We start from the raw sequence: 228,929 nt of genomic DNA on the forward strand, positions 1-228,929 counted from the left end.
GCTGTGCCGAGCGCTGCCCTGGGTGCAGCCGTGGCACCTCTCAGGGCCCCATCCGCCCTGTGGCTAACAGAGATGTTGGTACCTATTACCCACGCCTGCCTCCTCTGCTGAGTGTGTTCACAGTTGCTCCAGACACATTTCCAGGCTTTTCCAACTCTTGTAAAGCTAGTAACCGCCTCAGCCCTTCAGGCCTGAAATACGATTTCAGTGCCCTCAACTTTCCTCCACTCCATGTCAGTCCTTTAAAATCACACCCGCCCTCCCCTCCATTCTCAGGATTGATCCCAACTTCTTGCCAAGGCAGTCGCCCTCCGCTTGTGCTATCGATGACCTTGCCCATTTCACCTTTAGTATATAATTAACCCTAGGACTAATTTTAATGATGTGATTTATTATGTTAGTATGATTCTACTCTAATCTTCCACCGCTCCGTCCCCCTATTCCTCACCTCTCCTCCAGACTGACAAGGTCCAGCTCTAAACAAAACTTTCCTTCAACACTGCGCCCGGGCCTTCTCTTTGTCTTGTCTCTCTCAGACTAAGTTACAGTCTCCACAGCTTCAGCGACAGCACTTAGGAGCGTCTTGAAGGCTGGTCCCTTCCCTTCCACTTCCTCGTACCTACTCCCACTTCCCCACCTATCCAAGTCCGCGTGAAGATGCCACTGTTTCTTGCCAATTGGATTTCTTTTTTACGTCCTTCAGGAGACTAGTGCGTTTTCCTTACATTTCAATTCTGATGAAGTTTCTTATAATGTGTTCAATATCTGGTTTCCCCATTAGACTATAAACTTCTTGGTTGCAGGAATTATGTTGTGGGTTTTGTTTTGCAAATAAAAATCATGCAATAGGGCGGGTGTGGTGGATCACGCCTGTAATGCCAGCACTGTGGGAGGCCGAGGCAGGTGGATCACCTGAGGTCAGGAGTTCGAGACCAGCCTGGCCAACATGGTGAAACCCTGTCTCTACTAAATACACAAAAATTAGCCGGACGTGTTGGCAGGTGCCTGTAATCCCAGCTACTGGGGAGGCTGAGGCAGGAGAATAGCTTGAACCTGGGAGGTGAAGGTTGCAGTGAGCCTAGATTGCGCCATTGCACTCCAGCCTGGGCGACAGAGCAAGACTCCTTCTCAAAACAAAACACCAAAAAAGGTCATGCAACAAATGATTGTTGAAGTAATTCCTCTTTGGCTCAGCCAGCATCCACCCATAAAAAGTTTGTTCTTGAGCTGAAACTGAATTCTTGAACTCAAGGGATGCTGTTTGGCAGGAGGGTGGAGGCAGCGTAGACAGCGTTTAGGTGGTACCTTGACTTTTTGCCTTTTTCTTTTAAATTCTCTGATTTGTATGCCCGCGCCCAGTTTCCTCTATTGAATCTAAGAGTCTGTTCTAAACTGCCCTCTTTGTATTTAGGCCTTGCAGATTTGAGGAAGAACACGTGATTTTGTGTCAGACGCACCTAGGCTTAAAGCAACATTCCTGGGAGTTTCTGAGCCTACTCTGGCTCAGAAGGCTGCCAGATTCGCAAATCATAAAAAAATAAAATAAAAGCCCTATTCCTGTACTAAATGAGGCCCATTGGGCAAGTTACTTAATTCTCCGAACCACAGTGTTCTTATCTTTGTCTCCCCTGCCCATCCTTAGCTCATGTGAAAGCATTTTTATCTTGAAGGCCCTGATCCCTCACAGAGCTAATGTGAGGTTTAAATGAGCCTGGCATGCAGTAGTTGCTGAGTAAGCAATATCTCTGTTCTCCTTTTCCTAATTTTGGAGACAGACTATGAAATTTTCAAAAGAATTTTATTTTATTTTAATTAATTAATTAATTTATTTATTTAGCTGGAGTTTTGCTCTTGTCACCCAGGCTGGAGTGCAATAGCACGATCTTGGCTCACTGCAACCTCCGCTTCCCAGGTTCAAGTGATTCTCCTGCCTCAGCCTCCCAAGTAGCTGGGATTACAGGTGCCCACCACCATGCCTAGCTAATTTTCGCATTTTTAGTAGAGACGGGGTTTCACCATGTTGGCCAGGCTGGTCTCGAACTCCTGACCTCGGGTGATCCACCTTGCTCAGCCTCCCAAAGTGTTGGGATTAACAGGCATGAGCCACTGCGCCTGACCCAAAAGAACTTTAAAAATTCTGTTTTTCTATCTCATCTTTTCTTTTCCACATTGCCAAACTTTTCAGAAGAATAGTTCACTTTCCAGTGAGAGTGGAAATACAGAAAGCTGTCAAGTTAAGAATTAGAGTTTGTAAAATTTTGTTTCCTGTCCCTTTCTTGCTACTTTTCCTTTCTGGGAATGTGGATGGGACAGGGGGCCTAATCTCAGCCCATGGCTCAAGACAGGTAGTCCTTGGTGGCAGGTGGAGTTGACAGCCAATGAATTCTTCAAGTGTCCAGCCCACCCAGTTACAACTCTGCATAAAAACAAGCAGAGGTGCACAAGCTGTCTTTTCCATGTAGTCTGGTGGAGAGATGATGTGGAGCCATTTCCCACGCATCCCATCCAGGGGGTTTACAATCTAGATCCTTGTCCCTTCTTCCCCAACTTCTGCCAGTATAAAACCAGGGGCTTTCCTGTCCTTAGCTTGCAGTACCAAATGCCTTGGTGTGGTGTCAAGAACAGATAAATTTAGGAGATACTTTTAGGATTTTTGGGTCAGGCTCAGTGGTTCATTCCTGTAATCCCAGCACTTTGGGAGGCCGAGGCAGGAGGATCCCTTGAGCCCAGCAGTTTGAGACCAGTCTGGGCAACATAGCAACACCCCATCTCTACAAATAATAAGAAAATTAGCAGGACATGATGGTGTGTATGTGCTTGGGATCTCAGCTACACAAGAGGCTGAGGTGGGAGGATTGCTTAAGCCCAGGCAGTTGAGGCTGCAGTGAACCATGATAGTGCCACTGTACTCCAGCCTGGGCAACAGAATGAGACCCTGTCTTTAAAAAAAAAAAAACAGGATTCTTAGTGAGCTTTAGAAATAAAATCTGGGCTGGGCACCGTGGCTTATGCCTGTAATCCCAGCACTTTGGGAGGCTGAGGTGGAAGGATCACTTAAGGCCAGGAGTTTGAGACCGGCCTGGGCAACAAAGCGAGACACCTGTCTGGAAAATAATAAAATAATAAATAAAAGTAAATCCATTTTTTAAAGGAAATAAAATTTGACTAGGGATGCAAGGAATAACTAGGAGACAAAAGGTCCGGGTTCCAGTCCATCTTGAAGTCATCAAGGCTCCCCAGGTTTCAGTATTCTCTTTAATAAAATGGAGGGATTACTCTCTGAAGTATTTTCCAGTCCTGTGAGTCCATAACAACTTACTTTGAAAAGGGGTGTTTATGTTTGTGGGCATGTCTGAGAGAAGCTAGCTCACAGCTTAGAGCACTACCCTTGGCTACTCATAGAGGTAAGGAGTGGCCTTGATAATCCAAAACCGTAGCAAACGTCGGACATTTGTCTAAGACATTCAAAGTATTTTAGGCGGTGGGCTTACTTTTTACAACGATGCTTAGCACGCACTAGAATAACCATATTCCCTGAGCAACCTATAGGAAAGGAAGAGGTAAGTCAGCCTGGACTTTTAAATCCATAGGCTGATGAAACTGTCTTGCATTACAACAAAACCTCCAACTTCTTTCTCTTTCTCCTTTGATCTGCACTCAGCTCTGCCCTCAGTGCAGGAACCCTGCTCTGCCCTCAGGGCAGGATGTTTTGGCAATGTTGGAAGGGGCTCACTGCTTGGGGAAAGAAGCCATGTGAAAACAAAGTGCCTGCACCATTCCCATCCATCTGCAAAACCACCTTTTCTGAACTCCCATCCATCCCCCTTGACTGCTCCTCAATGCTAGCTCCTCCTCCTTCTTCAGAGCTCTTTATCCCTAGCTCTTCGGAGCCCTCTCCCAGCCTCAACCTGCCTCCAGACACACTCTTCCCTCCCCCTCCTACCTCGGAGGGAATTTACTCCCTGCAGCCCACCACCTTTGCCATCGTCCAAGTCCTCCACACACCCTTGCTGACTCTGCCCAGATCCAGGTCTATCTGGGGAAATGGAGGCAGATTCTCCCAGCACCTTGTGAATTCCAGACAGAAAAAGAGTCTTCCACTTCTCAACAAACATTCTATCCTCTGAGCCTCACCAAGTCTGCTCTGCTACCCTATGTCATCCTTGCTGCTTGAGCAACTGACTTTCGGGCCTGTGATACCTGCCTGGATCAGGTTGTCCTCCCCAGGCCTCCCTGTGTCCCTGCAAATGACCTAATCCATATCCCAAGTTTTTAAAAAAATTGTTCATTTAATTTTATTTTTTTCACGGAGTCATTCATGAGAGCAGAAATATAAAAAGCTGTCAAGTTAAGAATTAGAGTTTGTAGGGCCGGGTGCAGTGGCTCACACCTGTAATTGCAGCATTTTAGGAGGCTGAGGTGGCCGGATCATTTGAGGTCAGAAGTTTGAGACCAGCCTGGCCAACATGGTGAAACCTCATTTCTACTGAAAATACAAAAAAAAATTAGCTGGGCGTGGTGGTGCATGCCTGTAATCCCAGCTATTCAGGACGCTGACGCAGGAGAATCGCTTGAACCTGGGAGGCAGACGTTGCAGTGAGTTGAGATCATGCCACTGCACTCCAGCCTGGGTGACAAGAGCGAAACTCTGTCTTAAAAAAAAAGAAAAAAGAAGGCATTAGAGTTTGTAAAATTTTGTTTACAAACTCAAAATTCAAAGTTCAAAATTCAAAATGTAGTTTTGTTTAAAATTCAAAAAGTGTAAGTACAATTCTAAATTCAAATTGTAAAGTTTTGTTCAAAATTTAAAAAGTATAGGAGAGTACAAGGCTGGGTGTGGTGGCTCACGCCTGTGAACTCAGCACTTTTGGGAAGCCAAGGGAAGAGGATCACTTGAAACCAGCCTGGGCAACAAGGCAAAACCCAGTCTCAGCAAAAAAAAAAAAAAAAAAAAAAAATAGCTGTGGGAGGTGGTGTGGCCTGTGGTCGCAGGTATTCAAGAGGCTGAAGTGGGAGGATTGATTCAGCCCAGGGAGGAGAAGGCTGCAGTGAGCCTTGTTCGCACTGCTGCACTCCAGCTTGGGTGACGGCGCAAGACCTTGTCAAAAAAAAAAGGTGGTTTCTTTTGCTCAGGCTGGAGTACAGTGGTGCAAACAAGGCTCACTGCAGCCTCGACCTTCCTGGACTAATTTATTTATTTATTTTTTAGACAGAGTCTTGCTTTGTCGCCAGGCTGGGGTGCAGTGGCACAATCTCGGCTCAATGCAACCTCCACCTCCCGGGTTCAAGTGATTCTCCTGCCTCAGCCTCCGGAGTAGCTGGGACTACTGGCGTGCGCTACCACTTCCGGCTATTTTTTTTTTTTTTTTTTTTTTTTTTGAGATGGAGTTTTGCTCTTGTTGCCCAGGTTGGAATGCAATGGCGCAATCTCAGCTCATTGCAACCTCTGCCTCCCAGGTTCAAGCAATTCTCCTGCCTCAGCCTCCTGAGTAGCTAGGATTACAGACGTCTGCCACCACGCCCAGCTAATGTTTTGTATTTTTAGTAGAGATGGGGTTTCACCATGTTGGCCAGGCTGGTCTCGAACTCCTGACCTCATGATCCGCCCACCTCGGCCTCCCAAAGTGCTGGGATTACAGGTGTGAGCCACCGCAACCGGCCATTTTTTTTTTTTTTTTTTTTTAATTTAAAGTGGCAAGACTGGGTCTTCCCATGTTGTCCAGTCATTGATCTTGAATTCTTGGGTTCAAGTGATACTCCCGCCTTGGCCTCCCAAAGCGTTGAGACTACAGGCATGAGCCACCGTGCTCGGCCCAGATAAATCTTTTATAAAAGTTAGAGTCAGTGGATACAGCAAATTTCATTGTCTTATTTTAAGAAATTGTTGGCTGGGCGCGGTGACTCACTCCTGCAATCCCAGCATTTTGGGAGGCTGAGGTGGGTGGATCACCTGAGAGGAGTTCGAGGCCAGCCTGGGCCAATGTGGTGAAACCCAATCTCTACTAAAAACACAAAGATTAGCTGGGTGTGGTGGGGGTGCCTGTAGTCCCAGCCACTCGGGAGGCTGAGGCAGGAGAATTGCTTGAACCCGGGAGATGGAGGTTGTAATGAGCCGAGATTGCACCACTGCATTCCAGCCTGGGTGACAGCATGAGACTTCATCTCAAAAAAAAAAAAAAAAAAAAAAAAGAAATTGTCACAGCCATCCAACCTTCAGCAACCACCACCCTAATCAGTCAGCAGCTATCGATATCAAGATAAAATCCTCCACCAGCAAAAATGTTACAACTCACTAAAGACTCAGATGACTGTTAGCATTTTTTAGCAATAAAGTATTTTAAAATTAAGGTTACATACATTGTTTTTAGACGTATGCTATTGCACACTGAATAGACTACAGTACAGTGTAAACATAACTTGTGTGCACTGGGAAACCAAAAAGTTGTTGATATGACTGGCTTTATTGAGGGGATCTGGAACCAAGCCCAAAATATCTCTGAGGTATGACCGTGTATACTTCATTTGCTTATTGTAATAGTTTCAGTATCTATGCAGTTGTAGGTTTTCCCGGACAGTTTAGTTTTGTCTGTTTGACCATCACACAGATGAATCATACTGTACATGTTCTGGGGCTGGCCTTTTCACTCAACGTTTTGGTTTTGTTGACTTGTGTAGCTGTAATTCATTCATTGTCTTTTAATTGGATGCTTATACTAGAATTTGTTTGTATACCTATTTACAGTTCTTTTGGATATATACCTAGGAGTGGAACTGCTGGATTATATGGCAATTATATGTTAAATTTTTAATTTATTATTATTATTATTTTTTTTTAGACAGGGTCTCTGTTGACCAGACTGGAATGCAGTGGTGTGATCTTGGCTCACTGCAACCTCCATCTCCCAGGCTTAGCCTCCCACCTTAGCCTCCCGAGTAGCTAGGACTACAGGTATGCACCACCATGCCTGGCTAATTTTTCTATTTTTGTAGAAACAGGGTTTCACCATGTTGCTCAGGCTGGTGTGGAACTCCTGAGCTTAAGGGATCCGCCTGCCTTGGCCTCCCAAATTGTTGAGATTATAGGCATGAGCCATGGCATCTGCCCCCCACCTCTTTTTTTTTTTTTTTTGTAGAGATGAAGTCTTGCTGTGTTTCCCAGGCTGGTCTCGAACTCCTAGGCTCAAGCGATCCTCCAGCCTTAGCTTCCCAAATTCCTCTCAGCCTGGGATCACAGGTGTGAGCCACTGTGCCCACCCTATATGTTAAACCTTTTGAGGAACTGCCAAACTGTTTTCCACAGCAGCTGCTCCATTTTATGTTCCCACCAGGAGACTGTACACAAGCTTCAATTTCTCCATATCCTTGCCAACAGTTGTTATTTTCTGTTTTTTTTTTTTTTTGAGACAGTGTCTCATCTGTTGCCCCAGCTAGAGTACAGTGGCGCGATCTCGGCTCACTGCAACCTCCGCCTCCCTGCAACCTCCGCCTCCCTGCAACCTCCACCTCCCGGGTTCAAGCGGTTCTCCTGCCTCAGCCTCCTGAGTAGCTGGGACTACAGGCACGTGCCACCACGCCCGGCTAATTTTTGTATTTATAGTAGAGATGGGGTTTCACCATATTGGCCAGGCTGGTCTCGAACTCCTGACCTCGTGATCCACCCACCTCGGCCTCCCAAAGTGCTGGGATTACAGACGTGAGCCACCGCGCCTGGCTTGTTTTTTTTTTTAAATAGACATTCTAGTTGATATGAAGTTTTACTCATTATAGTTTTATTTTCATTTACTTAAGGACTAATGATGTTGATCATCTTTTCATGTCCTTGTTGGCCATTTGTGTGTCTTCTCTGGAGTAATATCTATTCAAGTCCTTTGCTCATTTTTTTTTTTTTTTGACAGGGTCTCACTCTGTTGCCCAGGCTAGAATGCACAATCATGACTCACTGCAGCCCTGACCTCCCCAGGCACAGGTGATCCTCCCACCTCAGCCTCCAGAGTAGCTAGGACTACAGGCACACGCCACCACACCCAGCTAATTTTTGTTATTTTTTGTAGAGACAGGGTTTTGCCATGTTGCTCAGGCTTAGAAGGCTTTCAAGCACAAAATGTATTACATTAGGATAATGTCTTGGAGGTAGAAATAGAACTATGAAAATAAGAATCAGAAGAAATAGAACAATGTGAAATTTCTGACTGTTAAAGAAGATAACAATCATGTACTTTAAAAATGAATCATGAGTCCAGCACAGTGGCCCACGCCTGTAATCCCAGCACTTTGGGAGGCTGAGGCGGATGAATCACTTGAGGTCAGGAGTTCAAGACCAGCCTGGCCAACATGATGAAACCCCATCTCTACTAAAAATACAAAAATTAGCCAGGCTTGGTGGCGCGTGCCTGTAATCCCAGCTACTCGGGAGGCTGAGGCAGGAGAATCTCTTGAACCCGGGAGGCAGAGGTTGCAGTGAGCCGAGATCGTGCCACTGCACTCCAGCCTGGGCGACAGAGCAAGATTCCATCTTAAAAATAAAATAAAAAATAAATAAATAAAATGAATTGGGCTGGGTGTGGTGGCTCATGCCTGTAATCCCAGAACTTTGGGAGACCAAAGTGGGTGGATCACCTGAAGTCAGGAGTTCGAGACCAGCCTGAGCAACAAGGTGAAACCCGTCTCTACTAAAAATACGAAAATTAGCCAGACATGGTGGCAGGCACCTGTAGTCCCAGCTACTCGAGAGGCGGAGGCACGAGAATCGCTTGAACCTGGGAGGCAGAGGTTGCAGTGTGCCAAGATGGCGCCACTGCACTCCAGCCTGGGAGACAGAGCGAGACTCTTGTCTCAAAAAATAAACAAATAAATACATTAAAAAAAAAAAATGAATCATGAAGGGAATTGTTAAAAAGTGAAATAACACTTTTTTAAAAAGATCCATGTTTACAACACACTGGAAATGGCATTCTTTTGCAACTAAACATTTGGGGAAAGTTTTAGATAGCAGCATAAAAACATGCAAGGGGTACATAATTTGCAAAATTCTTTTAATGTGAGCAAAAGGGTTTGAAGATTAAATGCTTCTTGAAATCAGCATGCACATGAGTCATCTGGAATTTTAATTTGGAGTCTGAGTCAGTAGGTCTGGGTGGGGCCTGAGATTCTGCGTTTCTTTCTTTTTTTTTTTTTCTCTCTTTTTTTTTTGAGACAGAGTCTCGCTCTGTTGCCCAGGCTGGAGTGCAGTGGCACACTGCAGCCTCTGCCTCCCGGGTTCAAGCAATTCTCCTGCCTCAGCCTCCCAAGTAGCTGGGACTACAGGCACACGCCACCATGCCTGGCTAATTTTTGTATATTTAGTAGAGATGGGGTTTCACCATGTTGGCCAAGCTGGTCTCGCACTCCTGACATCAGGTGATTTGCCTGCCTCAGCCTCCCAAAGTGCTGAGATTACAGGCATGAGCCACCATGCCTGGCCCTTTTTTTTTTTCAATTTGAGACCGGGTCACTACGTTGCCAAGGCTGGTCTCGAACTCCTGGGCTCAAGTGATCCGCCCACTGCGGTCTCCCAAAGTGCTGGGATTACAGGCGTGAGCCACTGTGCCTGGCCAGATTCTGCATCTCTACAAGCTCCTGCTGATGCTGATGCTGTCTGTCTGTGGACCACAGTCTGAGTAGCAAGCACCCACATATTCGTAAGAGTGGAGTTGCTGGATGTTGAGGTCTGCACCTGTTCAGCTTCCCTGCTAATGCCAAACTATTTTCTGAAGCAGTTGTACACCAGCCATGAGACTGTTGCTTCTTGGGAAAAAAGATCTAAAGGCTTCAAGTTTAATGGATATTATTCAGTGCTCATCTCACTTGAGCTTTCTGCAGTCTGTGACATACTTGACCACACTGTTTGATCCACTGCTTTTCCCTGGTTTCCATGACACCCCTGTATCCAGGCTCCCTTCCTTCTATAATTTCAGTCTGTTCTATAAACCCTCACTCCTTTCCTGTCTTGACCTTTTCCTCTGTTGATGCCTTTGGCCTTCTTGGCCTTTATCTCGTTCTCTCTGGGTGGTACCATGTACTCTTTAGAGATTGGTTACCAGGCCGGGCGCAGTGGCTCACGCCTGTAATCCCAGCACTTTGGGAGGCTGAGGCAGGTGGATCACCTGAGGTCAGGAGTTTGAGACCAGTCTGGCCAACATGGTGAAACCCTGTCTCTACTGAAAATACAAAAAATTAACCAGGCATGATGGTGTGTGCCTGTAATTCCAGCTACTTAGGAGGGTGAGGCAGGAGAATTGCTTGAACCTGGGAGGCAGAGGCTGCAGTGAGCCGAGATCGTGTCACTACACTCCAGCCTGAGCAACAGAGCGAGACTCCATCTCAAAAAAGAAAAAAAAAAAAAAGAGATTGGTTACCACACTGATGACTCTGTGATGGTTAATTTTATGTGTCAGGCCAAGCGCAGTGGCTCACGCCTGTAATCCCAGCACTTTAGAAAGGCAAGGTGGGAGGATTACTTGAGCCCAGGATTTCAAGACCACTCTGGATAAGATGGTGAAACCCTGTTTCTACAAAAAAAAAAAAAAAAAAAAAAGATGTGTCAATTTGGCAAGGCTATGGTGCCCTTGCACTATATATATATATACACATTTGTATTATTATTTATCTTAATGAGATAGACTCTCACTATGTTCTCCAGGCTGAACTTGAACTCCTAGGCTCAAGTGATCCTCCTGCCTCAGCCTCCTGGGTATCTGGGACTACAAGCATGCCACCATGCCTGACTGTAGTCTGGATACTTCGGTGAAGGCATTTTGTAGATAACACTGACATCTTGGCTGGGCACAGTGGCTCATGCCAGTAATTGCAGCACTTTGGGAGGCCAAGGTGGGCGGATCACCTGAGGTGAGGAGTTCGCGACCAGCCTGGCCAACATGGTGAACCGCTGTCTCTACTAAAAATACAAAAATTAGCCGGGTGTGGTGGCGGGCACCTGTAATCCCACCTAGTTGGGAGGCTGAGGCACAAGAATCATTTGAACCCGGAAGGCAGAGGTTACAGTGAGCTGAGACCGCGCCATTGCACTCCAGTCTGGGCAAGTCTGGGCAACAAGAGCGAAACTCCGTCTCAAAAAAATAAAACAAAATGAAGCAAAGACATTGACATCTATACTCAGTTGACGTTAAGTAAAGGAGGTTACTCTTTTTTTTTTTTTTTTGAGACGGAGTCTCATTCTGTCGCCCTGGCTGGAGTGTAGTGGCGTTAGTGGCGTGATCTCGGCTCACTGCAACCTCTGCCTCCTGGGTGTAAGCAATTTTCCCACCTCAGGCTCCTGTGTAGCTGGGACTACAGGCACCACACTCGGCTAATTTTTGTATTTTTAGTAGAGACAGGATTTCACTATGTTGGCCAGGCTGGTCTTGAACTCATGACCTTGTGATCTGCCCGCCTTGGCCTCCCGAAGTGCTGGGATTACAGGCATGAGCCACCGTGCCTGGCCCTTTTTTTTTTTTTTTTAGACGGAATCTCGCTCTGTCACCCAGGCGCGATCTCAGCTCACTGCAACCTCCGATCCGACTCCCTGATTCAAGTGATTCTCCTGCCTCAGCCTCCCGAGTAGCTGAGATTACAGGCACATGCCACCACGCCCAGTTAAGTTTTGTATTCACCGTGTTTCACTATGTTGGCCAGGATGGTCTTGATCTCATGACCTTGTGATCCGCCTGCCTCAGCCTCTCAAAGTGCTGGGATTTCAGGCATGAGCTACCACGCCCAGCCAGGAGATTACTCTTGATAATGTGGCCTAAACAGCAAAGACTTAGGTTTCCCAGAGAAGGAATTCTGCCTCAAGACTGTCACATAGAAATCCTGCCTGAGTGGCCGGGCGTGGTGGCTCACTCCTGTAATCCCAGCACTTTGGGAGGCCGAGGTGGGCGGATCACGAGGTCAGTAGTTCGAGACCAGCCTGGCCGATATGGTGAAACCCCGTCTCTACTAAAAATACAAAAATTAGCTGGGCTTAGTGGTGTATGCCTGTAGTCCCAGCTACTTGGGAGGCTGAGGCAGAAGAATCTCTTGAACCTAGGAGGCAGAGGTTGCAGTGAGCCGAGATCGTGCCACTGCACTCCAGCCTGGGCAACAGACGAGACTCTGTCTCAAAAAAAAAAAGGAAGACTATAGTTAATGAACAAGCAATTGGCCGGGCGCGGTGGCTCATGCCTGTAATCCCAGCACTATGGGAGGCTGAGACGGGCGGATCACGAGGTCAGGAGATCGAGACCATCCTGGCTAACATGGTGAAACCCCATCTCTACTAAAAATACAAAAAAATTAGCCGGGCGTGGTGGCAGGCGCCTGTAGTCCCAGCTACTCGGGAGGCTGAGGCAGGAGAATGGCGTGAACCCGGGAGGCGGAGCTTGCAGTGAGCCAAGATCACGCCACTGCACTCCAGCCTGAGCAACAGAACGAGACTCCGTCTCAAAAAAAAAAAAAAAAAAAAAAGCAATGAACAAGCAGTCATGGTGCAATGTGCTAAGACACCCAGGTGTTCTGAGAGTCAGAGGAGGGCTCAGAGGCCCCGTGGTCTATGCCTCAACATTGGTGCTGGCTTTCCCTTCCTCATTTCTTGCTTTTAGCCCCTGGTGTCTTGCCAGGACTCTAAATGTCTCTTAACTGGTCTTCTAGCCCCTACATACTGATTCCAGAATAATATTTCTGAAATGCAAATCAAATCATATCACTTCCTTATCTAAAATTCCATATAGCAAATCGCCTTATAAGCTGTAAATGCTGTTTCTTCCATAGGGCATTCTCTGCTTCCTCCCTGGTCTAGTGTCATTGTGGCCTCCCTTCCCTCCCCAGCCCTGAAAGGTCCTGAACTTGCAGTTCCTTTAATGTGCTCTGGGGTTTCATTGCTCCCCTGGATGCTTGCATCTCTTCCTTGTCTGGTAAACACTCATCTTTTAAGGCTATCTCAAGTTCCTTGATGAAACCTTTCTGAGCCTCTAGAGAGACCTAATATTCCCCTGTTTCTCTCCTTGTGAACTTTATATGGACTCCTATCTCAGCTTGTATCAGTCAGGATGGCTACATCATGCTGCAGTAACAAACAACCCTGGAATCTCAGTAGCTTAACACAACAGTTTTATTTCTCACTATTGCTCTCTGGTGGGTCAGTAGGAGTGGTGTTAGAGTCTCTGATCATCATAGTCACTCAGGCATCCAGATCAAAGGAGGCTCCATCAAAAGAGGGTGCTGGAGTGTCTTGTGTTACATTGGCAGTTAAATACTTGTGCCTGACAGTAACAACACATGTGACTTCTGCTCTTATTTCACTGGCCAAAGCAAGCCAGTTAGGCCTCTTGCAGTGGCCTAATTTCAAGAGGGCTGAGGAATTCCATTTTATCATGTGCCTGGAAGGCGGAAAACGGGAAAATTCATGGAGAGCCTCAACGGCTGGCTGCCTCAACTCGGTGTAGCGCTGACTGGCTCACATATCTCTCTCCCACTGGACAGTGGGGGAACCAAACATGTCACAGCATTCCTACCCTTTAGCAGTTTGTGCTCCAGGAATGTGGAGAGACCAGTATATGGATGGATTATAACTCTGTGTTAATGTTACAGTCTGGGTTTGCTGGCGTGGAAGGAGTTTGTGGAAGAAGGGCAGTAGTTTATAGGGAGAGGAGGATGGAAAGGGATGATCTTAATTTTGGTGACCCTGAAAGCAGAGCTTGAGACAGGACTTGGCCATAGGTAGTTAATTTAGGTGATTCCAGAAAGCAGAAGCGAGGCTATAGGGAGTGTGAGATCCTGAAGGAGGAAAGGCCAGTTCAAGAGAATGATGTTGGCCGGGTATGGTGGCTCACGCCTGTAATCCCAGCACTTTGGGAGGCTGAGGTGGGTGGATCACCTGAGGTCAGGAGTTCGAGACCAGCCTGGCCAACATGACGAAACCCTGTCTCTACTAAAAATGCAAAAATTAGCCTGGCGTGGTGGCATGTGCCTGTAATCCCAACTATCTGGGAGGCTGAGGCAGGAGAATTGCTTGAACCTGGGAGGCGGAGGTTGTAGTGAGCAGAGATTGCACCATTGCACTCCAGCCTGGGCAACAGAGCGAGACTCCGTCTCAAAAAAAAAAAAAAGTAATGTCACTGTTGTGTGCAGTGGAGTTCGATTCCCCCAGGCCCTCCTGAGGAGAGAACTGAATGTCTCCAGATGCTTTCCACCTGAAGGACAGGAGGCAGGAGCATCTGTCTACTGCTTCCCACTCTGCAATAATTGCAGGTTGACTCTGGGGCATTAGTTCTCTGCCTTTTTTTTTTTTTTTTGAGACAGAGTTTTGCTCCTTTTGCCCAGGTTGGAGTGCAGTGGCACGATCTCGGCTCACTGCAACCTCCACCTCCCAGGTTCAAGCGATTCTCGTGCCTCAGCCTCCTGAGTAGCAGGGATTACAGGTGCCCGCCACCACGCCCAGCTAATTTTTGTATTTTTAGTAGAGACGGGGTTTCACCATGTTGGCCAGGCTGGTCTCGAACTCCTGACCTCAGGTGATCCACCCACCTCGGCCTCCCAAAGTGCTAGGATTACAGGCATGAGCCACTGCACCCAGCCAAAAGAAGAATTTTAACATAATATCACCATAATGCCATGATCACATCTAAAAAAATTAACCACATTCCATGATATCTGCAATGCTGTTTACGTTCACATTTCCCTGATTGTATCAGAGATACCTTTTTTGTTTGTTAGACTCAGGTAAGCAAGGGTCACATGTTGCATTTGGTTAACATGACTCCAAAGTTGTTCAATCCATTACAATTCCTCTTCCATTTATGCATGACAATTATTTGTGGTAGAAGTCAGATCTTTTATTATTCCACATACTTTAAAAATGGAAACAGGCTGGATGCGGTGGCTCGCGCCTGTAATCCCAGCACTTTGGGAGGCCAAGGTGGGCAGATCACTTGAGATCAGGAGTTCGAGACCACCCTGGCTAACATGGTGAAACCCTGTCTCTACTAAAAATACAAAAATTAGCCGGGCATCGTGGCGGGTGCCTGTAATCCCAGCTACTCGGGAGGCTGAGGCATGAGAATCGCTTGAACCCGGGAAGCAGAGGTTGTAGTGAGCTGAGATGGTGCCACTGTACTCCAGCCTGGGTGACAGGGCGAGACCCCATCTCAAAAAAAAAAAAAAAAAAAAAAAAAATGGCTGGCTGTGGTGGCTCATGTCTGTAATCCCAGCACTTTGGGAGGCCGAGGCGGGTGGATTACCTGAGATCATGAGTTTGAGACCAGCCTGGCAAACATGGTGAAACCTCGTCTCTACTAAAAATACAAAAATTAGCTGGCGTGCTGGTGGGCACCTGTAATCCGAGCTACTTGGGAGGCTGAGACAGGAGAATCACTTGAACCCGGGAGGCAGAGGTTGCGGTGAGCCAAGATGGCACCACTGCACTCCAGCCTGGGTGACAGAGTGAGACTCTGTCTCAGAAAAAAAAAAAAAAGAAAAAAATTATGATACAGAGAACAATGAGATGTTTTATAAATGTATAGTTCAAAAGAAACATTTTATTTTGGTAAAAGCCAAGAAGTGAAAGAGTTTTGCAGCCATAAAAAAAAAAAATTAAATCATGTCCTTTGCAGCAACATGGATGGAGCTAGAGGACAAAATCCTAAATGAATTAGCATAGGAACAGAAAACAAAATGCCTAATGTTCTCACTTATAACTGGGAGCTAAATATTGAGCACATACGGACATAAATATAGGAACAATAGACACTGAAGACTACTAGAAAGGGAGAGAGGGAGGGAGTGTGGGTTAAAAAATTACCTAATTGGTTCTATGACTACCTAGGTGCAATATACCCATGTAACAAACCTGCATCTGTACCCCCTGTATCTAAAATAAAAGTTGAAATTTTAAAAAAAGAAAAAAAGGTCAGGCACAGTGGCTTATGCCTGTAATCCCAGCATTTTGGGAGGCTGAGGTAGGCGGATCACCTGAGGCCAGGAGTTGGAGACCAGCCTGGCCAACATGGTGAAACCCCGTCTCTACTAAAAATGCAAAAATTAGCCGGGCGTGATGTCAGCCGTTTGTAATCCCAGCTACTTGGGAGGCTGAGGCAGGAGAATTGCTTGAACCCGGGAGGCAGAGGTTGCAGTGAGCCGAGATTACGCCATTGCACTCCAGCCTGGGTGACACAAACAGACTCCATCTGAAAAAAAGAGGAAGAAAATGTGCTCTTATGGAAGTGAGAAATGTTCTGAAAAAAGAAAAAAAGAGAAATATTTTAAATGAAAAATTTGAGCTTTTCCGTAAAAAATTTTTTAATGAATTCCCAGCACTTTGGGAGGCCTAGGTTGGAGGATTGCTTGAGGCTAGTTCAAGACCAGCCTGGACAACATAGCAAAACCTCATCTCTAATTAAAGTAAACAATTAAAAAAAACTTAGCCTGGCATGATGGCACATGCCTGTAATCTCAGCTACTCGGGAGGCTGAGGTGGGAGGATTGTGAAAGCCCAGGAGTTTGAGGCTGCCGTGAGCTATGATCAGGTCACTGCACTCCAGCCTGGGCAACAAAGCGAGACCCCATCTCAAAAAAAAAATATTCCTGGAGGCCAGGCACAGTGGCTCACACTTGTAATCCTAACACTTTGGGAGACTGAGGCAGGAGGATCACTTGAAGCTAGGAGTTTGAGGCCAGTCTGGGCAACATACTGAGACCCTGTCTTTACAAAAATAAATAACTGAATAAATTAGCTGGGCGTGGTGATGCATGCTTGTTGTCCCAGCTTCTTGGAAGGCTGAGGTGGGAGGATCATGTGAGCTCAGGAGTTTGTGGTTACAGTGAGCTGTGATTGCACCACTAAACTCCAGCCTGGGTGACAGAGTGAGACCCTGTCTTTAACTTAAGAAAAAAAAAAAAAATCCTGGCCGGGAGCGGTGGCTCACACCTGTAATTCCAGCACTTTGGGAGGCCGAGGCGGGTGGATCACTAGGTCAAGAGTTCAAGACCAGCCTGGCCAAGTTGGTGAAACCCCATCTCTACTAAAAATACCAAAAAATTAGCTGGGCGTGGTGGCGGGCATCTGTAATCCCAGCTACTCGGGAGGCTTGAACCCGGGAGGCAGAGGTTGTAGTGGGCCGAGATTGCACTACTGCACTCCAGCGTGGGTGACAGAGCAAGACTCTGTCAAAAAAAAAAAAAAAAAAAAAAAAAAAAAATTCCTGGAAGGAATGGGTGGCGGGTGGTATATAGACATGAACCCAGACCATCTATGAACTGAAGCTAGATGATGGATACGTACATGAAAGTTCATTTTACTATTCTCTCTACTTTACAATATGTTTGAAATTTTACAAAATAAAACTTAATCTGCAGAGAGATTATATCAGCGTCTCTTGTTAATAGTCCAGTAGCGTGTTTCTTTTCTTTTCTTTTCTTTTTTTTCTTCTGGAGACGGAGTTTTGTTCTTGTTGCCCAGGTTGGAGTGCAGTGGCGCAATCTCAGCTCACTGCAACCTCTGCCTCCCAGGTTCCAGCAATTCTCCTGCCTCAGCCTCCTGAGTAGCTGGGATGACAGGTGCCTGCCAACACACCCGGCTAATTTTTGTATTTTTGGTAGAGACGGGGTTTCACCACGTTGGCCAGGCTGGTCTCAAACTCCTGACCTCAGGTGATCCACCTGCCTTGGCCTCCCAAAGTGCTGGGATTACAGGCGTGAGCCACTGGGCCTGGCCTTGAGTAGGTATCATATGTACCCAATGAAAACTACAAGCAGTAATAAAGGGGATTTGGTGAAAATTAAGTTGCCTTCTTTACCTCCCACCTCATTTTCCAGCCCCCAGTTCTCCCCAGAGGCAACTCTCCTATCCAGTTTTTTGTAAACGTTTCCAGAGAAATTATATACACACAGAGAGCATACGTGGCTACTATCCTCTTTCCCCCCTTCTTTTGCATAAATGGTGGCATCCCATACATACAGTTCTGAATGTCTATCTAGTTTAAAAGTGTATATTATATTACATATATATCTGGAGACATTCAGCTCTGTACACACAGATAAGCCTTAAGCTTGCAGAGACTGCATAGTATTCAGTTGTCCCCATACCACAATGTGCTGTGTCTGTCCCCTATTAATGGACGTGGGAGTTTCCAAACATTTCCTCTTGGTAACAGTGAATGCTAAAGCAAATATCCTGGTACCTTTTACACCTGTAGGGTAGCCGATCTTCTCCTTTTGATGGTCCTAATTCTCAAAGGTAACCTTAAGGGCAGTGTATTTTGCTGTTGATTCTGTGGATGACAGGTGACAAAACAGGGTGAGTAAGGCGACGAAATAGCTAATGAATTTGCCAAGCCAAACCTGAGGTTCCAGGCTGTCTTAAGTCAAAGCCTGAATTTCTCATACCACACTGGGGCTGGGGCCAGAGACGGGGCAGGAGGAGCTCTTCTCGGGTGTAACCTTTCATTTGTGTTGGGCAGGAAAGCAAGACATGAATGTGTGTCTTTCTACCGGGCAAGTTCCCTCTTCACCCCCTGGCAGCACTGGAGGAGTGAGGGCAGGAGGCTTCTCCCACGTGAGCCCCGGGCTATCCTTTTGGCAAGAGGGGACTGGTACCCAGAACTGGGAAGGGGATGAATATCTCCCCACTCCCCAGGATACAGGAAAACTTTAGAGAGGAATTTTCAATGAAAGGGCAGAGGAGGCTAGTGAGGCCCCCACTGCCACCAATGCTAAGCCCAGAGCTGGGGTTGGGGTGGTGAGGACAGGAGCCAGGGCAGTTCAGCCATAGGCCACCCCTCCCCCTGGCCCATCATCCTCAGCTGACCCCTGAGCACCTGAGTTGTGTTTACCACCCTCTCACCTGGGTTACCCAGGGCAGCCTCCCCGATGGGTAGCAAGAAGTGGGTGATAACATGCACCACGCCCCCCACCAGCCCAAGGACAGTGGAGACCTCAGAGGGATGAGGTAAGAGCTGCGGTGTGGGCAGATGGACACCCTGGTACACCCCAGGCCTGTGAGTCTTTAGAGGTTGAGTTTTTGTCTGAAAGAGATATGGCGCCTACAGGAGGTCAGGGACAGGCCTTCTGTTTCTTGGGAGGCCCTACCCCACCCCTTAGTTCCTCGTTCCATTCTCAGGAATTGTTTGTGCAATGGATGGACAAGGACAGGAGGTTCAGTGTCTAACCCAGTGTCTAGGCCTGCAGGGTGGCCTCCGAGGCCCAGGGCCCTGGAAGAGCCTGGGCATGGGGAGGAGCCCCATGGGGCAGGGCATAACCCTTTCTGAGGCTCTAAGGGTGATGTATGTGGAGATTCCTCAAGATCATAGTTGGGCAATCACTTCAAAGTTAATAGGCAGTGCCTGCTAGGATGGGGGATGGTGCGTGTACCGAGGAACCTAGCAGAGGCCTTTGTGTGGAAATGGGTGGGGTCTGAGCCAATGTAAATATTTTTATTAAAAAAGAAATGGATGAGAAACCAAAGCCAATTCTGTTGCTGACCTGAAAGATGCTATTTACTTGGGGTGGAAATAGGACGGGGGAGGGCGTTGGCTTTGACCTTACTTGTATAGCTCATTGCTTAAAAAAAAACTCCTGGATCTTTCCTCTGAGGAGCTTGAGACGAGTGCACAAGTAGCTAGAAGGCAGGAAATGGCGTGGACAGGTCTTGTAGAAGTCTGGAAGATGAGGGATTTGAGAAGGATGGAGAAGAAGGTGTTATGGGAGAGGGGGTGCCAAGAGGAAAGAGCCTAGGGGAGAGAGGGCTTGGAAATGCAAGGGGCTGGGGTAGACTTCAGGGATGCGCAAGGAGCTCCCAGCAGTCACTAAAGAGAAGATGTGAGGAAGAGGCACTACCACTTGGTGGCTATGAGTGTGGACCCAGGAGCCATGCTGCCTGGGTTTGAATCCCGGCTCTGCTGCTTAGTACCTGTATGAACCTGGGGCAGCTCACTTAACCTTTGTGTGCCTCAGTTCCCTCATCTGTAAAGTGGGAGTAACAACAGAACCTGTGTCATAAGCTCGTTGTGAGGATTAAGTGAGCACCTACATTTAAGACTTAAAAATAGTGTCTGGCACTATGTCCTGCTAATATGAAGTCTTCCTCCCCCAGAAGCAGACCTGGAGACAAGGGTTCCAGTGCAGACAGTGCATTCTGGAGGTGATCGCAAGAAACATGGGTAGTGCAGTGTGATAGAGAAGGAAGGCAGTTAATGAAGGGTGTGTTATCAGGCAAATTTACCGTTGTGGGTGAGTGGAGGTCAATCCCAGTCAGGAACCCTGGAGTGGTGCAGAGTTATCCCATGGTCCAGGGTGAGAAAGCCCAGTATTTATACCAATCAGTCATTGGTTGAAGGCCTTAATTCTCTGTCATTTCCAGCTTTCTGTGCACAGATGGTGCAGGACACCAAAAACAATCCTTGGGTAGAGACAGAGATGCTGCAGCTGGAAGTCAGTGGAGCACCCCAGTGATAGGGCCCAAGGGATATGGTGGGGCAAGGACAGATCAACTACAACCACCAAGAGGCTTGCAGAGCAATGTTGAATCCCCAGCTAAAGTCACACATTAAGGCTGTGAACCAGGCCAAGCCAGCCTAGTTTTCCAATTTGGGGGTTGACCTGCAGTTGCCATAGAAGGTTGAGGGGTGGCAGATCCTAGGATGACAGCGAAGTCCATGTCCAAGTGGCCAGACTGGATAAGGAGTAGACTGGCCACTAGAGTGGGGTTGGCCTGTGCTGTCTGCCACGTTTCCTCAGAAATTTTCAGCTGCAAGGTGCTGAGCTCTCCAGGGGAGAATAAGGCATCCTGAGAGGCCGTCAGAGCATCATTTCTGATTTTTAAACTCTGATTAGGGGGCCTGGCACAGTGGCTCACACCTGTAATCCCAGCACTTTGGGAGGCCGAGGCAGGCGGATCACCTGAGGTCAGGAGTTTGAGACCAGCCTGACCAGCATGGTGAAACCCCGTCTCTACTAAAAATACAAAAATTAGCTGGGCATGGTAGCATACGCCTGTAATCCCAGCTACTTGGGAGTCTGAGGCAGGAGAGTCCCTTGAACCCAGGAGGTGGAGGTTGCAGTGAGCCGAGATCATACTGCTTCACTCCAGCCTGGGCAACAAAGCAAGACTTTGTCTCAAAAACAAAAAACCAAAAAAACCAAAAGCAAAAATCCAACTCTGACTAGGGGATGAAGTACAGAATTGGGGTATTGGTTTTTTCTCTTTGGAATTGTACCCTTGGAAGCAGATATTAGAAGCCTAGAATTGATAAGAAGAAATTTGGACAAGATGGAAGAAGCTGGCAGGAGAGGCATGTCTGTTTTTTCAGATATTATTCACCTCCTTCCCTCTACCTGGAGTGAAAACACGGTTACATTTCCTGGGCTTTTGAATGGTACAAGAAATAGAGAAGCCAAGGTCGCCCTCATCTGGTGTGGTCTACTGAAAAGCTAATCGGGAGCGCCGAGGGGAATAAAGGTCTGGTGCCTTTAGCCCCACAGGTCAGGTCATGGTCCTTCCACATTCGACTGGGCCTCCTGGAGAGCTGACAGTGGACTATAACTGACTTTTTGCCAATGGAATATGAGTGGAAGAGTGGGGTGGGAGGCAGACTTGATGGAGACCCTGTTTCAACAATGCAGACAAGGACAATTTCCAAAGGCATGAACCACAGATGGAAGGAACCTGGAGGCCTGAAGGAGGCTGATGAGCAGCTCTGCCAGCCAGGGCCATACACGCCATCTCAGCCTTGTCTGCTTACCCTGAGGCTCTTATTTATTTATTTATTTATTTTGAGACGGAGTCTCGCTCTGTCTCCCAGGCTGGAGTGCAGTGGTGCGATCTCTGCTCACTGCAAACTCCGCCTCCCGGGTTCCTGCCATTCTCCTTGCTCAGCCTCCCAAGTCGCTGGGACTACAGGCGCCTGCCACTGCGCCCGCCTAATTTTTTTGTATTTTTTAGTAGAGACGGGGTTTCACCGTGTTAGCCAGGATGGTCTCGATCTCCTGACCTCGTGATCCACCCACCTCGGCCTCCCAGAGTGTTGGGATTACAGGCGTGAGCCACCGCGCCCGGCCTCTGAGGCTCTTATTTGAAAGTGCAGCAAAATTCTATCTTATTTAAGTTACTGTATTTTAGGGTCTCTTTATTACAGAAGTTTAACGTGTATCCTAATAAACACACTTCTCTGAGTGTTGCCTTTGGCTCTCACATTGATTTCTCGCTAGGTATATCAGTTAGACATGGTTTGGCTTTGTTATAACCAAGCTAGAATAACGGCGGCTTAAATGGTCTGAGCATAAGTGGTCCAGGTCAATCCTATTAGCTCTACAGGATTGGAGAGCAGGGCCTCTTTAATTTTGTTTCTTTATCATCATCCACATGTGACTTCCATTTTGTGATCTAGGTGGCTGTTCCAAAGTCCACCGTTCTGTCCACATTCCAGCTGGTGGGAAGGGACGAAGTTTTATAAATTGAGGAGTAAACACTTCTTAAGAATGTACTCCACGGGCCCAGAAAACTTGGGAGTTTTATTACTTAAGCAGGAAGAGAGAATGAATTCTGCCACTGCCACACTGTGCCAAGTTGATTTAACTCAACAAATACTGGGAGAAACTCATATGCTTTCTTTTTCTTTTTTTTTTTTTTTTTTTGAGACGGAGTCTTGCTCTGTCGCCCAGGCTGGAGTGCAGTGGCGCGATCTCGGCTCACTGCAAGCTCCGCCTCCCGGGTTCACGCCATTCTCCTGCCTCAGCCTCCTGAGTAGCTGGGACTACAGGCGCCCGCCACCACGCCTGGCTAATTTTTTGTATTTTTTGTAGAGATGGGGTTTCACCGTGTTAGCCAGGATGGTCTCGATCTCCTGACCTCGTTATCCGCCCGCCTTGGCCTCCCAAAGTTTTGGGATTACAGGCGTGAGCCACCGCGCCGGGCCAAAAGGCCCTTTCTTTTGAAGGCAGCTGTTACATATTAGTTTGATGGCTTTAAAAGGCACCCAAAGTTTAGTGATTTGAATGTTCAGTCAGGTTAGGCTTCATTATGTTCTGGTAACCAACAACCTAGAAATATTTGTTGCTGTAGGAGGGCTTACGAAATATAGCCATCAATCTCTCCTATTCTGATATGCCTGCCTCTTCACAGTGTGACTTTGCCATTCCTCCTATCAAGAGGTAAATTCTATGCCTCCAGCCTTAAATCTGGGCTGACCTTGAGATTTGCCTTGACCAATAGAATGTGGCAGAAGTGATGTTATGTGACTTTTGGGGCTAGGCCTCGAGAGACCTTGCAGCTTATGTTTTGGATTCCTCAGAAGTAGCCCTGAGACTGCCATGCTACGAGGGCTAGGGATAAAAGACCCTGGGGAGGAAGGGCCAGCTGTCCTGCTGTTCACTGAACTCAGTCCCTAGCTGACTGCCGCTGTGTGGAGGATCAGCAGAAGAACCGTCTGGCCAATATGAGAAAGAATAAATCATTTTTAAATTTCCTACATATTGGGTGGTACTTTTTTTCCTGCATTAGTAGAAATGCAATGAATTGAAATAACAAAGGTTTATTTTTTGGTCATATTACTTATCCACTGAGAGTCAGCCGAGTATTGCGCTTTTTTTTTTCTTTTTTGAGACAGAGTCTCCCTCTGTCGCCCAGGCTGAAGTGCAGTGGTGTGATCTCGGCTCACTGCAATCTCTGCCTCCCGGGTTCAAGCGATTCTCCTACCTCAACCTCCTGAGCATCTGGGATTACAGGCGTATGCCACCACACCCAGCTAATTTTTATATTTTTAGTAGAGATGGGGTTTCACCATGTTGGTCAGGCTGGTCTCCAACTCCTGAACTCAGGTGATCCCCCTGCCTCGGCCTCCCAAAGTGCTGGGATTGCAGGTGTGAGCCACTGTGCCTGGCTGGTACTGTGCTTTCGATATCACCCAGGGATCTTGGCTGGTGGAGCAGCCACCATCTCAAACGTTACCATGCAGAGGGGAAGAGCAGAGTGAAGACTACATTGAGCTTCCATCAGGAAGTGATACATATCACTTGTACTCACATCTTATTGGCTAAAACAAGTGGCTGGGGAAATTCTATCCTACCATGTGACTGAAAGAAGACAAGGCCACAGTATTTGTGAACATCCTTAAATACCCCCCACCTTTAAGATAGTTTATTTCTCTCTTGTAACAATCTAAGTGGCTGTGCAGGGCTGGTATGACATCAACACTGTGTCAGACACCCAGGCTCCTCTGTCTGTTTGCTCTGTCATCCCCAGCATGTTGCCCTCATCCTCCTGGTGGAAGACGGATCTCCACTAGGTTTATATTCCAGCCCATGAAAAGAAAAGGCACACTGCCTTTTTATTTTAGGACATAACTTGGAAATTACATACATAAATTCTACTAACATCCCATTAGCCAGAACCAAGTCACCTGGCTACCTAGCTGCAAGGGAAGCTAGGAAATATGGTCTTTAGCTGGGTGACTGTGTGTCCCCCTAACCATCTCTTACTGTGGAAGTAGGGAGAAAAGATACTTGAGGGGCAGGGGAGGCACTAGCAGCTCTGCTACAGCAGCCACTTTGGAATCCCTAACACCAGGGTGTCCTGATCTTCATGCACTCAGCGCTGTCCAAGGGGAGTCCCACTTTGTGTACTCTTTTTTTTTTTTTTTTTTTTTTGAGACAGAGTCTTGCTCTTGTCACCCAGGCTGGAGTGCAGTGGCACGATCTTGGCTCACTGCAACCTCTGCCTCCCGGGTTCAAGTGATTCCCCTGCCTCAGCCTCCCAAGTAGCTGGGATTACAGGCGCCTGCCACCACACCCAGCTAATTTTTTGTATTTTTAGTAGAGACGGGGTTTCACCATGTTGGCCAGGCTGGTCTCAAATTCCTGACCTCATGATCCACCCGCCTCAGCCTCCCAAAATGCTGGGATTACAGGCATGAGTCACCGTGCCCAGTCTTATTTATTTATTTTTTTTCTTTTTGAGATGTAGTCTTGCTCTGTTGCCCAGGCTGGAGTGCAGTGGCTCAATCTTGGCTCACTGCAACCTCCACCTTCCGGGTTCAATCAGTTCTCTAAGGACTCACTTATAAATCAGAAGGGTTTTTACGAACTTAAATGATCACTTCAGAGAGGTTTCATGTTCATTTTTTTATTGGTCTTATTTATTTTTACCCTACATTGTTCAAAAAGGTATTGAAAAGACTTCTGTGGGTCAGGGAGACTAATACACTAGCTTCAAGTTTCTTTGCTTCCTGCATTTCATACAAGTGTAGGTTATTAGTTAAAGGCACATCCCAGCCCCCACGAAAACTTTTATTCCTTTGAGTAACCAACCCCAAATGTATTTACTTTGCCAGTTGGGAATTTCATCTGCTAGACTTTCCGTAAAAATGTTGTAAACATTTTTCCCGTCTCCAAAACTAAGTGTTGATTTCGTTTTTTCCACCTAAATTATCTCTGGGGAAGGATTGTAGGGAATAAAAAAGTATTGTCAATCTTCCTATTTATCAAGAAGTTCTAAAAAAATTAGTTTCACCCCCCCCTCGGAAGTTTATGTTCAAGAAGACAGAACTGTTCTAGGCTCTCAGGAAGTAAAACCCACTTGGTACAACCCAAAAGAACACTAAAACTTTACTTAAATGAAATATTTTGCAATATCTTGGATGGTTTGTGGGTTTGTGTGCTTTAGACTATTCACACAAGAGCAAGGTGCATGTGTGCACACATGAGCACAAATATGTGTTTGCCTGCGTGTTTGTGAGCATGCGTGTATGGTGCACACGTGCACGCATGGGTGGGTGGAGCGTGGGGGCAGTACACAAAGCCTGTGGGGGAGATCTATTGACTCTATAGATATATTAGCATCAGGGAGACAGGGCAAAGGTTTCACCCTTCAGTTCAGTCCCCAATCCCTGCTTATTATTTCCCTAACAGAAGACCATCCCCCTTGCCACTCCCTGGTTTTTCTTCTCTGGCAGCAATGAAGCAGCTGCTGAGCCAGCTCTAGTTTTCGGGAAGTCAGATGACCTTTTCCCTCCCGCAGCTCTCTACCTCTCGCTGCCCCTAGGGAGGACACCATGGGCCCACTGATGGTTCTTTTTTGCCTGCTGTTCCTGTACCCAGGTAGGAGGCAGGGAAGGGGGAACGTCAGGGTCCTGTGTGTGAGGCTGGTGCTCCCAGCTTGAATTTCCATGTGTGAAACAGTCTCTTTTGCTTTCCTTTTCTCATCTGTGTCTTCCTTCTTTCTCCATTGCTGTCTCCTTGTTCCCATGGCTCCAGGTCTGGCAGACTTGGCTCCCTCCTGTCCTCAGAACGTGAATATCTCCGGTGGCACCTTCACCCTCAGCCATGGCTGGGCTCCTGGGAGCCTTCTCACCTACTCCTGCCCCCAGGGCCTGTACCCATCCCCAGCATCACGGCTGTGCAAGAGCAGCGGACAGTGGCAGACCCCAAGAGCCACCCGGTCTCTGTCTAAGGCAGTCTGCAAACGTGAGGCTCCCTGTGGGCTTTGCTCAGGGTGCTACACCAGGGGCCACCCCAGAACTTTTGTTTAGGAGTTGCTCAGGGTGGGACTTAACCTGACTAGATGGCAAAGTTGCTTTTGCAGAGGGCTTTTCAAAATATCCAGAAAATGTCAATTGCCAGTAGTAAGGAATTGGGAACAGGTTTTGATGGAGACTGTGGGGTACTAAAGCCAGGGATGACTTTTTATGTACAACTGACTGCCTAGTAGTGACCATTCAGAATAGATGCTGAATGGTCCTGGAGTCCTCTAGACATCTGAGGATCCCAAGGGGAATGTCTGGGGAGGCCACGGCCCTCAGGAGGCTGAGGGAAGTGGCTATTTATCAATCAGTTCACTTAGACTCTGTGAAATTGGCAATATTCAATCAGTTGCCAAAAACAGCAATTTCACATGTTGCAACCTAATATTTCAGTGTTTTGACAGCTAGTTGACCATTCCCACGCATTCCAGCATAAAATCACCTGCTTAATCCCCAGCCCAGGTGTTATCCATCCAGCCCTATATTCCCCACCCACTTCTTCTCTCTCCAGCTGTGCGCTGTCCAGCCCCTGTCTCCTTTGAGAATGGCATTTATACCCCACGGCTGGGGTCCTACCCCGTGGGTGGCAATGTGAGCTTCGAGTGTGAGGATGGCTTCATATTGCGGGGCTCGCCTGTGCGTCAGTGTCGCCCCAACGGCATGTGGGATGGAGAAACAGCTGTGTGTGATAATGGGGGTGAGTTCTCTGGCTGATGGGCTACACGGGGGGCTGGGGTCTCCCGGGGAACCCTGGGGCCCAATGTGCGTCCAGGAAGCCTCTGTGGGGATAGGGGTCTGTTGTTCAGTGTGCCATAATACTATTCCTGGATTTTGGTAAATTGAGGTCTACAGGTCACACATGACAAGTCTGCAAGGGCCAGGCCCCAGGCAGCTGGTGCTAAGCTTCAGATGTAGCATAAAGCCTCCACACACTCTGCCTGGCTTTTCTAAGTGCCTCAAAGCAAGACTTCATATTCAGGCCCCACAGATTGTTGTAGGGAAGATATGCTGGGAGAGAGTCAAGTACTGTGCTTTAATGCCTTGCCTTTGAAGCCAGGTTTGGGTTCCAAGCCCTGCTCTGACTTTGACAGACTTTGGGAAGGTTATTTAACCTTTCTAGGCCTCAGTTTTCCTATCTGTAAAACGAGGATAGTGAGTGCTGACCTCATGAGATTGCCATCTGGATTAAATGAGTTGACATTAGTAAGCAGATACAACAGCCCTGGAGTGCGGTGGCTCACGCCTGTAATCCCAGCACTTTGGGAGGCCAAGGGGGGAGGATCACAAGGTCAGGAGTTTGAGACCAGCCTGGCCAACACGGTGAAACCCCGTCTCTACTAGAAATACAAAAATTAGCCGGGTGCGGTGGCCCACGCCTGTAATACCAGCTATTCAGGAGGCTGAGGCAGGAGAATCATTTGAACCAGGAGGTAGAGATTGCAGTGAGCCGAGATTGCATCATTGCGCTCCAGCCTGAGTGACAGAGTAAGACTCTGTCTCAAAAAAAAACAAAAACAAAAAAAGCCAGGCTCAGTGCCTCACGCCTCTAATCCCTGCACTTTGGGAGGCCGAGGTGGATGGATCACCTGAGGTCAGGAGATTGAGACCAGCCTGGTCAACATGGTGAAACCCCATCTATACTAAAAATACAAAAATTAGCTGGGTGTGGTTAATCCCAGCTACTCAGGAGGCTGAGGCAGGAGAATCACTTGAACTTGGGAGGCAGAGGTTGCAGTGAGCCGAGATCGTGCCACTGCACTCCAGCCTGGGTGACAGAGTGAGACTCTGTCTCAAAACAAACAAACAAACAAAAAACAAACAAAAAACAGCCCCTGGAATCTGATAAATGCCATGTACACTTTTTTTTTTTTTTTTTTTGAGAAGGAGTCTAGCTCTTGTTGCCCAGGCTGGAGTGCAATGGCCCAATCTCAGCTCACCGCAACATCTGCCTTCCAGGTTCAAGTGACTCTCCTGCCTCAGCCTCCCAAGTAGCTGGGATTACAGGCATGCGCCACCACGCCTCGGTAATTTTGTATTCTTAGTAGAGACAGGGTTTCTCCATGTTGGCCAGGCTGGTCTCAAACTCCTGACCTCAGGGGATTCTGCCCACCTTGGCCTCCCAAAGTGCTGGGATTACAGGCGTGAGCCACGGCACCCGGCCTTGTTTTTGTTTCTTTAAGAGACAGGATCTCGCTGTGTTGCCAAGGCTGGCTGCAAACTCCTGAGCTCAAGTGATCTTCCTACCTCAGCCTCCTCAGTAGCTGGGAATGCAGGCATGCAACACCATGCCTGGCCATAAGCACTTTTATCATGGTTATTGCTGCCCCTGTGAATGGTGAGGGGCTCTGCTTGGCAGAAGTAGGGCTCCTAGGATTCCCTGGAGCTGCATTTGCCTGTGGGTTTGGGAGCTTCTTGGATCATGGTTCTTAGCACATCATACAGAAGACACGGAGTCCACAAGATGGCAGGACCACCTTCACCTAGTGGCCCAGACCATGGCTCCCCACTCATGCCCTTGGGTTTTGGCAAATGGCCATTTATTCAGACGTGACTCTAACTTATTTTGAAATTGAGGCATAATTTACCTATTGTAAAATGTGCAAATCTTAAGTATTCAGCTCAATGATTTGTTACAATGCATCCACTCATCTAATCACCACCCAAGACAGAATGAGGTTCCCTCTTGTCCCCTCCCACAAGGTAACTGCTCTTCTGACCTCTGTCTCCATGGACTAGGTACCTTGTGCTTACATTTCCTGTAAATGGAATCATGCAGGATGTGGTCTGTTGCTTCTGGCATCCCTTGTTCTATATTCTGCCTGTGAGATTTATCCATGCTGTTGTGTGTATCAGTACTTCGTTCTTTTTTATTGCTGTGTAGTATTCCATTATATGGATATATTACAATTTATCCATTCCCCTCCTGATGGACATTTGGATTATTTCCAGTTTGGGGCCATTAGGAGTAAAGCTCTAGGAACATTCTTGCATGTGATTTTGGTACATGTATGCACTTGCTTCTCTTGAGTAAATGATCTAAATGTGGAATTGTCACATCACAGGCTGGCATATGTTTAGTTGTAGTAGAGGCTGAGAAAGTTTCACCCACGTACATGCCAGCAAGGTAACAGAGTGCCAGTCGCTCTGCATCCTCTCCAACACTTGGAATTACCTGTTGTTTCAGTGTTAGCCATTTTGATGGATGTGTAGGGATGCCTCACTGTGGTTTATGAAATATAAATGTTCTCTGAAGGAGTGGAGGGACCATCAGCTGACTTCTTCCCTGCGTCTCTGGGGGCTCTGGGACAGACACAGGTGCATCCCTGGGTTGGAACTGGGAAGCTTCTGCTGGCAACTGAGGCCGCTGAGGAGGCAGAGCCTGATGGGAGGGGGCCACTCACCTCTGCCTTCCTTTGTTCACTCGCAGCTGGCCACTGCCCCAACCCAGGCATTTCACTGGGCGCGGTGCGGACAGGCTCCCGCTTTGGTCATGGGGACAAGGTCCGCTATCGCTGCTCCTCGAATCTTGTGCTCACGGGGTCTGAGGAGCGGGAGTGCCAGGGCAACGGGGTCTGGAGTGGAACAGAGCCCATCTGCCGCCGTGAGTAGCTGCCCTGCCCTCCCGAGATTCCCCGGCACACCCGGCCGCTGCCCCGGCTGACCTCTGTGTGGCTCTCCCCACAGAACCCTACTCTTATGACTTCCCTGAGGATGTGGCCCCTGCCCTGGGCACTTCCTTCTCCCACATGCTTGGGGCCACCAATCCCACCCAGAAGACAAAGGGTGAGTGTTTAAGGTGGGGTTTCTGGTTGAGCAGGGTGCTGGATCTGGGCCGGAGCAAGGGAGGATGCAAGCTTCCTGGGGCCAGGAGCTTTGGTGGGCTCAGCCACTGAAAGGGAGGGAGGCAGAGAAGCTGGACCTGCTTGGCAAGAGCGCAGGAAGGAGGTGGGGATCTGAATCCTCCCCTTCCACATTTCTCCAGAAAGCCTGGGCCGTAAAATCCAAATCCAGCGCTCTGGTCATCTGAACCTCTACCTGCTCCTGGACTGTTCGCAGAGTGTGTCGGAAAATGACTTTCTCATCTTCAAGGAGAGCGCCTCCCTCATGGTGGACAGGGTCAGGAATCAGGAGTCTGCCTGCAGCAGAGGCCTTCCTGTGCTCACTATCTCCCTCTGTCTCCTTCCCCTCCTCAGAGCCCCACTCACAGCCCACCTCCTCCAAGAAGTCTTCTCAGATTATACTCATGCCATGTAGGAATCATGAATTCAATTTATACAATCATAATTTTTATTCCACAAGCACTGTTGGGACACTGTGCTGGGGCTGGGGGACAGCAAAGATGGAAAGGCTGAGGTCTTACTTTCCAGGAATTCATCATCTAGAACAGTGGTCTCCACAGAAAGGTAGCGAGATAACCCATAGGAGTGAAGCAGAAAAATACTGGTGCCCCTGTGGAATAATTTAAATCAGATTAATAATTTAACATTTAATAATTTCCTTTTAAAACTTCAACATTTTGTGCAGGCTTTAAAATGTGTGTGATAGACTGGGCATGGTGGCTAGTGCCTGTAATCCCAACACTTTGGGAGGCCGAGGCAGGTGGATCACTTGAGGTCAGGAGTTTGAGACCAGCCTGACCAACATGATGAAACCCTGTCTATACTAAAAATACAAAATTAGCCACGTGTGATGGCGCATGCCTGTAACCCAGCTACTTGGGAGGCTGAGGCAGGAGAATCGCTTGGATCCGGGAGGTGGAGGTTGCAGTGATTTGAGATCATGCCATTGCACTCTAGCCTGGGCAACTAGAGCAAAACTCTGTCTCAAAAAAATAAATAAAATAAAATAAAATATGTGTGATAGAAGTTTGGAAGCCACTGGTTTAAGTTCCTCGCCAGAACTTTGTTTTGTAATTGTGCTTTTCACAATACTTCATGTAATATTATAGATGGTTTTCCCTCCCAACTTAATTTGGGACTCAAAATTAAGTAACTCATTGCACTGTGAGGCGGCAACACACACCAGTTGGAGCAGTGATTGAGAGTCATGTGACACGTTCAGATCCCACTTCCACCTCCTCCTCATGGTGTGATGGGGGAAGGGGGACGAGGCAACATGCCTTAATTTCCTTATCCATAAAATAGGGGTCATCATCCTCCCTCATAGGGTTGAGTGAAGAGAGTCTGTCAAAGAGAAAGATGTTCAACAAAGGTTTCTTCCTTAGCTGCTGCTGCTTCTTTTTTTTTTTTGAGATAGAGTCTCTCTCTGTCACCCAGGCTGGGGTGCAGTGGCGCGATCTCAGCTCACTGCAACGTTGCCTCCTGGGTTCAAGTGATTCTCCTGCCTCAGCCTCCTGAGTAGCTGGGATTACAGGTGCTTGCCACCATGCCAGGCTAATTTTTGTATTTTTAGTAGAGATGGGTTTTGCCATGTTGGTCAGGCTGGTCTCGAACTCCTGACCTCAGGTGATCCACCTGCCTAAAGTGTTGGGATTCAGGCATGAGCCACCGTGCCCAGCCCCTAGCTTCTTCCTAACAGTCATTTCCTAGTGTCTCCCCTGGTCCTTGCCTCTGTTGGTCTCACTCCAGTTTCTCTGCCTCCTCCAGGGCCCTTTGCTTGCTCTCTTACCATCTCCCCTTTGGCTTCAGGGCCCTTTACGCTGCCTCTCACTTGCCCCACACAGATCTTCAGCTTTGAAATCAATGTGAGTGTTGCCATTATCACCTTTGCCTCAGAGCCCAAAGTCCTCATGTCTGTCCTGAATGACAACTCCCGGGATATCACTGAGGTGATCAGCAGCCTGGAAAATGCCAACTATAAAGGTACGGGTGTCATCACATGATGGTGATGGGAGAGGAGAAGATGGACCCTCTCAGGGCCTGCAAACAAATTCTGGATGAGTTAGAAAAAGAGTGAGGCCTCTTGGTGGCACCTGAGTGCCATGAGTCTGGGGTAGTTTCAACGTCCAGGGTTATGGTGGGGGAGTCCAGCTGCCCCCAGCTCATAGCTCATTCTAAGGTGCTGCAGGTCCAAAGACACTGTGCAGGTCTTCAATTCCTTCCAGTTGCCAAAACCACACTGTCTGGTTTGCATGGCTGCACACTGCCATCTCCCCATGTCATTAGCCACTCATACACCATGTAAAGCTGCCTGGTTGGCACTTAGCAAATGGCTGAAGCCACTCAAGGTTTTGGAAACCTCATCTTTGAACCTTGGGACTTTAGTGTGGTCTTGGATTGGGGTTATGCAATGAACACTTCTTTTTCTTTTCTTTTTTTTTTTTTGAGACGGAGTCTCGCACTGTCACCCAGGCTTGAGTGCAGTGGCACAATCTTGGCTCACTGCAACCTCTGCCTCCAGGGTTCAGGCAATTCTCCTGCCTCAGCCTTCCGAGTAGCTGAGATTTCGGGCACCCGCCACCATGCCTGGCTAATTTTTTGTATTTTTAGTAGAGACGGGGTTTCACTATGTTGGTCAGGCTGGTCTCGTGATCCTGACTTTGTGATCTGCCCACCTCAGCCTCCCAAAGTGCTGGGATTACAGGCATGAGCCACCTTGCCCGGCCCTATGCAATGAACATGTCTAAGGTGGAAAGGCTTTTAATGTTTGAACAAGCAATAATGTCAAATCTCTGTCTGAATGGCAAATGTCTGAGTTTATCAAAACAATTGATAAATTGCATTTCCAGGCTGGGTGCAGTGGCTCATGCCTGTAATCCCAGCACTTTGGGAGGCTGAGATGGGCGGATCACTTGAGGTCAGGAAACCAGCTTGGCCAACATGGTGAAGCCCCATCTCTACAAAAAATACAAAAAATTAGCTGGGCATGGTGGCCGGCACCTGTAATCCCAGCTACTTGGGAGACTGAGGCCTGAGAATTGCTTGAACTGGGGAGGTGGAGGTTGCAGTGAGCCAAGATCACGCCACTACACTCTAGCCTGGGTGGCAGAGCGAGACTCTCTCAAAAAAGAAAAAAAAAATTGCATTTCCAATAATTGGGGGAATAGAGTGATTCCCTACCCCTAGGTGGTAGGTGGGAAGTTTCTAAGAGAGTCCTTCCTTTTGGCATATTCCAGATCATGAAAATGGAACTGGGACTAACACCTATGCGGCCCTAAACAGTGTCTATCTCATGATGAACAACCAAATGCGACTCCTTGGCATGGAAACGATGGCCTGGCAGGAAATCCGACACGCCATCATCCTTCTGACAGATGGTGGGTATCATGGTCTCTGAGTGTGTCTGGAATAGTGGAAGGGGCACCAATATGGGATCAGAAGCCCTGAATTCTGATTCTCCCTCTGCCTGCCACTTTGGGCCCCAGTTTTGTTTTTGTTTTTAGAGATGGGGCCTTGCTATGTTGCCCAGCTGATCTCAAACTCCTGGCTTCAAGCAATCCTCCTGCCTCAACCTCCCAAAGTGCTGGGATTACAGGCATGAGCCACCACACCTGGCCCAGTTTCTTATTTATAAAATAGGGCCAGGTGTGGTGGCTTACGCCTGTAATCCCAGCACTTTGGGAGGCCAAAGCGGGTGGATCACTTGAGGTCAGGAGTTTGAGATCAGACTGGCCAACATGGTGAAACCCCGTCTCTACTAAAAATACAAAACCATTAGCTGGGCGTGGTGGCAGGCGCCTGTAATCCCAGCTACTTGGGAGGCTGAGGCAGGAGAATCGCTTGAACCTGGGAGGCAAAGGTTGCAGTGAGCCAAGATCATGCCAGTGCACTCCAGCCTGGGTGACAGATCGAGACCCTACCTTGTCTCAAAATAAAATAAATAAATAAATAAATAAATAGAATTAGTGTTGATGATGATGACCGTAACCACAATGACAGCAATGATGATCATGATAGCTGTCCTCCTTTCCTTACACAATTTTTATGGAAAGCTATTTAAGTTGCCTGTGTGAAAGTGCTCTGTGTTAGCTCTTGTTACCATCTGGGAGGTAACTTGGAGATAGATGAGGAAACGTGGCTCTTGAGCAGGAATGTCGAAGGGCATGGATGCAAGGAACAGTCTGTAGTGGATCTGGCCTTGTCTTTTGCCTCTTGCTATTGTCCAAATTACACAGTTCCTCCAGGACTTAGTTTATAAAATGAGGATACCCACTGTACCTGGGGTTTCATGAGAATTAAATGAGATAAAGTATAGGAAGCACCTGGCCTGGTGCCTGGAATGTAGAAAATTTCAGTAAACGTGTATATATATATATATATATATATATATATATATTTTTTTTTTTTTTTTGAGACAGGGTCTCACTCTATTGCCCAGGCTGGACTACAGTGGTGCGATCTCGGCTCACTGCAACCTCTGCCTCCCAGGCTGAAGCAATTCTCGTGCCTCAGCCTCCAGAGTAGCTGGGACTACAGGCGTGTGTCACCATGCCTGGCTAATTTTTATTTTTATTTTTTGAGACGGAGTTTCACTCTTGTTGCCCAGGCTGGAGTGCAATGGCGCAATTTCGGCTCACTGCAACCTCCGCCTCCCAGGTTCAAGCGATTCTCCTGCCTCCTGAGTAGCTGGGATTACAGGCATGTGCCACCACACCCGGCTGATTTTGTATATTTAGTAGAGGCGTGGTTTCTCCATGTTGGTCAAGCTGGTCTCAAACTCCCAACCTCAGGTGATCCACCTGCCTTGGCCTCCCAAAGCGCTAGGATTACAGGCATGAGCCACCATGCCTGGCCACACCTGGCTAACTTTTTGTGGTTTTAGTAGAGACAGGGTTTCACCATGTTGCCCAGGCTGGTCTCGAACTCCTGAGCTCAGGCAATCCGCCTGCTTCGGTCTCCCAAAGTGCTAGGATTACAGGTGTGAGCCACCATGCCCAGCCTAAAAGTATATTTTGAAGCTCTTATAGGCAGTGTAAATGTTGAGTTCCCAGGCTAAATGCTTTCCTACTCTTCCAGGGCCTGGGGAAATCCTGATATTACCTAGAAGAATTCTTTATTCTCTTTGTTCTAGGAAAGTCCAATATGGGCGGCTCTCCCAAGACAGCTGTTGACCATATCAGAGAGATCCTGAACATCAACCAGAAGAGGAATGACTATCTGGGTGAGCCTCCGCCACTGCCACCACATTTGTTCTGCTCCTGCAGAGGTCACGAGATCTTCAGCCAGGGATCCCAGCATCTTAGCTCTTAGCATCTTAGCTATGGTCCAGAGCCACATGGTTTTATTTCCGCGTTGTTTTGTACAAAGGCAACCCATGTTGAAGAGTCTGGAGTCAAACTACTGCCCTTGGTCTCAACCTTATCTTCTTTTTTTTTTTTTTTTTTTTTAGACAGTGTCTCACTGTCACTACTCAGGGTATATTCCTGGAAAGATGTCCACCCATGCTGGCCCAGAAGCTGGTCCAGAAAGTAATAATGTCCACCCATGAAGTGCAGTGGTGCAATCATAGCTTACTGCAGCCTCAAACTCCTGGTTTCAAGTGATCCCCTCAACTCAGCTTCCCAAAGTGCTAGGATTACAGGTATGAGCCACTATGCTCAGCCCATCTTCACAAATTTTTTAAAATTAATTTTTATTTTTTTTTTGAGACAGAATCTTGCTGTGTTGCCCAGGCTGGAGTGCAGTGACTCGATCTCAACTCACTGCAACCTCCACATCCTGGCTTCAAGTGATTCTCCTGCCTCAGCCTCCAGAGTAGCTGGGATTACAGGTGTGTGCCACCATGCTCAGCTCATTGTTGCATTTTTAGTAGAGACAGAGTTTCACCATGTTGGCAGTCTGGTGTCAAACCCCTGGCCTCAAGCGATCCGCCTGCCTTGGCTTCCCAAGGTGCTGGGATTACAGATAGGTGTGAGCCACTGTGCCCTGCCAATTTTTAATTTTTTAATTATTATTTTTAATCAACAGCTTTAGACAGAGAACCTTGGTTTCATCTTCAGTGGCCTGTGGCCATGGGCAGTTTCTTCATCTGCAAAAGGGGAGTGTATTAGGACCCAGCTCACAAGCTGACAGGGGAAGATGCTCAGACAAACACTGCCTGCCCGGCACAGAAAAATGCCCAGCATATGTTAGCCATGACCACGACCGTCGTCGTTATCATCATCAGCAGCAGCATCTCATGTTTCAGGAAACTTTCCAGGAAGAAGGGACCTCGATTCTCTCTAGCGAATGTCCCTGGTGGTTTCTCTTTCAGCAGCACAGCTGGCTAACTAAGGCTTTGGCAGTTGCAGCCTCTAAAGGAACAATTCCTCAGGTTCAGACTAAACACGAATTGCACTGACCTTTGATCAGAAAGTAATTTCAGAGAGAGATGCTCAGACAGGGAGGGCAGCTGGTTTTGAGCCCCAACATTTCATCTTCCCCTTAGCTCCTCTCCTTTCCATTCACACTGCCCCCTCCGCCATCACCTGGCCCTTGGGGGTAAGCTGATTCCTCTTTAAAACTCTGGCCCAAGGAAGACAAAATTTAAAGCCCACTCCCTTCCTCCTTAGCACCACTGGGCCAAGGTCAAATGCTACAGAAACATTTTATTGAAAATAAGCAGGAAACCAAACGAAAATAGTCAAAGAAGATGCACAAGGCATGATCATTGTCTAGCTCCAACTGTAACTGTTTCTATCTGGGCCATTGCCAGATTGCCTCCTGGCTGAAGATCTCTTGGTCCACCTAAGCACCTTGCTTTTTACACACAATGAGGGGCTCTCTGAGAGCAAAAATGGGCCACAAGGGGTGCAAAGGCTGGGAGAGAAGTAGACTCTGTGGTCTGTCTGAGGGCAGTTCTGACTGGCACCACAGTCAGAGGACAGGCACGGCCTGTTGCGTGGGTCCAGGACCTCCAGTGGGAAAACGTGGCTTTAGGCCCTTCTCCCAGATGCTACCTTTTACAGAGGAAGACTAGATCTGAGGTTTTGTTTCCATGTTATGTTCTGTGTTCTTTCTATTCATTCGGTCATTTAAAAGTACTTACCAAAGTACCACAAACCTGGGTGGCTTAGAACACAGAATTTCTTACAGTTCTGGAGGTTAGAAGTCTGAAATCAAGGTGTTGGCAGGGCCGTGCTTCCTCGGAAGGCTCTTGGGAAGAATTCTTTCCTGTCTTTTCTGGCTGCTGGTGGCTCCAACCTTGGCTTGTGGCAGCATAAACCTATTCTCTGCCTCTGTCTTCAACTCGCCTTCTTTTCTGTGTGCGCCTCTGTGTCATTACATGCTGTTCTCTTATATAGATAGGAGACCCACTACCTGTGTCTTTGTGTCCAAGTTCCTTTCTTCTTTTTTTGTTCATTTGTTTGAGACAGAGTCTCGCTCTGTCAGCCAGGAGCCCAGGCTGCAGTGCAGTGGTGGGATCCTGGCTCACTGTAACCTCTGCCTCCTGGGTTCAAGGGATTCTCGTGCCTCAGTCTCCCAAGAAGCTGGGATTACAGGCATGTGCCACCATGCCTGGCTAATTTTTGTATTTTTAGTAGAGACATGGTCTCGCCATGTTGGCTAGGCTGGTCTTAAACTCCTGGCCTCAAGGTGATCTGCCTGCCTTAGCCTCAAAAAAACTGCCGGGATTACAGGCACGAGTCACCACCATGCCCAGCCAATTCACTTTTTTTTTTTTTTTTTTTTTTTTTTTTGAGATGGAGTCTTTCTCTGTTGCCCAGGCTGGAGTGCAGTGGTGCAATCTCGGCTCACTGCAACATCCGCCTCCCGGGTTCAAGCGATTCTCCTGCCTCAGCCTCTTGAGTAGCTGGGATTACAGGTGTGTGCCAGCATGTCTGGCTAATTTTTGTATTTTTAGTAGAGACAGGGTTTCACCATGTTGGTCAGGCTGGTCTTGAACTCCTGACCTCGTGATCTGCCCGCCTCAGCCTCCCAAAGTGCTGGGATTACAGGTGTGAGCCACCGTGCCCGGCTCACCTCTTCTTCTTTTTTTTTTTTGAGATGGAGTTTTGCTCTTGTTGCCCAGGCTGGAGTGCCATGGTGCGATCTTGGCTCACCACAACCACCGCCTCCTGGTGATTACAGGTGTGAGCCACCACGCCTAGCTCTGGCTTACCTCTTCTTATAAGGACCTCAGTCATTGGATTAGAGCTCACCCTAATCTAGTATGACTTAATCTTAACTTGATTACATCTGCAAAGACCCTTTTTCCAAATAAAGTCACAGATACTGGGGGTTAGGACTTGAACACATCTTTCTGGGGGACACAATTCCACCATTACAGGGAATAAACAGGATAAGAACACCATAGAACCCAGCAGGTGGTAGGTGACACAAGCTAAGGGGTGTTGCCATGTTGCCCAGGCTGGTCTCAAACTTCTGGCTTCAAGGGATCCTCCCACCTTGCCTCCCAAAGTGGGGATGAAAGTTTGTCTTGGGCATTGCAGTTTTGGACAGGAAGACCAGGGAAGGCCTCACTGAGAAGGTGACATTTGAGCCAAGACTTAAGAAGGTACGAACATGAGCCATGTGGAAGTCTGGGAAGGAGTGAACTAGGCAGAGGCACAGCAGGGGCAAAGGGCCTGAGGTGTGACCATGCCTATGGATTTGAGGAACTTCAAAGAGGCTGTGTGCTGCAGGAGAGTGAAAGGCAGGGAGTGGCAGGAAATGAAGGCAGACAGGTAGCAGTGGGGAGGACGCAGGGGTCCAGCTCATGTGGGTCTTTGTTGGACACAGTGAGTTTCAGATGACAGCCTCCTGTCTCATGGGGTAGCCCCAAAGCCACAGGAGTCTGGTGATTTCCCTCTTCCCCACCAGACATCTATGCCATCGGGGTGGGCAAGCTGGATGTGGACTGGAGAGAACTGAATGAGCTAGGGTCCAAGAAGGATGGTGAGAGGCATGCCTTCATTCTGCAGGACACAAAGGCTCTGCACCAGGTCTTTGAACATATGCTGGGTGAGTGAGCTTTGCCCTCCCTGGTGTGGGGAGGACGGTGAGGAGCCCGCCAGAGGCCCGTGTTGGGAACCTTGACACAGTGCCCCTCACTTGCCTCCTTCCCCATCTGATCCTCACACCCACAGATGTCTCCAAGCTCACAGACACCATCTGCGGGGTGGGGAACATGTCAGCAAACGCCTCTGACCAGGAGAGGACACCCTGGCATGTCACTATTAAGGTACCAGGAAGGAGGGGCAGGGCTTAGATTCCAGAGGTGAAAGCGGCCATGGGCCAGAGATACTGCAATCCCTGAAGATCACCTGTTCCCCTGCAGCCCAAGAGCCAAGAGACCTGCCGGGGGGCCCTCATCTCTGACCAATGGGTCCTGACAGCAGCTCACTGCTTCCGCGATGGCAACGACCACTCCCTGTGGAGGGTCAACGTGGGTAAGGCAGGGGATGCACCAGCCTCCTGATCCTGAAGCCACAGATCCCACCACCTCACCCAGCCTCTGGCCCCTGCAGGAGCCCTGGTCTAGCCTAATCTGGCATATTATTTCCAGGAGACCCCAAATCCCAGTGGGGCAAAGAATTCCTTATTGAGAAGGCGGTGATCTCCCCAGGGTTTGATGTCTTTGCCAAAAAGAACCAGGGAATCCTGGAGTTCTATGGTGATGACATAGCTCTGCTGAAGCTGGCCCAGAAAGTAAAGATGTCCACCCATGCCAGGTGCCTGGAGTCTGGGATGGGAGGGTGCCCTGCAGGGGAGAGTGCTCTGGAGAGCCCTGGAAGACATACTGGGGACAGGCTGGTGTGATCCTTGCTCTTCTCCCCAGGCCCATCTGCCTTCCCTGCACCATGGAGGCCAATTTGGCTCTGCGGAGACCTCAAGGCAGCACCTGTAGGGACCATGGTGAGTGCTGGGACTTATGGTGCTTGAGAGCTGGGGCCGGGGTTTGGGGGTGATAACAAGGACTAGGCTGCAGTCCCCAAGCCAGGAACCTGGATTCTGGGTAAAAGGACCAGCACCAACATCCCCTTCTCTTGACTATAGAGAATGAACTACTGAACAAACAGAGTGTTCCTGCTCATTTTGTCGCCTTGAATGGGAGCAAACTGAACATTAACCTTAAGATGGGAGTGGAGGTGAGGGTCTCAGGTTGGGGATGCTGGGATCCCCCTGTGACAGCTCCCAGAATGTCTCTCTTCCTTCTCCAGGTCTGGCTGCTTTCTCTCTCTGACGTGGGTCACCCCTCCTCCCAAGCCTCACAAACCTGCTAGGTGTCCCTGGGTCTGCTTATTCTTTTGTTGTTGTTGTTGAGATGGAGTCTTGCTCTGTCTCCCAGGCTGGAGTGCAGTGGCATGACCTCAGCTCACTGCAACTTCTGCCTCCCGGGTTCAAGCGATTCTCCTACTTCAGCCTCCTGAGTAGCTGAGATTACAGGTGCCTGCCACCACACCCAGCTAATTTTTGTATTTTTAGTAGAGACGGAATTTCACCATGTTGGCCAGGATGGTCTTGAACTTCTGACCTCAAGTGATCTGCCTGCCTCAACCTCCCAAAGTGCTGGGATTACAGGCGTGAGCCACTGCACCCACCCAGGTCTTCTTATTCCACCCCTCTCTGGTTCCACCCCTACTGCAGTGGACAAGCTGTGCCGAGGTTGTCTCCCAAGAAAAAACCATGTTCCCCAGCTTGACAGATGTCAGGGAGGTGGTGACGGACCAGTTCCTATGCAGTGGGACCCAGGAGGATGAGAGTCCCTGCAAGGGTGAGTCCCTCAACCATGCCTGGATTCGCAAGGGGAAGGCCACCTGTGTCTCTGTGGCCAGCATGCATGCCAGAACACCAGTCCACTGCCCTAGATGACACTGTCTCCTGTCACCCTTTGCTGGCAGGAGAATCTGGGGGAGCAGTTTTCCTTGAACGGAGATTCAGGTTTTTTCAGGTGAGAAGGTGGAAGCTTGCAGGACCCAGGGGTTACAGGATCTCAGCCTTGTTGGGGGGATGAGGGAGGCCTTTGAGGGATCTAGGGAGGTTGGGGCTTACAGCTGGGGCTGTGGCAGCCTCCCAGCCAGTTCTCTCCTTTTCTCCAGGTGGGTCTGGTGAGCTGGGGTCTTTACAACCCCTGCCTTGGCTCTGCTGACAAAAACTCCCGCAAAAGGGCCCCTCGTAGCAAGGTCCCGCCGCCACGAGACTTTCACATCAATCTCTTCCGCATGCAGCCCTGGCTGAGGCAGCACCTGGGGGATGTCCTGAATTTTTTACCCCTCTAGCCACGGCCACTGAGCCCTCTGCTGCCCTGCCAGAATCTGCCGCCCCTCCATCTTCTACCGCTGAATGGCCACCCTTAGACCCTGTGACCCATCCTTTCTCCTAGCTGAGTAAATCCGGGTCTCTAGGATGCCAGAGGCAGTGCACACAAGCTGGGAAATCCTCAGGGCTCCTACCAGCAGGACTGCCTCGCTGCCCCACCTCCCGCTCCTTGGCCTGTCCCCAAATTCCTCCCCTGGTTGACTTGACTCATGCTTGTTTCACTTTCACATGGAATTTCCCAGTTATGAAATTAATAAAAATCAATGGTTTCCACATCTGTCTGTGCCTCTATCTGGAGGCCAGGTAGGGCTGGCCTTGGGGGAGGGGGAGGCCAGAATGACTCCAAGAGCTACAGGAAGGCAGGTCAGAGACCCCACTGGACAAACAGTGGCTGGACTCTGCACCATAACACACAATCAACGGGGGAGTGAGCTGGATCCTTATTTCTGGTCCCTAAGTGGGTGGTCTGGGCTTGCTGGGGAGGAGCTGAGGCCGGAGAGGAGGTACTGAAGGGGAGAGTCCTGGACCTTGGGCAGCAAAGGGTGGGACTTCTGCAGTTTCTGTTTCCTTGACTGGCAGCTCAGCGGGGCCCTCCCGCTTGGATGTTCCGGGAAAGTGATGTGGGTAGGACAGGCGGGGCGAGCCGCAGGTGCCAGAACACAGATTGCATAAAAGGCTGGGGGCTGGTGGGGAGCAGGGGAAGGGAATGTGACCAGGTCTAGGTCTGGAGTTTCAGCTTGGACACTGAGCCAAGCAGACAAGCAAAGCAAGCCAGGACACGCCATCCTGCCCCAGGCCCAGCTTCTCTCCTGCCTTCCAACGCCATGGGGAGCAATCTCAGCCCCCAACTCTGCCTAATGCCCTTCATCTTGGGCCTCTTGTCTGGAGGTAAGCGAGGGTAACCTTCCCTTCCTGCTGTCTCCAGCATCCCTCCTTGGCCTTTTGGGGCCAGGCTTCATCAGCCTTTCTCTTTAGGTGTGACCACGACTCCATTGTCTTTGGCTCGGTCCCAGGGATCCTGCTCTCTGGAGGGGATAGAGATCAAAGGTGGCTCCTTCCGACTTCTCCAAGACGGCCAGGCACTGGAGTACGTGTGTCCTTCTGGCTTCTACCCGTACCCTGTGCAGACACGTACCTGCAGATCTACGGGGTCCTGGAGCACCCTGCAGACTCAAGACCAAAAGACTGTCAAGAAGGCAGAGTGCAGAGGTTTGAGGGCAATGAGTGTGGGCAGTGGCCTAAGGGAGAAACAGGGCAGGCGGCAGCAAGGTCAGGACTAGGATGAGACTAGGCAGGGTGACAAGATGGACTGACCGGGAGTAGGAGCAGTTTTAGGGTGGCAGACGGAAAGGAGGCAAGAAAAAGCGGAGTTAACCTTTACTAAGCATTTACCCTGGGCTTCCAGGCAGCCCTGGAAGTCAAGAGAACACTCAGAAATGGGGAGGGAGAAGCAGCGGAAATCCATATGGGTTGAGGGGTAGGTAAGATGCTGCTTCTGCGGGACTGGGAATGCGCTGTTTCTCAGTGACATGGTCTCCGAGACCAGGAGGGATACACCTAAGGCAGCCTTTCCCTCTTGATGACTTCTACTTGTCCCCCCTTCTCAAAGCAATCCGCTGTCCAAGACCACACGACTTCGAGAACGGGGAATACTGGCCCCGGTCTCCCTACTACAATGTGAGTGATGAGATCTCTTTCCACTGCTATGATGGTTACACTCTCCGGGGCTCTGCCAATCGCACCTGCCAAGTGAATGGCCGGTGGAGTGGGCAGACAGCGATCTGTGACAACGGAGGTGAGAAGCATCCCCTCCCCCCACATTGCTGTCTCCCTGACGGCACCCAGCCCGAGGAGTGGGCACTCGGCTCCGGACACTGTAACTCTTGCTCTCTGCCTTGCCCACGGGGCCTCAGGCTTCAGCGCTTACCTCCATGTCTCATGCCTCTGCAGCGGGGTACTGCTCCAACCCGGGCATCCCCATTGGCACAAGGAAGGTGGGCAGCCAGTACCGCCTTGAAGACAGCGTCACCTACCACTGCAGCCGGGGGCTTACCCTGCGTGGCTCCCAGCGGCGAACGTGTCAGGAAGGTGGCTCTTGGAGCGGGACGGAGCCTTCCTGCCAAGGTGACCTTTGACCTGTACCCCCAGGTCAGATCCTGGTCTTCCATCCTACTGTCTTCTCTCCCTACCTCAACCCTGCTCTTTCCTCACTTTGTTTAAACCTCCCTGTAGAACTGTCTCACTTCTGAGCCTTTTATACCCTGGAAACCCATGATCCCCCATCTCTTTGGTCACTGTATCCGACACTCCCAGACATTTGACCTCATTTCTGACTCTTCCAGACTCCTTCATGTACGACACCCCTCAAGAGGTGGCCGAAGCTTTCCTGTCTTCCCTGACAGAGACCATAGAAGGAGTCGATGCTGAGGATGGGCACAGCCCAGGTTTGAAGACAGAGAGGGGAGGCAGGGCAGGGAACTGGGGGAAAATGGAGAAGGGACAGAACTGTTAATGCTGGAGCCTGAGCCACTCTCCTGGCACCCAGGGGAACAACAGAAGCGGAAGATCGTCCTGGACCCTTCAGGCTCCATGAACATCTACCTGGTGCTAGATGGATCAGACAGCATTGGGGCCGGCAACTTCACAGGAGCCAAAAAGTGTCTAGTCAACTTAATTGAGAAGGTGGAATCCTCCTATCCCTAAACTCGGGGAAATGGAATATCGCTGATCTTCCAGGACTACCTCCCTGATCATTCCAGCCCCTCTGAACCCCAGGGCCCCAGGAAAATCTCCAGGTCCTATTCTGTCCTTCTTCCCTTTAATTGAAGCAGTTTCTTGACTGGTAATTCCTCCATGAACCTCAGCCCTTGAGCCTCTTACTAAGAGCCTCCCTGTCCCAGCAAAGTCACTGGTCTCCCAATCACAGTATTCTATTTTCAATGCCATGGTGCCTTGTTCTCCTCACCCACAGGTGGCAAGTTATGGTGTGAAGCCAAGATATGGTCTAGTGACATATGCCACATACCCCAAAATTTGGGTCAAAGTGTCTGAACCAGACAGCAGTAATGCAGACTGGGTCACGAAGCAGCTCAATGAAATCAATTATGAAGGTCAGAGGTTAGGGAACGGTGGGAGGTTCACTTTGGGGTCAGGAGGTTCAAGAGTGTTGTGTGGAGGGGGTCATGAGACTACCTTGAGGGAGACAGGGAGGACCACTTTGTAGTCAAAGGTTGAACAGCAGGGTCATTGGGCAATGGAGGTTAGTGGGAACCTGTTGGGGGCTGGAAGGGCCACTCTGTGGTCAAAGGGAAGTCCGTGCAATGATGATTAACTTAAAAAGTTGAAAGATGTGGGATTTCAGTTGCAGATTGGTCTCTGGGGTTAAAAGATGGCTTGGAAGACCAGGTGAGGTGATGGTCTCTTCCCTCTCCACAGACCACAAGTTGAAGTCAGGGACTAACACCAAGAAGGCCCTCCAGGCAGTGTACAGCATGATGAGCTGGCCAGATGACATCCCTCCTGAAGGCTGGAACCGCACCCGCCATGTCATCATCCTCATGACCGATGGTCAGAAGGGACCTCTCTCCTGTCCCAGCCTCCCCACCTTCCCAGACCAGCATGTGGCCCTTAAGTCCATTTGTAACACTATACCCATGGTTGGGGCCCTGAATGTGACTCATAGCTGGCTGTTCATCTCTCCTGTGACTCTTCATAAGGAATTCTTCCTAAAGCCCTGTGATCAACTATCTCCAACCCTTCCTCAACTTGCTCACCCTGCCACGTGTATCATTGCCTTTAGCCAATTTATCTTCCTTATCTCCTACCCTCATGGTCCTGTCTCTTCTGCAGGATTGCACAACATGGGCGGGGACCCCATTACTGTCATTGATGAGATTCGGGACTTGCTATACATTGGCAAGGATCGCAAAAACCCAAGGGAGGATTATCTGGGTGAGTAACCTGCCTAGGACTCAGCACCCCACTTCCTCAGGGCTTAGACCCTCATCCTTCCTTTTTCTCCCTCAGATGTCTATGTGTTTGGGGTCGGGCCTTTGGTGAACCAAGTGAACATCAATGCTTTGGCTTCCAAGAAAGACAATGAGCAACATGTGTTCAAAGTCAAGGATATGGAAAACCTGGAAGATGTTTTCTTCCAAATGATTGGTAGGGAGATACAACGGAATAAAGAACACAACTCTCCTCAGGTTCCCCTGAAGTAATTCATTCTTCCTCTACCCCTGAAGCTCTAGTTGCCTGGAAAGCCTCCTTCATTCCTCCTTCTCTACCTCAGTGTCACTATTCTTGTTTCCTGGCACTGTTCACTTAACCTTAGAATCACAGAGCTCTGAGCACTTCAGAGATCTTTCTATAGTCCTACATTTGACGCATGTGGAAACAGAGGCCAAAGGAGGTCAAGGGGCAGCAAGCTAGCAACAGGGTTGGGCTTGAAAACAGCCAGGCCTCTTTGACAGCTTGATCCCAAGTTCTTTCCCTTTTCACTCCACCACAGCAGTCTTCTCCTAACACGAGGAAACAAATACCCGTGGTCTTTCCCTTTCTCCTTTTGGGCCTCTGCTCCTCATAGACTCCTACCCAAAAGGCTGCTGCCATTTGGGAATGAAGTGTTCCGAGTTTTCAGCACATTCTCCTTCTCTGCCAGATGAAAGCCAGTCTCTGAGTCTCTGTGGCATGGTTTGGGAACACAGGAAGGGTACCGACTACCACAAGCAACCATGGCAGGCCAAGATCTCAGTCACTGTAAGCACAGAATCCCAGCAGTGGGGACTTGGGGGTGAAGTCAAGGTGAAATGGGAGTAGGGGCAGGGCAAAATGGCCTTAAGAGATGGTGGTTTGTAAAAGCTGAGCTTTCCCTCTCTACGGTTCTGTTCCCAGCGCCCTTCAAAGGGACACGAGAGCTGTATGGGGGCTGTGGTGTCTGAGTACTTTGTGCTGACAGCAGCACACTGTTTCACTGTGGACGACAAAGAACACTCGATCAAGGTCAGCGTGGGTAAGGATGCAACTGAAGGTCCTGGGCTGCACCTACGCTCTCCAGGCAACACCTCCCACTTTCTACAGATCCTACACTCCACCCATCCTCAATGCAGCCCCATTCCTTGCACCCCAGACCAGTCAGGGATGGGGGAAGACGTGAAGTTAGGAATGACATGGGGCCAGAGGCAGGAAGCTGCCCACAAAGAGGTGGTACCTACTCTCCTACTTCAGGAGGGAAGAAGCAGGACCTGGAGATAGAAGAAGTCCTATTTCACCCCAACTACAACATTAATGGGAAAAAAGAAGCAGGAATTCCTGAATTTTATGACTATGACGTTGCCCTGATCAAGCTCAAGAATAAGCTGAATTATCACCAGACTATCAGGTGAGAGCATCTAGATCCCTGAGGAAAGGCTGGGAAAGGCTGGAGGACTGGGGTGAGGAGCAGGCCTGGTTTGCTGTTCTCCTTGTCCTTTACAGGCCCATTTGTCTCCCCTGCACCGAGGGAACAACTCGAGCTTTGAGGCTTCCTCCAACTACCACTTGCCAGCAACAGAGTAAGACATACTTGGGGAGAGGATAAGGATGAGATCCCAAGAGACAAGTGGGGCATGAGAGGGAGGTGGACTAGGAAGAGGTGATGCCTGGCCCAGAACCTAGCTCTAGAAGGGCTTAGGGGACATCTACTGAGTGACAAAGGCAATGGGAAGATGACAGTGGTGGGAGCAGCTGAAGTGACGCAGTCTATTTGTCCAGAGGAAGAGCTGCTCCCTGCACAGGATATCAAAGCTCTGTTTGTGTCTGAGGAGGAGAAGAAGCTGACTCGGAAGGAGGTCTACATCAAGAATGGGGATAAGGTGAGAAATGGGCATCCTAAGGAGGCACTCTAGGCCCCAATCCTTCCTAAGCCACTTCTGTTCATTACCCTTCTCCATGCTTCCCACCTCCCCTACAGAAAGGCAGCTGTGAGAGAGATGCTCAATATGCCCCAGGCTATGACAAAGTCAAGGACATCTCGGAGGTGGTCACCCCTCGGTTCCTTTGTACTGGAGGAGTGAGTCCCTATGCTGACCCCAATACTTGCAGAGGTGAGAGAACGCTCTTTGGTTGTGCTGCCAAGTGCCCAAGGCCCAAGAGTCCTTTTCCCTACAGCTTCTCCTCTCCTCGCAGGTGATTCTGGCGGCCCCTTGATAGTTCACAAGAGAAGTCGTTTCATTCAAGTGAGTCCTCCCTTTCCTATCTGGGGAGATGCCAAGTGGTCAGCATGGGCCCCAAAGCAGGAAAGCTCAATGCATGTGGCTAGTAATTTGAGGTGGGCAGAGCCTGCCTCACCTTAGGACCGCATGTCTGACCTGTGTGTGTCAAGAACGAGGCTGAGCTGGGTCCCTAGTCTGATTCCTTTAGGTCAGCTAAGACACAATCAGAAACAGCCATGCTTCCAGGATTAGGAATTCTACTGAATGATCCATGGCACCCCACTGCCTCTGCAGGTTGGTGTAATCAGCTGGGGAGTAGTGGATGTCTGCAAAAACCAGAAGCGGCAAAAGCAGGTACCTGCTCACGCCCGAGACTTTCACATCAACCTCTTCCAAGTGCTGCCCTGGCTGAAGCAGAAACTCCAAGATGAGGATTTGGGTTTTCTATAAGGGGTTTCCTGCTGGACAGGGGCGTGGGATTGAATTAAAATAGCTGCGACAACACCTGTGTTCCAGATCCTTTTGGGGCAAGGGAGTGGGGAACGGGCACTGGCCATGTTGTTACACTGAGATCAAACCTGACAGCCGTTTTTAAAGGCTTAACCCCAATCCCAAGTGCTGAAAAACCAGAGGCTGAGGGAGATGTGTAAACTTCCACCTCAGTGTTTTACTGAGACCAGCATTGGGGCATATGAGGCACAAGGAATCCAGCTCTGTTCCCTAGAAGCCATCCACAAGGTTTTCCTTGTAGACGTCATCACTGTAGACAATCTGGGTCCTCTTGTCCCGGTGGCAACCCTTAGGGCTGTTCTGGACAGCTAGGGAGGGAGGAGAGGAACAGTTAAGGTCTAAAGGAGATCACAGATCAGACCCTGAGGCCGACTCCTGACCACCTCACTCCTGGCCACTGGCCCCTGGAAGCCCAGTTTCCACGCTGCCCTCTGGTGGCCAGGATGGCCTGTCTTCCTTAGCTCCTTTGTGCCAACTCATGGCCAAGGAAAGTATAAGTGGACATTCTGATGAAAGTTTTGTTCTTAGAAAAATCCCAAATGTCATTGTTGAGACATGTGAATGATATTAACCCACTACTTACAGTCAGTATGTCAGAAGCTAAAAACTAGAAAACCTCTGTAGCCCTTTTTTGACATGCTGGTCAATTCTAGTTCCTTTCTTTTGCCTGAAGGGCCACTGTTGCTCTGAGCCCTTCTTTCTGCTCACTCCTTTCCCAGGAAAATCTACTTTCAGGGAAAATGGGTTATTCACACTAAGAAATGCTACTAGCTCCACCAGAACTCATCCAGGGTGTAGCTTTGGCCCTCACCATTCTCTCTCAAGCCTCTAGCTGTTTCTTCCCCTTCCTCTTTCCTCCCTCCACCAGACATGTTACTCTCTTCACCCCATCCAGTGGTTCCATCCCCACCACGCTTGAGCTAGAGAGAATCTCTCTCACCCACTCCCCTCCTGTGATCTCTGTACCTTGACACTGCTGGCTACTCCCTCTTTCTCAAAGTGTGTGTCCTTTTGCTTCAGTGGCCCAGGCCCCTGTGGTGCTGCTCCCAGCCCTCTGACCCCTCCTCCTGTCTCCTTTGCTAACGTTAGGCTCAACGTTAGCCTAACATGTCAGGAGAGCTGGGGACATGTGGGGCGTGAGGTGAACAGTCCTGTTTCCTAACATAGTCCCAGAGTATTCCTCAAACCGAGTCCTGGGTCGTTTTTTTCCTCTGAAATCAGAGTCTCCCTGATGATCCTATTGTTTGGCAGCCACCCTGTGATGCGGATGACTTAATCTACGTTTTCCTTCCTTAACTCACACCTGAGTTCCAGATCCCTGATGTCGAATACTTACGAAACTCACTCTCCTCCATCTCAAAATGAACAAGCCCCATGAGACACTCATCTTCCTCACCAATCTCACTCCAGCTCCCACTTTCTTCCCTGTTCCAGTCACTGCTTTGGAAGCTGTTTTCAATCCTTTTCTCTCCTTTCTTTACCTCTAACTGACAGAGGATCTGAAATTTTCCTTCCCATTCCCATAGCCTCCGCACACACTCTGACCTCGATCATCTCTAGGAAACCCAAGGACGTGTGGGGGAACCAAAAGGAACGGCCTGTGGGGGAGAGGATGGGAAAGGAAGAATCCCATTCTTACCGAGGGAGCCCCAGACAGACTTGCCAGTAGCGGCATCCAGCATGGGCTGTTTTCGGGCTATGTTGACTTTGAGCTGTACAGACTCCACCTGGGTCCCGTTGAGCTGAAGCAGAAGAGGGGAGGCAGAGGATGGGGAGGAAAACATTACAGATAAACCAAAGATGTTATTTCAGGAGTTGCTATCCTAGGAGTAGACCGAATAAGGAATCTGAGAATGTAAGTTTTTCTGTGTGAATAGGGAGAGGCTTTCTTTATCAAGAGGACCCAACTTCTTCCTGGCATCTAGTATTTTGAGGAGAACACATGAGAACAGCAGAAGCGATGGAAAGAACAGATTTGGGAAGTTCCAACCTCAGCAACGGCCTGATCTGCTGACTCCATCTTTTCATAGGTGACGAAGGCACAGCTGGGATAAGAGAAAGCATGGTCAGTGGAGAGCCAAGGGGCTCTTCTGGACCCAACCAAACCCAGTGATCATAGGCGGCTGCAGGGAGGGCAGCTTCCTCCCTCAGGTCTCACACCCCAGGATTCTCCCAGGACTTCTCATCATGCCCTGTTGTCATCCTTACTTTCTGGGTGGGTCCATGGAGAGGTCAATGATGTTTCCAAAAGGAGAGAAGGCCCCACGGAGAAGGGTGGGTGTCATGTCTTCTCCGTATACATAGAGAGTATTCCCTTTCCTAGGGGCTCGCCGTTCAGGGAATGAATCCGACCCTTTGGGAGCACAAATCATAGTCACAAGACATAGCCCATGTCACATTTCACTTAGTAGGACCCACATAAACCTCAGTTAAGGTCACGTTGACCTCCAGCCAAAATCACTCACTGCGGAAAGGACCCTCTCGGTCTCGGTCTCGATCCCGCTCCCGATCCCTGTCCTGTTCCCGGTCTCGATCTCGATCCCGATCCCGATCCCTATCCCTGTCCCGCTCTCTGTCTCTGTCTCGATCCCGGTCTCGATCCCGCTCCCGATCTCGGTCTCTGTCCCGGTTCCTCTCATGGCTGCGGTCCCGGCTGCGGCTTCGGGGAGGGGAGGCTGAGGAGTGGGCACCACTGCGTTCTTCATAGCCCCAGTCAAAGCTTCGAGGGGGACCATCGCCAGCCCCTGGGCCCTCTGTCTCTTCTCCATCTGGCCCTAGTTCTCGAAGTCGATCACTAGAAGACACAAAGCTGGGGAGATGCAGACTGAAGATCAAAGGGGGGTTTTACCTTCTCCCCTCAGACCCTGTGGAGACTCATTATTCCTTCTATAGCCCAGCTCCTACAGCCCAAACCTCCCAAGGACTCAGGCAATCAACCCCACCAAGTGGGCCCAGTCTTATCTCTACTCTCTAACCTCTCATACAGAGATTTCCTCTGGGGACGTCTGGACAACTGTAAAAGAGACCAAGAACAGTTAAGATGATTCCCAATTGCTGACATGTGGTCCAAAATATATTAGTCTCTCATATTCCTCTACCCCCAACCCCTCAGGGACAGAAATTAGGAGCCTTTACCTCTTGCAGGTCATCATCAGCAGATATGCTCCTCTGGAACGGCTGGAAAGTGGGGACTGGTCCCTTCTCAGGGTCCTGGAGAGGTGAGAGACCTACCTCAGTGTGGAGCAGGAGGTTGCCCAACCATGGAACAGAGGTGTTCCTCTTCCTTCACCCTCTTCTAGGTTTCCTCTGATCTTTTCTTCCCTTTTAATTCTACGTACATTTCTTATTTGACTACGTGGTTTTACTTATTTTTTTTTTATTTTTTGAGACACGGTCTTGCTCTGTTGTCCAGGCTGGAGTGCAATAGAGCAATCGTAGCTTGCTGCAGCCTTGACCTCCCATGCTCAAGCAATCCTCCTACCTCAGCCTCCCTAGTAGCTGGGACTAGAGATGTGCTCTACCATGCTTGGCTAATTTCTGTATTTTTTTTTTTTTTTTTTTTGTAGAGATAGGGTTTCACTATGTTGCCAGGGCTGGTCTCAAACTCCTGGGCTCCTGGGCTCAAGCAATCCTCCTACCTTGGCCTCCTGAAGTGCTGAAATTACAGGAATGAGCCATTGCCGCACCTGCCATTGTGGCTTTTTTGTTTTATTTTGTTTTGTTTTTGAGACAGAATCTTGCTCTGTCACCCAGGCTGGAGTGCAGTGGTGTGATCTCCACTCACTGCTTCTGCCTCCTGGGTTCAAGTGATTCTCTGGCCTCAGCCTCCTCAGTAACTGGGACTATAAGCGTGCACCACCATACTCTGCTAATTTTTTTTTTTTTTTGAGACGGAGTCTGGCTCTGTCACCCAGGCTGGAGTGCAGTGGTGCAATCTCGGCTCACTGCAAGCTCCGCTTCCTGGGTTCACGCCATTCTCCTGCCTCAGCCTCCCAAGTAGCTGGGACTACAGGCGCCTGCCACCACGCCGAGCTAATTTTTGTATTTTTAGTAGAGATGGGGTTTCACCTTGTTAGCCAGGATGGTCTCGATCTCCTGACCTCGTGATCCGCCCACCTCGGCCTCCCAAAGTGCTGGGATTACAGGCATGAGCCACCGTGCCCGGCCTCACACTTTGCTAATTTTTGTATTTTTAGTAGAGACGGGGTTTTACCATGTTGGCCAGGTTGGTCTCAAACTCCTAATCTCAAGTGATCTGCCCACCTCAGCCTCCCAAAGTGCTGGCATTACAGGCATGAGCCACTGTGCCCAGCCAGTATTTTTTATAAGTGACTTGATATATTATGTATTCAGTTTATTTGAACCTCTCTTGAACCTGATAACATTTTCAGCCCTTTCCATCCCCTAGAGCAACATATTCCAGGAGCTCCAATCCAAGGTGGATTACAACCACAGAATGTGTAAAACGGAGAGCTCAGGAGTCGTCTAGTTTTTTCATTTTATACATGAGAGGTGAAACTCAGAATGGTACAGCAATTTGCCAGTGCTTGAGTATGCATATTTTTCCCAAGCCCATCTACATTCCAACTTGGAGGGATGCCCTTTAAACAATCCTTCTGCTTGTGCTCACCTTTAACTTCCCCTCAAGGGTTCGAGAACGCTTGAAGCCTGAGTTCTTGGTCTCAGCCTTGATGGCGCTGATGGCTCCTGACTTCACCAGCTGCTTTGCCTGCTCTGTTGCTGTGGCTGTGTCCACGACAGGCTGCTCTGATAGTGCTGGAGAGACAAGGGGAAGAGGCATTATGTTGGCCAAGCCATGACGAAGGTCAGCTCCATGCTGCCCACTTCCAGTCCATCCCCATTTCCCCTGTCACTCACAGCGTTTGACACCACCTTGGCTGGCTGTGCTGCTGCTACTTTGCTTCTTCAGAGCCAGCAATGCCTTTTTCTGGGAACAAGGGTGAGAAGAGAGAGGTCAGTGAGGGCCAGCCCCTAGCCAGTTCCTCTAAGGCCCCTGGGCACATCACTCTAGGGACCGTCTTTCTTGATGCCCTCAGAGTGGTGCACTGATGTGCTCTGCCTCTTGCCTCTGGTCCCCTAGATCGTGTATGATGCTGGAAATTCCTAATCTAACCAAACCACGGAACCCAGAGGTTTTCCAGAGTGTTACATTTTTGAAGTTGAAGACAAATAATTCAATCATGGACTAGAATCCTAGGATATAAGCTCCAAGTAAGTATAAGTTTATGTGCCTTTCCTGGAGGCTTCATCCATCTATTTCCTGCATATTGAATGAGACCCAGCCATGACTTCGTTAACAGGGATATCCAGGAGGCTAATGCATTGTTCCTACCCTCAAGAAACTTACAGTCTGAGAAATAAAATAAATTGAGTGAGTTAGCAATACAATTATAAGAGGTGCAGATTAATCATAGCTGAAAGCTAGTAAGATTTTCTGATGTTTAATGGCTATTAAACTAGGCCCTCCCCCGTATCTCTGCACGACACAGAGAGGAGAAGGGTATTTTAGAAAAAGAAAACAGGGTGGCAAAGACACAGAGACAAGAAGGCTTTGGGAATGCATGTTTTGGAAGTAGTGAGTAGTTCTACTTTACTAGACAAAGCTGCCAAACTAAGGTTTTGAGGCTTTGTTATATAGACAATGTGAAGCCATTTATGGTTTTTGAGAAACAGAGGGAGCAGAATTTTGTGTTTTCAGTGGATCATTTGAACAGGAGTGAAGAAGTCTGTTCAAAAAAAAAAGACTGAGAAATTTGTTGAGAGACCATTACAATGGCCCACATGAATGTCAATAAAGTCCTGCTCGGGGGAATGCACAGTAAAGAATGAACAGGAAAAATTACTTCAAAAGAAGAAACAAGAAGACTTGGCAAAGGTTTGACTATGCAAATAGCGGGGAAGTCAGAGATATTTTGAGTCCAAACATGTGGCAGAATTGGTGTAGTCAATCTTATTTGGAAGATCAAGAATAGAAAGATGATAGCTTCAACACTGGGTATCTGAAGTTTTTCAGTATAACACTGGATAGAACCAGAAAAAACAAACTTGGGGATCATCAGCTCTTAGGCGGTACTAAAAGACATGGGAAAGGAAGACAATCCATGGCAGATTGCATAGAAAAGACAGAAGGTCCACACCAAGGCTTGGGAAAGCCCACCTCTTGAAGCTACACTGTGAGGTGATATGTCTCTAGGTATGGGCCAGAAAAACTTCCCCATTCGCTCACACTCACCCCATATCTTCTCAGAGTGCAGAGTCTGTGAAAGGTTAGGCCATGTCCACACACAGTCCCTCACCTTTTTCTTGAGTTTGTTGAATTTCTTCTGCAGAGCCTCCTCTTCCTCGCTCAGTCCGGGAGGTATCACCAACATGGTGGCTCCTGGTTCAGGGGCAGGGCACAAGACATCGTTCTCCACTGTTACCACCCGGGGTTCACACGCCGTCCACACTGTACCCAACCCCACCGCCTTCAGGTCTGCCTACTCTTGCCTTTTGGCTTTCCCTACCCCTTGCTTAAACCAGGCTGCTGTCCAAGCTCCCGCTGGTCGGGATCATCCAGCATTCCCTCCTGTCTCCAGGGATCACAGACACCAGCACCCTGAGGTACCATGTGGTTCAGGGAGGGACAAATACCCACTCCGTCGGAAAGACGATGGCACCCGACCCCCCTACCCTCGCTAGGGTAAGGCCAACCGCGGGGTTCGAACGGCAGAGAAGGCGGTGGAGCCAGCGTAGCGCCCGCAGAGCAACGCAAAGAGGAACAACAGAGAAATGGCTATGAGAAAAAGGGCCGAAGAGTGAGGAACAGACGGCCTTACCTGAGGGGGCGGCAACCCGGGCCCCACGGTCTCCGGCCGCGCCCGCGCTGGCCGCGGATAGCGGGCTCACAACAATGACGTAACGAGGGGCGGAAAACGCGGTAACCAAGGCGGCCCCAGGCGCGCACTTCCGCCCGGCCTTCCACCGGTCCAGGTCTGCCACTCCGCAGCGATAGTTCACGCTCTCGGCGGGCCTGTGCCGGAAGTTGCCTCTACTTCCGCCCGTTCCGGGGCGGGGCTTACTTCGCAGTGACTACTTGCCGCACTTCCGGGCTGCCAGGCAGCTGCTGTGGCTCCAGGATGATGGAGACAGAGCGACTCGGTGAGGGGGAGGGGAGGGAAATGGAACGGAGTAGCCGACATGGAATGACCTTTGACCCCTGACTTTTGACCTTTCCCCGTAGTGCTACCTCCCCCAGATCCCCTGGACTTACCCCTTCGGGCCGTGGAGCTCGGATGCACGGGGCACTGGGAGCTGCTGAACTTGCCTGGAGCTCCAGAAAGTAGCGTGAGTGACTTTTGACCCTAACCTTTGACCCGCATTGAGTCCAAACCTCTTTCACCCTCCTCACGGTAGGATCTAGCTTAACCTTGTTCATCTGTGCCTGTACTTCTGTCCATCCCAGCCTGAACGAGTGCTGGACAGATTCCAGCCCAGTGTACCTGCAGTACGTGTGAGGACAGAGCAGAAAGGGCTGGGGATATTTCTGCTTTGAGAGCTGCTCTTTCAAATGTGGCATTTCTCCGTGGAGCTCCCTTCTGTATCCAAGCACCAGGGCACTTGGTGACTGAGATGATAGGCTTTGAGCCTCCAACTCTTCATCCTTAGGTCTGGGACCCCTTTTTCTAAAATCAGGGAGTCTCAAATTTCAGTGTGCTTCATGATCAGCCAGGGAGCTTTTTAAAAATGCACATTCCTAGGTCCAGCCTCCATGTTTCTGAAATCCAAAATCTGCCCCAGGTAATTCAGTAGCAGGTAGTTTTTGGCCAAGCCTGATTGTCCTAGTCTGTTTGACACATCTGCCATTTCTGATCTGAACACAAATCCCATCACCTCTTTTGTCTGCATTTTACCCTCTTTCCTTACCTAATGCCTCTCATCTTGCCCTTGTTTCAGCTTCCCCATGGCCTCCCTCCTTGTGCCCCAGATCTGCAGCAAGAAGCAGAACAGTTGTTTCTGTCATCCCCAGCCTGGCTGCCTCTGCATGGTGTGGAGCACTCAGCCCGGTGAGGAGTCTGGAGGGGCTTAGACTAGGGTGATGGGTTCCTGAAGGAAGCTGGGACAGAGGAAGAAAGAAGACCCAAAAGTTATTATTTTTCTCTCCAGAAAATGGCAGAGGAAGACGGATCCCTGGTCTCTTTTGGCTGTCCTGGGAGCCCCGGTCCCATCCGACCTACAGGCCCAAAGACACCCAACCACAGGCCAGATACTGGGTTACAAAGAGGTAGGAGGTCAGGGGTCATGAGAAACAGAGTTGGGGAGAAGGGGAGGTGGTCAGAGACAAGCTCAGCCTCATTGGGGCTCTGATCTCTTGCCTTAGGTCTTGCTGGAGAACACAAATCTCTCGGCCACAACCTCCTTGTCTCTTCGCCGGCCTCCAGGGCCAGCCTCCCAGTCCTTATGGGGAAATCCAACTCAGTATCCCTTCTGGCCAGGTGACTCTTGTGGAGATGGGATGGTAGAAGAGGGTGTCCTTAATCTCCGGGGAAGGGTTCCCCACCTATCTCGTATTACCCTCATCCCATGAATCCCTGTCTGTCCTGTCTCTTCCCAGGGGGGATGGATGAACCCACCATAACAGATCTGAACACACGGGAGGAGGCTGAGGAGGAGATAGACTTTGAGAAAGGTAAGGTGGGGCTCTGAGTCTGAGCCTTGAGGAGGAAGAGCCCGGGCTATCACTGGGCTACTGCTAGCCCTCCCATGTTTTTCAGAAAATTAGAAAAAGATATTCTGTCCATAACAACCTTTACTGTCATTTGTTGGGAAATTTCCACAAACCTTTACTGTCATCTGTTGGGAAAGTGTCATAGCAAACATCCCTATCTACAGCATCTGTCCTGTAAACGGTATCTTTTAGGTTTATATCATGTACACAATTTGTTCACCAGTGTGCAGTGACCTGATTCCATGTCCCTATCCTACAGATCTTCTTACTATTCCACCTGGTTTCAAGAAAGGCATGGACTTTGCACCAAAAGGTTAGTTTTGGTTTTTGAGTGGGGTGTAGGAGACGTCATGTCCTTCTCCTAAGGAACAGAGATAGACATGACAAGGTTGACCTTGTTGCCTTGCTCCTCAGATCGTCCAACTCCAGCTCCTGGACTGCTAAGCCTTAGCTGTCTGTTGGAGCCTCTGGATTTGGGTGGGGGTGACGAGGATGAGAATGAGGCAGTGGGACAGCCAGGAGGTCCCAGAGGGGACGCTGTTTCAGCCTCTCCCTGCAGTGCTCCCCTGGCCCGAGCAAGCAGCTTGGAGGACCTAGTGTTGAAGGTTGGTGGTTCTGCATAGTGGAGGCAAGAAAGAGCCTTGCCACCAGGATGTGGGCTGGCTAGGATGGGTCTGAGGGGAAGAAAGGGACATCTTTTGGGAGGAGTGCTAATTGAGAGCCCTCTGGTTGTATCTTTATCACCCCTATCCCTGACTCTTCTAGGAAGCGTCCACAGTTGTATCCACCCCAGAGGCCCCAGAGCCTCCATCTCAGGAGCAGTGGGCCATCCCTGTGGACGCCACCTCCCCTGTTGGTGATTTCTATCGCCTCATTCCCCAGCCAGCCTTCCAGGTACTTTGGCCCCATCTTCACACGCTCCTCTACCTCTTGCTGGGTCACACTCCCAGCCGACCCCTTGTCTCCTCTATCTGCCAGAGGTCAGATCCATCCCAGGCCAGTCTTGGTACTCAGTCCCAGCCTCGGCTGGCTCCAGCCTTCATCCCCCCACCCTGTGTGCTCCATGAGCAGGAGGCAGCAAGGCCCTGCTCCTTTCTTTAGCTCCTGTCTTTTTCTCTCTCCCATAGTGGGCATTTGAGCCAGATGTGTTTCAGAAACAGGCCATCCTGCACTTGGAGCGGCATGACTCTGTCTTTGTCGCAGCTCACACATCTGCAGGAAAAACAGTTGTGGCTGAATATGCCATTGCCCTGGCCCAGAAACACATGACACGGTATGAGTTCCTTCGCCAACCTCCCCCTTCACCAGCCAGCCCCGTTTTCTCCTGCATCCTTTGAAAATCTCATCTCTTTCCCCCACCTCTCTAGCTCATCCTTTAAGTGAGAGGTTCAGGGCTAAGACTGAGACAAGAGCTCAGAGAGAAATGAAAAGACATGGTGGGGAGAAAGTTTAGAAGAATGAACTGGGTTAGTTTAGGAAGGGGTTGGGGACAGAATTCTTCTGGGGTTATATCATGAAGGAGAATGTAAGGGCAGTTTGGGTGAAGAAGAGGAGCACCTGAGCTTCTGGGACATGCTTCCACGAGGGCTCCATGTGGGAGAGGAAGTGCGGGCCATGAGTCTGCGGAGGGACTGGCTAACTTCATGCTCTCCCCCCAGCACCATCTACACTTCGCCCATCAAGGCCCTGAGCAACCAGAAGTTCCGGGACTTCCGAAACACGTTCGGGGATGTGGGGCTGCTCACCGGGGATGTGCAGCTGCACCCGGAGGCCTCCTGCCTCATCATGACCACAGAGATCCTTCGGTGAGAGATGGACAGTCAATACAGGGGAGTTTTGGCTGGGAAGATGTGGCCGTTGTGGAGAGTGTGCTGTCTGAGGAGGGGGTGGAGACGAGCCATTGGGGAGTCAATCCTTGGCCTTTTCTCCCCAGCTCCATGCTGTACAGTGGCTCAGATGTTATTCGGGACCTGGAGTGGGTCATCTTTGATGAGGTTCACTATATCAACGATGCCGAGGTAAGGGCCATGGGCTCCCCAGAACCCGGCAGTCCTCTCCTTTGGGACCAGTTGAGCGGCTTCCTTATTCCACACACTCAGGGCACCTAACTGCTTTCTTTACCTCCATATGGAATCCGGTGCCTCTTTATGGGCAGAAGGGTGGCCCCTGCCCTCCTGTGACCTCCCTTCCCTCTCTGTACCCAGCGTGGGGTCGTGTGGGAGGAGGTGCTTATCATGCTCCCTGACCACGTTTCTATCATCCTTCTGAGTGCCACCGTCCCCAACGCCCTTGAGTTTGCTGACTGGATTGGGTGAGACGTGTGTCCTGGATTGCCTGGGTGAAGGGGGCTACGGTACTCCTTGATTCGGGTGGGGGGACTAAGTCTACCACAGCAAGGAGAGCGGTCAGGCCTTAGGGGTGACGCTGGGGAACATGTCCCACCTGGTGGCTGTGGGATCCCCTTTGGGTCCAGATTACTTTGCATGTTGAAATGGGATGAGATGTTGGGGGATAGCCTTCCATTCTGGGTCTCAGAAAAGACTGGGTAAAGTTGGAGGGGTAGGGAAGGGGGTGGGATGTGGGTTCCTTCCCACGCTCCCACCCCTGACCTGCTTCCCTCTCCTTCCTTCAGGCGACTGAAGCGTCGTCAGATCTATGTGATTAGCACTGTAACCCGCCCCGTGCCCCTGGAGCACTATCTTTTCACAGGGAACAGCTCCAAGACCCAGGGGGAGCTCTTTTTGTTGCTGGACTCCCGGGGAGCCTTCCATACAAAAGGGTAAGCCTTGAGATAAGGGAAAGAGTTAGGGCTGGGCCCCCAGCTGGACATGGTGGCTACCCCTCCCTGTGCCCCAGGTACTATGCAGCTGTGGAGGCCAAGAAGGAGAGAATGAGCAAACACGCCCAGACCTTTGGGGCCAAGCAGCCCACACATCAGGGGGGCCCTGCACAGGTGAGAACTGGGAGGGTTTTGTACCTGCCAGCACCTGTTTTTCCTCCTATCTTTTTTTTTCCCTTGTCCCCCACGGGTTTTGACTTGAGCTTTGAGCACTGCCCCAGTTAATACTAGCTCACCTCTCATTGGTTCAGGAACTCAACCTCTGCTCCTTCCCCTTCCCCTTCCTCCTCCAGGACCGCGGAGTGTACCTGTCCCTCCTGGCCTCCCTCCGCACACGTGCCCAGTTGCCCGTGGTGGTGTTCACCTTCTCCCGGGGCCGCTGTGATGAGCAGGCCTCAGGCCTCACCTCCCTGGACCTTACCACCAGTTCAGAGAAGAGCGAGATCCACCTCTTCCTGCAGCGCTGCCTTGCTCGCCTCCGTGGCTCTGACCGCCAGCTGCCCCAGGTGCGACTGTGTGTGTATGTTGTGCATGCATGCACACATTTGGCAGACTGGTGGGGATAGGGTGTTCTGAGACTCCATCCCTGACCATGGGCCTCCTCCCACCAAAGGTCCTGCACATGTCAGAGCTCCTGAATCGCGGCCTGGGTGTGCACCATAGTGGCATCCTGCCTATCCTCAAGGAGATCGTGGAGATGCTCTTCAGCCGTGGCCTGGTCAAGGTGCATGTGGTGGTGGAAAGGGACTCCTCAGGTTGCTTGTTGCCCGCTTAGGGGCTGCCCAGAGGGCAGAGGGGCAGAGGTTTAGGCAGGCCAGTGCTGTGGTTAAGAATCTGGGCTCTGGATTCAGACTACCTGGGTTTGAATCCCAGGTCCACCATGTATTCACAGTATCATCCTGGACCAATTATTTAACCTTCCTGAACTTTAGGTTTCCCATCTTAAAATGGGGATGCATAAGATATGAATATGTAGGTCTCAGAAAAGAAACCCAGGAAGCTAGCAAGCATTCGAAAAGTTATTAGTAATCAGAAAATACAAACTGAAGTACTCACAAGATACGACTTTACAGCTATTAGACTGGTAAAATTTAGGAAACTAGTTAATGCCATGTTGCCAGAGATGTAGGAGGTTGTAGGGTTCTGGGAATCCTTTACAGGATGCCTAGCCAGTTTGGAATGCACGCTGGCACTATTTAGACAAAATAACTATATTGGCCGGGCATGGTGGCTCACGCCTGTAATCCCAGCACTTTGGGAGGCTGAGGCGGGTGGATCACAAGGTCAAGAGATCGAGACCATCCTGGCCAACATGGTGAAACCCTGTCTCTACTAAAAATACAAAAATTAGCTGGGCATGGTGGCAGGTGCCTGTAGTCCCAGCTACTCGGGAGGCTGAGGCAGGAGAATTGCTTGAACCCAGGAGGCAGAGATTGCAGTGAGCCAAGATCGCGCCGCTGCACTCCAGCCTGGGCAACAGAGCGAGACTCCATCTCAAAACAAAAACAAACAAAGAAACAAACAAAAACTATATCATACTCTGAGCCTATACTTCATTCCTGGGTATATATCACAAAGAAATTCTCACCCTGGTCTGTGAGAGAACATGCACACCCTTCGTTTGTTTGTGGTGGCACAGCGTTGGTAGTACCAGGGTGCCCTTCACTGGGAGAGAGGGAAGGTTAGTGTGGGGGATGCACTCATAGAGTGTTCTGCAGCAGTTGGAAGCAGTGGGTTAGATGTGACCACAGGAACGTGGACAGATGTTGAAACACTAGGTGGAGAAAAAAAAGCAAAAAATAATCAGATATATAACCACTTTTTATATGAATTATAAACTACAAGCTCACAAAAGAAGATATGTTCTATAAGATCATATTTATATAAAAAGATATTTGTTGGATACATTGGAATGATTGCAGTCAGGGATGGGAATGGGATATGAAGGTAAAAGTTAAGAAATAGAAATAAGTAGCTACATAAGTAAAATGAGGAAAACAATAATATCTACCCTATAGATTTGCCTGGAGAGTTCAATGAGATCCCATAAGTAACAACTGGGATGGTGCCTTGTGCCTACAAAGTAAGGTGGGCTTGGCCAGGGCTGGGGGCGTGTGTATGTAGAGCCTTTGCTGATCCTTTCTGTTCTCCTCTGTCCCAGGTCTTGTTTGCCACAGAGACCTTTGCCATGGGAGTCAACATGCCTGCTCGTACAGTAGTGTTTGACTCCATGCGCAAACACGATGGCTCCACCTTCCGGGACCTGCTCCCTGGGGAGTATGTGCAGATGGCAGGCCGGGCAGGGCGGAGGGGCCTGGACCCCACAGGCACCGTTATCCTGCTCTGCAAGGGCCGAGTGCCTGAGATGGCAGACCTGCACCGCATGATGATGGTGAGCGGGCCAGCATCCTCGGCAGGGCCCCAGCTCCAGGACCTTACTGGATTCTATCTTCGATTCTCCTCTCTTCTTTTTCTTCTTCCTTTTTTTTTTTTTTTTTTTTGTTTTTTGGACACAGGGTCTTGTTCTCTTACCTAGGCTGGAGTGCAGTGGCACAATCTCGGGTCACTGCAACCTCTGCCTTCCAGGCTCAAGTGATCCTCCCACCTCAGCCTCCCAAGTAGCTGGGATTCCAGGCACATACCACACAGGCCTAGCTAATTTTTTTTTTTTTCTATTCTTTGTAGAGATGAGGTTTTGCCATGTTGCACAGGTTGGTCTTGAACTTCTGGGCTCAAGCAGTCTGCCTGCCTCAGCTTCCCAAAGTACTGGGATTATAGGTGTGGGCCACAGCGCCCAACTTCCTCTGACTTTTTTGTTTTGCCTGGGAGAAGCTGAGATAGGAGTGAGTGAATCCAAGGATGAGATTGGAGCCCATCTCTTCCAGTTTTCTCCCATGTGAATATGGAGCTAGATGGGGCCTTTGAGTCCATTTATTTCAGTTTGCTCCCTTATGTTACAGAAGAGCAAGTGGTTTGTCCAAGGCCCCATGGTTGCAGAGCTAGGACCAGATCTGACGGGAGTAGGCCCAGTCCAGAAGACTGGCTGTGGTGCAGTAGGTCCCACCCTGATCTCACTGACTTCTCTGACCTGACTCCAGGGGAAGCCATCCCAGCTGCAGTCCCAGTTCCGCCTCACGTACACTATGATCCTCAACTTGCTGCGAGTGGATGCCCTCAGGGTGGAGGACATGATGAAGAGGAGCTTCTCTGAGTTTCCCTCCCGCAAAGACAGCAAAGTAAGGAGCCTGGGGTAACCAGTGTGTGGAGCAGGAGGTTGGACAAAGACAGGCTGGGAATAGGTAGGCATCCAGAGGCCAGTGTGTTGAGGGTGGGGGATGTGACAGATTGGGCCTGGAGACTCCCCTTTCACAGCTTCCCCCTGCTCCCACCCAAGGCCCATGAACAAGCCCTGGCTGAACTGACCAAGAGGCTGGGAGCTTTGGAGGAGCCTGACATGACTGGCCAACTGGTCGACCTGCCTGAATATTACGGCTGGGGGGAGGAACTGACAGAGACCCAGCACATGATCCAGGTGAGCAAGTGTGAGTGCTGAGGAGGTGATAGGAGAAGGAAAGAGAAGGTGGTGTTACTCGAGGTGCTACTAAACTTAGTCCAAGTGTCTGTCCCTGTGATGCCTCCTCCCATCTGTCCTTTGCTCTTCAGCGACGCATCATGGAGTCTGTGAACGGGCTGAAGTCTCTCTCAGCAGGAAGGGTGGTGGTTGTGAAGAATCAGGAGCATCACAATGCACTGGGAGTGATCCTACAGGTGAGGGTGATGGGAATTTGGACTCCAGAGGGTGGGAGGGAGCAAGCCCTCTTTCCATTTTCCCCACTTGGCCAGGGCAGGTCGCGTCATCATAGGGCCCTCATTTTCCCCTCTTGCCCTCCTTTTCACCCTTTCCCTTCCCATCACCACATCATGCTCACTCCTTCCTCCCACCACCCCAAGAAGTCTGCTCTGATCGCTTGACTTGGGCACCCCTCTCTACTGGTGAGCTCTGCATGGTTGCTTCCTGATTCCTGCCCAAGGGTGGGTATCTGGTCTCTGCCTTTGATATCTAGTCATCACACCCCCGTCTCTTGGTCTCTCTGACCACCCCCAGGTCTCCTCGAACTCCACCAGCAGAGTATTCACAACCCTGGTCTTGTGTGATAAGCCCTTGTCCCAGGACCCACAGAACAGGGGGCCAGCCACTTCAGAAGTACCCTATCCAGATGACCTCATGGGATTCAAGCTGTTCCTGCCTGAAGGTGAGAGTGTGGCAGATGCCTGTTTTCTGCCAGCAGTATAAGCAGGATGCCTGGGTCCATGGCAATGTCTGCCGTGCTCTCCCCTTTTCACAGGGCCTTGTGACCACACCGTGGTCAAGCTCCAGCCAGGAGATATGGCTGCCATCACCACCAAGGTGCTCCGGGTGAATGGGGAGAAGATCTTGGAGGACTTCAGCAAGAGGCAGCAGCCAAAATTCAAGTCAGAGATGCTAGGGAGGCCCTTCTCCTCCAGAGGGGCACGTAGAGGCAGGGAGGGGCAGTGGTCTGGGAGTTTCCCCCAGCCTGAGGGAGACCATGAAGTGGTGGGGTTGTAGTGAGGGGGCTCCCCCAGCCTAAGGGAGACTGCGAAGTGGGGGTTGTAGTAAGAGGGCTCCCACAGCCTGAGGGGGGCTTCTGTGGGAGAGAAGATCTTACCCCAGATCTTAAGATCTGCTCCCTCTTCAGGAAGGATCCTCCCCTTGCAGCCGTGACCACTGCTGTCCAGGAACTGCTGCGTCTGGCTCAGGCCCACCCAGCCGGACCCCCCACCCTCGACCCTGTCAATGACCTGCAGCTCAAAGATATGTCAGTTGTAGAGGGTGGGCTCCGGGCCCGGAAGCTGGAGGAGCTGATCCAGGGGGCTCAGTGTGTACACAGCCCCCGTTTTCCTGCCCAGGTAGGACCCTGGGTGGTAACTCCCAAGCTGGGAGTAGGGGCTTTTCCTCTGTGGTCCCCTGTAGACTGACTGCCCCCATCTCAGCCCTTGTCCTCAGTGCACCCCTACTAAGGGGCAAGGAGAAGGCTGACGGGTGGCTCTCTGCAGTACCTGAAGCTGCGGGAGCGAATGCAGATACAGAAGGAGATGGAGCGGCTGCGCTTCCTACTGTCGGATCAGTCACTGCTGCTGCTTCCTGAGTACCATCAGCGAGTAGAGGTGGGTGGGGCAGTGGTTGGGGCAGGAGGGCTGGGGGACAGCAGTGTGTCCAATGCCCGCCCTTTTTCTTGCAGGTTCTCCGAACCCTGGGTTACGTGGACGAGGCGGGCACCGTGAAGCTGGCAGGGCGGGTGGCTTGTGCCATGAGCAGCCATGAGTTGCTCCTCACTGAGCTCATGTTTGACAATGCACTAAGCACCCTGCGGCCTGAGGAGATTGCTGCCTTGCTCTCTGGCCTGGTCTGCCAGAGCCCTGGGGATACTGGGGATCAGCTCCCAAACACCCTCAAGCAGGTAGGGGACACCACCCCTTTCTCCCTGCCAGGGCTGTGGCATTCCTGACCTCCACCTTCAGGTAGTCCCCCAGGGCCCTGTAAGTGCCCCAAGGATGGAAAACGGCTGCCTTCTTGATCTGGTCCTTCCCTTTCCTGGAGCAGGAAGGCAGGCCTTAACCTCTCCTTCTTTCCTGCAGGGTATAGAACGTGTCCGGGCTGTGGCCAGGCGGATTGGTGAGGTCCAGGTGGCTTGTGGCCTGAACCAGACGGTGGAGGAATTTGTGGGGGAGCTGAATTTTGGGCTGGTCGAGGTTGTGTATGAGTGGGCCCGGGGCATGGTGAGTACCTGAGGTTTGGGATTTTGCAGACGGCTGGCTGAGGAGAGCCTGCCCAGGCTGAGCACATCCAGTCCTCACCCTACTTTCCCCACAGCCCTTCTCCGAGTTGGCAGGGCTCTCAGGGACCCCTGAAGGCCTGGTGGTGCGCTGCATTCAGCGCCTGGCTGAGATGTGTCGCTCACTGCGGGGGGCAGCCCGCCTGGTAGGAGAGCCTGTGCTGGGTGCCAAGATGGAGACAGCGGCTACCTTGCTACGGCGGGACATCGTATTTGCGGCCAGCCTCTACACCCAGTGAATGCCCCATGTAAAAATGTGATGATAAAACAGCAAACCACTGTTGTGTGCTTGAGTTGTTGGGCAGGGATGACTCAGCTAAGAAGACAGCAAGAGAACCTCTTAAAAATAAGCTTTTATTATCTGCACATAGAGATATGACTGCCTCCCTCTAAAGCATTACTATTTAGGGGAGGGAGTCTTGGGGGGTGATGGGAGGTCCTGAGTCATAGCTTCCACATACCATATGGGCAGGAAGGCATAAGGTGCATCTCGGTGTACAGACACGGTGACTGGGCCACCAGGCTCCCAAGAGAAGAGGTGAACGAGCCTGGGGGGCAGATGGAGGCATCAGTTGAGGGCCGGAGGCTGAATCCTGGGATCCAGAGGGGAGGGACAGAGCTGAATGCCTCACCTGGGGTCATCCTGGACAACCGTGCTCTGGGCAAAGCTAAGGAAGGCGGCACAGAAGTTCATGCACACAGAGGGATTCCAGCCGTCACGGTCATTCTGGAGCAGGCAGAGGAGGAGGCAGAAGATGGGCAGTAGGGGTGGTGGGAGGAGAGAAGGCAGGCTGTTGCCCTGGATGCTAGACCTGTGGTCTTGGTGTTTGGGGATACAGGTAGGAGCTGCAACATCATTCCCTTACCCTGACATATTCAAACATCTTCATGGTAGGAAAGGTCTCGAGGGAAGAGACAAAACCCTCTGGGTTACGGAAGCCAGCAACAACATTCGGGACCCCTGGGAGGAATGACTGAGCCCACCATTTCAGGAGCTTGTGTCTGTCAGGAAAAGCAAGGGATCAGTGGGACCCCTCGTCCACCCTCCATTCTGCCTTCACCCTCCTCCCCAAGTCCCTTTCCCAGCCTTCAAGTCTAAGGTCTCGCCCTGCCCACCCTGATCCTGAACCTGTAGAAACTCCTCCATTGGCCAGGGCTGTGCATCTCCTTGGAGGTCTTGAGCTCCACATAGCAGGTTGGGGGCTGTGTGGATGGGGCCTGGGGGTCTGTGCAGTCTACCTCCCCTGAGAAGAGCAGAGGGTGGCTTCCCAGGCGGCTGCGTAGCACAGAGCAGAAGGCCACGTTGGTGTTAACCTCCCCAGAGGGGTCTGGGGAGCTTCCAGGTTTGTCTGCACAAGGAGAGAAGCAGCAGCAGGGGTGGGTGGCTCTCAATCTCTGGGAAGGGGAAGGGGGCTATGAAGCAGGGGCAACTCACCTGCACACATGTACTGCTCAAATTTGTATCCCATGTACATAAGCTCCCGGAGGAGCGGTGGCCGAGCAAGCCTCTGGGCCCGAGCGTTTGGCGTCTCCACTTCACTTAGGTATAGTGTTCCCTGGAACCGGGAGGCTGCCAGCTGCCAGCCCTCCTGCCGCTCATACGGTGTCGTCAGCAGTTTTGTGAGGTGCCCCCGCCACGTCACTATGGCCTCTGCCAGCCAGCCTGGACCCCTGAGAGGCAGGAGTTACAGGCTGAAGGTCTGACACAAGCATTAATGAGATGCTCCCCTCGAAGAATAGTCTTGTTTCTTCTAAGGACTGATTCTCACCCCGGCTTTGGCTCTCCTAATTTTAGAGGGTAGGTACGGGTCTCCAGATATACTGCCTGCCACACTTTGCTCACCCCTCCAACCGGCCTCGGTGTTCCAGAAGCCAGCACAGCAGGTGGTCCAGCCTTTCTTGGACCTCCTCGTCCCGGGGCTGGTATCGATCCGGGTATCCGTCTCTGAGGTCAAAGTTGGGGCCTGGACCGTTAGTGGGGGGTGGGCTATAGTAGCGCAGGGCTCGGGCATCTCCATGGTACTGGCGTTGAGCATCCAGGGAGAAGCAGCCCAGTTCCGAAGGGCGCCGGTAGAAAGGAAAGGGCCCAGAGTAGAGGGCAGGGTCTGTGGGCAGAGAAGGTGCTGGACGAGGTAGTTTGTTCCGAGGCTCAGCTACCTCTGTCTTCTCAGCTTCTCTCTTGGTCCCCCTGGGATCCATGAGGTCCTAAGACAAGCAAGGGGACAGAGTTTCCATTTTACAGAGGAGGGCTGGAGAAGGATGACTGGTTTAGGACTAAGCGAGCCACCTGATCGCCAGGCTCTGGCCTTGAAACATTCAGGCCCCTCAGACGCCACCGCGGCCAAGCTCTCGTCCTGCCTCTTTCCTTGCCCTTCACCCACCCTGCCTCCAGGTCCTCCAAATGCAGTGAGGTTAGGAAGGACGTCTGCGCTCAGATCAAGAATCCAGTTACCTCAAAGCTCCCCAACTTCCACCTCCGCAGAGCTATGATGTCATGGCAGGCACGCCAGAGGCCGATGGATGCAAAAGTGGTTTTCTGCTTTCGATGATGCAATCATTCAGCGACAGTGGCGGGCAAACCCCTCCCGGGGCGGGGGAGGTGTGAGCTTCACGAAGGAGGTTGATACCAACGTGGCCACCGGCGCCCCTCCACGCCGCCAACGAGTCCCCGGGCGTGCGTGCCCTCGGAGGGAGCCAATCCGCCGCCGGCGTGGGGCCCGGCCCGGCGGAGGTGGTGCTGGTATCTGCGTCACCACCGCCCCTCCCAGCACTGACGGGCCTGAGGGATGACAAGTTGACGCCCCTTTCGTCATCACCTGGTCTAGGAGGGACGCCCGGGGAGACAGTACGTCACTGCTCTGCGCCGGAAGACCCTATTTTCAGGTTCTCTTCCCTCCATTCCTACCCCTTCCCCGGTACCATAAAATCCTGGGATATGAGCCGGAAGAGGCATCATCTGATCCCGGAGACCCTTGGAGTTAAGAGGCGGCGGAAGCGAGGGCCTGTGGAGTCGGATTCTCTTCGGGGTGAGCCAGGTAACCATGGCAACTCCGGGGGCGGGGCTAAAGACCCCCCCCGCTGGGAGGGGCCTCGCTTCCGGTAGCCGAGAGTTTTGTTAGAACCGCGTCCCCGCCCCAGTTCCCTGTCTGTGAGCCGATTTCTCTGCCCAGGGTCGGCGCGCGCGGCTGTCTCAGAACTCATGCAGCTGTTCCCGCGAGGCCTGTTTGAGGACGCGCTGCCGCCCATCGTGCTGAGGAGCCAAGTGTACAGCCTCGTGCCTGACAGGACCGTGGCCGACCGGCAGCTGGTGAGGGGCGTCGGTGCGACCGCCGGAAGCCCCTTTCCTAACTCCTGGAATTTCCTGTCACACAGTCACTCCGCCAGCCGTTCAGCAAGCATTAGGCCTTTCAGGCGAGGGCACTGTGCCAGGCACTGGGGTGCCACAGAGACCCTGTTAAAAGGCCCGCAGGTAGTACAGGGCATTTCAAATCATGGAGGTAGAAGAACGAGGCTTTTGGGGAAACCGAGTCAGGGGGCATGGTTCGAACATACAGCACTGGGAGTGCAGTCAGACGTCAGATCATGACAGGCCTTGTACATCAGTGTTGTTTCCATCTTACACTGAGGCGATGGGCTGGTAGAGAATATCATAGAGAGAGGGAATGGTGTATTGAAGGTAGTGGATGAGACAGGGAGGTCAGCTAAGAAGATACTGCATCTGAGAAGTGGTGAAGGCCTAAATTAGGTCAGTGCAGTAGGGAGGGAGAGGAGAGTGAGGAAGAGGGAGGAGTCCAGGACAACTCAGACTTTCCAGATGACTGCGTGGCTAGTGGTATTAGGAGCACATGTAGTTGTTGGACTACAGATAATGTGTTTAATTTTGTACAAGCTGAGTTGATGGTGCAGGTGGAGCATCCAAAGACAAAGGTATTAGGCAGTTGGATATGAGAGTTGGAGAGAATTCTGGGCCAGTGATAATAGAATTACAAGTCATGGAGGTGTGAATAGCAAGTGGTTAATTCTGTGACGTGGTGAGATCCAGTAGGAAGAGCGGGTAGAGGAGTGATTTCTAACCTTTTTGTAATCTTTAGAAGGTGATAAAAGCTGTGGCTATCTCTCTCCAGAAAAATGCACGTATGCCACATATACATAGAGTGTATGTACAGTTAGGGGGGAAATATTTTACTAATCCTCCGAGGTCCGTGGTTAAGGACTCCAGGTTTAGAGTGGAAGTTAATAGGGTCAAATCCACAATGCTGGGAAACACCATCATTTAAGGCAGTGTTACTTAATATATGAGCTGAGTTATTACGCCTGTGTCAAAATTACATGGGCTGCTTGTTAAAAAAAATACAGGTTCCTGGGACTCATCCAAGGTTAATGAATTACGCTCTCTTGGGGCGGGATTTGGGACTCTACATTTTTGAACTGCCTCAAGTGCTTTTTAAGTGTGCCTTAAAATTTGAGATCCACTGACATAAAGGGAAAGCAGAAGAAGAGGAATCTGTGACAGAGGCAGAGAGGGACTTGCCTGAGTTAAGAGGAACCCAGAGGCCGGCAGGGTGGCTCACACCTGTAATCCCAGCACTTTGGGAGGCCGAGGTGGGTGGATCTCTTGAGCTCATGAGTTTGATACCAGCATGGGCAACATCTCTACAAAAAAATACAAAAATTAGCCAGGCATGGTGGTACGTGCCTATAGAGCTACTGGGGAGGCTGAGGTGGCAGGATTGCTTGAGCTGGGGAGGCGGAGGTTGCAGTGAGCTGAGATAGCACCACTGCACCCCAGGCTGGGTGATAAAGCTAGACTTTGTCTCAAAAAAAAAAAAAAAAAAAGTAACCCAGGAAGAGGCCTACTGTGAAAGTAAAGAGATTTTTGAGAAAGTGAAGTAGTTGGCAGTATTAGAACCTGTGATTCAAGACAGTGGTCTAAGAAGAGGGAAGAGGTAAAGTAAAATACAAACTGAAATCTAGGCATCTAGGCTGAGTGTGGTGGCTCATGCCTGTAATCCCACCACTTTGGGAGACTGAGGCAGGAGTATAGCTTGAAACCAAAAGTTTGAGACCAGCCTGGGCAACAAAGTGAGACCCCATCTTTACTAAATAACTGAGACCCCATCTCTACTAAATAAATAAAATAAAACACAAAAATTCTTAGCTGGGCATGGTGGCGTGCACCTATTGTTCTAGCTGTTTGGGAAGTTGAGGCAGAAGGATTGCTTGAGGCTGCAGTGAGCTATGATTGCACGACTGCACTCCAGCCTGGGTGACAGAGGGAGACCCTGTCTCTAAAAAAATGAAAACAACAACAAAACCCAGAACTGAAATCTGTCCATTGGATTTAGCAGGTAGAAGGTTAATAGTGATCTTTCAAGAAAAGAGGAAAGAAAAGGAAGGCAGTCTAGCGCTCACTTGAGGTGAGCTAGTCTCCCTGACTAGGTCTCCCATGAGGAAGCATGCCAGATGGAACCACTCCTTAAGGAGTATTTGTTGTTTTTAATGTATTGGTTTTAGCTTTTGTTTTTAAAAAACTTTAAAAGTTGTGGAATGAAAATATAAACATATATAATTTAAATGATGTTTATAAAGCAGATACCTATCCAGCCACTCCCTAGGTCAAACTATAGAATATGACCAGTATTCCACATATATCCCTCTCTGATCAAAATGTCTCTGATCAGAATGTCCCTGGGAGGTGACTGCTATGGTCATTGTTCCTTTGATTTTCCTTTTTTTTTTTTTTTTTTTTTTGAGGTGGAATGTCGCTCTGTTGCCCAGGCTGGAGTGCAGTGGTGTGATCTCAACTCACTGCAACCTCTGCTTCCTGGGTTCAAGCAGTTCTCCTGCCTCACCCTCCCGATTAGCTGGGACTACAGGCACGCACCACCATGCCCAGCTAATTTTGGTATTTTTAGTAGAGACAGGGGTTTCATCATGTTGGCCATGATGGTCTTGATCTCCTGACCTCGTGATTTGCCCCCCTCGGCCTCCCAAAGTGCTGGGATTACAGGCATGAGCCACTGCACCCGGCCTAATTTTGTATTTTTAATAGGGATGGGGTTTCACCCTGTTGGCCAGGCTGGTCTCAAACTCCTGACCTCAAATGATCCGCCTGCCTCGGCCTCCCAAAATGCTGTTGTTTTTTTTTTTTAATTGTCTTTTTGATAGTTCCACTATTACTTGTCTTTTGGGGTTTGTTTTTATTGTCTCTTTGAGTTTTGTTTCCTTATGCACCCAGTTACTTTTGAAAATGTTCGGGGCAGATTTGCCTAGATTAATAAACGCCCTCCATGTTCCAATAACTTTTTTTTTTTTTTGAGATAGTGTCTTACCCTGTCACTAAGCTGGAGTGCAGTGGCATGATCTTGGCTCACCGCAACCTCCACCTCCTGAGTTCAAGTGATTCTCCTGCCTCAGCCTCCCAAGTAGCTGGCATTACAGGCACCTGACACCACGCCCAGCTAATTTTTTTTTTTTTGAGACGGAGTCTCCCTCTGTCGCCCAGGCTGGAGTTCAGTGGCATGATCTCGGCTCACTGCAAGCTCTGCCTCCTGGGTTCACGCCATTCTCCCGTCTCAGCCTCCCGAGTAGCTGGGACTACAGGTGCCCGCCACTACGCCTAGCTAATTGTTTTTTTTTTGTATTTTTAGTAGAGACGGAGTTTCACCGTGTTAGCCAGGATGGTCTCGATCTCCAGACCTCGTGATCTGCCTGTCTCAGCCTGCCAAAGTGCTGGGATTACAGGCATAAGCCACCGCATCCAGCCTATTTTTGTATTTTTAATGGAGACTGGGTTTCATCATGTTGGCCAGGCTGGTCTTGAACTTGAACTTCTGACCTCAAGTGATCCACCCTTAGCCTCCCAAAGTGCTGGGATTACAGGCATGAGCCACCGTGCCCGGCCCCAGTTATTTTTATTTTTATTTTTTGAGTTAGAGTCTCACTCTGTCACCCAGGCTGGAGTGCAGTGGCATGATCTCGGCTCACAGCAACTTTCTGGGTTCAAGCAGTTCTCCTGCCTCAGCCTCCCGAGTAGCTGGGACAACAGGCACATGTCACCACGCCCGGCTAATTTTTGTAGTTTTAGTAGAGATGGGGTTTTACCATATTGGTCAGGCTGATATTGAACTCCTGACCTCAGGTGATCCACCCACCTCAGCCTCCCAAAGTGCTGGGATTATAGGCTTGAGCCATCTCGCCCGGCCTACTTAGATGTTATATTAGTGGTAATTCCTGTTATCTTGTGAGCTCTTTAGTGTCTAAACAATTTTTTTTAAGAGACGGGGTCTCACTGTATTGCCCAGTTGCAATCATATCTTACTGCAGCCTCAAACTCCTGGGTCAAGTGATCCTCTTGCCTCAGTCTCCCAAGTAGCTGGGACCACAGGTCTCTGCCCCCACGCCTGGCTAAGTTTTTACATTTTTTGTAGAGATGGGGGGGGGTCTCACTGTGTTGCCCAGACTGGTCTCGAACTCCTGTCCTCAATTGATCCTGCTACCTCAGCCTCCCAAAATGCTGAATTACAGGCATGAGCCACTGTACCTGGTCTTAAACAATTTTAAAATAACATTTTATCCAGCATTTTAGTTAATTTTCAACAGGTGGATTAGTTCTTGCAGTATTCTCGTAAACAGAAGTCCTGGTTTATTTTTATTTGTTTTAAACATTGAATCCTATACTCCTCCCCACCTTACCCTACCCAGAATTTAGACTGTTAATGTTTTGAAGCCACAGCCTGCATCTTAATCACTATTTTATCTTAGTGCCTGGTCTTAGAAAATTATATTGACTCTTTGATAGACCATATATAAGGCAGGTGGATGAGAATGTGGTTAGCTAGTTGGAAAAGGCTGCTTGGTTATTTACTTGATTATCTTCTCACACAGTTTTTCCTTTACTAAGAGAAAATGCCCCAATATTGGCAAACAAAATCTCCCTGCCTGAGAGTGCCCAGAGTATAGCAGAGCATCTTACCCTGATACGCCTCTTTTCACGCCCTTCTCTGTGGAGTCAGAAGGAGCTTCAAGAGCAGGGGGAGATCAGAATCGTCCAGCTGGGCTTCGACTTGGATGCCCATGGAATTATCTTCACTGAGGACTACAAGACCAGAGTATGTGACTGTGTGTGTCAGGGGTGCCGGGGGCAGGGCACAGGTTGGAGGAGACAGGGAAGTTGGGAAACAGAAATAAAAACAAAAGAAAGAATTTCCCTGCCCCCACATCCCATGGAGAGGGCACAGGGCCCTGGTAAATAGTAATATGAGGGAGAGAGACAGGAGGGAAAGCGGGAGGAGTGAGAGGGTAAAGAGGGGGGAGGGGAGGGGGAGGAGGAGGAGGGGGAGGAGGAGGAAGAGAAGGAGGGGGGGAGGAGGAGGAAGAGAAGGAGGAGGAAGAGGAGGAGGAAGAAGAAGGGTATGAGAGGTGGAAGGATCTGAGCAAGAGGTAAGACAGGAAGAGAAATGCTGTCCCGGGGGTGGAGGTTGGTGGAGAGTGAGGGTGGGGACAGACCATGTCTCTCATCTCTGCTTGTAGGTCCTCAAAGCCTGTGATGGCCGACCGTATGCTGGGGCAGTGCAGAAATTTCTAGCTTCAGTACTTCCAGCCTGTGGGGACCTTAGTTTCCAGCAGGACCAAATGACACAGACCTTTGGCTTCAGGGACTCAGAAATCACGTGAGACTTGTGGAACCAACAAAGTCAGGCATCTGGTGCTTCCCTGCCTCCCTCCAGTTCCATCCAGCCTGTCCTTCTGTGTTTTTGGTGAACCTGCCAGAAAAGCTGCCAAAAAGCTGACTCTTCTTTTTAATGAAATGACCCAAGTTTGTATTCCTCCCCACAAGAGAGGAGGCCTGTCTTACCTGGGGCCTTAGAAAGAGTCCTGGAATAGAATTCAGTTCTTGGTGGCTTATCAAAAGCACACAGGGACCTGGCAGGAACCGTAAAAGCTTGATGTTAATCATACTGGGACTAAGAGGATAGAGAATGTTAGGAGCTGGGATACCCCTAAACATTTACATTAAAACAAAAAAACCCCAAAGCTAAAAAACAACTGGGCAGGAGCTAAATAAAAATCTAATTTTGAGAGGCTGTATCTGGCTCAGGCCTCCTACTTTGTAACCCATGGAATATGTGAAAGCATTTGAAAAACTGTAGCACTGTCTCACATGGGCAGACACACTCTCAGAGAGATGTGGTGGGAGCCATGGCGCGGTCTGCCTAGGCAGTGGCAGGAGCGCAGAAGACCCTGATTCCTCTCCTTGGTCCTAAGACTGAATGTGTGTCAGGACACGTGGTCAGGGAAGAGAAGCTATTTAAATGAACCAGTAATAGTAGCAGGACAAGAAAGAGTGGAGGGAGGGCAGTCCAGGTAGGGGGCCTGGAACAAGCAACTGCACCAACAGAGGCAGTTGGTGCGAGCACAGAACCACCCCAGGTTGGGGTTTTGTTATCCAGTCTCTCTTGCGTGGTTGCCCATGTTTCTGGAGACTTGTGTAAGCATTAATGGATGAGAAGGAGAGATGGTTCTCAGAGCCCAGGCCTCATCTCTGCTGGCTTCCCACTGCCCTCAGGCATCTGGTGAACGCTGGAGTCCTCACCGTCCGAGATGCTGGGAGCTGGTGGCTAGCTGTGCCTGGAGCTGGGAGATTCATCAAATACTTTGTTAAAGGTATCCCATCTGCAGCTCAAGCCTGCAGCCCCTCACCTTTTGGTGGCTCCTCAGGCCTCTAGGCTTCATTCACCTTTCTCCTCTCCTGTGCCACTTCTCCGCTAGGGCGCCAGGCTGTCCTTGGCATGGTCCGGAAGGCAAAGTACCGGGAGCTGCTCCTATCAGAGCTCCTGGGCCGGCGGGCGCCTGTCGTGGTGCGGCTTGGCCTCACCTACCATGTGCACGACCTCATTGGGGCCCAGCTCGTGGACTGGTGAGTCTTTCCCTGGCCTCTGGCAGATGATGGAGCAATGACCCAAGGTGGGATTTCCTCCCAGCTCACGCTTAGTTTCGTAGTGAAGGCCAGTGGCTCTCATTCTTCTCGGGAACCCGGGAGCACCCCTTCCCAAGTTCTAAGTTCTCCTCAACAACTTGAGCCTAGGTGTCTGGCTCCAACCTTGTCTTTCTCCTGCACAGCATCTCTACCACTTCGGGAACCCTCCTCCGCCTGCCAGAGACATGAAGATTCTGCTCATCATTGCTCAGCTCCTCAGAGTGGGCCGGGAGGGGACTAGAAGAGCTGCATGATGGTGGCTGAGACAGGGTCACCTTGGGAAGGCTTGGGAGCCAGGATGAGTGTTGGGCTCTCGTGTGTGCAAAAGGTCAGATGTGACTGCTGCTGTTTGCCTGGTTTCTGACCCAGTGGTGGGGTTTGAGCAATGCTTCTCTGCCCTTCCATGGAAAGTGGAACCAGAAATGGTGCCAAGGCTGTGGCTGTTCCCTTTCGTGTAAAATGGTGCTGTTATTACTCTGTCTTGAAATAGGAAGGTGGGATTTCTGGGGAGGCTGGTGAAGGAGGGCAGGGTTCTTTTCCCTATGCGTCATGTTAAAATTGCCAAATAAAGTACCTCTGCCTGTGATATTTTCTGGATGTCCTTTATTTACTGTGATGTGTGTTTGGGTGCCTTGTTTAGGGGTAGAGGTGAAGTCTGAGCTTTGCCTCATTCAGAGAGGAAAGGGGTTAGGGGTTCACTCTGACGTTCAGGCCATTCTCCCTGTGGAGTGGTGAGGGTGTACCTAATCTCCTAAGCCATGGAATTTCTGTTAGGGCCAGAAAAGCAAAACCTAGTATAGTTCAATTTGTGTTGGAATGAAAGTAAGAGACAAGTGTCTTAGAAGCCTGTCATTGTTTTGTGAGGGTCTTTAAATATCCTGTAGTCGTGGGCCATGTTGGGCCCTTGTACGCCCAGGTATACATGAGCTTGTGTGCACCTATACCCTGATACAGATATACCTGGTCGGGGGAGGTGCTCAGGCACTGGAATGAGAGGGGTTAACAGGGAAGGACAGGGTTATTTCTGGGCCAAGATTCAGAGATTCCCCTGGAGACCCAGGTATCCGGGGCGCCCCCACAATGCTGGGCCTGAGGCCAGTTGCACTTCTTGGCTGTCACGTGGTTTCCCAGCTTAGCTGGGCTGGGGGAGGAGCAGGGTCCAGAGTCAACTCTGCCCCAAGCCCTAGGTTGGCCAGAAGGTAGCAGACAGACAGACGGATCTGACCCCTCTTGGATCCTCCAGTCATGAGGCTGCTCTGGGGGCTGATCTGGGCATCCAGCTTCTTCACCTTATCTCTGCAGAAGCCCAGGTCCTGGAGGCGGGATGCTGGGTGCTTGGATTGGGGCAGGGCTGGCAACAGGACCCGATTCAGGAGTGAGGGAGAGCAGGGGTGGAGGGGTCAGAGCGAAGTCTGACTGCTGATCCTGTCTGTTCTCCCCAGGTTGCTCTTGTTCTCTCCTTCTGTGGTTCATCTGGGGGTCCCCCTATCGGTGGGGGTGCAGCTCCAGGATGTGCCCCGAGGACAGGTAGTGAAAGGATCAGTGTTCCTGAGAAACCCGTCTCATAATAACGTCCCCTGCTCCCCAAAGGTGGACTTCACCCTTAGCTCGGAAAGAGACTTCGCACTCCTCAGTCTCCAGGTAACCAGACCCCATTCCCTCCTGCTGCTTGTGGGGGCTTCCCACCCTGTTCCCATCTGTCTTGTAAGTGTCTTCATCTTCCCACTGGCCTCCTCCCCTCCAGTCTTCCCACCCTGGCATTCTCCTTCCATGTTTCTCCCTTGGTCTCTGTCCTTTTTGGTCAGCTCTCTCTTGCTCCCTCTCCCTCTCCCGACAGGTGCCCTTGAAAGATGCCAAGAGCTGTGGCCTCCATCAACTCCTCAGAGGCCCTGAGGTCCAGCTGGTGGCCCAGTCGCCATGGCTAAAGGACTCTCTGTCCAGAACGACAAACATCCAGGGTGTCAACCTGCTCTTCTCCTCTCGCCGGGGGCACCTCTTTTTGCAGACGGACCAGCCCATTTACAACCCTGGCCAGCGAGGTGAGTCTCAGCTCCAGGGCCTCAACCTTTAACCCCCTCCAAGCCCTCTCAGGATGAGTTTGTTGCCCCCTAAGTGAGATAACCTGAGAGAAAGTGCCACACGGAAGGGGTGCTTAGGAAACATTTGTCCCCTGCTCCCTCTGTGGAGTTGGACCCACCCTCCCCTTGCACATGGACCCCTGCTCACCTCTCTCCTCCTCCACTCCCAGTTCGGTACCGGGTCTTTGCTCTGGATCAAAAGATGCGCCCGAGCACTGACACCATCACAGTCACGGTGGAGGTGAGTCCCCGACCTCTGGCCTTCCTGATCCTGGCCACTGACGTGACCTCCTGCCCGTGACCACTTCTCCCCTTGCAGAACTCTCACGGCCTCCGCGTGCGGAAGAAGGAGGTGTACATACCCTCGTCCATCTTCCAGGATGACTTTGTGATCCCAGACATCTCAGAGTGAGCGCTCCCAATGTGGGGGCTGCCCCCAAGCTACACCACCCCAATTCCTATTAGGCTCTCCACCTCCCACACAGAGGCACATCCTGAGATGCCCTGACCCTCAGTCTCCTGAGCCTCTGGTTAACCCCCACAGTCCTCTTCCCAGGGAAGCAGGCCGCTGGCTCTCCGTTCCGCACTGTACAGATGGGCTGAGCCCCTTCCTTGTCCATTCTCAGGCCAGGGACCTGGAAGATCTCAGCCCGATTCTCAGATGGCCTGGAATCCAACAGCAGCACCCAGTTTGAGGTGAAGAAATACGGTGAGAGCTGGAAACTGGAGGGACAGGCAGCTGCTTTCCTGAAGGAAATAAGGGTGGAAGGAGAGGTAGTGGGAGCAGCTCAAGGCAGGGAGATATGGGTGCCACAGCCCTGAGCGGAGGGGAGTCTTTGAGCTGGAGTCTGACCTGCCTATCCCTTCACCCTGGGTCAGTCCTTCCCAACTTTGAGGTGAAGATCACCCCTGGAAAGCCCTACATCCTGACGGTGCCAGGCCATCTTGATGAAATGCAGTTAGACATCCAGGCCAGGTAATCCCTCCCTCCCCACCTCTGCCCACCAGCACCGGGTCCTGCTCCCTACTCAGTATGAATGGGCTCCTGCTTCCCTGCCCTCAGGCCATTATTCCCCCAGCCCTTGGCCCACCCTCTTCTCTCTGCCACGACAGGTACATCTATGGGAAGCCAGTGCAGGGGGTGGCATATGTGCGCTTTGGGCTCCTGGATGAGGATGGTAAGAAGACTTTCTTTCGGGGGCTGGAGAGTCAGACCAAGGTAGGAAGGAGAATAGGGGCTGGGGAGGGGAAGGGGCAAGGGAGGTGAGGTGGGAGACTCAGTCTCACCCTGTGTCCTGTTTCTTTCTATGCCCCAGCTGGTGAATGGACAGAGCCACATTGTCCTCTCAAAGGCAGAGTTCCAGGACACCCTGGAGAAGCTGAATATGAGCATTACTGACCTCCAGGGGCTGCGCCTCTACGTTGCTGCAGCCATCATTGAGTCTCCAGGTGGGTGACTTTCCCTTATTGTAACCCCAGACCCTTGCCTCTGACCTCTGAGCTAACCCTCTGTCCTCTAGCACCAACACCACCCCACTTCTCCCACCTCATCTCAGACTCAAAACTAGGAAACACCCAGGAGACCTGGTCTCTCTCCAACTCTGTCTCTGTGACTCAGCCCTTTTCCCTGGCTCAGTTTATGTATTTATTTGCTCGTTCTGCTCATTCGTTCACTCCTCCAGTGGACATGTGTTGTTCAATGTCCTGTGCTGGGCCTCAGCATGCACAGACATGTTGGGGACCAGCCTCAACGCCACCCGTAAGGTTCCTGAAGTCCAGTGGGCAACACAGGAATGAGAAGAGACAGGTTAAGAGTTCAGAAAGAGTGGGGGCCAGGGGGCCAATTGCAAAATGGAGGCTGCAAAAGGCTCAGAGCTCTGGTCTCCACACTGTTTATTGAGTACAGTCACTTAGATCTAAGAAGCAGATGTTCAGGGAGAAATGGTGAAAGGGTGGCAGTGGGTCATAGGCATAATCTATAGCAATAGAGGTTTAAATGAATCTCCTTTGTGCTCAAACAGCGTGTCTTTAAATTATCGTAGAGTAGCTAGTGGAAGTGGGCTTAGCAAGGAGCCTGCATGTCTGTCTAGTGCTTCAAAGGAGGGTCTTTCTCCTTGAACGCAGTGTTTACAGATAAGAGAGGGGGTCTCACTCTGAGCATGGGAACGTGATGGCAATTAGGAGGCTTTTCTCCTCAGAGGCCTCTTGTGGCTTTCCACAACTTATTGTCTCATATTTTTATGGCCAGTTTGTACAGGCACCCCACAAGTCCTTTTCCCAACATGCCCCCCTCCCTTTTTTTTTTTTAAACCGCTATTGCTATTATGGCTTATTTGTGGTGTTTGGTCTGTTTTCAGAAGCGTCTTTTGCATCTGTAGACTAAAAGTAAACAGCATAAACAGATACACATTAAAGTAAAATTTGTAATAGTTGATCCTTTAATGGTCTTAATCCGTTTAAGAGGATTTATGTTTGAAAGTCCATCAGTGGCTCCAACGAGAATGTCAGTCTCAGGCAGGAGAGTTAAATGAGACTGAGATGCTTTAAAAACCTGTTTCTTAAAAATTTGGTTATATTTAATGTTAAATTTTTATTTTTTTCTTTTAGATGATGTCTAACTTTTTTTAAATGATGTTTAGTAGTATTATATGAATGGGGAGTTATGTAGAAATTGGAAGTATTTCAATTACATTGTACTTGTAATTGATGTTTTAAGTTTATTGTACGATCTTCCATTTAAATAACAGTCTGTCTAAGATCATTTGTTTGATTTGTCAATTGTTGGTCTATTTGGGTCTGAGAATTCCACAATTTTGAGGAATTTTTTTGTTAACTATTGACATATTTTGTAGTTTGAACAGAGGAGTGTAAAGCAATTCCAGCAGCCGCAGCAGTAGCTGTGACTGCAGTAAGGCCCATAAGACTGTTATAAGGGTAAAAATAAATCTCTTTGTTTTGGTAAACACTTTTTTAAAAAACATTTTTGTGACAATATGAATGGAAGGAGAGGCTTTCTAAGGTCTGTTGAGGGAAACTGGTATCCAAACTCCTTTTTTAGTTTTTATCAGTAACACAGATATTTTTACACTGAATGTGGAATTAATACAGGTGAAAAGGTGACAGTTTTGACAAGTAATAGTTTGAGAATTAGGTCGAATGTCAATATTTTTGACCATTAACATAAAAGGAGGGTTGACACAACTCTGAATGGGCACTGTTTGGTTGGAAGAAAACTGATACACAAATTGAAGTTTTTAACATTTTTTTTTAAGATAATATATTTTTTTCTAAACTTAAATATGAGATTGGGCCATTATTAACTTTCATAATTTGGAGTGTTTAGGGCCTATTATTGGATTAATTATTTTGGGATGTGGGCCGGCCGTCCTAAAATTGGTCCAAATTATGGGAAAATGAGCACGTTTTTCAGTGTAAGTAGTGTTATCTTTTTGATAGTGTAGTTTCTGTTTTAGTTTTGTCTTGTATTTATTATTTTGATTGGTACAATTAACTGTAAAGGTCCCCTTAGGGGACCAATTAATGACAATTTCATAGGAATTATTTTGTAGTACCATAGTGTGATCAGAGATGTAATTTTTTAAAATTAATATTTTTAAATTATTTGGCCATTGTTGAGGTTGTTGGCACCTCTTTTTTGGGGGCTTAAACCGTTTTAATTGAATTGAACTCTGTGAATGATCCGGGCTCCATCCAGAAAATAAATGATAGGATACTGGTCTTTGATTATGACCTGGAATTTTAACTAGTCAATGTTGTCAGTAGCCTTTTAGGCAACTGATAGTTGGCCTTATGTAAAAAGGGGGGAACTGATAACCTATGGACACATTTATTAACATTTTTTTTTTTTCCTTTGGGTGAGAGGGCCCATGAGTATTTGTAGGCTTAGGGATCCAAACACTATTATTAACATAAACTTCAACCGGGGATTTTAACCATGTGACAGGCCTAATTAAAGGCAGGAATGGGACACCTGCCCAATAGGTATAATTTTGGGCTGTTGTAGCCACAGGTTTGTTAGGCGAGGAGGTCACTGTTTTTATTTTGGCTTTGTATTCTAGGATTAGTAAATAACAGAAGACAAACATGAGTATAATTAGTAACTTTTTTTTTAGTAAAAGAGTGACCTGTAGTGTTACTTGGCATCTTAGTTTACTATATGTTATTAATGAGGAACCCCACTGGGGGTATGCTAATTTATTTTAGCTAAGCAGTTATGTTATTAGAAGCTGAGAAGGGGGTGTTTGTTAAAGTAATAGGGCAGAAGAAAGGCGGATTTAAGGTATGAGCTTAATACAGTGTAGCAGGTATAGGTAGTAGGCAAAGTGAGAGAATTAAAAATGAATAAATTATTTGGCTTAGACTTTTGTTTTTTTAGTATAATGTCTGGGGCCTGTGTTGTTTGTGGAAGTTGCATTGTTGAGGCTGTAGTTCCCGTAGGGTCTTTTTTAGGCTGGTTGAAATTTTTTTTTATTTTTTAATTTTTTATCCTTTGATGAGGACGTAGTCTTTAGGCTGGTACTGGAAATTTTAGGAGTGGAGTCTGTGTTAAGAGACTTTTTACAATTTTTAAAGAGCAGGTTAGTGTTTTAAGAAAAACTTGTGTTTTATTTTAATGTTTAGTTTATAGAAAAACTGGATGATATCTTTTTAACTTTAGTAAATACGTTTACATACGGAATTTTTTACAATTATCATTTTAAAACTTTAGACCTTTAAGTCAAAAATTATACAACCTTCTTTGTATAAAATTTTTTATAACATTTTTTATGACTTTTACAGACAATTTTTAACATGTCTTAACTTTTTCTGTTTTATAATTTTTTTTACTAAAGGTACATTTTTATAACTTTTTAAATTTTTTTACTTTTTTTTGTATTTTTTTGATTTTTGTCTTAGTCTTTTTTTTACTTTTATTTTTTTAAATGTGTAATAATTAGATGAGTGTTGGTAACAATGGATATATATACATATTTTAGTTTTTAAAATTTAGGGATGTGTTTAACATCTGTTTGCCACAACTGATTAGGCTCCAATTCTTTAGGGTTAACACCTGTTGAAGGAGGGGATGTGCCTGTGAGCTGGTAATCTGGGCATTGTGGGATAATTTGTTTAGCCAGCCTCTGTGTAAGTTGAAATTATTTCAACTTACACAATTGGAATAACTTTGTAAGTTGAAATTATTTCAACTTACACAATTGGAGAAACTTAGATAAGTTTCTCCAATTTTGGTGGAATAATCGATGTGATTGGGTGGCTTGGTCAAGCAGTGATGTCATAACCTGAAGGTCTGCTTGATTATTGCCATAAGCCAATGGGCCAGGCAGAGAGCTGGGGGTTCGAATGTGTGTAATAAAAGTAGGATGTGTACCTTGGTCTAGTAATTGTTGAAGTTGAAGAAAAAGACCACACAGAGTGGGCTGTAATAGTTTTTAAATAAATACACAGAATAACCTTAGCTCTCTGAATGTTAGTAAATTCAGATCAAGTGATTGGATTATGTGGTCTCCACCAGACTGTTGCTTTTTCATGTTTACCAGACCCACCAGTAAAAACAGCTATGGCCCCTTCCAAAGGGGCATCATGAGTAATTTTTGGAAGAACCTATGTAGTTAATTTTAAGAACTGAAAAGTTTTTAGGATAATGATTATTAATACATCCAACAAATTTTGTTAAATTAATTTGTCATGTAACTGAGTTAATAAATGCCTGTTTAACCTGATTTTTATTGATTGGAACTATAATTTTTATTGAGCTCAGTGCCACAAAGTTTAATAATTCGTATATGAGCCTGTCCAATTAGAATTGCCATCTGATTTAAGTATACTGTAAGTGCTTTTATGGTATTATGTGGCAAAAAGGACCATTTAACTAAATCATCGTTTTGAACAATAACCCCCATTATTGTGTGGTTAGTGTGAAGTAGGGAACACAATGAATTATACAGGCAAGTCTGAGTCAATCCTACTGACCTGGGCTTGCTGAATTTTGTTTTCAATTACTCATAACTCTTTCATGGCCTTGGGTGTTAGTTCTCTGTTACTGTGTAAGTTGGTATTTCCCCTCAATATTGAGAAGAGATTAGACATAGCATAAGTAGGAATTGCTAAAGTGGGCCAAATCCAATTAATATCTTCTAACAATTTTTGAAAATTATTTAAGGTTTTGAAAGAATCTCTTCTAATTTGAACCTTTTGAGGCTTAATGGCTCTGTCCTGTACTTGTATTTTCAAATACTGAAAAGGAGTGGTTGTTTGAATTTTGTCAGGTGCCGTAAGTAATTCAGCATTTGTAATTGTCTTTTGCAAAGATTAATGACATTGAATAAGTTGGTCTCTATGTTTTGCTGCACAAATCTGGAAATTGATCTCTAACAGGCTGGATAGTTCTGCCTACAAAAGTTTGACAAACTGTGGGACTGTTTAACATACCCTGGGGCAAAACTTTCCAATGATATTTGGCTGCAGGTTTTTTGTTATTAGCGGCAGGAATGGTAAAGGCAAATTTTTTGAAATCTGCCTCTGCTAAAGGAATTGTAAAAAAGCAGTCTTTCAAATCTATAATAACAAGCGGTCACTCTTTAGGGAGCACAGTGGGGGATGGGAGCCCAGGTTGTGAGGTTCTCATCGGTTGAATTACAGCGTTGACGCCATCTACCGGACTTTTTCTTAATTACAAATACTGGGGAATTCCAAGGAGAGAAAGTGGGTGAAATACATCCTTTTTTTAGTAGTTTATTTTATAAAGCACCCCCAACTTTTCCTTAGGGAGCAGCCACTGTTCGACCCAGATGGGGTGCCGGGTCATCCATTTTAAGGGAAATTGCTCCTTCACTGGGTGAACCTGAATTGCCCCATCTCCATAATGAACTGTGGGTCAGGCAATAACGGGCACAGTGAGCCGAGTCTCGGTGAGCCGAGTCTCGGGCTCCTTCCCCCTGCACTCACTCGGCTGAGGAGGAGGTGGCCATTCTGGACATTCCTCTAGAGGAACCGTGGGCTGAACAATTTTTTGAGTAGGTTTAGGGAGACTGGGGAGATTGGCATAAATCACCTTCAGACTCTCCTTTTTGTTAGTACTTGGTAGAGGTGGTTCAGAGTTCTGATTATCAAACTCCTCTCTCTCCTCCTCTGACTCAGCCTCATTATCTATCTGAAAAGGCTCCAGTGCTGCACGCACCAATGACCAAAGTGACCAAACAAGCAAAGGAATTTCCTTTCCTTCTCTATATGCTCTTTTAAGGTCCTTTCCAACTCCTTCTTAATGTTTTAATTTCAAAGTTTCCTGTTTTGGGAACCAAGGGCAAAATTGTTCCATAGCATGAAACAAATCCATAAGACTTTCCGTATCAACTTTTACCCCACCATGCTTGAAGAGCTGCCGTAGGAAGCTCAAATATGTGGTGTACTTACTTTCAGTTTTTCCCATTGTGTCCCTAGCTTTCTCTGGGTGCCCCACTTACCTGTAGAGGTTAAAACTTTTATGTCCTTGGGAGTCCATTGTTCGTTGGTCCTCTGTTTCACACGCTTGAGCGTTTCCTCACCGGATTCTTTTGGGCCCCATGTTGGGCGCCAGAATGTTGGAGACCAGCCTCAACACCACCCGTAGGGTACCTGAACTCTGGTGGCGACAAAGGAATGAGAAGAGACAGGTTGAGAGTTCATAAAGAGTGGAGGCCAGGGGGCCAATTGCAAAATGGAGGCTGCAAAAGGCTCAGAGCTCTGGTCTCCACACTATTTATTGAGTACCATAACTTAGATCTAAGAAGCAGATGTTCAGGGCAAAACAGTGAAAGGGTAGCAGTGCGTCACAGGCATAATCTATAGCAGAAGCGCTTTAAATGAATCTCCTTTGTGCTCAAACAGCATATCTTTAACTTACCGGAGAGTAGCTAGTGGGAGTGGGCTTAACTAGGAGCCTGCACGTCTGTCCACATTCCAGTGCTTCAAAGGAGGGTCTTTCTCCTTGAATACAGTGTTTACAGATAAGAGAAAGCAGGTCTCACTCTGAGCATGGCAATTAGAAGGCTTTTCTCCTCAGAGGCCTCTTGGGGCTTTCCACAACTTATTGTCCCATATTTTTATGGCCAGTTTATACAGGCACCCCACAAGTCCTTTTCCCAACACAGACAGGAATACGGCGGCCTGCGCCCTGGGAGCTCACTGTCTTGTGGGAGGGAACCACTCAAGCCACTCCCCACTTGTCCTCCTGTCCCTCTCTTCTTGGGCTCTGTCCCCCACCTCTCTCTGTCCTTTGTCTTGCAGGTGGGGAGATGGAGGAGGCAGAGCTCACATCCTGGTATTTTGTGTCATCTCCCTTCTCCTTGGATCTTAGCAAGACCAAGCGACACCTTGTGCCTGGGGCCCCTTTCCTGCTACAGGTTTCTTCCAGAGGGGAAGGATGAGTAGGGAGGGTGTGGTAGTTAGGAGGGCTCAGGGTCTGACCACTCTCTTTTGCCTGCCCTCGTTTACCTGCCTAGGCTTTGGTCCGTGAGATGTCAGGCTCCCCAGCTTCTGGCATTCCTGTCAAAGTTTCTGCCAGGGTGTCTTCTCCTGGGTCTGTTCCTGAAGTCCAGGACATTCAACAAAGCACAGATGGGAGTGGCCAAGTCAGCATTCCAATAATTATCCCTCAGACCATCTCAGAGCTGCAGCTCTCGGTAGGACTCCTCGGACCCCTGGGAGATGGTGGGGGAAGGGGAGGAGGGTGAGCTGGGGTCCCAAGGATCCATGGCCTGACTTGGGGGGAAGGTGGGGTACCTGGCTCTGAGCTACTACCCTATTCGCACCTGCCCCCCTCTCCAGGTATCTGCAGGCTCTCCCCATCCAGCCATAGCCAGGCTCACTGTGGCAGCCCCACCTTCAGGAGGCCCTGGGTTTCTGTCTATTGAGCGGCCGGATTCTCGACCTCCTCGTGTTGGGGACACTCTGAACCTGAACTTGCGAGCCGTGGGCAGTGGGGCCACCTTTTCTCATTACTACTACATGGTGTGCATGAGCTGGGGAGTCGAGGAGGGCTGGGGTGCAGGGAAGAGCCCTCTGGGTGGGGCTGGGAGGTTCAAGGCTGAGGCTGTCCCATGAAGAGGCAACCACTCTTGTCCCTCCCCTTCTTGGCCCAGATCCTATCCCGAGGGCAGATCGTGTTCATGAATCGAGAGCCCAAGAGGACCCTGACCTCGGTCTCGGTGTTTGTGGACCATCACCTGGCACCCGCCTTCTACTTTGTGGCCTTCTACTACCATGGAGACCACCCAGTGGCCAACTCCCTGCGAGTGGATGTCCAGGCTGGGGCCTGCGAGGGCAAGGTGACCGGGGTCAGGAGAGACGGCACTTGTGCTGAGGGGGTTGAGGACAGGGTGATTGCCAACAGGGCATGGATTTAGCTTGGGGGCAGTGAGGATACCGGGACTGAAGGAAGCTCTCCCACTCTGACCGCCCCCGCCTCCCGCCCCTGCCAGCTGGAGCTCAGCGTGGACGGTGCCAAGCAGTACCGGAACGGGGAGTCCGTGAAGCTCCACTTAGAAACTGACTCCCTAGCCCTGGTGGCACTGGGAGCCTTGGACACAGCTCTGTATGCTGCAGGCAGCAAGTCCCACAAGCCCCTCAACATGGGCAAGGTTTGTCCAGACCCTCTCCACAGCCCTCTCACCCCTCCGTGGCTCATCCCCCTGCTTCCCTGAGCCCTGGGCGCAGCCCCTGGATCCCACTGAGGCTCCCCACAGTCTCTTCCCCACTTGGCCCTGTGGTCTCCATCTCCTGGCTCTGTATCCTTTCCTATCCCCCCATGCGCTGCCCTCTCACCTGTGCCGAGTGCTCGGTCCTGCCCCTCAGCCACGCTTGGCTCCTGGCATTCCTGTCTTTCTTGCAGGTCTTTGAAGTTATGAACAGCTATGACCTCGGCTGTGGTCCTGGGGGTGGGGACAGCGCCCTTCAGGTGTTCCAGGCAGCGGGCCTGGCCTTTTCTGATGGAGACCAATGGACCTTATCCAGAAAGAGTGAGAACAGAGAAGGAAGGGGAGTGGGTGGTGGGAAGATAAGGAAGGAGGAAGGGCCTGAGGGGTCCAGGTAGGAAGAGTCGGGGCGGGAAGGGCTGGGCAGGGGAAGGGGAGGAGGGGAGGAGGCCGAGTGCCTGACGGCTGGACTGCAGGCTTTCTCTCTACCAGGACTAAGCTGTCCCAAGGAGAAGACAACCCGGAAAAAGAGAAACGTGAACTTCCAAAAGGCGATTAATGAGAAATGTGAGTTGCGGGTGCCTAGGCAGTAGCTTGGGCTCTCCACCTGGGCTCTCCACCTTGGGCTCTCCACCTGGGATCCGGGTTGGGGATCTGCCTCTCTGCCCCTCGGCTGCTTGCTGAACCAACGTGTGGTATTTGGGGCCAGAGATCCGAATTCCGGGATTACAAGAGGAAGGGTGGGCAGCTCTCTCCACCAGCCTCTCTTATGTTGCTGGTCTCAAGGGTTCGGGGCGGGGGCTGAGGTGTATGTCCTTTTTGTCCTCTCATGCTCACCCCCACCTGGCCCTGCAGTGGGTCAGTATGCTTCCCCAACAGCCAAGCGCTGCTGCCAGGATGGGGTGACACGTCTGCCCATGATGCGTTCCTGCGAACAGCGGGCAGCCCGCGTGCAGCAGCCGGACTGCCGGGAGCCCTTCCTGTCCTGCTGCCAATTTGCTGAGAGTCTGCGCAAGAAGAACAGGGACAGGGGCCAGGCGGGCCTCCAACGAGGTGAGGGGCTGGGTGGGGCTAGGGCACAGGTGGCGGCGCTTGGAAAGGCAGAACGGTCCCCTCCTCACTCCCGTCCACCGTGGTCCCCCAGCCCTGGAGATCCTGCAGGAGGAGGACCTGATTGATGAGGATGACATTCCCGTGCGCAGCTTCTTCCCGGAGAACTGGCTCTGGAGAGTGGAAACAGTGGACCGCTTTCAAATGTGAGAGTGTTTTTTGGCCCAGCCTTGTCTCTGCGCTGTGTCTGGGGGCCAGCCGCGGTATGACGGGCCTTCTCTGCCTTTCCCTACACAGATTGACACTGTGGCTCCCCGACTCTCTGACCACGTGGGAGATCCATGGCCTGAGCCTGTCCAAAACCAAAGGTGAGGTCACCCTGTCCGGGCCTCAGGTGATCCCGCTTCCATTTCCCTGTACCCCAGCTCCCTGTTCCCTTTGCCTTAGTGTAGGAAGAGTGTCCAGTGATCTGGGGAGGTCTGTGCCAGTGTGCAGCTGGCATGGGCCAGAGGGCAGAGGCAGACTGAGACAGAGCTGGGTCACCCCCACCCCTCCCTCCTGTGGCCCTGAAGCTTTGATGGCCCCTCTGATCTCTGCCCTTCTGCCCACGCTGCCCTTCCCTCAGGCCTATGTGTGGCCACCCCAGTCCAGCTCCGGGTGTTCCGCGAGTTCCACCTGCACCTCCGCCTGCCCGTGTCTGTCCGCCGCTTTGAGCAGCTGGAGCTGCGGCCTGTCCTCTATAACTACCTGGATAAAAACCTGACTGTGAGGCCCCGTGGGAGCCTGAGCATACAGGAGTTGGGGGAGCCAGGGCCCATGAGGGGTGGGGAGGCTAACCGGGCCAGGACTCTGGCCATCCTCGTTTTCTTGCCCTCAGGTGAGCGTCCACGTGTCCCCAGTGGAGGGGCTGTGCCTGGCTGGGGGCGGAGGGCTGGCCCAGCAGGTGCTGGTGCCTGCGGGCTCTGCCCGGCCTGTTGCCTTCTCTGTGGTGCCCACGGCAGCCGCCGCTGTGTCTCTGAAGGTGGTGGCTCGAGGGTCCTTCGAGTTCCCTGTGGGAGATGCGGTGTCTAAGGTGCTGCAGATTGAGGTGAATAGAGCACCCCTGAATATAAGTCCCCGGGCCCCTAGCTTTGTCCTCCACCCTCAGCGCTCTCTCTGCTGGCCAGGCCAGGGGCCCAACACCCAAACCAATGCCTTGGTCTGTTCACATCTACAATTCTGATCCAACTCTGTCCCTGGAATTGAAACTCAAAGGCCCGGGGGAGTCTGCGCTGGCAGGGCAGGCTGTAGTCATGTGTGACCTCACAACCATGTTTTCCCTGAGACAGAAGGAAGGGGCCATCCATACAGAGGAGCTGGTCTATGAACTGAACCCCCTGGGTGAGTGACCCTCTACCTCCAGCCATTGGTTTCCTAAGTGGGTACAGGTGGTGGGGGATGTGGACAGCAGGACAGGCTGCCAACTTCCCCCATTTCCCCAGATCACCGAGGCCGGACCTTGGAAATTCCTGGCAACTCTGATCCCAATATGATCCCTGATGGGGACTTTAACAGCTACGTCAGGGTTACAGGTGGGAGTGCCCTTTAGTCCCTTCCCAGTGGCCACCTTCAGATTCATGTGGGACCTGTGGATCCCTGCTTGGTCCCACTCCCCGTGAGCCTCTGACGCAGAGTCCTCAGACCTCCACCCTCTCCCTCCCATGTAGCCTCAGATCCACTGGACACTTTAGGCTCTGAGGGGGCCTTGTCACCAGGAGGCGTGGCCTCCCTCTTGAGGCTTCCTCGAGGCTGTGGGGAGCAAACCATGATCTACTTGGCTCCGACACTGGCTGCTTCCCGCTACCTGGACAAGACAGAGCAGTGGAGCACACTGCCTCCCGAGACCAAGGACCACGCCGTGGATCTGATCCAGAAAGGTTCTGGGTGCAAGGGCAAGCAGGAGGGGGCCAGGAAAGGACAGTTACTGGAAGTTGGACAGCCCAGGAGGCTACAGAGGGAAAGAAAGGGGGCCCCTGATGGGGATGGGGAGCATGGCCTTGGGCTCAAACAGCAGAAGGGTGAGTGTCACCTGAGCGGCCGTCTGTCCTCTCCAAGGCTACCTGCGGATCCAGCAGTTTCGGAAGGCAGATGGTTCATATGCGGCTTGGTTGTCACGGAGCAGCAGCACCTGGTGAGCTTGGGAGAGGAGTTCCAGGGTTCTGAGGGGGTCACGGCCGGGGCAGGGGCGGGACAGAGCTGGTACAATGGGAGGGGGAATAACCGGGCACCTGGGGGCGTGGGCATAACGATAAGCAAGTCCTTATCCCCAACCCTCCTTTCCTCCCCTCCAGGCTCACAGCCTTTGTGTTAAAGGTCCTGAGTTTGGCCCAGGAGCAGGTAGAAGGCTCGCCTGAGAAACTGCAGGAGACATGTAACTGGCTTCTGTCCCAGCAGCAGGCTGACGGCTCATTCCAGGACCTCTCTCCAGTGTTAGACAGGAGCATGCAGGTGCGGGCATGCTGGGGCTGGCCCGAGTAGTGCCTGTCGGAGGACTCTCTTTGCCCCTTCCCCCTCCTGTTTGACATCTTCTTTTCTCCCCTCGCTAGGGGGGTCTGGTGGGCAATGATGAGACTGTGGCACTCACAGCCTTTGTGACCATCGCCCTTCATCATGGGCTGGCCGTCTTCCAGGATGAGGGTGCAGAACCACTGAAGCAGAGAGTGGTAAGTTCAGTGGCGTTGCTGCCCTCTGCTGGCCCCCAGCTCTCCCCCTTTTTCCTCAGGAACCCAGGGGTCCAGGCCCCAGACCCTCCTCCCGTTTTCTTCCAGGAAGCCTCCATCTCAAAGGCAAACTCATTTTTGGGGGAGAAAGCAAGTGCTGGGCACCTGGGTGCCCACGCAGCCGCCATCACAGCCTATGCCCTGACACTGACCAAGGCCCCTGCGGACCTGCGGGGTGTTGCCCACAACAACCTCATGGCAATGGCCCAGGAGACTGGAGGTGAGGGGTGAGGGGCTCCTGGCAGTGAGCCTGAGGCCCAGGGGACCTTAGGATCCCTGAGTGTGCCCAGAGGGAGAGGCTGGATGAAGACTCAGAGGAGGAATGAAGGTATAAGCAGGGGTGGTTTGGGGGAGAATCAGGAGAGCCCAGCAGGGGGTGGCTAAGGGCCAGGGGACCAGGCTCTTCTCCCTGCCTTCCTGTTTACTCGTGGTCTCCCTTCACTTCCAGATAACCTGTACTGGGGCTCAGTCACTGGTTCTCAGAGCAATGCCGTGTCGCCCACCCCGGCTCCTCGCAACCCATCCGACCCCGTGCCCCAGGCCCCAGCCCTGTGGATTGAAACCACAGCCTACGCCCTGCTGCACCTCCTGCTTCACGAGGGCAAAGCAGAGATGGCAGACCAGGCTGCGGCCTGGCTCACCCGCCAGGGCAGCTTCCAAGGGGGATTCCGCAGTACCCAAGTAGGGGCCGCCCCCGGGCTCTGGGGGTGGGTAGTCCTGAGACCAAGGGCTTGAGTCCTGGCTCAACCTCCCTAGGACACGGTGATTGCCCTGGATGCCCTGTCTGCCTACTGGATTGCCTCCCACACCACTGAGGAGAGGGGACTCAATGTGACTCTCAGCTCCACAGGCCGCAATGGGTTCAAGTCCCATGCGCTGCAGCTGAACAACCGCCAGATTCGCGGCCTGGAGGAGGAGCTGCAGGTGAACCACTGCCTGGTGAACCACTCCCTCGCCTGGGTAGCCAGGACACCTGGGCCTTGTGGCCAGGCCAGAAGCCGTCCCCACCCTGCCACCCGTGGAATCCCTGCGGCACTTCTTCCTGGGGTCTCTGGGGGAAGACTGACTGCCTGGCTGTGTGACCTGGAGCTCTGAGCTTCAGTTTTCTCACTTGTAGAGTAACATATGCAGAGTTCACCCTACAGGGTTGTTAGAAGGCTGAAGTGAGATAATTCACGTGCTGGTATAAACTTTGTGGAAATGTGAGGTGGGGAGAGGAGGTGGGGCTGTTTTGAGGAAGGAGATAAGTTATTGGAGCCACAAAAACAGGTTTGCTTGTGCCCTTCTAACATCGCCTTCCCTTTTCTGTTGCTGAAAGTTTTCCTTGGGCAGCAAGATCAATGTGAAGGTGGGAGGAAACAGCAAAGGAACGCTTAAGGTGAGGGCCAGGGAAGGGGCGGGGCCGGGCACTGGCAGAGGAGAGGGTGTGGAGTGAGAGGCCTGTGGGCAGAGGCGCATGGTCCGGGGAAGGAGGCAGACACCTCAGGGTTGGTGTCCCGTGCTTCCGTCCTGGGTGTTTTTCCCCCTGCTTGCTCTCCCCATCTCTGGGTACCTGTTGTTTCCTTTACCCGCCTCAGTGCTGATGGCTCCAAATCCCACTCCTCAGCCCAGGCCTCTTCCCTGAACCATGGGCCGCACTCGTCCCACTCCCACAGCACCTCAGACGAGGCATGTCCCAAAGCCCTTCTTCATTGTGTGTCTCTCGTCTGGCTGATGGGAGCCCCTCCCAGCCAGGAGCCCGCCCACTACTCTAGAGGCCGTGTTAGTGGCCCGTCTCTGAGGCCTGTGCTTATGTCCCTAGTGACTCCTCCTCTGCTCCCCTGCTGCCTGTGGCCCTTGGTGCTGGATCCTAGATTCTGTGCTAAGATGGGCTTCTCCCTGTCTGGACCTTCTCTCTACCTCCTGTCTCCCCTGTCTGATCCACTGTCCACACGGCAGTGACACTGACCTTCCAAAAGCCCCAGCCAGATCAGACTTGGGGAAGAGTCACTCCCCGCTGCCCATGGCTCAGATGGCTGGGCCTCTGCCCACCTCTCCGGCCAGACAGATCTCCTTGTCCACACAGATCCCCTTGCCTCTCCTGTCCTTCCCTGCTTCTTGGCCCACAGGACAAGCTCTTTCTCCTCCTTCAAGCCTTGGCCAGAAGCCTTTCCTGAGCTTTTCAGTCCAGCCTCTTCCCAGCACAGTCTAGCGTGTTGGCCTCTGGGGGCAGGCCCCTGCTTCTTTACCTCTCTGTCTCACCCGGTGCCTGTGGCGAATGTGGTGCCACTCGTGTGTGTGGACTGTGCAGTGACGGGGATGAAAAGGGGCTGAAGGCCTCAAATCCTGTAGCCTGGGGAGACGCCCTTAGGTATGGCACCAGAGAGGTCTGTGGCCTCACATGTCCTGTGTCCTCTCCCTGCCCCTTGCTGAGCCAGGTCCTTCGTATCTACAATGTCCTGGACATGAAGAACACGACCTGCCAGGACCTGCAGATAGAAGTGACAGTCAAAGGCCACGTCGAGTACACGAGTGAGTGTGGGGGTTGGGAGGCCTTGGGGCCCGGCAGGGGCTGGCACAGGGAGCCGGGTGGCCATCCCGGCCCTCCTCACAATGCTTCCCTGTGCAGGGGAAGCAAACGAGGACTATGAGGACTATGAGTACGATGAGCTTCCAGCCAAGGACGACCCAGATGCCCCTCTGCAGCCTGTGACACCCCTGCAGCTGTTTGAGGGTCGGAGGAACCGCCGCAGGAGGGAGGCGCCCAAGGTGGTGGAGGAGCAGGAGTCCAGGGTGCACTACACCGTGTGCATCTGGTGGGCACCGGGAGCTGCCCTGGGCCAGGGGAGGGAGGGCAGGACCCAGGCTGGGGCTGGGCTTCTGGAGCCCGCACAGGCAGAACCTGGACGACAGCTCACATGTCTCCACAGGCGGAATGGCAAGGTGGGACTGTCTGGCATGGCCATCGCGGACATCACCCTCCTGAGTGGATTCCACGCCCTGCGTGCTGACCTGGAGAAGGTGTGGTCAACCACCCAGGGCAACCCCCTCTGCCCCAGGTACTGAGCCCTGTCATGTGCAGGGCCTGTGACCAACTCCCCTTTTCCACAGCTGACCTCCCTCTCTGACCGTTACGTGAGTCACTTTGAGACCGAGGGGCCCCACGTCCTGCTGTATTTTGACTCGGTGAGTGGGGAGAGATGAGGCAGGAAGGGACTCGATGGCACCGGGTTTACTGAGTATGCGTTAGGGGGTTTCTCAGGAGACAGCTGTGTCAGCGGCTGCTGCTCTTGAGAACTTATGATGTCATCAGAGAGAAGGACAAGAATGTGAGCCCGTGAGACACAGCAGAGTAAGGGGCAGACCTGCAGGCGGCAGGGACCGATGCCAGTCAGCGGGGACCCTCGGGGCTTGAGAGGGAGCCTTTCGTAAAGCTGGTTTTATTCAGCTTGAGGGGCTGCCTTTGTGTTTTTGTTGAACTTCCTATCTTTTTTAAAATATTAAAGCATATTTTCTTTTACAAAGTGATGGTGGCCATAGATGATAGCTGTATTTGTCTTTTCATGACCTTATTTGGCTAAAATAGTTATCAGCCCTCTTACGGTCCTCAAAACATTTTTATTTGTTTATTTAGTAAAGACAGGGTCTCGCTCTGTTGCCCAGGCTGGTCTTGAACTCCCGGCCTCAAGCGATCCTCTGGCCTAGGCCTTTCAAAGTACCGGATTTACAGGCCAGAGCCACCATGCCCGGCCTTCAAAAACTTTTTTTGAACATTTACTGTAACCTCTGGGAGAAAATGTGAGAAAGGTGTGGTGGCTGTCATTAGCCAGCTGTTTGTAGGTCAGGGAGACCCCTATCCAGTGTGTGCAGAGGGGCCAGCCCCCATCAGCTGGGGAAGCCTGGCTGACACATCTGGGTTGAACACAATGGAAAACACAGAGCCAGCAAGATTCCCGGATAGGGAGCTGACGGTGCAGCAGCCTGGCTCAGGAGGGACACCGGCACAGCACCGTGTGGACTGGGCCCGCGTGGGCACGAGGAGGGGTCAGGCCTGGGACCTGAGCCGGGGGGTCAGGCAGGATGACAGAACCTGCAGTTAGGTTGTGGCAAATAAAGGAGGACCCAGTTGTATCCATGACAAAGATGAGGCTGTGAGGAGGGCGAGTGGGTTTGGGGGCAGGCGGAGTGCCTTGGAGAACTTACAGGTCCTGCCACAATCCTAATGCAAGGATGGAGCTGCAAGTTCAGTTTGGGAATCATCAGCCTGGACTGGTTTGCTGGAAGCCAGGGAGTGGTTGAGACCCCCACAGGGGAGCTCTGAGGAAGGAAGTTCTGAAGGAGGGAACGTAAGAAATGACCAGGTCAGAACCAAGGGTGGTCCAGAAGCTAACGCTTAGCTTAGTGACAGTTTCACAGAGAACATGTCCATGATGCAAGACTCTGCCGAGGGCCTGGGGCAGTGAAGACTGGGGCAAGGTCACCCTCTGGGAGGTGAAGTCACCAGAGACCTTGCAGAGCAACTTTGAGAGTTCTCTGAGTAGGAAGGTAACAGAATGTGAAGGACACTGGAGAGAAGGCCAATAGGAACCAAACAAAAACAGGCCAAGGAAACCCAGTACAGGGGGCTGCAGGGCCCAGGGAGTGGGTCTCTTATCTCTCCTCCTCACGCTTGGCCAGGTCCCCACCTCTCGGGAGTGCGTGGGCTTTGAGGCTGTGCAGGAAGTGCCGGTGGGGCTGGTGCAGCCGGCCAGCGCAACCCTGTACGACTACTACAACCCCGGTGAGCACTGCGGGACACCCTGGAATTCAGGAGAGCTTTGGCATAGGTGCCCTCCTATGGGACGGTGGACACCGGGCTAGTGAGGGGGGCAGAGAGCCCTGGGGCTCCCTGGGACTGAGGAGGCAGAATGGAGGGGCCCTAACTCCTCTCTGTTCTCCAGAGCGCAGATGTTCTGTGTTTTACGGGGCACCAAGTAAGAGCAGACTCTTGGCCACCTTGTGTTCTGCTGAAGTCTGCCAGTGTGCTGAGGGTGAGACTGAGGGCCTGGGGCGGGGCAGTCGAGGCGGGATGGCCGGGGCACCCCGCACTGTCTGATGGGGCCCCCAACTTCAGGGAAGTGCCCTCGCCAGCGTCGCGCCCTGGAGCGGGGTCTGCAGGACGAGGATGGCTACAGGATGAAGTTTGCCTGCTACTACCCCCGTGTGGAGTACGGTCAGTCTTCCCACCGAGGCCCTGGCCTGACCCTCCCTCGGGGACCGGCTGTTTTGGTCTCTCCGGGTGTAGCCTGCTCCTCTTACAGGTCATGCACATAGCCTGTTTGCTCTGACACCAACTTCCTACCCTCTCAGCCTCAAACTCACCTTTCCCCCTTCTCCTCACCCACTCTTAGGCTTCCAGGTTAAGGTTCTCCGAGAAGACAGCAGAGCTGCTTTCCGCCTCTTTGAGACCAAGATCACCCAAGTCCTGCACTTCAGTATGAAGCAAACCGGAGAGGCGGGCAGGGCTGGGGGGAGACAGGGAGGCTGAGGTGTGGCCGAGGACCTGACCATCTGGAAGTGTGAAAATCCCCTTGGCCTGTCAGAGGCCTTGGACTTGGCCATAAATAGGGAGGCAGTGGCACCTCTCCATGGGGGTGGCGAAGGTGGAATGAGAGGATCTATACAGAGCCCCCAGCCTGGGCTCACCCTGCACCTTCTCTTCCCCTCTGACCGCTTTTGCGCACATCATCCCCGCAGCCAAGGATGTCAAGGCCACTGCTAATCAGATGCGCAACTTCCTGGTTCGAGCTTCCTGCCGCCTTCGCTTGGAACCTGGGAAAGAATATTTGATCATGGGTCTGGATGGGGCCACCTACGACCTCGAGGGACAGTGAGTCATCTGGTCCCCTCAGTCTCTTGCCCTCCCCATGCCTCACCAACTAGGCCTTGCCCCTCAGAAGCCAGATGCCTGTGCTCTCCGTTCCCACCTGCCATCCTCCCGAGCCCTGCTGACTGCCCCTTTGTCCCCTGCAGCCCCCAGTACCTGCTGGACTCGAATAGCTGGATCGAGGAGATGCCCTCTGAACGCCTGTGCCGGAGCACCCGCCAGCGGGCAGCCTGCGCCCAGCTCAACGACTTCCTCCAGGAGTATGGCACTCAGGGGTGCCAGGTGTGAGGGCTGCCCTTCCACCTCCCCTGGGAGGAACCTGAGCCTGGGAACCATGAAGCTGGAAGCACCACTGGGTCCGCTTTCCTGAACACAGCCTGGAACCAGGGCATATTAAAGGCTTTTGGCAGCAAAGTGTCAGTGTGTGTTGCTAGGGCTGAGAGCAGTGCCCCTGCCTGATCCAGTTCTGGGCAGGCCAGGTTGACATAACCTTAGACTCTCTGAGCCCTGATGATCCTTGGGCTGTCCAGCTCTGCCAGACCCTCCCAGATGACCCACTAGGGGTCTAGTGCTTCACAGGACCACCCCGAGCAGGACCCAAGAGCCTGCACCCCAAGGACCAGAGTCCATGCCAAGACCACCCTTCAGCTTCCAAGGCCCACCACTGCCCAGCTGTTGCCAGTCACCATGGCCTCAGGCAGGGCTTGTGCTCCGCTGACACCTCTGACACAGCTCTTCTGCCTCATGAGCTGTTGTCCAGCCACACCTCCCCGACTCTGTCCTCGAGCTGCTGGCGGTTCTGAGGTCTGTGGATTTTAGCTGAGTTCCGGGCTGTTGAAAGCCTGCTGACACTTGGTTCTGTTATCAGTGGAATGAGGTGACTTTCCCGGAATTGTGCAATCCTCAGGTCCGGTAGTGTCTTCTTCCAGTTACTGGTTTCAAACAAGCCAAAAGTCTGACTTTGGTGTGTTTGTGAATCCTCTGAGGAAGCCGCTGTTCTCCTGGGGTCTACCCTCCCCACCCCGCCTGCCTAACTTTCCTGCATTTAGTGGCACACCTGGGGTCTTCAGAGATGACTCCGAAATCTGTCCAAAGAAGTTTGGTGAGATCAGTTTCCGTAGAGGTCATGACAGTTCAGCAGCCTGCCATCCAGTCATTCGACAGAAATTCGGGAAACTTTCACTTCATGCCATGCCCTGTGTCAGGTGCCAGAGATACAGCTACTCACTCCAGGGCTCATCGCTGGGAAGACAGATAAGAGGACGGGCAGTCCCCACCCTCTGTGAAAGATGTGATGTCAGGAAGCAGTGTGGTCCTGTGGGGCATCTAACCAAGTCAGGGACATTGCCAGGCAGGGACAGGGAAGGCTTCCTGGAGCAGGTGGCCTCCAAGTGGGGCTCTGAAGACTGAGAAGGAGCCAGGCAAAGAGCAGGGGTAGATGAGGGCATCTGGGGCAGAAGGAGGATATACAAAGGCCCGGAGGCCGGGGGCAGGACAGGGTACCTTTGGGGACATAGCATGTAATTGACCACATTTGGAGTTTGGATTTGGAAGTGGTGGAAGAGATGGAGATGGTGAGACAAGTAGTAAGCACGCCAGCCTTCCAGGTGCGCTCCTTTCCGATGAGCGCTGTCTTATCCCATGTAACTTTGAGAAGTTTGGAACTTTCCCACTGTGGCAGAGGTTTCCTGAGGCTTTTGCATATGTGGCCCTATGGTTGCCCATCAGATCTTTCTCCCAGTAGCTGGTCAGCATGGTGGTGGCATAAGCCCATTTTCCGGAGCCAGGGATTCAGTTGCAGCAAGACATGGCCCGGTCTGGGAGGTCACCCATGAAGAAGGCAGTAGCTGTCATTGTCCAACCCCAGAAATCCCAATCCTGTTTTCTCCCTCTCAGTCCTGATCATGGATTCAGCAGCAGTGAACTCGCCAATGTAGTGGGTGGCACAGCCAGGGTCTTGACTCTGGCTCTGCAGTAGCAGATTCTGGAAAAGCTCTGAGGGGAGAGAGACCCCCACTGGTCCAAGGGTCTGGCACAGAGCCAGAAATGGGGGGAAAGGCACAGGCCTGGATCGCCTCTGACCTCTCATGTACCATCCAGGAGGCCCTGGCCTCTCACTGAACCCTGCCACTCCTCTTTGGCATGGCCTCTTCCCAAACCCCTAAACTGCCTCCTTACCACAAAAGTGGTCTCTGAGTGTCAGTCCAGTGGGACCCCCACCCCTTATGGCTTTAGTTCCCCAAATAGGGCTGGACCCTGATCCTGATCCAGCTGTGGCTATCCAGCTCCTTCCTGGGGACTTTGGACTTTGAGGGGGGCATGCCCAGTTGTGCTTGGAATCCACACTCTCCCTGGCTGGACTAGAACCTGTGGACTCTAGTCCTGAGGGCAGTCATGTTCTGCCTGTGCCTGGAAACACAAGAAACTTGACTGCAGAGAGAAGAAAGAGGAGAGAGGAACAGAGCGAGGAAACTGCCCAACTCCAGGGCTTTTTCTGTTCCCTATCCTTGGCTTTGTAAGACCAGTGGGGTCCCCTCCTCTCCTTCTTTTTCCTGAGTTCTGTGAAATTCCCCAATTCTTACTTTTTATCTCAAACCAGCTCAAGGTGGGCTGTTTTCCTTTCACCCAAAGAAAGGTGCTCCTGGTGGCTAAAGGTAAATATTCGACAGCTAGATTTCCAGGCCGGAATCCTGCCCTCCACAACATATGAACAATACCTTTGTTGCATATAGAGCATGGCTGTGAAGAATTGAGTGAGTGCCCGCAAAGCACTTAGAGCAGTGTCTGGTACATGCTAGTATTCCGCAGTGGGAAACCACCTCCTTCTTGGTCTTCTGGGCACTTTTGAGAGGGAAAGGAGGCACTAATAACAATCACACTGGGATACCTGTATATACTGGAATGCCCCAGGCAAACCAGGCTTAAACTGTATTACTCTATCTGTAGCTTAAACTAACAAACAACCCACACAAATCACATTTTGTTGTTCAGGCGATTCAGGAAGGCATATTAGGCAAGGACTGCTGTTTTCTCTCTGAGACAAACATCATGCCAGTAAACTGGCCCACGGTGGGGTGGCAGAGGGAGAGGGCCCAGGTGGGGGCGGACGCTCTTGCCTGCCCAGTTGATGTGGGGCCAGAAAGCTGACTCTGGCTGCAGGAAAAAGGTCAGGGTTGCATTACCCTTCCTTGCTTCTTGATGGGTGATCAATTTTTTTGAAATATGGACGTCCCAAGGCCAATGAGACTGGTGTCATTCCAGAAATGGCCACTCTATGGGCGGGACGGTGGGAAGGGACCTGAAGGTGGGGTCAAGGGAGGCCCCAAAACAGTCTACACAGCAAGAGGGATGGCCGGGGCTCTTGAGCTATAAGTGGCACCTCAGGGCCCTGTCGGGCGTCTCGCCATGCTGCTCCTGGGCCTGCTGCTGCTGCTGCCCCTGCTGGCTGGCGCCCGCCTGCTGTGGAACTGGTGGAAGCTCCGGAGCCTCCACCTCCCGCCTCTTGCCCCGGGCTTCTTGCACCTGCTGCAGCCCGACCTCCCCATCTATCTGCTCGTCTTGACTCAGAAATTCGGGCCCATCTACAGGCTCCACCTTGGGCTTCAAGGTGAGAGGCTAATCTCGCTCTGGCCCTCACCACAGGAGGGGTGGAGGTGGCGGACAGGGTCCTCTCTCTGCTGACGCTGCTTTGGCTCTCCCCCAGATGTGGTGGTGCTGAACTCCAAAAGGACCATTGAGGAAGCCATGGTCAAAAAGTGGGCAGACTTTGCTGGCAGACCTGAGCCACTTACCTGTAAGGGCCGGGGGCATTTTTTCTTTCTTAAAAAAAAATTTTTTTAAGAGATGGGGTCTTGCTATGTTGCCCAGGCTGGTCTTGAATTCCTGGTCTCAATGATCCTCCCACCTCAGCCTCAAGTGGGAACCACCTTCGGGGGCTTCCCCAATCCGGGTCCCTGGAAGCTATTGGGGGGCATTTCTTTGGGAGAAGAAGCAGGGGTTGAGGAGGCAGAAGAAGGTCAGGCCCTCGGCTGCCTTGGTCAGTTCCCGCCCTCCAGCCCCCAGGTCCTCCTGCAGACAAGCTGGTGTCTAAGAACTACCCAGACCTGTCCTTGGGAGACTACTCCCTGCTCTGGAAAGCCCACAAGAAGCTCACCCGCTCAGCCCTGCTGCTGGGCATCCGTGACTCCATGGAGCCAGTGGTGGAGCAGCTGACCCAGGAGTTCTGCGAGGTAAGGCTGGGCTCCTGAAGCCACCTCGGGTCAGCCTCGCCTCTCACAGTAGCCCCCGCCCTGCCCGCTGCACACCGGCCTGCTGAACTCACGCTCTTTCTCCACAGCGCATGAGAGCCCAGGCCGGCACCCCTGTGGCCATTGAGGAGGAATTCTCTCTCCTCACCTGTAGCATCATCTGTTACCTCACCTTCGGAGACAAGATCAAGGTGCCTCACAGCCCCTCAGGCCCACCCCCAGCCCCTCCCTGAGCCTCTCCTTGTCCTGAACTGAAAGCGCTCCCTCCTTTTCTGGCAGGAGGACAACTTAATGCCTGCCTATTACAAATGTATCCAGGAGGTGTTAAAAACCTGGAGCCACTGGTCCATCCAAATTGTGGATGTGATTCCCTTTCTCAGGGTGAGGACCTGGAGCCTAGACACCCCTGGGTTGTGGGGGAAAGGCTGGGGTAGAGGGAGAGGCTTCTTCCCACAGCTGCATTCTCATGCTTCCCACCGCAGTTCTTCCCCAATCCAGGTCTCCGGAGGCTGAAGCAGGCCATAGAGAGGAGGGACCACATCGTGGAGAAGCAGCTGAGGCAGCACAAGGTGGGGACTGTGCGTGGACGGCCTCCCCTCGGCCCACAGCCAGTGATGCTACCGGCCTCGGCATTGCTACGAGGCGGGTTCTTTTGCATATCCCAGTTATGGGCCTGTTGCCACTCTGTACTCCTCTCCCCAGGCCAGCCGCTCAGCCCGCTCCTTTCACCCTCTGCAGGAGAGCCTGGTGGCAGGCCAGTGGAGGGACATGATGGACTACATGCTCCAAGGGGTGGCGCAGCCGAGCGTGGAAGAGGGCTCTGGACAGCTCCTGGAAGGGCACGTGCACATGGCTGCAGTGGACCTCCTGATCGGTGGCACTGAGACCACGGCAAACACCCTCTCCTGGGCCGTGGTTTTTTTGCTTCACCACCCTGAGGTGCGCCCTGGGGACAAGCAAAAGGCTCCTTCCCAGCAACCTGGCCAGGGCGGTGGGCACCCTCACTCAGCTCTGAGCACTGTGCGGCTGGGGCTGTGCTTGCCTCACCGGCACTCGGGCTCACTGGCTCGCTGAGGGAGTGGCTGGAGGCTGGGCAGCTGTGGGCTGCTGGGGCAGGACTCCACCCGATCATTCCCCAGATTCAGCAGCGACTGCAGGAGGAGCTAGACCACGAACTGGGCCCTGGTGCCTCCAGCTCCCAGGTCCCCTACAAGGACCGTGCACGGCTGCCCTTGCTCAATGCCACCATCGCCGAGGTGCTGCGCCTGCGGCCCGTTGTGCCCTTAGCCTTGCCCCACCGCACCACACGGCCCAGCAGGTGACTCCCGAGGGTTGGGGATGAGTGAGGAAAGCCTGAGCCCAGGGAGGTCCTGGCCAGCCTCTAACTCCAGCCCCCTTCAGCATCTCCGGCTACGACATCCCTGAGGGCACAGTCATCATCCCGAAACTTCAGGGCGCCCACCTGGATGAGACGGTCTGGGAGAGGCCACATGAGTTCTGGCCTGGTATGTGGGGGGCCGGGGGCCTGCCGTGAAAATGTGGTGAAGGCTGGTCCCCGCGGCCGCTGAACGCCTCCCCACCCACCTGTCCACCCGCCCGCAGATCGCTTCCTGGAGCCAGGCAAGAGCTCCACAGCTCTGGCCTTCGGCTGCAGGGCCCGTGTGTGCCTGGGCGAGCCGCTGGCGCATCTGGAGCTCTTCCTGGTGCTGACCCGACTGCTGCAGGCCTTCACGCTGCTGCCCCCCGGGGACGCCCTGCCCTCCCTGCAGCCCCTGCCCTCCCTGCAGCCCCTGCCCCACTGCAGTGTCATCCTCAAGATGCAGCCTTTCCAAGTGCGGCTGCAGCCCCGGGGGATGGGGGCCCACAGCCCGGGCCAGAGCCAGTGATGGGGCAGGACCGATGCCAGCTGGGTACCTCAGTTTCTCCTTTATTGCTCCCGTATGAACCCCTCCCCTCCCCCCTGTAAACAGTGCTGTGAGATCGCTGGCAGAGAAGGCTTCCTCCAGAGGCTGGGTGGTGAAGGACCCTGGCTCTTCTCTCGGGGACGACCCCTCAGTGCTCGGCAGTCATACTGGGGTGCGAGAGAGGTGGGCAGCAGCTCAGCCTCCCCCCGCTGGGGAGCGAAAGTTTCTTGGTCTCAGCTTCATTTCCGTGAAGGGCACCGAGAACTCGAAGCCCTTCCAGTAGTACCAGCTCACTCCCTGGGAAAGGGGTTGTCAAGAGAGAGTCAAAGCCGGATGTCCCATCTGCTCCTCCCGTTCCCCTTAAGGAGGTGGCTCCCAGCACTCAACCAACCTCCCCGCACAGCTCCCCTCCTGACCCTCCGCCACAGAGGATTGAGGCTTAATCCTGAGCTGGCCCTTTCCAGCCAATAAATCATCTGCAGCTCCCTCTGTGAGGCTGGCATGAGTGTTCCATTTCACCCAGCGGCCCAGTCCCTTGCCTGTTACACTGTGGGCTGAAATGAAACCTAGGCAGGCCGAGCCCCAGCCACCCCAGCTCTGAGCCGCCTCCCCACCCCTCACCTGATGGTCCACGGTGCTCCCGTAGAGCCCGTTGAGGTTGGCGTAGTGGCAGTTCCTGTACCACCAGGCCCCTCGGTAGGAGACAGCGCAGGAGATGAGCAAGTTGTTGGGGTCCCGATCACGGGCAGAGAAGACACTGCCGCTGTGGTAGCTCATGGAGTCCCCTGGGCAGGGTGGAGGAAGGAGCCATGAGGGCCTCCCCTCCCAGCCTCACCCTCCCAGCCTCGCAGCCTGTGCTTACCTGCGGTGCCGTGGTAGCCCTCCAAGTGGAGGCGGTAGTACTCTGCAGCCGAGTCTACGCGGAAGGAGTCGTACTGGGCGAACACAGCCTCGTCCCCAGCCCGCAGGTCCACGCGCATGGAGTAGTCACCTGCCTGCGTCAGGCTGTGCAGGGCCTCATTGCCTGGGGGTGGCAGACGTGCCCTCATCAGGGTCCTGGTGTCCACAGGGCCCCCATCCCCATCCGTAATTCCCCAGTCCCTGTGAGGCACTGACCCAGCCAGAACTCTCCGGAGATGTTCCCAAAACCATGGGCATAGTCCTCCCAGTCCCTCCAGAAGTCTGTCTGTCCATCCATGCGGCGCTGGAACACCTGGGAAGCAAGTGGGGGCACCATCAGCCTCTGGCTCCCGGGGCAACAGCCCCTGCCCTGCACAGACCCCTGGGCTTCCCAATGCCACCCACCAGCCAGCCGCCCCCATCAGTCTCCATGTTGCAAAACACGTTCAGGGGCCGCTCGCGGTTGCCGTTGAGGAAGATGGTGCTGGTCCTGGAGGCACCGGCTCCGTTCTGCATCTTCTCCCTGCAGTCCCTGGGGAAGGGGATCCACAGCCCACCTAGGGGAGGAGAGCAGGGGCCAGTCGTTTTCCAAGCCTTAGGCCCTGGCTGCTCACCCAGCCCCCGGCCCCGGGCCTGTGCGTCCAGGTACCCGTGGTGAAAGAGGTGGACACGGGCGGCAGGAGGCTCTGGCCCCACATGGCCTGGAGCCGTGCATTGTAGGGGGTGGAGGGAAAGAGGCCGAGGAGCTGGTGAGATGTGATCCCTCCTGGGAGCAGGATCTCCTGTGGGACAGACAAGAGGGGGTCAGGGGAGAGGGAGGTGGAGACCCTCCGGGAGGGCCAGAGGCAGCACCTCCTGGAATCACCCAGGGAGGGGAGTTGGTCAGTGGGGCCGGGGCACCTGGGTCTGTCCACCAGGGGTGTCGAAGCTGAGCAGGTAGCCTGTGGGCCGGAATTGGGGCTCAGTCCAAGTGAGCAGGGCCGTGCGGGGGATCACTTCCTTGGCCTCCAAGTCCCGAGGGGCCTCTAGCCCTAGGAGGGAAAGCAGGAAGAGAAGATAGGGATGAGGCCCATCCTGGCTCCCTCTACCTCCTCTCCCCATCCCACACAGCCCACAGACCCTACCTGTGGTGAAGGTGATGCTGGCTGGGGAAGTGAGGTTGGGGCCCCGCAGGCCGCGCACAGTGGCGGTGTAGTTGGTGTGGAGGACGAGGTCGTGCAGGGGGTAGTCCACCGCGTTGCCTGGGGCCTCGGCCTGCAGAGGCGGGGCTGGGAGTGTGGAGAGGGGCATCAACGCCTGCCCCCTCAATCTCTGGCCAGAGTCCAGCCTCCCCCCTGCAATTCCCACCCTGAACAAATCCCCTCCAGAGGCCCCAGCCCTGCTCACCCCCAGGGGCTGTGACCTGGACGTCATAGGTATCCACAGGATTCTGGGGGGGCTTCCAGTGCAGCACGGCGAATCCCTCGGTCAAGTTCAGTGCACGCAATTGCGTGGGGCCGTCAGGAACTGGGGGAATGGGAGGGGCTCAGAGGGGTCCCCGCTGTTCTCTCTACTCTGTGCCTCCCCAGACTCCACTGGCTGCCTGTCCGCAATCGGAGCCTCCACTACCTCCCTTTCACCCTCTCCGTTCTCACTCAACTCCCACCCACGCCATTTTCTTGGCTCCCACCTCTTGCCCCGGGTCTCAGTCCATCTCACCCGTGGTGAGGAAGCCTGTGAGAGGCTCACTCTCCTCAAAGCCTCGGACGGAGACCACGGTCACCTCATAGCGAGCGCCTGGGATCAGCCCCTGGAGTTTCTGGGTCCGGGCCCGGCCGTCCACCTGTATGCTCTGCGGCTCCCCTGAAAACATTGGGGACCGAGGGTGACCCAGGGAACCCCAGGGCGGCTGGAGGGTGGGCAGAGTGCAGGGGGGAGAGGAAATGTGAGGCAATGAGCACATGGCAAAGGCATCACCTCCGTCCGCCAGCTGGTAGGAGACTTTGAAGCTGTCTGCCCGGGACGGTGGGGGCATCCAGTTGACCTTGGCTGAGGCCTCCCTGATTTCACTGAATTGGAGGTCACGGGGGCTCTCCAGAACTGCAGAGGAGGCAAAGAACAATGATGCGGGCAGGGGCAGGGAGGCTCCTCCCTACGAGTCCCATCCCTCGCCTCTGCTCCAGCACAGCCTCACCACCCCTTTTCCTCTAGTCCCCAGGAATGGAAGTCGCTCTGCAGATTCCTCCAGGCCCACCATCAACTCGCCCACCCCCACCGCTGGCTGAGGCACTAGGTCCCCCCTGTGAAGTACAAAGACCCCCACTTTGGGGCAGAGTGTGTGTGGGTCCTTACCTGGGCTGAGGGTGCGGGCGGTGCCCTGGATGCTGTCGGCCTTGTGGGGTCCTCGCAGCCCATACAGTGTCAGGCTGTACAGAGTCCCCGGACGCAGGTCCCGGAGCACAGCCGAGTGCCGCGTCCCCGGCACCATCAGCTCGCGCTGCAGCAATGGACGCGGATGCGGCTCCAGGGTGCTTGGTGATGGAACCCCAAAGCGGAGCAGGAAGGAGTCGAAGGCCCCAGGTGGGGCCTCCCAGTTGAGCCTCAGTGAACTGGTGGTCACATCAGTCACAGACAGCTGGGACAGGCGGGGCCTTGACTCCGCTGAGGTCTGACCAGCAGGGGCCGGCCCTGCACGGAGTGGGTGAGAGGGAAGGGATTGGAGACAGAAGCACACCAGCTTGGTGACCCAGAGCACGTCCCTTCCACCCGCCTCCCTGCCCCTGTTTCTCTGTCTGTAACCAGGGACTTGCAGCCACAGGGGGGTCCTGCGGGTCAGAGCTAAAGGCCACTCGCATCCAGCCCATCCATCCTCTCTCCCTGCTACCCGCCTCACGCTCTTTCCCTGTGACCACCACTTCTGAGCCCCCGTTTCCCTCTTCTGAGTCCCAGACTAGAGGCCGGAGACGCCTGGTGGCACCTGTGGTGCCCTCAGCTGAGAGGGGCCCCAGGCGCTTCCCTTCATGGAGGCCATACAGGAGGAACCTGTAGGGGGTGCTGGGCTCCAGGCCTGAGATGAGGATCTTGCTCTGGTCGCCGTCCACGAGCAAGGCCTGGGGCTGCCCGTTGGTGTCCTCATACTGGACCACGAAGGAATCAAAGGGGCCCTGGGCCACACTCCACGAGAGGCGCAGGGAGTCTGGGGTTGTGTCGGTCACGGTCAGCACTCCTAGGCGGGGCTCTTCAGGAGGCTCAGGGGCCTCTGGGGCTAACTCTGGAGCTGGCGTGTCCTCTTCTGGGGCTGCGTGGGAGAAGCCCAGGGGAGAATCTGAGTGAGGGGTGCCATGGGGCCCTCCATTTTTATCTTCCAGGCTTGGCCCAAGGCTGAGGTGGGAAGTTTACGGGTCCAGGCCCAGTCAGACAATGAAGTCGCTGTGGCCTCGTGACTCCTGCGAGCTCCCGCGCTGTCTGAGTCAGGTGCTCGCTTCCCCCTTCCACACCCCAGTGTCCTCCGAGCCCACCTCGAGATATCACAGGCTGTGGCCCCACCCATGCCAGGACACATTCACTGAGGTTGAGGAGTGTGGTGCTCCCTTCTGAGAGAAGCTGAGGGTGGAACTGGCTGGTGAAGGTGACTGGCAAATCCCACCAGCCGTGCCGTGGTCAGGCCTGTCTGAGGTGGGCATCAGCGAGCTCTGGAAGAGGAGCCTGTACCACAAATGCAGCCACTTCTGTTGGTTTCTGTGTCCCACTCATTTTGTTTTCCAGTGATTTTCCTCTTAAGAAAATGCTCCTGACTCATCCATGGCAGGGAGGTTTGCCGCTATCTGGACAAGGTCACCCTTCGGGGAGGCGACAGCTGCCCCAGCGAGTAATGAGGAGCAGCGGCAGTGATGGGGCAGAGTCGGGGCTGGGAGATTAGGGAGCCCCTGCCAGGGCCTTTGCCTACCGCCTGGCCTGGCTCCTGCTCTGGACTCCTTGATGGATGTTGAAGCCCACAGGGCTGCAGACTCCTCTTCCTTCCTGGGGACAGGCCAGGGCGCCCCACTCCGGCCTGCCCACTCCTGCAGTCATCTTTGCCTTCAGCCAAAGGCACAAGTACTTTGTTAAAGGTATCCCATCTGCAGCTCAAGCCTGCAGCCCCTCACCTTTTGGTGGCTCCTCAGGCCTCTAGGCCTTATTCACCTTTCCCCTCTCCTGTGCCACTTCTCCTCTAGGGCGCCAGGCTGTCCTTGGCATGGTCTGGAAGGCAAAGTACCGGGAGCTGCTCCTATCAGAGCTCCTGGGCCGGTGGGCGCCTGTCGTGGTATGGCTTGGCCTCACCTACCATGTGCACGACCTCATTGGGGCCCAGCTCGTGGACTGGTGAGTCTTTCCTTGGCCTCTGGCAGATGATGGAGCAATGACCCAAGGTGGGATTTCCTTCCAGCTCACTCTTAGTTTCCTAGTGAAGGCCAGTGGCTCTCATTCTTCTCTGGAACCCGGGAGCACCCCTTCCTAAGTTCTAAGTTCTCCTCACAGCTTGAGCCTAGGTGTCTGGCTGCAGCCTTGTCTTTCTCCTGCACAGCATCTCTACCACTTCGGGAACCCTCCTCCGCCTGCCAGAGACATGAAGATTCTGCTCATCATTGCTCAGCTCCTCAGAGTGGGCCGGGAGGGGACTAGAAGAGCTGCATGATGGTGGCTGAGACACGGTCGCCTTGGGAAGGCTTGGGAGCCGGGATGAGTGTTGGGCTCTTGTGTGTGCAGAAGGTCAGATGTGACTGCTGCTGTTTGCCTGGTTTCTGACCCAGTGGTGGGGTTTGAGCAATGCTTCTCTGCCCTTCCATGGAAAGTGGAACCAGAAATGGTGCCAAGGCTGTGGCTGTTCCCTTTCGTGTAAAATGGTGCTGTTATTACTCTGTCTTGAAATAGGAAGGTGGGATTTCTGGGGAGGCTGGTGAAGGAGGGCAGGGTTCTTTTCCCTATGCGTCATGTTAAAATTGCCAAATAAAGTACCTCTGCCTGTGATATTTTCTGGATGTCCTTTATTTACTGTGATGTGTGTTTGGGTGCCTTGTTTAGGGGTAGAGGTGAAGTCTGAGCTTTGCCTCATTCAGAGAGGAAAGGGGTTAGGGGTTCACTCTGACGTTCAGGCCATTCTCCCTGTGGAGTGGTGAGGGTGTACCTAATCTCTTAAACCATGGAATTTCTGTTAGGGCCTGAAAAAGCAAAAGCCTAGTATAGTTCAATTTGTGTTGGAATGAAAGTAAGAGACAAGTGTCTTAGAAGCCTGTCATTGTTTTGTGAGGGCCTTTAAATTTCCTGTAGCTGTGGGCCATGTTGGGCCCTTGTACGCCCAGGTATACATGAGCTTGTGTGCACCTATACCCTGATACAGATATACCTGGTCGGGGGAGGTGCTCAGGCACTGGAATGAGAGGGGTTAACAGGGAAGGACAGGGTTATTTCTGGGCCAAGATTCAGAGTTTCCCCTGGAGACCCAGGTATCCGGGGCGCCCCCACAATGCTGGGCCTGAGGCCAGTTGCACTTCTTGGCTGTCACGTGGTTTCCCAGCTTAGCTGGGCTGGGGGAGGAGCAGGGTCCAGAGTCAACTCTGCCCCGAGCCCTAGCTTGGCCAGAAGGTAGCAGACAGACAGACGGATCTAACCCCTCTTGGATCCTCCAGTCATGAGGCTGCTCTGGGGGCTGATCTGGGCATCCAGCTTCTTCACCTTATCTCTGCAGAAGCCCAGGTCCTGGAGGCGGGATGCTGGGTGCTTGGATTGGGGCAGGGCTGGCAACAGGACCCGATTCAGGAGTGAGGGAGAGCAGGGGTGGAGGGGTCAGAGCGAAGTCTGACTGCTGATCCTGTCTGTTCTCCCCAGGTTGCTCTTGTTCTCTCCTTCTGTGGTTCATCTGGGGGTCCCCCTATCGGTGGGAGTGCAGCTCCAGGATGTGCCCCGAGGACAGGTAGTGAAAGGATCAGTGTTCCTGAGAAACCCGTCTCATAATAACGTCCCCTGCTCCCCAAAGGTGGACTTCACCCTTAGCTCGGAAAGAGACTTCGCACTCCTCAGTCTCCAGGTAACCAGACCCCATTCCCTCCTGCTGCTTGTGGGGGCTTCCCACCCTGTTCCCATCTGTCTTGTAAGTGTCTTCATCTTCCCACTGGCCTCCTCCCCTCCAGTCTTCCCACCCTGGCATTCTCCTTCCATGTTTCTCCCTTGGTCTCTGTCCTTTTTGGTCAGCTCTCTCTTGCTCCCTCTCCCTCTCCCGACAGGTGCCCTTGAAAGATGCCAAGAGCTGTGGCCTCCATCAACTCCTCAGAGGCCCTGAGGTCCAGCTGGTGGCCCAGTCGCCATGGCTAAAGGACTCTCTGTCCAGAACGACAAACATCCAGGGTGTCAACCTGCTCTTCTCCTCTCGCCGGGGGCACCTCTTTTTGCAGACGGACCAGCCCATTTACAACCCTGGCCAGCGAGGTGAGTCTCAGCTCCAGGGCCTCAACCTTTAACCCCCTCCAAGCCCTCTCAGGATGAGTTTGTTGCCCCCTAAGTGAGATAACCTGAGAGAAAGTGCCACACGGAAGGGGTGCTTAGGAAACATTTGTCCCCTGCTCCCTCTGTGGAGTTGGACCCACCCTCCCCTTGCACATGGACCCCTGCTCACCTCTCTCCTCCTCCACTCCCAGTTCGGTACCGGGTCTTTGCTCTGGATCAAAAGATGCGCCCGAGCACTGACACCATCACAGTCACGGTGGAGGTGAGTCCCCGACCTCTGGCCTTCCTGATCCTGGCCACTGACGTGACCTCCTGCCTGTGACCACTTCTCCCCTTGCAGAACTCTCACGGCCTCCGCGTGAGGAAGAAGGAGGTGTACATACCCTCGTCCATCTTCCAGGATGACTTTGTGATCCCAGACATCTCAGAGTGAGCGCTCCCAATGTGGGGGCTGCCCCCAAGCTACACCACCCCAATTCCTATTAGGCTCTCCACCTCCCACACAGAGGCACATCCTGAGATGCCCTGACCCTCAGTCTCCTGAGCCTCTGGTTAACCCCCACAGTCCTCTTCCCAGGGAAGCAGGCCGCTGGCTCTCCGTGCCGCACTGTACAGATGGGCTGAGCCCCTTCCTTGTCCATTCTCAGGCCAGGGACCTGGAAGATCTCAGCCCGATTCTCAGATGGCCTGGAATCCAACAGCAGCACCCAGTTTGAGGTGAAGAAATACGGTGAGAGCTGGAAACTGGAGGGACAGGCAGCTGCTTTCCTGAAGGAAATAAGGGTGGAAGGAGAGGTAGTGGGAGCAGCTCAAGGCAGGGAGATATGGGTGCCACAGCCCTGAGCGGAGGGGAGTCTTTGAGCTGGAGTCTGACCTGCCTATCCCTTCACCCTGGGTCAGTCCTTCCCAACTTTGAGGTGAAGATCACCCCTGGAAAGCCCTACATCCTGACGGTGCCAGGCCATCTTGATGAAATGCAGTTAGACATCCAGGCCAGGTAATCCCTCCCTCCCCACCTCTGCCCACCAGCACCGGGTCCTGCTCCCTACTCAGTATGAATGGGCTCCTGCTTCCCTGCCCTCAGGCCATTATTCCCCCCAGCCCTTGGCCCACCCTCTTCTCTCTGCCACGACAGGTACATCTACGGGAAGCCAGTGCAGGGGGTGGCATATGTGCGCTTTGGGCTCCTGGATGAGGATGGTAAGAAGACTTTCTTTCGGGGGCTGGAGAGTCAGACCAAGGTAGGAAGGAGAATAGGGGCTGGGGAGGGGAAGGGGCAAAGGAGGTGAGGGGGGAGACTCAGTCTCACCCTGTGTCCTGTTTCTTTCTATGCCCCAGCTGGTGAATGGACAGAGCCACATTGTCCTCTCAAAGGCAGAGTTCCAGGACGCCCTGGAGAAGCTGAATATGAGCATTACTGACCTCCAGGGGCTGCGCCTCTACGTTGCTGCAGCCATCATTGAGTCTCCAGGTGGGTGACTTTCCCTTATTGTAACCCCAGACCCTTGCCTCTGACCTCTGAGCTAACCCTCTGTCCTCTAGCACCAACACCACCCCACTTCTCCCACCTCATCTCAGACTCAAAACTAGGAAACACCCAGGAGACCTGGTCTCTCTCCAACTCTGTCTCTGTGACTCAGCCCTTTTCCCTGGCTCAGTTTATGTATTTATTTGCTCGTTCTGCTCATTCGTTCACTCCTCCAGTGGACATGTGTTGTTCAATGTCCTGTGCTGGGCCTCAGCATGCACAGACAGGAATACAGCAGCCTGGGCCCTGGGAGCTCACTGTCTTGTGGGAGGGAACCACTCAAGCCACTCCCCACTTGTCCTCCTGTCCCTCTCTTCTTGGGCTGTGTCCCCCACCTCTCTCTGTCCTTTGTTTTGCAGGTGGGGAGATGGAGGAGGCAGAGCTCACATCCTGGTATTTTGTGTCATCTCCCTTCTCCTTGGATCTTAGCAAGACCAAGCGACACCTTGTGCCTGGGGCCCCCTTCCTGCTGCAGGTTTCTTCCAGAGGGGAAGGATGAGTAGGGAGGGTGTGGTAGTTAGGAGGGCTCAGGGTCTGACCATTCTCTTTTGCCTGCCCTCGTTTACCTGCCTAGGCTTTGGTCCGTGAGATGTCAGGCTCCCCAGCTTCTGGCATTCCTGTCAAAGTTTCTGCCAGGGTGTCTTCTCCTGGGTCTGTTCCTGAAGTCCAGGACATTCAACAAAGCACAGATGGGAGTGGCCAAGTCAGCATTCCAATAATTATCCCTCAGACCATCTCAGAGCTGCAGCTCTCGGTAGGACTCCTCGGACCCCTGGGAGATGGTGGGGGAAGGGGAGGAGGGTGAGCTGGGGTCCCAAGGATCCATGGCCTGACTTGGGGGGAAGGTGGGGTACCTGGCTCTGAGCTACTACCCTATTCGCACCTGCCCCCCTCTCCAGGTATCTGCAGGCTCTCCCCATCCAGCCATAGCCAGGCTCACTGTGGCAGCCCCACCTTCAGGAGGCCCTGGGTTTCTGTCTATTGAGCGGCCGGATTCTCGACCTCCTCGTGTTGGGGACACTCTGAACCTGAACTTGCGAGCCGTGGGCAGTGGGGCCACCTTTTCTCATTACTACTACATGGTGTGCATGAGCTGGGGAGTCGAGGAGGGCTGGGGTGCAGGGAAGAGCCCTCTGGGTGGGGCTGGGAGGTTCAAGGCTGAGGCTGTCCCATGAAGAGGCAACCACTCTTGTCCCTCCCCTTCTTGGCCCAGATCCTATCCCGAGGGCAGATCGTGTTCATGAATCGAGAGCCCAAGAGGACCCTGACCTCGGTCTCGGTGTTTGTGGACCATCACCTGGCACCCGCCTTCTACTTTGTGGCCTTCTACTACCATGGAGACCACCCAGTGGCCAACTCCCTGCGAGTGGATGTCCAGGCTGGGGCCTGCGAGGGCAAGGTGACCGGGGTCAGGAGAGACGGCACTTGTGCTGAGGGGGTTGAGGACAGGGTGATTGCCAACAGGGCATGGATTTAGCTTGGGGGCAGTGAGGATACCGGGACTGAAGGAAGCTCTCCCACTCTGACCGCCCCCGCCTCCCGCCCCTGCCAGCTGGAGCTCAGCGTGGACGGTGCCAAGCAGTACCGGAACGGGGAGTCCGTGAAGCTCCACTTAGAAACTGACTCCCTAGCCCTGGTGGCACTGGGAGCCTTGGACACAGCTCTGTATGCTGCAGGCAGCAAGTCCCACAAGCCCCTCAACATGGGCAAGGTTTGTCCAGACCCTCTCCACAGCCCTCTCACCCCTCCGTGGCTCATCCCCCTGCTTCCCTGAGCCCTGGGCGCAGCCCCTGGATCCCACTGAGGCTCCCCACAGTCTCTTCCCCACTTGGCCCTGTGGTCTCCATCTCCTGGCTCTGTATCCTTTCCTATCCCCCCATGCGCTGCCCTCTCACCTGTGCCGAGTGCTCGGTCCTGCCCCTCAGCCACGCTTGGCTCCTGGCATTCCTGTCTTTCTTGCAGGTCTTTGAAGTTATGAACAGCTATGACCTCGGCTGTGGTCCTGGGGGTGGGGACAGCGCCCTTCAGGTGTTCCAGGCAGCGGGCCTGGCCTTTTCTGATGGAGACCAATGGACCTTATCCAGAAAGAGTGAGAACAGAGAAGGAAGGGGAGTGGGTGGTGGGAAGATAAGGAAGGAGGAAGGGCCTGAGGGGTCCAGGTAGGAAGAGTCGGGGCGGGAAGGGCTGGGCAGGGGAAGGGGAGGAGGGGAGGAGGCCGAGTGCCTGACGGCTGGACTGCAGGCTTTCTCTCTACCAGGACTAAGCTGTCCCAAGGAGAAGACAACCCGGAAAAAGAGAAACGTGAACTTCCAAAAGGCGATTAATGAGAAATGTGAGTTGCGGGTGCCTAGGCAGTAGCTTGGGCTCTCCACCTGGGCTCTCCACCTTGGGCTCTCCACCTGGGATCCGGGTTGGGGATCTGCCTCTCTGCCCCTCGGCTGCTTGCTGAACCAACGTGTGGTATTTGGGGCCAGAGATCCGAATTCCGGGATTACAAGAGGAAGGGTGGGCAGCTCTCTCCACCAGCCTCTCTTATGTTGCTGGTCTCAAGGGTTCGGGGCGGGGGCTGAGGTGTATGTCCTTTTTGTCCTCTCATGCTCACCCCCACCTGGCCCTGCAGTGGGTCAGTATGCTTCCCCAACAGCCAAGCGCTGCTGCCAGGATGGGGTGACACGTCTGCCCATGATGCGTTCCTGCGAACAGCGGGCAGCCCGCGTGCAGCAGCCGGACTGCCGGGAGCCCTTCCTGTCCTGCTGCCAATTTGCTGAGAGTCTGCGCAAGAAGAACAGGGACAGGGGCCAGGCGGGCCTCCAACGAGGTGAGGGGCTGGGTGGGGCTAGGGCACAGGTGGCGGCGCTTGGAAAGGCAGAACGGTCCCCTCCTCACTCCCGTCCACCGTGGTCCCCCAGCCCTGGAGATCCTGCAGGAGGAGGACCTGATTGATGAGGATGACATTCCCGTGCGCAGCTTCTTCCCGGAGAACTGGCTCTGGAGAGTGGAAACAGTGGACCGCTTTCAAATGTGAGAGTGTTTTTTGGCCCAGCCTTGTCTCTGCGCTGTGTCTGGGGGCCAGCCGCGGTATGACGGGCCTTCTCTGCCTTTCCCTACACAGATTGACACTGTGGCTCCCCGACTCTCTGACCACGTGGGAGATCCATGGCCTGAGCCTGTCCAAAACCAAAGGTGAGGTCACCCTGTCCGGGCCTCAGGTGATCCCGCTTCCATTTCCCTGTACCCCAGCTCCCTGTTCCCTTTGCCTTAGTGTAGGAAGAGTGTCCAGTGATCTGGGGAGGTCTGTGCCAGTGTGCAGCTGGCATGGGCCAGAGGGCAGAGGCAGACTGAGACAGAGCTGGGTCACCCCCACCCCTCCCTCCTGTGGCCCTGAAGCTTTGATGGCCCCTCTGATCTCTGCCCTTCTGCCCACGCTGCCCTTCCCTCAGGCCTATGTGTGGCCACCCCAGTCCAGCTCCGGGTGTTCCGCGAGTTCCACCTGCACCTCCGCCTGCCCGTGTCTGTCCGCCGCTTTGAGCAGCTGGAGCTGCGGCCTGTCCTCTATAACTACCTGGATAAAAACCTGACTGTGAGGCCCCGTGGGAGCCTGAGCATACAGGAGTTGGGGGAGCCAGGGCCCATGAGGGGTGGGGAGGCTAACCGGGCCAGGACTCTGGCCATCCTCGTTTTCTTGCCCTCAGGTGAGCGTCCACGTGTCCCCAGTGGAGGGGCTGTGCCTGGCTGGGGGCGGAGGGCTGGCCCAGCAGGTGCTGGTGCCTGCGGGCTCTGCCCGGCCTGTTGCCTTCTCTGTGGTGCCCACGGCAGCCGCCGCTGTGTCTCTGAAGGTGGTGGCTCGAGGGTCCTTCGAGTTCCCTGTGGGAGATGCGGTGTCTAAGGTGCTGCAGATTGAGGTGAATGGAGCACCCCTGAATATAAGTCCCCGGGCCCCTAGCTTTGTCCTCCACCCTCAGCGCTCTCTCTGCTGGCCAGGCCAGGGGCCCAACACCCAAACCAATGCCTTGGTCTGTTCACATCTACAATTCTGATCCAACTCTGTCCCTGGAATTGAAACTCAAAGGCCCGGGGGAGTCTGCGCTGGCAGGGCAGGCTGTAGTCACGTGTGACCTCACAACCATGTTTTCCCTGAGACAGAAGGAAGGGGCCATCCATACAGAGGAGCTGGTCTATGAACTGAACCCCCTGGGTGAGTGACCCTCTACCTCCAGCCATTGGTTTCCTAAGTGGGTACAGGTGGTGGGGGATGTGGACAGCAGGACAGGCTGCCAACTTCCCCCATTTCCCCAGACCACCGAGGCCGGACCTTGGAAATTCCTGGCAACTCTGATCCCAATATGATCCCTGATGGGGACTTTAACAGCTACGTCAGGGTTACAGGTGGGAGTGCCCTTTAGTCCCTTCCCAGTGGCCACCTTCAGATTCATGTGGGACCTGTGGATCCCTGCTTGGTCCCACTCCCCGTGAGCCTCTGACGCAGAGTCCTCAGACCTCCACCCTCTCCCTCCCATGTAGCCTCAGATCCACTGGACACTTTAGGCTCTGAGGGGGCCTTGTCACCAGGAGGCGTGGCCTCCCTCTTGAGGCTTCCTCGAGGCTGTGGGGAGCAAACCATGATCTACTTGGCTCCGACACTGGCTGCTTCCCGCTACCTGGACAAGACAGAGCAGTGGAGCACACTGCCTCCCGAGACCAAGGACCACGCCGTGGATCTGATCCAGAAAGGTTCTGGGTGCAAGGGCAAGCAGGAGGGGGCCAGGAAAGGACAGTTACTGGAAGTTGGACAGCCCAGGAGGCTACAGAGGGAAAGAAAGGGGGCCCCTGATGGGGATGGGGAGCATGGCCTTGGGCTCAAACAGCAGAAGGGTGAGTGTCACCTGAGCGGCCGTCTGTCCTCTCCAAGGCTACCTGCGGATCCAGCAGTTTCGGAAGGCAGATGGTTCCTATGCGGCTTGGTTGTCACGGGGCAGCAGCACCTGGTGAGCTTGGGAGAGGGGTTCCAGGGTTCTGTGGGAGTCAGGGCCGGGGCAGGGGCGGGACAGAGCTGGTACAATGGGAGGGTGAATAACCAGGCACCTGGGGGTGTGGGCATAATGATAAGCAAGTCCTTATCCCCAACCCTCCTTTCCTCCCCTCCAGGCTCACAGCCTTTGTGTTGAAGGTCCTGAGTTTGGCCCAGGAGCAGGTAGGAGGCTCGCCTGAGAAACTGCAGGAGACATGTAACTGGCTTCTGTCCCAGCAGCAGGCTGACGGCTCGTTCCAGGACCTCTCTCCAGTGATACACAGGAGCATGCAGGTGCGGGCATGCTGGGGCTGGCCCGAGTAGCGCCTGTCGGAGGACTCTCTTTGCCCCTTCCCCCTCCTGTTTGACATCTTCTTTTCTCCCCTCGCTAGGGGGGTCTGGTGGGCAATGATGAGACTGTGGCACTCACAGCCTTTGTGACCATCGCCCTTCATCATGGGCTGGCCGTCTTCCAGGATGAGGGTGCAGAACCACTGAAGCAGAGAGTGGTAAGTTCAGTGGCGTTGCTGCCCTCTGCTGGCCCCCAGCTCTCCCCCTTTTTCCTCAGGAACCCAGGGGTCCAGGCCCCAGACCCTCCTCCCGTTTTCTTCCAGGAAGCCTCCATCTCAAAGGCAAACTCATTTTTGGGGGAGAAAGCAAGTGCTGGGCACCTGGGTGCCCACGCAGCCGCCATCACAGCCTATGCCCTGACACTGACCAAGGCCCCTGCGGACCTGCGGGGTGTTGCCCACAACAACCTCATGGCAATGGCCCAGGAGACTGGAGGTGAGGGGTGAGGGGCTCCTGGCAGTGAGCCTGAGGCCCAGGGGACCTTAGGATCCCTGAGTGTGCCCAGAGGGAGAGGCTGGATGAAGACTCAGAGGAGGAATGAAGGTATAAGCAGGGGTGGTTTGGGGGAGAATCAGGAGAGCCCCAGCAGGGGGTGGCTAAGGGCCAGGGGACCAGGCTCTTCTCCCTGCCTTCCTGTTTACTCGTGGTCTCCCTTCACTTCCAGATAACCTGTACTGGGGCTCAGTCACTGGTTCTCAGAGCAATGCCGTGTCGCCCACCCCGGCTCCTCGCAACCCATCCGACCCCGTGCCCCAGGCCCCAGCCCTGTGGATTGAAACCACAGCCTACGCCCTGCTGCACCTCCTGCTTCACGAGGGCAAAGCAGAGATGGCAGACCAGGCTGCGGCCTGGCTCACCCGCCAGGGCAGCTTCCAAGGGGGATTCCGCAGTACCCAAGTAGGGGCCGCCCCCGGGCTCTGGGGGTGGGTAGTCCTGAGACCAAGGGCTTGAGTCCTGGCTCAACCTCCCTAGGACACGGTGATTGCCCTGGATGCCCTGTCTGCCTACTGGATTGCCTCCCACACCACTGAGGAGAGGGGACTCAATGTGACTCTCAGCTCCACAGGCCGCAATGGGTTCAAGTCCCATGCGCTGCAGCTGAACAACCGCCAGATTCGCGGCCTGGAGGAGGAGCTGCAGGTGAACCACTGCCTGGTGAACCACTCCCTCGCCTGGGTAGCCAGGACACCTGGGCCTTGTGGCCAGGCCAGAAGCCGTCCCCACCCTGCCACCCGTGGAATCCCTGCGGCACTTCTTCCTGGGGTCTCTGGGGGAAGACTGACTGCCTGGCTGTGTGACCTGGAGCTCTGAGCTTCAGTTTTCTCACTTGTAGAGTAACATATGCAGAGTTCACCCTACAGGGTTGTTAGAAGGCTGAAGTGAGATAATTCACGTGCTGGTATAAACTTTGTGGAAATGTGAGGTGGGAAGAGGAGGTGGGGCTGTTTTGAGGAAGGAGATAAGTTATTGGAGCCACAAAAACAGGTTTGCTTGTGCCCTTCTAACATCGCCTTCCCTTTTCTGTTGCTGAAAGTTTTCCTTGGGCAGCAAGATCAATGTGAAGGTGGGAGGAAACAGCAAAGGAACGCTTAAGGTGAGGGCCAGGGAAGGGGCGGGGCCGGGCACTGGCAGAGGAGAGGGTGTGGAGTGAGAGGCCTGTGGGCAGAGGCGCATGGTCCGGGGAAGGAGGCAGACACCTCAGGGTTGGTGTCCCGTGCTTCCGTCCTGGGTGTTTTTCCCCCTGCTTGCTCTCCCCATCTCTGGGTACCTGTTGTTTCCTTTACCCGCCTCAGTGCTGATGGCTCCAAATCCCACTCCTCAGCCCAGGCCTCTTCCCTGAACCATGGGCCGCACTCGTCCCACTCCCACAGCACCTCAGACGAGGCATGTCCCAAAGCCCTTCTTCATTGTGTGTCTCTCGTCTGGCTGATGGGAGCCCCTCCCAGCCAGGAGCCCGCCCACTACTCTAGAGGCCGTGTTAGTGGCCCCTCTCTGAGGCCTGTGCTTATGTCCCTAGTGACTCCTCCTCTGCTCCCCTGCTGCCTGTGGCCCTTGGTGCTGGATCCTAGATTCTGTGCTAAGATGGGCTTCTCCCTGTCTGGACCTTCTCTCTACCTCCTGTCTCCCCTGTCTGATCCACTGTCCACACGGCAGTGACACTGACCTTCCAAAAGCCCCAGCCAGATCAGACTTGGGGAAGAGTCACTCCCCGCTGCCCATGGCTCAGATGGCTGGGCCTCTGCCCACCTCTCCGGCCAGACAGATCTCCTTGTCCACACAGATCCCCTTGCCTCTGTTGTCCTTCCCTGCTTCTTGGCCCACAGGACAAGCTCTTTCTCCTCCTTCAAGCCTTGGCCAGAAGCCTTTCCTGAGCTTTTCAGTCCAGCCTCTTCCCAGCACAGTCTAGCGTGTTGGCCTCTGGGGGCAGGCCCCTGCTTCTTTACCTCTCTGTCTCACCCGGTGCCTGTGGCGAATGTGGTGCCACTCGTGTGTGTGGACTGTGCAGTGACGGGGATGAAAAGGGGCTGAAGGCCTCAAATCCTGTAGCCTGGGGAGACGCCCTTAGGTATGGCACCAGAGAGGTCTGTGGCCTCACATGTCCTGTGTCCTCTCCCTGCCCCTTGCTGAGCCAGGTCCTTCGTATCTACAATGTCCTGGACATGAAGAACACGACCTGCCAGGACCTGCAGATAGAAGTGACAGTCAAAGGCCACGTCGAGTACACGAGTGAGTGTGGGGGTTGGGAGGCCTTGGGGCCCGGCAGGGGCTGGCACAGGGAGCCGGGTGGCCATCCCGGCCCTCCTCACAATGCTTCCCTGTGCAGGGGAAGCAAACGAGGACTATGAGGACTATGAGTACGATGAGCTTCCAGCCAAGGACGACCCAGATGCCCCTCTGCAGCCTGTGACACCCCTGCAGCTGTTTGAGGGTCGGAGGAACCGCCGCAGGAGGGAGGCGCCCAAGGTGGTGGAGGAGCAGGAGTCCAGGGTGCACTACACCGTGTGCATCTGGTGGGCACCGGGAGCTGCCCTGGGCCAGGGGAGGGAGGGCAGGACCCAGGCTGGGGCTGGGCTTCTGGAGCCCGCACAGGCAGAACCTGGACGACAGCTCACATGTCTCCACAGGCGGAATGGCAAGGTGGGACTGTCTGGCATGGCCATCGCGGACATCACCCTCCTGAGTGGATTCCACGCCCTGCGTGCTGACCTGGAGAAGGTGTGGTCAACCACCCAGGGCAACCCCCTCTGCCCCAGGTACTGAGCCCTGTCATGTGCAGGGCCTGTGACCAACTCCCCTTTTCCACAGCTGACCTCCCTCTCTGACCGTTACGTGAGTCACTTTGAGACCGAGGGGCCCCACGTCCTGCTGTATTTTGACTCGGTGAGTGGGGAGAGATGAGGCAGGAAGGGACTCGATGGCACCGGGTTTACTGAGTATGCGTTAGGGGGTTTCTCAGGAGACAGCTGTGTCAGCGGCTGCTGCTCTTGAGAACTTATGATGTCATCAGAGAGAAGGACAAGAATGTGAGCCCGTGAGACACAGCAGAGTAAGGGGCAGACCTGCAGGCGGCAGGGACCGATGCCAGTCAGCGGGGACCCTCGGGGCTTGAGAGGGAGCCTTTCGTAAAGCTGGTTTTATTCAGCTTGAGGGGCTGCCTTTCTGTTTTTGTTGAACTTCCTATCTTTTTTAAAATATTAAAGCATATTTTCTTTTACAAAGTGATGGTGGCCATAGATGATAGCTGTATTTGTCTTTTCATGACCTTATTTGGCTAAAATAGTTATCAGCCCTCTTATGGTCCTCAAAACATTTTTATTTGTTTATTTAGTAAAGACAGGGTCTCGCTCTGTTGCCCAGGCTGGTCTTGAACTCCCGGCCTCAAGCGATCCTCTGGCCTAGGCCTTTCAAAGTACCGGATTTACAGGCCAGAGCCACCATGCCCGGCCTTCAAAAACTTTTTTTGAACATTTACTGTAACCTCTGGGAGAAAATGTGAGAAAGGTGTGGTGGCTGTCATTAGCCAGCTGTTTGTAGGTCAGGGAGACCCCTATCCAGTGTGTGCAGAGGGGCCAGCCCCCATCAGCTGGGGAAGCCTGGCTGACACATCTGGGTTGAACACAATGGAAAACACAGAGCCAGCAAGATTCCCGGATAGGGAGCTGACGGTGCAGCAGCCTGGCTCAGGAGGGACACCGGCACGGCACCGTGTGGACTGGGCCCGCGTGGGCACGAGGAGGGGTCAGGCCTGGGACCTGAGCCGGGGGGTCAGGCAGGATGACAGAACCTGCAGTTAGGTTGTGGCAAATAAAGGAGGACCCAGTTGTATCCATGACAAAGATGAGGCTGTGAGGAGGGCGAGTGGGTTTGGGGGCAGGCGGAGTGCCTTGGAGAACTTACAGGTCCTGCCACAATCCTAATGCAAGGATGGAGCTGCAAGTTCAGTTTGGGAATCATCAGCCTGGACTGGTTTGCTGGAAGCCAGGGAGTGGTTGAGACCCCCACAGGGGAGCTCTGAGGAAGGAAGTTCTGAAGGAGGGAACGTAAGAAATGACCAGGTCAGAACCAAGGGTGGTCCAGAAGCTAACGCTTAGCTTAGGGACAGTTTCACAGAGAACATGTCCATGATGCAAGACTCTGCCGAGGGCCTGGGGCAGTGAAGACTGGGGCAAGGTCACCCTCTGGGAAGTGAAGTCACCAGAGACCTTGCGGAGCAGCTTTGAGAGTTCTCTGAGTAGGAAGGTAACAGAATGTGAAGGACACTGGAGAGAAGGCCAATAGGAACCAAACAAAAACAGGCCAAGGAAACCCAGTACAGGGGGCTGCAGGGCCCAGGGAGTGGGTCCCTCATCTCTCCTCCCCACGCTTGGCCAGGTCCCCACCTCCCGGGAGTGCGTGGGCTTTGAGGCTGTGCAGGAAGTGCCGGTGGGGCTGGTGCAGCCGGCCAGCGCAACCCTGTACGACTACTACAACCCCGGTGAGCACTGCGGGACACCCTGGAATTCAGGAGAGCTTTGGCATAGGTGCCCTCCTATGGGACGGTGGACACCGGGCTAGTGAGGGGGGCAGAGAGCCCTGGGGCTCCCTGGGACTGAGGAGGCAGAATGGAGGGGCCCTAACTCCTCTCTGTTCTCCAGAGCGCAGATGTTCTGTGTTTTACGGGGCACCAAGTAAGAGCAGACTCTTGGCCACTTTGTGTTCTGCTGAAGTCTGCCAGTGTGCTGAGGGTGAGACTGAGGGCCTGGGGCGGGGCAGTGGAGGCGGGATGGCCGGGGCCCCCCGCACTGTCTGATGGGGCCCCCAACTTCAGGGAAGTGCCCTCGCCAGCGTCGCGCCCTGGAGCGGGGTCTGCAGGACGAGGATGGCTACAGGATGAAGTTTGCCTGCTACTACCCCCGTGTGGAGTACGGTCAGTCTTCCCACCGAGGCCCTGGCCTGACCCTCCCTCGGGGACCGGCTGTTTTGGTCTCTCCGGGTGTAGCCTGCTCCTCTTACAGGTCATGCACATAGCCTGTTTGCTCTGACACCAACTTCCTACCCTCTCAGCCTCAAACTCACCTTTCCCCCTTCTCCTCACCCACTCTTAGGCTTCCAGGTTAAGGTTCTCCGAGAAGACAGCAGAGCTGCTTTCCGCCTCTTTGAGACCAAGATCACCCAAGTCCTGCACTTCAGTATGAAGCAAACCGGAGAGGCGGGCAGGGCTGGGGGGAGACAGGGAGGCTGAGGTGTGGCCGAGGACCTGACCATCTGGAAGTGTGAAAATCCCCTTGGCCTGTCAGAGGCCTTGGACTTGGCCATAAATAGGGAGGCAGTGGCACCTCTCCATGGGGGTGGCGAAGGTGGAATGAGAGGATCTACACAGAGCCCCCAGCCTGGGCTCACCCTGCACCTTCTCTTCCCCTCTGACCGCTTTTGCGCACATCATCCCCGCAGCCAAGGATGTCAAGGCCACTGCTAATCAGATGCGCAACTTCCTGGTTCGAGCTTCCTGCCGCCTTCGCTTGGAACCTGGGAAAGAATATTTGATCATGGGTCTGGATGGGGCCACCTACGACCTCGGGGGACAGTGAGTCATCTGGTCCCCTCAGTCTCTTGCCCTCCCCATGCCTCACCAACTAGGCCTTGCCCCTCAGAAGCCAGATGCCTGTGCTCTCCGTTCCCACCTGCCATCCTCCCGAGCCCTGCTGACTGCCCCTTTGTCCCCTGCAGCCCCCAGTACCTGCTGGACTCGAATAGCTGGATCGAGGAGATGCCCTCTGAACGCCTGTGCCAGAGCACCCGCCAGCGGGCAGCTTGCACCCAGCTCAACGACTTCCTCCAGGAGTATGGCACTCAGGGGTGCCAGGTGTGAGGGCTGCCCTCCCACCTCCCCTGGGAGGAACCTGAGCCTGGGAACCATGAAGCTGGAAGCACCACTGGGTCCGCTTTCCTGAACACAGCCTGGAACCAGGGCATATTAAAGGCTTTTGGCAGCGAAGTGTCAGTGTGTGTTGCTAGGGCTGAGAGCAGTGCCCCTGCCTGATCCAGTTCTGGGCAGGCCAGGTTGACATAACCTTAGACTCTCTGAGCCCTGATGATCCTTGGGCTGTCCAGCTCTGCCAGACCCTCCCAGATGACCCGCTAGGAGTCTAGTGCTTCACAGGACCATCCCGAGCAGAACTGGGACCCAAGAGCCTGCACCCCAAGGACCAGAGTCCATGCCAAGACCACCCTTCAGCTTCCAAGGCCCTCCACTGCTCGGCTGTCGCCAGTCACCATGGCCTCAGACTGGGCTTGTGCTCAGCTGACACCTCTGACACAGCTCTTCTGCCTCATGAGCTGTTGTCCAGCCACACCTCCCCGACTCTGTCCTCGTGCTGCTGGCGGTTCTGAGGTCTGTGGATTTTAGCTGAGTTCCGGGCTGTTGAAAGCCTGCTGACACTTGGTTCTGTTATCAGTAGCATGAGGTGACTTTCCCGGAATTGTGCAATCCTCAGGTCCGGTAGTGTCTTCTTCCAGTTACTGGTTTCAAACAAGCCAAAAGTCTGACTTTGGTGTGTTTGTGAATCCTCTGAGGAAGCCGCTGTTCTCCTGGGGTCTACCCTCCCCACCCCGCCTGCCTAACTTTCCTGCATTTAGTGGCACACCTGGGGTCTTCAGAGATGACTCCGAAATCTGTCCAAAGAAGTTTGGTGAGATCAGTTTCCGTAGAGGTCATGACAGTTCAGCAGCCTGCCATCCAGTCATTCGACAGAAATTCGGGAAACTTTCACTTCATGCCATGCCCTGTGTCAGGTGCCAGAGATACAGCTACTCACTCCAGGGCTCATCGCAGGGGAGACAGATAAGAGGATGGGCAGTCGCCACCCTCTGTGAAAGATGTGATGTCAGGAAGCAGTGTGGTCCTGTGGGGCGTCTAACCAAGTCAGGGACATTGCCAGGCAGGGACAGGGAAGGCTTCCTGGAGCAGGTGGCCTCCAAGTGGGGCTCTGAAGACTGAGAAGGAGCCAGGCAAAGAGCAGGGGTAGATGAGGGCATCTAGGGCAGAAGGAGGATATACAAAGGCCCGGAGGCCGGGGGCAGGACAGGGTACCTTTGGGGACATAGCATGTAATTGACCACATTTGGAGTTTGGATTTGGAAGTGGTGGAAGAGATGGAGATGGTGAGACAAGTAGTAAGCACGCCAGCCTTCCAGGTGCACTCCTTTCCGATGAGCGCTGTCTTATCCCATGTAACTTTGAGAAGTTTGGAACTTTCCCACTGTGGCAGAGGTTTCCTGAGGCTTTTGCATATGTGGCCCTATGGTTGCCCATCAGATCTTTCTCCCAGTAGCTGGTCAGCATGGTGGTGGCATAAGCCCATTTTCCGGAGCCAGGGATTCAGTTGCAGCAAGACATGGCCCGGTCTGGGAGGTCACCCATGAAGAAGGCAGTAGCTGTCATTGTCCAACCCCAGAAATCCCAATCCTGTTTTCTCCCTCTCAGTCCTGATCATGGATTCAGCAGCAGTGAACTCGCCAATGTAGTGGGTGGCACAGCCAGGGTCTTGACTCTGGCTCTGCAGTAGCAGATTCTGGAAAAGCTCTGAGGGGAGAGAGACCCCCACTGGTCCAAGGGTCTGGCACAGAGCCAGAAATGGGGGGAAAGGCACAGGCCTGGATCGCCTCTGACCTCTCACGTACCATCCAGGAGGCCCTGGCCTCTCACTGAACCCTGCCACTCCTCTTTGGCATGGCCTCTTCCCAAACCCCCACACTGCCTCCTTACCACAAAAGTGGTCTCTGAGTGTCAGTCCAGTGGGACCCCCACCCCTCATGGCTTTAGTTCCCCAAATAGGGCTGGACCCCGATCCTGATCCAGCTGTGGCTATCCAGCTCCTTCCTGGGGACTTTGGACTTTGAGGGGGGCATGCCCAGTTGTGCTTGGAATCCACACTCTCCCTGGCTGGACTAGAACCTGTGGACTCTAGTCCTGAGGGCAGTCATGTTCTGCCTGTGCCTGGAAACACAAGAAACTTGACTGCAGAGAGAAGAAAGAGGAGAGAGGAACAGAGCGAGGAAACTGCCCAACTCCAGGGCTTTTTCTGTTCCCTATCCTTGGCTTTGTAAGCCCAGTGGGGTCCCCTCCTCTGCTTCTTTTTCCTGAGTTCTGTGAAATTCCCCAATTCTTACTTTTTATCTCAAACCAGCTCAAGGTGGGCTGTTTTCCTTTCACCCAAAGAAAGGTGCTCCTGGTGGCTAAAGGTACATATACGACAGCTAGATTTCCCGGCCGGAATCCTGCCCTCCACAACATATGAACAATACCTTTGTTGCATATAGAGCATGGCTGTGAAGAATTGAGTGAGTGCCCGCAAAGCACTTAGAGCAGTGTCTGGTACATGCTAGTATTCCGCAGTGGGAAACCACCTCCTTCTTGGTCTTCTGGGCACTTTTGAGAGGGAAAGGAGGCACTAATAACAATCACACTGGGATACCTGTATATACTGGAATGCCCCAGGCAAACCAGGCTTAAACTGTATTACTCTATCTGTAGCTTAAACTAACAAACAACCCACACAAATCACATTTTGTTGTTCAGGCGATTCAGGAAGGCATATTAGGCAAGGACTGCTGTTTTCTCTCTGAGACAAACATCATGCCAGTAAACTGGCCCACGGTGGGGTGGCAGAGGGAGAGGGCCCAGGTGGGGGCGGACGCTCTTGCCTGCACAGTTGATGTGGGGCCAGAAAGCTGACTCTGGCTGCAGGAAAAAGGTCAGGGTTGCATTACCCTTCCTTGCTTCTTGATGGGTGATCAATTTTTTTGAAATATGGACGTCCCAAGGCCAATGAGACTGGTGTCATTCCAGAAATGGCCACTCTGTGGGCGGGACGGTGGGAAGGGACCTGAAGGTGGGGTCAAGGGAGGCCCCAAAACAGTCTACACAGCAAGAGGGATGGCCGGGGCTCTTGAGCTATAAGTGGCACCTCAGGGCCCTGTCGGTCGTCTCGCCATGCTGCTCCTGGGCCTGCTGCTGCTGCTGCCCCTGCTGGCTGGCGCCCGCCTGCTGTGGAACTGGTGGAAGCTCCGGAGCCTCCACCTCCCGCCTCTTGCCCCGGGCTTCTTGCACCTGCTACAGCCCGACCTCCCCATCTATCTGCTCGGCCTGACTCAGAAATTCGGGCCCATCTACAGGCTCCACCTTGGGCTTCAAGGTGAGAGGCTAATCTCGCTCTGGCCCTCACCACAGGAGGGGCGGAGGTGGCGGACAGGGTCCTCTCTCTGCTGACGCTGCTTTGGCTCTCCCCCAGATGTGGTGGTGCTGAACTCCAAAAGGACCATTGAGGAAGCCATGGTCAAAAAGTGGGCAGACTTTGCTGGCAGACCTGAGCCACTTACCTGTAAGGGCCGGGGGCATTTTTTCTTTCTTAAAAAAATTTTTTTTTAAGAGATGGGGTCTTGCTATGTTGCCCAGGCTGGTCTTAAATTCCTGGTCTCAAGTGATCCTCCCACCTCAGCCTCAAGTGTGAGCCACCTTTGGGGCATCCCCAATCCAGGTCCCTGGAAGCTGCTTGGGGGCATATCTGGTGGGGAGGAAGCAGGGGTTGGGGAGGCAGAAGAAGGTCAGGCCCTCGGCTGCCTTCATCAGTTCCCACCCTCTAGCCCCCAACTCCTCCTGCAGACAAGCTGGTGTCTAAGAACTACCCAGACCTGTCCTTGGGAGACTACTCCCTGCTCTGGAAAGCCCACAAGAAGCTCACCCGCTCAGCCCTGCTGCTGGGCATCCGTGACTCCATGGAGCCAGTGGTGGAGCAGCTGACCCAAGAGTTCTGCGAGGTAAGGCTGGGCTCCTGAAGCCACCTCGGGTCAGCCTCGCCTCTCACAGTAGCCCCCGCCCTGCCCGCTGCACACTGGCCTGCTGAACTCACGCTCTTTCTCCACAGCGCATGAGAGCCCAGGCCGGCACCCCTGTGGGCATTGAGGAGGAATTCTCTCTCCTCACCTGTAGCATCATCTGTTACCTCACCTTCGGAGACAAGATCAAGGTGCCTCACAGCCCCTCAGGCCCACCCCCAGCCCCTCCCTGAGCCTCTCCTTGTCCTGAACTGAAAGCACTCCCTCCTTTTCTGGCAGGAGGACAACTTAATGCCTGCCTATTACAAATGTATCCAGGAGGTGTTAAAAACCTGGAGCCACTGGTCCATCCAAATTGTGGATGTGATTCCCTTTCTCAGGGTGAGGACCTGGAGCCTAGACACCCCTGGGTTGTGGGAGAAAGTCTGGGGTAGAGGGAGAGGCTTCTTCCCACAGCTGCATTCTCATGCTTCCCGCCGCAGTTCTTCCCCAATCCAGGTCTCCGGAGGCTGAAGCAGGCCATAGAGAGGAGGGACCACATCGTGGAGAAGCAGCTGAGGCAGCACAAGGTGGGGACTGTGCGTGGACGGCCTCCCCTCGGCCCACAGCCAGTGATGCTACCGGCCTCGGCATTGCTACGAGGCGGGTTCTTTTGCATATCCCAGTTATGGGCCTGTTGCCACTCTGTACTCCTCTCCCCAGGCCAGCCGCTCAGCCCGCTCCTTTCACCCTCTGCAGGAGAGCCTGGTGGCAGGCCAGTGGAGGGACATGATGGACTACATGCTCCAAGGGGTGGCACAGCCGAGTGTGGAAGAGGGCTCTGGACAGCTCCTGGAAGGGCATGTGCACATGGCTGCAGTGGACCTCCTGATCGGTGGCACTGAGACCACGGCAAACACCCTCTCCTGGGCCGTGGTTTTTTTGCTTCACCACCCTGAGGTGCGCCCTGGGGACAAGCAAAAGGCTCCTTCCCAGCAACCTGGCCAGGGCGGTGGGCACCCTCACTCAGCTCTGAGCACTGTGCGGCTGGGGCTGTGCTTGCCTCACCGGCACTCGGGCTCACTGGCTCGCTGAGGGAGTGGCTGGAGGCTGGGCAGCTGTGGGCTGCTGGGGCAGGACTCCACCCGATCATTCCCCAGATTCAGCAGCGACTGCAGGAGGAGCTAGACCACGAACTGGGCCCTGGTGCCTCCAGCTCCCGGGTCCCCTACAAGGACCGTGCACGGCTGCCCTTGCTCAATGCCACCATCGCCGAGGTGCTGCGCCTGCGGCCCGTTGTGCCCTTAGCCTTGCCCCACCGCACCACACGGCCCAGCAGGTGACTCCCGAGGGTTGGGGATGAGTGAGGAAAGCCCGAGCCCAGGGAGGTCCTGGCCAGCCTCTAACTCCAGCCCCCTTCAGCATCTCCGGCTACGACATCCCTGAGGGCACAGTCATCATCCCAAACCTCCAAGGCGCCCACCTGGATGAGACGGTCTGGGAGAGGCCACATGAGTTCTGGCCTGGTATGTGGGGCGCTGGGGGCTGCCATGAAAATGTGGTGAAGGCTGGTCCCCGCGGCCGCTGAACGCCTCCCCACCCACCTGTCCACCCGCCTGCAGATCGCTTCCTGGAGCCAGGCAAGAACTCCAGAGCTCTGGCCTTCGGCTGCGGGGCCCGTGTGTGCCTGGGCGAGCCGCTGGCGCGCCTGGAGCTCTTCGTGGTGCTGACCCGACTGCTGCAGGCCTTCACGCTGCTGCCCCCCGGGGACGCCCTGCCCTCCCTGCAGCCCCTGCCCCACTGCAGTGTCATCCTCAAGATGCAGCCTTTCCAAGTGCGGCTGCAGCCTCGGGGGATGGGGGCCCACAGCCCGGGCCAGAGCCAGTGATGGGGCAGGACCGATGCCGGCCGGGTACCTCAGTTTCTCCTTTATTGCTCCCGTACGAACCCCTCCCCTCCCCCCTGTAAACACAGTGCTGCGAGATCGCTGGCAGAGAAGGCTTCCTCCAGAGGCTGGGTGGTGAAGGACCCTGGCTCTTCTCTCGGGGCGACCCCTCAGTGCTCGGCAGTCATACTGGGGTGCGAGAGAGGTGGGCAGCAGCTCAGCCTCCCCCCGCTGGGGAGCGAAAGTTTCTTGGTCTCAGCTTCATTTCCGTGAAGGGCACCGAGAACTCGAAGCCCTTCCAGTAGTACCAGCTCACTCCCTGGGAAAGGGGTTGTCAAGAGAGAGTCAAAGCCGGATGTCCCATCTGCTCCTCCCGTTCCCCTTAAGGAGGTGGCTCCCAGCACTCAACCAACCTCCCCGCACAGCTCCCCTCCTGACCCTCCGCCACAGAGGATTGAGGCTTAATCCTGAGCTGGCCCTTTCCAGCCAATAAATCATCTGCAGCTCCCTCTGTGAGGCTGGCATGAGTGTTCCATTTCACCCAGCGGCCCAGTCCCTTGCCTGTTACACTGTGGGCTGAAATGAAACCTAGGCAGGCCGAGCCCCAGCCACCCCAGCTCTGAGCCGCCTCCCCACCCCTCACCTGATGGTCCACGGTGCTCCCGTAGAGCCCGTTGAGGTTGGCGTAGTGGCAGTTCCTGTACCACCAGGCCCCTCGGTAGGAGACAGCGCAGGAGATGAGCAAGTTGTTGGGGTCCCGATCACGGGCAGAGAAGACACTGCCGCTGTGGTAGCTCATGGAGTCCCCTGGGCAGGGTGGAGGAAGGAGCCATGAGGGCCTCCCCTCCCAGCCTCACCCTCCCAGCCTCGCAGCCTGTGCTTACCTGCGGTGCCGTGGTAGCCCTCCAAGTGGAGGCGGTAGTACTCCGCAGCCGAGTCTACGCGGAAGGAGTCGTACTGGGCGAACACAGCCTCGTCCCCAGCCCGCAGGTCCACGCGCATGGAGTAGTCACCTGCCTGCGTCAGGCTGTGCAGGGCCTCATTGCCTGGGGGTGGCAGACGTGCCCTCATCAGGGTCCTGGTGTCCACAGGGCCCCCATCCCCATCCGTAGTTCCCCAGTCCCTGTGAGGCACTGACCCAGCCAGAACTCTCCAGAGATGTTCCCAAAACCATGGGCATAGTCCTCCCAGTCCCTCCAGAAGTCTGTCTGTCCATCCATGCGGCGCTGGAACACCTGGGAAGCAAGTGGGGGCACCATCAGCCTCTGGCTCCCGGGGCAACAGCCCCTGCCCTGCACAGACCTCTGGGCTTCCCAATGCCACCCACCAGCCAGCCGCCCCCATCAGTCTCCATGTCGCAAAACACGTTCAGGGGCCGCTCGCGGTTGCCGTTGAGGAAGATGGTGCTGGTCCTGGAGGCACCGGCTCCGTTCTGCATCTCCTCCCCGCAGTCCCTGGGGAAGGGGATCCACAGCCCACCTAGGGGAGGAGAGCAGGGGCCAGTCGTTTTCCAAGCCTTAGGCCCTGGCTGCTCACCCAGCCCCCGGCCCCGGGCCCGTGCGTCCAGGTACCCGTGGTGAAAGAGGTGGACACGGGCGGCAGGAGGCTCTGGCCCCACATGGCCTGGAGCCGTGCATTGTAGGGGGTGGAGGGAAAGAGGCCGAGGAGCTGGTGAGATGTGATCCCTCCTGGGAGCAGGATCTCCTGTGGGACAGACAAGAGGGGGTCAGGGGAGAGGGAGGTGGAGACCCTCCGGGAGGGCCAGAGGCAGCACCTCCTGGAATCACCCAGGGAGGGGAGTTGGTCAGTGGGGCCGGGGCACCTGGGTCTGTCCACCAGGGGTGTCGAAGCTGAGCAGGTAGCCTGTGGGCCGGAATTGGGGCTCAGTCCAAGTGAGCAGGGCCGTGCGGGGGGTCACTTCCTTGGCCTCCAAGTCCCGAGGGGCCTCTAGCCCTAGGAGGGAAAGCAGGAAGAGAAGATAGGGATGAGGCCCATCCTGGCTCCCTCTACCTCCTCTCCCCATCCCACACAGCCCACAGACCCTACCTGTGGTGAAGGTGATGCTGGCTGGGGAAGTGAGGTTGGGGCCCCGCAGGCCGCGCACAGTGGCGGTGTAGTTGGTGTGGAGGACGAGGTCGTGCAGGGGGTAGTCCACCGCGCTGCCTGGGGCCTCAGCCTGCAGAGGCGGGGCTGGGAGTGTGGAGAGGGGCATCAACGCCTGCCCCCTCAATCTCTGGCCAGAGTCCAGCCTCCCCCCTGCAATTCCCACCCTGAACAAATCCCCTCCGGAGGCCTCAGCCCTGCTCACCCCCAGGGGCTGTGACCTGGACGTCATAGGTGTCCACAGGATTCTGGGGGGGCTTCCAGTGCAGCACGGCGAATCCCTCGGTCAAGTTCAGTGCACGCAACTGCGTGGGGCCGTCAGGAACTGGGGGAATGGGAGGGGCTCAGAGGGGTCCCCGCTGTTCTCTCTACTCTGTGCCTCCCCAGACTCCACTGGCTGCCTGTCCGCAATCGGAGCCTCCACTACCTCCCTTTCACCCTCTCCGTTCTCACTCAACTCCCACCCACGCCATTTTCTTGGCTCCCACCTCTTGCCCTGGGTCCCAGTCCATCTCACCCGTGGTGAGGAAGCCTGTGAGAGGCTCACTCTCCTCAAAGCCTCGGACGGAGACCACGGTCACCTCATAGCGAGCGCCTGGGATCAGCCCCTGGAGTTTCTGGGTCCGGGCCCGGCCGTCCACCTGTATGCTCTGCGGCTCCCCTGAAAACATTGGGGACCGAGGGTGACCCAGGGAACCCCAGGGCAGCTGGAGGGTGGGCAGAGTGCAGGGGGGAGAGGAAATGTGAGGCAATGAGCACATGGCAAAGGCATCACCTCCGTCCGCCAGCTGGTAGGAGACTTTGAAGCTGTCTGCCCGGGACGGTGGGGGCATCCAGTTGACCTTGGCTGAGGCCTCCCTGATTTCACTGAATTGGAGGTCACGGGGGCTCTCCAGAACTGCAGAGGAGGCAAAGAACAATGATGCGGGCAGGGGCAGGGAGGCTCCTCCCTACGAGTCCCATCCCTCGCCTCTGCTCCAGCACAGCCTCACCACCCCTTTTCCTCTAGTCCCCAGGAATGGAAGTCGCTCTGCAGATTCCTCCAGGCCCACCATCAACTCGCCCACCCCCACCGCTGGCTGAGGCACTAGGTCCCCCCTGTGAAGTACAAAGACCCCCACTTTGGGGCAGAGTGTGTGTGGGTCCTTACCTGGGCTGAGGGTGCGGGCGGTGCCCTGGATGCTGTCGGCCTTGTGGGGTCCTCGCAGCCCATACAGTGTCAGGCTGTACAGAGTCCCCGGACGCAGGTCCCGGAGCACGGCCGAGTGCCGCGTGCCGGGCACCATCAGCTCGCGCTGCAGCAATGGACGCGGATGCGGCTCCAGGGTGCTTGGTGATGGAACCCCAAAGCGGAGCAGGAAGGAGTCGAAGGCCCCAGGTGGGGCCTCCCAGTTGAGCCTCAGTGAACTGGTGGTCACATCAGTCACAGACAGCTGGGACAGGCGGGGCCTTGACTCCGCTGAGGTCTGACCAGCAGGGGCCGGCCCTGCACGGAGTGGGTGAGAGGGAAGGGATTGGAGACAGAAGCACACCAGCTTGGTGACCCAGAGCACGTCCCTTCCACCCGCCTCCCTGCCCCTGTTTCTCTGTCTGTAACCAGGGACTTGCAGCCACAGGGGGGTCCTGCGGGTCAGAGCTAAAGGCCACTCGCATCCAGCCCATCCATCCTCTCTCCCTGCTACCCGCCTCACGCTCTTTCCCTGTGACCACCACTTCTGAGCCCCCGTTTCCCTCTTCTGAGTCCCAGACTAGAGGCCGGAGACGCCTGGTGGTACCTGTGGTGCCCTCAGCTGAGAGGGGCCCCAGGCGCTTCCCTTCATGGAGGCCATACAGGAGGAACCTGTAGGGGGTGCTGGGCTCCAGGCCTGAGATGAGGATCTTGCTCTGGTCGCCGTCCACGAGCAAGGCCTGGGGCTGCCCGTTGGTGTCCTCATACTGGACCACGAAGGAATCAAAGGGGCCCTGGGCCACACTCCACGAGAGGCGCAGGGAGTCTGGGGTTGTGTCGGTCACGGTCAGCACTCCTAGGCGGGGCTCTTCAGGAGGCTCAGGGGCCTCTGGTGCTAACTCTGGAGCTGGCGTGTCCTCTTCTGGGGCTGCGTGGGAGAAGCCCAGGGGAGAATCTGAGTGAGGGGTGCCATGGGGCGCTCCATTTTTATCTTCCAGGCTTGACCCAAGGCTGAGGTGGGAAGTTTACGGGTCCAGGCCCAGTCAGACAATGAAGTCGCTGTGGCCTCGTGACTCCTGCGAGCTCCCGCGCTGTCTGAGTCAGGTGCTCGCTTCCCCCTTCCACACCCCAGTGTCCTACGAGCCCACCTCGAGATATCACAGGCTGTGGCCCCACCCATGCCGGGACACATTCACTGAGGTTGAGGAGTGTGGTGCTCCCTTCTGAGAGAAGCTGAGGGTGGAACTGGCTGGTGAAGGTGACTGGCAAATCCCACCAGCCGTGCCGTGGTCAGGCCTGTCTGAGGTGGGCATCAGCGAGCTCTGGAAGAGGAGCCTGTACCACAAATGCAGCCACTTCTGTTGGTTTCTGTGTCCCACTCATTTTGTTTTCCAGTGATTTTCCTCTTAAGAAAATGCTCCTGACTCATCCATGGCAGGGAGGTTTGCCGCTATCTGGACAAGGTCACCCTTCGGGGAGGCGACAGCTGCCCCAGCGAGTAATGAGGAGCAGCGGCAGTGATGGGGCAGAGTCGGGGCTGGGAGATTAGGGAGCCCCTGCCAGGGCCTTTGCCTACCGCCTGGCCTGGCTCCTGCTCTGGACTCCTTGATGGATGTTGAAGCCCACAGGGCTGCAGACTCCTCTTCCTTCCTGGGGACAGGCCAGGGCGCCCCACTCCGGCCTGCCCACTCCTGCAGTCATCTTTGCCTTCAGCCCAAATGCACAAGGAAACCCACACAAGCTGGCTTGCTATAGCCAAGCACAGCAGCCTCACCTGTCATTCCCAGGGCGGAGACCGGACCCAGGCGCTTCCCCCCGAGGAGCCCGTAGAGCAGAAACTTGTATTTCTTGCCAGGCTCCAGGTCCTCTATGGTGACTGTGCGCTGGTCTGCGGCCACAGGCACTGCCCTGGGCTGCCCGTCCGTGTCCCTGTACTGGACCACGAAGGAGTCAAAGGGGCCCTGGGCCACCGTCCAGGACAGGCGCAGAGAGCTGGAGGTCTCCTCAGCCACGGTCAGTTCCCCCAGGCGGGGAGGTGGCTCCTTCTCCAGCGGCGCTGTGCAGAGGGAGGAAGGAAAGCTCTTAGTCACATGCTGCCTTTGCCTAAGCCCTGGCAGCCTCCCGGAGGTGTGAGGTTCTGGGAAAAGGTCCCTCCAGTGTAGCCCCAGGGACAGCTCCTTGAAGAGACACACAGGCCTGCTCCGGCCATGCCCCACAGGAATGAGAGAGAACAGCCCCCTCCTCCTCTGGAGGCTGCTGCCCAAACTGCTTCCTGCCCCGCCCCTTCCCTGCTGTGATCGAGGGTGCGCTAAATTCATTAAAGATCATCTCCCGAGGGAGGGGTGGCTGGGGGTGCAGGAAGGGCCTTTGTTTACCCTGACCCCCAGCCCCTGAGCAGGAATGAGGCCAGAGCTGAGAGAGACTCCCCGGAGGTCTCTGGGTTGTCACAGAGACACCCCAAACATCGAGAGCTGGTCTGGGCAGCCAGCCAATGCACGGCTCCCATCACTGTCAGGCTGAGACCTCCCCCTTGTCCCCTTGTGGCCATCAGCCTGAACGTCCGTGCCTCCTGCTTCCCCAGCCCCACACTGACCCCACTGGGCCGGGACAGCCAGGGTGGGGCAGGGAGAAGACAGGGGATGAGCTGGGAGAACAGAGGGCAGAGCAGAGGCTTGCCCGGGTGGGGCTGGGGCCGATGGGTGGGGGTCTGTACCCCGTCCCCACAGTGACGGTTTGGGAAGAGAATTATGGAGTCCCAGGGACCCAGGCCCAGACTGGCCGGCTGCTCTGTCCTCCTCTGGGCATAGTGACTCATGGTCCTGGGAGTGGGGTGAGGGTCGGTGACCCACCACACCCCTTCCTCAGGGAGCTGAGTCACAGGCACAGTGACACCAGGTTTTTCCATCGTCTTTCCGTAGCCAAGCCCTCCCTTTTTTTCCACCCCTCGCCTCCGAGTGAGGGAGGAGGGAGGAGGATGGGAACCACTACTGAGTCCTGCGCCATTCCCAGCATTATGCAGGTGAGGACACCGAGGTTCCGGGGATGAAGCGGCTTGTCCATGGTCACCCTGGCAAAGGCTGGGACTGGAACTGGAACACAGATCTGCTGGCCCCAAAACCTGTGTCCCTTTTATTTCCTCGGCAGTCAGCGAATGAAGGAAGTAATGCATATTCTTCAGAACTGTGCCTGACACACAGAGGGACTCACTTTCGGAGTTAAGATGGTTGTGTCAGGGCTGATAGAGGGAATCTCACGGGAAGGCCGCAGGGCCAGCTCTGAGGGCTCGGATGAGAGGCAGCTCTGGAAAAGGTGGAGGCTGGACTGGGACTCACCTGTGGTGCTCTCAGCAGAGATGGGGCCCAGTCGCTTCCTGCCTGACAGACCGTAGAGCAGGAACCTGTATTTCCTACTGGGCTCCAGGCCCTGGACTGTGACCTCCCGCTGGTTGGCTGCCACTGGCACCACCTGGAGCTGACCATCCTTATCCTTGTACTGGAGCACGAAGGAGTCGAATTCGCCCTCAGGGACCGTCCACGAGAGGCCCACGGAGTCAGGGGTCGCATCTGTCACAGTCAGCTCCCCCAGGTGGGGAGACGGTTTCGTGTCTGGGGCTGGAAAAGACAGTGAGGTGCATGGAGAGTGGGATGGAGGCAAAGGGGCCACGGAGCTTCCTGGCCTGCTATGGCTCCGTGAGCCGGTCCCAGGAATGGGAGGGTGACTGGGCCACGAGTAGGGATAAAAGAGGAGCCAGACAAGAAAGCAAGTGTCCCCTGGGGCGCAGGAAAAGTAGGGAGAAGGATGAGTGGGAGTGGGAGAGGAGAGCTCAGAGCCTGGGTTTTCCTGGACCCAATAAATCAGTGAGTGCTGAGGACTGGAGTGTGGGGCTCAGAAACGAAATTCCAACTGGTGCCACAAGGGGGCGAAGGCTCTGGCCGCGGGGGGCCTCCAGCCCTCACTCACCGGTCCTGGCCTCCACAGGGACTGGGCCGTGGCGTTTCCCATTCTGGAGTCCAAAGAGCAGGAACTTGTACTTGCGGGCCGGGTCCAGCCCCGAGACGGTGACTGCTCGGAGGTCTCCGCTCACAGGCACTGCCTGGGGCTGCCCCTGAGCGTCCCTATACTGCACCAGGAAGGAGTCAAAGGGGCCCTGGGCCACCGTCCATGAAAGGCCCACTGAGTCCGAGGTCACGGCTGCCACGGCCAGCTCCCCCAGGCGGGGCTCCACCGGCGGTGGTGTGGGCAGGGGCGCTGAAAAGAGCAGAGCAGGCCCATGGGTCAGGAGGCAGGACCCTGCCCAAGGGAGGCAGTGCTCTCCTAGGACTGGAGTGAGCATTTCTTAGCGGCCTCCTCTAAAACGCTTGCTTTAGAATCTGTGCCCTGCATTGCTGTAAGCAGCTCACAAACAGTGGTGCACTTAACCCTCGCACAACATATGAAGTAGGTGCCATTATTATCATCACCCCAACTTTGCAGGGATCTAAAGCACAAGGTTAGGAAACGCCTGCAAAGTCGCACAATCACGACATTCGAAGGCACATGCAGATCTGGGCAGCTGGATCTGAAGCACTTTCTGATCCACTAAAATACTCCTTAAGGGAGCCTGAAGACTAACAAATGAGCACACGAGCAACCTGGAGTTTCCAGATCACGATGGGAGGAAGGAAGCTACAACAAACAGGGCATGGACTACCTGCCCATCTGACTCCACACAGTCTCCATGAATCCAAGGATGAGGCAGGATCATTAGCAACATGGGAGAAAAGACAGAAACCTAGAGGCCCAGTCATAAGAGGTGCCAAGATCCAAAGGAGAAACAAAAGGGGGCTGCAGAGGTAAACCTGGAGATGAGGGCCTGTCCCCTCACTCACCCGTGACGCCAACGGTGGACACTGGGCCCATGCGCTGCCCCTCGTGGAGGCCGTACAGATGCATCTTGTATTTGCGCCCCGGCTCCAGGCCCCTCACGGTGACCTCGCTCTCCTCGCCCCCAACACGCACCGCCTGGGGCTGCCCATTCCTGTCCTTGTACTGCACGGTAAAGAAGTCGAAGCGACCCTGGGGGACGGTCCAGGAGAGGCTCAGCGAGTCAGGGGAGGATCCTGTCACTGTCAGCTCCCCCAGGAGCGGCTCCTCAGGGGGCTCCGGGGCCTCAGTGCTGGGTTCCGTGGGGCTGGGGTTCTCTTCCTCTGCAGCTGAGAAGGAGGGAGAGAAAGTGAGGGGGATGTCCTTGGGTCCTGGGGAAAAGGAGGGAGAAGCCAAGGCTATGACTGGGGGACCCGAGGTCATTTCAGAGAAGCCCATTCTTGGGGCTGGGTGGTCCTGCTCAGCTGACAGCTAACACACATGACAAGTTCCAGGGTCAGCTGTGGGGGACCTGGCACAGCCACCAGCACAGCAAAACTCCCGATGGCCCCTCCCTGCTCAGGAAGAGCCAGGGGTCAACCACATAGGAAGGCCCAAGGGGAGTCCCAGCCCCAGCCACAAGCAGTTCTGTGGTGCTGACCAGACCCCTGTCCCATTCCCCACCAGTCATCACCAAAGAGCAAGAGGGTGACCCTCCCATAGCTCCCACCCTGGGGCTCCCATCATCCACTCACCTGTCACCCCGATTACAGACACAGGGCCCACGCGCTGGCCACCGTGGAAGCCGTACAGGTTCATCTTGTACTTGTGGTCTGGCTCCAGGCCGGAGACGGTGACCCCATCCTCATGCCCTGGCACCCGCACCGCCTTGGGCTGCCCGTCCCCATTCCTGTACTGGACCAGGAAGTGGTCAAACTGGCCCTCGGGAACTGTCCAGGACAGGCTGAGGGAGTCAGGGGTGGCGTCTGTCACGGTCAGCTCCCCCAGGTGAGGCTTGATGGGGGGCTCAGGGGTCGTGGTAGGCACTGCTTGGGTGGTCTCCGCTTCATCCTCTGGAGCTGGACAGACATGTGTGGGGACAGTGAGGTCCCTGGGTTCTCAGTTCAGCATAGAAAGGATGTGTCACAAAACCCAAAGTGCCCAAGAGGAGGACGATGCTGCCCACAGCGCCTCCAGCACAGCTCTTCTTCCTCTCCTCTCCTGCAGCCTTTCCTATCCCTCACCCTGACCCCCCTGCCCTCGGCTCCGACCTCATCCCCACCTCCCAACACCCAGGCCACCTCTCCCTGTCCCTCCAGCACCGCCTCTCTTTTGAGCACAGCCCCACTTGGCCTCTGCACCCTTAGCCTCCCTGCACTGGGGTCTCCTCGCCATCTTTTGTTCACTGGGCTTCTGTCTTTGCTCCCAACAAGCTCAGCACACTCCTCCCGAGGCCAGAGCCTGGGGTGTGTTCCTGGACCCGGCCCCTCACCAACTGCCAGCAGCCTCAGAGTACCTCTCCCCCGAGTTCCCCTGGATACCTTCCTCCACCTCCAGTCCCCGATCCTAGTTTAAGCCACTGTCACCTCTCACCAGGGCCACCAACTGCCTACTGGCCTCCCTGCCTCCAGGCTCCCTGCCACCCCATCCCCATCTTCAGGCCCCAGGGATGAGCTTCACACAGGCACAGCTGCTGGGCCCATCTCAGCACAGACCTGGGCAACCACCTTCTCATCCCTGGGAGACCCCAGGTCTCCTCTGCTCCCACACTTCAGGACTATTTATTCACTGCAAAGGACACCCCACTCAATCCTCAGTACTTCTCACACGCCATGCTCTTTCTAGCCTCCTGGCCTTTGCACCAGCTGTGATGATCTGACACACTTCACCTTCTCTCTAAAGCTGTCATCAAGCTAAGGCCTGCCTGGCCTCAGATCCTGACTGTCCCCTGAGTATCCACAGGTAGGGTGGTTTAGGTATTCCTGCCTGGCTCTGGGCTTCTTGTCACATGCTCACCCGCCTTTGCTTTCTTACTGGTCCACAGCCTGTCCCCCATGACATTAGCCCCATTAGGACAGGAACTTTTCCCATTAGGATAGGAACCCTAACTCTGAGCCTAACCTCTGTGAGAATTCATGAATGCAAGAAAAATTCACTTCAACAAATTCTAAGAGAGTTTCCAAATCTGTTATTGGGAGGAGCTTTACTACAAAGGTGTTCTGTGATTTGCATATAAATATTCATAGCAGCATTATTCATGATAGCTAAGAGATGGAAGCAACCCAGGTGTCCATCAATGGATGAAAGGATGAGCAAAGTGTGGTCTGCATGTATAAAATGAAACATTATTCAGCCTGAAAAGGAAGGAAGTTCTGGCCAGGTGCAGTGGCTCTTGCCTATAATCCCAGCACTTTGGGAGGTCGAGGTAGGAGAATCGCTTGAGGCCAGGAGTTTGAGACCAGCCTGGGCAACATACCGAGACCCCATTGCCACAAAAAATAAAAATGAAAATAAAATAAAAAGGAAATTCTGACTGATGCTACGACATAGATTAACCTTAAAGACACTGTATTTAATGAAATGAACCATTCAAAAAAGACAAATATTGTATGATTGCACTTATATGAGGTACCTGGAGTCAAATTCATAGAGACAGAGAGTAGAATGGTGTTGCCAGGGGCTGGGGCAAGGGGAGGATGGGAGCTCGTGTCTAGTGGGTAGGAAGTTTCAGTGTGGGAAGAGGAGTTCTGGAAGTGGAGGGTGACAGTCCACAGCAATGTGAGTGGGCTTCATGCTGGACTGCATACTGGAAAGCGATTAGAATGGCGGATTACATCATGTGTACTTTACTACAATAAAAAACAACAAAAAAAGTGTGTTCCTTGGACCAGTGGCATCAAGATAGATAAGAATCTTGTTAGAAATGGATGGTCAGCTGAGCGCCATGGCTCACGCCTATGATCCCAGCACTTTGGGAGGCCGAGGCGGGCAGATCACGAGGTCAGGAGATTGAGACCATCCTGGCTAACATGGTGAAACCCATCTCTACTAAAAGTACAAAAAAATTAGCTGGGCGTGGTGGCGCACGCCTGTAGTCCCAGCTACTCAGGAGGCTGAGGTAGGAGAATCACTTGAACCCAGGAGGTGGAGGTTGCAGTGAGCCGAGACTGAGCCACTGTACTCCAGCCTGGGTGACAAAGCGAGACTCTATCTCAAAAAAAAAAAAAAAAAGAAAGAAAGAAAGAAAAAGAAAGAAATGCATGGTCTCTTGCCCTAGGCCAAACCTGCTGAATCCAAATCTGCTTTTTAACAAAAATCTCCAGGCATTTGGATACACAAAGGAAGGAGTACTCTTGAGAGTATGTTTTCACAAAGACTGGAGAGACAGCAGTGTCTTCCAGGGCCATCTTCCCCACCTCGCCTCACTCACACTCACTCACCTGTCACACCCACAGCGGACACCGGGCCCACGCGCTGCCCCTCGTGGAGGCCGTACAGGTGCATCTTGTATTTGCGCCCCTGCTCCAGGCCCCCCACGGTGACCTCGCTCTCCTCGCCCCCGACACGCACCACCTGGGGCCGCCCGTCCCTGTCCTTGTACTGCACGGTGAAGGAGTCAAAGCGGCCCTGGGGGACGGTCCAGGAGAGGCTCAGCGAGTCAGGGGAGGATCCTGTCACTGTCAGCTCCCCCAGGAGCGGCTCCTCAGGGGGCTCCGGGGCCTCCGTGCTGGGTTCTGTGGGGGCGGGAGTTTCTTCCTCTGCAGCTGAGAAGAGGGGACAGAGAAGGTGAGGCAGCTTCCCTGGGGGATGTCCTTGGGTCTTGTGAGGAAGGAGAGCGAAGCTGTGGCCATGAGTGGGGGTCCTGAGGTCAGCTCAGAGAGGCCCATCTTTGGAGCTGGGTCTTTGGTGGTCTTGCTCAGCTTACAGTCAACACACATGACAAGCTCTGAGGTCAGGCTGGGGAACTTGGGACAGCCACCAACAGAGCTCACAGGGCCCTTCTCCACCCAGGAAGACCTGTCAGTCCTCAGGGAAGTGGGGAAAGGCAAAAAGGTACCATGGCTCAGCCAAGAGCAGAGGGGCTTCCTGGGCCAGTTCACCCATCACCAGAGAAAGGGAGACCCTCCCACAGGCCCCACTCTGGGGCTCCCATCATTAACTCACCCGTCACCCCGATGACAGACACAGGGCCCATGCGCTGGCCACCATGGAAGCCGTACAGGTTCATCTTGTACTTTTGGTCTGGCTCCAGGCCTGAGATGGTGATCCCATCCTCGTGCCCTGGCACCCGCACCGCCTTGGGCTGCCCGTCCCCATTCCTGTACTGGACTAGGAAGTGGTCAAACTGGCCCTCGGGAACCATCCAGGTCAGGCTGAGGGAGTCAGGGGTGGCATCTGTCACGGTCAGCTCTCCCAGGCGAGGCTTGATGGGGGGCTCAGGGGTCGTGGTGGGCACTGCTTGGGTGGTCTCGGCTTCATCATCTGAAGCTGGACAGACATGTGTGGGGACAGTGAGGTCCCTGGGTTCTCAGTTCAGCATAGAAAGGATGTGTCACAAAACACAAAGTGCCCAAGAGCAGGACGATGCTGCCCACAGCGCCTCCAGCACAGCTCTTCTTCCTCTCCTCTCCTGCAGCCTTTCCTATCCCTCACCCTGACCCCCCTGCCCTCGGCCCCCACCTCATCCCCACCTCCCAACACCCAGGCCACCTCTCCCTGTCCCTCCAGCACCGCCTCTCTTTTGAGCACAGCCCCACTCGGCCTCTGCACCCTCAGCCTCCCTGCACTGGGGTCTCCTCGCCATCTTTTGTTCACTGGGCTTCTGTCTTTGCTCCCCAACAAGCTCAGCACACTACTCCCGAGGCCAGAGCTTGGGGCGTGTTCCTGGACCCGGCCCCTCACCAGCTGCCAGCAGCCTCAGAGTACCTCTCCCCCGAGTTCCCCTGGATACGTTCCTCCCCCACCTCCAGTCCCCGATCCTAGTTTGAGCCACTGTCACCTCTCACCAGGAACACCAACTGCCTACTGGCCTCCCTGCCTCCAGGCTCCCTGCCACCCCGTCCCCATCTTTAGCCCCCACGGATGAGCTTCACACAGGCACAGCTGCTGGGGCCATCTCAGCGCAGACCTGGGCAACCACATCCTCATCCCTGGGAGACCCCAGGCCTGTTGAGCGGTCCCCTCCTCTGCTCCCACACTTCAGGATGATCCACTCACTGCAAAGGACACCCCACTCAATCTTCAGTGTCTCTCACACACCATGCTCTTTCTAGCCTCCTGGCCTTTGCACCAGCTGTGATGATTTGACATGCTTCACTTCCTCTCTAAAGCTGTCACCAAGCTAAGGCCTGCCTGGCCTCAGGTCCTGGCTGTCCCCTGGGTACTTGTGGGCAGGGTGACTTCATTGTCCCTTCCCAATCCTGGCTTGGCCCCTGGGCTCCACACGCTCATCCTTCTTTGCTTACTTTCTAGTTTTCTGCTTGTGCCCACAACTGTGAGCCCCATGAAAACATGAACTTGTGTGTGTCACTTTCCAGCTTCCGCCTGTGAAAGAAAAAAGCAGCCCTGACACCCATGAGCTGCCCTTTCCCTCTGCCAGGCCACGGTTGCTTGGGGCTGGCCTAGCACAGTCTGGTCTTGGCGTGGTCCAGTTGAACACAGACAATTTCATGGAACATCAACATCAGACTAGGCCATTTGTCAGTAGGATGGATCAAGACAAGAACAAGGCCAGTCTGTGATCATGTCTCAGTAAGGATGAACTCTAACATTTTCCAAAGCACAAAAATAACCAAACATCACCCATCCAGATAATCTGAGTGATAGCTGCTTCTTTACCAATGGCAGCTTTGGCCTTGCTCTAGTTGACCTCCCCAGAGATACGACTTAGTGAGACGCCCAGTAATAGCGTTATCCCTTCTTCCTGACAGCGTCTAATACAGAGCAAAACCTTGCTTCCTTAAACGCTTTCCCAAAACACCAAACACAAGCCCAGTTCCTTAACAATCTCTTTCTAAAGCCTCTTCCTAAATCACCCCACAGTCCTCCTGCACTGCATGGAGCATAATTCCATCCATTCAATTTTAGGTGAGTTTCTGGAGGTCGTTGGCCAGAGGACATGGATACCGTACAATTACAGTGCCCGGATCAGGGCATGGAATTCCTTGCTGAATGAATAAATTGGCTCATTGGAGGGAAAGGTCTGTTCCTATTCCTATTCCAATAGTGGGCTTCCAGAGTATGCAGTCGACGTGCTGCCCCTCACTGCCTTCTGCCTTCCTTCATGGCCCCCAGTCAACTTCACAGAGAAAGCACACCACCACCAGGAATCAGGGATGCAGAAACATTCTCTTCAACAGATTTCAAAAGAGCGTCCAATTCCTTTGTCATGAGGAACTTTGCTACTCAAGGGACGTGATCATGGGCCAGCAGCATCCGCATCATTTCTTGTTGGAAATGCAGAATCTCTGGCCCTAGCCCAAACCTGTTGAATCCCAATCTGCCTCTTAGCAAGATCCCCAAGCATGGAAACGTGCAAAAGAAGCCCGGCTGGTGAGAATATTTTTGTTTTCATGAAGTTGCAGAGAAAGCAACATCTTCAAGGGCCATCTTCCCCACCCTGCCTCACTCACAAACACTCACCTGTCACACCCACGGTGGACACCGGGCCCACACGCCGCCCCTCGTGGAGGCCGTACAGGTGCATCTTGTATTTGCGCCTGGGCTCCAGGCCCCCCACAGTGACCTCGCTCTCCTCGCCCCTGACACGCACCACCTGGGGCCGCCCGTCCCTGTCCTTGTACTGCACGGTGAAGGAGTCGAAGCGGCCCTGGGGGATGGTCCAGGAGAGGCTCAGCGAGTCAGGGGAGGATCCTGTCACTGTCAGCTCCCCCAGGAGCGGCTCCTCAGGGGGCTCTGGGGCCTCAGTGCTGGGTTCTGTGGGGCTGGGGGTCTCTTCCTCTGCAGCTGAGAAAAGGAGATATAGAGAGGATGCCAGGTCCCTGGGGGATGTGCTCAGGTCTTCAAGGGAAGGAGGGAGAAACCACAGCCACTACTGGGTATGTGAGGTCATTTCAGAAAAGCTCATTCTTGGGGCTGGGTGGTCCTGCTCAGCTGACAGCTAACACACATGACAAGTTCCAGGGTCAGCTGTGGGGGACCTGGGACAGTCACCAGCACAGCAAAACTCCCGATGGCCCCTCCCTGCTCAGGAGGAGCCAGGGGTCAGCCTCAGAGGAAGGCCCAAGGGGAGCCCCAGCCACAAGCAGGTCTGTGGTGCTGACCAGACAGACCCCTGTCCCATTCCCCACCAGTCATCACCAAAGAGCAAGAGGGTGGCCCTCCCACAGCACCCACTCTGGGGCTCCCATCGTTCACTCACCCGTCACCCCAATGACAGACACAGGGCCCACGCGCTGGCCACTGTGGAAGCCATACAGGTTCATCTTGTACTTGTGGTCTGGCTCCAGGCCGGAGACGGTGATCCCATCCTCGTGCCCTGGCACCCGCACCGCCTTGGGCTGCCCGTCCCCATTCCTGTACTGGACCAGGAAGTGGTCAAACTGGCCCTCGGGAACTGTCCAGGACAGGCTGAGGGAGTCAGGGGTGGCATCTGTCACGGTCAGCTCCCCCAGGCGAGGCTTGATGGGGGACTCAGGGGTCGTGGTGGGCACTGCTTGGGTGGTCTCAGCTTCATCCTCTGGAGCTGGACAGACACGTATGGGGACAGTGAGGCCCCTGGGTTCTCAGTTCAGCATAGAAAGGATGTGTCACAAAACTCAAAGTGCCCAAGAGCAAGACGATGCTGCCCACAGCACCTCCAGCACAGCTCTTCTTCCTCTCCTCTCCTGCGGCCTTTCCTATCCCTCACCCTGAGCTCCCTGCCCTCGGCCCCCACCTCACCCCCACCTCCCAACACCCAGGCCACCTCTCCCTGTCCCTCCAGCACCGCCTCTCTTTTGAGCACAGCCCCACTCGGCCTCTGCACCCTCAGCCTCCCTGCACTGGGGTCTCCTCGCCATCTTTTGTTCACTGGGCTTCTGTCTTTGCTCCCCAACAAGCTCAGCACACCCCTCCTGAGGCCAGAGCCTGGGGCGTGTTCCTGGACCCGGCCCCTCACCAGCTGCCAGCAGCCTCAGAGTACCTCTCCCCCGAGTTCCCCTGGATACGTTCCTCCCCCACCTCCAGTCCCCGATCCTAGTTTGAGCCACTGTCACCTCTCACCAGGAACACCAACTGCCTACTGGCCTCCCTGCCTCCAGGCTCCCTGCCACCCCATCCCCATCTTTAGCCCCCATGGATGAGCTTCACACAGGCACAGCTGTTGGGGCCATCTCAGCACAGACCTGGGCAACCACATCCTCATCCCTGGGAGACCCCAGGCCTGTTGAGCGGTCCCCTCCTCTGCTCCCACACTTCAGGATGAGCTACTCACTGCAAAGGACACCCCACTCAATCCTGAGTGCCTCTCACGTGCCATGCTCTTTCTAGCCTCCTGGCCTTTGCACCAGCTGTGATGATCTGACACGCTTCACCTTCTCTCTAAAGCTGTCACCAAGCTAAGGCCTGCCTGGCCTCAGGTCATGGCTGTCCCCTGGGTACCCATGGTCAGGGTGACTTAGGCGTCCCTGTCTGGTCCTGACCTGAGCCCTGGGCCTCCCTATCACATGCTCACCCGCCTTTGCTTCATTTGCTGGATTGCAGCCTGTCTCTCCATGACATGTCTTTCCATAATGTTGCTATATTCCTTTCACTGTGAGCCCCATCAAGACAGAAATATGTATAGGAAAATGGTAGAGAAGGGCACATTTTCTAGGGCTGTCTTCCAACCCTGCCCCACCCACACTCACTCACCTGTGACGCCCACGGCAGACACCGGGCCCAGGCGCTGCCCCTCGTGGAGGCCGTACAGGTGCATCTTGTACTTGCGCCCAGGCTCCAGGCCCCCCACGGTGACCTCGCTTTCCTGGCCCCCAACACGCACCGCCTGGGGCCGCCCGTCCCTGTCCTTGTACTGCACAGTGAAGGAGTCGAAGCGGCCCTGGGGGATGGTCCAGGAGAGGCTCAGCGAGTCAGGGGAGGATCCTGTCACTGTCAGCTCCCCCAGGAGTGGCTCCGCGGGGGGCTCTGGGGCCTCTGTGCCTGGTTCTGTAGGGCTGGGGGTCTTGTCCACATCCTCTCGTGGGGCTGAAAGGTAACATAGGGGGATACAGGGTTTAAGGGCGACTTGCTTTGCTGGTGCTGTCAACAGAGGCCATACATCAATGCGCCCCTCCAGGGCAGGCTGAGGGTTGGGGCAGCTTTGTGTTCGCCATTCAGTGACTCTTGGAATAAGAGCTGGTGAGGTATCCCTGAGCCCCCGGCCTGTACTGCTGGCAGAGCTGCACTGTTAGAAACCTCCAGAAGGCAACTGAGACATGGTGTCAGGAGCCAAAGTAATTCTCATTTCCTTTGACCCAATAATCCCAGTTCTGGGCATCTATCCTAAGAAAATTATTAAAGCAGGAAAAAGTTATAGCATGGAAGAATTCACGATGGGATTATTCATGACAGCAAATGTGTCAGGAACACAAATGACCCGTAGAAGATGATTAATTTTGTTATAGTGCTTTCACCGCAACACATCAAATAACCATTGAAACGATGATGAATGCTGGTTGTGTAGCCGCAAGGTGAATGATTACAATGTACTTGTGTACAAAAAAGGAAGAGCCAAGAATTTTATGAACACTGATTGCAACTTTAAAACACGCTCTGCATGCAAAATACAGGAAGGGAATGTGCACTACACACATTGTTATTAATGCCGGCAGCTGGGGGAGAAAGTAGGACTATGAGATTCTTTTTTTCTGTTTTTCAAGCTTTCCACATAATGTTGCTATATTATTTTCACTAGAAAAATGTGGGCTAAAAAAGAAATTCTGGGCCGGGAGCAGTGGTTCACGCCTGTAATCCTAGCATTTTGGGAGGCCGAGGCGGGTGGATCACCTGAGGTTGGGAATTCGAGCCTAGCTTGGCCAATATCGTGAAACCCGGTCTCTACTGAAAATACAAAAATTAGCCAGGCATGGTGGCATGCACCTGTAATCCCAGCTACTCAGGAGGCTGAAGCAGGACAATCGCTTGAACCTGGGAGGCAGAGGTTGCAGTGAGCTGAGATCACACCACTGCACTCCAGCCTGGGCAACAGAGTGAGACTTGGTCTCAAAAAAAAAAAAAAAAAAAGAAAGAAATTCTGGGCTACAACAATTAATAATCGAGTGTGGGGTGGGGGTGGGGTAGCAATACAGATGGAACAGGAGGGGCAGAGGTGGGTCCCTCAGCCTGTCCTCTGTCAGTTCTGTGGTTCCCCACAGTGGTGATAGGAACACAAAACTGAACGTGGACCAGAACAGCTTACCCCCAGAGTGTGAATTTTTCTAATGTTCATTTTCCAATAATTTCCCTATTCTCCCTGTTTCCCAAAACTCAGATGGTCCTCTGAACACGCATATGGAAATGAGGGCTCTCCCCCAGGAATCGGGGATGCCAAGTGAGAGTGCTTCCTCTGTCTGGATGGCCTTTGGGAGATGAGCTCGCACCTCACTTGGTGTCACAGAGGTGGCGACCTGCCCTGCAAGAGACCGCCTCTCAGCAGGGCTGATTGTTCCCCATCAGTAGGAATTCTCAAAAAATACTCTAAACCAGGCATAACAATCTGGCTGAGGATGACTTAGAAAAGGCAGCCTGACTGAACATTTGGAATTCAATTCACCTCATGATCCCCACCCTCATGATCCCCACCACATAAAATGTGCTGGAACATTCTATTCTATCTAACAAATAATGCAACCCGTGGGATGTGTTTCTTTCCAGTGTTCTTGCCATGCCTGTTACTTTAAAATGGTTGTGATTAGCATCCTTACAAAAATCTGGGCTCCTTTTTCTTCTTTTTTGAGACTGAGTTTGGCTCTATCCACTAGGCTGGAGTGCAGTGATGATCTCGGCTCACTGCAACCTCTGCCTCTCGGGTTCAAGCAATTCTCATGCCTCCACCTCCCAAGTAACTGGGATTACAGGCATGTGCCACCATGCTTGGCTAATTTTTGTAGTTTTAGTAGAGATGGGGTTTCACCATGTTGGCTAGGCTGGTCTGGAACTCCTGACCTCAGGTGATCAGCCTGCCTCGGCCTCCCAAAGTGCTGGGATTACAGGCGTGAGCCACTATGCCCAGCCTAGGCTCTCTTTTTTCAATGTAACATTATAAAGTAAGGGTCTTATGTTAAAACATTTCAGTGTTGGCATAATAGCTCTTTTTATAGATGCTGCCTAAATTATTTAGTCATCCCAACGTGGTTTGACGTTGGATGTTTCTCTTGTGTGCATTTGTGTATGTGGTTATAACAAAGAATGCTGTGATTAAGATGGAAAGAAGGAAAATTCTCGTAAGTCAGGCTTGGTGTGCGCCTGACATATTTCACTCTTGGAGGTTATCAGTGGTTGACCATTAGAGGGAGGCCGTGCCAAAGTGAACAAGCAAACCGCTAGCACAGGCCACAGCCACAGGGCACAGAGGGAGGGCAGGACACAGGAGACAAGTCTGGACCCACAGGGCTTGGTGAAAGGGCACAGCAGTAAACCAGGTACCCATGAGGGAAAAGTGGTTATCCCCTGAGACCCCAAGCACTACTCACCAGTCAGGCCCACGGTGGACACTGGGCCCACGCGCTGCCCCTCGTGGAGGCCGTACAGGTGCATCTTGTATTTGCGCCCAGGCTCCAGGCCCCCCACGGTGACCTCGCTCTCCTCGCCCCCAACACGCACCACCTGGGGCTGCCCATTCCTGTCCTTGTACTGCACGGTGAAGGAGTCAAAGTGGCCCTGGGGGACGGTCCAGGAGAGGCTCAGCGAGTCAGGGGAGGATTCTGTCACTGTCAGCTCCCCCAGGAGCGGCTCCTCAGGGGGCTCCGGGGCCTCAGTGCTGGGTTCTGTGGGCCTGGGGGTCTCTTCCTCTGCAGCTGAGAAAAAGGGACACAGAGAGGATGGCAGGGTCCCTGGGGGATGTGCTCACGTCGTGGGGAAAAGGAGGGAGAAGCCAAGGCTATGACTGGGGGACCCGAGGTCAGTTCAGAGAGGCCCATTCTTGGGGCTGGGTGGTCCTGCTCAGCTGACAGCTAACACACATGACAAGTTCCAGGGTCAGCTGTGGGGGACCTGGCACAGCCACCAGCACAGCAAAACTCCCGATGGCCCCTCTCTGCTCAGGAGGAGCCAGGGGTCAACCACACAAAAAGGTACAACGGGAGCCTCAGCCCCAGCCACAAGCAGGTCTGTGGTGCTGACCAGACCCCTGTCCCATTCCCCACCAGTCATCACCAAAGAGCAAGAGGGTGACCCTCCCACGGCTCCCACCCTGGGGCTCCCATCATCCACTCACCCGTCACCCCGATGACAGACACGGGACCCACGCGCTGGCCACCGTGGAAGCCATACAGGTTCATCTTGTACTTGTGGTCTGGCTCCAGGCCGGAGATGGTGACCCTGTCCTCATGTCCTGGCACCCGTGTTGCCTTGGGCTGCCCATCACCATTCTTGTACTGGACCAGGAAGTGGTCAAACTGGCCCTCGGGAACCTTCCAGGACAGGCTGAGGGAGTCAGGGGTCACATCTGTCACGGTCAGCTCCTCCAGGCGAGGCTTGATGGGGGGTTCAGGGGTGGGAGGTTCTGTCGAGTCTGGGGCCATTTCTTCATCCTTTCCTGGGGCTGCATCGGAAAATAGAGAGAATGGGTGGGCGTGCCTGGTGGGCCTCCTTTTAGCCAAGGGACTTTGGGATTCTCTTAGACACACCAAGGGCCCACAGTCTGGATGCTGGTGCCCCAAGCTTAGGATATCATTTTTCTGCTTTGAATGCTCAGTTAACACCACACCTGTGGTGAAGTCATGATGCTCAGGCGGCATCCCCGTGATGCTCAGTGTGGCATCCCCGGATGCTCAGGTGGCATCCCCGTGATGCTCAGTGTGCCAAGCAAATTTTTTTTGCAGGACAGAATTGATGCTTTATAAGAACACCAACCAGGGCCGCTTACAGGCTCAGGCCTGTAATCCCAGCACTTTGGGAGGCCGAGGCGGGCAGATCATGAGGTCAGGAGATCGAGACCATCCTGGCTAACACTGTGAAACCCCGTCTTTACTAAAAATACAAAAAATTAGCCGGGCGTGGTGGCGGGCGCCTGTAGTTCCAGCTACTCAGAGGCTGAGGCAGGAGAATGGCATGAACCTAGGAGGCGGAGCTTGCGGTGAGCCGAGATCATGCCACTGCACTCCAGCCTGGGAGACAGCGAGACTCCTTCTCAAGAAAAAAAACAAACAAAAACAAACAAACAAACAAAAAACAGCAACCAGGGCCGGGCGCGGTGGCTCAGGCCTGTAATCCCAGCACTTTGGGAGGCTGAGGCGGGCAGATCACCTGAGGTCAGGAGCTTGAGACCAGCCCAGCCAATATGGCGAAATCCTGTCTCCACTAAAAATACAAAAATTAGCCAGATGTGCTGGTGCATGCCTGTAATCCCAGCTACTCGGAAGGCTGAGGCAGGAGAATTGCTTGGACCTGGGAGGCAGAGGTTGCAATGAGCTGAGATCGCACCATGGCACTCCAGCCTGAGAGCCTGGGTGACAGAGTGAGACTCCATCTCAAAATAAAGAAGAAGAAGAAAAAAAAAAGAAAACAAAGAACACCAACCAAACACAACAGGCAAGTTGTATCAGGAGGTTCATCCACTTGGGCTTAGAAATTCCACCTAATCCTGAGCATTTTTAGAAGCCAACTTAGATTTTATAGCTGAGGGTAGAGAGATGAGACCACATGAGGGTATCTTTGCAGCTGAGTTGTCTCTGGACCTTGCAGTAGCTCTGCTAACTTACGGCAGAGAGAGCACCTCCAGTGATGCCAGTTCTTTTGGCCCGTGTGAAATCAATTGCTTTGTTTTCACTGATTTCTTTAATCTTTTCTGCTCTTCATAGGGTTTTATTCTGCCTTGATAGTGGTATTACAAATTCATCACATTTCATTTGTCTGTTCTTTTTGAGAACTGAGTCTTAAGCATCTAGCGGGTAACAGCTATAAAGAGCTTACAGAAGCATCAAAGAGCCGAGTTACAGGGTAATGAAGGGAAAATGGCTTATTAAGTTGTGCACATGGCCAATATTTACAATTAAAGTAATAATATCCATGTTAAAAGGATTCAGTGTTGTTTTAAAAATAAATGGGTATTAATTTGGGGGCTTAGAGAACACATACAATTTTTCCCACTGAAATCAGTAATAATTATGAGAATTTGCCCTAAGGGATTTTCAGGAACTACCTACTTTCCTCAGAAGGGAAAGACTGCAGTTATCTCTCACTGTGTGCAAGAGCCAAGCCACACTCCCACCCATCCTTCACGACAGGTATGGTTATTCCTTCCTTACAGATGAGGAAAAGGAGGTACAGAGAGGTTGTGTGTCTGTTTTTTGTTTGTTTGTTTGTTTGTTTGAGACAGAGTCTCACTCTGTCACACAGGCTGGAGTGCAGTGGCTCAATCTCGGCTCACTGAAACCTCCGCCTCCTGGGTTCAAGCGATTCTCCTGCCTTAGCCTCCTGAGTAGCTGGCACTACAGGCATGTGCCACCACACCCAGCTAATTTTTGTATTTTTAGTAGAGATGGGGGTTTCACCATGTTGGCCAGGCTGGTCTCGAACTCCTGACCTCAGGTGATCTGCCCCCTTCGGCCTCCCAAAGTGCTGGGATTACAGGCGTGAGCCACCGTGCCCAGACAGGTTGTGTGATTCTCTTGAGGTCACACAGCTCAAATGGGCTGAGGCTATGGTCAACCCCAGGTGTGCCTCAGTCTGTGTTATTTTCCTGGTCCCCCACCTCTTTGGGAACCCAAAAAGCCCATGTGGAAAGGGTAGAAGACCTGGGGCAACACCAAAGGCTCGGAGTGAAGGCACCAGCAGTACCATTCCCAGGACCTTGGGAGGCTTGGTTTCAGGGAAAGTAAAATAAAGCCACCAGATACTGACAATAAAGGGGAAACTGAGTCTAGTTCAGGGCAGGGCCCAGTGCCCTAATGCACACTCACCAGTTAAACCAACAGCAGACACGGGGCCCACACGCTGGCCACCGTGGAAGCCGTACAGGTTCATCTTGTACTTGTGGTCTGGCTCCAGGCCCGAGATGGAGACCCCATCCTCGTGTCCCGGCACTCGCACCGCCTTGGGCTGCCCATCCACATTCTTGTACTGGACCAAGAAATGGTCAAATTGGCCCTCGGGGACTGTCCAGGAGAGGCTGAGGGAGTCGGAGGTGACATCTCTCACTGTCATCTCCCCTAGGCGCGGCTTCACAAGGGCAGCATCAGGGGACTCCTCTTCAGGGGCTGGGAAGAGATAGAAACAATCTTTTCTCTTGCTGCAAGGAGCTGTTGAGGCCCCAGCTGTCTTGAATTCAGGTCAGAAGGTGGGCCCAGTCTGGCCCTAACTTAAGATTGATTTCTGATTATAATCATTAAAGTCTTTTGTGGCTCCCTTATGGTCCCTCAACCATGCCAGGCAGCCTCCTACCTCAGTACTTTTGCAATGACTGTTCCCTCTACCTAAATGTTCTTTCCCCAGATATCATCATGGCTCATCCCCACACTTCCTTTAAGTCTCTGTTGAAAAGCCACCTTCTTCTGTGGGCCTTCCCTGATTACTCTGTTTAAAATTTCAGTTTTCTCAATTGCAATGTATCCTCCTTATATAGACCTGATTTCAGCAACAAATTGGAAAACAACGATTATGAGACACTCGGGAGACTGTAGCACTACCTGGATACTTGATATCAAGGCATGATTGTTCACTTATCAAGGTATGCTAATTGTATTGTGGAATTTTATTATTTATTTGTTTATTTATTTCTTTTGACACAGTCTCGCTGCGTCACCCAGGCTGGAGTGCAGTGGCGTGATCTTGGCTCACTGCAACCTCCACCTCCTGGGTTCAAGCAATTTCTTGTGCCTCACCCCCACCACCCAAGTAGCTGGGACTACAGGCACATGCCACCACGCTCCACTTTTTTGTGCTTTTCAAAATTTTTTATTATTATTATTATTTTTTTTTAGTAGAGATGGGGTTTCACCATGTTGGTCAGCCTGGTCTCGAACTCTTTACCTCAAATGATCCACCCGCCTTGGCCTCCCAAAGTGCTGGGATTACAAGCGTGAACCACTTCACCTGGCCATATTGTGGATTTTTTAAAGATAATTTTTTAAAAAAGAGATATACCTTTAAATATTTAGTGATGAAAGGATAGGATGTCTGTGGTTCGTTTTAAAATATTGCAGTAGTATAACCACACAATGCAATACTATTTGGCAATAAAAAGCAATGTAGTGGCTGAGAGCAGGTGGCTCATGCCTGCTATCCCAGCACTTTGTAAGGCCCAGGCAGGAGAATTCCTTGAAGCCAGGAGTTTGATATCAGCCTGGGTAACACTGTGAGACCCCATCTTTACAAAAAAATTTTAAAAATTAGCTGAGTGTGGTGGCGAGCACCTGTGGCCTCAGCTACTTGGCGGGCTGAGATAGGAGGATGGCTTGAGCCCAGGAGTTTGGGGCTGCAGTGAGCTACGATCATGCCACTGCACTGTAGCCTGGGCAATAGAGTGAGAATTTGTCTCAAAAAAAAAATCAATCAATCAATCAATCAATAGCAATGTAGTAAATGTAGTACATGCTACATCGATGAACCTCAAAAACATTATGCTCAGTGAAAGAAGTCAGACACAAAAGAATACATATTGTTTGATTCCATTTATACAAAATGTCCTGAAAAAGCAATCTACACAGAAAAAAGTAGATTAGTTATAAACTAGGGCTGAGGTAGGAATGGGTCTGGACCCAAGATTTCTTTTGGGGGTGATGGAAAAGTTCTAAAATTAGATTGTGGTGATGGCTGCACAAGCAGGTAAAGATACTAAAATCAGTAAGCTGTACACTAAAAACAAATGTATTTTATGCCACATGAATTATATCTCCATAAAGGTGTTAAAAAGAAAACATTCAGGCCAAGTGTGGTGGCTCATACCTGGAATCCCATCACTTTGGCTGAGGTGGGAGGATCACTTGAGCCCAGGAGTTCGAGACTGGCCTGGGCAACATGGCTAAAACCCTGTCTTTACAAAAAATACAAAAAATTAGCCGGGCATGGTGGAGCGCGCTTGTAGTCCCAACTATTCGGGAGGCTGAAGTGGGGGGATCCCTTAAGCCCAGGAGGTTGAGGCTGCAGTGCAGTGAATTGTGACTGTGCCAGTACACTCCAGCCCGGGCAACAGAGTGAGACTTTGTCTAAAAAATAAAAAAATAAAAAAAAGAAAGAAAGAAAGAAAGAAAGAAAACATTCTAGTGATTCTAGTGGAGGAAGTGGGTGGGGCAGAGATGAGCCAGACTGGCCAGAAGTTGATATCTGATTGAAGGAGGGTGGCAGGGTCTTTGTACTATTCTTTCTGTTTATACATTTGAAATTTTATTTAACAAATACTTATTAATTTAATTAATTAGTATTTCAAAAATATGTTCCAATCTCACAAAAAGAGTTATCTATAGAGTTCCAAGAAAAAGCGGAGAGCCACAAACCAGCCAGTGAATCATCTCCCAAGAGGCCTCAGTCCCTGGGGGCCTTTCCCATATGGCTCCAACACTTCTCCTGGATTTGCTCTCTCTGTCCCCAGATCACACCTGTGCTGAGGCTTTAGTGAATAGGGTGTATTATAGATTTGAGGTCTTGGGGTCCTGGGTCCCTAGTGGAGGAGATGCTGGAGGCTGCACTTTCCTAAGACCCAACCCAGAGGGCTCTGCAGTGCACACTCACCCGTGACGCCCACAGCAGACACTGGGCCCATGCGCTGCCCCTCGTGGAGGCCGTACAGGTGCATCTTGTATTTGCGCCCGGGCTCCAGGCCCCCCACAGTGACCTCGCTCTCCTCGCCCCTGACACGCACCACCTGGGGCCGCCCGTCCCTGTCCTTGTACTGCACGGTGAAGGAGTCGAAGCGGCCCTGGGGGATGGTCCAGGAGAGGCTCAGCGAGTCAGGGGAGGATCCTGTCACTGTCAGCTCCCCCAGGAGCGGCTCCTCAGGGGGCTCTGGGGCCTCCATGCTGGGTTCTGTGGGGCTGGGGGTCTCTTCCTCTGCAGCTGAAAAGGAGGGAGAGAAAGTGAGGGGGATGTCCTTGGGTCCTGGGGAAAAGGAGGGAGAAGCCAAGGCTATGACTGGGGGACCCGAGGTCAGTTCAGAGAGGCCCATTCTTGGGGCTGGGTGGTCCTGCTCAGCTGACAGCTAACACACATGACAAGTTCCAGGGTCAGCTGTGGGGGACCTGGCACAGCCACCAGCACAGCAAAATTTCTGACGGCCCCTCTCTGCTCAGGAGGAGCCAGGGGTCAACCTCACAGGAAGGCCCAAGAGGAGCCCCAGCCCCAGCCACAAGCAGGTCTGTGGTGCTGACCAGACCCCTGTCCCATTCCCCACCAGTCATCACCAAAGAGCAAGAGGGTGACCCTCCCATGGCTCCCACCCTGGGGCTCCCATCCACTCACCCGTCACCCCGATGACAGACACGGGACCCACGCGCTGGCCACCGTGGAAGCCGTACAGGTTCATCTTGTACTTGTGGTCTGGCTCCAGGCCGGAGACGGTGACCCCATCCTCGTGCCCTGGCACCCGCACCGCCTTGGGCTGCCCATCCCCATTCCTGTACTGGACCAGGAAGTGGCCAAACTGGCCCTCGGGAACCGTCCAGGACAGGCTGAGGGAGTCAGGGGTGGCATCTGTCACGGTCAGCTCCCCCAGGTGAGGTTTGATGGGGGGCTCGGTGGTTGCGGTGGGAGGTTCTGAAGGCTCCTCCTCCTCCGGGACTGGACAGAGACATGGAAAGAGAGGACTGAGGTGGGCAGGGTATCCATGGGACTCTGCTGTCCTCTGGACTCTCCCAGCCATCTGAAAGGAGGCACAGTGGGCAGAGTTCTCACCTGTCAGGGCCTCGACACGGACAGGACCCACATGCTTCCCATCACGGAAACCATACAGTGTCACCAGGTATCTGTGGTCGGATTCCAGGCCAGAGAGGGTGATGTCATTCCGGTCGCCTCCTGTACGGACCATTTGGAGTTGCCCGTCTCTATCTGTGTACTGGATTTCGAAGGAGTCAAATTCTCCCTCAGTCACCATCCAGGAGAGATGCAGGGTATGTGGCGTGGCCTCCTCCACTGTCAACTCCCCAAGGTGGGGCTCAGGCGCTGGAGAGGTCGGGGCCGTGGTCTCAGTTTCCATTTCTTCCCTGCCGGCTGGTTCACAGAGACAGGTAGAGACAGATGGCTGGTGTGTCGCTGCACCCAGACTCTCAGGAGGAGTGAGGGAGGAGAGGGAGTGAGGGCAAGCAGTCAGCAATCGAAAGAGCAGCTTTTGCTGCACATGGGTGAATTTCAAAAGCATTGTGCTAAGTGAAGAAATGAAACACAAGAGACTGCGTATTGTGATTCCATTACATGGAAAGTCAAAATGCTGTCTCCAGGATGATCGAAAGCAGACAGTGGTTGCTGGAGGCTGGGGCTGGGGCAACTGACTCTAAAGGGGCACAAGGAAACTTTCTGGATCAATGGAAATGATATAAAATGGGAAGCTCAGAGATCCTATGGCTCAGTCAGACCAGGAGAGCCAGGCGGGAAGGAGGCACAGGTGTTCCAGCTGCCGCACACTCACCAGTTACGGCGACGGCCGAGATGGGGCCCACACGCTTGCTGCCGTGCAGCCCGTAGAGCAGCAGCTTGTACCTGTGGGCGGGGTCCAGGCCCGGCACGCTGACCTCCCTGAGGCTGCCCTCCACGGGCACCACCTGGGGCTGCCCGTCCCTGTCCTTGTACTGGACCACAAAGGAGTCAAACTGGCCCTCAGGGACTGTCCAGGAGAGGCCCACGGAGTTCTGGGTCACGCTGGTCACCTGCAGCTCCTCCCCCAGACGGGGTTTTAGGGGACGCTTTGTTCCAGTATCGTCCATAGCACTCCGGGCCTCTGAGATGGAGACACGGAGAGGAAATGGCTGAGCTGTTTCTGGAAAGCTGGGTGACCTCGACGGGCAGGATTGAGAGGTCTGGAGACAGGGCTTTGCGTGGCTGAGTCCTGCCGGGCTGTGCTAGGGGCTTGTGCAGGGACGTGGGGAGCTGGATCTGAGCCGAGTGGCTGGGGCCAAATAATGGTAATGGCAGCCACCACAAGTGACCGTCTGCTGCTTGGCCTGAGGGGAGCAGAGCAGGGACCTGCAGGGAATGCCCCTCACCCGTGGTGCCGTCGGCAGTGAGGGGGCCATGGCGCTTTTTGCCCAGGAGGCCATAGAGGAGGAATCTGTACTTGCGGCCGGCGTCCAGAGGGGTGACGGTGACAGAGCGCTCATGGCCCTCCACGGGCACCACCTGGGGCCCATCTTTGTCCTTGAACTGGACCACAAAAGAGTCGAACTGGCCCTCAGGAACCGTCCAGGAGAGGCGCAGTGAGTCTGGGGTGGGGTCTGTCACCCACAGCTCCCCAAGGCGGGGTGGGGCCCCTGGGCTGGCGTCACCTCGGGCAACTGATGGAGAGGAAAGGTTCTTGTGTTTATTTTTTCCAAAACGACTCCTTGACTGCCTCCCTCTGGGGCTGGAAAAACCCAGAACTGCCCAAATGCTCAGTGCTTCCCCAAAATATTTCCATCACCTCCCATCCTCACCACCATCTCCGTCTGGTCCATGCCTCTCTCCCCTTGACCCAAGTGGGGAGGGTCACCTGTCCTGAGTCACCTCCAGGAAAAGAGATTCCCTAGCTCCCTGCCTCGTCTTACTCCCCTTTCTGTCCAGCCTCTTTCCGCCTCTCACAGACTGCTTCCCCAGCAGGGTGCAGCTTCTTACAGACTGGGTCTCTATCTCCTCTTACCCAGGAGCACATGATTTGGCCGGCCCCTAAGGAAAGGGGTGATTTGGCCGGCCCCGAGGAGCACAGGATTCCTGATGGGGGCAGACAGCAGGTGGGGGAGGAAGGATGTTATGACACAGGTAGTTCTCACCCTTCTGCATTCCCTTTCTTATTCTGCACTGGCTGGCCCAGGAGAACTAAGGCTCCCACAGGGCCTGGTGAAGGAGCGTGGGCGGCCTGTGAGAATGTTGAGGGGGATGATGCCAGGGAGCTCAGGCAGGGAAGGGATCTGGTGTCTGCCTGAGGAGCCATCCCAGGGCTTGAGAAGGAGCTGGCCTGCTGCCTTCCTGGACGGTGAGGACGCTGACGACATTGTTATTGCAAGTTTTCTGGCAATAGGGAGCCCCCAGGGGCAGGGGAGGGCTTGGACTGAACCCTTGGAAAGGGGCACAGCTGGGCTGGGCTCCTCTGGTTCCCAATTTCTGAGGCTCCAGGAGGAGGGCAGAGAAGGAAGGGCAGCCTCTGTAGGAGGCACATATGGGCCCAGACAGGCCTGAGCTAGGAGGGTGAGAACCTGGGTGAGAGTCATAGGGGTGACAGCAAAGACTCTCAGGAGGTGATGGATTCGCAAGGCAGGAAGGGTTGCCGGCTTCCCTCGCCCCTTCTCCCAGCACCCCCAGGCTCCCACATCCACCCTGCAGGAAGAGGCCTGCAGGGGCTTCCCTCATCCAACAAAAGTAGAAATTACGAGAAGAGAGGCAGAGTCAGTGGGGGACAGCAGACCGAGGAAATGGCCCCACTCTCCTGGTCATCATCTGCTTCGTGGTTTTTCTTTCTGGTTTTTTTTTTTTTTTTTTTTGGTCTTTTTTGAGACGGAGTCTGGCTCTATCACCCAGGCTGGAGTGCAGTGGCGCAATCTCGGCTCCCTGCAGCCTCCACCTCCTGGGTTCAAGTGATTCTTGTGCCTCAGACTCCCGAGTAGCTGGAATTACTGGCGCCCGTCACCACACCCAGCTAATTTTTGTCTTTTTAGTAGAGACAGAGTTTTGCCATGTTGGCCAGACTGGTCTCGAACTCCTGACCTCAAGTGATCCACTTGCCTTGGCCTCCCAAAGTGCTGGGATTACAGGCGTGAGTCACCATGCTAGCCCCATGTGGCTTTTCAAATGAGACAGAGCAGGTGTACAAAGGGAAGACTCAGCAGAGGGAGTGAAGAGAAGGGTGGGAAGGCTGTGGCCTCAGGCTCAGCTTAGTGGGGGCCCCTCTCACCCGTCTTTGCCTCCACAGAGACTGGGCTGCGTCGTTTCCCATCCTGGATCCCAAAGAGCAGGAACTTGTACTTGCGGGAGGGTTCCAGGTCAGGGATGGTGACCTCCCGCTGGTCTGCAGCCACGGGCACCACCTGGGGCTGCCCGTCCCTGTCCTTGTACTGAACCACAAAGGAGTCGAATTCACCCTCAGGGACTGTCCACGAGAGGCCCACAGAGTCAGGGGTTACATCCGTCACTGTCAGCTCCCCTAGGCGTGGCTCCAGGGGAGGCTTGGAGGCCTCTGTGGCTGGGGCTGTTGGGAGGGGAGCTGGGATTTGAGAAGAAAAAGAACATGGTTGAGATCTCTGAGGGGAGAACCCCTGGGCTTTGAGGGCCTCAGGGGGGCTGTGAACTGAGATGGGGAATAGTTACACCTTTACTTCCAGATCTCTAACTGAAATGCAGCATTTCTTTCAAAAACTAATATAGAAAACCAACCAGAGTAGAATTATTGTGACTTTGTTACCAATAGAAACCACAAATGTTTTCATGCCATCTTAGAGTTATTGCAGAAACTTTAAAATACCTTTTATATCCATCACTGCTTCTAAATTTTGCAGTTTAGTAAACACACCACCAAGTCCTGCTATTTAATGAACTAGTAAATAAGTCCAAGTATTACTAAATCATAAATTTGGATTTTTAAGAAATATTTTGGGCCGGGTGCAGTGGCTCACGCCTGGCACTTTGGGAGGCTGAGGCGGGTGGATCACCTGAGGTCAGGAGTTTGAGACCAGCCTGGCCAACATGTTGAAACCCTGTCTCTACTAAAAATACAAAAAATTAGCTGGGTGTGGTGGCGCGTGCCCGTAATCCCAGTTACTCGGGAGGCTGAGGCAGAATTGCTTGAATTCGGGAAGCGGTGGTTGCAGTGAGCTGAGATTGCGCCATTGCACTCCAGCCTGGGTGACAAGAGCGAAACTCCGTCTCAAAAATAAAAAAGAAATATTTTGATAACTGTCTATGAATATAATTTGTTTCCTTTGTAATCCTATACATCTTATTTTACAGATTTAAAAACATTGCCTTCAGGTGGGGTAGGGGTTTCACCAGATGCCACAGCACAAAAATCGTGCAGAACCTGTGCCAAGGAAGTCATCAGGGGCAGGAAGGAGCCCGGAGCAAGAGCGAGGGCGGCCTCCTGGAGAGATGAAAACTCGCATGGGCTGGGATGGAATGCAGTGCAGGCGGGTGGCAGAGGACTCCTGAGAAGGGACTCAGGATGTGCAGCACTTTGCCTCAACAAAAAAGGGCAGAAGCGGGAGGTGGCAGCTGTGTCCAAGTCACAGCAGGGTTGTAAAGAGAAGGGGTAGAAACAGCTGTGGGCAGTCAGAGACGGGGAGAGAAAGTCTGTGGCTGGATTTAGGCCAAATGGAAAGAAGACATTCCCCTGGGCGGGGGGCAGAGTGGAGATGGGGAAGGAGCTGGAGGGCTGAGAAGGCTCTAGCCCTGGGAGGAGTAAAGCGGTCAGGGAACAGAAAGACTGGCAGGGTCACCGAGCCAGGGCCTGAGGGGATCTAGCCGCTCAATGAGGATGCGGTGGTACCAAGGCAGGGCTGGGAGAAGGGCCATGGGGTGGGGGAGCTCTGGGTAACCAGAGATGAGGACTGAGTCCCCCCATTACTCACCCGTCATGATGACCACAGACAGGGGGCCCATGCGTTGCCCATCATGTAGTCCATACATGTTCATCTTGTATTTTCTCTCAGGCTCCAGGTTGTAGACCGTGACCTCTCGCTGGTCTGCAGCCACCGGCACCACCTGGGGCTGCCCGTCCTTGTCCTTGTACTGGACCATGAAGGAGTCAAACTGGCCCTCGGGGACCATCCAGGAGAGGCCCACAGAGTTGGGGGTCACGTCTGTCACTGTCAGCTCTCCTAGGCGTGGCTCCAGCGGGGACTCGGTGGCTGGAGGGGTCTCTTCTTGTTGTGGGGCTGGGACAGAGATGGTAGGGGGCTGTTAGTAAAGAACCCCCCTTTTCTTATAGTAATGATGTCTAGTTATTTTATTTTATTTTTTTTGAGATGGAGTCTCACTGTCACCCAGAGCAGTGGGCAACCTCGGCTCACTGCAGCCTCTGCCTCCCGGGTTCAAGCGATCCTCCTGCCTCAGCCTCCCAAGTAGCTGGGACTACAGGTGTGCGCCACCATGCCTGGCTAATTTTGTGTGTGTGTGTATTTTTAGTGGAGACAGCGTTTGCCATGTTGGCCAGGCTGGTCTCAAACTCCTGACCTCAGGTGATCCACCTGCCTCAGCCCCCAAAGTGCTGGGATTACAGGTGTGAGCCACCACACCCAGCGATGTCTGTTGCATTTGTGGAACCCGCACGATGGTTTTGATGTAAAAGCGCATTGATCTGAACATCTGTCTGGTCAACAGTCCTTCACTAGGTCCCTGCCCGGTGTCTGAGGCTGCACTTGTTGGGGTAGAAGAGTGTCAGCCGTCACTGACACCCTGGGAATGCTGAAATTCCATCTATATGCCAATGACTCCAGATTTATACCCTCGGTCCAGACCTCCCCTGAACCCCAGACTAGTGTTCGTGCAACGTCTTCCTTGGAGGCCTACTTGTGTGTCAAACTCAACAAGTGCAAAACTGAGCCTCTGAGCTTCCTGACACCTGCTCCCGCCACAGCCTCCCCACCTCAGTAAGATTACAACTTTTTTTTTTTTTTTTTTTTGAGACGGAGTTTTGTTCTTGTTGCTCAGGCTGGAGTGCAATGGCGCCCTCTCGGCTCACTGCAACCTCCGCCTCCTGGGTTCAAGCGATTCTCCTGTCTTAGCCTCCTGAGTAGCTGGGATTACAGGCATGCGCCACCACGTTCGGCTAATTTTGTATTTTCAGTAGAGATGGGGTTTCTCCACGTTAGTCAGGTTGGTCTCGAACTCCCAACCTCAGGTGATCCGCCCGCCTCAGCCTCCCAACGTGTTGGGATTACAAGCGTGAGCCTCCATGCCTGACCAGGATTACAACTTCATTCTTCCAGCTGCTCAGATCAAAACCCCCAGAGTCATCCCGGAGTCCTCTCTCACACTCCACATCGCCCTGTGGGTATGTCCTGTTGTCACTGCCCTCAGAGTCTGACCCCTCCTTGCCACCTCTAAGCACCGCTGGCTCCTCCTGGATTATCACAACACTCTCCCAGGTCATCGCCTTCTGCCCTCGCCCCACTTCAGTCTGTTGGGTCTGCAGCCAGAAGGATCCTGTTAACACATCAGCCAGAGCTGGTTCCCGCAGCGGCTTCTACCTCACTCAGGGTGAAATCCAAGTCCTGCACTGGCCTCTGAGGTCCCATATTCATCTCTTAGATCATTCCCTATTGCCTACCCTCCTCCAACTCCACCCCAAAACATACTGCATTCCTCACTGTCTGCAGACATCTGGGGCTGCTTCCCGCCTGCCAGTCTCTGCATTTGCCCTTCCTTCTGTCTCGGATGCTCTTTCCCCAAAGGCCTAGGTGGCTGTCCTCTCACCTCCTTCAGGGCTTTCCTCAGACACTGCCCTCACAGCGAGGCCCTCACTGTCTCCCTACTAGGCTCTGCTTTTCCCCACCACTCATCACTGTCACATCCGGTGCCACTGACATATTTGTGCAATTTGTTGCCTGTCCCTCTCCACTAGAATGTGAGCTCCTCAGGCAGGAGCTTTGCTTTATTCACTGCTGTGTCCCAGTCCCTGGCACACAGTAGGTGCTCCACAAATGTCTGTAAAATAATGAGTGGTCTGCAGGTCTGGGCTCAGGACCTGCAGATCCCCAGCACTCCCGCATGAGGAAGCACTCATTAGTGAGCGAATTAGAAGGTGGTCCCAAGAGGCAAAATGGCAGAGAAGGTGGCTGGATGGGTGGGGCTCCTAAGAACTTGTTTCTCTGGCTTCCTCAGGTGGGCAAGACAAGGCTCCAGGCAAGTGACAACTGCTTAAAACAGGCTGGTGACCAGGCCTCAGGCAGACAGAAATGAGTCAGGCTGGGGAGGGCAGGTGTGGAGGCAGCTGAGGTGGTGGGAGGGAGCAGAGTGACCACCAAGTATTGAACATCTGCTATGTACAGGTACCAGGCTGGGCATTTTCTCTCATTTCATTTGCCTTCTAACCTTACTTGTTCCTGTAGCACCCATTCCCTGCTCCTTTTTGCCCTCTCTGCACTTCTTTCCATGAGGGAATGAAAATGTCCTTCACCATCAAGCTTTATTGCTCGTGGTTTGGATTAACTGGAAAGGTACAATTATAACGATTCATGACTCTGGCAGTCCCCATGCTGCATGTGGGACAGTCCTTTTCCAATTTAGAAGTGTGTCTAATGAGCTCCACGCACCTCTCCCCCTGGCAACTGCACTGTGTGTGCTGCCAGACACAGCCCCCAGCTTGGCGGACTCCAGCTGCTTCGTCCCTTTGCTGCTCTGATAATGCGCACTGATGCCCATTTCTTTCCTAAAGGGCCTCATCTATTTTATCCAGGACGTGTAAACTACATGTTTCAAAATATCCAGCATTAGAACATGGATATACAGGGATTTCCTTGTGGGAAGGTCTGAGCAAAAGACGAATGAGCTGAGAAGATGCCAGACATGTTACATCACCACCTTTAACCGTGACAACAAGCTGGGCAGCGTTTACACCCTCCCGAATATGAGGAGGCTGAGGTTCCAGGAGAGGAGGTAAGTTTTTCAAGATCACACAGCTGGCTGGGCACGGTGCCTCAGGCCTGTAATCTCAGCACTTTGGGAGGCCAAGGTGGGTGGATCACCTGAGGTCAGAAGTTCGAGACCAGCCTGGCTAACATGGCGAAACCCTGTCTCTACTAAAAATACAAAAATTAGCCGGGTATGGTGGCGGGCGCCTGTAATCCCAGCTACTCGGGGGGCTGAGGGAGAAGGACTGCTTGAACCTGGGAGCCAGAGGTTGCAGTGAGCTGAGATTATGCCACTGCATTCCAGCCCGGGTGACAAAGCAAGACTCTGTCTAAAAAAAAAAAAAAAAAAAATCACACAGCTGAGAACAGAGGAAGACAGGAAGGAACTCAGTTTGTCAGATTCCCAAACTCCATTTATCTCTACTGCACCGCCTCTGTCAGTGCCTGACAGAGCCCATCCTTATCCCAGGGACCAGGCACAGGGCCTCACAGAGCCCAGTGTGGGTCCCTGGGACACAGCGGCAGAGGGAGGGTCACTCCAGGAGCAGCCTTGGCAGCACGTCTGGGCCTGGCACCAGCCTCCACCCTACAACCTCAGGCCCCAAGGAGAGCCACTCAGGGTGGCATTGCCCTTTCCTTCTTCTCAGGGCTGACTGAGGCAAAGAAAATAAATTGAGGGTGGAAGGTTCTGGAAATGAAATCAACCAAGTCATGATGAGGCTGAGCTTGATGGAATTACAGAAACCATGTTCTGGAAAACTATCTATTTCTCTACTTTTAATTTTTTAATCTTTCCCCTTATAGTAAAAGTTATTTTTGAGAAAGGTGTGTCTTTGTTTCTGTGAGCAAAGGGAAAAAGAGATTCTCCTCACTGTGACCAAACCGGGCAGGTCAGCCCGAGGGTCCCAGACGCACTGCTGTCCACTCAAGCCTTTTGGGCTGAGGCCCTGGAGAGGAGGTGCCCAGGCTGGTCCTGTGTGGCAGTGGATGTGGCCCTGTAACCAGGCCTGAGAGAGAGGGTGGAAGGGATGTTCTTCTTTGCTGTAAAGTCACTCACTGGGTGAGTATTAAAGAAAGCCTTGTGACCGGGCGTGGTGGCTTATGCCAATAATCCCAGCACTTTGGAAGGCCAAGGTGAGTGGATCACCTGAGGTCAAGAGTTTGAGACCAGCCTGGCTGACATGGTAAAACCCCATCTCTATTAAAAATACAAAAATTAGCCAGGCGTGGTGGTGCGTGCCTGTAATCCCAGCTACATGGGAGGCTGAGGCAGGAGAATCACTTGAACCTGGGAGGCAAAGGTTGCAGTGAGCCAAGATTGTGCCACTGCATTCCAGCCTGAGCAACAGAGAGAGACTCAGTCTCAAAAAACAGAAAGAAAGGAAAGAAAGAAAGAGAGAAAGAAAGAAAGAAAGAAAGAAAGAAAGAAAGAAAGAAAGAAAGAAAGAAAAGAAAGAAAAAGAAAGAAAGAAGGAAAGAGAAAGAAAGAAAGAGAAAGAAGAAAGAGAAAGCTTTGTGGTCAGGCATGGTGGCTCACACCTGTAATACTAGAACTTTGGGAGGCCGAGGCAGGTGGATCACTTGAGGATCTGGAGTTTGAGACCAGCCTGGCCAACACAGTGAACCCCGTCTCTACTAAAAATACAAAAAAGTAACCGGGTGTGGTGGCACGCATCTGTAGTCCCAGCTACTTGGGAGGCCGAGGCAGGAGAATCACTTGAACCTGGGAGGCAGAGGGTGCAGTGAGCTGAGATCGCACCACTGCACTCCAGGCTGGGCAACAGAGTGAGACTCTGCCTCCAAAAAAAAAAAAAAAAGACAAGAAAGAAAAGAAAGCTTGCTTCAAGATGTACTGATGAAGAGGCCAATGTCTCACGCACATTCTCCCATCCAAGTACTAACCAGACCTGACCCTGCTTAGCTTCTGAGATCAGAGGAGATGATGGGGCACCTTCAGGGTGGTATGGCCTTAGATTCATGTGCATTCTGACCAAGTAACTGAACCAGCCAAAGGGGACAAAGCAGACCTCAGAGTAAGAATATTTATAACAATTCTCACAGCAGACACTGGCAACATATTTACTTTTGCCAGGCCCATTCTTGATGCTTTACAACTGTTAACTCACTTAACCCTCACAATAGTTCTGTGAGGTAGATGTCCCCATTTTACGGACAAGGAAACAGGGGTGCAGAAAGTTTAAAACTTGCTCAGGGCCATGAAAGCTGGTGGTACCCCAGTACCTAGTGACATGCTCTTTCTAGGTCTTCCCCTGGAAGGTAGCCTCAAGGTTCCACTGGAGCAAGGAAAGCAACTGGCTACAGGGAAGCTGGGAGCCAGCAGTGGGAGGGAACCAAAGCAGGCCCCTGCCCCTCACTCACCTGTCACGCCCATGGCGGACACCGGGCCCACGCGCTGCCCCTTGTGGAGGCCGTACAGGTGCATCTTGTACTTGTGCCCGGGCTCTAGGCCCCCCACGGTGACCTCACTCTCCTTGCCCCCAACACGCACCGCCTGGGGCCGCCCGTCCCTGTCCTTGTACTGCACGGTGAAGGAGTCGAAGCGGCCCTGGGGGACGGTCCAGGAGAGGCTCAGCGAATCAGGGGAGGATCCTGTCACTGTCAGCTCCCCCAGGAGTGGCTCCTCGGGGGACTCTGGGGCCTCTGTGCCCAGTTCTGTGGGGCTGGGGGTCTCGTCCACATCCTCCTGAGGAGCTGAGAGAAGAGACAGAGGCATAAAGGGCTGCTGGCTTTGCTGCTGCTGCCCACAGATGACAGCCATGGAAATGCCCTTACACTGTGGGCTCAGGGGCTCTGTAGCCTTTGTATTTGCCATTCGGTCACTCACGGATGGAGAGGGCTGAGACAGCCCTTGCCCCATACTGCTCTGGTGGGTTCTGTGGGGGTGAGGGGTCTCCCTTCGTGTCTGAGAAAGGAGCTTAGATGGGAAGAGAGGAAGCCTCTGTGGGTTTTTCCAAACCACGTTCACTGACAGTGCTGACCTCAGACAGTGAGGAGGGCAGTGAGGCCTCTTCCTACCTGCGCCCTCCCCAGGGCACTCTGGCTGCCCCACCCCTCATATGAGGATCTGACCATGGAATGTGCTCCCGCTGTGGCCTCCCCAGGCAGCCCTGCCCCTCCCTCCCCTTTAACCCCAAGGAATGAATTGCTAAGGCAGGGCTCCAGGCATGAGTGGGAGAAAAATTCTGGGGTGAGTGGGATCCAAGGAGGGCCATGCCCTTCCCTGGCTGGCTCTGGAATCACAGCCCTGTGGGCACCTACCCGCCCCCTGCAGTTAGGTCTCTGCTGAGGCTCCATGGAGTGGGGAGACTGTGCCACAAGGGAAGCCAGCCCTTCTGTGACCCGCTACATGGGGGACTACTTTGGGATAGCAGATTGAGGAAAGAATTGGCAAGAATGACAACCCAGAGGAAGGGAGGGAGGTGGGGAGCAAAAAAGATTACTGGGAAGTGAGAGAGTCAGGGAGAAATTGCAGCTCACTCTGAAAATGCTATGCTGCTCCAAGCACTATTCTAAGTGTGTGGGTTTTTTTTGTTTTTGTTTTTGTTTTTGAATGGAGTCTCGCTCTGTTGCCCAGGCTGGAATGCAGTGGCGCGATCTCGGCTCACTGCAAGCTCCGCCTCCCGGGTTCACGCCATTCTCCTGCCTCATCCTCTTGAGTAGCTGGGACTACAGGCACCCGCCACCATGCCTGGCTAATTTTTTGTATTTTTAGTGGAGACACGGTTTCACCATGTTAGGCAGGATGGTCTCAATCTCCTGACCTCGTGATCCAACCGCCTTAGCCTCCCAAAGTGCTGGGATTACAGGCATGAGCCACTGTGCCTGGCCTTTCTAAGTGTTATACATATATTAACTCATGTAATTCCAACAGCTCTGTGCAGTGGTAACCATTACCCCACCTGACAGAAGGGAAAGCTGAGGCACAGAGAGGTTAAGCAATTTGCACAAGGTCCTACAGGAAGTAAGTTGCAAGGCTGGTAGTGAGACTCGGGCAGTTGGCTCCGTAGTCTTTACTCCTAACCACTATCCACACTATCTCTCATCAAACAATTCACAGGCCAGGGGAATGGCACCAGACAGGGAAAGGCTGGGGACATGGAGGAACAGGCTGGGATGCTGGGCTGAACGCAATCCCTTTGCCCTATTCCAAGCAGGCTGGGAATCAAGGAGTCGGGAGCTGAGAGGAGTCCTCTTCATGCTGCAAAAAGGCTGGAGAAACGTGGTGCTCTTGTCACTTTGATCTGCCACCTCTGAACACAGCAGAAATGGCAGGAGGTTGTGGGCAGCAGGTGACAGAAGCCCACAAGTGACCATGGCCCAAACCAGACCATGAAGGAGCCCAGTAAAAACTGAGGGGTGAGAACACAGTGACCGAATGGTGAGGACATCTGTGGGGAGGACAGCCCCAGGTGGAAGGATGAGTCCAGGTGCTTGGAATGGGGGAAAATAGGACCTGCCCTTGGAGATGAAGAAGTGAGGCTGAGGAAGAGATGAGGAGGTGGAGGCTGGATGAGGGGGACCTGGCATGCAGAGGACAGGAGAGCAGTGCGGGAGGAAGTGGGTGGAGGCTTTGGCAAAATGAGCTGAGAAGGCGAAGATGGAGGGAGGCTGGAAGGAGCCCCAGCCAAGTCCTGCTCACAGGATGGGGCTAGCAAGGGAGGGAGGCCTGGCAGCCATGACTCACCAGTCTTGGCCACCACAGACTCGGGCCCCACACGCTGCCTGCCACGAAGCCCGTAGAGGTTCATCTTATACTTCCGGTCGGGATCCAGGCCGGGGACGGTAACCTCATTCTCATCCCCCGCAACAGGCACTGCCTGGGGCTGCCCCTGTGCATCCTTGTACTGGACCATGAACGAGTCGAAGGGGCCCTGGGCTACCGTCCATGAGAGGCGCAAGGAGTCTGGGGTCACACCGGTCACTGTCAGTTCCCCCAGGAGGGGCTGCTCCAGGAACTCAGGGTGGGGGGGCTCCTCTTTCCTCTCTGGAGCTGTAAACAAGAAGATCCAGCCAGGTGCTGAACTGGCAGCCTGGGACTGGGGCTTGGGGTTTGGACGGGATGTCACACCTACGGGGGGTGGAGGGGTCACTAGTCCATTAATTCGAATGCTAAACTTCTGGGAAGCCTGACACAGCCAGGGTATGACACACCTTCTGGGCCTCAGGGAGCTGCTGCTTAGGATGGAAGGGGCCCAGCAGTGCAGGGGAGTCTGGCTGCCCCTCAGCCCTGGAGTGGGGCCAGGAAGCTAGAGTCAGCTGTCTTGCTGGGGGACCCCAGCTGGTTTTGGGCTGAAGGCAAGTGTGCATGGGGCTGAGAAGGGGTCACACGGGAGCTGAGGTAGCTGCTACTCACCAGTGGTGCCATCGGCCGTGAGGGGGCCATACCGCTTCTTGTTCGCGATTCCAAACAGAGTGAATCTGTACTTGTGGTCAGGGTCCAGTGAGGAGACAACAAATGAACGCTCGGGCCCTTCCACAGGTACCACCTGGGGCCGTCCATCCCTGTCCCTGTACTGGACCATGAAGGTGTCGAACTGGCCCTCAGGGACAGTCCAGGAGAGGTGCAGTGAATCTGGGGTAGGGTCTGTCACCCACAGATTTCCCAGGCGGGGTGGAGTCCCTGGACTTGGGTCACTCTGAGGCACTAGGAAGAGGGGGTAGAGAGAAGGGAGGGACTTAGGTCCAAGGAGAACAGGGAAGCCAAATCCCATATAGGAATGCTGTGTGAGGCTGTGCAGGTTGTTCACAGCACAAAAGTGCATTTGCTGAGGGAGTACAGAGGGACTGAAATCCAGCCAGCACTCTGCTTGCCGAGCTGTGTGCCCTGGTGAGGAGTGGTATCCAATTAAAGGAACGGGTGCCTTCTTCCAAACAGCATGTAAGCACTGCGTGGACTAGTGTGGCTCTGCCTCCAACCACAAACTGGAGCAGTAGGGAGCTTCAGAAAGAGGGGAGCCCAGCCAGGCCCTTTCACATCTCCATAGCCAGGGAAATCTTCCCAGTACAACTTCCACTGCTTCCAAGCCTAACCACTAGCTGGCTTCTTCTCCAAGAGAGGAGAGCACGAACCTTGAAGCGTTTTAATGTGGGACAGCCTCCCTCATCTATGCTGCAGGCCTCTCCTCCTCTTTGGGAACTTTGACCCATGGATGGACTCCCTCACCCGCAGCACTGACCCTTCACTCCCCAGCAGCTGTGCCATCAGCATTTCAACAAGCTACTGTCACACCCCTCCCCACCCCCATTCTGTGTGCATCTCTCTGTAGCCTCCATCTTCCCTCTTTGCTCTCATTCCCAGCCCAAATTCCAGAAAGTGATGTCTACACTGATTGTAGCCATGTCCTCACCTCCACCACCCTCCCGATCCAGCTTCACCCCTCCACCAGGCAGCAGCTCTCATGGAGGCCAGTGGTGGCCTTGCCATTGCTAAATTCTGTGGACACTCCGTAGCCCTTGAATCACTGTTCCGGAATCTGACAAGTCCAACCGCACTCTCCTTCCTGGAGTCCAGGACAGCACCCTCCCTGGTTCTGCCCCTCCCTGCAAGTCACTCCTCAAGCTACCCTGTGGGCTGTTCTTCCTCTGCCTCCGCTGTGAGTGTAGGCTGTCGACAGGGTTCCAGTGGCCCTGTCTCTTCCCCAACCCCACACTACTACTCTGGCGCCTCAATTCTCCTGACCTATAAAGTAGGCATGCCTCCCAGGTGTGCTTTATGGGGTGTGATGATCCACTTAGAGAACATCTTGATCACAACTGACTCTCAATAAATGCACAAAAGGTATTTATGTAAGTGTCCCTTAGATATTGATCTAAGTTTATCTAAGGCGTTGTTCCCCACCTCTGCTGCTCCCTGCCTCAGGGAATGGGACTGTCTCATCCAGAACCCTGGGGGCTGCCTGGTACACCTTGCTTTCCTTCGCCTCCACCATCCAGCCCCACTGCCACCATCCCAGCTGACCTATCATCATTTTTTTTTTTTTTTTGAGACAGGGTGTTGCTCTGTGCAGAGTGTGGATGGCACCCAGGCTGGAGTACAGTGGCACAATCATGGCTCACTGCAGCCTCGGTCTCCTGGGCTCAAGCGATCCTCCCACCTCAGCCTCTCAAGTAGCTGGGACTACAGGCATGCAACACCACACCTGGCTAATATCTTTTGTTGTAGTAGAGATGGGGGGGTCTCACTATGTTGCCAGGTTGGTCTCAAACTCCTAGCCTCAAGCGATCCTCCTGCCTTGGCCTCCCAAGGTGCTGGGATTATAGGCAGGCTCAACCCTGCTAGCCCTTACCAGCTCTTAACTCACTTCTCCAGCTAGTCTCAGCAGCTACCTGGCTATTTGCAAGATAAATATCTAGTCTCATCACTCTCCCACTTTACCCTTCAGAGGCCCTCTAGGGGCCTTCAAATGAGGCCCAGGCCCCTCAGCACAGCACAGGAAGCCCTGAGACCAGGCCCTTTGGCACCCCCCACATGCCCTGTTCTCCAGCCAGAGGAAACTGTGACAGTGATTCTCTTACTGGCCATGCTCTCCCCACCTCGCTCACCGTGACTCCCTCAGGCTGCACTGAGCTTCTCAAACTCTGTGCCTGCCCCACCACTACTTTCCCTTCAGAATTCAGCTCATGCACCACTGCCTCCAGGAAGCCTTCCCGGAGCTCCCAAAGCAGGTTCCCAAAGCACTGAGAAAACCTCCTTCAGGGCAGTACAGAGGGCAGGGTGTTACTGCTGTCACTCACAGATCTTGGCTTCAGCCACCAGTGGACCATGCCTCTTCTTGCCAACGAACCCATACAGGACAAATTTGTACTTGCGGCCAGGATCCAGGGAGGTGATGACAGCCGAGCGCTGGGGTCCCTCCACGGGCACCACCTGGGGCTGCCCGTCCCTGTCCTTGTACTGGATCACGAAGGAGTCAAACTCGCCCTCGGGGACTGTCCAGCGCAGGAGCAAGGAGTCGGAGGTCCTGTCTGTCACTGTCAGCTCACCCAGGCGTGGTGGGCCTGAGGACTTCCCAGGCTTCTCCTCATCCTTGTCTGGAGTTTGAGAGGCAAAAGCAAAGCACAGTGGACTCAACTGTTCTCTTGTCTGTGTCTCCTTCCCTCTGCCCTGCCCACCTCACTCCATCCTGGATAGATCCCTCCCTGGAAGACTCTATCTCCCCACCCCTCAGTGACTAGCTCTCCTGGAAGAGGGGCATTTCTCTCTCAATCTCTGCTCCTTCCCTTGTGACGGTTTCTCCATCTCTCACAAGGTCTTGGTCTCTCTGCACACCAGGATCTTTGCGGGAGTTTCAGGTCCCCCCGGTTCTGAATGAGAGCTTCAAGCCTCCCTGCTGCAGCATCAGAGCAGTCTGAGGATTCCTCTGCCCACCTGAGCTGCTGTCTCTCTTACCACCCTCTCTCCCACTGGTGAGCTTGACCTGGAGCTGGGGGATGAGTCAGCCACCCTGGTCCCACAGAGAGGAACAAAGAGGGGATGTGAAAGCCAGGTACCCCAGGACCTGTCTTTCACTGGTCCTGCAAACCTCATCCATGTCTGAAGTCCTGATGGCTGTGGAGCCCCCTGTCCCAAGGAGCCTTCACCCCCAGCAGAAACTGGCTGATGGGACCATGGACTGCTGTCCACTGCAAACCAGGCTCCCAGGGATGAGGTGTTGCGGGCTGAGGGTCAGTGTCTGGAGGCCTTCCCATGCCCACCCTGAAAGGGCAGGGAAGGGCAGAGGAGAAACTGAAGAGTGGGGGCAGGGGGCAGGGGACAGGGCAAGGAAAGCTGCAGGTAGAGGGCCAGGGACCTTCAGCCTCTCTCCTGGAATCTCTGTCCCACCCTCGGCCTTTTTACCTCTGCCTCTTTCCCCTCTCCCCACCTATCCTCATCATTGTTTTAAGATCCCCCTCGATCCATCTTCCCACTGAACCTGCAATTCCTTTTCTCTCCTTTTCTCCTCTATCCAGCCCCAAACATCAGCCCTGCCCTTCACTGGCCCCTCAATATCCATCCTACCTCTGAAGTCCCAATAGCCCCAGCTTCTCCCCCAATCTCAGGATATTGATCTGAGCAGAGTCCAAGATGTACCCATAACGCCTTGGTAGATGATGGGGTCAGAGGGCTTGCCCCCAGGAGGGACCCCACGAAGTGACAGCTCATACGTGGTTCCAGGAGGGGGTGGAGGCACCAGAGCCCGGCGGACGTCCCCTGGCAGCACTTCCTCATGTGCCCCCGGCCCCTCGGGCACCCGCAGGCGCAGTTGGAAGTGGGCAAAGGTGTCGGGCTGGGCGGTCCAGACCACACGGAGGCGCCCTGTCTCATCTCTGCCCAGCACCCTCAACTCTCCCAGCTCCTGGGGGCGCTGCTGCAGGAGAGGAGCCTGGGCCCCTTGCGTCGTCGAGGGGCCTGAGGGAGGAGGCTCATCGGTAGTCCCCAAGAGGCCCGAGGGTGAGGACCCTGGGAAGGGGCAGGGTGAGAAAAAGAGGAGAGTGCAGTATGAGAACTAGAAAGGAATCCCCAGTCCCCAGGTTCTGCCCTCCAGCCTCTAAGAGCCTTGGGGCCCTCCCCTCTTCTACTTCTGGTTCCATCACCTGGGCCACTCCCTCCTCCCAAAGGTCAGCCAGTCCTCCAAACACCCCCATCTACCACATTCCTGAGCAGACGGGCCTGTGCTTCAGGCAGGTAATAAGTAAAATAAAGCCTGCTATCCCTCACCCCACAAGGCTTCCATGACCTCCAGCCCCCGGAGACTTCCATGTCCCTCCCCACATACATCCCCCCCACTGGGTGGTGGTCAGGTGGCTTCCATTAGTGCTGCAGTGAGAAGCCTGGAAGAAAGACAGTGGTGTTAGAGAGGGAGGATGCAAGAGGAGAGTGGGCAGTGGGAAGAGAGAGAGGGTGTGGGGGTGGACATCCAGGTCAGGTGGCATCTGGGCCCTATGGGGGAAGAAGAGGTCCACCACCCTCCCCACAGCAGCCACAGGGTGCCCTTTTCCCAAGCCCAGACATCGTTCCTGTGGGAGAGACCAGCACAAAGTGAGCCAGGGGGTCTGAAAAGCCAGCTCAAGAAGCAGTGGTTTCACCTCCCCAATATACAGTTGCTGCCTGATGGCACCCAGGCCACCCCCACGCAGTTCTGATGTGTCCCTTCAAGGTCAAGGCCAAATTGTGGATGGAAAACAGTAACCACTAACCACAGTCTTCAGCCACTCTCACCAGAGTGAGTCAGAACGGGAATCACTGTTTTCAATTCCCAGCCCACTCAAACTGCTCCAGTGAATATTTGCAGGCGCCCCAACCACATCACCCTCTATTGCCTAAAATAACAATCCTGGAAGTGTCCCGGGAACCCCAAAGAAGGGACTGCCTTGACCTTAGGCATCCACAGGATAGACGCCAGGACCCTGGGGTGGGGACGTCTTCTAGGGACAATGGACTCGTGCTTTGTCCTGGGGGTCCCCTGGAGCCCCGGCCAGGTAGGGCCTGAAGGTAGAAGGGTGCGGTGGGGGGTGGCAGTGGGAGGAATTCATGAATGCAGGCTCCAACGGCAGGTGAGGCTGGACAAGGGATGGGTGTCCCGTGGCCCCAGCCCACGCTACCTGTGGTGGTGATGAAGGCGTAGGACTTGGAGGTCTGCCCCGCCCGCACCCCGTGGACCTCCACGTGGTAGGTGGTGCCGGGCCTGAGGTCGGGCAGGCTGACGGTGCGCGTGGTGCCCGGCACAGTCAGCTCACCGCCGGGGCCCTCTGCAGGCGGTTGAGGCCGCCAGCGCAGCACCACGCGCTCGAACTGGCCGCGGAGCCCGTCGAGAGACACGAGAAGCGCGCCATCGGCGGAACTGCCCAGCACTTCTGGCTTGGGGTGGCGGGGCGCAGCCACCCGGTCGGCGCCTTCAGGCGAGAGGCCGTAGATTCCCTGGTTGGAGTCCCGTTTCCTGGTGCCGGGGTCAGGGCTGGCGGTGGGGCTGGGGTGGCGGGGCGCGGGTGCGGGGGAGCCGGCGGGGACGGCGGCCAACAGACGCCGCTGCAAGTATTCATGGATGTGGCGCGCCACCGACGTGTAAGTCTGGTTGGCCCGCAGTGGGTAGCCGTGAGCCCGCAGGTGGCGCTCCAGGTCCTGCACCGTGCCGCGGAAACGGCTCAGCTCGGCGGTCAGGTTGCCCCAAGGCCGCCGTGGGGGCTGGGACAGGCTTGGCCTGGGCGGGGACTCCTCCTCCCCCTCCTCTGCGGGCCTCGAGGGCCGAGGGGGCCGTGGGGGCCGCGGGGCTGGGGCTGGCCGGGGCCGGGGCTTGGGGGGCGGGGCTGGGGGGTGCACCTCCGGGTAACTGTAGTGGCCTGGTGCTGCCAGGGGCGAAAAAGGGGAGAACAGGTCAGTGGCAGCTCCCTCCCGGCACTCCTTCCCGCGGCAGCCCCTCCCTCGATCCCTCCCACCAGAGCCTGAGGCCTCTTCCCTGTGCCCCAGCCCCACCTGGAAAGAGAACGGAGGGAAATCGGTCAGTGTCCCGGAGCCCCCCCATTCCCCTCCAAGCCCACCACTGTTGGTGCCCTAGAAAGAAGAGAGAAGCCCGTGGGTGGGGCCCTGTAGCTGAAGGAGAGAAAGGGGAGTCGGGGAAGAGAACATGAGCTACAGCGAAGTGGGTGTCCCCCTGTCACAGGAAAAGAAAAATATCCAGGTATCTGTTAAGAAACCTCGAGGTTTAGTGGAAAATCACTGCTGTGAGACCCACCTCCCAACAATCCCAATCCTAAAGTCAACAGGACTGATGATCTCTAATCTGCCTAATTCCAGTCCCACAAGATCTATCAGCACAAGGCCTGTCCCGGTACCTAAATTTAAATAAGAACCTCCCTTAACTGACTGGATCAGGCAGCATCTCCTATTCACTTCTCTCCCTGGGGCCGTTCCTTTCATAGGCTAACGGGCAACCTTCCTACAGGACTCCAGGCATCTGAGGGCTCTGTCTCCCCAGTGGGCTCAGGACAGAGCAAGGCCACCAGCAGGTGCCTCGAGACTGCCACACACCTGCCAGACGCATTCAGAGGAGCCTGTGAGCCCTGAGCCTGGGCTCCTGAGGAGGAGGATCCAAGGCTGGGAAACCAGGGCCCTTCCCTAACCTCTGGCCAGCCATACCTGTGTTGGCCCTGACAGAAGCTGGGTAGCTGACTGCCCGGCCCCGCTCTGCTGTGACAGTCACCACATATTCTACGCCTGGCATCAGGTCAGTCAGCAGCGTCCCATCTGCTTCAGGGGGCACTTCCAGCCGCACCCTCTGGTTGCCGGCACTGACGTAGGACACCACAAATCGGTCCACCTCGGCCTGGGGACGCAGCCAGCCAAGCTCCAGTGTTGTTGGCGTCACAGCCACCACTCGGAGGTCCTGGGGCCCATCGATCACTAGCCAGGTTAAAGAGAAAGAGGGCTCAGGTGGGTGTCTGGTTCTTCAATCATCATCTTTCCTTCCAAGAGCCTAGCCCCCATCCAGCCCCTTCCTTTTGCCCTCCCGGAGGGCAGATTCCCTCTCCAGTCCAGATCTCCACTCAGGATGCCCCTCCCCACAACCCCAGCTCTCACTGGTGGTGATGGTCTTGGAGGCAGGAAGGCCCCAGCTGGTCCCTCGAAGGGCTCGGACAGTGACCTGGTACTCCTGTCCAGGGGCCAGTCCTCTCTGGTCATAGGCTGAGGCAGAGCTTGGAACCCGTGCTGTGAATGGGGGGCTCGCCCCCTCTGTCTGTGAGAGAGAACATCAGGTGGCTCAGGGGCTGGCACTCTCACTTCTGCTGCTCAATCCCCCTTATCTCTTCTTTCTCCAATTCTAAACAGTGTCAACATGGGACTGTGTGGAACTTGAGCCTGCACAAGCTGGGGAGCAAACATGCTGAGAGCGCTAACTCCTTGTGAACCACTGTTCTAGGTGATGTACATACGTGAACTCACTTAATTCTCACAACCACCCTACAAAACAGGTCCTATTAGTCCCATTTTACAGATAAGGTAACTGAGACACAGAAGGACAAGTATCTTGCCAATGTCACCAACACCAAGAAAATGGCAAGAATTTAGGCCCTGGCAGTGTGATCCCAGAGTCCCCTCTCATGGGCACCCCCTGTTTATCTGCCAGAGTCCCCTCTCATGGGCACCCCGTGTTCATCTGCCAGAATTCCACCCAACATGCACCAGGACTCTCCCTCCGGCTTTGCCCTGGCAACTCTGACTACCTGGGCATGAGGAGCCTTTTCCTAAGCTCAGTCCTGTCAGAACAAATGAAGTAGGTCAAGGATGCCCCTTCAAGTTGCACTTTCTCCTTAAAGGGTCTGCCTCACCCTGAACCTCCCGGTAGATGCCTACTCATGGCTGTGTAATAGGAATGGGACCCGCATCACAACCTTTCCCTTGAGGGACTTTTCTTGTCTCTTCACCCGGGTTGTAGGCTCCTCAAAACAAGAACCACCTGCTCAAAGTTCCACAAATATGTTTCCTGATTGTTGATTTTGTACCTGGCATCATGCTGGGCATTGGAGACACAAAAATAAAATATATGGTCCCTGTCCTCAGGTAGCTGAGACTCTAATAGCCAAACGTATGGCCACATCTTGAATATATGAGATACTTACAACAATCTCTATGCTTAGCAAATGCTTGTGAGAAAACAACACTCCTACAAGTGTACATTTAAGGAATTATGATTATGTGTGGTGGCCCCAAAGGAAATCTACTGGACCCTGCTCCAGGCAGGGTCTCCTGGAGTGCCCACCGCTGGGGAAACAGGAGGAACTGGACATCTGTGAGCATTCTAACAGCCCCACATTTTGCCGTGCTGTCCAGCTAGGACAGCCGCTAAGGACGCTCTGTTCTGCCTAGCTATGTTAGCCGTGATGGGGACACCTCCATTCAGCCAAGTAGGATTGGAAATTTCAAAAGGTACTCTCCTAAACCAAGAGAACTGTGGGGAAATCAACATAGTAAATACCAAAGTATAAAACCAGATGAGAAGGCCACGTAGAGATTTCTGGGTTGAGGATGAATTAAAGCTTTGTCAGTTTTCTGGGTTGAAAAGTTTTCCTGGGCACATAGGACCTCCAGCCCTCTCCTATTCACCCTGCCTTAGAATACCCCAGCCTAGGAAGCCTTGGGTTGGCCTCAACTCAAGACCCATGAAATCCTTACCCTTCCCAGAATTTATTTGTTCATTTTCTCTCTGTGTGTGTATGTCTCTTTCTCTTTATCCACACCCACCCCATCCCCACAGCCGCAACACACACACCTTGGATGCTCCCTGATGATGTCTGGTTCTTTCAGTGAGGCCAGCCTATCCCCAGAGTTCTCCTTCTCCCTATATATATATCCTTTAGACACTTCTTGGTTCCTCCTGAGATCCATCTGGGAACAGTCCCCTGAAAGTCCATCAACCTAACCGATGTCTCCTACGGTCTCCTAGCACCATCTTACTGGTCTGTAGCAGGCTTTCTTTTTTCTTTTTTTGAGAGGGAGTTTCCCTCTTGTTGCCCAGGCTGGAGTGCGATGGCGCGATCTCAGCTCATCGCGAGCTGCGCCTCCCGGGTTCAAGTGATTCTCCTGCCTCAGCCTCCCAAGTAGCTGGGATTACAGGCATGTGCCACTACGCCTGGCTAATTTTGTATTTTTAGTAGAGACGGGGTTTCTCCATGTTGGTCAGGCTGGTCTCGAACTCCCGACCTCAGGTGATGCACCCACCTCGGCCTCCCAAAGTGCTGGGATTACAGGTGCAAGCCACCATACCTGGCCCTGAAGCAGGCTTTCTAAACAGATGCTGGCAGCTGGCTCTGCCCCTTGGTAAAGCTTTGCTGCTTCACTATTTTTTTTTTTTTTTTTTTTTGAGATGGAATTTCACCCTTGTCACCCAGGCTGGAGTGCCATGGCACGATCTCAGCTCACTGCAACCTCCGCCTCCCAGATTCAAGGGATTCTCCTGCCTCAGCCTCCCAAGTAGTTGGGATTACAGGAATACACCACCATGCCCAGCTAATTTTGTATTTTTAGTAGAGATGGGGTTTCACTATGTTGGTCAGGCTGTTCTCAAGCTCCTGACCTCAGATGATCCACCCACTTTGGCCTCCCAAAGTGCTGGGATTACAAGCATGAGCCACTGTGCCTGGCCTGCTTCACTGATTTTGTTCTTGGGAAGTTTTAGACTTTATCTCAATATTAACCTCGTGGCTCCAGATGAACTCTACCTTGGCTGGTCCTTGGAGCTTATCTCACCCTCATCGCTGTTTTTAGACTAGACCCAAGCAAAAACTTCCCTGAGGCTGCGAGGTTTTGAGTCCCAGTGAACACTTAGCCTAGCCCTGGTTTCCAGGCTGCAGGACACACCCAGACAAGGAATATCTGAACTTCTTTCTCATTCAGGAACTCATCTCCCTGAGTTTCCCCATGCTTTCTCTCACATTCATAGTGGGGCTAGCACTTTGCAAAATAGCAACATTCCTTCACTTAGTGAGCCTCAGACTGGAGGGGCATCAGAATCACCTGGAGGGCTTGTTGCAATACAGGTTACTGGGCTCTGTGCCCAGACTTTCTGACTCAGTAGATCTGGTGGGGGAGTCTGATAATTTGCATGCCTAACATACTCCCAGGTGATGCTGAGCTGCAGGTCCAGGGAACACACTTTGAGAACCACTGAGTCAGAGTAACAATGCCACATAAACAGGGAGAGGAGAAACTTTCTTCTTCTGCATTCTGAAAAATAATTCCAATAACTAGGTATGTCCCTTGATCTGGAATAGCAGAGTTTGGGCTTTGAGAGAGAAGTGCTTCTGGGAAGAGGGAAGGGAAGAGGTAGAGATAGGTTTCTAGGATGACAGCAGCAGCCAGAGGGCAGACAGCTACTGAATATACTCTGTTCCCACAGAAATGGACAGAGGGTAGCTGGGCATTGCGGCAGGTGTCTGTAATCCCAGCTACTTGGGAGGCTGAGGCAGGAGAATCGTTTGAACCTGGGAAGCAGAGGTTGCAGTGAGCCGAGATTGCGCCATTGCACTCCAGCCTGAGCAACAAGAGCGAAACTCTGTCTCAAAAAAAAAGAAAGAAAAGAAAAGAAATAGACAGCACTTGCCAAGGCAGAAGGTACGATGCCAGGGACCAGCTACAGACAGCAGAAAGCATGGTCTGAGGGTCGGTAGCCCAGGCCCAAGAGGAGTGTCTGGGGACCAATTTTACAGGAGTGTTTTCCACACCCAGGCTCAGAGAAGACCCAGAATGTGACAGACGCCCATACCGAGAGCAGAATGGATGAGCTAAGAACATGGCCAAGCCTGGCACAGGCCAACTTGGCACCACCACCCCGGCTCTGAGTGAGGGAGAAAGTCTAGGGCTTCAACTGGAAAGCGGCGCCCTTGACAACACCAAGGATCGGTTTGTATTTATTTACTCAGAGCAGGAGAAAACTGCTGCCCTAAAAGCTCCTCTTATCTCAAGTGTTTATTTTAATTATTTCCCTGAAGTTTCTTAAGAAACTTCCTTTTCAAAGTCCCACCCTTTCAAGATTAGAGCTATGTAAATAATATATACAGAGAAGAAGAGAGTGGGAGAAACACTTTTAAAATGTTATCAGTGCTTGTTTTAGTGAGGAGCAGCCAGGAATTGTTTTTCTTTTCTCTAGTTGCCAAATTCTTGTCTCGTGATTAAAGTATTTTTATAACAACAACAAAAAAAGATGTTTAAACAGAAGAAAAAATTCAAGCTATCTTGGTTGCGCCACAAAGTTGAGATTTCTGCTTCTGCTTTGGCTGGAGAGTGAGGAGAGGCAGAACATGGTAGGGGGCTGGCCTGAGGAGCATAATGACAAGACAAAGCAAAGTGGAGTGAAGATGACAGTCCCTCTGAGCTGTCCCCTTCTGTCCTAGTGCCTTCCGAGGCTTTAGGCCCAGGGAATTGTTTATTTTTAGAGTCCTGGCTAAGCTGATGAAGATGAAGGTGACATGGCCCACACCCCATATGGCATTTGTGGGATGATGCAGGAAAACATGAGTTGGATGGTAGAAATGGCAGAAGATTTGGAGCTGGGGGAACGACCATATCTTAAAAGCCCAGTCTGCACAAAGGGAGGCCCCAAATGAGTGACCACAAGGCTTTGTCCTTAGGGTATTCCCTCTAATGTTTTAAGAGCAAGTTGGATGGCCGGGAGTTGTGGCTCATGCCTGTAATGCCAGCACTTTGGGAGGCTGAGGTGGGCAGATCGCTTGAGCCCAGGAGTTCAGGACCAGCCTGGGCATGCAACATGGAGAAACCCCGTCTCTACTAAAAATACAAACATTAGCAGGCTAAGGTGGTGCACACCTGTAGTCCCAGCTACTTGGGAGGCTGAGGTAAGAGGATGACCTAAGCCTGGGATGCAGAGGTTGCAGTGAGCTGAGATGGCAGCACTGCACTCCAACACGGTCCACAGAGTAAGACTCTCTGTCTCAAAAAAAAAAAAAAAAGAGCAAGTTGGAGGGAGACAGAGAAAAAACTGGTTTGCATGTGCTGATGACAAGGAGGTGGGAGATGAAGTTCATAGACTCAAAATTATTGCAACAGCCTAGACAGCTTGGCCCAAACCAAAAAAGATAACATTGAACAGGGCCAAATGCAAAGGCCTATATTTAGGTGAAAAAAAAAAGTGTATATAGTTGAATGTTGTCTTCTTTCCTTCCATCTTTTTTCCCTGCTAATCTGTATTTTCTAAGTTTTCTGCACTGGGCCTATATTACTTTTATAATTAAAAGTTACTTAAAAAACCAAATATGACCAAAACAGTTGCCTGCTTGTGTGACTACAAATTGCTATGTGCCAGCTCTGAGAAAAGTGTCCATAAATTCAGAGTAAGTCAGTGGGCCCCTCTCTGCCCCCACATTTTGGGGGCACATGAAAAAAGCAAGAATCACAGGAAGGTAAAGGATTCAGGGAACAAAGACTTAGGGAAAAGGGGCGAAGAAACTGGGAGGTTTTGCCTGAGGAATGAAGACATCAGGCTGGTGTCTCCAAATACCTGAAGGCCTGTGGTGTAGGACACAGGGAAAGCAAAAAACATTCCAGCTGCTGATGAATACCCAGCTAGGGCCAACAGACGGGTGCTAGAATGGGGCAGACAGATTCTGCAACAACGATAACAGCTAACAGTGATGACCAACAATGGACTGGACAGCCTCAGGAAGTATTGAGCTCTCTGTTACCAGGTGTTCCAACTGTGTGGGACCAATGCTTGCTGGAGATGCTGCAGAGGCCTCAGTGCCCAGTGTCAAGCAGGCTAAGAAAGCCTTTACAGCAGCTTCAGGTACCCAGCCATCTGGACTCAACCAATGATTACCTGGAACTTCCTCCAGGAGGTGAGCCCTGTCCCCCCGTCCTGCCCACTCAGTCCCCTCCTGGAGCTTGGCATCTCTCTCACCGTGGGGATGAACTGAATTTCATAGGCATCCACAGGGCCAGGAGCCGGGGTCCACTCTGTCCGAACTGTTGTCTCCTCCAAGAGATGCATCCTCATGCCCTCAATGGTTGGCACCTCTGCCCAAGAGAATGGGTTAGGGAAAGCTGGTTAGCACAAGGCAACCACCCCCACCCGCAGCCCCTTTTACTCAGGGACATCGAAGAGGCCCATCCCAACTCCCACTCCTCTCTGCTAGTGGAGAATAGCTGACAGAGGGCTGAACGGGGCTTGAATCGCCTTCACCTTCTCTCCATCTTCAGGAGCACAGAATCTCCCTAAATGCAACTAAATGGGCCCCAACCTGCTCCTCAGAAATCTGAAGGCCAGTCCTGCCCACTGCCAAGCCCCGCCCCTGTGGTTCTGCTGCCCCTGGTGGGCACTGGCTCCTTGGAATGACATGCTCTCCCTCCACTCTTTCTTAGGCTCAGGTCTTCCCCATGGCTCCTGTTCACAGAATCACAGTCCCAGAGTATACTGGGGAAGGCTGCCTGCTCACCTTCCCCGCAGTCTTCGCCAGCATACCCATCTTTGCAGACACAGCTGCCATCGTGACACTCTCCTCGGCCACGGCAGTCCCCTGGGCATGTCTGGATGGCACAGTCAGGGCCTCGGAAGCCCTCTACACACACACACTGGCCTGCCCGGCACAGTTCCCGGGGTCCGCAGCCTCCAGGGCAGGCGCTGGCTGGAGGCTCTTCCTGCCCGCAGTCCTCACCGCCATAGCCCACGTGGCACAGGCACACTCCCTGCACACAGCGCCCACGTCCCCGGCAGTCAGCCGGGCACATGCGGGTGGCACAGGTGGGGCCGGTGTAGCCTGGGTCGCACAGGCAGCGCCCTTCCTCACAGCGGCCCCTCCCATGGCAGTTGGAGGGGCAGGTGCGGATGCTACAGTCCTCGCCCACGTAGCCTTCCCAACAGATGCACACACCGTCCTGGCACACGCCGTGCTGGCTGCAGTCATTCGGGCACTGCCTCACACCGCAATCCTCGCCAGAGTAGCCGTCCTCGCACACACACCGCCCATCTAGGCACTGGCCGCGGCCTCGGCAGCCCCCGGGGCAGCTGCGCGTGCTGCAGTCCTCCCCTGAGTGGTCTGCGTCACACACGCACACGCCATCCTCGCAACGGCCGTGCCCACGGCAGTCCCCGGGACAGCGACGGCTCCCACAGTCCTCACCGGTGAAGCCCGGGTTGCACACGCAGCGGCCATCCACGCAGCGCCCGCGCCCGCGACAGTCGCCAGGACAGGCGCGCGTGCCGCAGTCCCGGCCTGTGTACCCCGGCCAACACACGCAGCGGCCACTCTCACAGCGGCCCCGGCCACGACAGTCCCCAGGACAGCTGCGCACACCGCAGTCCTCGCCGCTGTAGCCCGCGTTGCAAACACACACGCCGTTCTCGCAGCGCCCGCGACCTCTACAGTCGCGTGGGCAGGCGCGCGAGCCGCAATCGGTTCCAGTGTACCCCGGCCAGCACACGCAGCGGCCGTCCTCGCAGCGGCCCCTTTGGTTGCAGTCACCAGGGCAGCTGCGCACGCCGCAATCGTCCCCGCTGTAGCCCGTGTCGCAAATGCATTCGCCGTCCTCGCAGCGCCCGCGGCCCCGGCAGTCCCTCGGACATGTCCGCGTGCTGCAGTCCTCGCCTGTGTACCCGGGCCAGCACACGCAGCGGCCGTCCACGCAGCGCCCGCCCTCCCCACAGTCCCAGGGGCAGCTCCGCGTACCACAGTCCTCGCCAGTGTAGCCGGGGTCACACACGCAGCGCCCGTCCTCGCAGCGTCCCCGCTGGCTGCAGCCCCGAGGGCAGCTCCTCACCCCACAGTCCTCGCCAGTGTAGCCCGGGTTGCACACGCAGCGCCCATTCTCACAGCGCCCCCTCTGACTGCAACCGCGAGGGCAGCTCTTCATGCCACAGTCGTCACCAGTGTAGCCTGGGTCACACACGCAGCGCCCATCCTCACAGCGTCCCCTCTGGCTGCAACCCCGAGGGCAGGAGCGCTGGCTGCAGTCTGGGCCTGAGAAGCCTGCCCTGCACACGCACACGCCCTGCACGCAGCGCCCACGGCCTTGGCAGTCCCCGGGACAGGATGGCCAGCCACAGCTGGGGCCAGTGTAGCCGGGAAAGCACACGCAACGACCACGGACACAGCGACCCTGATCATTGCAGTCATCTGGGCAGGACCCTGAGGCTGAGGGTGGGGAGGAGGGAGGGATCTCAGCATCTGTTGGGTCTGAGCAGGTGGGCCCACCCCAGCCTGGCTCACAGGAACAGGTGCAGCGGCTCAGATCAAACACACCATGGAGACTGCAGAGGGTCCGCACATCTGTCTGACCTGGAGTAGGAGGGAGAGGCAGGTCTCAGTCTCTCTCCTGGGAGAGAGGCTGAGCCTATATAGTGCTGCTATGTGCAGGCCCCTAGCCAGGCCAGCCTCATCTCATAAGGCCATGTCTGCTCCCAGTTGCTAATATGTGTAATGCATGCAGCCTCTCAAGGCCCTCGCATATGCTTTGGTTGACATGTAGCCCAGCTCTGCTCTCCAAGTTGTGCTCTGGGCTGCATCCACACCCCTAAGGGTGAGGAAGGAGTGCCTTCTTCTAATTCATACCAAGGACCTTTATGGACTAGCAATGCCCACCCCACCCCACCTCTCCACCCTCTTCTGTGATCACCTGCTCACCTGTGCCAGCTTGGGCAGAGGCAGGACAACATCCCCCAGTGCACTGTTCCTTGAGCCCCTTCACCAACTCCTCCAGGATCTCTAGCCGGACTCTCAGGGCCTGCACCTCTGAAGCAGGGACTGGGGGCTCAGTGCCTGGGGGACAGCCACAGCCAGTGGAAGGGGGCAGGTTAATGCGGTGGGTGAATACCACCTGCTTCTCCCCTCCTTCCACTGTGTGCTCGTAAAGCTGAGAAGAGGGGCTTCCCACTCCGGCCCCCACTGTGCGGCCCCCTGGCTGGGGAGGGGGCCGGGGGGCTGGCAGTGTCACATTGGACCGTGAAGGGAAGGGGCCTGCTCTGGCTGTGCTCAGCAGCACCAGGAGAACCAGGCTGGAGGTTAGAGCATACTGGGCTGGCATCATTCAGGAGGCTGCAGGGAGAAAGGGCAGGTATGACAGCAGCTTCAAAAAGAAGGAGACAAAATGAATCCCCCCTTCTCCAGCACATACCCACAGTCCCACCACCCACAAGTAATCTACCCAACTCACATGCATGTAAAAATTCACATTTAGCCCAACCCTAAAGGATACCCTCCCTGGGCAAGTCTGTTCTCTACCTCTCTATATCATTTAGTTATCCTGCTCCTCACCCCCTTTTCTACTGTGTTCCCCTACTGGTTTTTTTGTTTTGTGTGTGTGTGTGTGTGTTTGTTTGTTTGTTTGAGACAGAGTTTCACTCTTATTGCCCAGGCTGGAGTGCAACGGTGCGATCTCAGCTCACCGCAACCTCCGCCTCCCAGGTCCAAGTGATTCTCCTGCCTCAGCCTCCTGAGTAGCTGGGATTACAGGCATGCCCCACCATGCCTGGCTAATTTTGTACTTTTAGTAGAGACCGGGTTTCTCCATGTTGGTCAGGCTGGTCTTGGACTCCTAACCTCAGGTGATCTGCTCGCCTCAGCCTCCCAAAGTGCTGGGATTACAGGCGTGAGCCACCGCACCCAGCTCTACACTGGTCTTTTGTTTTTCCCACAAGCACTGCAAGCTCTCACTACTCCAAGGGCCTTTGCATTGTGTGTTCCCTATGTCTGGGATGCTCTTCACTCTGCTCATAAAGGCTGGCTCCATCTTCAAATCTTAACTCCCAGTTAGGGCAGTCTTCCATTACTCTCTATCACAATATCCTGTTCCTGTTCTTCATGGCATTTACTGCTGCCTGAGTTATCTGTTTACTTGTTTATTACCTTTCTCTCAATACTAGAATGGGAGCTCCATGAGAACAAGGACCTTATCTATCCCAGAACTGCTGTATACTTGTGTCTGGCACATAAATGTTCTATCTGACACATCAATGTTGAATGAATTAGCGGATGAGTACCTAGGGCCAATCCTTCCCCAAACACCTGGATCCCAGCTCCTACTGTCTTCTAAGAAACCTTAAAGTGCAGATTATCTTCTCCCTCTCTCTCTCACTTTTTTTTTTTTTTTTTTGAGATGGAATCTTACTCTGTTGCCCAGGCTGCAGTGCAGTGGTGCGATCTTGGCTCACTGCAACCTCTGTCTCCTAGCTCAAGTGATTTTCCTGCCTCGGCCTCCTGAGTAGCTGGGATTATAGGTGCCCACCACCATGCCCAGCTAATTTTTGTATTTTTAGTAGAAATCAGGTTTCACCTTGTGGGCAGGCTGGTCTCAAACTCCTGACCACAAGTGATGTGCCCGCCTCGGCCTCCCAAAGTGCTGGGATTACAGGCATGAGTCACCGCATTACCTCTTTCTAATATTGAGACAGGATCTTGCTCAACCCCCTGGTTGAAGCTGGACTTGAACTCCTGGGCTCAAGCCATCCTCCCACCTCAGCCTCCCAGGTAGCTGGGATTAAAAGCATGAGCCACCATGCCTGGCTTCTCTCTCTTTTTTATTCAACTCCTCACTCTCAACTGGATCCTTGCTCAAATATCTCCAATTGAAAAAAAAACAAAAATCCTCTTCCTCAGGACTTACACGATCAAACATCAAGACTTATTTTAAAGGTGCAAGCATAGACAGATGAAACAGAATAGGGCCCAGAAACAGGCCCACACATATGTGGTCACCTAATTAATGACAAAAGTGTCCCTGCAGTTAAGAGGAGAAAGGAGGGTCTTTTTAGTTACTGGTGCTGGGTCAATCCAACATCCCGAAGTAAACAAAACAAAACAAAACAAAAAAAAACAGTCATTCTCCACCTTATGTCTGACATACCGAAATTAATTTGAGATGAACCCAGGACCTAAATAAGAAAAGTAAAGCAATATCTTTCATAGCAATATCTTACAGAAGAAAAAATTTCTGACCTTGGAGTAAGCAAGATTTCTTTTTTTTTTTAAGACTGAGTCTCGCTCTGTTGCCCAGAGTGGAGTGCACTGGTGCTATCTCGGCTCACTGCAAACTCCGTCTCCCAGGTTCAAGTGATTCTCTTACCTCAGCCTCCTGAGTAGCGGGGATTACAGGTATCTGCCCCCACACCCAGCTATTTTTTGTATTTTTAGTAGAGACAGGGTTTCACCATGTTGGCCAGGCTGGTCTCAAACTCCTGAACTCAGGCAATCCGCCCGCCTCGGCTTCCCAAAGTGCTAGGATTACAGGCTTGAGTCACCGCACCCAGCCGCAAGATTTCTTAAGTAAAACACACAGAAAATCTAACCATAGGCCGGGTGCAGTGGCTCATATCTGTAATCCCAGCACTTCAGGAGGCTTAAGTGGGAGGATTGCATGAGCCCAGGAGTTGGAGACCAGCCTGGGCAAGATAGTGAGACTCTGTCTCTATAAAAAACAAAAAGAATTTGCTGGGTGTGGTGGTACACCTGTAGTCCCAGCTACTCAGGGGCTGAGGTGGGAGGATTACTTGAATCTGGGAGGTCGAGGCTGTGGTGAGCTGTGATCATGCCACTGCACTCCAGCCTTGGCAACAGAGCTGGCACTCTGTTTCAAAAGAAAGAAAAAGAAAAAAACAAAACAAAATTTCAGGTCATCAAATTACATCATTAAGAGAATAAGAAGGCAGCTGGGTGTGGTGGTTCACGCCTGAAATCCCAGCACTTTGGGAGGCTGAAGCAGGCGGATCACGAGGTCAAGAGTTCGAGACCAGCCTGGCCAACATGGTGAAACCCCGTCTCTACTAAAAATACAAAAATTAGCTGGGCGTGGTAGCGGGCACCTGTAGTCCCAGCTACTCAGGAGGCTGAGGAGGAGAATCGCTTGAAACCGGAGGCGGAGGTTGCAATGAGCTGAGATCATGCCACTTCACTCCAGCCTGAGAGGAAGAGCGAAACTCCATCTCAAAAAAAAAAAAAAAAAAAACTCTGCAAAACAAAACAAGCCAAAATCAGGAAACCCAGTTTTTTAAATTGGCAAAAGACAAACAGGTACTCCAGAAAAGAATATAGCCAAAGGGCCAGTAAACATTTTATTTATTTTACCTGGGCTCAAGTGATTCTCCTACCTCAGCCTCTGGAGTAGCTAGGATACAGGCATGCGCCACCATGCCCAGCTCATTTTTTTGTAGAGATGGAATCTTGCTCTTTCGCCCAGGCTGGAGTGCAGTGGTGCGTCTCGGCTCATTGCAAGCTCTGCCTACCAGGTTCATGCCATTCTCCTGCCTCAGCCTCCTGAGCAGCTGGGACTACAGGAGCCCGCCACCACGCTTGGCTCATTTTTTTGTATTTTTAGTAGAGATGAGGTTTCACCGTGTTAGCCAGGATGGTCTCGATCTTCTGACCTCATGATCCACCCGCCTCGGCCTCCCACAGTGCTGGGATTACAGGCATGAGCCACCTCGCCCAGCATTTTTTTTTTTTTTTTTTTTTTTTTTTTTAGTAGAGACAGGGTTTCACCAAGTTGGCCAGACTGGTCTCAAACTCCTGACCTCAAGTGATCCGCCTGCCTTGGCCTCCCAAAGTTATGAGGATTACAGGCGTGGGCCACCACATCCACCCTATTTCATTTTATTTTAAGATAAACTCTACCTCTGTCACCCAGGCTGGAGCACAGTGGCACAATCACAGCTCACTGCAGCCTCAAACTCCTGGGCTCAAGTGATCCTCCTGCCTCAGCCTCCAGAGTAGCTGGAACTACAGATGGGCATCACCATGCCTGGCTAATTTTTAAATTTTTTGTAGAGATGGGATCTTGCTATGTTGCCCAGGCTGGCCTTGAACTCCTGACCTCAAGCAATCCTCCTGCCTCACCCTCCACAGTAGCTGGGCTTACAGGTGTGAGCCACTGCACCCAGCTCCAAGAAGCATTTTAAAGATGTACAAAATCACTAGCTATCGGGTAAATGTACGTTAAAACCACAATGAGATGCCACTAAATATCCTCCAGAATGCTTGTCCCTCTTCAAACAGGCTGTCATTGCTTGATATTGGCAAGAATGTGAAGCAACTGGAATTGTCATCTGTTGCAAGTGGGAGCATAGATTAATGCAAACACTGGAAAGTTGTTTGGTAGTATCTGCTAAAACATATAGTCTATAACCCAGATATCTATAACTAAATATCCAGTGGGAATGACTGCATAGTTCTTCCAAAAGACGTAGACCATAATGTTCATGAGATTTATTCCTATATTAGCTAAAACTGAAAGCAACTCAAGTGTCCATTCATAAAGTGGATAAATAAATTGTGCCAGTCACACAACGGAACACTATACAGCAATAAAAAATACCCTATTGCTATATGCAACATGGGTGAATTTCACACACATAGTGCTGAGCAAAAAATACCACACACAGAAAGAGAACACTCTTATGCTCTTATATACCCTTCCTGAGCTACCAAAAAAAAAAAAAAAAAAAGAAAGAAAAGAAAAAAGAAAACACTCTTAATAATGCTGTTTATATGAGGTTCAAAAACAGGCAGAGGCTGGGTGCAGTGGCTCATGCCTGTAATCCCGGCACTTTGGGAAGCCGAGGCGGGCAGATCACAAGGTCAAGAGATGGAGACCATCCTGGCCAACGTGGTGAAACCCTGTCTCTACTAAAAATACAAAAATTAGCTGGGCATGGTGGCACACACCTGTAGTCCCAGCTACTTGGGAGGCTAAGGCAAAAGAATTGCTTGAATCCCGGAGGCAGAGGTTGCAGTGAACCAAGATCATGTCACTGCACTCCAGCCTGGCAACAGATCAAGACTCTATCTCAAAAAACAAACAAACAAACAAACAAACAAGAACAGGCAGAATTAATCTTTGCTTTTAGAAGACAGGATTGGATTACTTGTAGGGATTATTGACCGGAAGGAGTCATATTTCTGGAAATATTTTGTATCTTAATCTGGGTGGTTACACAGATATATACATATTCAAAAAGTCATTGAGCTGCACACTTAAGACTTTTGCATTTTGCTGTATAAAAATTGAACCATGGCTGGGTGTGGTGGCTCATGCCTGTAATCTCAGTACTTTGGGAGGCCAAGGTGGGCGGATCATTTGAGGTCAGCAGTTCAAAACCAGCCTGGCGATCATGGTGAAACCCCGTCTCTACTAAAAATACAAAAAAAAAAAAAAAAAAAATTAGCTGGGCATGGTGGCAGGTGCCTGTAATCCCAGTTACTTGGGAGGCTGAGGCAGAAGAAACGCTTGAACCTGGGAGGCAAAGGTTGCAGTGAGCTGAGATTGTGCCACTGCACTCCAGCCTGGGCAACAGAGCGAGACTCTGTCTTAAAAAAAAAAAAAAAAATTAAACCTTAAAAAACCTTTCCCCAATCTCACACCCCCTCCAGCCACCACATATTTCTCTCCTCTACTTCATGGCCACAGCTGTCAAGATTTATTTGTATTTGATGTTTACATTTCCTTATAGCCCATGCGTGCCTCAATCCACTCTACTCCCTCCAACCTACCAAACAGCTCCCTCTAGGGCTTCCCAATGACTTCGGTGCCACAAAATCTAAGGGACATTTGTCTTCATCTTGCTTGACCTTTGACTTCTCTCAAAATCACTGGACACAGTTCACCGCATCTTCTTCTTTTCCTTTTTTTTTTTTTTTTGAGTTGGAGTCTCACTCTGTCACCCAGGCTGGAGTGCAGTGGCACGATCTTGGCTCAATGCAACCTCTGCCTCCCGGGTTCAAGTGATTCTCCTGCCTCAGCCTCCCGAGTAGCTGGGACTACAGGCGCCTGCTACCATGCCTAGCTAATTTTTTATTTTTAGTAGAGACGAGGTTTCACCATCTTGGCCAGGCTGGTCTTGAACTCCTGACCTCAGGTGATCTGCCCACCTCGGCCTCCCAAAGTGCTGGGGTTACAGGCGTGAGCCACTGCACCTGGCCCTTCTCTTTTAAAACATTCTGTATCCACGCTGACCAATATGGTAGCCAGGAGGGACATGAGGCTCTGCAACACTTGAGATGTGACTAGAATGACCGAGTAACTGAATTTTATTCAGTATTTTTAAAAGCTCCCCAGATGATTGTAATGTGCAACAAATTTCTACTAAATTAATAGACCTACTGCTCTAGTCATCCACCTGGTACCTTCATCCAGACTCATGACTTCAGTTTCCAAACTATACACCAATTTGTAAAACACCCCAGTCATCTTCCTCTCACTCCATGGCAATATATCCACCTGCCTACTTGGCATCTCCACTTGGGCACCTCAAATTCACCATGCCTGTAACCTGAATTCACGGTCACCTTCCTGTATCCCATCCCCTCTCCGAATTCCCCATTGAAGCTCAGGGCCCCGCCATTCATCCAGCTTTACAAGCCAGAAACCTAATAGCCCATTCAAGGCTACCATATTTCCTTGTATCTACCTGTATTTTCTCACAAGCATCTCTTTAATTCGTTTCCTTCTCTCCCACTTACCTTCATTCTAATCCAAGCTTCCATCCGCCTCTTGCCTGACAACTGCAATTGCCTCCTGGCTGCTTTTTTTTTTTTTTTTTTTTTTTTGAGACAGGGTCTCACTCTGTCACCTAGGCTGGAGTGCAGTGGTGCGATCACAGCTCACTGCAGCATTGACCTCCTGTTGCTCAAGCAATCCTCCCACCTCAGCCTCCTGAGTAGTTGGGACTACAGGTGTGTGCCATCATGCTCAGCTAATTTTTAATTTTTTTTGCAGAGACAGGATCTTTCTGTGTTGCTCCGGCTGGCCTTGAACTCTTGGGCTCAAGCAATCCTCCCACCCCAGCCTCCCAATGTGCTGGGATTACAGGCATGAGCCACTGTGTCCAGCCCTGACTCTTCCCTCTGCTTCCACTCTTGCCCTCTACAGTCTCACAAACGCAATCAGGATGTCACTCTCCTCAAAATGCTTCAGTGTCTCCCTTCCAAATTCTCTTAGAACGCTGACAAACAGCCCTACCATCATGTGTCCCCTGCCCCCACTTCACCACCCATAACATTTCCCTCCCTCCCTCCATTCCAGCCCCACTGACCTTCAAGTCCCTCACACTCTCTGTGCCCATCCCCAACCCCAGACCTTTGTATACGCTGTTCCGTGTGGAACACTGTTCCCTTCTCTCTTGGCCTTCTCATCCTTCAGGTCTCAGCCCGCCATTTTTTTCACAGGGAAGTTTTCCTGACCAGGTCAGGTCCTCCTATCATATGAGATCACAGCACCATGCCATTCTCACGTGTAGCATTTATAACAATTTGCAATCATATATAAATAAATTTTTTTTGAAGTCCAAAGTAATAATAAATATACTGTGAGATGATTTTATTACTTTCTTGCCCACTAGACTATAAAGTCCACGAGGGCAGGCATGGCACCTTTTTTTTTTTCTTGGCTGCTGTATCCCTGCATCTGGCACATAATTGATGCTCAATAAATATTTACCGACTATATGAATGAATGAAAAGTTCAATTTAAACGCAGGACTAGCATTAAGGCTGGAACCAAGGGCAGGACCAAGGTCAGGGCTAGGACCACGGACAGTGTCTGGGACTGGAAGTTGGTTAGACACAGCCACCAGGGCAGAGGCAGAATCAAAGGCCAGGCCAGGGCAGATCCTGGCAGGACCAGATGGTACAAGCGCTTTGGAAAACTGTTTGACAGAATCTACTAAATGTACTAAAGGTGAACACATGCAAACCCTATGACCCTGCAATTCCACTCCTAGGAATATACCCAACATAGCTCATAATAGCCCCAAACTGGGAACTACTCAAACATTTCACATCAGTAGAATAGATTAAATAAATTGTGGTTTATTCACACCATGGAATAAAATAAACCAGGAATGAACTATACTTATATGCAGTAGTGTGATGGGTCTTACTAAGATGAGGTTGAACAAAAGCCAGACACAGGAAAGAGCATGCTGGATAGTTCTATTTATGAGAAGTTTGAGGAGAGGCAACATTAATCTCTAGTGCTCCAAGTCAGAAATGTGATACTCTTGAGGGGGTAGTGACTAGTAGGGGCATGGCGGGGGGCTTCTGGGGTGCTAAAGGTGTCTTGTTTCTTGATCTGGATGACGGTTACCCAGTTGTATGTGTTTGTGGAGCTTACTGAGGCAGGGATTGGGGAGCACACAGAGACAAGAGGTGAGAGGAAAGGTGGTGGGGGGTCCCAGGATGAGACAGGAGACAGGGCTATGGCGAACAGGAGTGTGAGGGGGCCAGTCAGGATTCAGCTAAGGTGAAGAGTTGAGGAGAGATGTTGAAAGGTGCCCAGCTCTTCCAGACCAGAGGCTGGGGAAAGGAGGAGGGCAGGGTGGGTGTGGAAATGCTGACCGGTGAGGAGTGGGGGATGTGTCACAGGTAGGCGGAGGTGACTGTGACACACACACACCTCTACCCAACACACACACATCTACCCAACACACACACATCTTCTGGCTTTCTACTCTTAAACTTTTCTCCTGGATCAGAGAAAAAGGAGTTTTCAGGGCTACCAGCCATCACATTCTGCTACCAGCCAGCAAGAGATGGAAAGGGAGCTGAACAGGGACAGAATGTTTCCACACCAAGAGGCTCCCCACCCAAGAAAGCCCAGGCCGAGAGGCCCGGCATACAGAGAGCTGCCCTTTCCTGTCTCCCCAGCCCTTCTCTCAGCCTGGAGTGTAGCCTTGGGTAAGAGATGGGCTCTGACCGACCCTCAAATCCTGTCACTTTGTGTCTAAGGCCATGCAAATCACTCCCACACCCTGGGAGTGCTTGCACAAATATGTGTACACATGTACACTTACAAATATATTAATGTGTGCTCATCCACAAGTACAAACTTACCTGCACAGACACACAAATGCACCCCCAAAACCTGCATCCTTGCAGGTACACATATGGGTGCCCATGCACACACGCACACACACCCAATCTCCCCTTCAGGTTTCCTCCACACCTAGTCATTGGGTGACGCCTAAGAAGGCTGATTGCTTGGTGGCTCCGAGGGCAGCTCTGTGAGTGAAGGAACCTGGATGGTGTGAGAGGAACCAAGCAGGAGGCCCTTCCCCAGTGGGGAGCAGCAGACACATGGCCTCCACCATACTTCCCCATACCCCTGGAGGCCTCTGTGAGTTGTCCAGTGCCCCTCCCCACGTAAGTGGATTCCTCATCTTTCCCTGCACAGTGGGGGAAAGCAGAGAGAGTCTTTGCACCAGGAAGGAGTGAAGAGAGCTCACCAGCTTTTCTGGAAAGCTGGTGAGATTGGTCTAGAAGAGCAGAGCAGCCTCCATTGACCACACACCCAGAGGCTCCTTCCCAATCTCCCTCCCTGCCCTGTTGCCACCACCCACCCCTCCAGCTCCCCATTCCAGCTCCTGGAATAATTCTGCTCTTCTCTCAGTACTGGGCAAGCAAAGAATTAGGTGTCTCTTGTGTCTCCCCTTCACCATTCCCCCTGCCACTATGTCTGGGGTGGTTCTCTGCAGTGTGTGTCTGGAGAGAGATATGGCCTCACCCTCTTGGCACCCTCCCCACAGTTGGAGGGCTGGCAGGGATGGGGGCATCTTCCCAAACTGTGACTCAGCTTCCTGGGTATTTTGTGTTGTAGCCAACTTTGACACTTTGCTCATTAGGGACTGTATAGGTCCCAAGGGGTGGGGAGAGGGGCTGGCTTCCATAAGAGATGTTCCAGAGATGGGGGTTCTGGTCCCGCCCCCATGCCTCCCTCTGACCCTCCTGCTACACCCTCAGTTGAATCTGGCAATGAGAGGTGAAGGTGGAAGGATTCTAGGAGTGAGACTAAAAAGGGAATGTGGGGGTCCCAGATATTGGGCTGGAACCAGGTGGGAAAGAGGTGTCAGGGAGGGGTAGGTTGGGGAATCCAGATGCCCCTTATTCTGGGGAGCTAATCGGCCTGGGAATGGAAAAATGAAGAGAAAGGATTTCCGGACCCCAGTTGAAAATGGTTAGGGGTGCAATGAGAGACAAGAAGGCAGTTTCTGGTCCTGCACCTAGTGGCTAGGTCTGGAGTGAGCAAAGGAAGTTTGAGGAATTGAGGTGCTGGGTCCCCAAGGACTTGGAGGCAGGGTCAGGGAAAAGAGGAGGGGCTGGAGATGCGGGAAGCAGGGGCGGGGCAGGCAGCAGCTGTGGTGTTTCCGAGTTGCTTCCCAGTAGTTCCTCTCAGTTCCACTTCCAGTTGTTTCTATGCCATTAAATTCTTTCCAGGCGAGATAAGGGGCCCGCCCGCCCCACCCGGGGCGTGTCACGTGTACTAGTGGTGGGGGGCGGGGGTGGCAGGGTGAGGGAGAGCGCGGGTTCAGACGGACAGAGGCAAAGGGAGCCTGGAAGGGGCACAGAGTGAAGACGGAGCCCCTGTGCTCCCAGAGGCATCTCTCAGCCATCCCAGCCCTGCTGAACCGTGAGTCATGAGTGCAGAGCTCTGGCCAAGAACAAGTTTTAGGATCCTCTCTGCAGGCTCTGTGCACTTCCCAGACCTGAGAGTCCTGACTGTCCCATTTCAGTATTTCCTAAAGAGATCTCCCAGACCTCCCTCCCTGCAACTCTCACGCTGCCACCTAGGGAGTCCCCATTTGGATGCCCAAAGAAGCACCCTCTGGCACCTCCTGGAGCCTGGAGCCCCCAGAGCCTGGGCTCAGCTGCTCCAGCCCGACACTTGGGATTCTGCAAGCACTTTCCTTCCGAAGTTCAGCTGGCCACCAGTTCAGCCTAGTCGTATCTTCCCGCTAGCCCCAGCACCTCCAGGGCCCAGGGGCTCACCTCACCAATAACCACCTCTACCCTGGTTCCACCGTCTGACTCCCGGAGTCCCTTGGTTTGTTCCCAGCCCCTCTCAGTTGTCTGCATCCCATCCAAACCCTGACATACACCGCCCACCCCAACACACACATACCACCCTCTCCTCCCAGACACTCCTTCACAGAGAGCCTGGTTCCCAGCGAATGCTCCTATGTCCTCTGTCCTGAAGAGAAGTCCTTGCTCTGGAAGCACTGCTGAGAGCTCACCTGCCACACCTTCACCTGGGGTGTGGGGATAGGCGAGAAATCCCTTGCCTCTCCTTCTGGGTCTCCCCAGAACTCTGTTCCTTACCTGGGCAACCGGGCAGCTGCAGTGCCTCTGCACCTGCTCTGTCCCCAACCCCGGGAGGGCGGCGTCTCAGGGCAGGACAGGGAAGTCTCCCTCACTTGTCCCCTGCAACAGGGGCAGAGCCACAACCGACTGTGGATCTCGGCAGCGACAGTGAGGAGGGAGTCTGCAGCGAGCAGGGGAGGAGAAGGGGAGGACCAGGATGAGGTCAGGGAGGGGAGCGGAGATAGGGCAGGTCCTCCCACCCCTCCCAGGCCCTCCCACATGCCACCCCTCCTCTTCTCCTGCCCCCACCCCAGCCCCCACTCCCTGTCTAGCATCAGTGTCTCACCATACCCTCATCTCAACCCCCAGCCCTGGTCTTACCTCCCATGTCCTTTCCCTATGCCATTTTTAACTCACCCTAATTTTTGCCCAACTTGACATCCCCCACCCTTCCTGCCACTTCTTTTTTCCCCACCATTTCTCCACCTGCTGCCCCTCCTCTCTGACCCCAGTGGTTTCCTCTCAGCCTATATCCTTCCTCGTGGCCAGCCCCCTTCCCCTCCCTCCCCCATGCTCCCCTCCCATCTCTTCCCAGCCACTGCTCTAGCTTGGATCTCTGGATCACACCCCATGTCTATCACCCAGTGCTGGCTCCCTCATCCTCTCACCAGTTCTCCCCTGGCAGTCCGGGGCAGGGAGCAGGGGCAGGGGGCAGGAGGCAAGAGGCAACCTCTTTCTCCAACTGGGACCGTCTCTGGGACCCCAAGTCCCCACCCTGCTCCAGTCCCACCATTTCTATCTTCTCTGCTTATCCCGTCCCCGAGCCACTCCTGCTGTCTGTTCTGTTCAGTCCCTGTCCTGTCACTGCCCCTTTTGCATTCTCCTACCTCAGCAAGTCCCTAGAGAAAGAGCAGGTGAGGCCTGGGCACTGGCAGGGCAAGGGCTTGGGTGAACACTGGGACATAGAGCCTTGGGGAGGAAGCTGGGGTTGAGGGGGGACAAGGAAGGAAAGCCTGAAGGTTAGGAGGAAGGTTTAGGGTTGAAGAAAGGGCTAGAGGCAGGAGGCAAATATAAGGGTGGGTCACCTGAATAGAGGGTGAAGTGGTGGAAAGCAGGGTGGGGGGCTGGTGCCTGGGTGCTGCAGCGGAGCAGGAACAGAGGTGGGGAGAGGTAGGGGCTGGAGGAAACGGGCACTCTGTCTCTGGTCCCAGGCAGAAGACTGACAGCCAGAGGACATGGGGGACAGGGAGACAGACACACCCCACATAAGTCTGTTGGGTGTTTCCCTGGCTTCATCTCCCCATGTGCTGCCCTGACAAGGAGCTGAAAAAGAGACTTTGCTACAGAGGAGAAATATCCCAGCTGAGTGGGAACCCACTACCCCAGCTTCACAGTGACGACTGAGTCTCTCTATCCCGCTACAGACCTCACCACTGAGATGTAACCTGGCCAAGTCACAGGTGAAAGGGATGTGAAGGAGCCCGTATGTGCTTGATTCTGCCACATGGGTGGCGGCCCAGGTGTCTGCACACCAGGTCAGATCCCCATGGTGGCAGGTGTGTGGTGTTCCCGGGTCAGGACGTGCCTGCACTGCATGTGGCTGTGGCCAGATGCCTAGTAAGCTCCATGTGGCCGAGGGCAAAGGCACACATGGGCTTTCGCGTGGGCGTCCCCGTGTGTGTCCGTGTGTCTGGGTGTGTGTGGCTGTTTTTTTCCTGGCTTTGATGGGGAGGATGAAGTCAGCATCTTGGACAGAGCCAGGCTCAGCTTCCTTCCTCTGCCTTGGCCTGAAGCCCCCAGAGCCAGCAGTAGGTAGCAGCTTCCCAAGGATCTCCTGGCAGGAGGTGGGGAGCACTGCAGTGATAGGATGAGGGAGGGTCTGGAGACAGCATCACACACAGAGGGCAGAACACAGGGTATGAATTTCCTCTGACACCTTCAGATTTCTGTTCCATGGTCATATCCTTTAGTGTGTGTGCACGCGCATGTGCCTATGCCCTACGTCCTGGCTTTATTATTTAGGAAGAATGGTCAACACAAGTACATTTGGCACAGAGAGTGGCCAGGGACCCCAGAGAAGACAGCAAGGATGGTCCTGGGATGTTCTGGAAGCCCACTGTTGGGGTCTCAGACAGAAATGTGGGATTCCAGATGTACACAAGCTTATAAAGCATTTGGGGAAGCCACTAGAAGCTTAGCAGATATAGTTTCAGGTTCTGAAATTATCTTTGTTTACCATTTGATTCACCCTTTGGTTTCCAGGCTCATGGAGAAGCTCATGTCTTATATGTTCACATCTTGTAAGAAAAGCACCAAACCTTGCATAGTGTAGGTGACCAATAAATGCCAGTCAACACTGAAATGTGAAAGGACTGGGAGAGAGGACGGGGAAAGGGTAAGGAGCCCAGGCGTGAAGGCAGGGAAGCCCAGTGGTCAGAGCTGGGGTTGGCTTCACTGAGGTGTCCTGGGTGGTGGGTAGAAAGGTCAGTGTTGCCCAGAACTGTCCACAAGCTCCGGCTGTTCTCTGTAACCTCAGTCCCTGTGTCTTCAGCTCTGAGCCTCCCTCCTTGAATGATCCTCCAAGTTCCTGTCCTGACCTCAGGAGGAAAAGGGATGAAAGATAGAGAAAAGGAAAGGAAAGATAGGGAGGAGAGAAGGCAGACACAGAAGAGTAAGGGCAATTGAGGGCAAGGACCTGAAGGATGAAGACAGGGGAACAAGAGATGCCAGGGGCTGCGGTCCAAGAAAGCAGTCCCAGAGAGGGGAAAGATAGAAAACACTTGTGCCGGGCTTCCGTTTACAAAACAGTTTCCTACACAGTGCGGGCATTAATCCCACTTTGTGGCTGAGGAAATGGAGGCTCATAGACATTAAGGGTCTTGTTCAAGGGGCTAAGCCAGTAGTGGTGAAGGTGGGTCTCACCCAGGTGTTCTGATTCCTAAGCCTGTATTCGCTCTCCTCCCCAAACAACTCCAGGAAAGGAAAGGATTGAAGACTTAGGGAACAAACTAACGAAGTGGCTTCTTTGAAGCACTTGTACAAAGAAGGGTGGAGAATCCAGATTTTTGAAACTTTTCTGCATCCAGTTATTGTGTAGATTCACTTAGAAGAAACGGCATCAGATGGGGAAGGGGGTGGTCAACATTCCATTATTGAGAACTGGGGGTGGGGTGAGGATGGGGAACACAGAATGTAAAGACAGAGCCCAGGATGAAAGATGGGAGAGAACTAAGAGGCTACAGCTGAAAAGGGGGCAAGGGAGCCTCAGAAAGAAGGGTTTGGACCCTTAAAACTTCCTTTGCCTAGAGACATGGGTGTGGGGAGAAGGGAGGAGGAAGGACATTTCTATCTCGTGACAAAAGAAAGTCACACAATTGTTTTGTTCTCTGCTCTGAGGCGGGTGGGCGCCTGTATTTACCAGAGGGACCCAGGTCGCTGTGGCAACCACACATCTGGGCCCCGGAATCCAGATGTGCTGTATCCAGAAGCCATAGCAGAACGATGAGGCAAACATCAGGCTCCCCAGTGCTGGCCCCCACAGCTGGGAAGAGGACGGAGAACTGGTGTGGGAAGTAAAGGGAGTGGGGGAAGGAAGGAGGAGGAGAGGACCAAAGTGGGGGAAAAGAGAGGAAATAATGGAAAGGGGCAAGAAATGTGGACGAGGGAGCAGAATGGGAAATAGAAAGGGGGCGGCATGAAAAAGGGAGGAGACAAGCACAGGGTCAGTGGCAGCAGCAGATGCGAAGACCAAGAAAAACAAAGGAAAAAGACAGTGAATTTAAAAAAAAAAAATTTTTTTTAAATAAGGCCAGCACGGTGGCTCATGCCTGTAATCCTAGCACTTTGGGAGGCCAACATGGGAGGACTGCTTGAGGCCAGGAGTTCAAGACCAGCCTGGGCAACATAGTGAGACCCCACTTCTATTTTTAAATTAAAAAAAAAAATTTAAGACAGTGAAGCAGTGGATGGGGTGGGGAAGATACAAAAGAAAAAAACAGCGATGAATAATGAGTCAAAAAGAGGTCGTGATAACTGCTAATGAGGTAGAGAGCAAAGAAAGGCAGGAAAGAAGTCTAGAAAGAGGAAGGGAGGGATGATGAGGTCAGGGATGACAGAGAACAAAAGGTGGGATCCTGAGGAAGAAATGCAGGAGATGGTGGCACAAAGAAAGCGGAACAGAAAGACAAAGTGGGCATAGGGCAGGAGGGGCCAATGAGGTGCAGGAGTGACAGCGACCTGGCATGCTGAGTGGCCTTGGGGGTGTGGCCAGAGGAATGGAGATCCACATGGGCCTAGAAGGCAGCAACCCAGAGCCTGCCCGGCTTTCACCCTGAGTCAGGTACCCACTCCCCACTCACCGTCCTTCTCAATCCCTCCTGCCACCACAATCCCTCAGCCAAGAGAGGTCTGATGTCTCATCCACACCAAAGTGCCAGCTGTCCCTTGCCAATCAGCAGAGGAGCAGGATGTTCCACCTCAGGGCGCCCCGTGAGATGCCAGCACTTCAAGTACTTTCCCGAACTGGGGGCAGGAAGGAGGAAGATAATGGGACAACGAAACAGTGATGAACTCAAATGGGATGAAAGTGGAAGAGAGAAGGACAACAGAGATGGGGACAGAAAGCGGCAAGGGATGAGGAAAAGGTGTATCTATTATGGACCAGACACTGAGGACGTCATCTTTCATCCTGTCACCAACCCTGATTAGGAGGTAGGAACATCCCATCTTACAGATAAGCAAACTAAGACTCAGAATGTTTAAGGACAACTACTAATGAAAGGCAGGGTAGGGAATCCAGCTCAGGTGATGTGCTTCCAAAATCCTTGTTCTCACTGCACCCCCTCCAGAGATAGGGTGGATAAGGCTCAAGGACTCTGGGATAGAAAGCACAGCTGAGAAGCTGGGCTGCCCTCTGGAGGGAGGAAAGGTCTAGTTCCTAGGAGCCCTGGTTCCAGGTTGCCATAGTTACTTGGTCTGTTTTCACCCCAAACACAGTAATGGGTGAGGGCAGCGGGAGGGGTGTGGGGGTTGCCTGGCTGGACACATGAGGTTCTTCCTCCCTCCTTCAGGCCTGGGCTTATGGCCCAGGCAGCCCCTGTCCAGTCATCTGGGCATTGAGCCCAGGCCCAGCTCACACCCTCCAGCTGACCCAGGACACTCCTGCAGGGTCAGGCCTGAGGCACTGCTGGACAGGAGCAGCTGGAGGGGGATTCTTCCAGGTTGGCCTCAGACTCAACCCCTCACTTTGTCCTGCTCCCCTTCCTCCTAATTAGAATTCACAGCCTAGCCAGGCATGGTGGCTCACACCTGTAATCCCAGGACTTTGGGAGGCCGAAGTGGGCAGATCACGAGGTCAGCCTGGCCAATATGGTGAAACCTTATCTCTACTAAAAATACAAAAATTAGCCAGGTGTGGTGGCGTGCACCTGTAGTCCCAGCTACTTGAGAGGCTGAGGCAGAAGAATCACTTGAACCCAAGAGGCAGAGGTTGCAGTGAGCCAAGATCGCGCCACTGCACTCCAGCCTGGGTGAGAGAGAGAGACTCTGTCTCAAAAAAAAAAAAAAAAAAAATTAAAAACATAAGAATGTACAGTTTTTCTGCCTGCCCCACTCTTTGTCTTTCATCTGGACTCTCAAGTCTCAGTCCCCTCCAGTTTAGGGCTTAGAGGATATCCTGCCACATCCCCCTTCCCTTCCAAATATCACCCCTTCTTCACAGAGGCCCCCACTTCCTGGGCTCTAAGCCTCTGGCCCCAGCTCTCGTTGTTTGTTTGAGCTGCTCATCCTGGACAGCAAGAAGACGAGGAGAACCTGCTCGAGAGCAGGAGACCCAGAGGCTGCTCACCCTGAAGGGCGTGGGGCCTCATCTTTCCTGTTGACTCACATTCCAGGGATGCGTATCCTCTAGTCTGTCACACCATGAGACATCGTTGCTAGACACAGATATACCCCAGAGTTGCAGGGGTGGGGGCAAGGGGATGACATGCGGTCTGTGATCCCGCACCCACCCCACCTCAGAGCCAGCTATGTCTTCAGTGCTTGATTCTTTGATGCTGGCTCTGGAGAAGCCACTTTCCCCAAACTCCCCATCACGAGCCAGGAAGGCAGCCACCATTCCTTCAACTCCCTCCAAGTTGTTTATTCAATAATAATAAAAAAGAAATGCACACATATAAACCTGAACTCCCCTCCACCCCACCCTCCCTTACTCCCAGTAACTAGCTCCAAAATGCAAAAACTTCCCTTGTCCCACCTGGGGACTAAATTCCCACCTCCACTGCCATAACATTAGAGAAACAAAATAAAGAATATGCAGCAGCTCACCACCCACCTCACAACTGAACCTCATACAATCCCCTCAAACAAAGAAGCCGGGACTGGGGGTTCACAGAAATGAGAGGAGCCCTATATTCTGAAAAGGGATGAGAAGAGAGGTGAACACCCCCACCTCAAATAAGTGCTTAACCCCCACACCTGGTCTTTCCTTTACCAATTGCCCCAAGCCTGGGGATCAGGGAAATTTGAAACAGTCCCACCTGGCCACCTGGTACCCCCTCCCCCACGCCCCCCCCCCCGGTTCTAAGTCAGTGTGAATGGCAGAGGTCAGGGATGATTGAGGTAGAGGGGCTGGTGGGAGGCCTGGTGGGCCTGGCTGGCTGCAGAGGCTGGCAAGGGGCCACCTGTGGCATTGCCTGGTGGTGGGGATGGCTGTTTTCGGAGCGAGGGGGGCACTGTGGAGGTCTTGATGTGAATCACCCTGGTGTCCATGACCTCACACTCGATCTGCATCATCTCCTCATAGTCCCCCGGGGCCCCACGGCCTGAAAGGGTCTCTGTGAGAAGGGGAGAGTTAAGGAAGAGGAGATGGGGAGGCAAACAGGGATTGCAGGGAGGAGGGGAGGAGGTCAGAAAAGTAGAGGTGAGCAGAGAAGAAAAGAAAGGGCAATAGTGAGGAGGCAGATCCATAGCGGGAGTTAAACAGGACGGCAGGGACAGAGTTTGGTGCAGGGACAAGGAGAGGGTAGGAAAAGAAAAGGGCATTGATGAATGTGGGGTCACACAGGAGAGGACATCAAGAGAAAAAAGTAAGTGAGAGTCTAGCAAGTTCCTGGCCCCCCGCCTCTGCCCAGCCATCTATCTACCCAAGCACCTTCACCAGGGAAGGACCCTCACCCTCGTCTCCCTCCCAAGTCTCCTGCATGGTGCTCTTCCCTCCACCCACTTCCTGCTGCTTCTCACCTGTGGGTCCAGCAGCTCTCTGATGCCCTGCTCCTCTCCCCCTTCCCCCACAGCTCCCAGGCTGGATCTCCCTGTTGGAACTGCCCCCATACCCAGCAGGGAAAGAGTTACCATTGGGGGCCATGGCAGGCATCACCAGGGACATCTTGGGCCGGGAGGTCTTGTTGTGGCTGATGGCTGGGAGCAGCAGGTGGTCCTGGGGAACAGATGGGCCAGGCCAGAAGAGTGGAGGCAAAGATGCCAACAAACTCCCCAGCCCTACTCTACATTCCCCCACTGAAGACAGACTGCTGGGAACCTGGGGTGACAGAGATGGAAGGGCAGGAGAAACTCACCCTTCGGAAAGAGACAACATAAAACGTGTCTTCCCGTCGGTCAATTGCATCCAAGAACGCTGGCTGCGAACGGTCTGGGTGGCGATACAGTTGCAGCTGGCCCACAGAATCCCTAGGCAGATAGGGAAACAGGATTTGAGGGGAACTAAGCCCAATGCTCAATTTCTACCAGAGAAGGGGGTAGGATGAGAGAAAAAGACAGGAGACCCCCAGTGGAGGAGGGAGGTATAATCCCACTGGTGACAGTAATGACAGGCACAGGACAGCTACTGGGGGTACAGCTCTTGAGAGTGGAATTTCACTTAATAAGTAAGCACCTCACCCCACACTCACCTTTCCGGGGGTCCAGGGGGTTGGATGGGGACTGCCTTAACTGGAGGTGACTTCTTCCGTGGCTGAGACTTCTGGAAGGAGAAGTATCTAAGGACTTGGAGAGGGTGACGGGAAAAGGGAAAGAGACAAACAGCCCCTGGAAGCTGATGCCACCTCCCACTCAACCCTCCGCTTCCTTCAAATGATCCCTCCAACTTCCACAGCGAGATGCCCACTAGAAATCCCCAGACGAGGCCTTTAGCTCTTGTCTTCAAGTGACCTTCCTTGAACCAGCCACCCGCCCTACCTGTCTCTCCTGGGCCCTCTGAGGGATCTTCCGCCGGCCTCTCTGGTGGCGCTGGACCCAGCCGCTCAACTCGTCAGCAAGCCTGGGGAAGTGGAGGAGGCTCAGGACCTCCATGCCAGGCCAAGATTCCCACCCTCCTTGCCCACCCACAGGAGTGAGGAGAGGGCAGGGAGCGCTGGCACTTTAGTACACAGGCCAGCCAGGCTGACTGCAGAAGGCCTTGGGAGGCCAGGGGGGCTGGATGCCCCAGCAATGAATCCCACACCTCAGGGACTCGGTGCGGTTGAAGTGCCGGCAATCAGAGGAGAGGAAGAGCTGGTCTAGGTCTCTTAGTAGTAGCTCCTTGGTGCCCCCAGGGAAGGCTGTCAGGTTGCTGGAGTGAAGCAGGAAGGAGACAACACTTGGGGACTGCCCAGCACTCCCACAACAAAGAAGGCGATGATGGCAAGAGAAAGCTTTGGGTCCCCCTCACTGAAAGCGGGGAGAAGACCAACTCATACCCTCAAACGAGAGGGGGGCCCTCTTTCTCTCTCCTCACCTGAAACTGGGCTGGTCTGTGGGGCTGGGCTGGGGCTCCTTAGGGCCCTGGGAGGACCCCTGGAGAGGTTCAACTCCATGAACTGGCTCTTGCTCTGAGAACCCCAGCAAGTGTCTCCGGGGTTGAGGCTCCCCCTTGTTCATCCAAGGAGAGATGGGAGCTGAAGGAGGCTCACTGATGCTGTGGATAAAGGACTGAGCACAATGAAGAATTTCAGCTGTATCAAGTGTCTAGTTAAGAATAAAGACTCTGCAGATGGACTGCTTGAGTTGCAATCTGTTATACAAGCCTGAGTCTGCCTCTGTAAGATGGGAATAAGGATGGTCCCTACATACGAAAAAGAGAGTACATCACCTAGAGCCTAGAACTCAGTAAGCACTTAACAGTCACTATTTCTACCAGCATCATCACCATCATCTGCTCTCCACTGGAAAAATAATGGAGCAGGAGGCCAGGCAAGGTGGCTCAAGCCTGTAATCCTAGCACTTTGGGAGGCTGAGGTGGGTGGATTGCCTGAGCTCAGGAGTTCGAGACCAGCCTGGGCAACAACAGTGAAACCCTGTCTCTACTAAAAAAATACAAAAAATTAGCCGGGCATGGTGGCATGCGCCTGTAGTCCCAGCTACTCGGGAGGTTGAGGCAGGAGAATCACTTGAACCCAGGAAGCGGAGGTTGCAGTGAGCCGAGATCGTGCCACTGCACTCCAGCCTGGGCAACAGAACAAGGCTCCGTCTCCAAAAAAAAAAGACAAATAATGGAGCAGGAAGGGGCTGGCCAGACACATCATCGGTGCCAAGGACACCAGAACCATTTGTGTATAAGCAGAAGGAAATGGCCTGGGCCAAAGCAGGCAGCTAGGAGGCTGTAACGTGGGCTCCACCTGGAAGGTTCTAGTGAAGCAAGGAAGGTCTCACCTGACAGGTCCAAAGTTGAAGGCAATGAAGAGAAGGAAGACCATGATGCAGACCACCTTCCTGTTTCCAGATCCTAACTTGAGCTCGCTGTTCTAAGGTACAAAGAAAGAGAGAAGAAAAAGGGGAATCATTCCAAGGAGGCTGTATTCCCGTTGGTCTCCCAGGCACAGACTGGTCTTACTTCAGCCAGCAGGGCCTCCAGCCGCCGCCGGAGGGCAGCATTCTCCCGGCGGAGCTGCTGGTTGTCAGCCAGTACTGCCTGCAGCCGAGCCTCCAGTCCCTGCAGATACTCTTTCTTCTTTCTCCGGGACTGGCAGGCTGACTCCCGGTTCTTGATCATTCGCTGCTGCCGCTTCAGCAGCTTTGCCTAGGCACCCGGAAGGTCAAAAAAGAATGACAGATGAGTTGGCAGAAGGGGACTATGCTCCCAAACCCCAGGGAATGATTTACCCAAAGCTCACATGGCCACTCCCCCGCCTTCCTGACCCACCTACACAGCCAGAGAGGTTTTTCCTCTCTACTCAAACACGCTAGGGAAGGGGTCCTTCTCTCAAACATTCCCTGCTACCGCTCCTCAGAGGTGGGAGAGGTTAGAGTGCGGGAAGAACTTTCTCCATGCTGGTGGAAACTCTTTCCTTCGTAACTCTTTCTTCCTGTCAACCCACATTTGTAGGGTTCAAAGTTTAACCTTGTTATACTGCTTACACAGTTTACCTGGTTTTCCCCTAGGAGGCAGCCTCCCTCCCCAGCTATGGCCACGACCGTAGTCGTATAGTACAGTATGACTTCCTTGCCTTTAACTTATGGAGATCAAACCCATTTCTCCATCTGCAGTGACAGCAAACCTAAACGACCCTCAAACTACCTGGAGTTGATATTCATATAGAAACAGGAGTCCATTCTGACCCCCAGAATGATCTAATGGGTCCGCTTCCTCACTTTTTGCTCCTAGGTCTCGACTCCCTCCTCATCCCACAGTTCTCTCCATGACAGACTTCCCTCTTCCCTTCCCATCACTCGCCCTACTTCTCTCCTCCCCAACACTTACATCCACTTCAGGCGGGCAGGAGTTTCCAGGCATAGGAGCAGGAACGATGCTCTTCCTCTCAGGCCGTGGTAGAGAGGGAGCCGGCCCTTCAGGCTGGACTCGAATAGCACCCTGGATGAGGACAACTGGGGACACTGGGGCAAGTGAGCAGAGGAGGTCAGAGGGCTGTGCGCTGGGTAGGGTCCTTGTGTCCACACCCACACCAGAGCACCCAAGGATTGGCAGCCTCAATGGCTGCGAGCTCCCTGACAGGGTCAATGCAGCCCGCCTCCTTTTCTCCTACTTTTTCTTTTTTGAGATGGAGTCTTGCTCTGTTGCCCAGGCTGGAGTGCAGTGGCGCGATCTCGGCTCACTGCAAGCTCCGCCTCCCGGGTTCACGCCATTCTCCTGCCTCAGCCTCCTCAGCAGCTGGAACTACAGACGTACACCACCACGCCTGCCTAATTTTTTTGTATTTTTAGTAGAGACGGGGTTTCACTGTGTTAGTCAGGATGGTCTCGATCTCCTGACCTTGTGATCTCCCGCCTCGGCCTCCCAAAGTGCTGGAATTACAGGTGTGAGCCACCGTGCCTGGCCTTTTTTTTTTAAATTAATTAATTTATTTTTATTTTAATTTTTTGGTTTTTCTTTTTTCTTTTTTTTTTTTTGAGACAAAGTCTCTCTTTGTCACCCAGGCTGGAGTGCAGTGGCATGATCTTGGCTCACTGCAACCTCCGCCTCCTGGGTTCAAGTGATTCTCCTGCCTCAGCCTCCCGAGGAGCTGGGATTACAGGTGCCTGCCACCACTCCGCACTAATTTTTGTATTTTTAGTAGAGACAAGGTTTCACCACGTTGGCCAGGCTGGTCTTAAACTTCTGACCTCAGGTGATCTGCCCGCCTCAGCCTCCCAAAGTGCTGGGATTACCGGCGTGAGCCACCACGCCCGGCCCTTTTCTCCTTCTTCAGTACCTGGAGGTGGCTGGACGAGGGGCTGCAGAAGGACGGTGGTACTGGGAGGCACAGCTCTGGGTGGCACTGGGACAGTGGTTAGCACCACAGGTTTGGGCTGCAGTGGCGGCTTCCGGGTGGGCAGGGCTTTCCCTGAAGGAAGGTGAGAGAAAAGAACAGGAAATGTCAGGACCACAGGCCTCTCACTAGGGATTCCAAGTGTCAGGAGACCCCATTACCTGAGGAGCCATCAGGGGATGGGCCCATGCTGATCTGGACAGCTCCAAGTGAGGGGGCTGGGACATCCCACAGGAGGCATCCTGAAGGGGACAGGGATTCTGTCTTCACTTCCAGGACCTCCTCTCCTATAAAAGCCTATGTGGGGCATTCCAGAGATACGTTAGTAAGGAGGAGTGTCGAGGAGAAGGAGCTGAAGAAGAGAAAGCTCTCATACCTCTAGGTCAGGAGGAACTCACTGGAAAACCTGCAGGAAGTAAGGAAGTTCGTGCTCACCTGGCTGGAGGAGTCGGCTGAGAGCAGGGAGGCCTCAGAGTTGATGGAAGAACATGGAGAGACAGGTTCTATCTTGGTCTGGACATCTGTGGGAGGCAGGATGAGGCAAAAGTTGGATATCATGTAAACACTGAAGGGTTAAGAGGGTTAAGATGGGAGGCTGGGCGTGGTGGCTCACGCCTGTAATCTCAGCACTTTGGGAGGCCAAGGTGGGCAGATCACCTGAGGTCAGGAGTTCAAGACCAGCCTGACCAACATGGAGAAACCCCGTCTCTACTAAAAATACAAAATTAGTCGGGCATGGTGGTGCATCCCTGTGTCCCAGAGACTCAGGAGGCTGAGGCAGGAGAATCACTTGAACCTGGGAGGCAAAGGTTGCAGTGAGCTGAGATTGCGCCATTGCACTCCAGCCTGGGCAAGAAGAGCAAAACTCTGTCTCAAAAAAATAAAAAAGAGGATTAAGATGAGGAAATGGGTCCTTTCTCTTTGAACCTGTAAATAAAACTCTTCTGGCCCTAGATTACAGGCCATCCAGGAGGGGCAGTCACAGAGCTGCTCACCTGCTGGCTCTCCGCCCCGCTTTTCGCCTAGTGCTTCCCTTTCTCCTTTAGTGGCTTGTCTAATTTTTCTCATCCCTGCTCCATGTTCCTCAAAGCTGTCTTTGCCCTTCTGCTTTTCCCTCTTTCTTGTTCACAGAACTTGTCTATTCACATAGAGTAGGCCTGAGCAGGGGAAGGGGCGGGGGGGTCTCCAGCATTCACGTGGCCAAAATTCCTATCTTGCTGGATTTCCACCTTATCCTGGCCCAATGCATCTCCATGCTGACAACCGCCAAGTGTGCATCTCCCCCTGGCTGCTCACCTGCACCAGATTCTGACTTCCAAGCTGCCTACTGGTCCCTTCCATTCTCATGCCTCACCAGTCACCCAAATCTAACTGGCCATAAATGAGGCTTCCTGATTGCCCCGTCACACAAGTTTTCCTCCCAGGCACCAAACAGCAAAGCCTCAGTCACCTCCGAGCCTTCATGGCCTCCATTAAATCTGCCTTTATGACTTGTTGATCACTCCATGAAAGAAAATGCTAGGCCCCATGTCGGTGAAATAAAACCCTTCTGAGGGCCAGATTCAGCCCACAGGTCAACAGTCCACCACTACCTCTGGTCCATACCGTCCACTTTGGTACTTAATTATATGATCACTAAGATTGCTTTTTAAAACTTCAATTTATATTTTTTAATAAATAATACAGTCATGATACAAATCCAAAGGAACAAAGGAAAATTAAGTGAAAAAAAAAAATCTTGGCGGGACGCGGTGGCTCACGCCTGTAACCCCAGCACTTTGGGAGGCCGAGGCAGGCGGATCACGAGGTCAGGAGATCAAGACCATCCTGGCTAACGTGGTGAAACCCCATCTCTACTAAAAAAATACAAAAAATTAGCTGGGTGTGGTGGCGGGTGCCTGTAGTCCCAGCAACTTGGGAGGCTGAGGGAGGAGAATGGCATGAACCCGGGAGGTGGAGCTTGCAGTGAGCCGAGATTGCGCCACTGCACTCCAGCCTGGGCAGAGCGAGACTCTGTCTCAAAAAAAAAACAAAAAACAAAAAACTTCCCTTCCCTGTCCTCCAGCCACTCAGATTCCCTACACAGAGATAACCACTATCAGAACTATTTAACCATGGTTGGGCACGGTGGCTCAAGCCTGTAATCCCAGCACTTTGGGAGGCCGACACCCAATGCAGGTGGATTGCTTGAAGCCAGGAGTTCGACACCAGCCTCAACAACATGGCAAAACCCTGTCTCTACCAAAAATACAAAAAAATAGCCAGGCATGGTGGCACGTGCCTGCAGTCCTAGCTATTAGGGGGGCTGAGGAAGGACAATAGCTTAAACCCAGGAAACGGAGGTTCAGTGAGTGGAGATCACGCCAATGCACTCTAGCCTGGGTGACAGGGCAAACTCTGTCTCCAAAAAAAAAAGGGAACTATTTAACCATGATGTATTATAACCCTCACAAAACTCTTCAAAAGCAAGAACTATGTCTCATGTCCATTGAGGGTAAAGTACAGGCCCTCAAAAAATACCTAAGTATGGAGGAGAATCTGACTCCAATAACACTATGCAATGCAAAGCCACCAATAATCCTTTTGCTGCTAATGGCAGTGGGCAATCTCGGCTCACTGCAAGCTCCGCCTCCTGGGTTCACCCCATTCTCCCGCCTCAGCCTCCCGAGTAGCTGAGACTACAGGTGCCTGCCACCACGCCTGGCTAATTTTTTGTATTTTTAGTAGAGATGGGGCTTCACTGTGTTAGCCCAAATGATCTCGATCTCCTGACCTCGTGATTCGCCTGCCTTGGCCTCCCAAAGTGCTGGGATTACAGGTGTGAGCCACTGCGCCTGGCCTGCTAATGGTATTTCAATCCTTATTTTGTGTGTCTTCTTTATAACATTTATTAATCTGCTGGATATAATCTGTTTGTCCCTCCAAATCCACTCTCCATCCCTCCCTGCTGTGCTCTGAGATCCAGGAAGCATCTGAATGGACTGCATCAGTGGACTCCCTGGTTGGAATTCAGCCAGTGAGAGATGGTGCCAGGAGATCCAGAAGGTACTTTGAAATCAACAATCAACATGTCAACTGGGGATGGTGGCTTACGCCTGTAATCCCAGCACTTTGGGAGGCCAAAGTGGGTGGATCACCTGAGGTCGGGAATTCAAGACCAGCCTAACATGGAGGAAACTCTGTCTCTACTAAAAATACAAAATTAGCCAGGCGTGGTGGAGCATGCCTGTAATCCCAGCTACTCAGGAGGCTGAGGCAGGAGAATCACTTGAACCCAGGAGGCGGAGGTTACAGTGAGCCGAGATCACACCACTATTGCACTCCAGCCTGGGCAACAAGAGTGAAGCTCCATAACAACAACAACAAAAAAATCAACATGTCCAATGCTGAATTCATCAACTTCCCTGACCAGAAAGCCCCTGCTTTTGCAGTCTCCATCCAGCGAACAGGAACATCATCCACCCACAGCCATCCTAGCCACAAACCTCTTTGACTCCTACCTCTCTCCAATGTCCAGGAGGTCACAACTCATCTATTCCACTTCATTCTTTCTCAAGTCTGCTTTCTTCACGACATCCGAATATCTTACTTGATCAACTGCATAAGCTTCTTCCTTGGTTCTCTTGCCTCCGGCCCTGCCCCTCTGCAACCCATTCTCTACTTTGCCACTAGAATCATCTTCCTAATCATATTGCTTCCCTGCTTAATTCTTCAAAGGCCCCCACCTATCCACAGGATAAAAGCTAAGAGCCCCTTAGCAGGGGCCCCACCTGGCCCTGTAGCCTCTGCAGTTCCACATCACTCCCCAAATCCTTCTTACACCCACTCTGAAGAAATGCAGGGTCCTTACACACAAGTCAATCCCCACACTGTCCTCCTGGCTAATTTCTATGTGTCCTTTAAAACTCTCAGGAAACCCTTCTTCCAGGAGCATGTCCCAGATTCAGCCCCATTGCGGATGAAATGTCCCCTCTTATGAGCTTTCATGGTGCCCTCTAGTGATTTTTTTTTTTTTCGAGACGGAGTCTTGCTCTTTTGCCCAGGATGGAGTGCAGTGGCGTGATCTCGGCTCACTGCAAGCTCCGCCTCCCGGGTTCATGCCATTCTCCTGCCTCAGCCTTCCGAGCAGCTGGGACTACAGGCTAATTTTTTGTATTTTTAGTAGACACGGGGTTTCACCGCGTTAGCCAGGATGGTCTCAATCTCCTGACCTCATGATCTGCCCGCCTCAGCTTCCCAAAGTGCTGGGATTACACGCGTGAGCCACCACACCCGGCCCCACCTCTAGTGATTTCTATCCTAGAATGACCACACCTGTATTGACTGGTACTTGTCTTTCTCCCATTGCTAAATCACAGGGTTTGAAAGTCAGCATGTGGTCAGGTCTTGTCATCTTTGCATTCCCAGCACTCTGCTCAGTATCTGGCATGGAGTAAGTGCTTAATAAATATTTCTTTTTAAAAATTATTATACCTCAGATATGATCACATCAACAAACATTTACTAAATACACAGCTACGAGTAAATAAACTTGGGAACACTTTAAAAATAGAACAAATAATGTTAATTGTAGAATCTAGTTTAGTATATGGTGTTCTAGCCTTTCTGTATGTTTAAAGATGTTTATGGGCTGGGCACGATGGCTCACACCTGTAATCCCAGCACTTTGGGAGGCCGAGGTAGGCGAATCATGAGGTCAGGAGTTCAAGACCAGCCTGGCCAACATGGTGAAACCCCATCTGTACTAAAAATACAAAAAATTAGCTGGGCGTGGTGGTGGGTGCCTGTAATCCCAGCTACTTGGGAGGCTGAGACAGGAGAATCGCTTGAACCTGGGAGGTGGAGGTTGCAGTGAGTGGAGATTGCATCACTGCACTTCAGCCCGGGCGACAGTGTGAGACTCTGTCTCAACAACAACAAAAATGTTTATAATAAAATGTTGGGTGGAGGGGAATCACACAGATAGGTATGCCCTAAACTGCTCACAAGTTTTTAAAAAGTTGAATGGCATGACAGAATACTAGTAACAAGAAAAAAAGAGAAAAATAATATCCATCTCCTCAGCACTGCCCTTGCTGTGATTCCCTGAAATGTTTCCTTTCCTTCCTGCCTTCCCTCCTGGTTTTTTGCCATTTCCGCTCCCCACCTTTTTCTCCCTGTCCTGCTGCATGCACTTCCCCTCCATCTACACACATACACACACACACACAACACATTCTCCCGCAGTAAAGCCAAGGACTGGGGGCAGGCTGTTATTACCTGAGGAATCATCAGAGGTGGGGACTACGTTGATCTGGACGGTTTCAAATGAGGATGTTGGGTCATCTCCCAGGAGACACAGTGGGGGTGCCAAGGACTCTGTCTTCACATGGAGCACCTCCCCTACCCCAAGAGCCTGGGTGAGAGTTGGTGTGGAGCAGGGGGGCAGAAAGAAGGGCAAAAAACAAGGGAGATGTTGACAGTAAGAGCAAGAACAAAAGCTTTAGAAGTTTAGGGCTTACAAGCCATCAATTATTTGACATTCTGGTCTGAATGGTACTGACCATCTTTCTAACCTGTTCATTCTTTCTACTTTACTTCTGGGAGAACTGATGAAGTCTCATGACTTCAAATATGGCCTTACAGTGGACAACTTGGGCAAGAACAGTTCCAGAATTCTCAGCAGTAACTCTCTTCTTCCCAGCCCCACATAACTCTTTATATTAAACAGACCCCAGATCAGGCGTGGTGGCTTATACCTGTAATCCAAGCACTTTGGGATGCCAAGGTGGGAGGATCACTTGAGCCCGTGAGTTTAAGACCACTCTGGGCAACATAGGAAGACCCCATTTTTACAAACAATAAAAAAAAATTAGCCAGACATGGTGGCATGTGTCTGTGGTCCCAGCTACTCAGGAGGCTGAGGCAGGAGGATCAACTGAGCTCAGGAGGTCAAGGCTACAGTGAGCTGTGACCCCGTCACTACACTGTAGTTTGGGTGACAGAGGGAGGCCCCATCTCAAAAAAAAAACACAAAAAACAAAAAACAAACCAAACAAAGTCTTCACTGCTAGATAACCAAAGGGGATGTGGAAAATGAGGATATTAAGGAAATGGCAAAGGTAGTGGGGAAGGCCCCCCACACCTCACACACCTCATGACTCATAGCATACAAATCATTTAAATCATTTATTTGTCACCCACGGGTGAAGGGAATGAAGCAGAGTCCCTGCCACAGAGAGGAGGAGGGATATGGCTCTCTCACCTCACTGGATGGCTCTGTGGAGAGACGTGATGACTCGGAGCTGAGGGAGGAGGAAGAGCAGGGGGAAGATGGCTCAGACTTCACCTGAAGATCTGGAGGAAAGGGAGTTAGAAATTATCAGGAAGCAGAGCTTAAGAAGAGTCCAAAAAGTACCTAAGGACATGTCAGTGGGGATTCCTGTACCACTGCAAGGGAGAAGAAACAAATATAGGTGATTGAAAGAGAGAGGATAGGCACTTATGTAGAGGCATGAGGATATAGGAAGCTGCGTAGTTTCTGGGAAACAGTGGGAAGATGAGGGTTTCTGGAAATCTGAGGGAACCACAAAGACTACCTTACCTGGGAAGATCGGCAGGAGTTCCCATGGGGGCTCAGGGGGGCTGACATCCATCCCCACGTCCAGGGAGCTGCCGTCAAACTAAGTAAGGGAGGATACAAGAGGGCAGGAGTGTGAGAAAGGGTGAGAAAGTAGGGGTGACTCCAGATGAGCTCTGGCCTGTGAATGAGTCCAGGTTCTGGACTCACTTTCCACCCACCAAGGGTTAGAGAAAGGCTGGGGACACAATACCGGGACATCCTGCTCCGGGCAACGGAAGAGCTGCGTCTGCTCCTCGGCCACTTCATCTAGGCCAGAATACAAGGTGCTGTCTGCAAGAAATGCTGAGTGTCGGGGGGTCTTTCGGTGGGCCCAGCCTACAGATCGCACACAAGCCCCCGCCCCAACCCTCATTGGCTCTGCTCGGCCAGACCCACCGCCCGCCCACTTGAAAAGTGATACAACCAGAGTGCTTCAGCCCCTCCTTCCCCGACCCCGGAACAACTCGACGTTCCAGCAAGGAGCAGAGTTCTTCCCCGACTTTTGTATCCCCTTAATACACAACGAGCCCCCGGGGCTCCGCTCTCCTTCAGATGGCGGATTCCGTATTTGCCCAGACTTCCTTTTTAGGCCCCCGCTTCTTTCCCGCGTGCCTCAGGGACACAATTTGCCACAGCCCTCTCCCCTCCTCGGTGCCTCACTCTGCAGACCCCAGTCCTCCGGGCTAAGCAGGTTGTCGGTGAAGAAACGCGTCGGGTCAGCAATCTCGCTGAGGAGCATCAGCTCCGCCATCTTTCCCCCCACCCCCCAACCATGAGACGGTTCCCAAGGCCCGCCTCTCCCCATCACCAACTAATCAGTTGACTCTTTTAAAAAAGGGGGCGTCCCGGAAGATCTACCGACCAGTAACAGACCTGGGTGCTGAGCACGTGAATCAACAGATGCGGATGACTGTGTAGGCGGGCCCAATGGGAGCACAGCAGCAGGAAGTAACTTCCAGACAGTGCCAGACCGCCAAGCGCATGCGCCAAACAGGTTCCAGTGATAAAGGGCCTGGGAGATGTAGTACCCAGTATTAAGGTCCACCATCTCCCCCAGCCACTACTAAATTTAGTTTAGACAGCTTCTATGTGTCTTCGGAGATAGATAAGCCCCTCAAAAGGGGCGCACTGGGACCACTGCTACCTCCCCTAGGAAGCCAAAAGCTGAGAATGGGATATGGGCTGAAACCTTCTCTCTGGCCCCCCACCCCCAAATCTCATAGCACAGACCACAATTCACAAGTTCCTGTCTCTTTTAAGGTTCAACTTTTAATCAACCAAACATCTTGCGCAAACCCTGAGCCAGCCCTGCGTCCTGCTTCTTCCCCTGAATGACCACCTTCCCCAGTTCCTCCTGGGCTGCCCGGTTTTTGGGATCTATCGCCAGCACCTTCTTGAGGTCAGCAGTTGCTTTTTCCAGGTTCCCAAGGGCAGCTTGGGCAACCCCCCTTCGGTATAAGGCCTTTAAATGGCCAGGCTCCCGCTCCAACACCCGGTCACAGCTCTGGGCTGCCAACTGAGGCTGCCCTAGCAACAACTGACAGGCAGCCAGATTGGCATGAAGGACAGTTCGTTCTGGAGGGCCAGGTGGGGGTAAAGTCAGGAGCAGCCGAAGAGCCCGTCCATAGCATCGGGCAGCTCCTTCAGGGTTCCCAGCTCGAAATAGTTCTGTGCCCCTTGCACGTTCTTCCCTGGCCAGGGCTTCCTTCTCGCTAGTCTCCAGCTCCCAGGAGTCCCGGCCTTGAGTGAAGGACGCCAGTGTGAGCCTGACAGGAGGTCCAGAGTGCCCAGGCAGCTGAAGCTCTGCTTCCTCACCTTGACACATGGACTCCAAGCATTTCTCTATGAGCTCCCCCCAAGTTTCCTCCCTCCATGGCCCTACGCCCATAGTTAGCTCTGTCCAGCCCTCTGGCGGCCCTGATCCGAAAGGAAACCCCAAAGCCAGTACCCGGCAGCAGGAGCCTAGTTTGGGTTTGTCCAAGCCATGGCCACGGATTATGATCTTCTTGACAAAGCTCCCATCGGGGCAGTACCAGAGATCAGAAGCTTGAAGGGCCTCTGGCATCTGACTGGTTGATCCATGAGACTTATGAGAGTCTCCTTCAAGTTCAGCAACCAGTTTTTCAGTTCCATGAGTATTCTCTAGAATTTGGCTGGCTGGATCTGGGCTTACTCCCAGCTCAAGCGTTTCGGTAGGAGGGTCTCGGGGCTGCTGCCTAATCTGAGTAACTGAATCAAGGTTCTCCCGAAGGTTCTTTTCCCACTCTTGTTGCGGCTGAGAGGTGTCCTTTTCTCCAATTGTATTGATTGGTGGCGTCTCCATATGGATGCTTAGTCCCTTCCACGGTGAGTGAACAGTTTTGGTCAGAAAGGGATGAACCAGGTTCAGGTCAGCACCTGAAAAGAAAACCAAACAATGCTAATAGCAGGGTTCTTATTTAGACTCTTTTCTCGTCCTTTCCCATTCTTCTGAGACCCATGCCCCTAGTCCTGAAAGTCCCCAGTTTTGCTTTCCTCCAAAAATCTGCTCGAGCTTCCTCGTTCCACCCACATATAATTTAGAACTATAAATTCCACAATTCCCTGCGGTTAAGGTAGCCGCGCCAACTACGGACACCCGGTCGGGTCAATAAGTACCTGCGCGGCCAAAGTGCCTCCCATGGTGGCAGGAGGAGCCAGGCCATTCGAATCACCTCTCCTTCCAAAGCTAAATGGTTACTGAATACTGCCCTCGGAGCCTTGCCCCACGCGGAGAGGGCAGCCGGAGAGGGGCGCGGGGCGGGGGGCGGAGGTGGGGGCGGAACAACTGGGAAAGATACTGACAACTAACCCTGAAGCCCGCGAGACTCCGAATCTAGTCAAATTCCTGGCAGCCAATCGGGAGAAGGGAGGAATCTGGTTAGCCCGCCTATTGAACGTGACATCATTTCCTCCGCAACCATGAAGCTCCAGGCCTTAGCAACTGAACTAGGCCAGAGCAACCGAACTAGGCAGAATCGAACAGAATTTGGCGAGGTCGGGCTGGCCAGGCTGCTCAAGAATCAAAGTGGGCCAACATGGTGATACCCTGTCTCTACTAAAAATACAAAAATTAGTAGGTCATGGTGGCGCGCGCCTGTAATCCCAACTACTCGGAAGACTAAAACAGGAGAATCGCTTGAACCCGGGAGACAGACGTTGCAGTGAGCCGAGATCACACCATTGCACTCCAGCCTGGGCGACAGAGCGAGACTCGAGACTCCGTCTCAAAAAAAAAAAAAAAAAAAAAAAGTAAAAGTGGGCCGGGCGCGGTGGCTCACGCCTGTAATCCCAGCACTTTGGGAGGTTGAGGTCAGGAGTTCAAGACCAGCCTGGCCAACATGATGAAACCCCGTCTCTACTAAAAATGCAAAATTAGCCGGGCGTGGTGGCGGGCGTCTATATCCCAGCTACCCAGGAGGCTGAGGCAGGAGAATGGCTTACCTGGGAGGCGGAGGTTGCAGTGAGCCGAGATCGCGCCATTGCACTCCAGCCTTGGCAACTGAGAATCTAGGAGGCTGAGGTGGGCGGATCACGAGGTCAGGTGATCGAGACCATCCTGGCAACATGGTGAAATCTCGTCTCTACTGAAAATACAAAAAATTAGCTGGGCATGGTGGCGTGTGCCTGTAATCCCAGCTACTCGGGAGGCTGAGGTGGGAGAATCCCTTGAACCAAGGAGTAGGAGGTTGCAGTGAGCCAAGATGGTGCCACTGCAATCCAGCCTGGCGACAGAGCAAGACTCCCGCCTCAAAAAAAAAAAAAAAAAAAAAAAAAAAGGCCGGGCATCGCGCACGCCTGTAATCCCAGCAATTTGGGAGGCCGAGGGGGCGGGGCGGCGGGGGGATCACTTGAGGTCAGGGGTTCAAGACCAGCCTGGACAACATGGTGAAATCCCGTCTCTACTAAAATTGCAATATATATATATATATTAGCCGGGCGTAGCGGACGCCTGTAATCCCAGCTACTCGGAGGCTGAGGCAGGAGAATCGCTTGAACCCAGGAAGCAGAGGTTGTGGTGAGCCGAGATCGCACCACTGCACTCCAGCCTGGGCGACAGAGCGAGACTCCGTCTCAAAAAAAAAAAAAAAAGGCCCGGCGTGGTGGCTCACGCCTGTAATCCCAGCACTTTGGGAGGCCAAGGTGGGCAGATCACGAGGTCAGGAGATCCAGACCATCCTGGTTAACATGGTGAAACCCCGTCTCTACTAAAAATACAAAAAATTAGCTGGGCGTGGTGGCAGGCGCCTATAATAGTCCCAGCTACCCAGGAGGCTGAGGCAGGAGAATGGCGTGAACCCGGAAGGCGGAGCTTGCAGTGAGCCAAGATCGTGCCACTGCACTCCAGCCTGGGCGACAGCGCAAGACTCCGTCTCAAACAAACAAACAAACAAAAAGTCAAAGTGTAGAGAAGTCCTGGAATGGAGACTGGGGGCCGGTGACGATAGAGTGGAGAATGGCGGAGGTCGTGGTAAATGATAGTGGCAGCAGCCTTTTATCTGGAGACTTCAGGCCCTCCTATGCTAACTATCTTTATGTTCAGAGCTCATTCAGTACAGGGTGTTCTCCAAGATAAAACCTCGGGACTCTCTCTCCAACCGGCCCTGTCCACCTGAGGCTTCTCTTTACCTTTCCTTTCACATCCATCATTGCCTTTCAAGCCCTCCTTCATCAAGAAATCTTAGTGCTTTTCAAACATAAGTGTGCATACATATCACCTAGGGAACTTGTTAAGTTGCAGATTATGATTTAGGAAGTCTGTTTTGGGGCCTGTGATTCTGCATTTCAATAAGCTGGTTAATGCAGATGCTGCTGGTTCATGAACCACATGTTTTTCTTTGTTTTTTGTTTTTTTTTAGAGAGATGGGGTTTGCTGTGTTTACCAGGCTGGTCTCAAACTCCTGGCCTCAAGCCATCATCCCATCTCAGCCTCCCAAAGCGCTGGGATTATAGGTGTGAGCCACCACACCCAGCAATGAACCAATGGGATGAGATTCTAGAATAGTCTCATCCCATTGTCTTCTCCCCTGGCTCTGTGCCCCTTTAGTTTATCCTACATTTTACATGTATAACTGGTGTGACCTGCTCCACTGGATGTTGCAGGTCCTCCTCCTAATAGAAGATGTAGAGACCTATTGTGATTCAGTCTTGCTTGTCCAGCTACCTACACAGCCTGGGCTACCACAGTTCTCCAGGAAAGAAGGATCCCACTCTGAGTACCTCACTTTGGCTCCCTCTTCAGTTTGCTCTCATCATTGTGCCTCAGACTATAAAAACCATGCCAGGACAGCCAGGAAGGGAGACAGTTTCATCATTAGCCAAAGACTTGTGTCAAAACAATTCCCTCCCTGGTTTTGTTTGTTTGTTTTTGTTTTTTGTTTTTTTTGAGACGGAGTATCACTCTGTCACCCATTCTGGAGTGCAATGGCGAGATCTCGGCTCACTACAACCTCCGCCTCCCAGGTTCAAGCGATTCTCCTGCCTCAGCCTCCCAAGTAGCGGGGATGACAGGCACCTGCCACCATGCCTGGCCAATTTTTGTATTTTTAGTGAAGATGGGGTTTCACCATGTCGGCCAGGCTGGTCTCAAACTCCCGACCAGAAGTGAGCTGCCCACCTCGGCTTCCCAAAGTGTTGGGATTACAGGCGTGAGCCACGGTGCCAAGGCAGGCGGATCACTTTAGGTCAGGAGTTTGAGACCAGCCTGGCCAACATGGTGAAACCCCGTCTCTACTAAAAATACAAAAATTAGCTGGTGTGGCGCATGCCTGTAGTCCCAGCTACTCAGGAGACTGAGGCAGGAGAATCGCTTGAACCTGGGAGGCGGAGGTTGCAGTGAGCTGAGATCGTGCCACTGCACGGAGGCCGAGGTGAGCGGATCACAAGGTCAATATGGTGAAACTCCGTCCCTATTAAAAATTCAAAAATTGGCCTGGCGTGGTGGCGCATGCCTATAGTCCCAGCTACTTGGGAGGCTGAGACAGACGAATCGCTTGAACCCAGGAGGCGGAGGTTGCAGTGAGCCAAGATCGCACCACTGCACTCCAGCCTGGGCGACAGAGCAAGACTCTGTCTCAAAAAAAAAATAAATAAATACACACAAATACAAATATAGGCATTGAAACCCCTAAAAAAAACCTAATCCAAACATCATATATGAAAATGTTTCTGTTTTTAAAAATATGGCCCATCGAGATGTAAGCACAAACTTTTAAAGTTTTAGAAGAGGTCCCCAGAGAAGATAGCCATAGACCTGTAGATTCCCCCTAGTCTTAACTTGAGAAACACAGGACTAGGAAGGGGCCAACAACCTGTGAAGATTCAGAAATAGGAAATAGTGGCCAGGCGCAGTGGCTCACGCCTGTAATCCCAGCACTTTGGGAGGCCGAGGTGGATGGATCACTCGAGGTCAGGAGTTTGAGGCCAGTCGGGTCAACATGGTGAAACCCCATCTTTACTAAAAATACAAAAATTAGCCTGGTGTGGAGGTGTGTGCCTGTAGTCTCAGCTACTTGGGAGGCTGAGGCAGGAGAATCGCTTGAACCCGGGAGGCAGAGGTTGCAGTGAGCCGAGATCACACCACTGCACTTCAGCCAGACGACAAAGTGAAATTCTGTCTCAAAATAATAATTTGTAAAAAAAGAAATAAGAAAGAGTATAGGCTCTCCCCGAAAGTGTAGATACTACATGCATGTTGACTGACTCACATTATCTCCCTTAAGTCTAATTGTGCCAGAGCTCAGCTCTTTGGAGGTAGTCATCAAGGAATCAAGATGAAAGAGAGCCACAAACCGGGAAGATTATATCCTTAAGCCTGGCTAGAGAACAAGACATTTGAGAAAGACACATAAAGAGGATGACAAGTGAAATTTGCGTATCTGTTGGGATAGATGCTTGGACTGGAAAGTGGGGAAACAGCAATGTCTCTCTCCTCTCCCTTTCCCCTAAAGATTTGAGAATGAAATGGAAGATGAGCAGGCATGAGGGGAAGAGATGAAAAGGAATCTTCTTCCCCAAGGGACTGGATCCAGTCTCTTCCTGTCACTACTAATTGTCCTCTGCTCCCTCTCTTCCTTTGGTGTTGCAGGGACCAACATCACCAATACCTCCAGAAATCGTGTGAATGCAAATGGGACATACTTACCCTGTCTTGCTACACAGAAACCTCTCGAAAAGTGAGACTCTGGGCTAAGAAGGTCAAAGAGGGCCAGGCGCAGTGGCTCACGCCTGTAATCCCAGCACTTTGGGAGGCCAAGGCGGGCAGATCACATGAGGTCAGGAGTTCGAGACCAGCCTGGCCAACATTGTAAAACCCCATCTCTACTAATAAAATATAAAAATTAGCCAGGTGTGGTAGTGGGCGCCTGTAATCCCAGCTACTTGGGAGGCTGAGGCAGGAGAATCACTTGAACCTGGGAGGCAGAAGTTGCAGTGAGCCAGGATCACGCCATTGTACTCCAACCTGGGCAATAGTGTGAAACTCCGTCTCAAAAAAAAAAAAAAAAAAAAAAGTCAAAGAGACATCTGGGAGAAAGGAAGAACTTGGGAGGAGGGCAATAATTCTGCTCTCTATGATTGCAGAATGTTAACTCCATTTTGGAACAATTCTCCACTCCTTTAAGTGAAGAAAATTGGACTGAGGGAAACCATATTTGACAAGTTTCTGGGGATTTACCTGCAAATATATTTACATCTTACCTGGAGTCACTTCCCTCCTTCCTTTTTTCTGGGTCCTCCCCTTCTAAGATGGCTCAGAGAAACTGGCCATATTCTGTTATTCTCCTTGTTCTATCCCAGAAGGGCATTGTTTGCCTTCATTCAAGATCTAACCTGAAGCCTGGGCAACATAGAGACCCTGCCTCTACAAAATAAAAATTAGCTAGGCATGGTGGTGCACCTGTAGTCCTAGCTATTCAGGAGGCTAAGGCGGAAGGATTACTTGAGCCCAGGAGTTGAGACTGCAGTGAGCTAGGATCACACCACTGTACCCCAGCCTGGGCAACAGAGTGAGACCCTGTCTTTTTTTTTTTTTTTTTTTTTTAAAAAAAAAAAGGGTTAACCTGAGGCAGAACCCAAGGAGAGGTTCAGGAGCTGGCTCGAGGTAGTTTGCCAGCTAGTGGTTGTTTCATCTTGTTCCTGCACACAGAGCATATGATGCTCGCTCTCTAAATGGATGAAGTAGAATTTTTTTCTTATTCATTCAGTAGTCCTTATTGAATACCCAGAATTTGCCAGTGAAATATGGAGACAAATACGGAGAATCCCCACCAGTAATCTAATGAGAGTGAAAAGTCAGATTAGCCAACGCTCCAGATGCAAGGGAAAAAGTGATAAGTGGCAGGGGAGTTATTTTCAACTGGGGGTGATCTGAAAATACCTCATGGACGGCTTCAGAGAGTTGAGACTTGAAAGAGGGCTGCAAATTTGATATGCAGAAATGGAAGAGACTGCCGGGCACGGTGGCTCATGCCTGTAATCCCAGCACTTTGGGAGGCTGAGGCACGTGGATCACAAGGTCAAGAGATCGAGACTATCCTGGCTAACATGGTGAAACCCCATTTCTAGTAAAAATACAAAAATTATCTGGGCGTGGTGGCATGCGCCTGTAGTCCCAGCTACTTGGGAGGTTGAGGCAGGAGAATCGCTTGAACACAGGAGGCGGAGGTTGCAGTGAGCCATGATGGCGCCGCTGCACTCCAGCATGGTGCCAGAGCGAGACTCCACCTCAAAAAAAAAAAACAGAAAAAGAAAAAAAAGAAAAAGAAATGGAAAATGGAAGAGATTTATTACAGGTGGAGGAAGCAGCACAAGGCAGGAGAAGTAAGGAAAGCCACTTAACACCCAGGATTATTCCTCTCCAGTCTGTGAGTCTCAGTTTTCCCAGGCTATTCCAATACTCCTTTGTGCTGCCCTGTCACCAGGCATTGAGCCGGTTGGAAGTTTTTACACTCTCACATCCCCCTGCGTTCTATACTCACCACATGGAACCATATGCTGCACTTACTCTCTTCCATTTATTATCTGCATGAGAGACAAAAATTCTAGCTTTCCAAAAGCTAAATAAATTTCCCCTTCTGTTTAGCTTTGGTGGTTTCTGTGGCTTTTAGTTTTGCTGGGATTTGTGTCAAAATCATTCCTCCCTCCTTTTTGGTCCCAAAGCATTTTGCTGTGCTTCCCTTATAGGCAGGGTTTTCAAGCAGGACGGAGGCAGCCTTTTTGGCAGTGAAGTGTTTAATGATAACAGCTTCACCTTACGAAACGCTGGCCATGTATTATGACCGTAATACTCAGCATTGTTCTAAATGTCTTGTATATATTAGCTCTTTTTCTCTCACACAACTGTATGAACTACTTATTCATTCAGTCATTCAAATAATTTTGTTTGTTTGGTTGGTTGGTTTTTGTTCTTGTTGCTGTTTTGAGATGGTGTCTCGCTCTGTCACCCAGGCTGGAGGGCAGTAGCGTGATCTTGGCTCACTGCAACCTACGCCTCCCAGGTTCAAGTGATTCTCCTGCCTCAGCCTCCTGAGTAGCTGGGACTACAGGTGTGCACCACCATGCCCGGCTAACTTTTGTATTTTTTTTAGTAGAGACGGGGTTTCACCATGTTGGTCAGGCTGGTCTCGAATTTGTGACCTCGGGATCCGCCCACCTCGGCCTCCCAAAGTGCTGGGATTACAGGCGTGAGCCACTGCGCCCAGCCAAGAAATCTTTACTGAGGGCCTCCTTTGTACCAAGCACTGTGCTACATGCTGGGAATAAGGCAGTGGAAAAAGCCTTGGATCTCTGGTAACTTACATTGAATTGAAGATGACAGACGATAAAAAAATCAATAAAATATAATACAATGTCAGGCACTAACAAGTGCTATGAACACCATGAAGCAGGGTAAGGGGTAAGGGAATGGGATAGAAAGTGCTCCCAGGTGTGCATGGTGCTATATTTATTGATTATTATTATTATTTATAGAGTCTTGCTCTGTTGCCCAAGCTGGAGTGCAGTAGTGTGATCATGGCTCACCGCAGCCTTGACCTCCTGCTCCTGGGCTTAAGTGATCCTCCCACCGCAGCCTAGTGAGTAGCTGGGACTGCAGGTTCATGCCACCATGTCTAGCTAATTTTTTTTTTTTTTTTTAAGAGAGGAGGTTTCACGGTTTCACTATGTTGCCTGGGCTGGTCTTAATCTCCAGGCCTCAAGCAATCCTCCTGCCTCTGCCTCCCAAAGTGCTGAGATTATAGGCAAGAGCCATTGTTCCTGGCCATGGTACTATATTTAATCAAGTGATGAGGGAAAGCCCCCTTGTGGAGGTGATGTTTGTGCAGATATAAATGATATAAAGGAGCAGTCATGCAAGTATCTGAAGGGAGAGTATCCAGGAAAAGAAAAAGAGAGTGCAAAGGCCCTGAGGTAGAAAGGAATTGGATTTTTATGTTAAATTCAGAAAGGAGGTCAGAGTGAGTGGAGCAGAGTGAGCAAGGGAAAGAGTGGTAAGGGATGAAGACAGAGAGGCGGGGAGAAACAAGGCCAGGTAAGCTTCATGGGCCATGGGAACGACTTTGTATTTTGTTCCATATGTGATCAGGAGGCATCAGAGGGTTTTGAGCAGGTAAATGATATCATCTGGTAATTTTAAAGATCACTCTGGGTTCTTCATTGAGGGTAGACCACATCAGTAAAAAATAGAAGCAGAAAATCCAATTAAGGGACAAATGAAGGGACAACAGAATCATGGGAGCTTGGATTAGGGTAGAGGAGAGGGCCAAGAATAGAGTCCAGACACTCTCTAATATTTAAGCGTCTGGAAAAGGAATAGGAGCTGTCAGTGAAGACTGAGAAGGAGCAGTAAATAAGGAACTAGGGAATGCTTGCTTTCTTTTTTGTTTTTGAGACAGCCTGTTGCCTAGGCTGGAGTGCAGTGGGGTTATCATGGCTCACTGCAGCCTGGACTTCCCAGGTTCAAGTGATCCTCCTACCTCATCCTCCCAAATAGCTGGGACCACAGGTGTGTGCCATTATGCCCAGATAATTTTTTAATTTTTTGTAGAGACAGGGACTCCTTATGTTGCCCAGGCTGGTCTCAAACTCCTGAACTCAAGTGATCCATCTGCCTCAGCCTCCCAAAGTGCTGGGATTACAGAGGTGAACCACTGCACCTGGCAGGATAATTTTTTTCTTCTTCTTTCTTTTCTTTTTTTCCCCCCACAATTTTAAATCCAAGCAGTACACCTGGTTGGTTGTTACATGATTACATTGCATCCTGGTGGGGATTGGGCTTCTAGTGGTGTACCTGTTACCCAAATAGTGAACATTGTACCTAATAGGTAAATTTTTTTTTTTTTTGAGACAGAGCCTTGCTCTGTTGCCCAGGCTGGAGTGCAGTGGCGCTATCTCTGCTCACTGCAACCGCCTCCTCACCCCAGGTTCAAGTGATTCTCCTGCCTCAGCCTCCTGAGTAGCTGTGATCACAGGCTCACGCCTCCACGTCAGGCTAATTTTCGTGTTTTTAGTAGAGATGGGGTTTTGCCATGTTGGCCAGGCTGGTCTCAAACTCCTGACCTCAGGTGATCTGTCTGCCTCTGCCTCCCAAAGTGCTGGGATTACAGGCATGAGCCACTGTGCCCAACTTTTTTTTTTTTTTTCCCCGTGATGGGGTCTCACTCTGTAACCCGGGCTGGAGTGCAGTGGTGTGACTCCAGCTTACTGCAACCTCTGCCTCCCTGGTTCAAGTGATCTTCCCACTTCAGATTCCCAAGTAGCTGGGACCACAGGCACATACCACCATGCGCAGCTAATTTTTTGTGTTTTTGGTAGAGACTTGTCTCGAACTGCTGAGCTCAAGTGATCCGCCTGCCTCGGCCTCCCAAAGTGCTGAGATTATAGGCATGAGCCGTCACACCCAGCCAAGTATTTGGTTTTCTATGCTTGAGTTAGTTCACTTAGAATAATGGCCTCCAGCTTCATCCACGTTGGTGCAAAGGACATGATTTCTTTTTTTTTTTTGAGATGGAGTTTTGCTCTTGTCGCTCAGGCTGGAATGCAATGGCATGATCTTGGCTCACTGCAACCTCCGCCTCCCAGGTTCAAGTGATTCTCCTACCTCAGCCTCCCGAGTAGCTGGGATTACAGGCACGTGCCACCACGCCTGGCTAATTTTTGTATTTTTAGTAGAGACGGGGTTTCACCACATTGACCAGGCTGGTCTCGAACTCCTGACCTCAGGTGATCTGCCCACCTCGGCCTCCCAAAGTGGTGGGATAACAGGCGTAAGCCACCGCAACCGGCCAATTTCATTCTTTTCTATGGCTATGAAATAATTCTTTATTGTGTCCTCCAATTGCAAGGAGTTTAACAGCACGCCTGGCCACTACTCACTAGATGCTAGGAGCACCTCCTCAGTTGTGATAACTGAAACAACTCTAGACATTGCCAAATGTTCCTGGGTGTGGGATGAGAGGATGACCCACTCTTGAAAACCACTGGTCAAGATGTCCCACAGGAGATACTTGGCAAGACAATGCACAGGTCAGACCCCCATGACAAAGAACTATCTGATCCAAAATGTCAATAATCCCCGAAACTGAGAAACCCTAGTTTATACTCTAATTGAGAACTTGTTCCTGGAACCAAGCCAGGTTTGGCTGTGTTTTCTCGTGGCCCAATAACGAGAAGCAGACAAACTAGGAAAGAAGGGAATTTATTGCTGTCACCGGATACAGGGAAAGGGTCAGAGATAATTCCACCAGACCAACTCAAAGTGTTACAATTTTCTTTTTTTCTTTTTTTTGAAACGGAGTCTCGCTCTGTCGCCAGGCTAGAGTGTAGTGGCGCGATCTTGGCTCACCACAACCTCCGACTCCCGGGTTTAAATGATTCTCCTGCCTCAGGCTCCCGAGTAGCTGGGACTACAGACGCGTGCCACCACGCTCAGCTAATTTTTGTATTTTTAGTAGAGACAGGGTTTCACCATGTTGGCCAGGATGGTCTCAATCTCTTGACCTTGTGATCCACCCACCTCGGCCTCCCAAAGTGCTGGAATTACAGGTGTGAGCCACCACACCCGGCCAGTGTTACTATTTTCTTAGTGTTTATATAGGTTTAGGTTATGTGCCTACATGCAGTATGGCATTCACCAAAGTCTATCAGTAACTAATTTTGTTTCAACTAGAAGGTCAGAGGCAAAAAAATTCTTGCTAAGTCTGATTAAGCTGTGAGGGCCCCAGTACCTTCAAGGCCTGTTTACTGTGGTACCAGAGTGATTATTTCTATCTTATCTCCTTTACAGCTTGATGCGGAGAGC

The 228,929-nt window shown here is 52.9% G+C and overlaps 13 protein-coding genes and 1 long non-coding RNA gene across 38 annotated transcripts; 9 read left to right on the forward strand and 5 right to left on the reverse strand.

The window, feature by feature from the left end:
* Positions 1-25,670: 25,670 nt before the first annotated feature.
* C2 (complement C2) lies at positions 25,671-41,932 on the forward strand. Of its 3 annotated transcripts, XM_054493179.2 has the most exons (18): positions 25,671-26,097; positions 26,254-26,463; positions 27,031-27,216; positions 29,947-30,120; positions 30,204-30,302; positions 30,502-30,635; positions 32,203-32,341; positions 33,595-33,735; positions 35,490-35,579; positions 39,221-39,361; positions 39,487-39,581; positions 39,678-39,789; positions 39,906-40,071; positions 40,179-40,255; positions 40,397-40,488; positions 40,988-41,114; positions 41,242-41,291; positions 41,440-41,932. In XM_054493179.2, the coding sequence occupies exons 1-18, from the start codon at positions 26,052-26,054 to the stop codon at positions 41,617-41,619; spliced, it is 2,259 nt and encodes a 752-aa protein (XP_054349154.2). In that variant the 5' UTR covers positions 25,671-26,051; the 3' UTR covers positions 41,620-41,932. The 3 variants fall into 3 exon arrangements, with proteins under 3 accessions (XP_054349154.2, XP_054349156.1, XP_054349157.1); XM_054493181.2 differs by lacking the exon at positions 25,671-26,097 and having other exon boundaries at positions 26,323-26,491; XM_054493182.2 differs by lacking the exons at positions 25,671-26,097; positions 26,254-26,463; positions 27,031-27,216; positions 30,204-30,302; positions 30,502-30,635 and having other exon boundaries at positions 30,010-30,120.
* CFB (complement factor B) lies at positions 41,917-48,354 on the forward strand. Its single transcript, XM_054493178.2, has 18 exons — positions 41,917-42,547; positions 42,635-42,868; positions 43,269-43,454; positions 43,610-43,783; positions 44,002-44,103; positions 44,205-44,341; positions 44,631-44,769; positions 45,095-45,226; positions 45,509-45,610; positions 45,686-45,823; positions 46,320-46,417; positions 46,553-46,670; positions 46,886-47,039; positions 47,135-47,211; positions 47,411-47,511; positions 47,610-47,742; positions 47,825-47,874; positions 48,145-48,354. The coding sequence occupies exons 1-18, from the start codon at positions 42,484-42,486 to the stop codon at positions 48,298-48,300; spliced, it is 2,295 nt and encodes a 764-aa protein (XP_054349153.2). The 5' UTR covers positions 41,917-42,483; the 3' UTR covers positions 48,301-48,354.
* Positions 48,355-48,497: 143 nt separating this feature from the next.
* NELFE (negative elongation factor complex member E) lies at positions 48,498-55,418 on the reverse strand. 4 transcript variants are annotated; one of them, XM_054493188.2, is made up of 11 exons: positions 55,200-55,418; positions 54,678-54,760; positions 53,239-53,308; positions 52,991-53,136; positions 51,496-51,570; positions 51,336-51,373; positions 50,826-51,154; positions 50,569-50,713; positions 50,351-50,405; positions 50,000-50,102; positions 48,498-48,668 (listed from the first exon to the last, which is right to left on the reverse strand). In XM_054493188.2, exons 2-11 carry the CDS (start codon positions 54,750-54,752, stop codon positions 48,571-48,573), a joined length of 1,134 nt encoding a protein of 377 aa, XP_054349163.2. In that variant the 5' UTR covers positions 54,753-54,760; positions 55,200-55,418; the 3' UTR covers positions 48,498-48,570. The 4 variants fall into 4 exon arrangements, with proteins under 4 accessions (XP_054349163.2, XP_054349162.2, XP_063522124.1 ...); XM_054493187.2 differs by having other exon boundaries at positions 50,826-51,169; positions 55,200-55,353; XM_063666054.1 differs by having other exon boundaries at positions 50,826-51,169; positions 55,019-55,201.
* On the forward strand, positions 55,328-66,061 carry SKIC2 (SKI2 subunit of superkiller complex). 3 transcript variants are annotated; one of them, XM_054493175.2, is made up of 28 exons: positions 55,328-55,521; positions 55,604-55,707; positions 56,317-56,426; positions 56,527-56,644; positions 56,741-56,855; positions 56,975-57,049; positions 57,348-57,401; positions 57,503-57,693; positions 57,854-57,982; positions 58,216-58,361; positions 58,747-58,893; positions 59,022-59,106; positions 59,293-59,399; positions 59,721-59,867; positions 59,945-60,041; positions 60,221-60,433; positions 60,541-60,651; positions 62,089-62,319; positions 63,026-63,163; positions 63,322-63,459; positions 63,591-63,695; positions 64,033-64,180; positions 64,274-64,400; positions 64,646-64,856; positions 65,004-65,114; positions 65,189-65,407; positions 65,586-65,726; positions 65,821-66,061. In XM_054493175.2, the coding sequence occupies exons 1-28, from the start codon at positions 55,500-55,502 to the stop codon at positions 66,019-66,021; spliced, it is 3,741 nt and encodes a 1,246-aa protein (XP_054349150.2). In that variant the 5' UTR covers positions 55,328-55,499; the 3' UTR covers positions 66,022-66,061. The 3 variants fall into 3 exon arrangements, with proteins under 3 accessions (XP_054349150.2, XP_054349151.2, XP_054349152.2); XM_054493176.2 differs by lacking the exon at positions 62,089-62,319 and having other exon boundaries at positions 55,456-55,521; XM_054493177.2 differs by lacking the exons at positions 65,189-65,407; positions 65,586-65,726; positions 65,821-66,061 and having other exon boundaries at positions 55,456-55,521; positions 64,941-65,114.
* Positions 66,062-66,117: 56 nt separating this feature from the next.
* Positions 66,118-68,448, reverse strand: DXO (decapping exoribonuclease). 2 transcript variants are annotated; one of them, XM_054493184.2, is made up of 7 exons: positions 68,235-68,448; positions 67,626-67,987; positions 67,218-67,453; positions 66,912-67,131; positions 66,649-66,784; positions 66,415-66,509; positions 66,118-66,330 (listed from the first exon to the last, which is right to left on the reverse strand). In XM_054493184.2, the coding sequence occupies exons 2-7, from the start codon at positions 67,979-67,981 to the stop codon at positions 66,183-66,185; spliced, it is 1,191 nt and encodes a 396-aa protein (XP_054349159.1). In that variant the 5' UTR covers positions 67,982-67,987; positions 68,235-68,448; the 3' UTR covers positions 66,118-66,182. The 2 variants fall into 2 exon arrangements, with proteins under 2 accessions (XP_054349159.1, XP_054349161.1); XM_054493186.2 differs by lacking the exons at positions 66,415-66,509; positions 68,235-68,448 and having other exon boundaries at positions 66,118-66,375; positions 67,626-67,981.
* STK19 (serine/threonine kinase 19) lies at positions 68,175-76,347 on the forward strand. 5 transcript variants are annotated; one of them, XM_063666059.1, is made up of 8 exons: positions 68,303-68,522; positions 68,608-68,817; positions 68,953-69,089; positions 73,798-73,893; positions 74,315-74,454; positions 75,351-75,448; positions 75,554-75,701; positions 75,905-76,347. In XM_063666059.1, the coding sequence occupies exons 1-8, from the start codon at positions 68,303-68,305 to the stop codon at positions 75,948-75,950; spliced, it is 1,095 nt and encodes a 364-aa protein (XP_063522129.1). In that variant the 3' UTR covers positions 75,951-76,347. The 5 variants fall into 5 exon arrangements, with proteins under 5 accessions (XP_063522128.1, XP_063522129.1, XP_063522126.1 ...); XM_063666058.1 differs by having other exon boundaries at positions 68,175-68,808; XM_063666056.1 differs by lacking the exon at positions 68,303-68,522 and having other exon boundaries at positions 68,682-68,808; positions 68,953-69,251.
* A 587-nt stretch (positions 76,348-76,934) lies between these two features.
* Positions 76,935-97,596, forward strand: LOC129039433 (complement C4-B). Of its 2 annotated transcripts, XM_054493191.2 has the most exons (41): positions 76,935-77,071; positions 77,204-77,402; positions 77,599-77,800; positions 78,010-78,080; positions 78,159-78,247; positions 78,466-78,548; positions 78,719-78,815; positions 78,953-79,058; positions 79,156-79,288; positions 86,123-86,238; positions 86,338-86,517; positions 86,663-86,845; positions 86,977-87,162; positions 87,316-87,474; positions 87,726-87,852; positions 88,021-88,095; positions 88,384-88,581; positions 88,673-88,784; positions 88,876-88,946; positions 89,204-89,343; positions 89,456-89,665; positions 89,907-89,958; positions 90,060-90,149; positions 90,285-90,494; positions 90,673-90,748; positions 90,909-91,065; positions 91,164-91,280; positions 91,386-91,557; positions 91,786-92,018; positions 92,094-92,261; positions 92,656-92,715; positions 93,755-93,848; positions 93,946-94,132; positions 94,247-94,337; positions 94,428-94,502; positions 95,994-96,096; positions 96,257-96,346; positions 96,430-96,528; positions 96,707-96,790; positions 97,053-97,185; positions 97,329-97,596. In XM_054493191.2, exons 1-41 carry the CDS (start codon positions 77,007-77,009, stop codon positions 97,468-97,470), a joined length of 5,235 nt encoding a protein of 1,744 aa, XP_054349166.2. In that variant the 5' UTR covers positions 76,935-77,006; the 3' UTR covers positions 97,471-97,596. The 2 variants fall into 2 exon arrangements, with proteins under 2 accessions (XP_054349166.2, XP_054349167.2); XM_054493192.2 differs by lacking the exons at positions 76,935-77,071; positions 77,204-77,402; positions 78,010-78,080 and having other exon boundaries at positions 77,758-77,800.
* Positions 97,597-100,328: 2,732 nt separating this feature from the next.
* On the forward strand, positions 100,329-103,331 carry LOC129039434 (steroid 21-hydroxylase-like). 2 transcript variants are annotated; one of them, XM_054493194.2, is made up of 10 exons: positions 100,329-100,789; positions 100,886-100,975; positions 101,257-101,411; positions 101,519-101,620; positions 101,709-101,810; positions 101,912-101,998; positions 102,168-102,368; positions 102,569-102,747; positions 102,831-102,934; positions 103,032-103,331. In XM_054493194.2, exons 1-10 carry the CDS (start codon positions 100,588-100,590, stop codon positions 103,313-103,315), a joined length of 1,506 nt encoding a protein of 501 aa, XP_054349169.1. In that variant the 5' UTR covers positions 100,329-100,587; the 3' UTR covers positions 103,316-103,331. The 2 variants fall into 2 exon arrangements, with proteins under 2 accessions (XP_054349169.1, XP_054349170.1); XM_054493195.1 differs by lacking the exon at positions 100,329-100,789 and having other exon boundaries at positions 100,903-100,975; positions 101,238-101,411.
* Positions 103,332-103,492: 161 nt separating this feature from the next.
* On the reverse strand, positions 103,493-197,581 carry TNXB (tenascin XB). 4 transcript variants are annotated; one of them, XM_063666061.1, is made up of 45 exons: positions 197,333-197,581; positions 185,876-186,286; positions 183,692-185,530; positions 183,157-183,272; positions 177,324-177,480; positions 176,883-177,146; positions 175,352-176,092; positions 173,841-174,209; positions 172,505-172,801; positions 170,124-170,414; positions 169,455-169,760; positions 167,129-167,461; positions 161,747-162,052; positions 160,078-160,386; positions 158,201-158,488; positions 157,627-157,935; positions 156,897-157,211; positions 156,465-156,782; positions 155,739-156,062; positions 152,972-153,268; positions 150,286-150,612; positions 149,543-149,866; positions 146,724-147,056; positions 145,252-145,575; positions 144,513-144,836; positions 142,035-142,358; positions 141,311-141,634; positions 138,626-138,949; positions 137,897-138,220; positions 136,989-137,276; positions 136,361-136,639; positions 134,803-135,084; positions 107,190-107,510; positions 106,565-106,900; positions 106,190-106,312; positions 105,932-106,075; positions 105,620-105,739; positions 105,358-105,501; positions 105,134-105,264; positions 104,883-105,015; positions 104,639-104,790; positions 104,450-104,546; positions 104,196-104,357; positions 103,955-104,118; positions 103,493-103,630 (listed from the first exon to the last, which is right to left on the reverse strand). In XM_063666061.1, the coding sequence occupies exons 2-45, from the start codon at positions 186,276-186,278 to the stop codon at positions 103,529-103,531; spliced, it is 13,488 nt and encodes a 4,495-aa protein (XP_063522131.1). In that variant the 5' UTR covers positions 186,279-186,286; positions 197,333-197,581; the 3' UTR covers positions 103,493-103,528. The 4 variants fall into 4 exon arrangements, with proteins under 4 accessions (XP_063522131.1, XP_054349171.2, XP_063522132.1 ...); XM_054493196.2 differs by lacking the exons at positions 103,493-103,630; positions 103,955-104,118; positions 104,196-104,357; ... (8 more) ...; positions 106,565-106,900; positions 107,190-107,510 and adding exons at positions 129,786-130,076; positions 130,401-130,564; positions 130,642-130,803; ... (8 more) ...; positions 133,011-133,346; positions 133,636-133,956 and having other exon boundaries at positions 197,333-197,567; XM_063666062.1 differs by lacking the exons at positions 103,493-103,630; positions 103,955-104,118; positions 104,196-104,357; ... (9 more) ...; positions 107,190-107,510; positions 144,513-144,836 and adding exons at positions 129,786-130,076; positions 130,401-130,564; positions 130,642-130,803; ... (8 more) ...; positions 133,011-133,346; positions 133,636-133,956 and having other exon boundaries at positions 197,333-197,567.
* Positions 108,435-109,219, forward strand: LOC134739709 (uncharacterized). Its single transcript, XR_010126681.1, has 2 exons — positions 108,435-108,574; positions 108,777-109,219. It is a non-coding gene; the product is annotated as an uncharacterized LOC134739709 (long non-coding RNA).
* LOC129039436 (complement C4-B) lies at positions 109,802-124,054 on the forward strand. Its single transcript, XM_054493197.2, has 41 exons — positions 109,802-109,945; positions 110,078-110,276; positions 110,473-110,674; positions 110,884-110,954; positions 111,033-111,121; positions 111,340-111,422; positions 111,593-111,689; positions 111,828-111,933; positions 112,031-112,163; positions 112,580-112,695; positions 112,795-112,974; positions 113,120-113,302; positions 113,434-113,619; positions 113,773-113,931; positions 114,183-114,309; positions 114,478-114,552; positions 114,841-115,038; positions 115,130-115,241; positions 115,333-115,403; positions 115,661-115,800; positions 115,913-116,122; positions 116,364-116,415; positions 116,517-116,606; positions 116,742-116,951; positions 117,130-117,205; positions 117,366-117,522; positions 117,621-117,737; positions 117,843-118,014; positions 118,244-118,476; positions 118,552-118,719; positions 119,114-119,173; positions 120,213-120,306; positions 120,404-120,590; positions 120,705-120,795; positions 120,886-120,960; positions 122,452-122,554; positions 122,715-122,804; positions 122,888-122,986; positions 123,165-123,248; positions 123,511-123,643; positions 123,787-124,054. Exons 1-41 carry the CDS (start codon positions 109,881-109,883, stop codon positions 123,926-123,928), a joined length of 5,235 nt encoding a protein of 1,744 aa, XP_054349172.2. The 5' UTR covers positions 109,802-109,880; the 3' UTR covers positions 123,929-124,054.
* On the forward strand, positions 126,292-129,760 carry LOC129039439 (steroid 21-hydroxylase). Its single transcript, XM_054493202.2, has 10 exons — positions 126,292-127,253; positions 127,350-127,439; positions 127,721-127,875; positions 127,983-128,084; positions 128,173-128,274; positions 128,376-128,462; positions 128,632-128,832; positions 129,033-129,211; positions 129,295-129,398; positions 129,495-129,760. The coding sequence occupies exons 1-10, from the start codon at positions 127,052-127,054 to the stop codon at positions 129,758-129,760; spliced, it is 1,488 nt and encodes a 495-aa protein (XP_054349177.2). The 5' UTR covers positions 126,292-127,051.
* Positions 197,582-203,428: 5,847 nt separating the features above from the next.
* On the reverse strand, positions 203,429-216,501 carry ATF6B (activating transcription factor 6 beta). Of its 8 annotated transcripts, none has more exons than XM_054493200.2 (18): positions 216,275-216,501; positions 215,826-215,905; positions 215,597-215,675; positions 215,258-215,349; positions 214,273-214,408; positions 209,449-209,534; positions 209,175-209,310; positions 208,957-209,088; positions 208,008-208,141; positions 207,141-207,326; positions 206,960-207,051; positions 206,046-206,225; positions 205,773-205,880; positions 205,508-205,589; positions 205,222-205,289; positions 204,889-205,000; positions 204,665-204,749; positions 203,429-204,147 (listed from the first exon to the last, which is right to left on the reverse strand). In XM_054493200.2, the coding sequence occupies exons 1-18, from the start codon at positions 216,417-216,419 to the stop codon at positions 203,918-203,920; spliced, it is 2,163 nt and encodes a 720-aa protein (XP_054349175.1). In that variant the 5' UTR covers positions 216,420-216,501; the 3' UTR covers positions 203,429-203,917. The 8 variants fall into 8 exon arrangements, with proteins under 8 accessions (XP_054349175.1, XP_054349174.1, XP_054349176.1 ...); XM_054493199.2 differs by having other exon boundaries at positions 205,222-205,292; XM_054493201.2 differs by having other exon boundaries at positions 205,222-205,292; positions 216,284-216,403.
* A 362-nt stretch (positions 216,502-216,863) lies between these two features.
* Positions 216,864-218,489, reverse strand: FKBPL (FKBP prolyl isomerase like). The gene is made up of 2 exons (XM_054493203.2): positions 218,252-218,489; positions 216,864-218,011 (listed from the first exon to the last, which is right to left on the reverse strand). Exon 2 carries the CDS (start codon positions 217,935-217,937, stop codon positions 216,888-216,890), a length of 1,050 nt encoding a protein of 349 aa, XP_054349178.2. The 5' UTR covers positions 217,938-218,011; positions 218,252-218,489; the 3' UTR covers positions 216,864-216,887.
* Positions 218,490-228,929: the final 10,440 nt, after the last annotated feature.

Source organism: Pongo pygmaeus, chromosome 5 (genome assembly GCF_028885625.2).
Source record: "Pongo pygmaeus isolate AG05252 chromosome 5, NHGRI_mPonPyg2-v2.0_pri, whole genome shotgun sequence".
Taxonomy (NCBI): domain Eukaryota; kingdom Metazoa; phylum Chordata; class Mammalia; order Primates; family Hominidae; genus Pongo; species Pongo pygmaeus.

Coding starts and splice junctions, on each gene's coding strand:
- DXO (XM_054493184.2), bottom strand. CDS start 67,981: ATGGATCCCAGGGGGACCAAGAGAGAAGCTGAGAAGACAGAGGTAGCT. Junction 67,132..67,217: donor TGAGCAGTACATGTGTGCAG/GTGAGTTGCCCC, acceptor CTCCTTGTGCAG/ACAAACCTGGAAGCTCCCCA. Junction 66,785..66,911: donor CAATGGAGGAGTTTCTACAG/GTTCAGGATCAG, acceptor TTTTCCTGACAG/ACACAAGCTCCTGAAATGGT.
- LOC129039434 (XM_054493194.2), top strand. CDS start 100,588: ATGCTGCTCCTGGGCCTGCTGCTGCTGCTGCCCCTGCTGGCTGGCGCC. Junction 100,976..101,256: donor CAGACCTGAGCCACTTACCT/GTAAGGGCCGGG, acceptor GTCCTCCTGCAG/ACAAGCTGGTGTCTAAGAAC. Junction 101,621..101,708: donor CCTTCGGAGACAAGATCAAG/GTGCCTCACAGC, acceptor CTTTTCTGGCAG/GAGGACAACTTAATGCCTGC.
- NELFE (XM_054493187.2), bottom strand. CDS start 54,752: ATGTTGGTGATACCTCCCGGACTGAGCGAGGAAGAGGAGGCTCTGCAG. Junction 53,137..53,238: donor CCAAGGTGGTGTCAAACGCT/GTGAGTGACAGG, acceptor TTGTCTCTCCAG/CACTATCAGAGCAGCCTGTC. Junction 51,374..51,495: donor CTGATGATGACCTGCAAGAG/GTAAAGGCTCCT, acceptor TCTCTTTTACAG/TTGTCCAGACGTCCCCAGAG.
- LOC129039433 (XM_054493191.2), top strand. CDS start 77,007: ATGAGGCTGCTCTGGGGGCTGATCTGGGCATCCAGCTTCTTCACCTTA. Junction 87,475..87,725: donor AGCCCCTCAACATGGGCAAG/GTTTGTCCAGAC, acceptor TCTTTCTTGCAG/GTCTTTGAAGTTATGAACAG. Junction 89,344..89,455: donor ACCTGGATAAAAACCTGACT/GTGAGGCCCCGT, acceptor TCTTGCCCTCAG/GTGAGCGTCCACGTGTCCCC.
- LOC129039439 (XM_054493202.2), top strand. CDS start 127,052: ATGCTGCTCCTGGGCCTGCTGCTGCTGCTGCCCCTGCTGGCTGGCGCC. Junction 127,254..127,349: donor GCTCCACCTTGGGCTTCAAG/GTGAGAGGCTAA, acceptor GCTCTCCCCCAG/ATGTGGTGGTGCTGAACTCC. Junction 127,876..127,982: donor TGACCCAAGAGTTCTGCGAG/GTAAGGCTGGGC, acceptor CTTTCTCCACAG/CGCATGAGAGCCCAGGCCGG.
- STK19 (XM_063666059.1), top strand. CDS start 68,303: ATGCAAAAGTGGTTTTCTGCTTTCGATGATGCAATCATTCAGCGACAG. Junction 73,894..74,314: donor CTGAGGACTACAAGACCAGA/GTATGTGACTGT, acceptor CTCTGCTTGTAG/GTCCTCAAAGCCTGTGATGG. Junction 75,449..75,553: donor CATCAAATACTTTGTTAAAG/GTATCCCATCTG, acceptor CTTCTCCGCTAG/GGCGCCAGGCTGTCCTTGGC.
- TNXB (XM_063666061.1), bottom strand. CDS start 186,278: ATGATGCCAGCCCAGTATGCTCTAACCTCCAGCCTGGTTCTCCTGGTG. Junction 177,481..183,156: donor AAATTCAGTTCATCCCCACG/GTGAGAGAGATG, acceptor TCTCTCTCACAG/ACAGAGGGGGCGAGCCCCCC. Junction 107,511..134,802: donor CTCCGCCCTGGGAATGACAG/GTGAGGCTGCTG, acceptor TCTCCCACGCAG/CCCCAGAAGAGGACACGCCA.
- C2 (XM_054493179.2), top strand. CDS start 26,052: ATGGGCCCACTGATGGTTCTTTTTTGCCTGCTGTTCCTGTACCCAG. Junction 26,464..27,030: donor GTCTAAGGCAGTCTGCAAAC/GTGAGGCTCCCT, acceptor TTCTCTCTCCAG/CTGTGCGCTGTCCAGCCCCT. Junction 30,121..30,203: donor AACAGAGCCCATCTGCCGCC/GTGAGTAGCTGC, acceptor CTCTCCCCACAG/AACCCTACTCTTATGACTTC.
- LOC129039436 (XM_054493197.2), top strand. CDS start 109,881: ATGAGGCTGCTCTGGGGGCTGATCTGGGCATCCAGCTTCTTCACCTTA. Junction 110,277..110,472: donor TCGCACTCCTCAGTCTCCAG/GTAACCAGACCC, acceptor CTCTCCCGACAG/GTGCCCTTGAAAGATGCCAA. Junction 113,303..113,433: donor TTTCTCATTACTACTACATG/GTGTGCATGAGC, acceptor TTCTTGGCCCAG/ATCCTATCCCGAGGGCAGAT.
- FKBPL (XM_054493203.2), bottom strand. CDS start 217,937: ATGGAGACGCCACCAATCAATACAATTGGAGAAAAGGACACCTCTCAG.
- ATF6B (XM_054493199.2), bottom strand. CDS start 216,419: ATGGGGAGAGGCGGGCCTTGGGAACCGTCTCATGGTTGGGGGGTGGGG. Junction 209,311..209,448: donor CAGCCGACTCCTCCAGCCAG/GTGAGCACGAAC, acceptor TGCCCCACATAG/GCTTTTATAGGAGAGGAGGT. Junction 207,052..207,140: donor TGGAGGCCCTGCTGGCTGAA/GTAAGACCAGTC, acceptor TTTGTACCTTAG/AACAGCGAGCTCAAGTTAGG.
- CFB (XM_054493178.2), top strand. CDS start 42,484: ATGGGGAGCAATCTCAGCCCCCAACTCTGCCTAATGCCCTTCATCTTG. Junction 44,104..44,204: donor TGAGGATGGGCACAGCCCAG/GTTTGAAGACAG, acceptor CCTGGCACCCAG/GGGAACAACAGAAGCGGAAG. Junction 45,227..45,508: donor CATCATCCTCATGACCGATG/GTCAGAAGGGAC, acceptor TCTCTTCTGCAG/GATTGCACAACATGGGCGGG.
- SKIC2 (XM_054493175.2), top strand. CDS start 55,500: ATGATGGAGACAGAGCGACTCG. Junction 63,696..64,032: donor CACTGGGAGTGATCCTACAG/GTGAGGGTGATG, acceptor GACCACCCCCAG/GTCTCCTCGAACTCCACCAG. Junction 65,408..65,585: donor TCCCAAACACCCTCAAGCAG/GTAGGGGACACC, acceptor TCTTTCCTGCAG/GGTATAGAACGTGTCCGGGC.